This window comes from Corythoichthys intestinalis, chromosome 9 (assembly GCF_030265065.1).
Source record: "Corythoichthys intestinalis isolate RoL2023-P3 chromosome 9, ASM3026506v1, whole genome shotgun sequence".
NCBI lineage: Eukaryota > Metazoa > Chordata > Actinopteri > Syngnathiformes > Syngnathidae > Corythoichthys > Corythoichthys intestinalis.
In genome coordinates, this window is record NC_080403.1 from 21,297,268 (window position 1) to 21,572,899 (window position 275,632).

The window sequence follows — 275,632 nt, forward strand, 5'->3', positions numbered from 1 at the left end:
TTTGAAATTAGATCATTTAAAAAAAGGGCTTTTTACAAAAATATAGTTTTCCTACAACATTACTTAAGTTATTGTTAACATGCTTGAGATCTACGTGTATCAACCCCCATTGATAAAGATTTTACAACACTGATGATCAGATGCCAATGAATACATAGGTGAACGTAACAGGCTGTAGAGTGGTTATTATGCTTAATAAGAGGTTTAGGAAATGTATTCGGTGATTAGAAGATTTATTATGAAAGGTTGAATGGAAGCACCTACTGAACTCCTCAGTTGATCATTGTGGTCTTGTGTCTGTTTGTGTGTATACACGTGCGTGTGCGTGCGCGTGTGTGCGTCCGTGTGTGTTGCCTACAGTCAGGCCGCACCCGCTGTGGAAAGAGGACATAATTGCGCAACCTGAAAACTACCAGATATCCTCAATGCTTTCGTCATTTGTAGATATGACGTTCCTACTGAATTTGTCCTACATACATTTGGTCCATAATCGAGCAAATAACAGCTCTTTAAAATATTTATTTTCCTTCTATGCTGGTTTTGCCAAAAATGCATTTGTGTATGATGAGTAATGAGCTCTTTTTTTTCTTTTTGTCTGCAAGGTATGAAAAGAATGTATTCCCTCTCCCCTCACAGACGGCCTGCAGAAACCAATAGGAATACACATTAACAAATACAGTGGAAACCTGGGATACTTTTTAAAATCAATCCGTGACCCACACATGTAACACAAAATACTCAAATCATCACCCCATTGAAATAAATAGTGCTTCACAAAAAGTTTTTTGTGTGTGTGTAGAAAAACAACACTAAATGTACTTTATACAATATAAGAATGTACTTTATGCAACATAAGAATACCATAATGACATCACTAAAAAAAGGGTTTCTTTTTTGTTTGTGTTTGCCACACTCCATCACTTGAGTAGCTACTGGCTACTTTTTCTGGTGTTCCTTCCTTGGCCACATGGGACCAGTAACAGACAGACAGAGATAATATTCACTGAGGTGCCTCAGCTCCTCTTCCATCAGTACCACACAAATTGTAGCCATTCTACATAGAGGATAAAGAACATATGACTAATTACTGTAAGGATATGTTCAGACTGCAATTCTTGATGCACAATTCAGATTTTTATTCATATTTGTTTTTAAGGCGTGCCCGTTCAGACTGTCTTTTTCCACCTGAACCTGGGTTCCACTTGAACTCGTTCAAGTATTATTTGTTATTATTAGGGTTGTTCCGATCATGTTTTTTTGCTCCCGATCCGATCCCGATCGTTTTAGTTTGAGTATCTGCCGATCCCGATATTTCCCGATCCGATTGCTTTTTTTGGCTCCCGATTCAATTCCGATCATTCCCGTTAATTTTTCCCGATCATATACATTTTGGCAATGCATTAAGAAAAAAATGAATAAAACTCGGACGGATATATACATTCAACATACAGTACATAAGTACTGTATTTGTTTAGTATGACAATAAATCCTCAAGATGGCATTTACATTATTAACATTCTTTCTGTGAGAGGGATCCACGGATAGAAAGACTTGGGACTTTGTGTATTGTGACAAAATACTGCCATCTAGTGTATTTGTTGAGCTTTCAGTTCAGATACTGCAGCATGCCCCAAGGCATGATGGGAAAGTGGAACCATGATGGGAAGTAAAACCAAGACTGTGAGTCATGCTAACAATGGATATACCATCTGTGCTTTGTGAAATAGGGTATAGAATGAAGATAATGATTAATTCCTCCTTGCTTCCCTACATTGTTACCCATGACACTTATAGACGTAGAGAGAGAGATTGCATAGTTTTAATCAAATAAGAGACAGCGACAAAGGCTGCCAAGGATCACTCTGCTCAATTAATGCTGAATTTAATCTCTCTTTGAAGGGAAAATGGCGTCACAATAGTTCGAGTGCGACATCAATGGAAAGGGTCGTGCAGCGCAAAATATTAATAGCTTTAAATCATTTCACGTGATTCTTTTATCAATTAAGTAAATGCCGCCGTTTCGGGATATTTATGATAACCTTACGCTAAACTTACACCAAAGACTCAGGAGTGTAACATATTATGTCTGTGACGTTAAGTACAATTAGAAAACGATTTAATTAAAATATAGATATATTGAAAAATGGCATGGCCGATATTTTTTTTTGCCGATTCCGATACATTGAAAATGACGTGATCGGACCCGATCGATCGGGAGGCCGATCGATCGGGACATCTCTAGTTATTATATTATTACACGCGCTGAGCAAACTGACCGGCATGCACAGAAGCATCAAAAGAATGAAATGACTACACATGCTGGCCCTACGTTATTCTAGGATGACCATGTTTTGATTTCCAAAAAGAGGAAACAAGTAACAGACATAAATAATCCCTCTTTACTCTTATATTCAAAGTTTATATGTATTGATTGAACGCACTGTGCGTGCGTGACGTGCACACAAATGTTCAGTTAACCCTCTCAGCCATGTAAGCAATATTGAAATATTGCTCATTTGGCGCACAGAAAGAAAACCGAGCATTCTCAGGCTTATCCTTTTTTTTCCATTAATTTTTTTTATAACTGTGGTCAAGCCCGCCTCCACCCTAAAACCAGAGTTCAAGGTAGGCGCTAACGGTAATGCCATTGATGCCGTCTTCCCTGCCTCCCTCCCTTTGCTGACGTAATTGCGGCATGAAATCCGATTTCGGAGACTTGAGAGTTGAGACTGGCGCCGGCATACGAAAGTGACTTAGATCGGATTTGAAATGGTCCACTTCTATGCGACTTGTCCCGTTCATACCGTCAAGTTAATGCCTCACTCGAGTCGGAATAACACCAAAAAAAAAATCTGATTTATGCATGAAGACCTGCAATCTGAACCTAGCCTAAGATTGTATGCCTGCATGCAGTAGCACCTCCAGAAAATTTTCATAGGGGTGGGCAAATGGGGCCACTTAAAATCTTGGGGTGGCACATCAAAACTAAAAGCCATAATTTTAGGTTTTTAATATGTTATAGTAAACAGGCTAGAAAAAGACTGTCAGACTTCAGGACATGCCTACTGATATACTTTGGTTTCTTGTGTTATATTTCAAGTGACTAATGATTTAATGTGCAGAGTCCATAGCAGTCGAGTCAACATTTTGAGTTCCACAGCTACTACAATCTGACATTATACTGGCTAGTGGGGTGGCCAACAAATTTATAGGGGGGCCGTGGCCACCCCCAGGTAGCGCCATTGCGTTTATGGTACCATGACGAACATGAATACAAAGTTCATTCATGAGGGTTAATTAAACAAATCTTTAAAGGAATAGTGTTAAAAATGTTTTTTTTTTTTTTTTAATATTTCAGCTTACCTTGTGTGTTTGTAGAATTTGCAAAAGTGTTTAGTTAGTTCAAGCCTCCGGCCAGGCCCCCTGACACACTGGTAAAATGCAAAACTTTCAAACTGAACTCAATGTTCTCAAACCTAAGTCTCTGCAAACGTATAGCTAGTGGTTAGCACGCCTGCCCTATTGAGAAGTCCGGGGTCCAATTTTGGCTCAGGCCTTCATCTTGTGTGGCGTTTACATCAAGAGCGAAGGTTATCATACGGATAGTAGCAACATAACACTACCAATTTCAGGATGCCCAAATTATCCCCACCAACATTTAAGCAACCTTATTTGCATTATATAATGAGTTCAGTTGTATAGGTCATTTAGCTAGTCTTCCCATATGCTGTAAGGATAGAATAGAACCTACCATTATTAAGTGAATTGTTTTCATTATTATATATTATTTTTTCGGCCAGCAGCAACCACTGTAAGCTTTGTAAAAAGACGTCCATGTTGTGGAGGTGGGGGAAACACCACTAATTTTGCTACTGAAAGTCCGACCTGCATCAGAGTTAGCATAACAATAAACTGTGTGAATTTGCAAACCTGCAAAACTACAACGGTCAGGCCAGCCTCCACAAGGAACAACGAAGTGAAGCCAACCGCCCCTCATTTGGATCGTTGTTTGCATTATGTGCATTACAGTAATGCCACGCGGTGTCTTCAGAGTGCAAGTCCCTTTATTTAAAAATCAAAACATAAAAACAGGGAGCTAAAAAAAAACTGAAATGAAATCACACATCAGAATTTAATGAGAATTCTTTGGTTCGAGTCTTGGGGTAGTTCAGTATGCCTCAGATGTAGATCGGTCCTTGTATATCTCAGATAAAAAAAAAAAAATAAAAAAAAAAAGTGTTTGTTTGTTTGTTTGTTTGTTTGTTTGTTTGTTTTTACCCCAAATCACTTTTATCACGGCCCCCTCTTACCCCTGCATAGACTCGGCGTCGCCCTCCACCCTGCTGAAGACAAGTGCTATCGAAAATGGAAGTGTATGGCAGCATCTCCCAATGGTTTTCACAATGCATATTCGTTTAAAAAGACCAGCAGAGACTTGTGCCTTCCGTCACCCGAAATACAGAGAAAATTGCGGAAATTCTGCAAAAAAGAATTGATACACCAGAGGGCAGTATATCAGTACAAATCACACCTACTTCCACATGCTTTATGGTTAGTCATTTTGCAGTACGGTATATTCAGTGCATTTAATGTATTTGATTGCAGTAACCTAATGTCATCAGTATGATAATAGTTTCTACTAGTTTTTTTTTTTCAGTGAGAGAATTTAAGTGTTTTTATTATTATTTATTTTGCTTCCAACATGACAAATGGGATGATAACCAAAGAACAGGTAATTGAACTTTTGGTAACATAGGAAAAGCATGTGCAATGCATTTAAATTATTTTAGATACTTCCATTGCTTGTACTGCTTACTCTGAAATTTATTGTCAAATGGGTATGCTTGTAATGCTTGTATTGAAATATACCACAAGTTTTTTTTTTTTTTTTTTTAATGATAGTGATCCTAGTTTTTTTTTTTTTTTTTAATTTATATATATATATATATATATATATATATATATATATATATATATATATATATATATATATATATATATATATATATATATTAGATTTTTTTTATTCACATAAACATCTTAAAATGTATCAGTTGGATCAGTGTGTCAATACTGTACTGAATAAAAAGATATATTACAAAATGTATTATTAATATATTGTTAACTTACTATAAACACTGTAAAAGTAAAAAAAAAAACAAAAAAAAAAACGTAATGTAAAATATAATAAATATGAATAAAAAGATAATTTTAGAATTATATAATGTTATTGTTCAAACATTTTTAAATACAATATTAATGAAGCAAAGAAAATATTAAACCTTTTGAAATACTTTTTTAATTTGGCATTTATTTGACAACAATTTCAATTAATATTGGACAATATTACGACTTCTTTTCCTCATTTATTTTCTCTGTATTACCGAAGCCTCTTATGTCTCCAAGGGAGAACGTGGAGTAGACGAGGTCGCCGGAGAAAGCTTTTAACCGTGTGACTCGCTGCCTCGCTCTTGTGTTTCAGTCTTATCACGTTCACCGCAGCCTCGTCGAGTCCGTTAATCCTTTTAATAGTTGAGAAGCGGTGTGATGCCATGTGCGCTTTTACTGTGAAATAACGTGCCATCATCCTCCTATCACTTTTTCTTCTTCTCGTCCCTGTGGACATGTAGGAAGAAAGCTCCTAAGGAGGCAGGAAGGTGGGCTGAAGACATATCTTACAATAGCCCGCCAAATAAATTGTCCCACGATAGAAAATACTTAATTGAGTAAATTGTTAATACAGTGCTGCTCGAAAGTTTGTGAACCCCACAGCGATGGTCAGATTTTTTGTAAAAAAAACTAAAATAACCTTATTAAATGTTAAGTTATACCCAAATCCACAATACTGACATTCCAAATAATGGACTGAAACAAAAGAAATAGTTATATTGTCATTCTTTATTTAACAAAAGTGGTTGATTTAAGAAAAACTCAGATATCATGTGTGCAAAAGTATGTGAACCCCTTCAGTTAATAGGATATTGCGCCTCCTTTTGCAGAGATTACCTCAACCAAACGGTTTCTGTAGTGACTAATCAGCCTCTCACATCTACTTTGGGGGATTTTTGCCCATTCTTCCTTGCAGAACGCAGTCAGTTGAGAGAGGTTTGATGGGCGTCTGGCATGAACTGCTCGCTTCAGGTCCCGCCACAGCATTTCAATGGGATTTAGGTCAGGACTTTGACTGGGCCAGTCCAGAACACGAATCTTCTTCTTTTTCAGCCATTCCTTGGTTGTATTGCTGGAATGCTTTGGATCATTATCATGTTGCATGATCCACCTTCTGCCAAGCTTTAACTTCAAAACAGATGGCGTCAGGTTATGTTCTAGGATTTGACAATATTCCTCAGAATTCATGATTCCCTGGACTATGTGGAGTTGTCCAGGTCCTGAGGATGAAAAGCAAGCCCAGATCTTGACATTCCCACCTCCATGCTTCACTGTTGGGAGAAGGTTCTTTTGGTGGTATGCAGTGTTGACTTTTCGCCAGACATGGCGGTTTTGGTTGTGACCAAACAGTTCAATTTTGCACCTACATCAGTTGATGAAAACTCTTTTTAATTTAGTCTCGACAACACAACTGTTAAAAAAACAAAAAAAAAAAACTACTGAATTGATTGATTAGGAAATCAGGTTGAAATAATAGAAAATTCCAAAATGTTGAGGGGGTTCACAAACTTTTGAGCAGCACTGTATGTTATTAAAATAACTACTCTAAAAACATTGAATTCAGTTTTGTTAAATGTAATGATTTAAAATAAAAACAAACAAACCAAGCGTACCCAAAACAAAGGAGGGTAAAAAAAAAAAAAAAAAAAAAAGAAAGAAAAAAAAAAAAAGAACTCAAAGCTAATGCAAACAGAACTCAACCAGACATCACATAGACAGATACTCATTTGGCTCTCTAAGTGTACAGACAGTTGACTTTTAATAGTAGTATTGTGACATTCTGTAAAGACATGGAACTGGTCAATTGGTCATGGAGTGCCCTGGACAAGATCTTCTCTACAATGCGATCTGAACCTGGACAACGCGCCTGCCTGGGAAACAGTTCAAGTCTGGATATATGGAGGATAGCTGGGGAAAATGGAGGCTGCTGTGTCTGACCACACTCGAAGTTGAAGACATCGAGGATGTGTATCTTTTTGTTGTGCTGCTGGCTGCTATTCTTCTGCAGGGGCTTGGAGCCCACTTGATTTGTCGGATCATCATGAAAGTGCTGGAAAGCCAAAAGAGATCAGTGGAATTGGCCGCTACTGCAGCCAACGCTATCGCCGGAGTGCACGCTAGCCTCAACAAGGCCTGTGATGACTTATTACAGGTGAAGAATGATCTAGCTGCATCCAACACTACCACAACCAAAATGGTAATGACTACAGAGCTGCGAAACCTGGAGATGAATGTTCGTCGGAATGCAGCAAGAAATGAAAACCGCGATGAGGATTAAATCGACGAAATGGGGTGGAGGACACGGCCTGCCATCGGTTCTCAGCTATTCCTTATCTTCTGGATCGAATCAACTGAATGAACTAACCTCTGAATTATGAACTAATCTACTTGATTTAATCAACATAACAACCACATCACCGCGATCGACAAGGACTATTGGGAAAATGAACAATCAAAGGGAGGGAAAAAAAACCCACAAAAAAACCCTTGTAATCATTACACAATCTGAAATGTCAAAAATTGTTATTCGATCATTTCTGCGTCCTATGGTTTACTAGGGGCAGGATTAAATAAGCTTCGGCTACTCTCGTCTGCCCTTTTCTTTTTGGGTTGAATTAAATGTAAACACATATGAATGCTGTATGTTTGTTTGGATTTCTCATGCCTGAAAGGAAAATAAAGAAACAAACTGGTATGATTAGGCACGATTTAATACATAGATTAAAACAGTACATTGTTAGTTTTGATGTTGTATTTTTGTCATCATACAATGTGATTATTAGGTTGACTTCAGGTGATGTCATTCTCAATTTACGTTGAATTTTGTTCAAGAAATAGCAGTGGTGTGCAGTAATTAAGACAAAAACACAGTTTCCCCAATCCAATATAAAAAAATTACAGTCCTTCACACCCAACCACCACCTGCACACACATGCACCCACTTTTCCATTGGCAGATCAATTAAGAGATTGCATGAAGAAGATCGAGGGTGCGGTGCATTGCAGTGTAGGATATCAAATGCATGTCTAATGTGTTCTCTGCAGAATATGAGCTTCAATATCGAGGGATTTATCGACAAGTTTTGTGGGAAGGGCGAGGTGGCTGACAGTATCTTTGACCTCGTGCCTGCCATTTCCTGCCGCCAATGGATTTATTGTGATGCTGGTGTCCATGATAGTGTAGGGCGGATGTTTGGTTGCTTATCTCGGCCATCAGATTTACACCTCAATGTTTTATGTTTGATAATAAGTTAAAATATCATATTACACTATGTTGTGGACTTTACCACAGGAAATGTGTGAGACCACCCTTTTTTGGCCGTGAGCATATATCATCATTAGAACATACAGTACATGCTAGTGGCTGTAAAAGGTGCGAGGACAATTTCACCATCAATTCCATTCCCAAGGCCTTCCTCCCCCATCTTTAATCTAACCTTGTCCTTGCCCTACTCTGATGATGTCACCGTTCGTGCCATTGAGATTCATGCTATTGATTATTCCACATCTACACTCTACACCATTACTATCCTACAATATACTATAGAAAGATGGAAAAATATATGTACAGTATGTGTGTAAATAACAGGTATGAATAAATATGCTATGAATTGGTGACTACATAAAAAAAAATGAAAATGACTGCACTAATAATTTTACATGTAGAAAATGAGGTTGACACTCAAATCTGGCTTTTTTTTTTTACCATCTCACACACTGCTGGCCAAAAGTATTGGCACCCCTGCAATTCTGTCAGATAATGCTCAATTTCTCCCAGAAAATGAGTGCAATTACAAGTGCTTTGATAGTTATATCTTCATTTATTTTGCTTGCAATGAAAAAACACAAAAGAGAATGAAAAAAAAATTATCATTTTACACAAACTCCAAAAATGGGCCAGACAAAAGTATTGGCACCCTTAGTCTACTACTTGGTAGCTCAACCTTTAGACGAAATAACTGCGAACAACCAATTCCGGTATCCATCAATGAGATTCTTACAATGCTCTGCTGGAATTTTAGACCATTCTTCTTCGGCCAACTGCTCCAGGTCTCTGAGATTTGAAGGGTGCCTTCTCCAAATTGCCATTTTCAGATCTCTCCACAGGTGTTCTATGCCATGGGATTCAGATCTGGGCTCATTGCTGGCCACTTTAGAAGTCTCCAGTGCTTTCTCTCAAATCATTTTCTAGTGCTTTTTGAACTGTGTTTTGGGTCATTGTCCTGCTGGCAGACCCATGACCTATGAGAGAGACCCAGCTTTCTCACACTGGGCCCTACATTATGCTGCAAAATTTGTTGGTAGTCATCAGACTTCATAATGCCATGCACACGGTCAAGTAGTCCAGTGTCAGAGGCAGCAAAGCAACCCCAAAACATCAGGGAACTTCCGCCATGTTTGACTGTTGGGACCGTGTTCTTTTCTTTGAAGTCCTCTTTTTTTCCCTGTAAACTCTATTTTGATGCCTTCTCCCAAAAAGATCTACTTTTGTCTCATCTGACCAGAGAACTTTCTTCCAAAACGTTTTTGGCTTTCTCAGGTAAGTTTTGGAAAACTCCAGTCTGGCTTTTTTATGTCTGTAGGTCAGAACTGGGGTCTTCCTCAGTATCCTACCATAGAGTCCCTTTTCATTCAGACGCCGACGGATAATACGGATTGACATTGTTGTACCCTCGGACTGCAGGACAGCTTGAACTTGTTTGGGGTGTTAGACATCAAGTCCTTAGACAGTTCTTTGGTCTTCTTTCTTTTCTCCATGTTCAGTGTGGTACACACAAGGACACAGGACAGAGGTTGAGTCACCTTTAATCAATCCTAACTGGCTGCAAGTGTGACTTAGTTATTGCCACCACCTGTCATGTGCCACATATAAGTAACATTTGCTGTTAATTACACAAAATAGAGAAGCATCACGATTTTTCAAAGGGTGCCAATACTTTTGTGCGGCCCATTTTTGGAGTTTTATGTAAAATGATAATGATATATTTATTTCTTCCACTCTATATTGTGTTTTTTCCATTGCAAGCAAAATAAATGAAGATATCTGACAGATTTGCAGGGGTGCCAATACTTTTGGCCAGCAGTCTAGTTATTGCATCATGGAACGCCTATTTTTTTCAAGCAATTCCAGTTGTGATGTCAGAACCATGATTTATGATCATGCTTAGCTTTCTAGTGCTGCGCTAGCTTTTACGTGTTGACAGAACGGTCAGACGGTAACAAAATAGAAAGCAAATGGATAGCATGCTAACAGACTGAAAACATCTGTCGCTCATTCTGGGTTTGACATCATATTCTCTTTGGAGATTTTTTTTAGCGGGCAGGGCAAAAGCAGCCAAGAAAGGAAGAATGATTAGCATCTAATTTAATTTTTAAGCCTTAAAATATGGTCTGCTATCATTCTAATGTCACTTAAAATTAAAATATAAAATATAAACACACAATAAAATATTTTGTAAAAATCATAGCGTGAAATGTTGCTAAGAATTCATAATAAATAAAAATATAACTAAAATACTACATTGGATTAAAGCAGCACCAGGTAACTTTTCAGTTTTGGTCGATTTTAGCCACACCGGTGGACAAAAGCGGTAGTGTTTTGCCTTCAGGAAGACTGCGTTTCCCATGAGGACCAGCGCTCACCCTCAGAGTGTCGTAAAATCATCATATCCTGGTGTCCTGCAGATGGATTAAACGACATTTCTGTTTTCGGCGGCTGTGTGAAGGATGAATAGTAATAAGGTAATGAATCCAGTTGTGGTTTTACTCTCCATCCGTAACATGGTTAAACAATAGCATATGACGGTTAGCAACCGTGTGGCTAAATCCCCCACTTGTTAGAGTCGTCGCGAGTGAAAGCGAGTGAAAGCCAGTATCCTTATGTATCCTTGCAGCCTCCTTTTTTCCCCTCCTCTGACAAAACTTTTTGTCTCTTTTGTTGCTCTGCCATCTTTGCAGAATTTGCACAAAAGCATTCGTATCAACTTCCGTCTTTATAATGAATGGGGAAAAGGGAAAGTCAGTATGCCGTAAAGCAGTCGGCACATTTTAGTTTTTGTATGTGTAGCGGCGTTCCTGCCACCCTCCTCAAAGTTAATTAGTGCCGGTGAAAGCAATACAGACCCCCTCAATATATAAAAGAGGTGCCATTCAACTAGTTGTCAATCGACATGTCATCACAAATGTTATAAAAATATTTTATAAATGTTGAAAGTTACTTAGTGTTGCTTTAACTCATTCACTACTAAACAAATATAAACAGTGTTGTTTATGATGTTCAACTGCTCATTCAACTAAAAAACGACAGAGTAAAAAACTTTTTTATGATGAAAGATTGGAATCTAATCTTTTTATTTTAGTTCATTCTGTGTTCATTTAGCCAGAGAACACAATATTCTGTGGTGCTTAAAAGAAGGGGATGTCTTGTGAAAAATACCTGGGAGGGAATGAGTTAATAGAAATGAATTGAACTGTAAAAATACTTTTTTCTTTATAACTATGGTTATTGTGGGAACAGTCTACAATAAAGAATAATAAACATTACACAATAATAATAAAAATGTGCATACTACTAATAAATTTGTGTACATGTATGTCAATAAGATACCTTTTAAACTTGTAATTACATTTTTGTAAAAAAAAAAAAAAAAAAATGCAACACAAAACCCATGTGTTAATAATTACGTACTATGTTAAAAGAGACCTATTGATGCAAAAAAAAATTATCATTAAGAAATTATTTATTGAATTGTATTTTCATTTTAATAGCTAATAGCTATCATTTTAAACAGATTTCACATTATTGTTAAAATGTGATAAATATAAAATGGAAATATAATCTAAGCATAAAGTTAAACTGTGGACAAATTCATAGAAATATCAGGGATTCCCCTGCATACAAGAGATTGTGGCGCACCGCCACACCAAAATAAAAGCCGCCACGCCTTGCAAATGAAATATATATTTTTTATTTATTTATTTTTTTTAAAAATAGGGCCGTTTCAAACTATCGGCAGCCGAGTGTGAAGAGTTCAGCGGCAACCTATTCTTATATGCGCGGCCCCCTTAAGAGACAATCGGACTGGGGAGCTGTGACGCAGGGGGAAGCGAGTGGATAGAATGGGAGAACGGGCGAGATAGCGAGAGATGGCGGTCGCTTGTCGAGGCAGCCCGCTGTTATTTTGTTAGTTTTTCTTTATTATTGTTATCACAATAAAGTGGGTAAGCCAATACCGACTCCTCTCCTTTTTCCCTGTATCCGGGGCCTTACATTAGTTCAGATCAGACTTGTCGACTCTTATTGTTGTGGTAATGTAGTACGTAATAGGGCCAAAAATAAGGAAACTACGACGGAGGTCTGCAACCCGCGGCTTGTAGCTCTTTAACGCTGCCCTAGTAGCTCCCTGGAGCTTTTTCAAATGTTTTTGAAAATGGAAAAAGATGGGGGAGGGAAATATATTGTTTGTTTTAACACGGTTTTTGTAGGAGGACAAACATGACATGAACATTCTTTCAATTCATTAATATTATAATGAAGTTAAACTTGGCATCGTACAACAGAGTAGTCACGTGGTGCGTCATTCTCTGTAGGATCCACTGCAGGAAAAATAAACATTTAATCATGAAGGCTAATTATGTATTTGTAGTCAACTTAGTCATTTTGATAGTAGGCTAATATCGATACATACAGCCGGTGTTGCTTTCATTATAAGGCTTGAACAAGGCTTTTCATTTTTTACGGCTCCAGACATACTGTATCGTTATTTTTTTTTTTGTCAAATATGGCTCTTTCAACATTTTGTGTTGCCGACCCCTGGGTACTATTGCTACGAGAAAAAAGTCGTATTATTACGTAGGGTAATGTAGCTATAATCAGCTATGCATTTTACGTACATGTACCGTAACTGAGAGCTACGACATTAGCCTGGCTAATGAAATATTTCAAATATATCTTCGTTATGGTTCATCTTGGAGGGGGAAAAAAAAACATGAAAAAAAAAAATTTCGCCGTAGAAATGGTGAGGCTGTCCGACTCCGATGCAGGCCACCACCACAGTTTCGAAAAATCCTAGGGGAAACCCTGAATATTATTCTTTTTTATATCAATACGTAGACTAATGCAGCATAATGCACTTAAAAACGGGAGAACTATGAGGACAAAATGGATTGGACATCCATTGCCGTCAGCGGCAACAGAATAGTTAAGAGAAGATTGAGAGAATTCACACGATAATAGACAATAATAATAGATAAAACACACATTTTCAACATCTCCATTCTCCATGCATCACTTTGTAGTGGATCTACAGTGTAGAGAAAGCATTGATTTCAAACCTGACAAAGGCCCAAAGGGGGTTTCATATGATCACATGGCTTCCAGACACATGCACTAATGTGAAATCCCTATCTCACAGAGGAGCCAAAGCCTCTCCACTTCCTGTACCCACACACGCAAACACATCTGAGGAAAAATGGCAAAAACAATGTCGAAACCCATCTAGAGGATTGGTGTGTGCGGGTGTGTGGCTGTGTGCTGACTGTGAGATTTGAGGTGTAATGAATACATTGTCTGGTTGTGGGGGCTGCTCTGTATTCAACTCGAGCATGTCCCAGCTTCTTGATAAAAATGCATTACTTGCACCTCTACGTGGGGGGGCTTACCCAAGGTAGTGTGTGTCTTTATATTAATAATAATATTTTGCTGCATGGGTGGACAGCAGTAATAAATTGAGCCGTCAGGAAAATCATTTGGAGGAGTAATTGCTTCCATGTCCACTTGTCACTTGGGCTTTGGTGTTTAATTACATTGGGCCTCTGCTGTAGTGGAAAAAGAACAAACGATTACTATTACATTTTTTTTTTTTTTTACCTCAAGGAATCACCTTTTTAGAAAATGTAATCATTTGATCTATTATAATTAGAATTGATGTATTTATTATTTTTTACCATACAATTTTATAAATGACAACAAAAAACAACATTATAACTTGATTTATTAATTAAACACTGGAAGTCCCGGGATTTTTTTTTGGCTATAAAGTAAGACTAGAAAGCCGTCAAATGACCCCGATACCAAATTGACAGCTTTGTCAAACAATAGACCACTCAAACAAGGAATCAAGCATACCAACCCCCCTGTGGAGTCGCTGCCTAGGTGTGAAGGGGGGATTTCACTCTGGATAGCTGCAATTAGCATCTTGAATACTTGCAAATCCAGGGCTCCCTTTGCTTTGTCAAACACGGAGGAAAACGGAGATGGCCAGTCGCCGTGTTCTTCAATATGATTGACATGGCAGCACTGAATGCATATGTGTTGTATCAGGCATGCACCGGAAGGCAAGACAGACGGGTGGACTTCTTGGTGGGTCTTGCAAAGGAATTGCCTCACTCTCATGTGGGCGCAAAGAAGGCGCAGAAGGAAAAATTGCTTCGGCAACAGCCTCCAACACCTAGCCCCATGAAAAGAGCGAAGTGTCAAATGTCACCACATAAAAAATGTTTTTTTTAATTTTTTTTTTTATTACACTGTCCCTTGTACTGTAGGCAAACTGCAGCTTTTGGAAGATGTAGAAAGGTTGTCCGCCCGATTGCCTGCATGAGCGGTCCACTGTCCGACAAAGCCATTGACACCTTGTGGTGTATTTCAATCACTACCTTACGTAGTTAAAGACACTGTCTAAGAACAGCAGTTAGCCCATGTGAAGTCACCGCTCGGCGACGTCAACAATGGTGAGCTACTAGTTTATTTTTTTGATTGAAAATTTTACAAATTTTATTAAAATCAAAGCATTAAGAGGGGTTTTAATATAAAATTACTATAACTTGTACTAACATTTATTCTTTAAGAACTACAAGTCTTTCTATCCGTGGAACCTTTTAACAGAAAGAATGTTAATAATGTTAATGCCATCTTGTGGATTTATTGTTACAATAAACCAGTGCTTCTCAATTATTTTCTGTTACGCCCCCCCAAGGAAGACGTAAATGTTTCGCGCCCCCCCCAACTCTCTGCCGCCACTGTAAATAGTATCATTCGTCTATATTACTATTATAAGTACGCCTCAGCCTAACATTGTGTCCTTTTTTTTCTATTAAAGAAAAAAAGTAACATAGATCAACTTATAATAAAGTATAACTTTTTTAACATTGTGTTGCTTGTAACAGAAAAGACTTAACGCGCATCAATTTGCCTGAAGTTAAAAAAAAAAAAAAAAAGTCACATCCAAACTGTAAAAATACACTCAAGGTACATTTTTGACCATTTGATACTGAAAAATAAAATGTAATAAAATCAGTAAATAATAACAAATTCAAATTGATTAGAAACATTTACTCTTCAGGACAACATGCCAAAAAATTTGACCGAAAAAAAACAAAACTGAATAGAAGGGGGGAAAAAAAGTCTTTGGACAGAAGGAAAGTTTTTATTTTCGCTGATTCACCACAGTGCTCACTGGTTTATTGATATAACACTGACAAAGCGGGACGATTGTGACAATTGGCAATATTCGGCACATTTTCGCTGAAAAACAATCAAGCGGCTTATCAATGAGATTGAGGTCTAATGTCTTTAAGTGGCGTCTTAACTGATTTGGCTTCTCCGCTATAATCATTTTTAGACTCAGTAAACAGTGGTCTTTCCTCATTTCCCACTATATTAAAAGTCAAAGGCAAACGGCCCGAAAAAAGCGCATTCTCGGCGGCCGAGGGAGAATCGTAGGTGAGGGCGGTGGTCGTGACGATCCCAAGCCGAAAACGGCACTTCTCGGCCGGACACGTGAGAACCGAAGAAGACAGTGGGTCGCTGCGTGAGTCCAGCTCTGCATGAGTCTCTTCCGTGTGCTCTTGCTTACTTCAAAAATACTGCACGCACTTTGAAAATGAGAGCGCCACTGCTACCCACGGAGTGGGTGTGCAAGTACACTTTATTCTAGTACGGCAAAAAAAAAAAAAAAAAAAAAAGCATGTTCCCCGAGGTCACTCGCGCCCCCCCTGGCATCGCTCTGCGCCCCCCTGGGGGGGCGCGCCCCACCATTTGAGAAGTACTGCAATAAACAAATACAGTACCTATGTTTGTACAGTATGTTAAATGTACTGTATATATCCGTCTTGTGTCTTCCATGCCAACAATAATTTACAGAAAAATATGGCATATTGTAGAGATAGTTTGAATTGCAATTAATTACGATTAATTCATTTTTAAGCTGTGATTAACTCGATTAAAAATTTTAATCGTTTAACAGCCCTAGTAGTATTATATTATTATTTCGATTTTTTATTCATAATTTATTTGTTTTGATCTTTGTAATTGCTATTTGCAACAGTAACAGCAGTATTTATTAAGGATTTAGTGTAGGTTTTCAGGCTGTAGAACGAATTATTGAAATTGCAATGTATTTGTATGGGAAAATCCTGCTCGACATACAGTATTGGCAGCCCTGCAATTCTGTCAGATAATGCTCCATTTCTCGCAGAAAATTATTGCAATTTCAAATGCTTTGGTAGTAATATTTTCATTTACTTTGCTTGCAATGAAAAAACACAAAAGAGAATGGAGAAAATTAAGTCATTATCATTTTGGCCCCTAAATGGGTCAGACAAAAGTATTGGCACCCTTTGAAAAATCATGTGATGCTTCTCTAATTTGTATAATTAACAGCACATGTTACTTACCACTGGCACATAACAGGTGGTGGCAATAACTAAATCACACTGCAGCCAGTTAAAATGGATTAAAGGTGACTCAACCTCTGTCCTGTGACCTTGTTAGTACCAAATTGAGCATGGAGAAAAGAAAGAAGACCAAAGAACTGTCTGAGGACTTGAGAAGCAAAATTGGGAGGAAGAATGAGCAAGGCTACAAGTCCATCTACAAAGACCTGATTGTTCCTGTGTCTAACGTGCGCAGTGTCATCAATAAGTGTAAAGCCCATGGCACTGTGGCTAACTTCCCTAGATGTGGACAGAAAAGAAAAATTGACGAGAGATTTCAACAAAAGATTGTGCCGATGGTAGATAGAGAACCTCGACTAACATCCAAACAAGTTCAAGCTGTCCTGCATTTCGAGGGTACAACAGTGTCAACCCGTACTATCTGTCGGCGTCTGAATGAAAAGGGACTCTATGGTAACCCCCCAGAAAGACCCCACTTCTGACTCAGAGACATAAAGAAGCCAGGCTTGAGTTTGCCAAAACTTACCTGAGAAAGCCAAAAACATTTTGGAAGAATGTTCTCTGGTCAGATGAGACAAAAGTAGAGCTTTTTGGGAAAAGGCATCAACATAGAGTTTCCAGGAAAAAAAAGCCTTCAAAGGCCTTCAAAGAAAAGAACATGGTCCCCACAGTCAAACAAGGCGGAGGTTCCCTGTTGTTTTGGGGTTGCTTTGCTGACTCTGACACTGGACTACTTGACCGTGTGCATGGCATTATGAAAACTACCAACAAATTTTACAGCATAATGTACGGCCCAGTGTGAGAAAGCTGGGTCTCTCTCACAGGTCATGGGTCTTCCAGCAGGGCAATGACCCAAACCACACTTCAAAAAGCACTAGAAAATGGTTTGAGAGAAAGCACTGGACACTTCTAAAGTGGCCAGCAATGAGTCCAGACCTGAATCCCATAGAACATTAATTGCAAGCAAAATAAATGAAGATATTGAAACCAAAGCATTTGTAATGGCAATCATAAACTGGGAGAAACTGAGCATTATCTGACAGAATTGCAGGGGTGCCAATACTTTTGGCCAGCACTGTACGACCATTTCGACTTACAAACAAGGTCCTGGAACAAATTAACTTCCTATGTAGAGGTACCACTTTATATAAGCATTAAACTAGCGGGTGTGTTCGGAAAACGAAATACATTTTGTGTTGTAATCTTTCTTTATGTGCAATTTTCCTTTTCATGTGTTTAATGTTGCAGTTGCTTTTGAAAATAAAATTGCCTCCGATCAGTGACAATGGATTCTGCATTGCTTAGAACACAAACTGTGATTAAAATAAATGTTATTTTTATTTATTTTTACTAATATAATTAATTCATGAAAATGCATCAAATGCCCTTACTTTTAACTCATTGGCTGCCATTGACGCCGATAGACGTGTAATCCATTTAAACTGGGCGGGCTGACGGCGAGTGATAAACGACCGTAATTTAAATTAACAGCAGAGGGATGAAAAAGCCACAGGAAAGGATGTCTATGATAGTCAATGGTATTGGAAGAGTTATTAAATACACGTATTTCCAACAATGACTGTAAACAGAAAGTTGCTCTCAAATAAATAATAAATTCTACATACTCATGCATCACCACCTGAGTCCATTAAACACACATTACATTATACAAGAGGAGCAATGAAGTCTGAGCTGAGCATTGAGTTGCTTATTGGAGCGTGACGCTGCTCTAAGGATGCAAATAAACACTTAAAATTTAACATGGATGAGGAAGTGCTCAACATGTTGACATAAGTTTTGGTCCAAAGTAGCTCTCACAAATAATTAACAAACCCACCGTTAAATGAAAAATGTCCTGTTTTAAACATTTATTTGAGGGTAATACTCTTGCACTCCATTCCTGCAGCGTTTTCTAGTGTTTATAGTACCACTGCTTGCCAAGTACCATATAATAAATACATGAAAGAAAAAAAACATGGCAGTTAATCTCCATTTCTTTTTGCACTTATTTGACCTATACTATGCTTATATTCTACTTAAAATAGAATTTCATCTACATGTTGCCTTAAAGTGAATGTAACACTCATCTTCCACCGTTAAATAACATCAGCTACAGGCAGTACACCACATGCCATTGGCGTTTTTCAAGGAACAGTGTGCTGCAATGACTGTGAAATCAATTAATCATTAATTAAATATGATCAGACTTTTTAGGGAGTGTTCAGTGCTCTTTTATATTTTAAAATAGAATTTTATATGTGATCCCTTGCTATCTGCATGGCTAATTCATTGGCTGCTATTGACAAAGACAACAGACGGTGAATCCATTTTCACCCTGGAGGTGAGATGGTGGTTTGAACTAAGACAGACATGTCCAAAGTCCGGCCCGGGGGCCAAATGCGGCCCGCGGTCAAATTTAATCCGGCCCCCAGCCTCTGTCATAAAATCAATAACATCTGGCCCGCACACAGATTTATAATAAATTAGTCAGCAGTACTGCAACCAGCATATGAAGAAATGCTGCTCCTCATTTACCCACTAAAAGGCAGCAGCACTTTAACCCCTTATTGCCAAATGTATCACATTTGATACACCTAAAATTTCATGATTTTCAGACTAATTTAGAATTTTGACATTTCTTTTTTGAAAAAAAAAAAATGATGGATGCAAGTCAACACATGCATGTGCAGGTTCCATAAGAAAAAAAACATGATTTAGCATGGGTAATAGATATTAGAGCGCTTATTACACATGTTCATTTTGAATTTTCATTTCACAAATTTGAAAAAAAGGTTTCATTAGGACCTTATTTTTCAAATTTCGGGATTCTCTGATAATTGTTTCATGTTGCAGGTATTTAAGAGCAACATTACTCCGTGTGATCCTATACTTCCAATTTTCTAAAACGGCGACAATCAACCAAAAATAAGTTGACGGTTATGGCCGACGCCTCAAGGATAGGTAGAAATTGGACTATTTCTTCACTAAAATACGCAACAACTGTGTCTTGCCTCATTTGCGAAGAGACAGTCGCTGATTTTAAAGATTTCAATGCGAGGCGATATTACCAAACAAGACACGCTGACATGTACGGCAAGATTACAGGGAAGATACGCAGTGAGAAATTGAAGCAACTTGAAGCTAGTTTAATTTCACAGCAGTAGTATTTCGCAAGAGTCCGAGAGTCAAAAGAGAACGCCGCAAAGGCTAATTGCGAGATTGTTGAAATTATTCATTTAAAAAAAAATAATTAAGCAAATGTGACACACTGAATGGCTTGCTAAACTTTGCTTAAATATATTGTTCTACGTAAAGGACGCCAGCCAAGGTCGGCCCACCACATTTTTACCACGCCAAATCTGGCCCCCTTTGCAAAAAGTTTGGACACCCCTGAACTAAGAGATAGTCAAAGTGTGGTCAAAGGCCAGGTCATGACAAAAAAAAATTGTCCAAGGTAAACTTTTAAAAAACATTTTCCCATCATAAATGTGACCTGTGACCTGTGCAACTCCAATGAAAAAGAAAATCTAAACTTCCACCATTGCCAATGGAGAACCTTAACTTAACCCGAACCCTGCATGATATTGAGAAGATGGAGCTTGAGAAAGAGCGTTTTGCGCATTGTAAAACTCAAAACAAAAAATGTTGGCAGTACTTGAAATTTCAAGTCAACCAATTTCACTAAAATGTTCAAGCATTGATGATTTTTTTTTTTTTTAAATTAAAACAATACTGGTTAGGTTTAAAACATTTTATGTAAACTGGACTTCAGCTCAAGTAAATAAATAATAAGTTGATCCAATTCAATCAGGAACAACACAATAGCAACGGAGTGCGCAGACAACTGTGCGAAACTCCCTGGCTGACAGCCCGCTCTTTTAAAGGCATCGTGAGTGAGGCTAAGGCTAAATTCACTCAACTTTTCAGTTTAGGTTCAGTTTACTCACATTACTTAAGACAACTTAAGAATTTATGTTATGTTTACTTAAAATTCTAAGTTAGCATGAATAGTGATAATATTAATACATTTTAATACATTTTATTTCAAGCGCCTTTCAAAACACTCAAGGACACTGGACAAGAGATAGATTTAAAATTAACAAACACAGATTAAAAGCAGGATAAAAGTGTCGAGACAAAATAGAGAAGGATCAAGGTAGGTAACAAAGATTGAACAGATGCATTTTGAGGCGTGATTTAAATTGAGAGACTCGGCATGTTACGAAGGTCAGGCTTGTAGGAGCTCCATGGCAGAGGGGCAGAGTGACTAAACGCTCTGGAACTGAAGGTGGTGAGATGGGTACGATGAACAGAAAGGTGGAGGGTAAAGGAAGACCTAAGTGTATGGGAATACAGGTAGTCCCTAAGTTTCGAACGAGGTCAATTCCTACGAGTCGGAATTAACCCTTAAGTACCCCTAAATCTCTAATAACTATCCAAAAAGTCCATAAGTATTATATCTTGTTTATCAATGGTGGATATACTGCCCTCTGGTGGCAGTGTTGGGTCTGGCTGGATTGTCGCCTTGTATGACTGAGGAGCACACTTGTCTGATATGGATAAAGGACAGCTGCGCTCTGGTTTGGCCTACGTAGGGCTGTAAATTGTTTCAACTAATCTGTGTTTATCTATGCAAGTTTAGAGCTACATTTTATGGAATTATGTGTGAACAATTTGCTACGAGAATTGTAAATAGGTTGGCATTCGTAACATTTAAGATGGCGGACTTTTGTTGGGCAAATTAGGCTAATTTAATTTACTAAATTTACATATTGATTAGACTAAATGGACCTTGAACACCAATTGTTTTGTGTCAAGTGTTTTATTGTTAAAATGTGTGTTGTTTTAAATGGGTGTACATATACAGTATGTGTGACAGCTTTACAAATTGTCAAAAGTGAAGGACGTATAAAGCTTAAAAAAAAACAATTGCCTTATTTGCTGTCTGTCAATCTGAACGACTTCACGTTTAGTGAAGACAACACTTCATATTAATAAAGCAAAATTAAAAAGAAGAATTTGTCTGTGTGTGTGTCTGAAACTGAAATACTCCTCCTTTGCTTATTGTATATAGTGCTTTAGAAGGAACCAGGGATTCACAAAAATTTTCACAAATCGATGCGTTTTCCAGCGTCTAATTTTGGTTATGTTCTCGAGAAAATATGTGCAGCACCCTGAGGCCCTCATTTTCAGTCATCGCTAATTGCGCTAGTTGGTATTTTAACATGAAATGGCACCACCCCCTCATTGCAAACCTCGTGGGCTCTCGATACTCCGCTTGTGCAACGAGTCAGGAAATCTGTGTCATTGGTTCCAGGCCACATAAATGAATTATGTGGCACGCCGCCGCCACCGGCGACCAATCCACGCATCTGCAAATTGGGCTTGTTGGAGCCAAATGATGAACAGAAAACAGACAAATTCTATTTTTAGCTTCAATCTAGTCATCCAGCTAGTCAACTGCAACCAGCAACCAACTAAATGCACTTTAACAAAATAATAATAATAATAGCGTGCATAATTGGCAAATTTACAGGATCAAACAAAACAAACGCATATTTGTTGCTTGCCAAAAATCACTCTGGTTTCCTTAGGATGGCCCTTATGATAGCAAAACCATATAAATATTTAACTCATTGGTTGCCACCAGAGGTGGGTGGAGTAGCCAAAAACTTAACTCAATTAAGAGTAGCGTTACTTCAAAATATTATATATATAAATATATATATGTATATTACAAAGGTAAAAGTAGTCATCCAAAAAATGTTCAATTAAAAAAGTATTTGGTGAAAAGAATACTCAAGTAATGAATAACATTGTGAGTAAGTGCTTATGATTTTTATTTTTTTCTTTAAGCAATGGTATTTCTTTCTCAGCACAACATTATATATACGAATTGTTATTATACTGTACTATAACCTATTGCATAACCACACTATGCCAAATAAATATCCCCCCCAAAAAAATCATTGAATTCCGGCGAGAGAAAAAAATCTACAAAAAAGAATCATCCTACATCAAAAGAGCATGAGTTCCCTATAGTGGAGAAAACATTTATCATGAAATTAAAAGAATTATATCTGCGTTTTTTTTGTTTGTTTTTTTTTTTTTGTTTTTTTCGTTGTCAATCGGTGTCAAATAAAAACAGGGACTGAGGTTAAAATCTGCTCTTTCATGAGTCATGTTGAGGGTAGCACTCTATGTCAAATACTTATTTTTTAAATGTACTATAAAGACGCCACGTGATTAAAAAGACCGGCGTGATCACAGAAAGGCAAGCTTGATCCTGATTGGTAGACAGGAGTTATGTGATTATTGTCGCGACGACTTATTGGTGAAACTGGGACAGCCACTGTTGGCAACTCTGGCAAAAAAAAAGAAGTAAATTCTAAATTCAGTGGCATAAAGAGAAAAAATGTAACAACTATTGTTGCCCAAATTAGCGGAGTAAGATTACCGTTTCTTCTTCACAAATCTACTCAAGTAAAAGTTAAAAGTATGGCTTCGTAAAACTACTCTTAGAAGTACATTTTTCTCATAAAGTTACTCAAGTAAATGAAATGGAGTAAATGTAACGCGTTACTACTAGGGTTGTTCCGATCATGTTTTTTTTGCTCCCGATCCGATCCCGATCGTTTTAGTTTGAGTATCTGCCGATCCTGATATTCCAATCATTCCCGATAATTTTTCCCGATGATATACATTTTGGCAATGCATTAAGAAAAAAATGAATAAAACTTGGACGAATATATACATTCAACATACAGTACATAAGTACTGTATTTGTTTATTATGACAATTTAAATCCTCAAGATAGCATTTACATTATTAACATTGTTTCTGTTACAGGGATCCACGGATAGAAAGACTTGTAATTCTTAAAGGATAAACGTGACTTTGTATATTGTGACTAAATATTGCCATCTAGTGTATTTGTTGAGCTTTCAGTAAATTATACTTCAGCCATTTAACTTGTGCCCAAATGCATGATGGGAAGTGCAACCATGACTGTGCGTAGAGCTACCAATTGATATATCTTGTCTGCGTTGGGAAAGAACATAGGGTGTTAAGAAAATGATCAACTACTACCTTTCTTCCCCACATTCCCACGTTATATTTTATATATTTTTATATACTCATTCCCACATAAAAAATGGCTCCAAAGGCTGTCAAAATTCTCTCAACTCATTGTACGCTGCCTTTTAGCGCAATCTCTAGGTAAAACGGCGTCTTTATATATTGAACGCGACAATGCGTGAGTGGGTCGTGCAGCTCATGCGTTAATTACTTAACGTAATTAATAAAAAAATAATAATTACCGCCGTTAACGCAATAAATTTGATAGCCCTACTTTAAGCCAAAACTACTCTGGATGAGTATTTTACGTTACAGACATTTTGTCTGTAACGTTAAATACAATTAGAAAACGATTTAAATAAAAAAAATATATACAGTATATTAAAAAAAGGCATATCCGATATTTTTTTTGCCGATTCCGATACTCTGAAAATGACGTGATCGGCATCCCGATCGATCGGGACATCTTTAGTTACTACCCAACTCTGGTTGCCACTGACGGTACTACTACATGTTCAGTCTATTATTATTCTATTATGCACATGATTTACTTTCGCGGTCCACACAAAATGACGTGGTGGACCCAATCTGGCCCCCAGGCTACGAGTTTGATACGTGCGATTTTGAGTACTGCTAAATGCTGATTTTTATTATTGGTGCTAGAGGCACATAATGAGATGCTAAGATTAGAAGCATTTAGTGTGTGGGCCCAAGGCTGTGTGTGTTCCTGTGACAACGCATTCCTATATGTCTGTGTGTGGCGTATGGAATCACTGCCCCCCCTGGGGGTCTCGTCACAGACTGTCCAACTGGTTTTAGTGGGCAGTTGCTCCTAAGGGTCTCATAAAAACACAGTGGTGTTTGTTTGCAGCAAACTGAGCCTCACACTTTGGCCCTTGTTTACCCCACAGAACGTGACATTTATTAGTATTATCATGCTGTGATGTATTTCACTTGCTACTTGCTTTTTCCCACTGTGACCATTCATTTGTCAGCCACCAGATGAACTTATTAGTTATGCCTTCACAGTCCAATGGAAGGGTGTTGAACTAATTTTTGTCGCGGGCCACATCATAGTTATGGGTTTGTTTGTAGGGCCATTATGTCTGGCAACTAGAAGTGCCTTGATTGATGGACGAATAGACAACTAATCAATTATCAAATGAATCGACAACTGTTTTGATAGTCAATTAATCGTTTAGAGACATTGTTTAACTAAAAAAAAAAAAAACTTTTTTTGAGCCTCTGAATAGCAATATTGATATTTTCATGTTTCACTTTTGATTTTTAATTTAAATTTTTGAATTAGAAAAAGGGGGGGCAGGTAATATTTCCTTTTTCTTCATTTACAAGCACTCTAAATATTTTTTTAAACTATTTTTTTAACATTTTGAAACATAAAAGTGGAAAATATTAAATATCATCTTTTTATTTTGTTTTATTTTTATTAAATAAAAATCTACAAAAGGGGTAAAAAGTAAATATTTATTTTTCTTTTAAAATGTTTAAATATTTTTTATTTATTTGAAGTTTTTAAAATGGTTAAAAAAATAAATCTGTCATTTCTGTAGCGAAAAACAAGCAGGTAAAGCAGTAGATTTACTTTCAGAGGCCATACAAAATGATTTGTTGGGCCGGATCTGGCCACTAGGCCTCATCTTTGACACCTATGGCCTTGCGCGACACATAAACTGGCTTAAAAATAGATTATTCAAACGTTTTACTCACAAAAATGTGTTTTATATTAACACCTTTCATGAGTGGAACACAGTAAATGTATTCTTGCATTCAGGCTAACTCGAGTAAGCTGACAATTTACACACACTGTTCTCTCATATCAACTATTTAGAAAGCTCTAACTACACGCAGACATGCAGAATAAAAGCAACCCGCTTAAAGTTTAATGTGTCAATATGTTATGAAAGAGCATGGGCGCCACCTTCTCATGGGATTCTGCTGTACAAAATATGACCCAAAAATGCTTGACAGCATTCCCAAAATAAATCTGTTTGTTCAGGACAGTGTTGACAGCAGTCATCCCAAGTCAGTCATTTACAAGCACACAGAGGCGGGTCACTAGCATGGCTGTGCAGTAATATTTTTTTTTTTGGTGAAGAGAGGGCTTAAACCATGGCGTCCTTTAATTGCCAAGCCACAGGCGTTTGCACGTGCCCTCAACTTCAAAATGCAAGTTTCATTTTAGAACATGTTTTTAAGGGATGACATAATCACAGAGTAAAGAGAAATCCATCCACTTTCACTGTATCCTACGCCTACATAGGCTTCAGCCTAATTTGTATGCTTCATTGGCCCTGACCGCTAACCTTAGGTGGCCACTCACATCCAATGTTAATTTAATTGAGACAATAATAACATGTTTTAAATGCACTGTTTCCTCTTTTTTTGCATTACATTTGTTCTGTATGTTTAACTAGTGAGTGCCAATTTATAAGCTACATTTCTAAATTAATTTTCATAGCATTAAAGTGTTTTTGAAATCTTTGTTTTTTTCTATCTTCTCTAGAGTGGGGCATGTTGGGGCCTTTTGCTGGAAGGAAAAAAAATTACGTGATAAATGTACAAAATTTAAAACATGAAACACAAAGATATTAGAATAGAGCTTGTAACTGTGTGTATGCCATGTTTAAAATTTTGCAGTGTGTTTTTCAGTTTTTAAAAACAGTACATTTTGACCTATAAATCAGTTGAATTTAACCTTTTTTTATGAACAAAAATCAATAATTTTTTTTGACTACTTGTTTTTAACAACTCGACACCAGAATTTAAAAAAAAAAAAAAAAAGATTTAAAAATATTATTTTCGTGTTTTTGCTTTTAAGTAGATCCATCCATCAACTCCCGCTTAATCCAGGAATAACCTCGATCCACCACCTCGGATACCCCTCCTTGAGTCATCACCTTATCGTGGTGGACGGGTTCGCGTGTCCCAATGATCCTTGGAGCTATGTTGTCTGGGGCTTTAAGCCCCTGGCAGGGTCACCCGTGGCAAACAGGTCCTAGGTGAGGGGCCAGACAAAGCATGACTCAAAAGACCCCTTATGATGAATAATATTAATGGACTCTGGTTTCCCTTGCCCGGAAGCAGTTTACCGGCCCCCCTCTGGAGCCAGGCCTGGGGGTGGGGCTCGAAGGCGAGCGTCTGGTCCTATGGGGCCCGGCCAGGCACAGCCCGAAAAGACAACGTTGGTCCGCCTTCCCATGGGCCAACCTGTGGAAAGGGCCAAGGGGGTCAGGTGCGTAGTGATTTGGGGGGCAGCCAAAGGCCTTGGCGGTCCGATCCCCAGCTACAGAAGCTTTCAAGTAGATGCTAATTTAATTTTTAATTTAATGTTGGTAAAGTTAATTAGCATACATAATGAGTTAATAAATATTAATATTGATTCAATTCATGAAATGTTTATGTATGATGCAAATTTGCTACAACACACATCTATGGTTAAAAAAAAAACACAAAACCATTGAGGCTGCTTTCATCTGGGATGTGACTATCTCACAACAATAGACAGCAAAGGGTTAAAAGTATACAGTGGTACAAATACCTCGACATACGATCCTTTCGACATCCGACGTAATATTTGACTCGTTATTGGTCTTGACATATGACGATTTAAAACAGCGTCGCAATTTCATTGTTTTCCCGCAAGATGGCAGCGCAGCGGAAATCAACATGGGTCTCAAGAAGGTTAGTGCAGGTGGTGAAAAAAAGGAAAACAGTGACGAAAAGTATGAGCGTGGTGTATGTAAACTGGTTCGACAGTATTGCCAAAATATGTCTACGATCTCGACGGTCCTCCTCTGACCTCCGTTCGCTAGTCTTTATAAGTTAAGGTTGCAATTATTATTATTGTAACATTGGCAAGGAAGTCACCAGCTTTGTCAGGTTATTATTTCTGAACTTGTGCAACACAACACGGCTACTGTCCGACGTAGCCAACGCTAACAACAACAGAACATGAAAAGAGAAAGTAAAAAGTTGCCACTCTTCCGCACCTCTTTCACCCTATCATCAGTCACACGGTGCGTTCAGGAACTGCATGCAAAACACAACCACCTCATTAGAACCCGATTCGTTACATTATTATTATTATTATAATATTACAGTGGTACCTCAACATACGAAAGCTTCAACACACAATATTTTCGACAACAGACATAAAATTTGACTTGCCATTTATTTCTACATCCGTCGACATGCTCGAAATATGACGATTTAGCGCCGTTTCAGCGTTTCTTTGTTTTCCCGCAAAATGGACGCACGACGTATTTTCTTGTGAGAGAAATCAACATGGGTTCCAACAATGTTAGGGCAGGTGGTGAAAAAAGGAAAAAGGTGAGGCTTACCATTGAAATGAAGATGATAAGAAAAAAAAATATGAGCGTGGTGCGCGCGTCTGTGAACTGGTTCGACAATACAGCCGTAGAATGTCTAGGATTTCGGCGGTCCTTCTCCGTTCGCCAGTATAAGTTAAGGTGACAATCTTTTTTATTTTTTATTTTTTTATCATTTACTGTATTTCTACTGCAGCTGATGCCCAACAACAGACCAGGAAAAATGAAAGTAAAAACTCTAATGCACTCTCTCTTACTCTAGCCACGCGGTGCGTTCAGGTACACAAAATACATCTGCCACATTACAAGTGTTATTATTATTATTATATTATAATGCCGATTTTTATCTATAATTTATTTGTTTTGCTCTTTATAATTGCGATTCCCAATGGTAACAGCAGTATTTATTAAGGATTTAGTGTAGGTTTTCGGGCTGTGGAACAAATTAATGGAATTATAATGTATTCTTAATGGAAAATCCTGCTTGACATACCACCATTTTGACTTACAAACAAGGTCCTGGAATTAATTAACTTCATACAGTATGTAGAGGTACCACTGTATTATTATTTCCATTTGTATTTACAATTTATTTGTTTTGCTACGTGTAATTTGTATTTGTGATTGTACCTGCAGTATTTATGAAGGATTTGGCGTGGGTTTTTGGGCTATGGAATGAATTCATCGAATTATAATGTATTCTTATGGGAAAATGTCGACATTCGACCATTTCGACTTACAAACCAGGCCCTTGAACAAATTAAATTCGTACATAGAGGTACCACTGTAATGAAAGTACGATTTTATGTACAATATATTTCAATTGAATTATTATTTAGCGTTTTCTTTTTTTGAATTATCTATTCAAGCACATTGTTAATGCTCAAAATGCATAATGTTACTAAATAATACTTTTTGAAATGAAGGTTTTGGACATAGTTAGGTATTTATGACTCCATTTTTGGACTTCAAAATGACTGATTCATCTCATTTTGGAAATAACAGTATTGAATGTTTATCTATTATGTGCAGTCTATTTTCTTTTTCCAATTCTCTGCTGCTCCCCCGTAGATGTTGAATACTGGGTAAAACCAAACAGTAAATCAGCAGAATCAAAACATGCCAAACCCTTGTCCTTAGATGCACTCAGCCAATCGGAGTCAACGCTTTTAATTTCAACTTACTCCAAACCGTTTGCCAAAGTTCATTTAAAAAAAAAAAAGCCTCTGCAGCTTCTTCTGCTACACTGCCACGCTGTATCTCCAGGATTTCATTTGGCTGTAACGTTCGCACACACGCGCACTCACGCGCACTCACGCATGCACACTCATTCTTGTTCATCCTTAGGGGAAGTGCTGAGTGTCTCATCCCATTCCATCACACTCCTTCTCCTCCTCTTCCTCCACCTCCTTCACAGACTAAAATGAAGAACAGGGATGTTTTTACTCTCTCGTCCTACTGCTGCTTTCTAAAAAGTGGAGGTGTTCCAGCTGGAGAGAGATGCTTGAAGAAAATAAAGTGGGTCATTGAAAATTGACTACAATGCACTTTCCAACAAAATGGTACAAGCATTCCACATGCTGATGTGAGTAAATTCCTAAAAAAATACTCGTCCCCCTTTTTTCCCAGATAAACTGTAACCCACATGTGTCAAATTCGCGGCCAGGGCACCAGATCTGGCCCGCCATATCATTTTGTGTGGCCCAGGACAGTAAGCATTGACCTTTTTTTTCCCATTAAAATTTTAAATGTAAAGAAAGACTGACAACTACAGAAATCATCAAATTTACCCTGAAATAAATGTAGGTTTGAGGAGGACTACAGAAAACATAGAAATTACAGAAACAGATAAATAACATGTTTTAAAGATATTTAATTTGTTTTTTGTTTTTTTTAATTAACTCATTCACTGCCATTGACAGAGATACAGTAGGTATAGTTTTCCAGCACAATGAAGCGTGTGCTGTCAATCAAATACATAAGGCGGAGTCGACATTACGAAATGAAAAGGCCATTGTGAAAAAACGCTTTTTAAAATCTCAATGTGCTAAAAAACAACATTATGAAATAAAAAGGCTATTGTGGAAAATGGCGCTATGAAATTTAAAAAATACTTTTTGAAAAGTGCTTTTAATCTTGTAAAATCTTTTTCTTAATAATATTACCTTATTTTACAATTTAACCCCTTCAGACCTAAGCATGCTACTGAAGGACATGAGGCGTTCGCGTCTCTAAACTAATAAATGCACTGAATTTAGTTGCTATTACCACTTCTGGGAGATGATTGGATGAAACTTTACCCATCGAAATCAAATCATGAGGTTTGGCACACCCTCTTTGGTATTTTTGGCTCTTTGAAAATGGCTGAACAAACGCAACTTTAAAGGATAACGTAAAGTGCTCATTTCTCATTAAAACACATTAACATTCAAATTAAAAATAACCAATAAAAGCACGGAATATCCCCGACCAAAAATTGCACTTTGTTCTGGTGTTTGAGTAGAGTAAAAATCAGCACGTTTTTCTTTCACAGCAGAAAAAAGGCAAGTCTCAAGGGGTTAATGGGTATATCACAGAATTTGTCTGTTATTTTTAAAAATTGTATTTGTTTCAATATGTTGTTTTTTTATTTGATTTTGACCCTTTTGGGGTTCCATTGTCGACAAGTGATGAACTCATTTTAATTTGCAGCAGAAGGGTGAAAAGAGCCAAAAGATTAGACCTCCATCATCATCATCACCGTCTCTGCTAAAGCAGCCAATGAGTTCATTTAAAAATGTACATTTTCTACATCAAAGTGTTTTACCAAATACAGAGGGGCAAATAAGTATTTAGTCAACCACTAATTGTGCAAGTTCTCCCACTTGAAAATATTAGAGAGGCCTGTAATTGTCAACATGGTAAAACGTCAACCATGAGAGACAGAATATGGAGAAAAAAACCCAGAAAATCACATTGTTTGATTTTTAAAGAATTTATTTGCAAATCATGGTGGAAAATAAGTATTTGGTCAATACCAAAAGTTCATCTCAATACTTTGTTATGTACACTTTGTTGGCAATAACGGAGGCCAAACGTTATCTGTAACTCTTCACAAGCTTTTCACACACTGTTGCTGGTATTTTGGCCCATTCCTCCATGCAGATCTCCTCTAGAGCAGTGATGTTTTGGGGCTGTCATTGGGCAACACGGACTTTCAACTTTGAGACCTGCAGACTGGCTAGGCCACTCCAGGACCTTGAAATGCTTCTTACGAAGCCACTCCTTTGTTGCCCTGGCTGTGTGTTTGGGATCATTGTCATGCTGAAAGACCCAGCCACGTCTCATCTTCAATGCCCTTGCTGATGGAAGGAGATGTTCACTCAAAATCTCTCGACACATTATTCATTCATTCCTTTACACAGATCAGTCATCCTGGTCCCTTTGCAGAAAAACAGCCCCAAAGCATGATGTTTCCACCCCCATGCTTCACAGTGGATATGGTGCAATTCAGTATTCTTTTTCCTCCAAACAAGAGAACCTGTGTTTCTACCAAAAAGTTCTATTTTGGTTTCATCTGACCATAACACATTCTCCCAGTCCTCTTCTGGATCATCCAAATGCTCTCTAGTGAACCGCAGACGGGCCTGGACTTTTACTTTCTTCAGCAGGGGGACACGTCTGGCAGTGCAGGATTTGATTCCCTGGCGGCGCATTGTGTTACTGATAGTAGACTTTGGTGCCAGCTCTCTGTAGGTCATTCACTCGGTCCCCTCGTGTGGTTCTGGGGTTTTTGCTCCCATTTCTTGTTATCATTTTGACGCCCCGGGGTGAGGAGGGAGTTGAAAGTCTGTGTTGCCCAACGACAGCTCCAAAACATCACTGCTCTAGAGGAGTTCTGCATGGAGGAATGGGCCAAATGACCAGCAACAGTGTGTGAAAAGCTTGTGAAGAGTTACAGAAAATGTTTGGCCTCTGTTATTGCCAACAAAGGGTACATAACAAAGTATTGAGATGAACTTTTGGTATAGACCAAATACCTTTTTTTCCACCATGATTTGCAAATAAAGTCTTTAGAAAATCAAACAGTGTGATTTTCTGTTTTTTTTTTTTTCCACATTCTGTCTCTCATGGTTGAGGTTTACCCATGTTGACAATTACAGGCCTCTCTAATATTTTCAAGTGGGAGAACTTGCACAATTAGTGGTTGACTAAATACTTATTTGCCCCACTGTATAAACCCAAAATGAGTGTGTATTGAACTTACATAAGCGTCTATTCTTCATCCAGTATTAAAGTCTTGAATTTTACGCAAGCTTCCAGGAAACATAAAAGCTAAACTTTGCGGTTTCCCAGCTAAGCTGTCCTCATTTAGTCCTTTTTAATTAGCGTGAAAGTACTTGGATATACTTTTTAAATCTCTCGCCTCACATATTATTAGAAAATCTGGAGGATGATAATGTGCTGACCTGAGGAGGGAAGATGTGAAATATGTAGCAAACTTGAGCTGAGAATCACGTTCCTGTAATTTCATTCTTTATTGATTAATATTATGCCTACTTCAGAGTTAATTCTACTGACCAAAGCAAAAAATATGTTCCATGATGATTTTCTTTTAAATCCAATAATGAAGCCCTTTGAGACTTTGTGATAAACTCATGGGTTGCCATTGATGGTGTTAGATGTCCAATGCATTTGAAGTGGGCACCCTCTCAGTTCAAATGGATTGGACGTCTACTTGTGATAAATTCAGAGCACTGAAAGAGTTAAAGCCTACAAGTTAGCAACTTGACTTAAAAAACTCTGAAATGTGTGACATAAAAGATGACGCATGGAGTGTTGAGTAACAAGATGAGGCATTAAATAAGTGCGAGTGTGTGTGTGAGAGTCAGAAATGGAGATTTGTGCTAAATCTGGATTAATGATGGCAAGCAGCCCCCCTTTTGGATCACTCTTTATGATTTAATGAAAACCAGGGCGAGGCCATTGGCACAGTAGTGTCCAGTGTATATAGCTATGCAACTGTGTGTCTATGTGTGTGACTATTTCATAAGAGCAACACCCTACAGAGATAATACCACATAATTCACTGTTTGCTTTAAGAGGGGATTGAAGGGGCTTCATGACAACTGGTGTGGTTGATGAACTTGCCTAATGTTGTGACCAGTGACCGCATACAGTATTTTGTAGTATTGTGTCCCTGGTAATCATATCAAACAAAATGTAAATATTACACATTGCCGTAGTAAATTTGTCCAAATACTAACACTACAGTGTTTACATTTTTACCACCAGAGATGTAAGCTGTTACAGCATTCCTTGTATTGACATGAGGTGGAGGGGTTTGAGATTTGGATGGTGTGACATTCACCTGTCAAGCGCATCCAAATGCATCAATCAGGATTGTAGTGGAGAAGAAGGGACAGGTCCTAAAATCAAAAAATAAAATAAAATTCATCGGCTGAACATTTTTGGCACAAATGTGGCTAAAAACGGGATGCTTTCAGCCCCAAATACTTTTTGAACCGAAACAACATTAGCAAAACCAGTGTTGTTTTTGGCAGCCCTTTTAATTTTAGTCTTAGTCTTCTGGACTCATTAGTCTTAGTCATATTTTATTCATCTCAAAATGCATTTGTCTTCGTCTAGTTTTTGTTGATGAAAACTTAAGACTAATTTCGTTTAGTTTTAGTCAACGTTTAATAAAAAGGTTTTGGTCTGTAAAAAAAAAAAAAAAAAAAAAAATTACTCCAGAAATAAATACAGGTTTTCAACTATTTCAAATGAACATTGACAGATGAGCACATATTATAGCGTGTATCTACAAGAACAACCCCAACTTGGTTTTTATACACACTCACTAGGAAAATAGACATCATTTTCAATGAATTACACCTACCTGGATGCCACAAACTTTAACTAAAAAAAAATTGTCGAGAGTTTGAGAGGACGCTTGCTGTTAGCATTAGCCTAATGCTAACGCGAATGCAATGCTAATGCTACCAGTTACATTTAATGTGTCATGACCACTCAGCACAGACCTTAAAAGTTTAAAACGTCTAAAAAAAAGTCTAAAAAATGTTATTGCTGGTTAGCTTAAGTACTCAAGATATTTAATATTAAAGTTTGATTAAAAAGCTATATTGGGGTAATTATATCTATCATATATATCTATGTGGGCTATCAGTTTTACAAGTTAATACATATGCCATGAAATGGACATGCAGTACATCACAAAAGTAAGTACGCCCCTTGCATTTCTGCCGATTTTTAGGTATATCTTTTCATGGGACAACACTGACAAAATGACACTTTGACATAATTAAAAGTAGTCTGTGTGCAGCTTATATAATACAGTTAACTTATTTTCCTCTCTAAACACACACACACACACACACATATAAACAAATATAACAACACACAAACAAACACAAATATAGCCATTAATATCTAAACCCCCGCCAACAACCGTGAGTACACCCCTTAAAAACTACGTACATCCCTAAATGTCCAAATTGAGTACTGCTTGTCATTTTCCCTCCAAAATGTCTTGTGACTGGTTACAGGAGTGCTGTCAGCATTGCTGCAGAGATTGAAGAGGTGGGGGGTCAGCCTGTTAGTGCTCAGACCATACGCCGCACTCTACATCAAATTGGTGTGCATGGCGGTCACCGCAGTAGGAAGCCTCTTCTGAAGACGGTATACAACAAAGCCCGCCCGTCTCATCAGACCATAGGACATGGTTCCAGTAATCCATGTTTGTTGACATGTCTTCGGGAAAACTGTTTGCGGGCCATAGGTGCTATTTTTTCCCATTGTATTCACGTTTCAAAATGCATGGATGGTGCGAAAAATATAATAACTACCTTGAGTCCTCGACCACATCACTCTTGAGATCACTCGTGCCTGATTGTAGGCACAAGTTTTGTCCTGTTTCAACCTAAATCTGGCGTTAGAATGCAGAGAATTGCTCTCTCTGGTAGATGTGGGGTGGTCCGGCCCCCTACTCGAAGGCTTGGCGCAAGGTCTGGCGGAAGTGTCACGTCAATATGTTATGAAGGCTATGAATGTATGTAAAAAATATTTTTAAAAAGATTTTGAATAATAATCATTTGTTTTAGTTTTCGGCTATCAGTTTTCGGCCTTAGTTTTCTCATATTCAGTTTTCGGTTTCGGCCAATAATTTTCATTTCAGCTCATCCCTAGTCATTATTGTTTTACCAATGTTTTTAATGATAAAAAAAGAAAAGAAAAAAAAACAGGATTGAACTAAAACAAACACATCGTCAAAGATGAAACTCAAATGTGCCATCTGTTGTATTTGGAGTTCCGCCAAAATTTCCAATATTTTCCTGTTGATTATGAGTCCTTTTTCACAGGCATTATTTTTGGCATATTGTAACTGACAAATGTATTTCACACCTTGATTGTAATTTCAATTGTCTGCTGTTTGAAAAAGGAAGAAACTCAACTTCTGAGAGTTATTTCCATTTATGTGTAAGACGTGAAGTAAAATAGTCATGTGCTTGATGAGATTCTTTTTTTACTCCCTCAGTTTGGCACCTTCTTTAGATACGCTTTATGGAAGGTTTCCTGTCACCTGTTGCAAAATTCATCTTTTCAAGTTGCCAATAAAAACGTTAGTGCCAGGAGCACTGGTAAATCTTGACACAAGCCTAGCCAGACCTGGATGTGGATAACATTTTTTAAACATCGGGTAAGTTTTCTGCCATTTCATCACAGCTGTCACACAATGACATATTTTTCATATTAAAAAAAAAATGAAAAAACAATACCATGTTTAGGTTCAGGAATGCTGGAAAATCTTTCAGATTAATCTTTCCTAGCAGACCTTTGGAAAAACATGCTGGCGACATTCTGGATAGGTCTTCAGTCAAATGTACACATAATGTCAAAAAAGTGTTCACAGCAATGAACTATTTAGAGTCTCTCAATTAACCTAACACAAACAGTCTCTCACTTAACCTAACACAAATGTGTGTGGAATGGAGAAAGAAACCAGACAAAACTCATATAAATTAAGTGGGTATTTCCATCCATTATGACACTGGCAAATGCTTACAATTCTAAATAAACTGTCTTAAGTATTTCATGTAAGCTCTCTATATCATCTAGTACTTACTGTACAAAGTCACACAAACACACACGCACGCATTCATCATCAACATGGTGACCTATTTTGCACAGCATGGGGCCTATTCAGAGGCAACAGCTGCACACACTGCTGCTGCTTCCCAACACTTTTTGTCTGATTCAAACACTGCAGCACCATTATAAATGCATTTTTTGTGAATAACACACTGCAGTGGCATTAATAATGTTCTATGCGGCATATTTGAATGCGTGTGTGAAGTCCATCTCTGTATATGTCAGCAGAACAAAAGTGACGGGCTGGATGTTAAGCAGCTGGCCAGATGTTACATCCCCCAATAATTCGCCCCAGTTTTAACTCTTTATCCTGCATTCCAGTCTGTACTGTGTAGTATGTGAGATAGACGAATAGAAACTTTTTTTTTTTTTTTTTTTTTTTTTTTTTACGAATTTTTACGAATTCATGAAGAGATACTGCACTCACATTAAAAAACAAACAGGTCAAAAGAAAGAAAAAACACATTGATAAGAACCAAGTTAAAAATGTAACACAAAAGTCTTGGCAGATACTAATATATGTGCAGTGAAAACAGGTTGATATCGCAATAAACTACAGGTAGCACTACGTAGTGTTACCCAACTATTTCACGTTCTTCTTCTTCTTATTATTATTATTTTTTTAATCGGAACTTGTCTGACGCATAAATCTTTGCTATTTCGCTAAAATATAAAGTTCTTATCAATTTTTGTCAATATTTAGGCTTAATTTTTAGTTTTGCAGTACACAAAGGCCTTTAAGAGTTTTTCAAAATACAAGAAGTTATTGAATACATCTTTTGCATTGACTTTTAACTTTCTGACCACTGCCAGTTAAAGTTTGTTGTCAAAATGACGTAAAACTAATACAAGTACACCTTTTGAATTTAAAATTACAGTAATCCCTCGCTACTTCGCGCTTCAAACTTCGCACCCTCAGTCCGTTGCGGATTTTTTTTCAATTGAAAAAAAAAAAAAAAAATACAGATGAGCTGTCTCGAGTCGATTGTGTAGTCTCACTCTCCCGCTCCCCTCCCTCTCCCTGCTCTTTGTTGGTCAGGCAGTGCACTGGAATTGCTTCTTAGAGTTAATGTTTGAAACATGTTTAAAACTTCTAATCATTATATTTGAAGTGCTTAAAAACCATTTATTCAAATAATATATATATATATATATATATATATATGTTAAAGTGCCTGTGACACGAAAAAGCATGTTTATTTCATAATACACGCGGTATTTTATGCTCCTGAATGAAATGGACCGCTTAGATGTGTGTGGAAGCGATTGCTATATTTATTTAGTTTTTTGAATCCCGCACCATGAAAATGAGTGACTTCCGGCAACAGTCTCGAGTTGAGAAAGGGGGCGCTGTGACATATACGGCGGAAGGAGTCCTCTTCACTATACAGCCGTACTGTTGTATGAGAAGGACTAAGGATTCAGCTGATTTTGCCGATTAATACGTTTATTTTTCACATCACGCCAGCCAAACGGCTGCAGAAAATTTTTGCTGTATGAGGGAGAGGCGTTTTTGGGGTTTCAAAAGGTTCCCATTCACCGGTGGATATTGGCCAAAACAAGCCCTACTACTGTGGGACCATGGTACTTACGAGGAAGTGAGTAAACATCGTGTTTTGTATTATGTCAAATACTGGGATCATTTTAATATGTAGGTGGCTTGCATTTTGTGGCTGACACCGGTGGCTTGTCACACATCCCCCCACCGGGAGAGCACTATATTCGGCTTATTGTGCACATGTGCCCTGTCAAATTTTCCGACCAATCAGAAATTGTAGCTTTGAGTTAAAAATAGCCGCGAATACAGTGATTACAAAGTAAACACTACAAACTTTCTTTAAATAAAGGACTACTTACGTTTGATCATGGATGGGGATGTAAAAAGCTCTCCTCATACACATTAGCTGCACTTGGCACCTTGAACATCTTAGGCCGCAGTTCAATGATTGAATTTGTAGTTGTGTCATCAGACTTGCGGCCACATGTCTTGGACACTTGGTTGTAGAGAGGGGCGGAGCTGTCAATCGATCACCACCTGGTGGTGAGTTGGCTCCAGTAGTATATCGCATATTCGCATATTTTAAACTTTTAAACAAATTACGTGACAATAAAAAAAAAATTGTCTGTAAAAAAGTCATGTATACCTTGTAACTATCGATTAATTGTATTTTTTTGTTACTGGTGCATTTTCCCCAATATGTTAGATGACAAATAATCGATCCAAACAAAGGAAAAAAAAAAAAAAATGTTTAAAAGGGTAAATATATGAAAAAGAACATCTTGACCACTCCTTGATGTCTGCGATTTCTGCATCACGACCTTTATAATATTACCATGTTTCACCTATAAAATCCCCCAAAAATCCGGCTGTGGCCATTCACATCTGTGTCTTGACACTCGATAATACATGCTACATGGAGTTTTTGGATCGAAACACGGGAAGTACACGATAATATCTCGTTAAAATCATAACGTCTTTAATTCTGCTCTCGCGTGCTCTCACCTCCAGTTAGGGTTTTACTGTTTAATTTTTAATTTTTTTCTTTTTTATTCTAAATGCCCTCCTGTTCAAAATGTTTCTTCCCCCAGAAAATATAAGAAAGTTAAGTTAAAGTTAAGAAAATGTGTTTTATAAGTAGTGTGTAGGATGACAAATATGTATTTTTTAAAAATTGTTTTATATGTTTTATGGATTTTTACATATATCGAGTGTGTTTGGAAGAGGGCCAGGGTTAACAGTATAATCAGTGCATGCCAATCCTGATTATTGAGTCCACTCACAAATCCTATTGCAAAGGAGTGGTCCAAGGGGTAAGGGGGGTGTTTATGTGCAATGCTTCGGCATACTGCCATTGAAAAGCTCTCAAGTTTCCTGTGGGAGAAAATGCATTGCTGAGTGATAATGATTCTCCACTTCTTCTCCTTCTTCTTCTTGCTGAGCGATTATAAAAAAGTGAAACGTGAGCACATTCCAGCGACAGGGTCAAGGCGGAGCTGGTGCACAGCTGAAGGATCACTGAGAGATGAGCGCCGTGGCCGAGGAGAAACGAGAGTACACACACTGCACCACATAGCTCTATACGCACGCAGTGTTATACACGCAATTTTCCTCCAAAAGTAATGTTGTTGTTTTATATTTCTTTGTTTAATTTTGTACTGATACACATTATAGTTAGAGTTAGTTATTTATTAAAGGTTATTTTTCTCATTTAACCTCTGAGATGATGTACAGTTACTACATATTTCTTGCTTTTCAGTTTGTTGGGTGTATCTTCTCTGTAGCAGGTGCTCCTTTTTCTAGTGCCACACACAACGACACCACTACTACATTCATTATTTAAATGGATTTAAAGATGACATTAGAGGTAAAAATTTGATTAAAAAGGAAGACCACCTTAACTCATTCACTCCCAGCCATTTTTCACCGGTGCAACCCCCCTCGCTCCCAGCCGTTTTACTGGATTTTGACTGATTTTGCAAGGCCCACAGAAAATTCTCTTCTATTGCTACATAAACATGGAACCCACCTAAAGAAAGATTAGACTTTTTTCTTTCAGCAGGAAAAAAAAGTAAGTTCCTATATTTTTCCATTCTTTAGAAATCACCGTTTTCCAAAAAATTTTCCAATTTCTTTTACACATAACTGAGAGATGACGCTGTTGTGGCCGCGACAGCCGTGTAAACTTTTCCCTCAGTCTCTGCGGGGTCTTTTCGCTGAGCAGCACGGACTCAACAGTATCGTCCGCTGCACTGGTGGTCCCGTTCTGCTCGGTCGTTCAGCGCCTGGAATCCCGGGCGTACTCTAGGTTGTTCTGCTCGGTCGTCCGCCTCCTGGACGTCCATTCGGTCGTCTTCCGCTGGCGCCCCGGCCGTGCGGCCCGGCCGTGCGGCCCGGCCATTCGTTGCCATTGGATCGGGTTGCGGGTCTTACCAAATGCATTACTGCCCTCCAGTGGCCAGGTTTATTGCTTTAAAATGGATTTTCAGCTTTGTGCTTAGGAGCTAAATTGAATCAGAACCCAGAGATGTGTCTTGTAAAAAAAATAAAATAAAAAAAACGTAAAAGACGTATAAATACTTCTTTGGAACACTGAAACAATTAAAAATAGAACGTATTTATACGTTTTTGGGAGCAAATGAGTTAATCATGTGCATTTTAAGTTTTCCAATATGTCACACATGCATATAGGGCAATTTTGAAATTTGGCCAAATTGGTATTTTGTTGTGGAAATTTTATTTTTATTAATTTGTTTGTTTTTTTTATAAATCCCTTGCGACCTCACATAGCTTAACTCTTTGGCTACATTGATTTCAGTATATTTTCAGATTTTGAGTCCTGAGCTAATGGAGAGGCACTGTTTCAGTGACTATATCCATCTAGTTAAAGCTAATAAGTGCAACAGAGCATAGGCTGAATTTTAAAATCTTGTGCAGGCCATATTCAGTGATCATTTCATAATTTCTTGAGGGCCAATAAAAATTAGGCAGCGGACCGTAGTTGGCCCACGGGCTGTACTTTAGACGCCACAGCATTAGCCAGTGGGGTGGCCCGTAGATTTATAGGGGGGAGTATGGCCACTCCTTGTCACCCCCTGAAAGCACCATTGTCAGATAACAGGGCCAGTATGAACAGTATAACAAAATCAAGATAAACTACAACACAGCGTCTTACAAATAGTGCAACTGTAAAGAACAAGCTGGAACTGTATTTTACATTACATGAGTAAATTCCTGGACAAGTAGTCAGTAAATCTATTGAAATTATAATGGGGTGAGTAGTAGTCTATCTATACGTGCGATCACTGATTTTGAGTCTTGGTCTGTGTGAGAGCGACAGCTGACAAGTTGGGGCTAGAGAGGGAGGAGGGGTGCGGAAGAGGGGGCTAGATGTCCAGACAGCCCGGTGTTGCGATCCCAGGGGAAACTGAATTAGATGAGACGACGGCACCACTGTTGCAGCTGTTGGTCTCTCTCTCCCACACATGAACACATTCGGGGGCTCTACTACAAGGCTGATCAGGATTTAAAAAACAAACATTCATGATAAAGTCACCAGACAAATGAAATTGCCAGAAGAAAAAGTCAAAATAGTGCAAGCTAGTTACTGCTTGGAATGATATCAAGATGAATTGTCAAGATTTATTTGGACTGAAAATGGTGTGTGTCAAAACTATGTTGGTAACATTGTCTCTGCTTTTATGAAACTTTGTTTATATCTATTCATGGTGACAAGCATGCAGCATGATATCATCAGAGTGGAGCCAAGAGATATATACCAAACTGATTTTTATTTTTGTCACTTGCCTTGAAGGCACACAAAAGTTGATGCGGTCAAAAGAGTGTTGCACGTTCTCTGCATTTTACTTATTGAAGACGCTGTCTGACTGCTGTTCCATATTTAGAAATCAATTTAGAGCGCAGCCACTGAGCCAGCTCCATCAACTTTCTAGTCATGCAACAGCACTTTAATAGCAGGGTAAAAGAAAGAGCTGCTCGATGGGTTTCTTAAGAAAAACTGCATCCACTGTTTCTTGAGGGTGGACAAAACATACATATTGAAACATATGTTTAGATTAGTATAATTTTAATAATTAACAAAAAACAATGCTCTCAGTATGGTACAGTATAAAATAGTGCTGCAACGATTAATCGATTAACTCGAGGATTCGATTAGAAAAAAAAGATTCGAATTAAATGTGCTGCTTCGAGTATTCGTTTAATTAAAGTGCCGTTGTAATGGTTTATTTTGAAAGTGTTTGCATTCAGTTTTATTGATTTGAGTGGATACACTTCCCTCTAGTCTCCCTCAGTTCACATGGCTGAATCAAGCTGCTCCATGTTAAGACCAACATAAGCTAAGTTTTTGTTTGAGCTAATGTTTTTTTTAATGCATTCGTAATTTAGTTGATGGGTATATTTAGCCGTTTTTTGTAAGTATATGTGTCTGAACCATTTGCTAAGAGCATTGTAAAAAAGAAAAAAAAAGTTAGCGTTGTATAGCATTTAAGCTAGCAGACTTTTGCTATGTAAGTTAGCCAGTTGTTCTTTTGTTGTACATAGATCCTTATTTAATTTTTTTTTTTTTAATACCGTTTGAGGATCACCTTAGATATTTTTATTTTTCATGTTCCTTATCCGATTACTCGATTATTCGACAAACTAGTTCATGGATTAATCGACTACTAAAATAATCGATAGCTGCAGCCCTAGTATAAAAGCAGTATACAGTGTTAAGCCGACAAAGGAACACATCGACATACGACACTAAATTTGACTCATCATCTGTCTTGACATTTGACGAAATGCTCGCAATACGACGATTTACGACAGCGTCACAATTTCATTGTTTTCACGCATGACGACACCACATTGGATTTTCTAGTGAGAGAAAACATCATGGGTCCCAAGAAGGTTAGTGCAGGTGGTAGCAGTAGTGAAAAAAGGAAGACGCTTACCACTGAAATGAAGAAATCATAGAAAAATATGAGTGTTGAATACGTGTTAGTGAACTGGCTTGACAATATTGTCAGAATATGTCTACGATCTCGACAGTCCTCAAGCAGATCGAAGTCATCAAACTGGTCAAAACATCCAAGGAACATGGTAGACCTTTTTCTTCGGAGATGGAACGCCTTTTATTGATATGGATCAAGGATAAAGAGATTGCTGGCGATTCAGTCAGTGAATAAATAATGTCAGAAAGCCAGCCTCTATCAGTTAAGGTGACAATAAAAACATTTTTTATTTCCTATTTATAATTGATTTCTTTTGCCATGTGTAATTGCTATTTTTAATTGTACCTGCAGTATTTATTAAGGATTTATTGTTTTTTGGGCTGTGGTACGAATTAATCCAATTATAATGTATTCTTATGGGGGAATCCGTATCGACATTTGACCATTTCGAGGTCCTGGAACGTATTAAATTCGTATGCTGAGATACCACTGTACTGTTTATTTAATTCCCCCACCCCCATCTATGTTTATAATAATCTGCATGTATGATTGTATCCATACATCTAGATCTATTTTAACCTGACATGCCAGACTGATTGTTCCATACATCCGCTACAAATATATTCCACATATAAATCTGGGAACCAGATAGTTGCTTCCTGGTCACGTCTGCACCTACCACCGCTTTCTCCTGATTGGCTCGAACAGATGACCGGGGAAGTTGTTGTACAGTTGAGGTTTGCAAGACGGTACTGCATGGTGAATCAATGAATCAAGAAGTACAGTCTTACTTGCAATGCAAGTTTTATCTAATTTGATTGCTATTAATTAGCGAGTGAAACAATTTATTTGCCTTTTAAATTTCCTAATTTAATCCAGAACACTATAGAAATTAAATTGTGGTTTAGAATTCAGATTCATTTATTTAGCCTAAAAATGAATGTTTTTTAAATGTATATTTTATTTAATCCATAAAATTGTATAATTTGTATATATATATATATATATATATATATATTAGGGCTGTCTAAATTATGGCGTTAACGGACGGTAATTATTTTTTTAAATTAATCACGTTAAAATACTTGACGCAATTAACACACAAATGCCCTGCTCAAACAGATTAAAATGACAGCACAGTGAAATGTGTACTTGTTGTGATTTCGGAGTTTTGTCGCCCTCTGCTGGTGCTTGGATGCGACTGATTTTATAGGCTTCAGCACCCATGAGCATTGTGTAAGTAATTATTGACATCAACAATGGCGGGCTACTAGTTTATTTTGTGATTGCAAATTTTACAAATGTTATTAAAACAAAAATATTAATATAAAATTTCTCTAACTTGTATACTATCATTTATCTTTTAAGAACTACAAGTCTTTCTATCCATGGATCGCTTTAACAGAATGTTAATAATGGTAATGCCAGCTTGTTGATTTATTGTTATAATAAACAAATACAGTACTTCTGTACCGTATGCTGAATGTATACGTATATCCATCTTGTGTCTTATCTTTCCATTCCAACATTAATTTACAGAAAAATATGGCATATTTTATAGATGGTTTGAATTGCCATTAAATGCGATTAATTACGATTAATAATTTTTAAGCTGTAATTAACTCCATTAAAAATTTTAATCGTTTGACACCCCTAATATATATGTATGTATATATATATATATATATATATATATATATATATATATATATATATATATATATATATATATATATATATATATATATATATATATATATATATATATATATACAGTGGTACCTCTACATACGAAGTTAATCCGTTCCAGGACCTTGTTTGTAAGTCGAAATGGTCGTATGTCGAGCAGGATTTTCCCATAGGAATACATTATAATTCCATTAATTCGTTCCACAGCCCAAAAACCTTCACTAAATCCTTAAAAAATACTGCTGGTACTATTACAAATGGCAATTATACATAGCAAAACAAATAAATTATAAATCAAAATCGGAATAATAATAATAATAATAATAATAATAAATTCCTGTATTAATGTAACGAATCGGGTTCTAATGTGGCGGACGTTTTTTGCTGACCCTGAACGCACCGCGGGGCTGACGTGCCAGAGACAGACCGGTGAGCTTGAGTTTCACTTTCACTTTGAATGTTTTCTTGAGAACACCGTCAATTGCGGTAGACAGAAGGTGTTTTTGTTCTGAATAAGTTGTGAAATAAATGATAAAAACGTGGCGAAGTTGGCGATTTCTCTGGAGATGTTACCACAATAAGAATTGTCAGCTTAACTTATAAAGACTGGCGAACGATGGTCGGAGGAGGACCGTGGAGATGTATTGTTGAGCCATTTCACGGATGCCCACCCTACGCTCATATTTTTCTGTCATTTGCATCTTCATTTAGAAGGTAAGCGTCAACTTTTTCCTTGTTTCACCACCTGTACCAACCTTTTCTGAAACCAGTGTTGATTTGTCACACAAGAAAATCCGCTGTGCATTCGTCTGCGGTGCTGCCATTGTCGTCGTATTTCGAGCATGTCGTCGGATGTAGAAACAAATGGCGAGTCAAATTTTACGTCGGATGTCGAAAAGTTCGTGTGTCGAAGCGATCGTATGTAGAGGTACCACTGTATATATATATATACATATACAGGTATATGTATGGCGGAAAACACTCAGGTGACTTGAAGTTCCGTTCTGAGAACCCCAATTTGGCCAAATTTCAAAATTGTTCGATATGCATGTGTAATACATCATTGAAAAGCTTAAAATTTCAATTTTCTTGGGGAAGAAAAATTTTGAACAGAAGGACATTTTTTTTTTTTAAATGTTTTTTAAATAGAAAAACCCTATCTGGAGGTTAGAGCACACGAGAGCAGAATTACAGACGCCATGACTTTAACAAATTATTATTGCGTACTTACCTTGTTTCGATCCAAAACCTCCATGTTGCATGTATCACTGAGTGTCAGGACACAGCTGTGAATGGCCACAGCTGGATTTTTTTGGAATGTTATGGGTGAAACATTGTAATATAACAAGGGTCGCGATGCAGAAATCGCAGGTATCAAAGAGCGGTCGAGATGTTTTTTCATATATTTACCCTTTTAAACGTTTTTTTTTCTTTCTTTCTTTCTTTGGATCGATTAGTTATCATCTAACATATCGGGGAAAATGCGAAAGTAACAAAAAAAAAATACAATTAAGCGATAGTTATGAGGCAGATATCTGAGACTTTTTTACAGACACCAATTTTTTTCATTGTGACATAATTTGTTTAAAAGTTTAAAATATGCGAGTCAATAATTTTTTTAAGTCTTTTTTTTTTTTTTTTTTTTTTAAAGAAATATTGGACATCGAATAATTATTCAAAGCTAAAAATGACAGACATTTTGAATAAATATAATTACTTACCATCTTTTTATGGCTGGGTTAAAACAAAAGCGGTTGCACGACGTCTCTAAACGGGGGTCTCCAGGGTAAAAGGGACAAATTGAAAATAGTTCGGGGGCTTAATGGGCCATGAATCTGTTCTGGCAGCATATAGATATATTGTTCTTCAAACAAGTTCTTTTGGCTTAAAATACAGTTTATTTTATAGAGGGTTGTAAGAGCAGAAACTGCTTTTTCAGTCTTGTCTGTGTTTTCTGCCATATATCTCAGTTTGTCCTAACTTTTTTTTTTTTTTTTTTTTAATAAAATTTTTTAAAAAACTGCCAACGTGATGCACACAACTTTAGTTTCTTCAAGCAAATTTATTGTATACAAAAGTCATGGGACAAGTTTACAAAACACCACTTTCATCACTTTAAAAAAAAAAAAAAAACATCAAACACTTTGCAGAGACTTCCCAAATTTGGGAGCAAACAAAATGACATCAGCAGTGTGAGTGAAGCCATATTGCTAACTTTGTGTGTGACCTGGATCCTGAGACTACACCATACGGCTCAACTGGCCAAGAGGCAAAAAAAAAAAGCGGCCTAATCCCTGCTGGCTCCTCTTGATTGGTCGATTTGGGGGTGCTAAGAAAAAAACAGACATTTAGAAGATTGTCCTTGCATTCTACCAATGTTACAAGTGTAATATGTACAAGATCAGTACATAATTTAATAATTCCAGTCATATTCTTAATGCCCTGATAGCAGATGGCCGTCAGTGGTCAGCTGTGCCATACTCACCCCCTCCACAATGCCCGAAGCCCATGTGGACCGACGGTTGACTCAGTGTGCCACACAGTCGAGTCATTAAGAATATGTGACATGACAGCTGGCAAAAAGAAAGCACCACTAAAAATTGAACTGAAGTGAACTAGTCATGCACTCTATTGCTTTTCATTTCCTGCGGGGGCTGACATGATGCAATGATGGGACAGGCCAAAAAAGGATTGACCACTCTAGCATCCAGCCTTATGTCACAAAGCTGTTTCGTGTAAACATCGGCAGCCTTTTACGGTTTTAACGTCCCACTACATTCAAATGATACATTACCTCATTGGCTGCCATTGACAAGACTAGACGCCCAATCCGTTTTTACTGGGAAAGGCTGCCAGTGAACATGAGCATTCACAGCCAGTCCACCCAGTGTCTATCCTGGTCATAGTGGCATACTGTTCCAATTTTCACGGTAAAATGTTGTGAGCTCACTCAAATCGTATTAAAGCACATTATGATGCTTGATGTTTTTGTTCGTTCAATGATGCACACCCTCAACGTAGCCAAGTATATTTTAGACATTGAGGTAGTTATATCAGAATTGAATGATATGTCTACCGTAGTACACACCGAAAAACTTTTCAGCCTTATTTAAATGGAGTCACAGAGGTTTCCAGCATGTTAGCTTACTGAAGACAATGTTAAGGTTCCCACAAAGTTCCACGGAAAACCAAAAGATTGTGTATTTGGAAGCTGGTTAAAGGAAAACATTAATGGAAGACTCTTTTGTTACTGTGCCTGTAGATGTTTGTCTATACTGTAAGTGCTTTGTGATTGGCTAGCAAGGTAACAGTGGGAAATATTGACTTTGGGAAATACTGACTTTTTAATAACTTGTAGACACATAGCTGCGTCGCTTACCACCAATCAGAACAATATTAAACAGTTTCTCTACCCATGACATGGTCACTTTCACAGGTGAGATCATGCAGAAATACGCAACCGTGTAGTATTAGTGTTTAGTGATGTGACTGAGTCAATAAATGAAAATGCTTTCCTCCCATTAACTCTAGTAATATAAGCCAGAATTGGCATTGGACCAGTAGTTTGTGGGGCAGATATAGTTTCTCACTTGAACAAAACAGGGGTGGCCCCTAAAAGCAAGCTCAACCATACTTAAAAGATTAAGGAACTGTTTTAAATTGTATGAAAATCAATTTCCAAAGCATTTTGGAAACAAAGAATGTTTAAGTGTGTATATTGTGACGTCATACCGCAGGGTTCTCAAACAAATGGTTGGCCGCAGTGGGTGCAGGTTTTCATTCTAACTAAACAAGAGGACAATTTTCCACCAATCTGGTGTCTTACAGATGTAATCAGTTGATTGCTTGTTTTAGCAGAAGCCTCATTGGTTAAAATGTCTCTGTTGGATCTGTTGGAATAAAAATCTGCACCCACTCCGGCTTTTTGTGGAATTGGTTTGAGACCCCTGTCATACCACATATTAAACAAATCCATGCGACCAAAGAGTGTAGTGTCTTTTTAAAGTCTTAAAGTACAGTCTTTCCAAAATTGTCAAGAGCCAGTCAGACATCCTGAAAAAAATGCAAACATGTAGAATGCACAAAAGACACTGCAAAAAAGGTTGTAGCTTCTCTGATTGTCAGACTAAACCGCAGCATAGTATTGTGCATGTGAAGTTTTTGGATAACAGTCATTCTTTCACCATGCACCTGCTGCCAGTCCAATTGGGTGCGAGTCTGTTGGCCCACCATCAGACCCACACAGCTGTGTTGTAGTCAAACAAGGGTTGCATTTTCCGCTGTCTGCCCTCCGGCCGTCTCCGGTCTAAGTAAATCCCTGTAAACGGCTTCTCTTGGTACTGCTGAATATGGGTTTGGTTACTTGGATGTGTGTCTAGCTGCACTTTTCCCTGTGGTCCATTGGCCCAGAAAGGCAGGTAAAAGCTCCCTTTGGAGCTTTTTGAAACTGATTTTTTAGGCCTCTTGACTAGGTTGCCCTCACAGAGCTCTGGAGCCATCCAGCCAGGCCGCTCTTTGAGCAGCTTGTCCCTGTCAGGTCGTACGCCTCGAAGGAACTTCTTGAAAATATTGGTTGTGAGTGAGAACTTCCTGCAGATCTCCTGTGATCGGCTGAGGCGCAGCGGGTGTGCCGGGGTGTCGGGTCTGTCATTGCCCTCATCTGCTGCTCTCTTCACCCCCTCTTCCCCTGATTCTTCCGGTTCAATCGCTGGCAAGTCCAGCCAGTTGCCAACAAGGTCGGCGAAGATGTTATCGCCCAACACTAGGGGTTGGCGATTGCGGCTTCGGTTCATGAGAGAGGAAGTCCAGTCACCGGCATCATCCGTGCTGTCTTGGGAGTAGTCGTTATCCAGCGACGGACCTTCTCTGGAGAGGCTGTAGAGGATGCCTGGCAGATCCACCGGTTGGTTGCGCTTGGAAGGCTGCATGTATGGCTCGGGTGGAGGGTTGCCCACCGTGGGTCCGTAGAAATCCGCTTGCGGTGCCACGTAGCCCGACCATCTCTGTGGTACAGCTTCCATGTCTCCTTCCTCACTTCTCTCCATTTCCAGACTGGAGCTGGATGAGGACAGTGTCCCTTCACTGGTTCTGCTTTGTGAGAAATCTGTTGACGGCTCAGGACTTGTGCTGGGATTGTTGGACAAGCACAATCTGGGATCTGCTTCTGAAGCACTGGTGTCCGAAACTGTTGTATCGTGCAGATGTCGAGCTGACAGGTTGAGGTTGTTTAGAGCGGTTTGAACCTGAAGGAGCTTGAGTTCCTGGAGCGCTCCCATCATGGAATTCATCTGAGCATGGAGGCCATCTCCTGCTTCCTTCATGGACACCTGAAGAAGAGAGTGCTGAAAATTAGAACATGTACATTTCAGTTTCACGCGGGCCAAACCTGGATGCACCAACTGTGCCTCTTTATAATCTGATTCCAACAGCATGAATTGACAGAATGAAACATGACAGCAGGTCTACAGGCTGTTTTGGCTGTACTTCCACATTGCCCCTTTTGGCTCATGTGAGTGGACCCAACACATGACAGCTGTAAAACAGACCAGCTTTTCCCTTCGATCTCAGTCATCTTTCATTTACCGAAATGAATAAAATATGGTAAGCTCCTCCCTTAATGTATGCTGCACCCACAAATTTCTCACACCATGAATAAATATATTCACGTGCACTGCACATCACGTTCAACCACTTCAGAGCCACTACATCATAATAATAGATTTTAAAATCTATTATTATTATGTTTTGTTTGAGACCTTTCAGGGACATTGGTCACAATTATTATCTTTCACTTAACTCATTCAATGCCAGCCCAGGTTAGAGTATTGTGGTGGTTGTCAGTAAAAGAGGGAACTTGATACAGAAAACCCCTATCGAGAACAATAGACCTCCAACCAATTTCAACTGGGAGGGGGCTGTCATTGGGGGAGGCGTCACTGGATCGGTTAAAATGGATTGGAAATACACACAGGCCACACTTGTTTGAATTCGATTCGATTCATCACGATTTGTTTAAATTTGTTTTTTCAATTTTTTAAAATTGATTTGATTTAATCTAGAAATACTTGTAATTTTAGTACTTCTGGCTTTTTTTTTTTAAAAGTTTTTGTTTGTTTGTTTGTTTTCGTTTTTTGCATCATCCATTTTGGAGCAGGCGTGTCTAAACCGGTCCTCAAGGGCCGCTGTGGGTTCTAGTTTTTGTCCTACCAATCCAGCACAAACAGTTTAACCAAGTTTCTGCCAAAACAAGCAGCACCTGACTGCAATGAACTGATTATACTTGTAAGACACCAGTTAGGTGAAAAGGTGTCGTCTTGTTTTGTTGGAATGAAATCCAGCACCCACTGCGGCCCTATGTGGTATAGTTTGGACTAACCTGGGTTCGATCGAACCCCTGGGCTTCGGTGAGTAAGTATAAGGGTTTCGGCGAGGGTAAACACAGAGCCCTATTTTCGTACGTTGATTAAATCTAGGCCAAGTGGCTTTTAAGACCAGGTTTTGGACTGATTTCTTTTCATTTCTTTTAACTGCTAGTCCTCGATCTGATGGGGAAAAGGAACCTGTTTGCTCATTTGAAGGTTGACTCGCACTTGGTATGAGGGAATACAACAGACCAATTGGTAGCGTCGTTTGATAAAACATTGTTTAAAAAAACATGCTGTCAAAATATGAAGAATTTTGAACGGGAATTTGCTAAATTATTAGCTTGATAGGTTAGATATATTGGTTTTGAATTTGAAGAAATAGCTTTATTATCGAATTCTGAAGGGTTCGATGAATCCACATGTGAAACTTGTGGGGATCAGTACCTTGAGCAAAGTTAAGAACCACTGGTTTAGACTATAGTCAGGCCCATAGAATGAACAATTGATGCTCCATATCTCTACTGCTTTTACGTGCCTATAGTGGTATCAATTTGCATGAAAATAAATTATTCATGTATATATTAAAACTCAAAAGACACTAATTTGCCTTGATCTCCAAAGCATGACGGTTTATTGATTTTTTTAAAACAATTTAAAATCAATTATTTTCCCTCTATTGACCATAAATAGCAAATAAAAATAAATTTAAAAAAACTTTTTTTTAAAATTTGCTGGCGCAACAATCTTATCTTCCTCCTCTTTGCTTTCGCCTCTCATCTGTTATTGAGGCTGAGTCATGTGACCCAACATCATCTCTCGAAGGCATACGGGCGCCAGAAACCCCCTGTAGCCATGTTCTGAATCATTTGCCCTCCTTGGGCCATTTTGTGAATCAACAACACCAGGTTTTGTCTTTATCCATGAATATTTTCTTGCATTTCATGCCTAAACACAAGGACGCGGTAACTTAAGTTGAAACTCCCCAAATTCCTGTGCATTGCCTGCTGCCTTTTTTGGTGGTGAAACCTCAAAATTATCACAATTTAATGAAATATTTCACCTACATGGAGTAGGCAAAAGAGGGATAATGTTTTAGATCCCTAAAATAGATGTCGCCAAAATTTCAGGTAAGTTGAGATCCACAGAAATTTATCATTTAATCATTTCTATAAAACAATCTATTCAAAGATACTTATTCTTACCTTCTATGATGTCAGTTTTCCAAAATGCACTAACCTAACTGTCCCTCATGTGTTTGGATGTATATATGTAGCAGTCTTGCTTGGGAGTAACCAATCAGAGCTCCAGGTCTAGGCTAATCCCCAAACTGTGAAAGGAGGGGTTTGGGGACAACTCGGTTGGAAACAAAGTGACAATGAGATGTGAGACTGCCAGTGAGAGTCAGTCGGGTGGGATTGCGGGGGTCTTCGGCCATATGTTTAGATGTTGATGAGCGTCTAAGGTTTCAATTATAAATGATTACATATGGAGGATCGAAGGGTCTATGTGACAACACCAGACTGTGATATGTGACTGTGCCCTCCTCGTGTTATCCCTCCCTTACGCACCCCTTAGTGTGGAAGACAACCTGTAAGCCCCGTGAGAGGACAACATATTGCATAATGTTTGTAGTTTGGGGGGGGGGGGGGGGGGGGGTCTTCATGCTTTTAAATGACATTTTATTAAAGACAAAACACCCAGTAGCAAATAAAAAAATGATGGAAATGTGTAATATATACATATGACGGAAAACATTTAGACGACTTGTTCCCTGATGAGACCCCCAATTTGGCCAAATTTAAAAATTGTCCTATATGCATGTGTTATACATCATTGGAAAGCTTAAAATCTCAATTTTCTGTGGGAAGAAAAATTTTGGACAGGAGGGCATTTAAATTTTTTATTTATTTTTTTTTAAACAGCAAAACCGTAACTGGAGGTGACAGCACGCGAGAGCATAATTAAAGACGCCATGATTTTAACAAGATATTGTCGTGTACGGAGTGTCAAACCACGGCTGTGAATGGCCACAGCTGTATTTTGGGGGGATTTTATGGGTAAAACATGGTAATATAACAAGGGTCATTTTCATATATTTAGTCTTTCAAATGTTAAATGTTTTTCAATTTTTCTTTGTTTGGACCGATTATTTATTATTTAAAATATTGGGGAAAATGCGACAATAACGAAAAAAAAAATACAATTAGGCGATAGTTATGATATAGATCTCCATGACTTTTTTACAGACGCCAATTTTTTCACTGTGACGTAATTTGTTTAAAAGTTTAAAATATGTGAGTGAATAATTTTGTCTTTTTTTTTTTTAACTAAATATCAGACATCAATTAATGATTCTAAGCTAAAAATGAAAGACATTTCAACATTTTTTTTTAAAGAGGGGTGCAAGAGCAGAAACTGCTTTTTCAGCTTCGTCTGTGTTTTCCGCCATATATACATATACAAAAAGATATTTTAACAAAATTTTCTTCCGTTTTTAATGGAATAATATTTTTGTAGCATCAAGTAAAATGATATGATGTATAAAATAAAAAATATTTTAAAGTATATATTTTTCAAGCGTGAAACATTGAATTAAAATGTAACTCAATAGAGTGTAATTAAAACTGAAAATATATTTATGAATCAAACGTTTTTTGTTTTAATAATAAAAAAAAAAACAGAAAAACATGCAGTTAATTTGAATGAGAAGTAGAAATTAGGTAAGAATAACAAAAATAAATTAACAGATAGAAAACTACATAATACATAAAACATTAAAACAAAAACAAAAAAGTATAGTAACAGAATGAATACTAAACAAGTGTTTTCACCAATTACATTCACAATTACATTTCCAAATGCATTACATTGACACAATCACAGTCATAACTTTATGCTTTGAGAAACATGTCCAATGACGCACCTTTTCATCCGAATTTTCGAAACAAAAGTGTGATCTTTTTTAATATCGATATTTGTTTCACGTATCGTGCATCAGCTTGTTAGTTCCCCAAGGAATCCGTGTTTCTGCAAAGGTGGAATTTTCTGCTGATTTCAACGCCTTCTGTGGATATCAAAGCAGTCTACAGAATGCAGGGCGAGGACATTGCTTGTCGCTGTGGAATCAAGAATTGTTCTCTGCAGAATAAGAATTGTTCTCCACGGAATCAACACTTTGTTGCCGCAGATTCCTGGGGGGACTAACCTGTAGACTTTGGCTGAGTGTGATAAGTTAATCAAAACATTGAATCATGACAAATTTTAGGAGAAAGCCAAACACAGACATTTGGTGTTTTTTCAGACAACATTAATAATTCATGTTGCAGCACAAAGTAAACCCCATTCTTCCACATTATCTGACTCGCAGCTATAGCGCATGGCCCAAATATGTCTGGCATTTTTTTTGCTCTAAAAAGACTTGAAAGTGAAGCCGCGAATCTTTGGACATCTCTTTTAAAAGGCGCCAATAGCTCGAGACGCTCGTTAGGAAACATCCGTCCAGTCCCATTTAAGGGCGGCGATGAAAGTGAGGCCGCAGGGAAGCAATTTAATGCCCTTTTGCACTTCTTGCATCATCAGTCTGCTCCTCCTGTGATGTTCACACGAGATAAAACCTACTCGTGTGTACACTTGGCACAGTGTTGCAGTAAGTTTAGCCTGTTTGAATGCCTCAAATAGCTGCTATTTTCAGAGCCAGATGCATTAAGGGTAATATGTATTATAGTAGTAGAAGTAGTAGGAATTTAAAGCTTGAGTATATGTTGAGTGGCGATAAAATGTCTACTCATCCTAATCAAAATACTAGGACTTTGCAATATAAAAATGAGACCAAAATTTAAATTGCTTCTCTGACTGGTTTCTGAATTAACCAATCACAGTTATACGTGGTTTTAGGGTCAGCACAAACCTGCTAGCATTTACCTTTCCCCAAATTACCCCAAATAAAGTTCAGATGTTTTAGCAGTCTTTTCCTGACATTTTTTTTTCTTTCTAACACAACTTTAAAGTTTTTGCCCTCAAACTGATTGGAAATGAATGTAAATTATAATGATAATGTACAGTATGTGTACTGAAATTACAGTAATGTAATCAAAGTTCATTTGATCTCTTATTAGAAAGAATAATTTATAATATTTTTCAAACGATAAATCCATTAAAAATACGATTAAAATTGAGTGAAAATGAACATATTTAGAAAAAGAAAGAAAAAATAAGCCACGTTAGGCTTTGGCAAATCTCGCTGGACTTGTTTAGTAAGCCTGTTAATTAAGGTATCCAGTTCTGTATGTCTGTCACTTTTTTTATTTTGTGTTCAAGATAACTCAAGAATAAATAAAGGGATTATTATCAAACCTGCTGGATATGTTTGTAATATGTAACAGAAAAGGTGTCAAAGCTAAAAAGAGGTCAGAGAAGGAATTTCTGGCGGACGTCTACTCTCTCGGAGTACTCCGGTAGTTTTATATTTATGTGTGACAAAAGGTTTACCAATAACACTATTTTAATTTATAACATCACTAAATGAAATGTAAAGAATTAAAAAGTTGGCATGTCATCTCAAGCCACCACCATATTCTTTCCATTTCAGGGTTTTCCCTACATATAGAAGATTGTGGCACAGCGCCACACCAAAATAAAAGCCACCACCTCTGCAAATGATATATATATTTTTTAAGGCTGCTTCAAACTACAGGCAGCCCAATGTGAAGGGTTCAGCGGCAAAATTCATTGTGCATTGTAATGTTTGTAACTAAGCGCGGCCCCCTTAAGAGACAATCAGACTTGGGAGAAGAAGAATGGGAGAATAGGCGAGATAGCGAGAGATAGCGGTCGCATGTTGCAGCACCCCGCTGTTATTTTGTTATTGTTTTTCTCTATTATTGTTATTGTTAAGTGGGTAAGCCAATACAGACTCCTCTCTATCTTACCCATATCTGGGTCATTACAGTAGTTTGGATCTGACTTGTCGCAAAGCGAGCGGTGGACGGCCGTCTTGGATGGAAGGCCAAGTTTGAATGAATTTGCGCCGAGAGGCGGAGCCCAAAATACAGCCTTGCTCTAGACGAAATTGATAAATGTCCTTATTTTCAAGTTTCGCGAGCTCTGGGACACTCGAAAAATGACTCTCAAACCTCTCCTTGGTAAGTTAATGGCACCTCGATGTGCGTTTGTGTGGAAATGTAGTTCACATACAACAACAAAAAACACGGCTAGTATAATTTTCCCCTACTCCTTGAAATGGGTCCGTTAACAGAAGGGATATTATTGTTGTGGTAATGTAGTATGTATTAGGGCCAAATAAAAGGAAAAAGAAGGACTACGATGAGAGTGTGCAACCCGCCCTCCCTGGAGCTTTTTCAAAGATTTTTGAAAATGGAAAAAGATGGGAGAGGGAAATATAGTTTTTGTTTTAATGTGGTTTCTGCAGTAGGACAAACACAAACAGTATTTCAATTCATTAATATTGTAATGAAGTTAAACTTGAGGTGGCATCGTACAACAGAGTAGTCACGTGGTGTTTCATTCTTTATGGGATCCACTGCAGGGAAAATGAACACTTAATCATGAAGGCTAATTATGTATTTGTAGCTAACTTTTGATAGCTATTATACAGTGTATCACAAAAGTGAGTACACCCCTCTCATTTCTGCAGATATTTAAGAATATCTTTTCATGGGACAACACTAACAAAATGACATTTTTACCACTTTCCCACTGGCCAAAAAACCTGTGTCAACCCACTAACAATCGGCTTTTGGTGGCAGTGGGAAAGGTGCAGCGACCCGCCTCGACCCGTGTCAATCAACCCGCCCAGCGACCCGCGTTAAAATCACCTCGGCTCTGATCGTCATGCAGTGTGAAAGCAAAACCCCGGGTCAACAGTCAACACCCTAATCTACGTGGTGACGTAGGCTCGTACGTGAAGCGTCATAACAACGTGCCAGTCACCTCCCATTTAACACGCCCCACAACCGTAGTTACATCGATGCTCACAACAAAGCTAGTAGAAGAAGAATTCACGTCGCCTACGTTGCCTCAGCACAAGCAGAGTGTTGATCCTTTGCTGCATTTCGACCATTTTGAGGGCAGTACAAAGCATGCAAACAGAGAACACAAACGGAAAGGAGGCTTCCATTTTGCTCTGCATTGTTTACTTCCTTGAACTGAATGAATTTGGTCACATTTGTCTACGCACAGCTTAGTGGTGATGTCACGTAACCTTACGCACGGCTGAGGAGGGGTGGGGGGTTAGACGGGTGACAAAAAAAAAAGACACAGCTTTTTTTGTCAATGGGAAAGGTGCCAAATGCCAATTGCTAGTGGGTTGCATCGGCTTGGAAAAAACGCGCGTTGACACACTAGTTTCAGTGGGAAAGGGGTATATGACACAATGAAAAGTAGTCTGTGTGCGGCTTATATATTAGAGTTAATTTATTTTCCCCTCAAAATATAGCCATTAATATCTAAACCTCTGGCAACAAAAGTGACTACACCCCTTAGAAACTACGTATATTACTAAATGTCCAAACTGTATATCCCTAAATGTCCAAATTGAGTACTGCTTGTGATTTTCCCTCCAAAATGTCATGTGACTGGTTACAGGAGTGCTGTCAGCATTGCTGCAGTGATCGAAGAAGTGGGGTGTCAGCCTGTTAGTACTCAGACCATACACCGCACTCTACATCAAATTGGTGTGCATGGCTGTCACCCCAGGAGGAAGCCTCTTCTAAAGTCGGTACACAAGAAAGCCCGCCAGCCTCATCAGACCATAGGATATGGTTCCAGTAATCCATGTGCTTTGTTGACATGTCTTCAGCAAACTGTTTGCGGGCTTTCTTTTGTACCGTCTTCAGAAGAGGCTTCCTCCTAGGGTGACAGCTATGCACACCAATTTCATGTAGAATGCGGCGTATGGTCTGAGCACTAACAGGCTGACCCCCCACCTCTTCAATCTCTGCAGCAATGCTAACAGCACTCCTTTAACGAGTACCACAACATTTTGGAAGGAAAATGACAAGCAGTACTCAATTTGGACATTTAGGAATGTATGTAGTTTCTAAGGGGTGTACTCACTTTTTTGCCAGGGCTTTAGATATTAATGGGTAGATTTTGAGTTATTTTGAGGGGAAAATAAATGAACTCTATTATATAAGCTGCACTATTTTTCATTGTGTCAAAGTGACATTTTGTCAGTGTTGTCCCATGAAAAGATATACTTAAATATCTGCAGAAATGCGAGGGGTGTACTCACTTTTGTGATACACTGTAGCTAATCTCGATACATACAGCCAGTGTTGCTTTCATTATAGGTTTATACAAGGCTTAAATTTTTTGCGGCTCCAGACATACTGTATCAGTTTGTTTTTTCGGTCAAATATGGCTCTTTCAACATTTTGGGTTGCCGACCCCTGGTCACTACGAGATGTTAGTTGTACTATTGCTACGAGAAAAAAAAAGTCGTATTATTCTTACTCGTATTACGGTAACGTAGCTCTAATCAGCTATGCATTTTACATCCATGTACCGTAGCTGAGAGCTACAAGATTAGCCTGGCTAATGAAATACAGTATTTCAAATATATATGTATTTGTTATGGTTCTTCTTGGGGGAAAAAATCTCATTTGTCATGATATGAAGCAATTTCATCATGGCACGTCATGGTGAGGCTGTCCGACTCCGATGCAGCCCACCACCACAGCTTCCTAGGGGAAAAATTCTAAAAAAATCCTAGGGGAAACCCTGCTATGGGAATTTGTGCATGGGGCAGAGTCATCGATACATTGATCGTTATGTTTATGAATTGGTTGCTGTTTAATCGTGTTTTTGTGTCTCTTTTGATTCGCTGTATAAATAAATCAACAGTGCAAACACTGTCACTGCTTACATGTCCAAACAAGTTTTCTGTGCAACCAGAGTAAGTCAAATAAGTGGGTTCCTCTACTCCATAATTAGTGACAAATGTGCAAAAAAATAAATAAATACACTCACAAGTACCTCTTCTGTGGGTCTAACATGAGAGGCTTGTTGCTTGTTTGGTGAGCCGGGGGGGTTCATAACGTCGAGGTTATCAGTCCCCTTCCTTCCTCTCCAGCCGGCTCATTAAAAATGAATGGTCTGTGTGTGTGTATGTGTGTCAAGGGCAGAGGAATGGAGGTTTCTGTGAAGCGTACACACAGGGGTCTCTCTATATTGAGGGAGGTCAACATCAACAGGCTAATAAAAGTGTGAAGCAAATAACAGCAACAGCCTCGTCCTTAACAAGTGACGCTTGTTTAAGGCCTTCTTGTTGTGTCAATACAGATAAACATGAAAATAACATTATATATGTGTCTGAGTTTTAAGCTTCATTAACACCCTGCAGACAGTTAAACATAAAGGTCATTCCAGAATTTGGTGTTGAAAATTCTTGAAAAATAAATCTCCAGTTTTCTGATTTTCTGCTTCATATTCATCAAAAAAGAGGTAATTAATTATCAAAAGCATGATTAGCTCAGCAGGTAACAGGTTTGCCAATGAGTTATAATGTTATCTTTCTCTCAGGACTACAAGATAGCTGTTTAGATAGCTGTTACTGTTGGCCAAGATGACAAATTTAAGAAAAAAAATAAGCCTTATTCTGGTCGTATACGTAACAGGTCACATGAGGTAGAGTGAGGGGTTAAATTAAGGCTATAACTATGTTATCAAAATATGAAATATAGAAGAGAGGACATACCTACTCTATTGGCTTTCCTTTTCCTTGTTCTGCTAAATAAATAACACCAAAACAATAAAATTTAGATAGATTTTAACAGTACTGTTTGAGATTGAATTTGGTTGGGGGGGTGTCAAAAAATTGAATTGAATTGAATTGTAGGGGGGATTTCAGACCTGTTTGAACTATTTTCCCTCATTCTTTTCCATTGTTTTATTATTATTATTTATTTTATTTCATTTTATTTTATTTTAAGCTTTGGTCTCAGGAGAAATACATTTACTCAGAAACTGCATGCTTTGTCCTCCAATTCCAGAATTACCCATATATTCTTTAATAATTGCTCCTCCAAATCACACAAAACTAAAAAAAATTAATTTCAGAAAACACAGATAAGAAAGCCATTGCCTTTTTTTTTTTTTTTCAGATCATCTTCAAGCGGGTCTTTAAAAGACCAACTTGTCCTAAGGTGACACGATACAGTTTCTTTTTCCCTCACTTTTCACAAGCTCATGAATTCTAGCTTTGGTTTTGACGTTCCAAAGTCATGTCTAGTCTGTCTCCAGGCCTAAAGAAAAAAAAAAAACACCTTCACTGTGATCACGTCAAAGGATCTGATGATTTGTATGCGGCAACACAGGTGTGAAACACACTTTTGCGCCACATGACTCACAAAAGCGTCAGTCACTGTGCATCCATCTGTCTGCCTGATTGAGTCATGGCATATTCAACTAAAGCACACTGAGGTAATCACAGTGAAACTAATTCTTAGCAAAATTCCAATTAACTCTTTGGTTTCCGTTGACGGGAATGGATGCTCAACTGAATGTCCATCACCCTCGATGGCAGCCAGAGTTAACCTGACTAAAATAAAATAGCTGGAAACAAGGCCAACAGTTTACTCCCCATCAACATGCTTTTAACATCTACACGGCACCAATAACATGACCTTGCTGGAGAAAAACATCCACTCTGAGATGAAAATTCTAATCTACTCTGAACTGCACAAATTGCCACCTGAGGGGGTTGCCACCCCCCTCAGGAGCTTCTAAGTTCAACGGTCAAAACTGGGGGCGTGACCTCACGCCAACTCACAGAAACAGACACTGAAGTGCCTTGCTTACCTCATCCATTCACACATAATCATCACAATTTCATGACGACTGTTTTCACAGGTCAGTATAGGTGTCATATCAAAACTGCACATTAGGATTCAAACCCACAATCTCACGCCTATGAAAAAGATTTAACAAGCATGAACTCAATGTGCTAATTAATGTATCTCGGTGACAACATTGGGTTTTTGAGTAAAAAAAATAAAATAAATAAAAATAACGATAAAAATTATTTTAATGAGGAAAAATGACAAGAAATTACATTTAAATCGACTTGAACAAAGCTTTAAAATATTCATATAGTATCTTTATTTCTAAAAAAAAAAATAATCCACACGCTATCCTAATACTTTAATTATATATAAATTACATAATATATTACAATGTCCAGTTCTTTTTTTTTCAATTTCTGTTGCAAAGTTTTTTTTTTTTTTTTTAACTGATTCTATACAATTTAACTCATTTCAACCCGCTAGTCACAGTAGTCAACCAAAAACAATAACAGTGATCTGATTTTTTTTTTAATTACTTAAAGGGAGTACCAATGACACCTGGTTTGGATTTTTATATATCTGGAGGAAATCTGGGATTAAATGGGTTAAAGTAGCTGATTTTTAAATCTGCCATCACTTTTTTTCCCCCACTGTCTGCTTTAGTTTTCATGCAATCAGCATTTTTTTTATTCATATCCTAGTGGCATGCTGTACAGATTCTTTGTATATTTTCATCCAATACTAGTGTAACTTTCCATTTCTTTGAATATTCATATAGCCTATGTTTTTCTGTATTGTTGTCAACATTAACTTGTCATAGTTGACTTATTTTCACATACTGGAGCACTCTGGCAGAAGTTCAGTACAACACATGTCACATGGTCCCTACGATCAGTCTCCTGTGTTTGCAGTTATGGCATAACAGGTATTGTTTCTCTACATATTGTCACTTTTTGGGGCTAATTTTAAATTCGCAAAAATTTTGCCTTGAACAAGAAAAATAAACCTTGATTTAAAAAACAGTCATGTGTTAAAGTTGTGTTTATTTTCCACTATCCATTTAAAATAACAGGCTAATACAAGCTCTTAATTGGTTAATAGATCACCAACCATTTCAGTGGCTAAATAAAAAAAAATGAAAGCAAATAAGGTAAACATATTAGCTTTATATGTTTTTAAGTAACTCAAGTATATGAAGGTTCACTTTACATTGTAGCTTGAAACACACATATCAAGAGGGTTCATACAGTGCAAACACATCTAGGTCAAATAGTCCACATCTGTTAGCTCGCTTACACTGGAATCCAAACAGTCACAATATATGGTTTATTGTTATTAGTCTATCTCTTACACTGAGTACGCTGATGGATCAGAACACTTACCAGCTCCTGCTTCAATCTGCGCAGACAAACATCCATGCTCTTCTTCTTAGACATCTCGTGTTACAAAAACACCAAGTGTCACGCACTTCGTCGCATCATGACTGTGAAAGACTGCGAGCGCGAGGGTCGTTGCGCAGAAAAATTAGGTTGATGAGACGGTGGGAGACTCACGTCGTGTGACGTCGGGTAAGTCAAACGCCGATTGACAAATGGTGTGTGTGGGTGTGTGCGTGTGTGAGTGTGTGTAATAGTGCGTGCGCTCTTGCGTCAATCAGCTTCAAATGCGTGAGTGCGTCCATTCAAGAGTAGCTTTAACGTTGCTTACGTCACACCCAGGCGGGTCATAGGGGGATATGCCCGCCCACAACGATGCTCCCCTATGACGAGAAATGCAAAATATAAAGATCCATTGTGTGATGCAATTTGATTGATGGGCAACACATTTGCATATTTTATTGCGATATAAATCAATTCTTCTTCTTCTTCTTTTTTTAATAAATTGAAAAAAAAAAAAAAGAACAAAGTGAGAGAAGAACTATGCTCTGGTAATTTTTTATTTATTTATTTATTTATTTTTTTTTTTTTTTTTATTAGGGCTGTCAAACGATTAAATCTTTTTAATCGAGTTAATCACAGCTTAAAGATTAATTAATCATAATTAATTGCAATTCAAACCATCTGTAAAATATGCCATATTTTTCTGTAAATTATTGTTGGAATGGAAAGACAAGACACAAGAAGGATATATACATTCAACATACTGTACATAAGTACTGTATTATTTTATTATAACAATAAATCCACAAGATGGCATTAACATTAATGAAATTCTAGAAAGACTTGTAGTTCTTAAAAGATAAATGCTAGTACAAGTTATAATTTTATATTAAAACTAGGGCTGTCAAACGATTAAAATTTTTAATCGAGTTAATTACAGCTTAAAAATTAATTAATCGCAATTAATCGCAATTCAAACCATCTAAAAAATATGCCATATTTTTCTGTAAATTATATATATATTCTGTAAAATAAATTGTTGGAATGGAAAGATAAGACACAAGATGGATATATACATTCAACATACGGTACATAAGGACTGTAGTGGTCATTTAACTCTACTGTCATTTAAATCTGTCTATGCTGTCCTCACTCCGAAGCGTCTACTTTTTCCAAAGCTAGATAGCTAGTGAACGACGCCTTAATAATCAGACTTCTTCCTATTTCATCTGATTTATTAATAAAATGGCCTCAAAACATTGTCCTCCTCAGACCGTAGTAAAACTACAAAAAAAAGTACACAAGCATTGCATTAGCAACAACGTTAGCTTAGCACGCGATACAGGTTCACTAAACATAAACAAAAAGCGTCTCATACAAAAAATATAACATTTCGCTTATTAACATAACACAAATAAAACAACACAATTAGAAATTAACGAAAACTTTTCACCTTTTTCCTTTTAAACCTTATTTATATATCTATGAATTGCCTATCTGAATTGCCTTTACCTTAATTTATTACCTTATCATTGACAATCTGTATATACTGTATATATTTATGACCTTTTAACGTTATATAATTTTCTATACCATAAAATAAACAATAACATGAAATAAACCTTTCAGTTAGCAATACTAATAGCACTTATAGGCCCATTGTCAATGAAACATTATTATTTAGTAAAGCGACAGCACCCTCTGGTGTACAAAAAATGCAAAAAAATTTTTTTTACAAACGGTGACGGCGCTTGAGGTGTTTATTCACGGCCGACGTGCAGCCAAGCTTGGCAGTGAAGAGACAGGACACAAGAGTGTACCCTCCTTATTTCTTTGAAATAAGTCAATGTTTTGGACACTCTGGTGCGCTTTTTTGGCTTTGTGCCGCTTTCCCCACTTGCATACAGAGCATCCGACATTCTGAACTTTCCGCGCATATATTTTTTTAACCCTTCATTAACCGTCGACGGGATGTTGTGCTCGTCGACGGATTTACGTTATCGATGACGTCGACTATGTCGACTAGTCGGGACAGCTCTAGATTGAAATACACCACAAGGTGTCAATGGCGAGTTACTTAGAAATCAAGCCAATGAGTGTGTTTTGTCCCTAGACCAGGGGTCTCAAACCGATTCCACAAAGGGCCGCAGTGGGTCCTGGTCTTTGTTCCAACAGATCCAAAACAGACAGTTCAACCAATGAGGTTTCTGCTAAAGTAAGCAGCACCTGACTGCAATTAACTGATTACACTTGTTAGACACCAGATTGGTGAAAAGGGATTGTTCTCGTTTGGTTGGAATGAAATCCAGTACCCACTGCGGCCCTTTGAGGACCGGTTTGAGACCCCTGCCCTAGACTGACGCAGTAGTTCCCTGTTTACTGGTCCATCCACGTCATTTGAGTGCTGGCTTCACAACGCACGAGACCTCTGATAGTTTGTATATTGTGACTAAATATTGCGACTATTGTGACTAAATATTGCCATGTCATTTGTTGAGCTAAACGAAATGTTTGAATAGAGTTTGACCAAAGTCTGAGTAAGTTTTATGCATATTTTGCATAGCTATTTTGATTGGGAATGCCAGTTCTCTTTGCATTGAGCTCTTTTCTTTTTGTGAACATTTTTTTTTTTTTTTTGAGAGAGATAGGAATATTATTTTTGTTGTGCTTTCACTAAATGATACTTATGTTTGTTGTTAAGGAGTTGGTGAAGCTTATGCCAATAAACGGTGCGGTCCAATGAACGCGGGTGTCCACTCGCCTCTCTCTGCCTCTTAGCTTTCAATGTGCAAAAAACGGCGTCATTGTAATTTGTTTGAGGCAATGCATGAGCAGGTCCTTCCGTGCATGCGTTAAATGCGTCAAATATTTTAACGTGATTAATTTTAAAAATTAATTACTGCCCATTAACATGATAAATTTGACAACACTAATTTTTATTTTTGTGACCTCTCATAGCTTAACACTTTGACTGCAACTGACGCCAATATACATCCATTCCATTTTCTAATTTTTTCTTTTCTCCCTCCCCACCCAAATGGATTGGACGTCTATTGCCATCAGTAGGTGTTTTCAATATCACTTTTCCTCTTTTACTAACTAGCACAACACATACTTGTGACCTTGGCTGTTGGTAAATGAGTTAATGATAACTTTTGAGTAGCTGTTCACTATTGTGGCCAATGTCCCTGACAATGTCGTTGACGACGATAGACGTCGAACCAAAATAAACTGGAGGGCAGGCAGCGAATGATCAGTGCCAGACACTCCCAGCTCTAATGGTTTTGACGTCTATAGACAAGTTTCCTGAGCAAAATATGGGCGGCGCCATCTTGGAAAATTTCTGCTTCAAACTTCCGGATTAGAAAAAACCTCATGAGTTGCGGTTAAAGTTACAGTAGTATTGTGTTGACGAAGTTAAAAGTGCAAAATTAAGCCAGAGGAATCCGCGGAATCTCCAAAATTGGATTCAGCACGACATTGAAGAGACGTACATGAGATTGTACGTTTGTTCTTATCACTTTGTTGATCATTCATGTACAAAATTATAACAGCCTGTGAGATTGTACGTTTGTTCTTATCACTTTGTTGATCATTCATGTACAAAATTATAACAGCCTGTCAGCCTGTGTTGACGTGAGGTATAGATTGATAGATTGATACGCCGACCACTTGAGTGACCAAAATGAGGTAAAATTACAATTTATATTACATTTGCCGAATGCAGAAGGGCTGACACATATTTTGTTGTTACAAAGAAATACTACAAGGTATGTACATGTAGACAAAAATTCTATGTCATTCTTTTTTTTTTTTGCAGGTATTGATCGCACTAAAACATTTGGACAACAGAATTTCATTTTTTATTTAAAACAATTGGTGCATGTGCAAAACAGGTCAATAAATCACAATTTTAAAAATTATTAGGAAAAATAGTTACGAGAATGTGATATCAGAGCTCCGGAGCGGCTTGAGAGCCTCGCCGAACTTTGACCCGACATTACGCAGACCCTCGGCGGCCTTCAGACGGGCTTTCTGCTGCTGTTCTCGGTAAATCCAGCTCCAATAGCGTATCTTAAAGTTGGTGCAGTTAAAAAGCTCGTAGGAGGATCTCTGGATCAAGCTGACGGTCTGCCGAGAGGCGAACCATCGTCTCTCCCAGCCTCTCAGCCGCCCTGGGTAGAACGCACGTACTCTCAATATATGTCCATCGATGTACAGTAAGTGTCAATATGAGGCACATGAACTTGTTTTCCCTTGCTTAACAGCATTTTCCACCTCTAAACAAACGAACAAAAAACTTGTAACACTTGCATTTATGCGTGGCATGCTACACATAGTGATTAGCAACAGGCTAGCAGCAGATATAGTAATTGTAGAGAATATTGAAAATCATCATAATTACAATCATCATCGTAATAACAATATCAAAGGCAACAAGTTGTTTCATGCGCAAGATTTTAGCTTTAGTATTTTTTGAGCATCGGACACATGAAAATGCATGGATAGGAAAAACATACCTTCCATAACACAGCGGCGACATGGCTACAAAAACACCCGGTCTTTGTAGTGGCACAAGCTTGGTTCCACATCTACCTTCCAGTGGCGCCACCAGGAGGTGGCCACGCCCACCCCTATAAATTGGTTGGCCACCCCACTGGCCACCCTGCTTGCCGGTATATCGTTAGATTATTGTAGCATCAGTTATGGATTTCATACCAAATGAATGCATTTATTTTGTTTTGTTAAATGTAGGGCTGTCAAATTTATCGCGTTAACAGGCGGTATTTGTTTTTTTTTATTAATCACGTGAAAATATTTATCGCAATTAACGCATTCGCGGCACAACTCATTCATGCATTGCCGCAAACAGCCTACAATGGCGCCGTTTTACTTATATACAGAGATAAGAGGCAGTGTCAAGTGAGTGGAGTAGATACAAACATTCATTGGGGCCGTGCTTTTAATTGGCAAAAGCTTTGTCATCTCTCTCACAGCAACTATAAATATTGTGGGAAGCAACGTGGGGAAGAATGACAGGAGTTGATCTTTTTCTTAACACCCTGTAGTGTACCCAACGCAGAGAAGATATAGCATTTGCAGCCACCGCACACAGTCATGGTTGCACCACTTCCCATCATGCATTTGGACAGAACAGTTAAGTCGCTACAGTATCATTTACTGAAAGCTCAACAAATACACTAGATGGCAATATTTAGTCACAATATACGAACTCACATTTATCCTTTAAGAATTACAAGTCTTTCTATCCATGGATCGCTTTAACAGAATGTTAATAATGTTAATGCCATCTTGTTGATTTATTGTTATAATAAACAAATACAGTACTTATGTACAGTATATTGAATGTGTATATCCGTTTTGTCTTATCTTTCCATTCCAACAATAATTTACAGAAAAATATGGCATATTTTAGAGATGGTTTGAATTGCGATTAATTACGATTAATTAATTTCTAAGCTGTGATTAACTCGATTAAAAATTTTAATCGTTTGACAGCCCTAGTTAAATGTACACCTTATGCCTAATATATACATAACACAATAAAACAGAATTGTTGTGGAACTCAAAATGTTGACTGGAGAGTTATGGACTATGCTCATTAAATCATTCGTAACATCAAATATTACACAATACACCAAAGTATATCAGTAGCCCTGTCCTTAAGTTTTCCCCTGACCTTTTTACTGCAATAATATAATGAAAACCTGAAATTATGGCTTTTAGTTTTGGCCACCCCAAGATTTTAAGCGGCCCCATCTAGCCACCCCTATGAAAAATTTCTGTAGGCGCCAATGCTGCCTTCATGAACATGTTGTCCTTCCCTGTCGTGATGATGGAAGATGGATACGATATTTCCAAATTGTCTTTTTTAAGGGATTTAGATGAGTAATATTACTCCAGCTCCACTGTTGTTTTGGATGGAGAAATTCTAAAACAGAAGTTGCTTGCAGACATGCGCAAGTAAAGGTGAAGCGCCTCGGAAACTTGTCTATAGCCCTCATTGGAAGACAGTGATGTAAATTCTGTAAAATGGGTGGAAACAGAAACTGTCAAAATTTTTCATCACAGACACACAGAAGCACAACGAAAGCTGAGTTCCTCTAATGTCAGCTATTCCAAAAAATCTTGAGTGTCAATCAGTGTTGTTTTTGGCAGTCCTTTTAATTTTCGTCTTCGTCTTAGTCTTGTGAACGAAAATACTTAGTCAGATTTTTGTCATTCAAAATGGGTTCGACTTTGTCTAGTTTTAGTCAACAAAAACTCGAAATTTTAGTCTACAATTACTCAAAATGTTTTCCTCTGTAAACTTTAAAGGTTTTAGTCCATGAAAAATAGATACAATGTTTCCAACAATTTTCAATGAATATTGACAGACAAGCACATAATTGTAGTCTACAATGACGTCACCATCTCTGTAATGAAAATACACACTCAGCAGGAAAACAGTACATTACTTTCAATTAATTGAACTCACCTGGACTCCACGATAAGATGACACTCACGACGCTAATTGCTAATGCTAACATGAACGCTATGCTAACACCACAAGTTACATTTAGTGTGTGATGATCACTCAGCACAGATTTTTAAAGCTTAAAGTAACATGGCAAATCTAGCCAAGAAGAGAAAATAAAACTTACCAAGCAGCACCTGACATGTGTTTCACAAAAGGGAAGTCTGGAGACTGAGGACACCGGTTAGTAAGCGGGAGGCGGTTGGGCAGCACGTTACTTGAGTGACACGACCAAACATTGCTACGATGTGCGTTAACTACACAAAATGTCACACATTATGAACTTATCACGGAAACTATGGAGCATTTTCATCTCATTCCCGTCTCGTCAGACGAAAACTGCCATTTGTCTTGTTATATTTTAGTTTCCCAAAACACCTTTTTAGGCAAGGCAAGGCAAATTTATTTATATAGCACAATTCAACACAAGGCAATTCAAAGTGCTTTACATCACATGAAGATCATAAAAATCACATTTAAATCAATACAACGTAAAAACCAAGACAATCAAAATCGGAAATAAAATTATACATAAAAATCGCATTTAATAACAAATAGAATGAAGATAAATAAATAAAAATAAAACAAAAACTACTACTACTAATAATAATTGAAATCAGCAATGGAGATAAGCACAAGAGGAATAGAAAGCAAGTAGATTAAAATATATAGACAGTTATAGATATGCAGTGCTAAACAAAAGTGTTTTTAGCCCTGATTTAAAAGAGCTAACAGTTTGAGCATACTTCCGACGTTCAGGTAACTTGTTCCAGAGGTGAGGAGCATAATAATTAAATACTGCCTCACACTGCTTGGTTCTTGTTCTTGGAACATGCAGAAGACCAGTTCCAGACGACCTCAGGGGTCTAGATGTCTCATAGGAATCTAACAAATCAAGCATGTATTTTGGTCCAAGGCCATTAAGTGTTTTGTAGACGAGCAGTAGTATTTTATAGTCTATCCTTTGACTCACTGGAAGCCAGTGTAGCGATTTCAAAACGGGTGTAATGTGGTCCAGCTTCCTTGTATTTGTGAGGACTCTGGCTGCAGCATTCTGTACTAGCTGCAGCTTCCTGACTGATTTTTTTATTAAGACCCGTAAATATACCGTTGCAATAGTCCAATCTGCTGAAAATGAATGCATACATAAGTTTTTCCATGTCTTGTTGAGTCAGAGGCCCCTTAATTCTGGTTATATTTTTTAGGTGGTGAAAAGCGGATTTAGTGACGGACTTTAGATGGCTATCAAATTTTAGGTCTGAGTCAATAATTAAGCCAAGGTTTCTGACTTGATTTGTAGCTGTAAGTGACATTGAGCTGAGTTGCCTGCTTATCTTTGACCTTTCCTTTTTTGGCCCAAAAATGATCACCTCTGTCTTCTCCACATTTAACTGGAGAAAATTCTGGCACATCCATTCATTGATTTGATGAATGCATTTACTCAGGGAGACTAAGGGACTATAATCAAGTGGGGACACAGAAATGTACAGTTGTGTGTCATCTGCATAGGCGTGATAGGAGATGTCATACTGTTCCATTATCTGAGCTAAGGGAAGCATATGGATGTTAAATAAGAGTGGTCCCAGAATTGACCCTTGCGGGACTCCACACGTGAATTTGGTTCGTTCTGACTGATGGTTTCCAATTGACACAAATAAATCCCTGTCATGTAAATAGGATGTGAACCACTGAAGTATAGTGTCAGTAAGCCCTATCCACTGTTCCAATCTGGTATGAATCTGATCAAAAAATATTTTCGTTATCGTCATCATTGACGAAAACAACACTGGTGTCAAGAAATTTGTTTACAAGCAATTTAAACAAGGTAGTTGACAAGAGAGCATTTGGATTGTGTTTGCAAAGTTTTCCCATCATCAGCACTTATGAGAAGAAATACTGAGCATAACAACATAAAAGCCAGGAATTAAATAAACATGAATGCCAACGTTATTTTCATGAAACTGTAATACTAGTTATTACTATGACAGCATGGAATAAGTTCATCCGGCCTACAGCTGCTCTTGGTGCGTGCGTTCGCTTCCGCTCAGCTGTCACGACACAAAGGAGACAGGAAACACACAAACGATACACACAAACACAACTAGCACGTGACCAAACTGCAGTCAAGACGAATAAATACAAGAACCAAAATACTGTACAACAAACAATATCAGTTAATTGTCCATTGACTGAAGTCAGCAGGAATTCAAGATTCATTCTAGAATTCAGCTTTTTATAGAAAGGACAATTACTACAGAAAATTAAGTTTATTTCACATGTGGCCATATAAAACAAAGTAGAGGAGCACTCTGAGAGAGCAGGCTTCCACCTAAGCAGCCAAATTCAAAGCATCACCATATTTTGTAGAGTGGGCACGGCCTTTAAATATGAAGCAAAGCCATGCAGCATACAGAATATTAAAAAATATCCAAATATAAATTACATTGTCATGGTAACAAATAAAGTATGCATACAAGTCATTAAAAAGTGAAACACCTTTAGATTGCTAGGTACTGCTACAAATAGTCTTTCTTCAACAATATCAGGTCAACATAGCTTAAATCAGTGGCGTTACCAGGATGCCAGGTGTGGATGGGCATTAGTCTTACCTGGGGGGGCAAAAAAAAAAAAAAAAAAAAAAAAAAAAAGCTGCTATGCTCAAGTAGGTCGAAATCCAGCGTAGGGCTACTGCACCTTAAAAAATGTTTTGTTTTCTCCTTGAGATAACTGTTGTTGTGATTTGGTCTAAACAAATAAAAGTTGATTTGATTTCATTTGACTTAGAACACAGCCATAACTGAACAGTATCGACATGCAGGTGACAATGTTTTTTTTTAGGTAACCTATCGTGGTTCCTCGGTTTTATTATTATCAATATTATTATAGTTATTCTTTGTTCCGCAGCCCCTTTGAGCTCAATTTGACCCCCTTAGAATGCTTCAAAATGCACCAAAATCGGCAGGCAGGTCAAGGCAGGTGCAATCTTTGATACGTGTAAAGACAAATTCCAAATACACTTTGTAGCGCCAAGCGCCTCCTAGTAGTCATTCTTTGTCCCACCAATGCTTTGAGCCCTACTTTGATCCCCTCAGAATCCTTCAAAACTCACCAAACTCAACAGCTAGGAGAGCACTGGTGAAAACTCATCAAATGTTAAAAAATAAATAAATAAATAAATAAATAAATAAATAAAAAATGTGCATAAATGTGTGTAGTGCCCCCTAGGAACAAAACCAACATTTCATTTCTTTAAGGTGAAAGAGGAGGTAACAACGCAAAGATTAAAACTTTTTTTCTTTTCTTTCATTGGGTGGGCAGAGCGTGTCCGTGGGTGGGCACTGCCCCCCCCCCCCCCCCCTCCTAAACACCCCTGGCTTAAATAATGTATGAAAAAAACATTGTCACTGAGTGTATGCAATACCTGTAAATATGAATTATCTTAACAAAAAAAAAAAGCCAAATACAATTTCAACTAAATTTTGTCCAATCAGTTTTGATTATAATTCAAATTACAGGATCTTATGACCTTTATGCCTTTTGAGCTTATGCCACCCAACTGTCATATACATTTAGGACCTCTTTTACATTGGACTAATACCCCAAATTGTTCTCACTCTTTCTCTTTTCACTATATCACCTAACCTTCAAATTTGAGTTCAATAAACTAATACGTGATCGAGTTATTGCGAAAATCCTTTTCCGACCTCTGTGACCTTTGAACTCATTACCCCAAAATGTAATCCATTTCATATGACAAACATATCCTCCAAGTTTGATAATGATCCCTTTGTTCATTCGTGAGTTATCTTGAACATGCATATTAACAGACATACAGAAACTAATATACTACCTCCACTTTCTGTAAGTTTCACCTACCTGCGGAGTTAGTAAGTAGCGTGTGTAGAGTGTGGCTGACTCAAGTATGACATCATCTGCGCTCACACCCAAGCTGCAAGTGATGTCATAAATATGATGCACTATTGCAGTTAGGAATGGCAAATCATCAGGACAAGACTAGTCCTTTTTGAAAAACATTAATAATTAGCTCAGTTTTCTGGTTGAAATGTTTTTTTTCCATGTCACATTTACACTGTAAAATGTGGATCAGATCTGTATTCAACATTTTGAGATTTCAATTTCTATTGCACTTGACCTTCTGACAACTATCAGTATAGCCCTCCACCCCTCATTTTTAACTCATTGGCTGCCGTTAATGGCGATAGATGTCCAATCTATTCGATCATCCGCTGCCAACTCTCCAAGTTCTAATGGATTGGGTGTCATCTAATGGTAAAGTCATTTTAATTCACAGCAGAAGGATGATTGGGCGTCACAATGATTGGACGTCTATTATTGTCAGTGCCACTGAAATAGTAAAACGATACATAAGGAACATTTGTTTTTAGTGGCGTCCAACGTCACCCTTTTGAAAGGGCCAGTCTTTTTGTACCCAAACTTTAAAAATTGTTTGTAAATATGAATATATCCCGAAATGATTAGTTATTTTGTGTTGTCTGAAAAATGTTTTAGTGGATTTTTTTGGGGGGGGGAAAATAATTTAAAGACATCAACAATTGCTGCGACACTGCTATCTAGTGTTCACAATAAACTACTGCACGATAATTTATTTATCTCATAAAATGAACATTTTCAATTGTTGTGGCTGATATAAAGTATATTACTACTGACGAGTTAGATCTTAGCTATAATTATTTAATTATTTGGGATGTATTATTAGAATTGTTTTGATATTATTATTATATTATTATTATTTATTTTATTTTTCATTTTTTATAATTTTTTTAATTTACACACACGAACACAAAATACAATATTCCCCTCAAAGGAGCAATTACCACCACCCAACAAAGGAAGAAACCGCAACTGAACTACTCACCCAAGTAGAGAGAAAAAAAAAGCACAAAAACAAAAAGAAAAAAACTAAGTGTGCACCAAATGAGCCCATGTTTCCCCTTGATCATATTGAGTCAAAGTTCCATTTTGTTCAAATTTTCCCTGTATGTCAGCCACTTCCCCCAGTTTTTCCAAAACAAGTTTTCTTTTATCTTCAGCCTATATGTTAGCCGTTCCATCTCAAGTATTTCATCCACTATTGACAGCCATTGTTCATATGTTGGAGATTCAGTACTTAACCAGTTCTTAGTTATGGCCTCCTTCTTCACAGCCACAAGGAGAATTTTTACAATGTAATGGTCAGCCTTTTGTAAAAAAAAAAAAAAAAAATCCTCGAAAAGTCCCAGATATAATACCTGACAGGATTTTGGGATCGTGTATACCAATATATCGCAGAGAACTGAGTGAACTTTCTCCCAGAATGGTTGTATATTTCTGCATGTACAAAATATATGTGTATGATGTGGATTCATAGCTTTGCACAAGCTCCAGCAAAATTGTTGGTTGTTCATTTGTTTACTTTTCATTTTTAGTGTAATGAAATATCAAGTTAGATTTTTCCAATTGAATTCCTTCCAATTAGGAGATTGTGACGTTGATAAATGTGATTGCCACACTTTACGATATATTGTTGAGGGCAGTAGAGGTAGAGGAGAGGTTAACAGGTCCTCCTCACAGTTCTGAGATCAAGGGATTAATCTGGCCTTCCTTTGTGGAGTTTGCATGTTCTTCCAATGCCTGCTTGGATTTTCTCTGAGTAGTCTGGCTTCCTCACATGTTCCAGAAACATGCATTGTAGGCTTATTGAATCTAAATTCTGAAAATCTGTATCTAAATTCCCTAAAGTGCGATTGTGAGTGAGTCTATTTGTGCCCTGCGATTGGCTGGTAAACAGTTCAAGGTGTGCTCCAACGCTTTCCCATAGCAAGCTGGGACAGGCTCCAGCACCCCCACAAACCTTGTGAGGATAAGCGGTACAGAAGAAAATGGAATGCCATATTAATTTGTATTTCAATTGAGGCTCATTAACAATCTATCAAAACCTTTTATGAGTAATTTGATACAACTGTTATGATAATGCTTTTATTAATGTTTTATCTTAGTTGAATAATTTATATTAATTCAATACAGCACTGTTTTAAAAAAACAGACTTTATTTACTATAATGGTATCTAGATTTTAATATTTTTTAGGGTGTCAAAATTATTGCGTTAACGCGCGGTAATTAATTTTTTAAATTAATCACGTTAAAATATTTGACGCAATTAACGCACATGTCCCGCTCAGACAGTATTCTGCCTTTTGGTAAGTTTTACAGCAAGGTTTTTTGTGCTGTCTAACAGCGAACTCTTGTGGTCGCTTTGCGACATGGTTTATTGCTTTCTTACCAGTTCAATATGGCTGCATGACGTCTCGGGCTGACGTCTACGTTGTAATGTTGTGCTTATATGATCCTTGGACAAGATTTGTCCGTAAGTATGGTTGTTGTAAAGAATGTACATATTATGTTAGTAAGCGAAATGTTATATTTTTTGTATGAGACGCTTTTTGTTTATGTTTAGTGAACCTGTATAGCGTGCTAAGCTAATGTTGTTGCTAATGCAATGCTTGTGTACTTTTTTTTGTAGTTTTACGAAGGCCTAAAGAGGACAATGGTTTGAGGCCATTTTATTAATAAATCAGATGAAAAAGGAAGAAGTCTGATTATTAAGGCGTCGTTCACTCGCTGTCTAGCTTTGGAAAAAGTAGACGCTTCGGAGTGAGGACAGCATAGACAGATTTAAATGACAGTAGAGTGAAATGCCCACTACAGTCCTTTTGTACCGTATGTTGAATGTTTATATCCATCTTGTGTCTTATCTTTCCATTGCAACAATTTATTTTACAGAATATATATATAATTTACAGAAAAATATGGCATATTTTATAGATGGTTTGAATTGCGATTAAATGCGATTAATTACGATTAATTAATTTTTAAGCTGTAATTAACTCGATTAAAAATTTTAATCGTTTGACAGCCCTAATATTTTTATATCAATTCATAATTTCAATACCTATTCCAATTTTTAAATGTGCTACAGTATTTCTGACATGATGTTTAACACATAAATAATTAGTAATGATAATAATAAAAAAGTAACTTGTATTATTACTTTGTATTAGTAATTTATTGCTGTTGTATTTAAATGTTTGATATATTTTAATCAAATTATGAAGACAAATTTCATTATTTAAAAAATATAGGATATAAAATTATATCAAATTATCAAAATTATTTTATTATTTTAAATTAGAAGTTGTGGTCCCCAGCGAGACAGAAACCAAATATTGACAGTTGCAGCAGAGTTTAATGGTCATTTGACACTAGTGTCAGAACAAACATAGTGACAGTCACACTTATGCACACACACCCGCACGTGCTCACGCACACGCACACATTCATACTAGCAGATAAACAACAGCAACACAAACATCCAAGCCAAGACTTTTTAAAAAAATGACAAACGAGCAGATGTTCATTCAGTTTTCTGCATTACAAGTGACAAGTTAAGTCGTTCCCGTCTTACTTTTCATCAGTTTTGTCACAATGGCCCCCCCAACTTTTCAGTTTATACAATAACACAGGAATGCTTTTTTCTTGACATCAGTAATATGCAAATAATGGGATCTGATGGAATGACGTACATAAGTTAATAACAAAAATAATGTTCACCAGTTTTCATTACATTTGATGCTTGTTCCAACTCAAAAAAAAAAAAAAAAAAAAAAAAAAATGCCATCAGTTTTAATATTTAGCCATATACAGTATAACCCCAATTTGGGTGTTTTTATCCGAATGAAAAAAATCCGTTTTTTGTTTGACAATAACTATTTGAAAAACAAAGTGGAGACAAAAACACCATAAAAATGCACATTTTGGACCATTGCAAATAACATAGTCATTATGTCCCCTCCCCTACAGGGACAGTGTATAGCAGCCACTGTGATGCACACACACTCAACACAAACAATATACAATGAGACTAAAACCACTTAAAAAAAAAACAACTTCTCAGTGCAGTGATGCCCTAATATTTTTGTTCATACAGCATATTCATTCAGCAGTTTGTTGCTTATAAAAAGGCAATGGAAATTATGAAACAATCTCATTGACCTGGATGATTCAAACAGAACGACAGGTACATTTACCCGGAGAAGTGGCGTCCACCCCAGACTGGTCACAGTTTTATGACATAAAATTTAGTTTATTGGTTGATTAGAACAAGGGAGGAATATGGTTTTTATTTTTATTTACTTTTTTTTTTTTTTTTGACAAGACACACAGAATAAAAACATTCAAGTAAGCATAGTCAACACTTTTCAGACAACAAAACATTCGTTAAACTATTTAAGTAGACTTTGTAGAAGCTAAACAGCGCTACCGGCTGGACTGATATGCATTGCACCGCAGTGTCTCTTAAAGCCTCCACTGTGAGTGGTCAGCCTTGTCCATCTCATATTTACAAAGGCCTCGGTGGGTCACAGAGCAGACACTTTAATGACGTTGGCCGAGCTGGTGGTGGTCTGGATGCTGGGGCCGGGTGAGGGTGGCGGTGGCCTGTGGATGGGGGGGCCGTGGAGGTTATCGCCGTCTGGTGCGGTCAGGACAGGAGGTGACGGGAGGCTGACGATAGCTGTGGTGAGCCGACCGCCCTTGCAGTTGAGCCTGCCAATGTCGTCTGCTTTCAGATTGAGTTTTGAACGACTACAATTAAAACAAAACGAAATAAAACAGATCAGTATAATTATATACAGTATTTACATATACGTTTTTTCATGTAGATTTTTGTCTCAACATAAGATGGTAAAAAAATGTTAGAAAAAATATGGCCAAAGTAACGCCACGATAATTTAATGGAAGTTACCAAATGGGTCTTTTTATACATCTACATGTACATATACATACATGTATACAGTATATGAGTTGTATTTCATATGCTACCTAGATATAAGTAGCACTACAAGCTCATTCTGACTTTCTTTACCAAGGGGACACCATGTAGGGGTTAGACAACTGATAGGACAGGAAGAAGGAAGTCAAGCCTACACTTTGTAAGAGTACTGTATACAAGGTATACTTTTGAATTCATTATTGATTTGTGCATATGACAATGTGATTAATTGCAGTTAATCATAGTCCAGGCTATTCATTACGATTAAAAATTGTAATCATTGCCCAGTCTTAATTGTGTGTCACAAGGAATCGCGGGAAATCTGGAATACTTTTTTTCTTTTTTTTAATACTATTTTTTTTAAATACAATTTTTTGGGTCACTTCCTGTTGATTTGGGCCATTTACTGGCTAAAATTGATAAAATTTCTGGCTAGAAGTTGGGAAGCCACTTTCTGGAAATACTGGCTTTTATTTACCTTTTTCTTCACGATTACATTCCGGAAAATGCAATTCTGTGGGGTTTTTTTTCAATCCATTACCGGTAATCAAAATTACTTCAACAGGGATCCGCATGATGAAGGTGTTGTCCTTCCTTTTAAGGCAGACATGTCCAAATCCGGCCCGGGGGCCAAATGCGGCCCGTTGTCAAATTTCATCCGGCCCCCAGCCTCTGTCATAAAATCAATAACGTCTGGCCTGCACGCAGACTTAATAAATTGGTCAGCAATACCGCTACCAGCATATTAAGTAACTTACACACTAAATGCTGCTCCTCATTTACCCACTAAAAGGCAGCAGCACTCTAAGCAACATTTCCCCGTGTGACCCTTTAGTTCCAATTTTCTAAAATGGTGACAATCAACAACAACAAAAAAAAGAAAGTTGACTGCGACGGCTGACGCTTCAAGGATAGGTGGAAATTGGACTATTTCTTAACTAAAATACGCAACAACTGTGTCTGCCTTATTCGCAAAGAGACAGTCGCTGTTTTTAAAGAGTTCAATGTGAGGCGATATTACCAAACAAGACACGCTGACATGTATGATAAGATTACAGGGAAGATACGTAGCAAGAAATTGAAGCAACTTGAAGATAGTTTAATTTTACAGAAGCAGTATTTTGCAACAGCCCGAGTGTTGAAAGAGAATGCCCCAAAGGCTAGTTGCAAGACTGCTGAAAATTCATTCATTCATCATGAAGGGTCGCGGAGCTGCTGGAGCCTATCTCGGCTAATTACGGGCAGTAGGCAAGGTACACCCTGAACTGGTTGCCAGCCAATTGCAGACATAAGCGGATTTTAAGGGGGGCCAGGTGGGCCAGCCCCCCTCCCCCGGTGGCCGAAAAGTGTCATTGCATTTATTTGACTTTCCTATATATATATATATATATTTATATATGAGTTGTAAAGCAATAAAACTACAACAAAAATGAATGGAATGAACAAAAATATATATATTTTTGTAATGGGTCAAAATTATTTTTCGAGCACCTTAGACGGTCATTTGCTTTGCATATAATTTTTTTAAAATTGATTGAAATTTTTTTTGGAATTGAATGATTTAGATACAAATGTTCTAATCATGATATGGCCCTAACACAAAAAAGATTGCTTCAATCAAAGCAATCTTCAATCTTTTTCAATGATAAATTAAGTGTTCAAATGCAAAATTTTCAATTCCAAATATTTTTTCGCATTCAAAAACTTTTTCTATGATTGATATTTTTTGATTGAAGTGGTTTTCTTTTTGAAAAGCAACTTATTTTTAGATTGAATAATAAAGACAAAAATGTTCTAGCCAAAATGTGGCCCAAACACAAATCAACATTACTTCAATCAAAAAAGTTGCTTCAATCAAAAAAACAACAAAAACAAAAAAATCAAAAGAAAAATAGCTTTCACATGCATTTTTTTGTTTTTTAAATTTCAAATGTGTTTTTAATTAAAACACATTTTTTGGTTGAAGCAACATTTTTTTTGGTTGAAAATATATATTTTGATTGAAACAACTTTTTTTTGATTGAATAATTAAGACACAAATCTACCTCCATAATTGTCAACTTATTATTATAAATATTCTTGAAAGTTAATTTTATTGCAGACACTGCGTTTCGGGGTCATCAACATGTTGTGCCACCCCTGCCCTTAAGGTCAAACTCCGCCTGTGATTGCAGGGTACAAGGAGACATACAACCATTCACACACACATACCTTCGGACAATTTAGAGTGTTCAATCAGCCTACTATGCATTTTTTTGGGGTGTGGGAGGAAACCGGAGTTCCGCGAGAAAACCCATGCAGGCATGGGTAGAACATGCAAACTCCACACAGGAAGGCCGAAGCCCAGGATTGAACCCTTGATCTCAGAACTGTGAGGCAGACGTGCTAACCACTCAGACACCGTGCCGCTATTGTTGAAATTATTAATTTAAAAAATATAATAAATAAAAATAAATAAATATTGTTGAAATTATTGATTCAAAAAAAATAATAAAGCAAATGTGACACACAGAATGGCTTGCTAAAATTTGCTTAAATATATTGTTCTACGTAAAGGATGTCAGCCAAGGTCGGCCCCCCACATTTTTACCACACCAAATCTTGCCCCAAAGATTGCCCCGAAGATCCCAAAAGTTTGGACACCCCTTCTTTAAGGGATATGGGTCAAGTTAGGGTTGGGTACAAGGCCAGGGTTAGGATTGCGCACGATTGTTAATTTCACCTGGTGGAATGCGACGGCCTATCAGCACACTGAATGTGGATGGCGCTGAGCTCTTGTAAGGGACTCTGTTGGTTGGGTCCAGGCTGCCGGGCAGAGTTGGGCAAGGCGGCGTTCCTCTTGGCCCTGCCGCCACAGCAGGTGGGCGTTGCGCCGTCACGACTACTCACCGACACTCTGCGGGCGGGGAAGCTCTGCATCACAGCTTCTAAATAGTTCTGCTCGTAAAGCTGCTCGTCTATGAACTCATGAGCCTGGAGGGGAATACATGTCAGAAGGTTTAAAAAGAAGCGGGAAGGAGGGGAAATAATTTGGAGGGATTCACATACAGTAGTTTTTTCCAGACAGTGCAGCAGATGGTGGTGTTGGCTCTCTAAAAGACACGATGACTTTGGCAGCTTCTGCTCGCTTGCGTTAGCGCCCTGGTGTATAAGAACATGAGCAGGTGTTGAAAAACTCTGACCAAGTTATGTTGTTTTTTTTTTTTTAATTCCTTTTAAAGATTGTATTCCATTTACCATCCAGGTACATAAATGGTACAAACTTTACTTTATTGTAGCCATGCTATTGCCATGAGATCCAAGTTAAATTATTTCTGTTACACCAAGTGAAGTGGCATGAAAAAGTATCCGAACCTTTTGGAATTTCTCACATTTCTGCATAAAATCACTATCCAATGTGATCTGATCTTTGTTAAAATCACGGTGATGTAAAAACAGTGTCTGCTTTAACTAAAACCACCCAAACATTTACAGGTTTTCATATTTTGATGGGGATAGTATGCAAACATAAAATAAGTTAGTGAACCATCACATTTAATATTTTCTGCCCCCCCACCCCTTTGGCCACAAAAACTTTAACCAGATGCTTCCTATAGCTGCAGATCAGTCTGGCATATCAATCAGGACTAATCTTGGCCCATTCTTCTCTCCAAAACTGCTGTAGTTCAGTCAGATTTCTTGGATGTCTGGCATGAATTGCTGTCTTTAGGTCATGCCACAGCATCTCATTGGGGTTCAAGTCTGGACTTTGACTTGGCCACTCTGGAACGGGTTTTTTGTTCTTCTGAAACCATTCTGAAGTTGATTTACTTCTGTGTTTTGGATTGATTGTCTTGTTGCAGCATCCATCCTCTTTTTAGCTTCAACTGTCTGACAGAAGGCCTCGGGTCCTGCAAAATATCCTGATAAACTTTTAAATTCATTCGTACATTAATGATTACAAGTTGTCCAGGCCCTGAGGAAGCAAACATGATGCTCCCTCCACCATGCTTCATGGTGGGGATGAGGTGTTGATGTTGGTGAGCTGTTCCATTTTTCCTCCACACATGATGTTGTGTGTTACTCCCAAACAACTCAATTTGTAAGCAACTTCTATGACTGTCAATTGATGAACATCCAGACTTTTAGAGATGGTTTGATATCCTTTCCCAGCTTTATACAAATCAACAATCCTTGATCACAGGTCTTCAGACAGCGCTTTGACCAAGTCATGATGCACCTCAAATAATGCTTCTCATCAAGACAATTCTTACCAAGTGTGTGTTTTATAGTGGGCAGGGCAACTTTAAACCACTCATCAGTAATTGGGCACACACCTCTATGGCACTGAAAGATAAGAATTCACAGCCAGTCTTCCTGGTGTGAATGAATTGGACGTGCAATGAGTTAATACTATGAAAAAAAAAAATCTATTTTAGAGGTTACGTGTTTTAGTTTTAATGTGTGTATTTCTGGTTTTATCACTTTTATTTCATTAATTGGGTTTTTATAGACATTTAATAAATATATATAAAAGTATTTATGATCATGACGAAATAATGTTTTTTTAAATGACCAAAAATGGTCACTTGCTCTATGAAGGGTTCAAGATCTTAAGTGTCAACTTTTGAATAGCTGACCACTGTAGTGGCCACTGTACCTAAAAGGGTTAATCACATTGTACCAAAATAAAAGACACTGAATCCACTTGTTGGTTAAGGTAATCTCAAACTCATCTACTTCCAATAATGACCTGCGGTACTGTAAAAAGTTGGCACAAAATATTATTGGATACTGCAGGCAGCCTTGAAGTAAGCGGTGCGTGACGCTTATGACTTAGAAAAAAAGATCATGGATTACTTTCTCGAAACGGCTTTCAATGGGTTTGAAAGACAATGAAGTTTCGTCTCGAGTGTTGCCAAGTAAGATGACAAACAATTGAATTGTCCTCCAACACATGTGCTCAGTTTGGGTCGCGGGCGATCAAGCTTCAGAGATCCTCATTCACATTCAGCACACTCATGAACAAAAATCTAAGAACGTGGGCTGAGGAACATGACAGCTTCTTCCTGATTGTGTTCCTTTTTTCAATGCATCAAGCCTCAATGCTAGGCTGCCTTTTCATGTGAATGAAGGCAGTTTTTCAAAAGTCAAAAACTCACAAAATATGGTGTATTGTGGTAGCATTATGGACTCTCAAATTTGGCTTGGTATTCGTTTTTGGGGGGGCATTTTTGGAAAATTGCACCTCAAGGCGGGTTTGACTTGGCAACACAAAATATGGTAGGGTTATCATGAATAGACTTACAAAAGTGTGTAGAAAACATGCATGCCTCAAATGATGTAGGAAGTCTGCCATTTAGGTTTATAACAGACACTTTGGGTCATTTTGGAAGTTTGAAACACTTCTTAAAATGAAGTTGTCCATAGTTTGTTGTCCAATCAGTACTAATTTGGAAACACACAACTGGACGCAAAGAAAAAGGTCTGTAAAGACACTGAAAGAGTGCCATTTTGGTCTGTAGCAGTTTTGGTATATTTATAAATAGAAGGAAATACCATCACTTTAGGTCTCCTCCCCATTAGGGAATTGAACACTGGTCCTCTGCATGACAGGCAGAGATACTAAGCCGCTATACTAACAAAGACTGGGATCAATGCTCGGTATCAGTGCAATATATTAAGAGGGTTACAACATTCCCATAGCGATCCATTATACGATTTTACTTCCGGGTTTTTTGGGTGGTGGAGCCACGGGTAGTTCCAAACATGGCTTAGACGAGGGTGGACCGCATTCATACGAATGGCTGGCTGTAAAGTATATTTGGAGGTAAGTTGATGAAAAAAAAGATACCTTTTGAATTTCCAACAGTCTGTATTCCATCAGAGGTTCTTTTTGACGCATATGTTGAGCATTATTTGTATGTGCGTGGCGTAATTATACATATATTTTATCTTGGTTGATGAGCGATTTCTCCTACTTTTTAAGCTGAGTCTGCTAACTAGGAATGTATCACCAGGGATAAATTCATTAAGTCACTACCTCTTTTAAATTATCAACTCTTTCAGAGGCCGTTTGTGACGTGCACACTCATCTGTATTTGTGAGTATTGGTAGATGACCGGCTTTCACGTGCTTATTAGCCCGATTTTGAAGCTTTGAACTAAGGTATCCCCCTCATGAAAGAGTAGAAAGTCAATACATGACAGCCTGTATTCTTTACACCAAAATGTGTGACATGATTATATTTAAGAGATGTGTATAGATTGAAAAGTGATGTCAACAAATAATAGACACCATTTTTTAATAAAAAACGAATTTCTTGTATATTATTTTTTTTTAGGTTCCATTTTCATAATCCACATCAAGCTGTTGTTGGTGCCCGCTGATGGTGACTGCTGGCTTTGGGCAGGAAGCCTATTTTTAAATAGCAACAAACAAACAAACAAACAAACAAAAAAAGCCTTTTATTTCATGTTTTGATGACTGACCATTGCCATCCATTTTTTCTGTTGCTCTTGGTCCTTGGGGAAACCATGCTGCACAACCAACCATCACAGGCCACTGATCTACAAAATGTTAGGTGTAAACAATGAACCATGACGCCAATTTCACCAATTGTTCAATAAATAATGTGATTTATTTATTTATTTATTTATTTATTTTTTAATCAAAGGGTAATAAGTTATACATTACACCATGTTGAGGAAAATCATAAAATGTTGTTCCTGTCTTGTAATCATTTTGTGTTGCTTGGGTCCAAAATGAAAAATGCCTTTAAAGAGGTACAGATTTGGTTTTGCTAAAATTAGAGGCTACATTCAAAATTTAGTTAAGTTATGCAGGAAATATTTGTTAAATGTCATTTCTTTGTGTTTTAGGGTCAAACTAAATCTATAAAATAAAAAAGAAAATATACAAACACACACATATACAGTATATAAGCATTATATATATAAGCAGTAGAAAGTGGAAAAAAAAGAATTTTAAATGTCGTGAGTCGTGACCACAAACCCAAACGTTTTGGGAAACAGAAGTGTTTTTGCGACAAAACAAGCTTGGAACTGCCACTTAGAACTTGGGAACAAAATATGTTATACATGGCGTTATCTTTAATATATTACCACAGGTAGATGAATCAAGGAAATCTAGACATTCTCAAGAAAAACGGTATTCTAGTTGTGAAAAAAGAAAAACCTAAATCATCTTGCATTTCAATGTAAAAGTCAATTTCCCGTGCTCATGCTAACAGAAACATATGTTTACCCCACAACATGGGAAAGTTCCCTTCTGCGTTAGAGTTTACATAGTTTTCAGTTGTCGCCTGATCACTCCAAATGTAAAACTAGCATTTACGTATATGTCATAATGCAATGGCATAATCAAACACGTACTTAGATACTTGATTTAATAAATTTTTCAATAAATGTCGCAATTACCGCTGTCACTTCCATTGAAAACCACTACAGCTCTGCTTGTGCTTGGACCTACTCACCCCCCACATGAACCACGTGACAACCGGCGGCGAGAACAGTGTCGTGACTCTCTTTTTACGGCTCGGTTAGTACATTCCTGCCACCTGAAATGTTGTACAGCTAATTGTTCAAGGCAACTTACCAAGAGTGAAATAGGTTTGTTCCGATCATGTTTTTTTGCTCCCGATCCGATCCTGATCGTTTTAGTTTGAGTATTTGCCGATCCCGATATTTCCCGATCCGATTGCTTTTTTTTGCTCCCGATTGAATTACAATCATTCCCGATAATTTTCCCCAATCATATACATTTTGGGAATGCATTAAGAAAAAAATGAATAAAACTCAGATGAATATATACATTCAACATACAGTACAAAAGTTCTGTATTTGTTTATTATGACAATAAATCCTCAAGACACATACATTATTAACATTCTTTCTGTGAGAGGGATCCACGGATAGAAAGACTTGTGACTTTGTATATTGTGACTAAATATTGCCATCTAGTGTATTTGTTGAGCTTTCAGTCAATGATACTCCAGCCATGCCCGAATGCATGATGGGAAGTGGAACCATGACTGTGCGTAGTGCAACCAATTGATATATCTTCTCTGCGTTGGGAAATAACATAAAGTGTAAAGAAAAAGATCAATTGCTACCTTGCTTCCCCACATTGCTTCCTATGATATTTCTAATCATAGGGAGAGGGATTGTAAGGCTTTAGTCAATTCAAAAAAGGCTCCAAAGGCTGCCAAAATTCACTCTACTCATTTTACGCTGCCTTTTATATCTCCATATAGGTAAAACGGCGCCATTATGGATTGAGCGAGGTAATGCGTGAGTGGGTCGTGCAGCGCATGCTTTATTTGCGTTAAATATTCTAACGTGATACATTTTTAAAAAAAATTATTACTGCCGTTATTAGGATAAATTTGATAACCCTACCTTAAGCTTAAACTAAAAACTCTGGATGAGTGTAACATTATGTTTGTAACATTAAATACAATTAGATTACGATTTAATTTAAAAAAATTATATATTAAAAAAAAGGCATGGCCGATTCCGATACTTTGAAAATGACGTGAGGTGTCCCGATCGATCAGCATCCCGATCGATCGGGACACCTCTAGAGTGAAACACAATTTTAAATAAATATACTACTACTACTACTACTACTACTAGTATACAACTAGTTTCAGTCTTAAAATGGGACGAACAGAGCAAGCGCCTGGGTGACAACTAATGTAATAGGAATTGCAATGTTAAGCCTTCGTGTGAAATTAATGGAATATTTAAGAAGGCACCATACATGACAATGAGCTTGATGTGAGTCGCTAATAAACACCGTCAAAACAAATAAAAATCCCAATAGAAAGCTGAAGGCGGAAGTTAATTTAACTGACAGAAAAAAAGTCACATTTCGCTTGACGGCCGCCGCCATGCCGCCATAATTCGCTGACGGCCTCGAGGCAGATTTGCCTAGGGCCGCTCAAAGATGGCATTTATATGATAATACTATGGAGCGGCATCGACTCCCAACTCGATTAGATCCGAATGGATTTGAGGAAATGGAAGGACATAAGCTGGTGTTAAGAGATGCATCGTAACGGCGGTGGAGGAGATGAAATAGAGGGCAGATGAATGAAATCAAGCATGACAACAATCAGATGAGCAGATTGATACATGAATATGAAATGTTCAGACTTCTAAGGAAGAGCCAATGCCTCTCTATCCAATACACCAATGCAGCGATCCCCAACCACCGGTACTGGTCCGTAGCACATTTGCTACCAGGCCGCAAAGTAATAATAAATCATTTTTTAACGACCACAATCTGGCCTGTGCCTCTTGACACATCAATATGCCTGTTTACTCTTTCGATATAATTATAAAACTGGATAGGAAGTCCTCACTGAAATCCATTGGAGCTAGCATCTAGCATCTATTTTTCTATACCTATGTCATACCTGTCAAGTTGTATCGTTTCGGCATAATTTGTATAAGGGAGCACAGATTTTTAAATGTGTACGCCGTACCTTCAAAATCTGTACGTTTTTCGTGGATTAAGTTTTTTTTTCTCCGTTCAGATTTTGACACCGTTTCGGCAACGAGACAGTGTGCGTTACTATGCGTTACTATGTTGGTTGAATGACGCGAGAAAAGTCAAGGACACGGAGAGAGAAGAGTGTTTGTTGCGACGCTGAAGCAATAGCGTTGCTAGGCTAGATGGCTCCAATATTTCCTGACTGTAGCCAACAGCCTACAATCTACGCCTAGATATCACATGCATATAGAACTACAAGCGAAATGACAGACTCGGCGGTGTTAGTAAACAGCCGCCATTTTAAAGCAGTAGACTTCTCAGAAAGGTTCTGTTGTAGTGAACCTTCCTAGCAAACCTAAGTAACTTTTTATCTAAAACACTCCTAAATCGGCAAAATCTTGACATGAATCTATCTTTAGATGATGAAACAGTTTTAAAACTTTCACATGTCGAAAGTAGACAGAAGGGAACTAATGCAAAAACGGGAGCAATTTTAACAACTTTAACAGTTGATTCACAACATCAAATGACTTCCAAACATAGCAAATGTTACTGTTTTTTGATTTGAAAAAATGAAAGAAAAAACATGAAAGGTAACACTAGTTACTTTGCCAAGTAACTAATTACACTTACTTTCTACTTTTTTACTGAGTTACTAAATTACTTTTTAGGAGAAGTAATTTGTAATTGTAATTACTTTTTAAAAGTAAGATTAACAACACTGGTCATAAAGATCAAGTCTGCAGAATGAAAAGTGACGAAAGCGGAGATTTTATTCTGCCAATTTGTTGCCGAACACAATTTGCCTGCAACTATTGCTCAACACTTCTCAGAATTAACAAAAGAAATGTTCCCTGACTCAAATATTGCATCGGTAAGTTAATTTTATCAATTGACCTTATTAATTTGTAATTGGACACTTCAACGAACTACTTTCAAGTCAAACTGAATTGCGAGCTGAAGTGCCATGAAGTGCAGTCATCAAGACATGATAGAAATTGCCAAAAGTGCTACATAGAATTATAACAGAAGTCACTGTTAAATTTTAGTAATCATGATGTAGCTGAAGATATTGATTGTTCTTTGATTGCACCAGGTTATATGTTACAAAATTACCAATAAATTCATATTATTTTAAAAATTGGAGTTTTATTTTTGTTTCGTATTGCACGCTATATACAACGTTGTAAGATTAGTCACCAATTTGTAAGGGCATACGTCACTATTTGTAGGATTGCCAATGGCCTCGGGTTGACAGGTATGCCTATGTGCGCTTTTCCGTCATAAGTACGTAGGCGCATCAGATTTGTTCCCGGAAATAATAAGCCCAGACGATAGTGAAGATGACTGAAAAACAGATGTCTTTGGACAGCCTTTTTACGGGAAAAGGCCACTTGCTGAACCAGAAGAGAATCGACAACCAAGTCCATTCTGAATAACTTGTGGCTAAAAGATAGCATCATACCTTACCAAGAAACCTTTTATGATTGGAGAAGACCTCATTATGCCTGCGGCCAAAGATATTTGCCATCAGGTTTTAGGAGAAGCCGCTTTAAAAAAAAAAGGTAGATTCAGCCTATGGTGATCAAAAAAAGGTTGGGGACCACTGCCCGACATAATATTACAGTGGTTAGCGCTATGGCCGCTATGGATGCGAATGGTTTTCATCCTCTATTTTATTTTTAGCCATTTTGACAGCCAGAAATCATACCGAAAGTTTGCAAAGCCATTTGAAGAGGCAGCTCTGAGGATTAGCGCCACCCCCACGTTGACTGTCGTGAACCCTCAACTAGCTTTAACCCCCCAAAACACACATTTCAACTTTCAAGCTGAGCAGAAGATTGTTATTGATCTTGTCTTGTCTAAGCAAGAAAGTGAAAAAAAATATTTTTTATGTCATATCTGCACTGAACCACATGGGTCTCGTTTCTCTTTGAAGGACCTGAAGTCTTTTTTTCCTTTTTTTTCCTTTTTTTTTTTTGTTATTATAGTCACCCTCCTTTGTCCCTTTGTTATGGAGTATAAAGCTGAAAAGAGACAAGAAGCTGTTTTTTTTTTCCAAGAAAAATACAATAATTCTTTCAATGTGATTCTACTCAATGTCTTTATTTTAGTAATTAAAGAAGAAAAATAAGAAAATAGCTAGTTTTCTCTTTGTTTTGTTTTTAAAGAGAAACTGCTCACATTGACACTTGAAACAAGTCTCTTTTAAGAAACTTTTTTTTTTGTGTGTGCAAACTTTTAGGTAACACTTTATAATTACCCTTTTAGGTAACAATTTATAATAACTACCCGTAGTTAATAGATCATTAGTAAACTGTTGATAAATGATTTATTGTTGATTTGTGAAGTATTTGTTAACAGTTTGTTAAGCATTTAAAGGGTGTTCCAATATAGTTGACCCCATTCTAAATGCCCATGCTAGTTCATGGATCTTAAAAAAACTATATATACTTTATGTTGAAGGTCATAAGTTTTTTTGGTTAAATATACAAAGAAAAGTACAAATATTCGTTGGTTCTATGGCAGATTTTCATGAATGTGCAACATGAGCATTGCCTGCAAAATGCCTTATCAAAGTGCCTTTTCTTTTGAAGTAAACGGCATTTCTTAACCTGAAAAGATAGAAATGCCAAACGTTGCACACAAAAACTTGAAACTTTTCTACACAAACTGTGTTTCAGTACCCTGTAAATACTGAACAAATTGTTAACAAATACTTCACAAATCAACAATAAACCATTTATCAACAGTTTACTAATGATCTATTAACTAGTAAAACGGATAGTTATTATAAAGCGTTACCAACTTTTAAAAAGGGAATTGTTCATCTAGTTAGTTCTGCATACTTACCTAAATCACAGGTGTCAAATTCAAGGCCTGAGGACCTGATCGGGCCTACAATGCCATTTTGTGTGGCCCACAGATGTACATCATGTGCATTAAATTCATGTTTTTTCACATAAATAAAATTGGATGTAAAATTTATGTAGTCTGAAATATAAGTTGGAGGACTGCATAAATCAGAGCATATTTGTTTTTTCTTTGTTTTTTGTTTTTAACTAAAAATGTAAATACATCGAATAAATAATGAATAGTAAAAGAGAATATTTACTCTATTTTCCTTTGTTATTACAAACTAATTAAAAAGTCGGTTCTAACAATGTCCCTCAACAGTTAATTGGCTGTCAAAATAGATGTCAATTCATCTGATAATGGGTCTCCTTCCCCTCTCATATCAATAAAATCACCACATCAGCCTATTTCCATCTCTTGTCTCTCGTCACCCCAACACCGCCATCACTCTTGTTTGCAGTCTAGTCACTTCCCAGATTGACTATGGTAACTTACTATTGTTCAATCTCCCAAATAAATTCCTCCAGAAACTGCAGCTCCTCCAAAACTCAGCAGCACGCCTCATCACCCGAACCCCCACCACACACCACATCACCCCCATCCTCCGTCAACTCCACTAGCTCCCAATTAAACAAAGTATTATCTTGTACAGTGTCCTTGAGTGTTTTAAAAGGCGCTTGAAATTAACTGTATTATTATTATTAACGTGATGAGACCTGCTGTGCATCTGGAGTTCATCTGGGTCTTCTAATGACGGCCAAAGGTAGCCACGTGTGGTGGTACGTATTTGTTTTGAGGACAACAAACCTTTTAATATACAAAAAACATGAGACAGGAATGGATTCAACCACTGCAACAGTAACTAATGCTTGTCAAATTAATCATAGACCTCAATTCTCTTACGTATTACCACTCATCAGCATCCCCCCCGATAGATATAAGTTACTACAATGAACTTCAACCTATGTATAACGTTAATATCCTTGCCTTTACTATTACTACCAAAAGTTTACCGCAATTAAGTTATTTTTTCTTATGTTTTCCAAGAAAAAAAAGCAACAAGAAATTCAACAAGCAATTTAAAAAAAATTGTTATTCTAACAGTAAATTTAAAATGACTAAAAAATAAGCTAATCATTTTTAGCATGATTTTTGAATATATATATTTGCTATTATTTTTCAAATACTGTTTCTTGAAATCCTGAGCACTTTTACCTCCCCTCAAAAGATAATTATTTGCACAGTATTCTTTATCTTCCCTTTTCAGCGTGGCCTCCTTTGAATATTGTCCAGCGATAGAATTTTTAGAGTAAAACGCTTCCTGTACATTTTTTTCCCACGCAAACGATATTTAATTATCACTGGGGGCAACAAAATAAGCCAGGTAAAATGTTTTAATCTTAATTTGGTTTTGCATGCAAAGCTTAAATCGAACGTTGGAGTGCAGACAAGTAGAATAAATACCACGTGTGTGATTACTCTCTTATCACCTCTGCCCTGAGAATGTAATCATTTTGACTTTCTTCAGCTCTTTATAGCTTTCAGATGGACTTTTCAAGTGTGCCTTGGTTAATTAAGGCAGTAAGTGTCATTTTGAGGGCATGTAAATGTGAAAATGTCTTTCTGTGTGTGTGTTAGAGATGTGAAACGGACTGCAATAATGAATGCTGTTGGACAAAGACCAGCGTCATTAATCTCCCAACCAGACTTACAATTTGTTCCTTTTTAATAAAGACGTTTCAGAACAGACTCTATTCTTTCATTTTATTCAACTTGATTCTCATAATGTGAGAGTGCATGAAGTGAGGACTTTATTCTCAAGACATTAGCACTTCAATGTCTATAAGTTTCTAAACTCTTGTGACACTGCGAGAAAAGGGGTGACGTAAAAAAATTCTGATTAGCTTCATTTTCTTAAAATTACACTTCAATGCTTGTAAAATTAGGACTTGAGTCTATCAACGTCACGACTTGTCTAGCAGCAAAATGACTTTATTTTCATTATGTCGCCATTTCATTCTTAAATTACAATTTAATAATTCTTGTAAAATTATGTCATCATTCTCACATTAGGCCCTTTTTTCTTCATGACATCAAGGATTAATTTTCGAAACGTTAAAATTTCAAACTTGTAACGTTACTTCTCTATTCTTGTAAAATTAGAAATGAATTCCCGTAATGCTACAATAAGAATAACGGGTAGCATATTGTGTAACATTGTTTAAAAAGTGCTTTATAAATAAATTCTGATTTGATACAATCTAATTAATTTAACATTATCACTTAATTACTCTATACACTCACTGTATAGTGTAGTTTCAAATTCATCATTTAATGCTTGTTTTTTTTTTTTTTTTTTTTTTTTAATTTTATTTCTTAAATATCATGACTCATACACAATCCCACATTATTATTTGCTGCCAGACCCTCCCAATTGAAATGGATTGGACCTCTACCACTGTTAAGTGATGTTTTTAAGAAAGTTTAAAAAAACAATAATAACAAAATAAGTTATTCTTGCCACAGACTTCATAATGACATTGACGGGTCAGATTGGTCATGCACTGCGCCTCGCCTTCAGGTAGGGGCCGCGCACATCAAGAGGAGCTATTCACAAACACGCGCGCAGCGATTTAACGCTGGATTTCTGTTACAAAAGTACGAAAGTTGTAATGCATACAGACAGGAAGGATTGTCTCAGGAGTGATTTGTTCGAGTATTCAAGATAATTACAGTGGTACCTCGACATACGATCGCTTCGACACACGATCCTTTTGACATCCGACATAAAATTTAACTCGCCATTGTTTTCTACATCCGACGACATTCGTAAAATACGACGACGTGACAGACGAACGCACGGCTGATTTTCTTGTGAGAGAAATCAACACAGGTTTCAAAAAGGTTAGTACAGGTGGTGAAACAAGGAAAAAGGTGACGCTTACAATTGAAATGAAGATGCAAATTATAGAAAAATATGAGTTTAGGGAGCGTATCCGTGAACTGGCACAATTATACCTCTCCACTTTCCTCCTCCGACCACCGTTCGCCAGTCTTTATGTTTTTTTTTTTTTTTTTTTTTTTTTTTTTTTTTTTTTAAACAATATTTTTATTGATTATACACATTTTATAGCAACATACAACACAGAACAAAAAATAAACAAAAACAAAACCGTCCACAAGTCAAGTAGTTTCACAACTTATTATGCCACAGGTAGTTGTACACCCCATTTGTCAATAAAGTCCAATAAAGGTTTCCATATTTGCTCAAAATCATCTGCCTTTCCTCTCACTACATAGGTTAGTTTTTCCAGCATAACAGAATTTATCATTTCCTTAATCCAGTGATTTATTGAAGGTGTGTCCATTTTCTTCCAAAATAACGCAACGAGCCTCCTGGCCTGTAGCAGTCCAAAATCAATCAAAGTCTGTTTTTTTTTGCAGGTCACAGAGTCCCTTGGGTAAATGCCCAGTATAAACAATTTTGCATTATACGGTACGTCAATCCCAGCGATATATGACATAATACGTGCCACTTCTATCCAATATCTTTGCAATTTAGGGCAGTCCCAAACACAATGTAAAAGAGTTCCTCGTCCTTCTAAACATTTAATGCAGGTGTCTGGAATATCAGGGGACCAGCTGTTTAACTTTACAGGTGTAATGTATACTCTCATCAGCCATTTATATTGCAATAACCTCATTCTTGTGTTAATAGTTTGTTTTTGGGCTTTTAAACATGCCCTGTTCCATTCTTCCTCTGTTATTGCCTCCCCAAGTTCAGATTTCCATGCTTCCAGTCTATCAGTTGCGTTTTCACCATCACTCTTTACCAAAACCGAGTAGAATAGGGAAAGTAAGCCCTTCTCATGATGTGAGAGTGTCAGATTTCCTAAGATCGACAGTGGTGGTTCCGATTCAACCTGTTTGTATTTTGAAATAATAAAATGTTTTGCCTGCAAATATTTAAAAAAATGTTTTTTTGGGATATGAAACCTGTTAGAGAGCTCTTCAAATGTAAGTAAAACATTGTTCGAGTATAGATCTGAAACTTTTCCAACCCCCTTCTCTGCCCATATTTTGAAACCACCATCATCCCTTCCTGGTTCAAAATTGGAATTACCCCACAGAGGACTATAGCGCGAAATTTGAGGAACATCCTTAACGTGTTGATGTGTCTTATACCAAATGTCAATACAATTTTTGACAAATGGGTTTCTTGTTTTCTTTTTTAAAACTTTGAGGTCTGCAGAGTACAAATAAAGTCTTAGGGGTAGGCATTGTACCGATGCCTGCTCTATAGCCAACCAAGATGGACGTGTCTCATCTGCAAAATAGAATGCCATTGAACGTAACTGAGCAGCCCAATAATACCATTTTAAATTTGGAAAACTTTGTCCCCCTCGTTCATATGGAAGGTATAAAAGTCTTTATAAGTTAAGTTGACAATTATTATTGTGGTAACACCGCCAAAGAAATCGCCAGCTGCGTCAGGTTTTTATCATTTATTTCAGAACGTATCCAACACAAAACGCCTACTGTCCACCGCAGTTGATGGTATTCTCAAGTAAACATTGAAAGCGAAAGTAAAGTCTCTGTCACGTCAGTCACGCGGCGCGTTCAGATACAGAAAAAAATGTCCGCCACATTGGAACCCGATTCGTTACATTACTACAGGAATTTTTATTATTATTATTATTATTATTATTATTATATTATTACTCCGATTTGTATTTATAATGTATGTGTTTTGTTATGTGTAATTGCCATTTGTAATAGTACCAGCAGTATTTATTAAGGATTTAGTGTAGGTTTTTGGGCTACGGAATGAATTAATGGAATTTTAATGTAATCTTATGGGAAAATCCTGCTCGACATACGACCATTTCGACTTACAAACAAGGTCCTGGAACGAATTAACTTTGTATTTAGAGGTACCACTGTATTATATTTTTCATACCATGCAAGCATATTGAAACTCAAGAAAGAAGAAGAAATTAGAAATGAGTTGATACGGCATCGGTATCATAGTTCACAATATTTATGTAAAAAAATGCTAATTGCACAGTTCTTTTGCTTTTAACCACGAATCGAGACTGTTTTACGTCAATATCTACAAAGAATTCTGTGATTTAAGCATTTATTCACAAGAATTTTCACCGGAAAAGCTCTGTTTACATAAAGCAGCCGCTAGCTCCATTTAACAACAGACTAGCATTGTTCTTCAACATATTTACGTAAAATAAATGCTAACTGCACGTTTTTTTTTTGTTTTTTTTTTGCTTTTAACCAAGAATCGAGACTGTTTTACGTCCATATCTATAAAGAATTCAGGGATTTAAGCATTTATTCATAAGACTTTTCAACAAAAAAAGCTCTTTGTCTGTCATTCCACTCCGTCAGCTTTGACGGCCTCGCCTACAATGCAGGCCTATTTATCGGCCCCACACCCCTTGTACCGTCAATACATTATGAAGTCTATGTTCTTGCTTTGCTAACTACCACACCAGATACCCCGTGAATACTATATGTACACCTGGGCTGGCAGTGAATACAATCACCAAAACCTTTTTTGGGTGAAATTGCTACATATTTCTGCCATATCGTTCCTGTCAAAATGGATTGAACATCTATCGTTGTCAATGGCAGCCAAAGAATTAGTACGCACGAATCAATCTTTCTCAGTAGCATAGTGCTGTTTTTAACTCATTGCCTGCCATTGACAATGAAAAACATCAAATGAATCTAAACATGTTAGGACTGGCTTAAAAGGCTCATGTTTCAGTGGGAAGAGCCATTGAATGAATGCTCTTTCGCCTCCTCCCAAACAGAATTGGACGTCAAATGCCGTCATTGGCAGCCAATGAAAAAAAAAATCTTTAAATAAAATACACCGCATTTGAAGAAATGTTTTAACTAATCTACTCCAAAGTGTATTTTAGAGTCAGACGTCATCCCTCACCGTCAGCTCCAGCAGCTCGTTGAGGAGTCCATTGCGTTTGCTCAGCAGGAAGGCGTTGGCGCTGCCAGTCTTGGCTAAATGTATACGAGCCATTCTAGCTTTCTGGGTGCAGAAAAAGGAGAGTGAATCATGTCAGACAGGTGGGTGGCATTTTAAATGAGTAAAACGTTGTCTTATAGATCACTTACAATGCAAACTTCGTCATATTCTTACATTCTATACTTTGCGTGGTTAATTTAAAGTGGTGGCTATACACCCATAAATCTGTTCAGTTTATATTTACAAATTTTAATCCAAAATGGCACATCCAATTTTATGGTAGGTGCCAAAGCAAAAGCAAAGCAGGTGTATTGACTTCATGTTTCTTGACAAAATAACAAAAATGTAAGATGTAGCTAAGCATTTCCTGCTGCTGATTTTTACATTTACAATCTGATTTTTTCAAGATATATTTGGCCAGTACCCATATTTTTACATAATAAAAAAAATATGCAAACAGTAAATGCCATCAAATCCAGCCCCCATCAACAAAATGTGTAAAAGTGAGCCCTGCTGTTACCACCCTAATAATTGCTCGGTTTACAAATATTATAAAATGCTGTCACTATCTTTAGTTTCTAAAGAGTAGTCCAACACATCAGACATGTTTGCCTTGCATTTGGATTTACAGAAGAGAAAAAGAGCGATGGTGCTGAAAACATTGGATCCAATCTGATATTGTTTGATACTCCAAAAAAATAGCAATATCAGGTTACTAATACTGATTATTGAATCAGGCATCACTAAGTGTCCCCTTTTAAAAGCATAGCGTTGAGATATTTCAAGGATCTTTGTCACAACTATCCTCTTTTAAAATTAAATGAATCAATTTTCTTACTCACTTCAAAATCAGGTATCATTCCATTTGTCATTTGTACATTTTTATGGCTTTGGAATCATAATGTGTTTCTGAATGCGATCTGGCTTGCAATAAAAAATAGTTTTGCACCCCAGCTTTAGGGCAACTTTTTTTGGGGGGGGGCGGGGGGGCATGAACGTTCATTCGACTGGAATGTAAGGACACAGCGCTCGCACTTGAAATTGATTGGACATCTCCTGCTTTTAATAGCAGCCAATGAGTTAAAATCCTTTATTCTCCCCCCAAATTGACAGTGCACCTTATAATCCAATGCATTTTATGTATGCATTCTGGTTACATATCATGACTTTGAATCATCCTTTGTTGGAGTATAACCCTATTATATTGCCCCAGTAAAGTGCTGAAGACAAACATTTATCACTCCTCAAACCCATAAATAAAACATTAAAACAAACAACAAATAAATAATTACAATGTTAAAAAATATTGAAAAAAATTAGAAATGCAGTACCGTATATTAAGGTGAGCCATATGTATGAAAATAAACTTCACTGATGATACGCCTTAGACTTTGACAAACAAGGGAATTTGGGTATTTTATCAAAACCTGGGTGGATATTTTTGTAATGATTTATCACTAAATTCTAACCTCTGAAACTTTTATTTGAAAGTTCGTACTGTATGTTAAAGTTGCGTTTCCAAGTGCTTTTATTAACAGATCCCTTCCTTGAGAAAGCAACAAAAACATAAAAGGTGTCGGTTTCTGAGACGCTTTCACCACATGACAGATATTACCTGTTAAATGCAATACCTCAAGCTCGGATGGTGGCACCAATTTAATACAATTCATAAAAATGACGATCGAAATTACATATTTTTGAAAAAAGAATCTTTGCCGTGAACTTTTGAAAGGCAAACATATCTCATCTATTTTGGCCATTTTCTCAGATTTTACAATCTTAAATTTCCCCAAATGTCATTTACCTTCAAATTTTTGACCAACGTGTCTGATTTTCGAAAACAATGTGTGCTACAAAACACTACTAACGCAAATATATAAGTTTGCAATATATTAATCAGCCCTGATACAAAAAAATTAAAAAATCGGGCTCATAGAATCAATAGACACTGGCCCATGATACATAGCTAAGTTTCAAGATGATCGTATCTGTTATGAAATAGCGAGCTGTTAAATATGGATCCAAACAGAGACGGAGGTTTGTAGCATTTATCATTACAAAACGAGAACTAAGGGAGCACGCCAGAACCCGATAGAAAAATACAAACAAAAACAGCACGAACCGAGTCGGCGAGAGAACCAAGGGGAGGGCAGCCATGGCCAGAAAAGGCAAACACAAAAAACAGCAAAGCCCAACAAAAATACCAGCACAACAACAGTGTGATAACAGAGAATACAACGGTAGCTAGGCAAGTAATAGTCAGACACTTGCAGATGGTGAAAGGTGTCCTTAAATATTTAGCGTTCCTAATGCGGAACAGGTGTGTCGCATGCCCCGCCCATCTGGCTCAATCAGAGGCTGAATGAAAAAAAAAGAACTGAGAATGGGTACAAACATGACAGTATCACAAGTAATTGAGGAGCAGGACTCCAAATTTCGTGTCCACAAGAACAAGAACAACAACTACAGTGGTATGAAAACGTATCTGAAGCTTTTGAAATTTCTCACATTACTGCATAAAATCCCCATCAAATGTGATCTGATCTTTGTCAAAATCCCAAACATTTATAGGTTTATTTTTATTTTAATGAGGACAACATGCAAACAATGGCTGAAGTGGTAAAAATAAGTAAATGAACCTCTGCCTAAGGAGACTTAAAAAGCAATTGAAACCAATTTTTCCAAACAATTTAAGTCAGGTGTGTGCCCAATCACTGATGAGTGGTTTATAACTACCCTGCTCACTATAAAACACACAGCTGGTAAGAATTGTCTTGATGAGAAGCATTGTCTGATGTGCATCATGGCTCGGTCAAAAGAGCTGTCTGAAGACCAGCAATCAAGGATTGTTGATTTGTATAAAGACAGGAAAGGATACCAAACCATCTCTAAAAGTCTGGATGTTCATCAGTCGACAGTCAGAGAAGTTGTCTACAAATGGAGAGAGTTTGGCACTGTTGCTTCTTTCCGAAGAAGTGGCTGTCCCCCAACGATGACGCCAAGAGTGCAGCGCAGAATACCCAGAGAGGTAAAAAAAAAAAAAACCCTGGAGTGACTGCTAAAGACTTACAGAAATCAATGGCACAGTCCAATATCTCTGCGCACACGTCAACTATATGTAAAACTATGGCAAAAAATGGTGTTCATGGGAGGACTCCACAAAGGAAGCCACTGCTGTCTAAAAAAAACATTGTTGCTCGTTTAATGTTAGCAAAAAGGCACTTGGACACTCCACAGAGGTTTTGGCAAAATATTTTGTTGTTTGAGAGTAACACCCAACATCATGTAAGAAGAAAAATGAAACAGCTCACCAACATCAACACCTCATCCTCACCGTGAAGCATGGTGGAGGGAGCATCATGATTTGGGGCTGTTTTGCTGCCTCAGGGCCTGGACAACTTGCAATCATTAATGGAAGAAAGATTTCAAAAGTTTATCAGTATGTTTTACAGGAAAACCTGAGGCCGTCTGTCAGACAGTTGAAGCTAAAAAGAGGATGGATGCTGCAACAAGACGATGATCCAAAACACAGAAGTAAATCAACTTCAGAATGGTTTCAGAAGAACAAAAAACCCGTTCCAGAGTGGCCAAGTCAAAGTCCAGACTTGAACCCCATTGAGATGCTGTGGCATGACCGAAAGACAGCGAATAATGCCAGACATCCCAGAAATCTGACTGAACTCCAGCAGTTTTGTAGAGAACAGTGGGCCAAGATTAGTCCTCATCGATATGCTAGACTGATCTGCAGCTATAGGAAGCGTCTGGTTAAAGTTATTGCTGCCAAAGGGGTGGAGGGTTACAAAATATTAAATGTGATGGTTCACTTACTCATTTTCCCCCTTCTGTCAGATCACTTTTGATGGTGATTTTATGCAGAAATGTGAGAAATTCCAAAAGGTTCAGATACTTTTTCATACCACAGTACTTTCGTGGTGAATTGACATGCTTTCATCCTGTAATAATACGTAGATTAATAAGTGAGGTTACCTTTTTATTCTTTCACCATTGCACTAACTTGTCGATGCACATTGTTTGTAAAGTTGAAATCTCATACAGTATGCTGGCAACCGTCATAAATCGAGGACACTCTACGTGCGTTCACTCTAGGTGCGTCCTTATGAAAACACCTCACGGTTGAGCTATTACTAAGAATCTACCACATGACATCAATCCTGTAAAGTTGCTTAACCCCCACGCACTCCTGTGTCCTGCATTCTAGTCGTAGCTTCAAAGAGGATGAAAAACGCGACTGGAGTTAAACACTTTAAATTCTATCTCTCCCTCCCACTGTCTAGAGGGAGGCATCGTACTAAAATAAATGAGTCAGCCCCTCAGAAAGATAGATTTGATAACTCAGCAGAGGGAGGGCAATCGAGAATGACACAGGGAATGAAAGAGAGATGATAGGGGAATCAAATTTGCTAAAATGAAGAGGATATTAGGGCAGCTGTGAAGGATATGAAGCTGCCTCAAGTGCTTGTAAAAGTGAGCGATCTCCTCAACCGGGCTCAGCTTCTCACACTCTCCCACGTGACCCAATAAACAAGACCTGGCATAACCTATAAAGTCACAGAATTAGTTTAGGAATATTTGGAAAGTGTAGTTGCAGACGTCTGCACGGCGATATAATTATCACGTTTTCGCGTGTGCTTGCGTGCATTGCATATGGGATGGAAAGTGTCTGTCTGTGTTGCTTTCAGTTAATGAGAGAATGGGTTTGACAGCGAGAACGCTGCCTCGCGCTCGTCTCGGTTGATCAAAGGTTGCGCTTGACGCGAGGAGGAAGTGAGTGAGGGAATAACCCACACTGATCCCGGCAGGAAGTCAATTGTGATTGGTCGGGCTTGTGAGTATCTGCCACCTTTGTAATGGTTGATTTAGTCGTAATGGAGGTTGAGTTAAGTTTACTGAGGTATGACTTTGTCAGAGGTCAGTTTTGGTCAAAATCAACATCATTGGGGATGAGATTTAGGGAGAGAGCTTGATTTTGGCGAGTGGAATTTTACAGAGAGTTGGAAACAAACTTGGAGAGAGATAAAGTTGCAAGAGTTGTAATATAAAATAATATTACACTCACAAGTTAATGTTATGGGAATTAAATTGTCGTTACCAAAAGTGCCCATTTCTCAAAATTGATTAAGATGCAGCAATGAGGTTGTATAGTATATTCACAAATGATGTTGAAGTTATAATGTTATAGGAATTGGCCCAATAAGAAACGCTAATGAAGTTGTAATATTTTCAGAGGTGGGTTGAAAACTTTTACTCAAGTAAGAGTAGCACTACTTCAAAATAATATTACTCAAGTAAAAGTAAAAGTAGTCGTCCAAAAAATATAGTCAAGTAAAAGCAAAAAAGGATTTGATGAAAAGAATACTAAAGTAACGAGTAACATTGTGAGTAACTGCGCCTTGAAAGGTGGAAAAGCGCTATATAAGTATAACACCATTTACCATTTACCATTTATGTTTTTGTTGGATTTTTATTTTTTTATTTATTTTTTTAAAACAATGGTATTCTTTTTCTCAAAACAAAGTTATCTATATGGACTATTGTAATAATGATATTGTGCATAACTGCATTTAGCCCAAGAAATACAAAAAAAAAAAGTAAAAAATCATTGAATTCCGACAAGAGAAATAAAAATTACATAAATGAAGCATTATTTGTCCAAAAAACATGACTGCCCTCTAGCGGAGAAAATACTTCTGAGTTTGGAGAGTAAAGAGTTCCTTCATAATTACTAATATGAAATTAAAAGGCTCATATCTCCGGTTTTCCATGGTCAATCGATGCCAAATAAAAACAGGGAGAGAGGCTGAAATCTGTGCTTTCGAGTCATGTTGAGGGCAGCACTCTATATCAAATAATTATTTTTTTTTCATGGTGCTTTAAAGACACCACACGATTGAACAGGCTAGTGTGAAGATAGAATGGCAAGCTTACATCTGATCGGTCTAATAGAGTCATGTGATTATTGTTGAGACGTCTCATTGGTGAAATCGGTAGAGCTGCCCTGGTAATACACCAGGCACCTCTCTACTCTTGGCATCGCTGGCAAAACAAAAAATAATAAATCTAATATGTAGAATGAAGAAGAAAAATGTAATGACTCTTGTGTAGCCCAAGGTAGCAGAGTAAGAGTAGCCTTTTTTCTTCACAAATCTACTCAAGTAATAGTAAAAATTTTAGTTTGAGAGTTAGTTTAGTAGAAATACACTTAGAAGTACATTTAAGTTAGTTACTCAAGTAAATGTAACGGAGTACATGTAACGTGTTACTATCTACCTAGAATACTTCTAATTTGATTTATAAAGTTAAATGAATCAAAATGTAAAGTTACCAAAATGAGTGATATGGGGTTGAAGTTGCAAAATTATGAATGTAACAACTCACAAAATAATGATGTAATATTATGAGAAGGTGTAATGTTATGGGAATTAAATGTGACAAATAAGTCAACCTCACTGAAATAAAGTTATACATTTCTAGGAATAAAATTGTTTATATAGACATTATTAAAATACTGAAAGACAATGTTATGACAAAGTTGTATTAATATGGAATTAATTTGTGAAGTAAGGGGAATGAAGTCAAAGTTACAAAAATTAATAAATGGATCACAAGAAATAAGAGCCTGAAGTAATTAAATTACTGCAATAAATTGATATTGTAATGTTGCAAATATCAAGTTTCACAGTTATGGGAATAAAGTTGTAAATTCGCAACAAAGTTGAAACATTATTAGGAATTAAATAATAGTATAAATTTAAAAGCAACATTAAGTAACTTTTCAACCTTTTTCTGCAAAGATGGCAGAGCAACAAAAGAGGCAAAAAATGTTGTCCGAAGAGGAAAAAAAGGCTACCAGGATAAAGGGATACTCAAGAATAAACACTGGCTTGGCTTTCTCTCGCTGACATGACACCCGCACCCCTCCGCCCTCAACCGAACTCGTAAGGGCTGATGAGCCGGGTTGCTAACCGTCATATGGCGGAAAACACAGACAAGACTGAAAAAGCAGTTTCTGCTCTTGCAACCCTCTATAAAATAAACTGCTGTATTTTAAGCCAAACGAACTGTTGTGTTTGATAGAACAATATGTCTATATGCTGTCATAGCAGATTCATGGCGCATTAAGCCGCCGAACTATTTTTAATTTGTCCCTTTTACCCTGGAAACCCCCGTTTACAGACATCACGCAACCGCTTTTGTTTCAACCCAGCCATAAAAAGAACGTAAGTAATTTTATTTATTATTCAAAATATCTGTCATTTTTAGCTAAGAATCATTAATCGAAGTCCAATATTTCATTTAAAAAAAAAAAAAAAAACGACTTTAAAAATGATTCACTCGCATATTTTAAACTTTGAAACAAATGACGTCACAATGAAAAAAATGGTGTCTCTAAAAAAGTCACGGATATCTACCTCATAACTAACGCTAAATTGTATTTTTTTTGTTACTGTCGCATTTTCCCCAATATGTTAGATGATAAATAATCGATCCAAACAAAGAAAAATTGAAAAAAAAAAAACGTTTAAAAGGGTAAATATATGAAAGAGAACATCTCGACCACTCCTTGATGTCTGCGATTTCTGCTTCATGACCCTTGTTATATTACCATGTTTCATCCATAAAATCCCCCAAAAATCCGGCTGTGGCCATTCACAGCTGTGTCTTGACACTCAGTGATACATGTGACATGGAATTTTTGGATCCAAACAGGGTAAGTACGCGATAATATCTCGTTAAAGTCATGGCCTCTGTAATTCTGCTCTCGCGTGGTCTCACCTCCAGATAGGGTTTTGCTGTTTAAAAAAAACATTTTTTTTCTTTTAAAATGCCCTCCCGTCCAAAATTTTTCTTCCCCAAGAAAATTGAGATTTTAAGCTTTCCAATGATGTCTCACACGTGCATATCAGACAGTTTAGAAATTTGGACAAATTGGGGGTCTCAGAGCGGAACTTCAAGTCACCTGAGTGTTTTCCGCCATATACTATTGTTTAGCCACAACTGGATTCATTACCTTATTACTATTCATCCTTAACACAGCCACTGGAAACAGAAATGTCGTTTAATACAGCTGCAGGCGACCGGGAGATCATGATTTCACGACACTGTGTGGGTGCACGCTGGTCCTCATGGGAAACGCAGCAAAACAATACCGCTTTTGTCCACCAGTGTCGCTAAAATCAACCAAAACTGAAAAGTTACCTAGTGTTGCTTTAATTGATAATAAAGTAAACTGTATGAGAAAGAAGTCTTGACGTTAAATGAAGGGCATAAACAATTCAGTTGTAAAGCATCGAAAAGAAAGTCATTAACTTCAAAAGAATAAAGTTGCAATGTTAGAAGGAAGAAACTATTATTGCAATAATGAAAATTTAAATTTACAAGAATTAAGTCAAAAGATTACGAGACTAATATCCTGAGAACGATGGTGTAATGTTATGAGAAAATTTTAACATTACAAGAATAAAGTTAAAAAGTTAAACGACAAAAATATGAGCAAATGTTACAAAGAAGAATGATAGAAGAATTCAGTTATAAAGTGATAAAAACAAAATAAATGTTGCGGGACTGGAGTTGTAAAGTCATTAGATTTGCAGTAAGTCAGTTTCAAGAATTAAGTTTTAATGTTACACGAATATAGTCATAGAAAATAATGAGGAAAAAAATAAAGAATATAGTCCTAAAGATAATGAAGTGAATTCCAGCATTCTTCTGAATGCTATTATAATTGGATGCCACTCCTCCACATGCCTAATGGAGTGAAGCGTCTTCCTAGACAACCAGAAAAGTCCAATTCTGATTGATTCAATACCCTGAGAATTAATGAACATCGCCGCCATCAACTGCAGTTGCGTTAATGATGATTGTCTCATTAGTCCTCTGTCAGGGAATGTCAACTAAATAAGACTTGTTATGTCAGCAGCATGAAACATTTTAAGAGTCAGTAGAAGCTATTCTTCGTTGATAAATTCCCATAAATCAACAGATTTAAGAAAAAATGACAGCGTCAACTCTTGAAGTAGAGCTTTAAAGCATAATTATATTTAATGACTGGATATACTAGTACAATATTTGTGGATGTCTGGAAAAGTTTAGTTTTATTAAGAAATAAAATTTCCTACTGGAAGTATTCATTTTCTTAAATAGATTTATCACCAAAATCAAGCTATCACTATATATTGTTTTTTAATGTAATCACATAGTAGAATGTTTATTTGACAGTGTGCTAACCTGATGAAGCATCCACGTGTTTACATGAAAAAAACATGGGTCCAGCTTTGTCACGGCACTCAAATACATCACCCTCTTCAATTTTCTCACTGCAAAGCCACTCTTAGCGTGTTGCTTCACTTATGTAGCCCTACCGAAAAGGTCAAATCCACTAAATCAGAACAACGAGTGGATAGCTAACATTTAACACTCGGCTGTAGAGTGTTTGTGTGTACTTGCGTTTGCTTGTGTGATATGTATAAGAATGTCAAATAAAAGGGCAACACCATTCTGTTTTTGAGTGTTTGTAGCTCTGGACAAAAAGTTGATGGCGGTTAAATGTTTTTCTTTTTTTTTTTAGTTCCATTTAGTTTCATTCAAACTAACTATAAATGATTGCCATAGTTTTCTGTGATTGCTTTTTCCCATCTCCCTCCGATTTTGCCCTCTCTTGAACTAACTACCAGAAGGTACTGACTTTTCCCTGTAGTAATAACTATCTTTTTACCTTTTGGGCCCGGCGTTTGTCTGCTCTCTGGTTCTGGTGGTAGATGCGACTAAAGTTGGAAACAATGACGGGCACTGGCAGGGCGATCACCAGCACGCCGCTGAGCGAGCAGATTGACCCGAAGATCTTACCAGCGATGGTCTTCGGTACCATATCTCCATACCTGTAGGTGACATAAATTACAGGCTGTAATTAGACCTGTCGCGATAACAAATTTTAGTGTGCGATAATTATTCTCATAAATTATTGCGATATGCGATATTATTGCGCCCCCCCAATTTTTTAAAAACTAATTTACAATAACACAATGAGAATACATGATATATTAATAGATCAAGTACACCCATTTAAACGCGATAAATATTGACTAAATTCAAAAACACTTTTTAAGAAATCACTAAAAACAATAGACTATGCCTCTTAAGTAAAAAACAACAATATTGATTCCGCACAAAAACACAGAATAAATAAAATGTGTTTAAAAAAAAAAATGGCACTTAATAACTTCAGCATTTAGGCAAATGAAAACTTTTCCCGTCATAGCCTCTGCAGCGGTGTTCCATAGGGATGCAACGATACAGTTAAGTCACAGTTCGGTACGATTTTCAATACGAGGGACACGATTTTCGATCCGATTCAATACATTTAATGCACTGTAAAAAAAAAAAAAAAAAAATTATTATTATTATTATTTTTTTTTGCTAACGAGCAAAAATTAAATTGCCATCATATAAGCATGCATTTTAGTGCATAATATTTATGTGCTTACTTCTTACTGATCTGGAAAAAGTTTGTATAAAAGTGCTGAGAACAGTCTTTACTGTTTGTAAAGTGAGGCAGGGCACACTGTTGACTGCTACAGCTCTCTTAGCAGCTAGGTTTACTACATGAGCAAGACATCCTATTTGTGGTCCGAATCCATCTGTGTCACGTACTGAATTAACAATATTTGCAACATTATCTATAGTCACTGGTATGGATTTGGCCTTCTTAACTTCCATTCAGTCATGATAGTTTAGAATTCATATATGTAGTATATGGACTACGTGTCCCATAATCACTCTGGGCTCACGTAGCCAATGGCATGGAACGTAGCACATCTAGTTTGCCATTTCATGATATCTAGTGTGTGGGCGCATTAAAAAAGTTTGCAAGCACCACCGAAGTCACGTCTGCTCATTACTACACAACACCAGACTTTCATAAACAGGACGAGTTTGAAGCACAGCGCTCTTAATTTCATTCAGCTGTTCGGTGTCAAAGCGAGGTTGTTCGCAGCAGCCAAGTCGGTAACAATGTTTTGGCGGACTTCGTTGTAAATATCCGACGTTGTGCCGAAAAGTAGCCGGCCAGTGTGAAATGTCACTCCTGACGGGAGCGCCCACACGTCAACAACACCGGCGCGCCGTAGATGGTCCACAGTCACTCCGGAGCACTGACGCGGCCGGCATACGTTGAACAATAGGATATAATGGGAACGATTGGCTCCGGCGCTAGTTTTTGCCAGACCTGGAAGGAAGATGCATTTTGCGCAGTTGGTAACGAACATTTCTGCATAAAATCCCCATCAAATGTGATCAGATCTTTGAGATGGTTTTGTATCCTTTCCCAGCTTCATACAAATTAACAATCCTTGATTGAAGGTCTTCAGACATCTCTTTTGACCAAGCCATGATGCACATCAGACAATGCTTCTCATCAAGACATTTCTTACAATGTGTGTGTTTTATAGTGGGCAGGGCAGCTTTAAACCACTCATCAGTGATTGGGCACACACCTGACTTAAATTGTTTGGTAAAAATTGGTTTCAATTGCTCTTTAAGCCTCTTTAGGCAGACGGTTCACTTACTGATATTTTCCCCTTCTGTCATTGTTTGCATGCTATCCTCATTACGGTTCACTTACTTACATTTTTCCCTTCTGTCATAGTTTGCATGCTATCTTCATTAAAATATGAAAACCTATACATGTTTGCATGGTTTTAGTTAAAGCAGACACTGTTTTTACATCTGTTTGATTTTGACAAAGATCAGATCACATTTGATGGTGATTTTGTGCAGAATTGTGAGAAATTCCAAAAGGTTCAGATACTTTTTCATACCACTGTATAAATAAAGTGGGGCAAATAAGTATTTAGCCAACCACTAATTGTGCAAGTTCTCCCACTTGAAAATATTAGGGAGGCCTGTAATTGTCAACTTGGGTAAACCTCAACCATGAGAGACAGAGACAAAAATCCCATTGTTTGATTTTTAAGGATTTTATATGCAAATCATGGTGGAAAATAAGTATTTTGTCAATACCAAAAGTTCATCTCAATACTTTGTTATGTACCCTTTGTTGGCAATAACGGAGGCCAAACGTTTTCTGTAACTCTTCACAAGCTTGAAATACACTGTTGCTTGTATTTTGGCCCATTTCTCCATGCAGATATCCTCTAGAAAAGTGATGTTTTGGGGCTGTCGTTGGGCAACACGGACTTTCAACTCCCTCAATGCAATGCAACTCAGTATTCTTTCTCCCCCAAACACGAGAACCTGTGTATCTACCAAAAAGTTCTATTTTGGTTTCATCTGACCATAACACATTCTCCCAGTCCTCTTTTGGATCATCCAAATGCTCTCTAGCGAACCGCAGACAGGCCTGGATGTGTACTTTCTTCAGAAGGGGGACACGTCTGGCAGTGCAGGATTTGAGTCCCTGGCGGCGCATTGTGTTACTGATAGTAGCCTTTGTTACTGTGGTCCCAGCTCTCTGTAGGTCATTCACTAGGTCCCCCTGTGTGGTTCTGGGATTTTTGCTCACTGTTCTTGTTATCATTTTGACGCCACGGGGTGAGATCTTGCATGGAGCTCCAGATCGAGGGAGATTATCAGTGGTCTTGTATGTCTTCCATTTTCTAAGAATTGCTCCCACAGTTAATTTCTTTACACTAAGCATTTTACCTATTGCAGATTCAGTCTTCCCAGCCTGGTGCAGGTCTACAATTTTGTCAGCTCTTTGGTCTTGGCCATAGTGGAGTTTGGAGTGTGACGGACTGAGGTTGTTGACAGGTGTCTTTTATACCGATAATGACTTAAAACAGGTGCCATTAATACAGGTAATGAGTGGAGCCTTGTTAGACCTCGTTAGAAGAAGTTAAACCTCTTTGACAGCCAGAAATCTTGCTTGTTTGTAGGTGACCAAATACATATTTTCCACTCTAATTTGGAAATAAATTCTTTAAAAAACCAAACAATGTTATTTTCTGTTTTTTTTCCCACGTTCTGTCTCTCATGGTTGAGGTTTACCCTTGTTGACAATTACAGGCATCTCTAATCTTTTCAAGTAGGAGAACTTGCACAATTGGTGGTTGACTAAATACTTATTTGCCCCAGTGTACAGTAGTCCCTCTAAGCCAATTGGATGCCAGGAATGCTAGGCAATAGCCAATGGTAGAGCAGTTATAAGTATGTTACGTTCAGTAAAGCAAAGCAATATATCGCGTTGAGGCGCGTCATAACCTGAAAATTCTGTATGTAAAGATGTTCGTAAATTGAGGTACCACCGTATATGTCGGCACATGCATATATGTCGGAGCCCAAACTATAAAAAAAGAAAAAAAACTGATTCAAAGTCCGGAAATACAGCACTGTCATTACCTAATTGGGAACAAAATGACATCCAAAACTACTGTTAACAACCGAAATGTGTACAAAGAAACATTGCAATCAATGATTTGATATGTGATATTGATTTTGGAGGCATTTTGTTGCATTTATGCCCTTCCCGTCTTCATCCCGACACACCACAGAAATAGGCAGGTGTCGGGCTTCTTCTTGAGCTCCTGAGTCTGGCACTGAAGACTGGATTATTGGATCGACTTTCTCCTGCACACATTTCAAAGTCTGCTGCTTCCTCTAAAATTCTCCTTCAGAACAGCAAAATGGTGTAAAGTAGGATTATGCCGCTTTGTATTAACACAAATGTGTCAGATCTGTGATCTTGCTTCAACATACAGTACTTCATTGACATCATTTACTATTGTGCTATACATCATAAATAATGCATGAATGATGCAAGTAAATGCAAAAAAATAAAAAAATTACAAAATATTGCAACAATTTAATTCAAACATTAAAAATATATGTAAATGTTCTTCATCCTTTTTAATCTCTTTTTTTGTCTGTCAGAAGCATAGAAGGAACCGTGTTCTGAACAGATATGATGAAAATCAAATCAAATATGAGAAGAAGAGGCTCCGTGAAACCAAACAAAAAAATTAATCCGTCTGACCCGCATCTTCTCCCGGGAGACAAAGAAAGTCACACTTTGTTATAACAAAGATGAAAATCATCAACTATCACCGTCACAAGGGCAACCAAAGGACGATGAAATGTTTGTGTTATTGTTGCCTTGACAGGTGTAAAGAGCCAACACTGTAATTTGTCACTTTTATTTATTCCAGCAAGATTGATGACTTAAATGCCACGTGGTGAAAATCTGCTGTAAACACATAAAGGAGCAGAGTTACTGGAGCTGCAAGTCATCAATCACTCATAGACACACACACACACACACACCAATTTACTACTTAAACCTTTCAATTTAATTTTACTAAAGAACAGCAATAAAACCAGATGGGTTAGTATGTTTGAGTGCAAAAATTAGACACATTAGTGACTTGACAAAAGTGGGTCACGAACAGAGGTGGGAAGTGTTGCCAAAAATTTTATTGTAGCGTAGCGTTACTTCAAATTAATATTACAAAAGTAAAAGTAGACATCCAAAAAAATTTACTCAATTACAAGTAAAAAAAAAAAAATCCAGTGAGAAGAATACTCAAGTAATGAGTAACATTGTTAGTAACTGCTTATTTTTGTTAGATTTTTTTTTTAAACATTTTTTTTTTCCCTTGAGCACAAATTTATCAAAATAAGCTGTTGTCATAATGATACTGTACAATAACTCATTACTTAACCACATTAAGCCAAAGAAATACCCCCCCAGAAAAAAAGATTGAATTTCAGCAAGAGAGGGGGAAAAAGACAGAAATGCAGCATCATTCGCCCAAAGAGCAGGGTTCCCTCTAGTGGAGAAAATAGTTCCTAATTTGAATATTGAATACTGTAGTTCCTTTATAGTTACTAATATGAAATTAAAAGGATCATATCTCCGTTTTTCCGTGGTCAATCAGTGCCAAATAAAAACTGGAAGAGAGGTTTAAATCCACGGTTTCAAGTCATGTTGAGGGCAGAGCTCTATGTCAAATACTTAATTTATTACCGTGTTTTAAAGAAGCCACGTAATTGAGCAGGTTGGCGTGATCATAGAACAGCAAGCTTTCTTTCTTTTCTTTCTTTATTTTCCTTTCAGGCATGAGAAATCCAAACAAACATACAGCAATCATATGTGTTTACATTTGATTCAACCCGAAAAGAAAAGGGCAGACGGGAGAAGCCGAAGCTTATTGAATCCCGCCCCCAGTATACCAAAGGACGCAGAAATTATTGAATAACAATTTTTGACATTTCAGATTGTGTAGTAATTACAAGGGTTTTTTTGTTTTTTGTTTTTTTTTACCCTCCCCTGGATTGTTAATTTTCCCAATAGTCCTTGTTGATCGCTGCAATGTGCTCGTTATGTTGATTAAATCCAGTTGACCAATAGTTCATTCAGTTGATTTGATCCAGAAGATAGGGAATAGCTGAGGACCGATGCCAGGCCGTGTCTGCCACCCCATTTCGTCGATTTAACCCACGTCACGGTTTTCATTCTTTGCTGCATTCCGACGAACATTTATCTCCAGGTTTTGCAGCTCAGTAGTAATTTTCATTACCATGTTGGTTGTGGCTGCGTTGGATGCCGCTAGCTCATTCTTCACCTGTAATAAGTCATCACAGGCCTTGATAAGGCTGGCGTGCACTGCTGTGATAGCGCTGTTCGTAAGCTTGTGTCTGATTGGTGTAATGGAGTCATGATTATTGTTGTGACGTCTCATTGGTGAAATTAGTAGAGCTAGTCATGGCATCGCTGTTAAAAAAAAAAAAAAAAAAAAAATCTAATATATAGAATAAAGAGAAAAAAAATGTAACGACTCTTTCCCAAAGCCCAAAGTAGTGGAGTAAGAGTAGAGTTTTTTCTTCACAAATCTACTCAGGTAAAAGTAAAAAGTATGGCTTAGCAAAACTACTCTTAGAAGTACATTTTTCTCAAAAAGTTACTCAAGTAAATGTAACGGAGTACATGTAACGTGTTACTACCCACCTCTGGTCACGATTGACCCATGTTGGAATCATTGACATTTTCGCTAGGAATAATAATTTGTATTGATCATCTCTTGGGAAAAAAAAAAAAAATCTCATGATGACTTTTCGTCTCAGTCACAGTAAACAAACGCACGAGGTCAGCAAGACTACAAATAATTACAGGTGAACGATAATTATCATATCGATAATTGTGATGTCATCCTAATAAATCCGATAACATTATTAATAGGCCCGATAATATATATTATTTTTGGCACGGTGTCGGTGGATTGGGATGTGTGCGTTTCTTTCCACTCCTGTTTTGCCAGTATGCAAAGTTTTTTTTACTGTTCGAGAGGCCATATTTTTCCATCACTGAGTGATGAACTATTAGCAAATATTCACATTTTACAGTGTAATGCTATTGTAAAGTTATTGACAGGCCTTTTGGTTATTGATAGGCTTGCTGTCCTATAATTGCCAGGTTAAGAAAGATGTTTCATGGACGAAGACCACAAAAGTCTTCTCTCCTGCTGCAACAAATGTTTTAGCTGCTTACAAAGTACAATACCTGTTGGGTTTATGTTTGTTTTAGTTCAGTGCTCATTGTTCAGGGGAATACATCGTCAATGACATTGACTAATTTATTTTGATTGTCTCAAATTATTTTGATTTGAAAAAATAAATATAGGCACTTTATTTGACGTGAAAACTGTTATTGTCTTTGTTTTGTTCATAATAGTAATGTTCATGTCATCATGAAGAATCTGGTTAGGTCAAAGGCAAATTTATGCTGACTCCACCACTAGTATTTTTGACCTGCAGGTGCTCAAAAACTTGTGAATATACATTTAAAAATTATATATATATATATATTATCAGCTATTGTATCGGTATCGGCCTTGAGGAGCAGGAAATTACTGATATCGGTATTGGTTTCAAAAAATGGATATTGTGCACCCCTATGAATAATATTTCTTTATTTTTACTAGTGTTGATCAGATACCATTTGTTTACACTCGATACACAGCTGTGTGGGATCGACCGATACCAATACTTTACCAATACCATGTCATTTTAAAAAAAATGTACAGTGTTAATAAAAATATATGAGCAAATATATTTTTTAGGTCATCTACATGAAGACAAAAGGCTGCTGTCATCCTCCTCATTTGTAAGTAACTTGTGTTTACATTGCCTCACTTTATTTTCTCACTTCTAGTATTAGATATTGTAGGATTAGTGTTAAGATTTGAAGTTTGGTTCATCTACACCTAACTTGGCTGAAAAGAATAGAAGTCGATGTAGATTTTTGTGGTGGTAAGCTGCCCAGTTTGTCATCCTCAACTCTATTTATTCAGGAAAAACAAAAGGAGGTGAGGGGTAAGCAAGCGGCGACATGGCCCAGGACAAAGAAAGGTTGACTAAACAGAAGTTATCCTATCTGATGAGTCGCTATAACAAGGAAAGCATAAATGTTAACAGCGTGCAAAACAATTCTAACAATTAGAATCACTGGCATCACTAATGTTTACAATTAAACAAACGGGTGGCAAGAAGGCAAATAATCTTTGTTTTTACTGCCGGTTACATCAGAAACGGACCACAATGGGCATCGCATTTTGGCACCCCACCTTACATGCCAGCATAATTTTTCTTCTTTTCTCTCCCTTTTTACATCTTCGTCTTCTGTGGTTTTATGACCATTGGAAAATAAATCTCTATGAGTTCATATGGTATCGTGTTATTTTTTAGTTCTCGCCGACACCAATGCCAGCATTTTAGTGCCATATCGGGGAATCTTCTGGTACTAGTATTGGTATCGGCACAACACATACCGTATAGGCCCGAAATATAAGACGGCCCTGATTATAAGACGACCCCCTCTTTTTCAAGACTCAAGTTTGAAAAAAGACTTTGAACACCAAATTAATTTTCATACAGAAAATAATTACAGTACATCCGAAACAAATGATTATAAAAATATATTTGAGAGAAAAAGCAAGTTATTTTGCCCCATTCAAATCTTAATATCTGAACATTTAAATATGTAAACTAAAGTGCAATCCCATTCGTAAATGAATGGCTTCTGGTTTTTGAAATGTAAATAAACCAATCTATTGTGATAAAACAACAAAATTGCAATAACTGCATGAACCATCAAAGTGAAGTTTAACTGTAACTGTAGTCTTGAAACAAATCTGAATAAGGAAAAACACTGCAATAAAATAATGCAAACTGGTTAAACTTAAAAGAGTAGCTGAGATCTGTCATGACAGAACATCGCTTCAATGATATCTGGTGCCATCGATCGTTGTGAATGGGGAGAGTAGCTGAGATCTGTCATGACAGAACATCGCTTCAATTATATCTGGCGCCATCTAGCGTCGTGAATGGGTATAATGTCTAGACTGCAAATATAAGACATTTTTTTAGTGTTATTTCAATGCAAAAAACACTGTCTTATATTTGGGCCAATATGGGTAATTTACTATAACGGTTTTGAGTGACATAAAATTGTCAGCTTTTTGAAAAATATTTTAATAAAATTTTTGACATATTCAATTGTTGGCACTTGGCAGTATATTGTTTTACCAATATGCAAAATGTGACAGTTTTATTTATAGAACGACATGGCTGTGTGAACCTTAGCTTAGCTAAAATGCTTAAAAAAATATGACAACTTAATTTTGACAACATTTATTGCATTGATTTCAAAATTCAAACAACAAAATGCTGGTACTCTTATGTGCAAAAAAAACACCAAACAAAAAAAAAAACAAAAAAAACTACAAATATAAATATTCTATGTATTGTATGCTGTATCAATAAAATTATAATACAATCAAATGTGATCAAGCACAGTGTATGATATATACAGTAATAGATATTAAAAGAGTATTACCATATTTTTGCACTACAAGTCACACCAGCCAAAATATACACAATGAAGATTAAAAAAGAACAACATATAAGTCTCACTAGAGTATTTTATCAGAGAGCAAGAACTATAGCTTGAACAACACAACTTGTTTTCCAAACTCACGATCCGACTCCAAATCAGTTCAAAATCAATTAAAGTGTTTATCTTCAGTATCCATTCTGAACAACTTTGCTGAGTCTCCAAGTGAAGTTGAGGGAATGCCTAGAGCGCGCTTCTCACAACTGTCAGTGTGAACGAAAAAAGAAAAAAAGTCTGAATATAAGTCACTAGCCCAGCCAAACTATGAAAAAGGAAAAATGCCACTTATAGTCCGTAAATTACAGTAATTGGTATTTTTCCAGATTCTGAACCAGTGACAAAAACACTAGCAAACTTGCACTTCTGGTGTATTTTTTCAAAATGTAATAATCCATGTTAATATATTAATAGACAACAGATTTAAAATTCATTTAAACTGTGAAGACTGGCTGTGAATGTTCATGTTGGGAGGGGCGAATGAACATTTGTTCAGTTGTCCCTCTAAGTCAAAATGTATTGGACGCTTTTTTAGCGTTGTCAAAAGCAGGTAATGTTAATTGAGTACCCTGTAACGTTTTAAAAAATCATAATTCGTGCATGGAAGTGTTAAAATTGTTGGTTCCTATTGAGGGGTTTTAACCATATATGGGGGGATATATTACACAAACATATTAACTGAAGTGAAGCTGCAGTGTAATATGAATTTTCTGATCACTTATCACACTTATCTATCTTTTCGACAGTACTGGTACCTTTCCGTATTGATTAAAGAATAAGCCAAAGAAAAAGCTGACCACTTTATCGGAGGGTTTTTCAGTTGACCAAGTGAAATTGTGATAAGCCACGTGACAATAGAGGTGATAAATGGACTTGCTGTACTTGGCAGCTCATTGAATGGATGAATATTAAGCAGCACAATGTGTGCGCTTTGGGAAAAGTTTGTTCGCCAAATAAAAGCAGACTAAGACAAATGTCTTAATTTTCGGCCCGGAGTGTTGTTCAGTTGTTGCTCTCTCTATCAGTCACACGGCCTCATTGACTGTTTTAAATGAAGTCTGCACAGCTCGGGTCGAGAAGGTGACGGTAAAACCCTCAGCCTCGGATGTAAACGCGAGTTGTGATGGATGGCGTTCGCTCCCACAGAGGGTTTAATATCCCCGCTGTAAAAACAGACATTTTGTTTCTTTACCTCCCGTTTAATACCAGCCCGCTCACGCCTTTTATTGCTGTGTAGAATATCAATACAGCAAGTGGAGAACAGTGCCGCCCCCCGCCCACTTTTGATTGATGCTCAAGCATGCCATTACTCGTGTTTACTTTTGTTCAGGTGACAGCAATGACAGCAATAATCATGCAATGCTGTATACAATACAATTTTTTAGGAATTCTATGAAAAAAAAAATTATGTACCACGGTCCCTAAACATACTGCATTAAAAATGCATGAAAATGCTATTGTTTTCCATAATGCCACACTAATGAAACCCAGTTTAACCTTTTATAGGGCAAGAGACTATTTTTGGTCATTTAAATTAAAAAAAAAAAAAAAGTAACCCTATAAAGCCCTAGCATCCACATACGTAGACATCACATTTGGAGTCATTTAAGCCACAAGTGCGACCAACAAAATGTCATGTTCATTTGTGGACACCGGTTCACAATTATAAATAACATCCCCAGTGGCTGAAACCTACGGAAAACGGATGTTATATATTCGGTTCCGTATGTCTGTCTATCAGGGGGTGCGTACGTCGACTGCGATCCACCAGTCAGTCGTAACACTAGTGTGGGTAGCTCACGGCATTTAAAAAAAAAATATATATATGTATATATATCAGAGGTTGCGCTAGACTTTTTCGTTGTCTGTCATTTTGACTGACAGGGTCATAAAAATCCGGTCATAATCTATTTTTACCTGTCACTTAAATTTTTAAAATGACTATATCTTGATGCAGTCACTATATGTATATACACAATAATACAATAATACTTTATAATATAAAGTAACTAACATTAGCGCAGTCATGGATTACAGTAAGCAGGCCAGTGCTGTGTCTCCATATATATTTTTATTATATTATGTATATACAGGATATATATATTTTTTTTTCCCCCAAGTGGGAGATTCCATGATCCTAATACATTTAATAATAATCAAATATTATATAATTCCATTATATATATATATATTTTAATTTATTATTATTATTAAATAAAAATGCACGTTGATACGACGCACATAAAGGCAACTTCCAATTTTTTAAAAAATCGTTAGAAAGTTGTATGGACTTACAATCCGCTAGCTTGTTGTTTCCTGTTGTCTTCCGAAATACACCTGGGTGATGGCGCATCAAGTGTTCGTTCATAGCCGACGTGCTACTGTGGTATGCGAGCTCAGCTTAGCAAAAAAAGTACACACAGTGGTGGCACCCTCCATATTTTCCTTGAAATAATTTCAGGCTCTGGCTAGTCTGGTCCACTTTTTTGGCTTTATGCCGCTTTCACCGTGTTACCAATTCTGCCCTTCTTGGTAATTGGCGGCGTTTTCAACTGCTCGCCGCAGTGAGGAGTGAACCGACGATTCACTTGATTCGTTGACATCCTTCACTGCATCAGTCCCTCTTTTTTGCCATGCGCAGCCCATCCCTCCTCCCGCCGCCCAGCAAAGGAGCCATCGTCCCCCCCCCCTGGACCCAGGGTGGTCCCCCGGGCCACCCGCGCACCCATCAACCGGCCTTCAGGGATGGCAGGAGGGGACGCATCACCTCACCAACCCCACGCCTACACCAACCCCCGCCCGCCCACCCGGACAGATTGACTTCAGTTTTTTCCGTCACCCTTGTAAAAAACCAGTCAACGACAGAAAATATTCGGTTAACGCGACCCCTGATATATATATATATTTATACATATATACGGAAAACATAGACAAGACTGATACAGCAGTTTCTGCTCTTGCACTCCTGCTCTTGCACTCCTCTTTAAAAGAAACTGCTGTATTTGAAGCCAAAACAACTGTTGAGTTTGATAGAACAACATGTCTATATGCTGCCATAGCAGATTCATGGCGCATTAAGCCCCGAACTATTTTTAATATTTCCGTTTTACCCTGAAAACCCCCGTTTACAGACGTCGTGCAACCGCTTTAGTTTCAACCCAGCCGTAAAACGAAGGTAATTAATCATATTTATTATTCAAAATGGCTGTCATTTTTAGTTTAGAATCATGAATTGATGTCTCATATTTCGTTTAAAAAAAAAAAAAAAAAAAAAACGACTTTAAAAAATTATTCACTCACATATTTTAAGCTTTTAAACAAATTATCTCCCAATGAAAAAAATGGTGTCTATATATATATATATATATATATATATATATATATATATATACTGTATATATACTGTATATCAGGGGTGGGCAAACTATTCCACAAAGGGCCGCAGTGGGTGCGGGCTTTTGTTGCAACCCATTAAGACAACACATTTTCACCAATCTGCTGTTTTACAAGTGCATCAGTCGATTGCTGGGTCAGTGGAACAAAGACCAGGACCCACTGCGGCCCTCGAGGACCGGTCTGCCCACCCCTGCTGTATATATATATATATATATATATATATATATATATATATATATATATATATATATATATATATATATATATATATATATATATATATATATATATATATATATATATTTATTTATTTATTTATGTATGTATGTATGTATGTATGTATGTATGTATGTATGTATGTATCTATCTATCTATCTATCTATCTATCTATCTATCTATCTATCTATCTAGCTAGCTAGCTAGATAGCTAGATAGCTTGATAGCTAGCTAGCTATCTATCTATCTACAGTATGCGTATGTATATATATATATATATATATATATATACCTTTTATATATATATATATATATATATATCTTATATATATATATACCTTAGGGCTGTCAAACGATTAAAAATTTTAATCGAGTTAATTACAGCTTAAAAATTCATTAATCGTAATTAATCGCAATTCAAACCATCTATAAAATATGCCATATTTTTCTGTAAATTATTGTTGGAATGGAAAGATAAGACACAAGATGGATATATACATTCAAAATACAGTACATAAGGACTATTTGTTCATTATAACAATAAATCAACAAGATGGCATTAACATTATTAACATTCTGTTAAAGCAATCCATGGATAGAAAGATTTGTAGCTCTTAAAAGAAAAATGTTAGTACAAGTTATAGAAATTTTATATTAAAACCCCTCTTAATGTTTTCGTTTTAATAAAATTTGTAAAATTTTCAATCAAAAAATAAACTAGTAGCCCGCCATTGTTGATGTCAATAATTACCTACACAATGCTCATGGTTGCTGAAGCCTATAAAATCAGTCGCACCCAAGTGCCAGCAGAGGGCGGCAAAACTCCATAAAACACAATTAACAAGCAGTTCACTGTACTGTCATTTAAATCTGTCTGGGCGGGGGGGAGTGCGTTAATTGCGTCAAATATTTTAACGTGATTAGTTTAAAAAATTAATTAACGCCCATTAACGCAATAATTTTGACAGCCCTAATATATTTGTATATAATACATAACACCATTGTGTTATTCGCCCTTTTCCGAAATCGTGTCTTTTTGTTTGTATTCAATAAACCTTTGAATGCTTCCCTTCGTTGTTTTCTGCTTTTAAGTACAACCTTGTTTCCGTAGTAGCAGACCCTAACATCGGCAACAAAATGAACCACACATTTCCAAAGATGGACGATGGATTCTTTTCCTGGCTCTACTGTCAGGGACCCATTCTGTTATTCCCCCTTTTCCGTGATTATGTGTATTTTTGTTTGTATCTAATAAACCCTTAAACGTATCCCTCTGTTGTTTTCTGCCTTGAAGTACAACCTTGCTTCCGCAGTAGAGGACCCTAACATCGGCAACAAAATAAACCACACATTTCCAAAGATGGACGATGGACTATCTTCCTGGCTCTACGAGCCCGTAGCAATTTAATTTTGTTATGTTTTCAGTTTAATGTAGTTATTTCCGGTTTGCATGTTGATAATTGCTATATTTGTTTACCGCTTTTCGTCTTACTGCGAAGAAAGAGGAAGTGACGATCGGCCCGCCATGATATTTACGTCATAAGACATCTTGCTGTGACCCGGGAATTTAATGCCTGCTTTCACGTGAACTGCTTCCCGGGAAAGTCCCGGACATTATACTTAGACGTGACCCGTGAAATGTCCGTATAATCTCCATGTAAGTCAACCCGGGAAATTGTTTTCACACATAAGGGCTACCCATTTAAATCCCTCGATTTTCCCGGTATTTCATCTGTGAAAAGGGCTATAAACTCACTCAACATCATTAACGATGTATACTTTTAAGGTAAACCGTAAAGTAAAAAGTAGAAAAGTATGAATGAAAAGTATATCTTGAGCAATGAGCACCTCCGGTCTAAATGTTTGTGTTTGAGATAACTCAAGAAAGTCTAAAGGGATAATTGTCAAAATTGCACGATACGTTTGTAATTTGTAATGGAAAAGGTGATGAAATTCTGGGGCAATGAGGTCAAAGGTCACAGAGGTGTGAAAATGATTTTCACGATAACCAGCTAGATATCCAATCCATTTTGATTGGGATGGGTGAATGAACGTTTATTCGATTGGATGTCCAGTGGCGTCAGTGGCAGCCATTGAGTTAAATCATTACCCAATAAAGGGTTAATCTTGAAATGACAACACTACAGCCAAAAATGGAAACATGGTTCAATTCAATTTGCCATAGTTCTACGATATGATCATTGCCTGTTGACCTATTTTGTCCTTCAAAAATAAAGATGCTGTCAAATGTCACTGGGAAATATTAAAAAATTGCAAGACTGGATTAATAAAGGGTATGAAAGGGAAAAAGTTGTTAAATGCAAATGTGTTCCTAGCATTTCTAATGCTGGGACTCACGTAATGATCATAAATGGCTGCCCTTTTGCTTCCTTTGTTTGGCTAAAGTGGACTGACATTCTCCAAACTGCCCGACAGTCTGTTTTTTTTTCAGGACACTCCAAACGTCATTCAGACTTTCAGCAAGGGATTTTGATGTAGATTTTTTTTGTGTTTTTTGGAGTTGAATCACTCAAATGGAACTTTCTTTCATACGTTTATTTTGACGTGCAAAACAAGCTAATTAAAAGGATTTGTCCGCCTTGTCACACTGACATCGCATTTCTTCCAACAGCCCATGAAAGTTTTTTTGTCTGGAACTTCAATTTTGTAGCACCAGATGGGCATCAGAAGCAGCATTTGCAGTAACAGCTATGAAGTTTGTGTTGCGTTTTAATTAGTGCTAGTAGTGAGTTTTCATTTCCACTGTGGAATCCCGGTAATAATATTTAATTACTTTTTATCTGTTTTTTCTAATCATCATCATCTTTGCTTTTCAATATTTTGGTAAATAAACGTTGCCACTTTTTATGAAATAAGAGTACCATTCTTTGACTTGTAAGATTAATTTTCAGTCTCAATAGAATCATTGAGATATAATCATAACAGAAATTTCATTAGTTGAAACGATTAACTTGCCTGGTCCTTCAATGTGTCACTGTGGATTTCTTTCTTTTAACTTTTTGGCCATTTTGCCACTCTACACAAAATGCTTTGGGTGACTTTTGAAAACTTCAACGCTGTGTGGAGGTGAAGGACCATTAAATGAATGTTATCTTTCTTTGGTGAAAAAAGCAGAGAAGCACTGAGGGTACAAAACATTGAAGGAGTTGTTAAGAAAAATAACACAATGGCATAACAATAATCCTCATAATAATCCTTGGGTTTCAAAGTATGCCAATTCGAGGCAGACAATTTTATTATTTCTTCGGTTCCCTTCTCATGCAAAGAATTAGTGTTAACGGTTAAGTTTTCAATGTGTGTGGAACGTGTGGAGATGATGAAATCGTTGGTCGATTTGGAGCAATGTTTAGCAAGGTCGAAGAGAGCCTTTCAATCTAGTTTGGTTGATGACTAAGATTTATAGTTCGGGGCCAAACATAAAAAAATGGTTCCAACTGGTTATAGTGAAGCCAATAATGGTTCCAACTAAATGTTTTTTTCTATATTAGACTTGACTTTGGCATGAGGACAAAAATGTTTTTAATCTTGACAGTTAAGTTGGTGCTGTCATAAAGTGAGGCCTTGCTGTGTAACTCTTTCACACTCGTATCGCAATGGACTATGTTAAGATGTTGGTAAAAACATGCCATACGAAAGCAGTTTTCCAATGCATCAGAAAAAGATTTTGTTTTAAATGCAGATTTTTTTTTTTCCCAACTTCATTCTAAAAAAAAAAAAACAATCTTCAAGCATCTTCCTTTTAGTCATGCTAACTTAAGTACCATAAATTCTGGGCTATAAAACACTACCTTTTGCCCACTGCTTTGAACCCTGCAATTTATAGTCCAGTGCGGCTTATGGATTTTTACAGGTCAATGAGCTATAAAGGGTTTAGAGGGTTTCTTAAAAGTATCAGGAAGTATCAAAACTGAAATGTTGTATCCGGATACAATATTTGTTGTATAATGTTTTTGCTGGATTACAGGTCACCAGAAATTTGTTGTAATGGTGTAAATTTAACTTTGCTACCCTTATCGTAATAGAGGACATTTTTTGTATTTTCCTTGTTAACTCATTGTCTGCCACTGATGGAGGTGGACGTCCAATCCATTTGATGACGGTTGGCAGAGAACAATGTTCATTTGCATGAACATATTCTTTTACTGCCACCCTGCCACTTCAAATGGATTGGACGTTCACCGGTGATATACTCATTTAAATACGTCTAATTTAGTTTCTATGAGCCACATGATTTGACGTCTATACCAAATAACTAGGGATGGGAATTGATACGATTTTTACGATTCCGATTCCATTATCGATATTTCTTAACTATTCAGTTCCTTATCCATTCTCTTATCGATTCTAATTTGGGGAAAAAGAAGAACAAACGTTTTGATTAGCATTGAGTTTGTTTAATCAGAAGTCACAACCTTACAAACTCACAATGAGGTCAAAAGAGGCCTAAAGCCTCAATGTTAACTGTGGCAATAAGTGGCAAATACACAAGAATGTGTAACATTTTACTGAAACATTTTTCTAATCGAAATAAAAAAATATTGGCATATATTGGCATATACTGTAGGTCGTTATTCTCCCTTTGGCAATATGTGTTAAAGTGTATTATTTACCATTATACTGAAATGCATGACTTTTAGTTTTTATGGTGCTTTCATGCTCAAAAGGGGGCGCCCTTGCGCTTCCTCACGCGAAAAGAACGCGCTCACGTGAAGAAGAGCGCGCTTACACACGAAGAAGAGCGCGCTTACACACGAAGAAGAAGTGCCGCTACAAAGCATCTAAGCGAGTTAGTGAGAAAGGGAAACAATTGTTACGAGCCTACGTTCTTTGTTAATGTTTGTAAAATATCTACAGAGGCAACGCCTCAATGTATCATCTTTTGTGTTGTTGTTGTTGTTGTGTGTTTCCACTCGCGATCGGACACTTAAATCCAGTTGTGTAGTGGTTTTAACGATGTGCTAATGCTAGTGAACGCATGCTAACCGTTTGTGTTATTACTGTATTAGCAGCTAATCATCGCTGATTTATGTTGATGCAAACCTGTTTGTTATTGGGGACAAAATTGATTTTTTTTCATTTCTATTTTTAGTTTCAGTCTTCAAGTGATGGTTGAATAAAGTCAGCAAATTATACCAACATCTTCTGCATTGTCATTTGGGAGTTTAGCTAGCTGTATAGCCAGGACTGAGCCTTAGCGTCTCGGTGAGGACAGTACAGTCGTATTCCCTTCCGATGCAGTTATCTCCACCTTGCAATGACTGCAAGTCGCTTTGCTGTAATTTTTCCTCGTGAAGTGAAGACACACTTTTGAGCGTTTGAACCTACGTGCTGTCATTGTTATGTTTACGCCTGCAATGCTTGTGCTAAACCATCGTATCCTTTCATTTTTACCCTCTTTCCTGGTGAAGTGTAGCCAAACTTTGGAGCAAGTGGTTCTTGGCGCCACGCTAGTTTGCTGCGTCTGGACAACAAGACACGTCACGTGATGACGCAATACGCCTCTTTAGGAATCGTTAAAGGGATCGTTAAAGCTTTTTCATTGTGATGTCGAGGCCTCGAAACACTAGGAACCGTTTCGGAATTCAAATTGGATTTTGATTCCCATCCCTACAAATAACAATTAATTTTGGGTGGCAGCTATCGTTTGATTGCAGCCAGCCCCTTCCCAGTCCAAACTGATTTGATGACTATCGCCATCAATGGCAGCCAGTGTTGTTTTCGTCAATGATCACTATAACTAAAATATTTGGTCAACGCACACTTTTTTGCATGATGATGATGAGACGATAACGAGCTAACAACGTGTTTTGGGAGTCTATTATGTAACAAAACGAATGCCAGTTTTCGTCTGACGAGACAAGACCGAGACGAAAATGCACAATAGTTTCTGTAACAAGTTCATAAGGTGTGATATTTTATGTGTAGTTAGCCTGGTAGTTAATAGTGTCTGGTTGTGTCACTCGTGACGTGCTATATGCAACTCGTAGCGTTAACTTAGCATTCACGTTGGTATTTGGCTGATTCTAACAGTGAGTGTCCTCTTAAACTCTCGGACAACTTTTTGTACATACAGTTTGTGGCGTCGAGGTTACTGTTTTCCTGCTGAGTGTGTATTATGACCAAGTTGGTGTTGTCTTTGTAGACGCTGAAATATGTTCTCATCTCTCAATGTTCATTCAAAATAGTTGGAAACCTACAGTTGTGGTCAAAAGTTTACATACACTTGTGAAGAACATAATGTCGTGGCTCTCTTGAGTTTCCAGTTAATTCTACAACTCGGATTTTTCTCTGATAGAGTGATTGGAACAGATACTTCTTTGTCACAAAAAACATTCATGAAGTTTGGTTCTTTTATGACTTTATTATGGGTGAACAGAAAAAAGTGATCAAATCTGCTGGGTCAAAAATATACATACAGCAGCGCAAATATTTGGTAACATGTCCCTTGGCCATTTTCACTTCAATTAGGCACTTTTGGTAGCCATCCACAAGCTTCTGGCAAGCTTCTGGTTGAATCTTTGACCATTCCTCTTGACAGAATTGGTGTAGTTCAGTTAAATTTGATGGCTTTCTGACATGGACTTGTTTCTTCAGCATTGTCCAAAGGTTCTCAATGGGGTTTAAGTCAGGACTTTGGGAAGGCCATTCGAAAACCTTAATTCTAGCCTGATTTAGCCATTCCATTACCACTTTTGATGTGTGTTTGGGGTCATTGTCCTTTTGGAACACCCAACTGCGCCCAAGACCCAATCTTCGGGCTGATGACGTTAGGTTAACTTGAAGAATTTGAAGGTAATCCTCCTTCTTCATTATCCCATTTACTCTCTGTAAAGCACCAGTTCCATTTGGCAGCAAAACAGGCCCCACAGCATAATACTACCACCACCGTGCTTGACGGTAGGCATGGTGTACTTGGGGTTAAAGGCCTCACCTTTTCTCTTCCAAACATATTGCTGGGCATTGTGGCCAAACAGCTCGAGTTTTGTTTCGTCTGACCACAGAACTTTCCTCCAGAAGGTCTTATCTTTGTCCATGTGATCAGCAGCAAACTTCAGTCGAGCCTTAAGGTGCCGCTTTTGGAGTAAGGGCTTCCTTCTTGCACGGCAGCCTCTCAGTCCATGGAGATGCAAAACACGCTTGACTGTGGACACTGACACCTGTGTTCCAGCAGCTTCTAATTCTTGGCAGATCTGCTTTTTGGTGATTCTCGGTTGAATCTTCACCCTCCTGACCAATTTTCTCTCAGCAGCAGGTGATAGCTTGCTTTTTTTCCTGGTCGTGGCAGTGACAAAACAGTGCCATGCACTTTATACTTACAAACAATTGTTTGCACTGTTGCTCTTGGGACCTGCAGCTGCTTTGAAATGGCTCCAAGTGACTTTCCTGACTTGTTCAAGTCAATGATTTGCTTTTTCAGATCCATGTATGTATATTTTTGACCCAGCAGATTTGATCGCTTTTTCTGTTAACCCATAATAAAGTCATAAAACAACCAAACTTCATGAATGTTTTTTGTGACAAAGAAGTATCTGTTCCAATCACTCTATCGGAGAAAAATCAGAGTTGTAGAAATAACTGGAAACTCAAGAGAGCCATGACATTATGTTCTTCACAAGTGTATGTGAACTTTTGACCACAACTGTATATTTATTTATTTTTTGAGTAATTTTTTTTGATTGTACAGACGAACACATTTTTTGTACGCGTCGACTAAAACGAGACGAAATTAGTCTTGAGTTTTCATCAACAAAAAACTAGACAGAGACACATTTGGAGATGACTAAAATATGACTAAGACCAATAAGCATGACCATCCAAAACACAAAGACTAAAACAAGAATTTGCCAAAAACAACACTGATGGCAGCCAATGAGTTAAGACAGAAAACGACATTAAATCTGTTGAAACAGTAATAAGCTTCTTGATGTTTCCCTAGTTTGAGTATTGTAATTGTAATATGCCAACGTTACGATGTGGTCACTTTGAAAACAGTGATTTTTGAAGCTATTCTGGTTTATTCATCACTGTCAATGGCAGTCATTGAGTTAACCTTGTATGTTATAGCGTCACTGAATTGTACTTAGCGATTTTAAATCGTACGTTTTCTATCTGTCTTTCACTGCAAATCACATTGAGGATAAAACTTAAATTTTCGTTACTAAAAAACAGACATTAGGAAATGAAGTTGGCTAGCTTGATGGATGGGCCCACTATAAAAAGACAGGTGACCTTTATTCAGTGAACACTGTGGATGGCTCATTAACCACAAACTTTTGTGAAACTTTCCGAAATGCAAAACAACGATTTTCTGCTCTCAGAAGACAGGTGACTATCATATATTTGCTAGTAAGGTGTTTGTGCCATTCCCACGTGGCAACAGCCACATTAAATTATGATCTTATACACTATGATATCTCTCAGGAGGAGATGATTTTTGCAAGAAAAACTTCAAGAAAATAGAGAGTCAGGAGTTTTTTTATTCTCCTCAGATGCTTTGGAGCATGACAGTGTACGAATGTGCTGAGTGGTTTATTACTTTATAGTGACGCCTGTGGACAATTTAACTCTCCAAGCAGCTGTTTGAACACACGCCGTTTTCAGAATATGTGATTCTGACCATAACTTCTGAACGCTATGGGACTATCTCAACAAATCTTAGTGCTTGGAGCTAAAAGAAAATGGCTAATTCTGCCATTATTAGGATGAAAAGTAATTGGAAATTGACAGGAGATGAACAACCATTACTAAACTACTGCACCGCATAATGTAACATCCGTATACCCAGCTGTCCGTTATGTTCAAATAATATAAAACATGCAGAGGTTTAAACTTTAGTTGGATATCAATTTTACGCAATAATTTAGCCTTTCCAAATGTCATATTAACCTGCAATTTATGCTTTATTGCATTAAAATTTCCTTGTGATAGTATGCACATGACAACAAAATGCAATTAATATTATTTTTGCATGTTTTCGTGTTTTAAATGCCAATTTACATTTGTCCTGCACCGATACCAATACTAGTATCGGTACCAGTACTGATACAGCCCTAAAATGGTATCAGAGAGTAAGAAGAAATAAAGTGCTAATGCTGCAAAATATGTAGGGTTTAAAATCTTGTTTCCAACTGCTGATTGCCCTACCCAAGATGGCCAACAGCTACGCACTCGCCCCGAAAATAAGGAGCACTTGTCACCCTTTCCAAGATGATAGACATCCCATCGTGTGGTGTCCAATCATCCTTCTGCTGGAATTTACATGAGTTTATAACTTGTAGATGTCCGATGCATTAGTTTGCAGAGTAAAACATCCCCACACACTTTCTCCATTTATATATATTAGGGCTGTCAAACGATTAAAATTTTTCATCGAGTTAATTACAGCTTAAAAATTAATTAATCGTAATTAATCGCAATTCAAACCATCTATAAAATATGCCATATTTTTCTGTAAATTATTGTTGGAATAGAAAGATAAGACACAAGACGGATTCACATTCAACATACGGTACATAAGTACTTTATTTGTTTATTATAACAATAAATCAACAAGATGGCATTAACATTATTAACATTCTGTTAAAGCAATCCATGGATAGAAAGATTTGTAGCTCTTAAAAGATAAATGTTAGTACAAGTTATAGAAATTTTATATTAAAACCCCTCTTAATGTTTTCGTTTTAATAAAATTTGTAAAATTTTCAATCAAAAAATAAACTAGTAGCTCGCCATTGTTGATGTCAATAATTACACAATGCTTATGTGATGCTGAAACCCATAAAATCAGTCGCACCCAAGCGCCAGCAGAGGGCAATTAAACTCCAAAAAACACAAGTAACAAGTGCACATGACAGTGTGCTGTCATTTTAATCTGTTTGAGCGGGGCATGTGCCATAATTGCGTCAAATATTTTAAAGTGATTAATTTTTAAAAAATTAATTACCGCCCGTTAACGCAATGATTTTGTCAGCTCTAATATATATATATATTTATATTTTATATTTCCTATTTATATTATAATCCAATTGTGGTAGGCTCACTTTTCAGAATCAGAGTTCTGCAAAATATAGTATACATATATATCAGACAAAAAGGCTGGATGCTGTTATAGAAGATGAATGTCAGGCTGAATGTCTTGATGCCACACTTTGATAACACTGTCGCAGAAATAACCATCTTTATGCATGACAGTATGATGTGCTGCAATGCCTCGCTGAACTCGCACTGATGGAACAATAAAAGAAAGTCGGGTTTCAAAGTTTACGTGACAGTCGTACTTTGATTTCACTGTCACAAAAACAACTGTCTGTAGTCAGGATGAAGCTATTTGCTCTGCCCTCTTAAACTCAAGAAGAATACAAAGGCCTCACACCTATAGTTTGTCCATATCTCCAGACATACTGCTAAGCTGGTGTCATGTGATTGAACTATGTGAGTTATGGTATACAGTGAGGAAAATAAGTATTTCAACACCCTGTGATTTTGCAAGTTCTCCTACTTGGAAATGACGGGCAGGTTTGAAATTTTCATTGTAGTTGCCTGTCCTCTGTGAAAGACAATCTAAAAAAAATATCCAGAAATTAAAGTGTATGGTTTTTTAACAATCTATTTGTGTTATACTGCTGCAAATAAGTACTTGAACACCTGTGAATATCAATGTCAATATTTGGTACAGTAGCCTTTGTTTACAATTACAGAGGTAAACGTTTCCTGTAACTTTTCACCAGGTTTGCAGACACTGCAGCAGGGATTTTGCACCAATGCTCCACACAGATATTATTTAGATACATCTGGTTTCTGAGCTGTCACTGAGAAACACAGGGTTTGAGCTTCCTCCAAAGATTTTCTATCCGTTTTAGGTCTGGAGACTGGCTAAGCCCTTCCAGAACCTTGATATGCTTTTTACGAAGCCATTCCATGGTTACTCTGGCTGTCTGCTTCAGGCCATTGTCATGTTGGAAGACCCAGTCACGACCCATTTTCAATGCTCTAACTGAGGTAGGAGGTTATTCCTCAAACTCTCTCAATACATGGCACAGGTCATCCTCTCCTTAATACAGTCCAGTTGTCCCGACCCATGTGCAGAAAAGCACCCCCAAAGCATGATGCTACCATCCCCATGCTTCATAGTAGGGATGGTGTTCTTGGGATGGTACTCATCATTCTTCGTCCTCACTTTGAGTGGAATTAAGGTCAAAATGTTCCAGTTGGATCTCATATGACCGCATGACTTTCTTGTATGAATCCTCTGGATCATCCAAATGGTGATTGGCAATTTTAAAACGGGCCTGGACTTGTGCCGGTTTAACCAGGGGAATCTTCCATGCCATGCATAATTTTAAACCATGACGTCTTAGTGTATTACCAACAGTAACCTCGGAAATGGTGGTCCCAGCTTTCAGGTCAATGACCAACTCCTCCTGTGTAGTTCTTGGCTGATTCCTCACAATTCTTAGGATCATTGAGACCCCAGTCCGAGGGAGATTGGCAGACATGTTAAGCTTCTTCCATTTTCTAATAATTGCTCCAATGGTGGATCTTATATCACCAAGCTGCTTGGCAATGGCCCCGTAACTCTTTCCAGCCTTGTAGAGGTCTACAGTTCTGTCTCTGGTGTCTTTGGACAGCTCTTTTGCGTGTATGGTGTGGACAGGTTTTTACACGCAGCTAACCGCCTCAAACAGGTCAAAAAGCCAGACTCAAAAAGTCCATCTCCACTCCATTTATCTAGGAGAATAAGTGGAGTGAAGTTGGACTTTTTAAAGGCGACTAACAGGTCTTTGAGGCTCACAATTCTAGCTAATAGATGTGTTTAAATACTTATTTGCAGCAGTATAACACAAATAAATTGATGAAAAAAAATCATACACTGTGATTTCTGGATTTTTTTAGATTGTCTCTCAAAGTGGACAAACACCTAGCATGAAAATTTCAAACCCTCACACTATTTCTAAGTTGGAGAACTAACAAAATCGCAAGGTGCAGGAAAGCTTGTCACTGTCACAAGCAGTTGGGTTCTCCACTCCTGTTAAAGAGCATTTCCATAACTGTCATCTTTTCTACTGTACTAAAAAGGTATTTCTGTTCCACTAACTTGCCCACCGGGCAACCCCTCGCCGATGGTCTATCCCTGCTTACGTCCCAACCTCCAATCAGCCGATATGAGACCAGAAATGAACAAGGCTTTCTTTGGGATCATTTAAAAAGCTTCTTAAGTAGGTTAGAGGAGAAAGTAGGCTGCCGCGGGAGACTCAGGAGGCCCGAGGAGCTCCTGTTGCATCGCTCGAAGGGAGAGGCATCCCACTTCACGAGTCCGCATGAGGAGAGGTCAGGTGGATGCGAAATTGGACTCAAATGTTTTTGGGAAGACACGTTTGCCTGGATAACAGAGGCTGCGCTAAAATTCAGTTTTTCTTGAACAAATCTCTAAAGAGCACCATGTGTTGTTCTGAATCAGAAATGACTAATTACCACTTGCGATAGACAATCGGGACAACCAAAAATCTATTAGCGTTGCAGTTTGGCATGAAGCTAGCATGTCCAAAAATGCATAGATCAGGGGTCGGCAAGCTGTGTTTTGAGAGCCGCATGCAGCTCTATAACGCTGCCCTAATGGCTCCCTGGAGCATTTTCAAAAATGATTGAAAACAGGAAAACATGGGGGAGGGAAATATATGTTTTGTTTATATATGGTTTCTGGAGGAGGACAAAATGACACAAACATTCTTAACGTTTTCCAGTGCTGTATAAATGTGTAGAATAAATAATAAATTTTAACATTTCTGTCAACGCAGATTTGCATCATAACCTGCGACACACGTTTCTATCAGCAGGGCGGGATGCCAGCCAGGTGGCTATTGTAAACAAACCGGCGGCTGTGTGATGGGCCATGGATCCGAAAGGGAAAAAAAGAAAAATAACTGCGGAGAACAGACGATTCAACGTTTCTTGTACGGAATCCTTTGTATTCATTGCCAGTGTTGTTAATAACGGCGTTACAATATAATGGCGTTACTAACGGCGTTATTTTTTTCAGTAGTGGGTAATCTAATTAATTACTTTTCTCATCTTGGCAACGCCGTTACCGTTACTGAGGACGGAAAGGCATGTGTTACTATGCGTTATTATATTGGTCGAAAAGTCTGAGGGAGACGGACTCACCGAGACGACAGAGCAGAGCAGGAGTGGGGAGGAGGCAAGAAAGTTGTGACGCCGATCAAACGCGATGCTAGGTAGCTCCAATAATACCTGTTGTAGCTGATAGCCTACAAACTACGCCCGCATGTTATGGTAGATATGGTAGACATGGTAGATATCACATGTACTGTACATAGATATAACTAGATGCAAAATGACAGACACGGCACTAGATGTGTTAGTAAACAGCCGCCATCTTAAAGCAGTAGACCTTTTATTACGGCTCTGTTGTAGAGAACCTTCTAGCGAACCTAAGTAACTTTTTATCTAAAATACTTCTAAATCGGCAAAATCTTGACTTGAATCTATCTTTATATAATGACACAGTTTTAAAACGTTCATATGTCGAAAGTAGAGAGAAGGGAACTAATGCAATAATGGGCGCAATTTTAACAACTTTTAACAGTTGATTCAGGGTAAAGGGTAAATTAGGGTAAAGAATTGGGCTTGGGCCAATTGTACCAAAAACCTTCACAAAAACTTTATATAGTGTGGCCAATGTTATTATTATTATTATTATTTTTTTTTTTTGACGGAAAAAAAAAGTAATTATAACCAATTACTTTGCCAAGTAACTACCGTAATTTCCCGAATATAACGCGCACTTTTTTCCCCCAAAATCAACTTGTAAACTCATGGTGCGCATTATAAACGGGTACATGGATGGAGACAGAAATATATATGTATTACATATATATATATAAACCGATTTTTTTTCATTGACACGGCCACGTTGTGTTGAAGAAACGTATGCGGTGACCCGTTGCCGAACATTACGGTACGTGACGTCACCGTTTTGTTTCGGTAATACTTCACTCTAATTGGCCGAATTATTTCGTCTGTGATCAATTCTGCTTTTTTCACTCTTCATAAAGCACAGAATTTAGTTTCTTGAACTCATTTGAGTCGACGTTTATTGCAGCTCCGCAATTCGGACCATAACAAATGTAAGGACACACACTTCCTGTGTCCGTCAACTATATCGGTCCCTCGGGAAACTCAAACCCAAATAACAATAGTTCCTTTTGTTACTGACGTGTTGACAGCTATGAGCTCTCACGGATTTCCGATTTACGTTCTCACTTTCATTTTACCGTATCAATCCATGGAAGAAACATTTATTCATCATGAGGAAACGAGCAAGTTATACAGAAGCCTTTAAAAGAAAAGTCACATCTGTTTTGTTTTCTCTTAGATTCTGGTAAGTTGGAGAACTTGTCAAATCATATTATTACCGTAAATATTGTCAGTTTACGGTAATGTTTTGAACTACCAATGTGCTATGCTTGTGCTGTGTTTCACCAGTCAGTAAAATGACATCTCTGTATCTGTACACAAGCTCTGTTTTCTTCTAAAATTAGGGTGCGCGTTATAAACGGGTACAATAATTTCCCCTAGATTTTACAAGTAAATTTAGGGTGCGCATTATACACGGGTGCGCCTTATATTCGGGAAATTACGGTAATTACTCTTACATTCAGGTAATTGAGTTACTAACGCAATTACTTTTTGGGAGAAGTAATTTGTAACTATAATTAATTACTTTTTTTTCAGTAAGATTAACAACACTGTTAATTGCCAATGCGGAAGAATTGCCTGAATGTTTACTCAGTGGCGTGAAGTTGTCAAATAACAAAAAAAATGTCATGTGGAAAGACATATTCAGTAAAGACATGCTACATTTGAAGCCGAGTACCCAGTTGGGAACGAAAGAAAAAGTGCTGCATTTGTTCTGAAGAACTTGGAGGAGCGCAAAAATAGATTTAAGAAGTGGATTGCATTGCCAAACTCCACTACTTCTGCAAGTTTTGTTGCAACCCGGGAGATAATAAAGTGTGGGAAACAGTTCACAGATGGTAAGTACATGAACGAGACATTCATTGACATCTCAGAACACCTATTTGCAGACTTCAAAAACAAAACCGAGATAATAAAGAAAATCAAAGACATGCCCGGATTAGGGGCATGTTATGCACGTTCCATTTTGTTGTTTTTCGAAACCTCAAAATAAAAATGACAATAAAAATCGTATTTCTTTATTGCAATTTTTTAATTTCATAAAAGCAATTAAACAATTCATTAATATTGTAATTAAGTAAAACTTGAGGTGACATCATACAACAGTAGTCACTTTGTGTGTTGGCTGCACTGCAGGGAAAATAAACATTAAATCATGGAAGCTCATTACGTATTTTATGCCAACTTAGTCATTTTGATAGTAGGCTAATACAGCTAGTACAGATACATACAGCATGTGTTGCCTTCATTATTAGGCTTATTTAAGGCTTTTAATTTTTTTCGGCTCCAGACATATTTGTTTGTGTTTTTTATTTGGTCCAATATGGCTCTTTCAACATTTTGGGTTACCGACCCCTGGCTTAGATGATCGTATTTTACTCACTCAAGTCAAGTCAAATTCATTGATATAGCTCGAAATATTCAAAAGTACTTCACTAACTTAAAAAAAAAAAAAAACTTTACAAACAGTGACAGTACTTCAAATAAAATAAGCACATTTTAGTCATGTAATGTTAGTGCTAGGTAGATAACATTAAATAAAACAGTTATCTAATAATAAATTACTAAATTTAATAATTACACATCCAAGCAATGACAAATACTGTAGGTACTAAGGGTGTAACGGTACGTTTATTTGTATTGAACCGTTTCGGTTCTGGGTGCTCTGTTCGGAACGGAGGCGTACCGAATGAGTTTCTGGCGTAATGTAACCCTTACTTTTTGAGGCTGTGAGTCAATCGGGTTACAGTTTCTTTGTGTAGATTATATTTACTCAGTCTTCTCTATTGTCATGAAGACCAACACGGTAGGACAGTAAGAAACGTCAACGGCGCGACAACGTGGCCGCCGCGAGAACGCAGTGAAACCTGGGCGTTAAAGTCAATCAGCCAATGCACACCAGTCGCAGTGCGGCCACGTGTTAGACGCGTGCCAGAAGCAGCTCAACGCGACGCACGAGAAAAGAACGGCAGAGTTTATTATTTGACGCGAGACGCGGCCCTCCAGCGTCAATACTGCTAGCTAGGCTCGGGCAGACCGGAAGTCACTCGTGTAAAAGTACGATGGATCCGATCGATTTTCAAACTAATATGCAATCGTAACCCACTTTTGAGTCCATTAGATCTCTTGAGTGGTAGATCGGGGCACAGTTGACTTGTCTTTGTTAATTTACTGCTGTCTTCCCTGCTATAATAATAACCAACACGGCCCCGTGTTCAATACAAAACTCTCCTACTACAACAAAACAAGTAGGAACTAATATTCACATAGGAACTAAAGTTATACAACATAAGATATACAATATAAATTAATACTACATCATATTTGTAAGATATAAACACATAATAAAGTAAATAATAGCCCATTTAGATCAAATAAATTGAAATGAGCTAAAACACCTGTAATTAAATAATAAGAAGAATATACAGATCCTGCTTACACAATTAAATTAATTTCTGTGTGGCGCTTTAACTTGAGAAAATCCACCAACAAAGCTTTTGAAAACCGTTCTTAAGAAAAAAAAAAGATTCATTGAGGCATTTCATTTGTAAAATACATGTTGAAATCTTTGTCATTGGGATTGCTGTTCTCTTTAGCACAGGACTTTCTTTGAGAAAGAAAGCTGACCAATACGCGGGGTCTGAAAGGCAAATTGTTGTTGGATTATCTTTAAATACCCGCTACTTTTTGAGCAGAATTCTAGCTTTGTATAGGCTAATGTTCCTATTGTTGAAAGCACAAAGGTGTGTAATAAACAGCTAGCACATTTATATTTTGCATTTTGTTTTCTTACTGTACCGAAAATGAACCGAACCGTGACCTCAAAACCAAGGTACGTACCGAACCGAGATTTTTGTGTACCGTTACACCCCTAGTAGGTACATATTAGGAATAAAAATCTACAATTAATGAAAAATTACATGTGATCCAGCAATACAGATATCACATATCCATACTATTGGTCCATCTCAATGTTAACTTTATGCATTCTTAACCAATTTTTAAAAAATCTAGTATTAAAGGTATTAAAGGCTTTTAATCAATTAATGCATATCCATAAAATTCACATTTTTAGCATGTTAATTTAGTGATTAAATAATATACAATGAAACAGACTTTTACACCCATCCCTAAGCACTGTAGTAACTACAATCATATAATTCAATCCTTGTGTTTAATTCAAACAAGCTGTCTGGGAGTGCTCTTCAGCCAGAATACCAATAAAACGTAATGTTTTAATGTTGCTAACACAGAGCCATAAAAAGAGACTCCTAATTATTGTTTTTGCTTACGTGCACTTCAATGCGCCATAAAAGCAAGAATGAACATAGAATTGCCTGCGAGTCGCTACTTCTCTCTCAAACATTAAGCCTCCTTATGATTTAAAAGTGTTCTTTGATTTTGATGATAGCGTGAGTAAAACGGAGGTGCTGCCAACTGTGTCATTTAGAAATCTCAGCGCCAACAACAAAGACTTATCACAAGAACTGTTGCTATCTCTTTAAAAAGGTGGCCTAGCACCCTTGCAAAACAAAAAGATGGGCCCTTTAATGGAGAATCTTAATTAAAGTCTTGAGACAAACATGCAATCTAATTAAAAGATAACAGTCATTTTTGTTGTTATTTTTATGAGGCTACAGCGCTAATGAGAGAACAACCTATGCACAGAGGAAGCACAGTATCACACATGAACAGTACCAACAATGAGCTGTTTTTATTAAAAGATGCTAACGAGTTGCACTGGAAGGTTGTTAATTCCATTTCTGCCGTTAAAACACAACAGGAGTCTCACTTTAATCAAATGTAAAATATCACTAAAAGAGCTTTGCTTTACCGGAGGCCTAAAATGCAATAAAATAACTCAGCAAAATACAAAACAAGAGTACAGTTACGAAGTTTAAAGTACATTCAAATTTCAGAAAAATAAATATACCATCACGTAGCTTTTGAGTGAAAATATGTTAAATCCCCTTTGTAATACGCTTTGTGTTATTTGCATTCAAATGATTTCTGAATTCTGATTTTGCAGATGAATTCTTTTATTTTTCACATCATGCCAGCCAAATGGGCTGCAGGGTTTTGTTGCTGCACCAGGGAGAGGTGTGTGAGCCTTTTTGGGTTTCAAAAAGTTCACCCTGAGATTGGCCAAAACAAATGCGAGGAAGTGAATAAACATGGTGTTTTGTATTATGTCAAATACTGGGATCATGGCACACGATTTAATATGGGGGTGGCTTGCATTTTGTGGCTGACAATGCTCCTTGTCCACCGAGAATGTCACTCGGCTGACGCCCAGCGGCTTGTCACACATCCACCTCGGTCCTCTTCGGGTGCCCGCTGGGAGACCGTTATACTCGGCTAATTGCCCTCTTCCTGTGCCTGGTGTTTTGTCAAATTTTTCACCGCATCAGAAATTGCAACTTTGTGTTAAAAATACAGCGATTACAAAGTAAACACTACAAACTTTCTTCAATAAAGGAATATTTACTTATGTTTGCTCATGGACAGACATGTAGAAAAGTTCTCCTCAGACACATCCTGTCATGTCAGCTGCACACAACAACTGCACGCCGCTCTCTCACTGTTTACGTCTTCGCCGTGTAGTTAAGCATTAATTTATGCCATATTCGTGTTGAACATGTAAGCTTACGATGTTACTTTTTTATTTAGCACCTGTGGATAACACTGAGAGTCCACCTGAATGTAAAAGAGGGCTTATTCACAGCCACAACAGCTTTGGGAGAAAAATATTATAAGGGTGCAAATTGACCACCGGCAATAGACCACTATCCTTGAGTTGGGCTCAGGCAGCTACGCGCTCCTCCAACGTCGGCCGGTTTGTCCGGCGGTCATTCTCCTGCTGCTTCCCTGGCAAACGAGCTCTCTTGCCCGCAGCAGGGGAATGACGAGCTGTAATTTGCTTGCCGCTGGGGGGGTTGTCGATCAGCGAAGACAATCGACACCTCCCCTGCCGTGTGACATGATCCTGAGTACTTTTGTGTGATTTTTCGCTTTGAAAGGCGAGAATAATACTTTGAAACGCCGCTCGGTTAGGGTTAGCATCTCGGCAAGCTGTCATGCCTCCTGGTTTGTTTACGCTCTCCGAAGCCAGGGCAGGGAAATGACAAAAGCCCGACTTACTCCGGTGGCATAAAATATCGTTCTGGAGGTGCAAGAAGTCGACAGTTTTGACCATTATGGAGACATTTTGCCATATTGTACTGAATAGATGCATTTTTCATTTTATATTACATTTAGCACAAGACTGTTATTTGTTACGACAATACCATTTATTTAGCAGTTGCAGAAAAATACTGAGCTAAAAACAATATCCTGTAAAAATATTGGAGTAGAGAGACTGAAACAATGACATTTTGGTGCTCTCTTCGTCATATTTTCTTCGTTCTGAATAATTCCCCCTCAATGGGGTCAATTCTAAATCAGATGAAATCGTGAACCCGCTGACGTCATCCTCCGGCTGGGGATGCTAGAGCGCTATAATGACAGCCAGGGGCTAAACGGCAGATTAAAAGACTAATTTTCATCATCTAAGCTTTGCCAAATTGTTGGATATAGTCGAATCATCTTAAAATATGATTCTAATTTACATAACAATGCTATTTAAGACTTTTTTTTAATCCTGTCATTTTTATCCTGTCATGTTATCCTCGGCACTTTAAGAAAATTTGTCAGTGATTAAGATACCGTAATACTTCCGTCTACTGGTACTGCACGTAATATTAGAGTTACTGTATTTACATCTTAGCCACATTCCCGCTATGCGTCGTCGCCCAGGTCATGATTTACTAGGTTGGGCGTAGATCAAGAACCACTTTCAAGTAAGCAGACTCAATTTGTGAGTGTTTCAGAAATAAATACATGGATGCTTGTATCTTAAAATATGCGCAGTTGTAACATAACGAGTACGATAGTTACACATTTTAAAATAAAACCTTGCCTGTACATTTGACAATGCTTTTATAATAATACACTGTGACTACTTAGTATAATTGATTTAAAAAAGGAAACTGTATGTAATTAACCCAAATAGAGACACAATCTAGCTTGTTTTTGTTGCTGTTCCTCATTAGCTTAATAACTTTGCATGCTGTATACAAACTTGTATCAATGGAGCTCGTTCACAAGCTCAACACCCCACCCGCTCTGATCTTTCTAATTAAGGCATCCAAGCCTACAAGTGCTTTGTTTCTTGTTCCTGTCGTTTCAGTAAATTTAGCCCTCCGGCTTATTGGGCGATAAGAAAACAATACAGAGCCTCTCGTTTGTTTCGTGTTTTTTTGTTTGATGGGCAGTGTACTATAAACGTGGCAAACACTTGATATGACAACTCTATCTGCATCATCAGAAGTAACGAGCGTTATGAGATTCGCAAAAAGAATATCCGCCTTGCATTATTCATCTGAGTTTGCACTGTTCGTTTCATATTGACTGATGTTTTTTAATATTTCGCACCAGACTTTCTCCAAGTTTCTTTTTACTTACAAGTACTGATTGTTTACACATGCATATCCATATAGATGCAATTCTGGATCAAATAGCCTCTGAGGTTATGTTTTCTCCCAGCGCATCGGTTTGTTTGCTGGTGAAAGACGGAATGAAGTATGCAGAATAAGTGGGATTTAGATTACATTTTTGTGACTGGTTATCAGGACGTGGCTCTAAAAGCTAAACAATGGTGAGATATGTTTGGCCATGCGTCTGGCGTATGCATCAGGTGATAGAATGCCTGGGCTTGCTGATCTTGGGCTTGGAGAAAAAAAAAAGATACAAGCCAATTGAAAGTTTGTCTTTCTAGGGGGCTTGACTCCTCAAAACTATGAACATTTCTATCATGAAAATGTTTTAGGACCCTGGATTGAAACAGAACAGGAAGTCTTAGTAATTATGGTTTGAAGCGGTCTTTTGGAGTGGATTCCAATGGTAGACAATTTTCCCTCACGTGACATCTTCTTTTCGACATAATGGTTGATAAAAAGGCAAAAAACATCATTAAAATCATATACTTTTTTTTAATGGCCCTGATAGGTCAAATTAAAAAAAAAAAAGGTTTATTAGCCATCATAGAAATTTTGTATGCATGTATTTTGTAGTATGCGTTTGTTGTAAATATTCTGTCTGGTGAGTTTGATATGTCGTTGCCTTGTACTTGCGAAATGACAACTGTCTATTCTATTCTATTCTATTCTATTCTATTCTATTCTATTCTATTCTATTCTAGCCCCCAAACAGATTAACCCCCTAAAAGATAAAGCCCTCCATGGAGAATATAACGTTTATTTATGAACAGTACCTGCCTTGGAGTAAGAAAAAAAAAAAAAAAAACTGTTTCAATGAAATATTCATCCAAACTCTGTTTGCTTCACTTTAGTGGTGCATTGGCTACTACATCTCTCATATTCAATTTGATATGATCTCACGGAGCAAATAACATTACACTGCAGGCTTGAGTTTGACATGTATGCCTAAGAATCCACTAATGTACAAATCCATGTTCATCACCTCGACATAAAAATTCCAAATTCAGCTAAAAAAAAAACAAAACAAGACTTTGACCCATATTTTCTTGTTTGCACGACATGGATTTTGGATGTTGTTGCTATGTTTGTAGATTTTATAATGTACTTGAGACAGCTCTTGTTCTCCTCATTCCCATTAGCGAAGAAACACATTATCTGTGTAAACATGTTTATGTCCATGCATGGTTACAGTGCAGATCATTATTTCTGATGAATGGTTAAAAAAGAGACTCAGCCAAGCATGACAAACATTTCTGAAAAAAGTAATGTTTCAGTGGATGGAAGAAGGTTTCGAATACGTAAAACAAGGATGACAAAACTCTGACCTTCACCATAGATGAGGGCCGCCTGCAGACATTTTTAGAACCGCATGGCCAAAATTAACTAGTTGAATATGAAGAGTTTAAATTGAGGCGTACATTTGGGTTATCCATAGACAGTTTCCATCTGTTTCTGTCTCTCCATCCACTCGACCTTTACACTGACAACAATCTTCCCGCTGTTTCCCTCAGCAAACATCTGCTCAGCTGAGATAGGTTTTGAAATATTAGGCATAGAAACCTCCTGAGCTACCCGCCACTTGCAGAATAAATTACATTGGACTTTTTTCCCTCAGGAGCGATTGTGTGGGGAATCAGCACCTCAGGAAAACAGTTTATTTCTTTGTGTTATTTACACCACCGTTGATTACCTCACTTTTATTTGTTCTCTTGACATCAGGCCGACTGTGATCTCTCAAGGCAAGTCGGAATGAACGAGCGCATGTTTGGAGGTGCGCTAGGGAGCCTCCTGTGATTTGAACTCTATAGTTTTTCAAAAGAAATTCACGTCACACCTCAAGATTAAAAGCATGACTTCATTCTGACCTTTAACTGCAGAATCATTAATGTTTAAATACCTTATCCAGAAGCTACTAAAGAGATTGGATGTTTTCACTATTTCAACCACAATTGAAGAAACGCCTTTAGCTACCTTTTGTTCAAATTTCTGGACAACCAAGGACGTTACGCGTGGTCTGATCAAAGTCAGCATGGGAACAATTATTTGATGTTACACTCTCATTACTGACACCAACTCATACAGGTACTCCCCAGGTTACAACGTACCTAACTTACATGATTTCGACTTTACGACGTCAGAGTCTCGTCCGCCATTTTGGCTCCAGTCGTAGAGTGTGTGTTTGAGCTCTGTATTTTTTCAGTGTAACAGATGTTTCCCTGTAATTTTTTTTTTTTTTTTTTCGCCAATAAGAGAAGCTGTTGTCTCACTAAGGTTAATTGATTGCTAATGATGTGCAACTTATTATTATTTTTTTGTGTGTGTGTGTGCATTGTTTTTGTTTTCCTGTTGTCATTGTACAATTCTTGGGACTATATTGTTAATAATAATTTGTTTACAAGTTAAATGTGTTGTGCATTTATAAGTTTCATTATAGTGAGCACACACCAAATCAGGTTGCTTTCTATTTTCTACAAAGGAAGTAAAGTCTGATGCAGCAAGCAACAGTATAGCATAAACACCTCGACATCGTCTAAGTTGTTGAAATCAAGCTCTAAATAAGCTTCATAAGTCACATCAACCTACCTTTTTTTTCACTAGCAGGCCAAAGTGTTTCGCGGTGTGTCTGTGGTTTAAAAGTAAAACTACAGTAAACATCAGTGAAACAAGAACTCTAGTGTCCCCACTTGAGAACAAGCCGGCATACTTAGTGTACTTTATTTCACCATCCGCCAGCATTGATGATAAGTACAGTATCTTATTTTTACTTATAATGCAAGTTTTAGGACAGTTATTTTGCGATTTATTGGGTCTCTAGGGGTACTTAGAGGGTTAATTCCGATTTACGTGGAAATTCGGGTTACGTCGCCAGTGTAGCAACGGAAGTCGTTCGTAACCCGGGGACTACCTATATTGTCCTCCTAATGCAAGGAAGCTAATGTGAATTAATGGTGGCCATATTTTGTAATGTCCTGCAGTCATCTGGTGGTACGCGACTGAAGTGCACTGGTATTGCCAACCTTAAATTTAAATGATGAGAATTGAAGCTGTTTGCCAGAATACACATTCAAATGGAATAGTGCCTTGGTAGTTGCAAATTTTACGGTAGAATTGTTTTTAAAACTTGAATTTAATGGAATATTGCTGTCATTCATTCATTTATTTATTTATTTATTTATTTAATTTTCTGAGACCCAATTGTGAACAGTTTTGATAGCGGTGACATTCATGTGTCTTTTCTAGTAATTCTCTCCTCCAACCAGAATTCAAAGGCCCACACAATCGTCTTGTTAGTTGACTGCTGAGCTAATGAAGACTGGTTGGAATTGAGAACGGAAAAGAATGTGATGGCAGCCAAAGCTTGGCAATTAGCTCAGTAGTCAGCACGCTCGAATGCCACAGTCACAATGCAGGTTCACCCCCTGGTTGGAGAGCGAGGAGTACAAGAAAACGAGTGCAGTGACATCACCACCATCATTGGGCTGGTTACACATACAGTAGGTTTATATATGACAGTGGCTTGAAAAGGTTTCTTAATCTTTTGGAATTTCTCACATTTCTGCCTAAAATCACCATCAAATGTGAACTGATCTTTGTCAAAATCACACAGATTAAAAAAAAAACAAAACATTGCTTTAATTAAACCACCCAAACATATATAGGTATATTTATTTTAATGAGGATAACGTGCAAACAATGACAGAAGGTAGAAAAATAAGTAAGTGAACCCTCTGCCTAAGGAGACTTGAAGAGCAATTGAAACCAATTTTTACCAAAAAAAAAATAGGTCAGGTGTGTACCTAATAACTGATGAGTGGTTTAAAGCTGCCCTGACCACTATAAAACACACACCTGGTAAGAATTGTCTTGATGAGAAGCATTGTCTGATGATTGCTCAGTCAAAAATACAGTCTGAAGACCTGCGATCAAGGATTGTTGATTTTTATAAAGATGGGAAAGGATACAAAACCATCTCTAAAAGTCTGGATGTTCATCCATCGATAGTCAGAGAAGTTGTCTACAAATGGAGAGAGTTTGGCACTGTTGCTTCTCTCCCAAGGAGTGGCTGTCCACCAAAGATGGTGCCAAGAGTTCAGCGCAGAATATTCAGAGTGGTAAATAAGAACCCTAGAGAGTCTGCTAAAGACTTACCAATATCTCTGTGCACACATCAACTATATGTAAAACTATGGCCAAGAATGGTGTTCATGGGAGGACTCCACGGAGGAAGCCACTGCTGTCTAAAAAAAAAATACTGTTGCTCGTTTAGTGTTCGCAAAAAGGCACTTGGACACTCCACAGAGGTTTTGGCAAAACATTTTGTGGACTGATGAAATCAAAGTTGAATTTCTTGGGAGCAACACACAACTTCATGTGTGGAGGAAAAATGGAACAGCTCACCAACATCAACACCTCATCCCCACTGTGAAGCATGGTGGAGGGAGAATCATGATTTGGGGCCTGCCTCAGGGCCAGGACAACTTGCAATCATTAATGGAAGAATGAATTCAAATGTTTATCAGGATATTTTGCACGAAAACCAAGACAGTTGAAGCTAAAAAGAGGATGGATGCAGCAACAAGACAATGATCCAAAACACAGAAGTAAATCAACTTCAGAATGGTTTCAGAAGAACAAATGCACGTTCTGGAGTGGCCAAATCAAAGTCCGGACTTGAACCCCATTGAGATGCTGTGGCATGACCTAAAGACAGCAATTCATGCCAGACATCCAAGAAATCTGACTGAACTACAGCAGTTTTGGAGAGAAGAATGGGCCAAGATTAGTCCTGATTGATATGCCAGACTGATCTGCAGCTATAGGAAGCGTCTGGTTAAAGTTATTGCGGCCAAAGGGGTGGGGGGGGCAGAAAATATTAAATGTGATGGTTCACTAACTTATTTTATGTTTGCATACTATCCCCATCAAAATATGAAAACCTGTAAATGTTTGGGTGGTTTTAGTTAAAGCAGTTTTTTCATCTTTGTGATTTTGACAAAGATTATATCACATTTGATTGTGATTTTATGCAGAAATGTGAGAAATTCCAAAAGGTTCCGATCCTTTTTCATATCACTGTATTTACAGTCAATTGCTGCAAAATAGGAGTTAAAATGCGACCTTATTGTGCTGTGCTGCATTCCAAAAATATGTGAATAGATGATTTTGCAATTATTGTTCTAATCTATATTCATATGATTTTAAATGTGAAATATTGTATGTGATTAGTAGTGTATGTTGGCTTATCTTCCTAATCCTGCGCTCTAAAAACAAACCAAATGTAAAACCATTTCCTGAGAAGTTGCACTCTGCTAAGCGGAAACAGCAGGAGAATAATCGGCAACCTGACAATGGTTCAGATCAAATGCTTCACTACGTCTCTTCTCTTTGCATTTCACTCCAGATAACACCCAAAGTGCATCAAATTAGTATAAATACTTTTTCACAAACACAGCACCTGTCAGGTAATAACGACTCCTCGTTTTAGCGTCGACACAACTGACAAATGCACCTGTCATTGGTGGAAAACAAAAGTGGGGCAAAAAGCATTCAATAAAAGTCATTAGGCCTGGTTCTCCACTTGAATAACCCGTACAACCTTTCCCATTCGCCTATAGAACGGCCACCGCACAATTTACACGTCACCTTTTGTTTTTCTGTCTTTGGGCTTCGTCACCCACGGACTGAAAGAGACGTTTGTTTACCGCAATCACGATGGAGTTCGTAAATTACTTTCTGCCACTTTAGCGTGGCTCGTTCTCCACTGGTTTGTTGTTCTCAAGAAAAAATCGTCTCTAGTGGGTGCAGAGGACACAAGTTGAATAAGGTATTCTTTGCAGAACAGAAGCAGGAAAAATCAATGTTAGGACACAATGTACAGAGGAGGTAGAAGTCACTGTGGATTCTTTTTGCATTCACTTTTCCTTCGCTTGTTTCCCTCTGCTTCACCCTTTCTTGTAGTTCAAAGGAAGAACACAGTTTTTTTTTTTTCACTAGCTACACCTTGTGCTGGCCTGAGGTCGGTCTAACTTTTAGGGAAGTCAAATTTAAGACTTTCAAAGGTCCCTTTGTTGAAATTTGAAGGCTGGATATTATTTTGGGATTTTGTTAATAAATTCACTTGAAAATCATGTTTAACACAAATAGTGTTGGTCAAATTTAAGAATATCTAATTTGGGGGGGGGATAAATGACCATGCTACATTCTGAATTATATGCCATTGCGTGATTAAAATGCAATAGCAAGGCAAAGAATTCTTCTCTTGTGTTCTCTTGAATTTGTTATTTTTCATAACATTTCATTTCTCATAGTTGCCCTAATTGACAGAAGTACTGCTGTCACAAAGGTTAGCTGCGACTTCTTCCTGCCTACATTGTATATTCAATTGTTATGCTATCTTATAGGAACGGAATACTGATGATTCCATACACTTTAAAGTTTCTGTCATTTTAGCTTTTGAATCATGTCTTTTAAGTTAGTTCTCCCACATAATTGATGAGTAAAAAGATTAATTAAATGGTGTAATTTCTTAATGTGATAAAATTAATGGATAAAGTGATGCAATCTCACATATCCTTGGATATTTATTTTGTTTTTAACCAGCTAAACACTGGTGCCCCTTGCCAATAAAATCGAGTACTGCATATGCAAAAAGTCGCAAAATTTGGGAAATTCATGGGATATGATAGGTATAAAACAGCAATCTTGATAATATGAGAGAACTATTGGAAAAAATGTATTAAGGAAAAAATATTCCCCAATGAACTCTGACCACCTGGTTCCTAGAGGCAACAATAAGTCTCCAGTTAATTAATGTAACAAATCAGACCTGAGACAAAAAAAGTTGTAAATGGGGTTCTGATGATCATTGTGTATAAAGGCCGTTTCGAACTAGCGGCAGCCTATTGTGAAGGGTTCAGCTGCAACCCATTCATTGTGCATGTGAGAGCAGACTTCTCAGCGAAAGTGAGTGGTGGACGGCCTTCTTAGGTGGAACGGCAAGTTTGAATGAATTTGCGCCGAGAGGCGGGGCCAAAAATAGAGCACGGCCGATGCCCGTCAAAAGCCCGCCCGTCTTATCAGACCATAGGACATGGTTCCAGTAATCCATGTGCTTTGTTGACATGTCTTCGCAAACTGTGTTTGCGGGCTTTCTTGTGTACCGTCTTCAGAAGAGGCTTCCCCCTGGGGTGACAGCCATGCACACCAATTTGATGTAGAGTGCGGCGTATGGTCCGAGCACTAACAGGCTGACTCCCCGCCCCTTCATTCTTTGCAGCAATGCTGACAGCACTCCTGTAATGAGTCACATTATATGTTGGAGGGAAAATGACAAGCAGTACTCAATTTGGACATTTAGTGATGTGCATTTTTTCATAGGGGTGTACACACTTTTATTGCCAGGGGTTCAGATATTATTGGCTATATTTTGAGTTATTTTGAGGGGAAAATAAATTAACCCTAATATATAAGGTGCACACAGACTACAAAAGTAGTAGTGTGTAAAAAATAAATAAATAAATAAACATTTAAAAGGGTAAATATTAAAATAGAAAATCTCGACCACTTCTTGATGTCTGCGATTTCTTCATTGCGACCCTTGTTATATTACCGTGTTTCACCCAGCAAATCCCCCAAAAGTCCGTCAGTGGCCACTCACAGCTGTCTTTTGACACTCGCTGAGACATGCTACATTGAGTTTTTGGATCGAAAAAAGGTAAGTATGCGATAATATCTCAAAAAGGGGGTCTCAGAGGGGAACTTCGAGTCAACTGAGTGTTTTCCGCCATACAGGATATGTAAATTTCATTCTGATCCGTTCCCGGATAACAGAGGAGTAGCAAATTTTGTTCGTGTCTTCCCCAAGAAGAAGAACAAGAAGAATCAAAGTGAGATATTTAAACTTCCTTCTGAGGAGTCTAAATATTGGAAAAGCTTCCAATTTTGACTAGTTCCAAATTTAACTAATTCCTCCATCTTAACTTTCATTGGAGATTTACTAGAAACATTTACTTATTTCCAACCTTTTACAATGCTGTATGTGCATCTTTTTGCATATAAAATTGTCTAGCTGCGTTTTCATTTTAGTCCCAAAAAATAAAAGCAACATATTTTGCATTGCTTTCCATACACAATTTTACTAGATTCTCAAGTGAGCAAGCTCAAAAATGGAAACTCACACCATATTATAATTTTGGCTGCTGACAATTACATCTATTCATTCTTTTTCTCCCTTTATTTCTTTTTTTTATTTATTTTTATTTATTTTTTTAAAGAAGTACAGTACATTGTTTGTCTCTACAGGCTTCAGGACTGGACATATTTTCCAAGAAATGTTATAATTGTCTATTAGGCCTTAGGTCAAGGTTCTAAGCTACACTTCCACTCTCATACAGATCTTTGTTGAAATTGTGTGCTGTACGCATGGGATGAGGTCGAACAATCGGTCTCAGTTGTCAAGGACGATTGCACATTGAAACTTGGCCGCAATGAACTCTAGATGTTCATGGAAGTCTCTGGGGGAGCGCTGAACACAGAATCCTCATAATTCGTGTGATTCAGCCTCAATGTGGAACCAAGATAGGGTATGAACAACTAAAGCAATGTGAACAGATGGCCCTTTTTTCAGCAGAAGCTCTTTGGGCAATGCCACCGAAGCTCCTGGTTTTATGTTTCATGAAAACTGTTTTGGATGTGTTTGTGTTGTCTGTAGTGCCAGCTGTTAAAATGTTGGACACCTGTGGTGTCACTGACAACATAATTATTTTGAGTTGAAGGTTAGGCAGCAGAGAGTTGGGGTGTTTTCACAGATTTTCCAGAGGAATCAACTGGAATTAACTGACACAGGGAACTCATTAAAACCGTTGGAAAAGTACAATTTTAATCCCTCAAAATAATTGCCTCATAAACCTTGTTTTTGCTTTAGTTACTTTTCCAAATTATGAACAAGGTTCACAACGGTTCTGACATCCCAATAGGCCTGAACAATATTGGAAAAAACTATTGCTGCGATTTTTGGGGGGTTTGCGATGTATTGCAATATTATATTGCGATATTAAAAAAATATTAGGGCTGTCAAACGATTAAAACTTTTAATCGAGTTAATTACAGCTTAAAAATTAATTAATCGTAATTAATCGCAATTAATCACAATTCAAACCATCTATAAAATATGCCATATTTTTCTGTAAATTATATATATTTTCTGTAAAATAATTTGTTGGAATGGAAAGATAAGACACAAGATGGATATATACATACATTCAACATACGGTACATAAGGACTGTAGTGGGCATTTCATTCTACTGTCATTTAAATCTGTCTATGCTGTCCTCACTCCGAAGTGTCTACTTTTTCCAAAGCTAGACAGCTAGTGAACGACGCCTTAATAATCAGACTTCTTCCTTTTTCATCTGATTTATTAATGAAATGGCCTCAAACCACTGTCCTCTTTAGACTGTAGTGAAACTACAAAAAAAAGTACACAAGCATTGCATTAGCAACAACGTTAGCTTAGCACGCTATACAGGTTCACTAAACATAAACAAAAAGCGTCTCATACAAAAAATATAACATTTCGCTTACTAACATAATATGCACATTCTTTACAACAGCCATACTTACGGACAAATCTTGTCTAAGGATCATATAAGCACAACATTACAACGTAGGCGTCAGCCCGAGACGTCCTGCAGCCATATTGAACTGGCAAGAAAGCAATAAACCATGTCGCAAAGCGACCACAAGAGTTCGCTGTTAGACAGCACAAAAAAACCTTGCTGTAAAACTTACCAAAAGGCAGAATACTGTCTGAGCGGGACATGTGCGTTAATTGCGTGAAATATTTTAACGTGATTAATTTAAAAAATTAATTACCGCGCGTTAACGCGATAATTTTGACAGCCCTAAAAAATTGTTTTTTTTTTAAAAAGACATTTTTACTAGATGACTTGAATAGCTGTTTGGAAAGACTTTGGATGACTCATCATAACCACAGTGTACAGTATTCCATCGTTTTTCGCGGTTAATAGGGACCAGAACCCGCCGCGATAAGTGAAAAACCGCGATGTAGCGCCCCCCCCCCCCCCCCCCATTTTTGTGTGTGCTCAATGTATTTATTCAGATCTAGCACTGGAAAGAGATACATATAAGACATGTTTTTTTCTCACTTTTTTCCCCCCAAAGTATGATTTTTAAAAAATTATATGTATATATATATATATATATTTCTTTTTTTATTTTATTTATTTTTTTTTCAATAAATGCTTTTCAACCACTTCAAATGTAATAATTATGATCAGTTTTAAACATAACTGTCCCACTGAATCATTTTTAAACAAGAATAAAGTACTGCAGTAGAAAAATGCTCGGCTTTATTAAATGCTTCTTTTTACCTAACATAGCTGTGACTCATGAAGTGACATGTAGAAATTACAAACTCCTCATAATCACTTCTGGCGTTTATTTTATATGTCTCGAACGTCTCCACATTCTTCCCCTACAGACACACACATTAATTCCAGTCCGTGCTTCTTTGCAGAAACTGTTTAACAAGTTAAACGATGATTGACAGATTGCTGCCCGGCTTCTTTGACCAGATCAAAGCCATCGTTAACTAAGCGCTAAGTGCCACAGTGACTGAGAGCTGGGAAAGGGGGTGAGAGAGGCTGTGTGAGCGAATGAAACAGATCAAAGGTTTGTGGATTGGGGAAAAAAAAAAAATTATCGCACGTCCTTGCGATGGGACTATCGCGCATGCGCACATCGCGATGGCGATGTTTAAACGGTGTATCGTTCAGGCTTACATCCCAAGATTATTAATGTAACGTATTCTTCAGGTGAGTCGCACCAGCACCCCTGAAAGAATGCATAATTAAGAGAGGAAAAAAAACATAAATGACTGATATAAGTGATAAGGAGTGATAATTAGCATTTTGGAGAGGAATTTGATTTTAGCAAAGAGTTTACCAAGAATAAATATTACATTATGGCTTTGGTACCATACTCATCTTTGGTGTAGGCCAAATTCCACTGTAGTTTCGGTTTGCTTTGAGAGACCATTATGTCTGCGAACTAGGGCTGCTGAAATAAATAAAAAATGTCAAATTACTATTTTTGTTTAGTCTCTTGATAGGAAATGCAATGGTACGTCGACGTACAATTGCCTCGACACACGATCTTTTCGACATCCGACGTAAAATTTGACTCGCAATTTGTTTCTACATCCGACGACATGCTCGGAATACGACGATTTATGACAGCTGCAGTTTTTTTTGTTTTGTTTTCCCGCGAGACGGACGCACGGCAGATTTTCTTGTGGGAGAACTCAACGTGGGTTCGAAGAATGTTCGTGTAGTTGGTGAAAAAAAGGAAAAAGTTGGGGCTTACAATTCAAATGAAGATGGGAATGAAAGGAAAATTTGATCGTGGTGTCCGTGGTGGGCCGACAATACAGCTGTAGAATGTCTTCGCCGCTCTTTATAAGTTAAGGTGACTATTATTCTTATTGTAACATCGCCAAAGAAATCGCCAGCTTCGTCAGTTTTTTAATCATTTGTTTTAGAAATTGTGCAACGCAGCATGCCTACTGTCCCTCGCGGCTGACACCCAACTACAGAAAATTAAAAGTGAAAGTAAAAACTCTATTGCACTCTCCCTCACTCCATTGTCAGCCACTCGGTGTGTTCAGGTACACCAAGCAAAATACATCCGCCACATTAGAACCCATTTATTATATTATTACAGGTATTATTATAAGTAGTACTATTATTATATTATTATTCTGACTTTTATTCAGAATTTATTTGTTTTGCTCTTAGTAATTGGGATTTGCAACAGTAACAGCAGTATTTATTAAGGATTTAGTGTAGATTTTCAGGTGGAACGAATTAATGGAATTACTATGTATTCTTATATGAAACTCCTGCTCGACATACGACCATTTCGGCTTACAAACAATGTCCTTTAACAAATTAACTTCATATGTAGAGGTACCACTGTACTGTCAATCTATTTTTTTATTCTTTGTATTAATTTTCCATAATAAAAAAAGAAAAAGATTAACCATTTTTTAGAATATATATTTTTTTGTTTTTTGGGGGGAAAATAATCCTCTTTAATTTTAAAAATATTAATTTTAACTCTTGAAAAAGAAAAAAAATGTAAGATTGAGGACTAAACATATTATATTTAAATTTATTTTATTTTAGTCAGTTCAGAAACATTAAGTCGATACACGTGATTTACTTTTACTGGCCACGCAAAATGATGTGGTGGCCACACCAAGAGTGTCCTTCTTGCGGCTATCAATGTGAAAAAGAAAACATATATCAGTCAGACCTGAGTATGTCGCATGCCTACCCAAACCATGGCCAAAGGGTGACTACTTTGGTGTATTCTGTCGCAGGTACAAATTGAGGTTCCGTTGCTTAATGTGGCTTTGTCGTTTGTTTTCCTCGTTGTCAGTCGAATTAGGTTTAATTCTTTTTCCCAATTGCTGTCATCTTTCCTAGTTATGGTTCATTTCTATGCTAGGTGATAATCAACATTGCTCCAGACACGCTTAACCTGAAGCATGCATCTTCATAATGGCAAAGAACTACAAGTGCATCTTTATTTTCTTCCTGAGTGCTGAATTGAGATGAAGCAAGCAGAGCCCCATTGATTTTCCACAAAGACATAAATATTCCCTGAGGTCTTTTTCCAGCTCGTACAATTAGTTTGCTATCTTCTCTCCACAAACACTGCATATCGTTCACCTTTAAATACTCTCCTGAGATGATGAGCCATTTCATCGTAAATATTGTGTGCTTTACAGTATTTGAATCTCTTATGATTATAATGCAAATTGATTACGGGTGGAAAGGTTGTTTATGTGTCCTTTGCTATTGGAGATGGCCAAAACTGCTAAGATTAAACAACGTCTACTCAATTTCAGCCAAATTTTGACTACTACTGGACAATGTCAAAGATACTAATTGATTTCTTGGGATAGCTCACCTAAGATAGCTGAGTTCAAAGGTACAATCAATGCTTGTTCCTTTTTCAGCAAAATAATTCAGGGATTAACAGCCAATGTCAATGCAAGAACATGACTGATTTTAATGAATTTCTGACCTAAAATGCCCAAGGTGAAATTCCAGACCATTCTGTGCATATCAGCAAGATGCAGGCCCAATTTTTAATTAATCATCTAGTTTATAGGAATTTGTTTGCACCATGTATTACAACCTGAGTGATTTTGAGGCATTAAGAGATGATTCATGATCAATTTGTTTTGCTACAATATTTTCTATATACAGTATATCTACAGTATACTGTATGTGTATGACGGAAAACATTGACAAGGCTGAAAAAGCAGTTTCTGCTCTTGCACCCTTCTTTAAAATAAACTGCAGTATTTTAAGCCAACAGAGTTGTTGTGTTTGATAGAACAATATGCTGTCATAGCAGTTTCATGGAGCATTAAGCCCCTGAACTATTTTTAATTTATCCATTTTCTCCTGTAGACCCCTGTTTACAGACATTGCACAACCGCTTTTCTTTCAACCCAGCCGTAAAAGGAAGGTAATTATTCGAAATGTCTATCATTTTTAGCTTAGAATCATTAATGTATGTCTAATATTTAGTTAAAAAAAAACGTCTTTATAAAATTATTCACTCGCATATTTTAGACTTTTAAACAAATTACGTCACAATGAAAAAAATAGAGTCTGTAAATAGGTCACAGATGTCTATCTCATAACTATCGCCTACTAGTATTTTTTTTTGTTTTGTTAGTTGCATTTTCCCCGATATTTTAAAAGATAAATAATCAATCATAGAAAAATTGGGGGGAAAAAAAACGTTTATAAGGGTAAATATTTGAAAAAGTGAATCTCGACCACTCCTTGATGTCTGCGATTTCTGCATTGCGACCCTTGTTATATTACCATGTTTCACCCATAAAATCCCCCAAAAGTCCGACTGTGGCCATTCACAGCTGTTTCTTGACACACGGTGGGACATGCTACAGTAAATGGAGTTTTGGGATCAAAACAAGGTAAGTACGTGATCATAACCCGTTAAAATCACAGTGTCATATGATCATATCCCGTTAAAATCACAGTGTCTTTAATTATGCTTTCTCATGTTCTCACCTTGAGTTAGGGCAGTACTTCTCAAATAGTGGGGCGCGCCCCCCTGGGGGGGCGCAGAGCAATGCCAGGGGGGGGGGCGCATGTGACCTCGGGGAACATGTTTTTTTTTTTTTTTTTGCCGTACTGGAATAAAGTGTACTTGCACATCCACTCAGTAGGTGGCAGTGGCGCTCTCATTTTCAGAGTGCGCGCAGTATTTTTGAACTAAGGAAGAGCACTCAGCACACACAGACAACAGATATGAAGAGCAGTGTGCCACCGCCGTTTTCGAAAGCCGTTTCCCGACCGGAGTCACTCACGCAGCGACCCACTGTCTTGTCCGGTTCTCACGTCGCCGCCCGAGAAGTTCCATTTTCGGATTGGGATCGTCACGACGACTGCCCTCACCTACGGTTCTACCTCGGCCGCCGTGAATGCGCTTTTTTCGTGCCGTTTGCCTTTTAGCTTTGACTTTTAATACAGTGGGTGATGATGAAAGACCACTGTTTACTGTGTCTAAAAATAATTATAGCAGACAGCAAGAAGCCAAATCAATTAAGACGCCACTTAAAGACATTAGACCCCAATCTCATTGTTAAGCCGCTTGATTTTTTCAGTGAAAACGTGCCGAATATTGCCAACAATCGTCCTGCTTTGTCAGTGTTATATCAGTAAGCCAGTGAGCATTGTTAGCATGCTAATTGCAAAATAACTCCACACCATTGCAACTGAGGTAAATACTGTGAGCAGCAAAAATAAAAACTGTCCTGTCCAAGGACACTTTCCCCCCCCCCTTTTATTCAGATTTGTTTTTTCGGTCAAATTTTTTGGCACATTGTCCTCATGAGTGAATGTTTCAAATCAATTTTAATTTGGTATTATTTACTGATTTTATTACATTTTATTTTTCTGTATCAAATGGTTAAAAATGTACCTTGAGTGTATTTTTTAGTTTGGATGTGAATTTTTTTTTTTTTTAATTCAGGCAAATTGATGCACGTCAAGTCTTCTCTGTTACAAACAAAACAATGATAATAATACTAATAATAATGTTAATAATACTTTATTATAATTTGATCTATGTTACTTTTCTTTATTAGAAAAAAAGGACACAATGTTAGGCAGATGCATATTTATAATAGTAAATTTATAGACAAATGATACTATTTACAGCGGCGGCAGAGAGTTTGGGGGGGGCGCGAAACATTTACGTCTTCCTCGGGGGGGCGTGACAGAAAATAATTGAGAAGCACTGAGTTAGGGTTTACGGGTGTAAAAACTTTTTTTTTTTCTTAAACGCCCTCCTGCTCAAATTTTTTATTCCCCCAGAAATTTGAGATTTTAAGCTTTCCAATTATGTATCACACATGCATATTGAACAATTTTGAAATTTGGCCAAATTGGGGGTCTCAGAGCAGAACTTCATCTCAATCTCGGGTCCTCTGCCAGAGGCCTGGGAGCTTGAAGGGGCCTGCGCAGTATCTTTGCTGTTCCTAGGACTGCGCTCTTTGGGACGGAGATGTCTGATGTTTCTCCAAGTCTCTGATGGAGCCAATTCTCCACTGTGGGGGACACGGCCCCCAGTGCTCCTATGACCGCGGACACCACTGTTGCTTTCACCTTTCAGGCTCTCTCCAGTTTTTCCTTGGGCCCTTGGTATTTCTCTACTGTAGTTTCTCGTGTTCCTTTTTCCTTATACTGCCATCATTGGCGATGGTTACATCGATCACAACGGATGTCCTATATATTCTGTATATATACAGTGGGGAGAACAAGTATTTGATACGCTGTCAATGGGTTTTCCCATTAGCAGTGTATCAAATACTTGTTAAAGCCACTGACAGCGTATCAAATACTTGTTCTCCCCACTATATATATATATATACTACCTAAAAAAATACTTGGTTCTCACAATAATGATATTAAAGTGCGTACGACACAAGAAAAAAAGTCTTAAATATGATTATTATGTGAATTAGAATCATATTTTGAGATGATTTGACTATATACAACAATTTAGCAAACCGCAGATGACGAGAAATTTGTCTTTTAATATGCCGGTTAGCCATGCCTACCAATATAAGGCTCTAGCGTCCCCAGCAGGTGGATGACGTCAGCGGAGTCACGATTTTATCTGATTTAGTATGGAGCCCATTGAGAGGGAATTATTTAGAACGAGGAAAACACGACGAACAGAGCCGCAAAATGTCATTGTTTCAGTCTCTCTACTCCAATATTTTTACAGGATATTCTTTTTATCCAAGTAAGTTCCCCAATAGCTAAATAAATGGCTTGAGAAGGACCAGTCAGCCCGTTGAGGGGGAATTATTCTGGAGCAAAACATGACGAAGACAGCCGCAAAATGTCATTGTTTCAGTCTCTCTACTCCAATATTTTTACAGGATATTCTTTTTATCCTAGTATCTTGCCCCAATAGCTAAATAAATGGCTTGAGAAGGACCAGTCAGCCCGTTGAGAGGGAATTATTCAGAATGAGGAAAACGTGACGAAGAGAGCCGCAAAATGTCTTTGTTTCAGTCTCTCTACTCCAACATATTTACAGGATATTATTTTTAAGGTATTTTTCCCCAATAGCTAAATAAATGGCATGGTCATGACAAATAACAGTCTTGTGCTAAATGGAATATGAAATAATAAAAATGCATTTATTCAAGATGACATGGCAAAATTACTCCATAATGGTCAAAACTGTTGACTTCACCATTACTGTTGCACCTCCCGAACGATATTTTATGACACCTAAATCGGGCTTATGTCATTTCCCTTCTCCGGCTTCGGAGAATGTAAACAAACCAAGAGGCGTGACAGCTAGCCGACATGCTAACCCGAACCGAGCGATGTTTCAAAGTCTTCGAAGCGGAAAATCACACATAACTAGTCCGGATCATTTCACATGACTACTGGGTTGTCGATTGTCTTTGCCGATCGGCAAACCGCCTGGCGGAGAGCAATTTACAGCTCGTTCCCCTGCTACTATGGACAGGAGAGCTCGCCGGGAAGCAGCTGGACAATAACCCTGAACATTTACATGCCAATCCATGATCAAACGTAAGTAGTCCTTTATTTAAAGAAAGTTAGTAGTGTCTACTTTGCAGTCGCTGTATTCGCGGCTATTTTTAACTCAAAGTTGCAATTTTTGATCGGTCGGAAAATTTGACAGAACACCAGGCACTTGAAGAGGGGAATAAGCCGAGTATACTAGTAGTGCTCTCCCGGCGGGGAGATGTGCAACAAGCCGCCGGTCGTCGGCCGAGGGGAGAAGGAGCATGTCAGCCATAAAATGCAAGCCACCTACATATTAAAATGATCCCAGCATTTGACATAATACAAAACACAATGTTTACTCAGTTCCTCGTAAGTCCCATGGTCCCACAGTAGTAGGGCTTGTTTTGACCAATATCCACCAGTGAATGGGAACCTTTTGAAACCCCAAAAAGGCGCACACGCCTCTCCCTCCTACAGCAAGATTTTTCTGCAGCCACTTGGCTGGCGTGATGCGAAAAATAAACGTATTAATCCGCAAAATCAGCTGAATCCTTAGTCCTTCTCATACAACAGTACGGCTGTATAGTGAAAAGGACTCCTTTCTCCGTACACGTCACAGCGCCCTCTTTCTCAACTCGAGACTATTGCCGGAAGTCACTCATTTTCATGGCGTGGGATTCCAAAAACTAAATAAATATAGCTATCGCTTCCACACACATCCAAGCGGTCCATTTCATTCAGGAGCATAAAATACCGTGTGTATTATGAAATAAACATGCTTTTTCGAGTAACAGGCACTTTAAAGTGAACTTACTCCCTTTCAACTGTTCTCCTTAAGAGGTATTAATGCATAATGGGCTGTTGAGCTGAATCTAAGAATTTTTCGGTATCTGACATATTTGTCTTAACTGTGACGAGAACACTTTCATTTCCTAGTTCCATTTTATGGTCTTGAATTTGATTTGAATATTTCGCAACTATTCCAAAAGGGATCCCTGGATGAAATGCCACTCTGTGGCTAATAAGGGCCTGAGTGTCAAATTTGTGTCTCTCAACCAAGGCTGCTTTGTCCACCTGTTTGCAGAAGAGACTCGTGTGGTGATGGGGCTTAGAGAAACTGATTGCAATAGCGGGACGATAACAAAGCAGAAAAGATGTGGAGAGCTGATGGGTCTGTTGATTTTGTCTGAAAGCCGTGAAATCTGTGGCCAGAGAGTGGTCCTCCAAACAAGGCCGAGCCATTAACGGTGACCACTCCATCTTTAACAAAACAACTGCTTTCTGCATTCGCATGGTTCAGCGGTGACACACTGTGCACATGTGAATGAAGGCAACATAAAAGATAGGTTGGAAACAATACTCAAAGGCCTTGTTTTGTACACGAGTACTATAAACAATTGTCTAGTTGTGAGTATTGCAGAGTAGCAAGAGCCATTGTCTTTCACTCGACGAATGCGTTATTCAACTGTAAAATATATTTCAAAAAGTGTAACCTGAAAACTTTATCCTGGAGAGACTGGCAGCGAATGATCGCAGCCAACCCTCCCAGTAAAAATGCTTTGGATGTCTAGCGCCATCAGTGGTACTGAAAGATGAGGATTGACACCCAGTCCTCACAGTTTAAATGAATTGGACGTCTATTGTTGTCAGTGGCAGACAATGTGTTAAAATATATCCAAATTTTTAGTAACATTTTATCAATTTATAATTTTGCTTTATTTTGGGTTTTTTTTTAATGATTTTTTTTAAATAGTCAATTGACCCATAAAGAGTTAAGCATGATTCATTCCAGGACGTTTAAAATGAAAGATTTGTTCTGAGGTTGACTTTGATTGAGGGTAAAAAAACTTTTTTAAAGTATCATTGTAATTTTCCCTAATTTTTGCATGTGTAAAAATAAAATATTAGCTAAAGATAAAAAGAGAGAAATTTAGAAATGAAAGAAAGGTTTAAAGAAAGAGATCAAAAGACCACAAAGTTGGAAAGATATAAACTGACAGAAAAATCGAAAGATCCCCAAAAATTGATTGGGCTATTTAAAAGATACAAAGAGTGAGAGAATGGAATAAAAACCAAACGACAGAAAGATGAATCGATCAAGAGAAATAAGTTATAAATAAATGCATTAATGCATGGATGGGGCATCCACCCTTGGTGAACAAGTGGTTTGCATCTATGCCAGAAATTTAAGATGTTGCAGGTTCATTTATACGTAAACTAAGTTTAGGCCTTCATGTGTGGAGTTTTTTGTGGGAATTCTAATTTCCAGACACTTTCCAAGGCTATACATGTTACGTTCCAAGAAGACCAATGAGAACAAGCACTACTGAAAATGAATGGATCTATTAATTTGAAGTACACTGACAATACTTGAATAATACAGACCTTACCAAATAGCTACTTTAACATTGCCTCAAGATTTTTTTCCCAAGACAAATGACAAAGAAAAGTGTGTGATGGTTTCTGGCGTCTGTGTTGAGCATGGCGAAAGAACACGTTGCACACACTTCAAAACCAAGGTGTATGTCACCACTTTTTCTTTTAAACAGCAATAGACAATAGCAGACCAAAAAAAAATCTCTAGAAGACATAGTTCATCTCCATGGTGATTTCTGAAGAGCCACTGTAGGTCCTCCAGTGATGTTTTCAACAAAACCCTTAGCACCCGGCTTGATTCGTATGGTGGTTAATGAGTTATTGGGCCATTAAACTGTTAATGTGGAAGAATTACCTTCATTGTCTCATCTAAGGTCAAGCACTTATTTTGATGAAGTAGATGTGTCTCATGTGTTTGTCTCACATCTCTATTATTCATCCCACATGGATAGGAGAGAACACTCCAATATTGTTTGGAATTAGAAAAAAAATTCTAAATTGTTGATAAAGCGATGCCTACAGAGTGAGTGACAAGTTGTCATGTGGCCAATTTTTGCAATGTACAAGTACTTATTGGTGGCTGTGAACTTAATTAAGTCACTTCACAACAAAATTCAACAGATAGTTAACATTTTTATATGAAGGGTCTTCAATATGTTATTATCACTCCCAAAAAAGAGAAAATTGCAATTTTTGTATTTAACAGCCAGAGTCAATTTAGCTTCATGCTAACAAAGATGCTAAATGCTATTGAGAGGCTAATGATTAAGATCTCTATATCTGTGTCATAATTTTTTAAGTTTGAAGGTCAAATTAAATTCACCTATAATCGTTTTGAGAATTGTGCATCTCCATGACTGTTACTTGCTTTTTTAATTTTAATACGTTGTTACCTCCCTTGTCTGTAACTCTTGGAGTGACAGGTCGAAATCACAACTGCTCAAGATCATGTTTAAACTGATGTTTATTTCCGCGCACATAACACCTCGAACGTCGCCACACACACTCATTACAGTGCGCGATTCATTCTCTCCCCGCACGTGCATGCGCATACAGAGCATGTCGGTTCCAAGGCAGCACTCGCAACAACGTATATAATCATATAATACAGGCCAAATGTTTGGACACACCCTCTCATTCGTGCGTTTTCTTTATTTTTCATGACTATTTACATTGTAAATTCTCACTGAAGATAATAAATCAATGAAATTTTGGGACTCAGCAAAAAAGGTCTACTAAAAACGTATGTATTATATTCGGGTATCTTTAAAGTAGCCACCCTTTAATCTGATTAATTTTTTGCACTCTTGCCATTCTCTTGATGAGCTGCAAGAGGGAGTAACTTAAAATGTTTTTTCACTTCACAGGCATAGGCAGAGTTTTACTTTTGGGGCAGGGGGAGCACAACATGTTGATGACCCTGAAACGCAGTGTCAACAATAAAATTAAGGTACAAGAATATTTATAATAATACGTTGAAAATGAGCGGTTTTTTTGTTTCCCATCATTCTTGAGGGGAATTCTAAATCAGGCTGCTCACGACAGCTATACTTTTAGCCAAGATCATCATCTATTAAATATGCTACACCCGCCGGTGTCGTGCCAATGTAGTTACACCCATCAAAAATTGTATCCCCTGGGCGGAGCCACTGCGCTGCACTGATTTGCTCGATTTCTGTGTTTTGGTGATGTAGTTATCCACGAGGTTTTAAAACATGGCCCATCCATCCCAATAAAAAAATCCTTTTTTTCTTTCGTATAACATAACATACGTACTGAACGTGAAAAAAAGCAACGCTTCACTGTAGAGCTGAAACGAATACTCGAGCAACTCGAGTAACTCGAGTTTAAAAACTGATCCGAGTAATTTTATTCACCTCGAGGAATCGTTTAATTTTGCCAGCTCTAAGCATCACATTTTGCCCAGACTACTTTTAATGCGGGACAACGCGCTGACGCGTGCATAGAGGAAGAAGCAAAAAAAAAAAAAAAAAAAAAAACTGCAGCCGACAGCCGCTACAAACTACACCGACGTTGCTAAAAACTACGCCCGCATGATGCTAATGTGGTAGTAGGTCGTGTCAGATGTGTCTCATAGATATCGCATGCATTTAGGACTAGATGCGAAATGACAGACTCGGCCGCGTCTGGGCAGCGTTAGTAAACAGCCGCCATCTTTAACCCTTTAACACCGAACGTGTCGGCAGCGACACATTTACGCATGTCGTCTTTAAAGCTTCGTCACGCTGTAATTACGTCACCCACGTGCCGCTGGTTGGTGTCATTTGAAAGTGCGGATGTTGATGTCCACACCAGTTTTTATTTGAAGTCAATCGACCAAGAAAAACGGGAGATAATGTCATTTGAGTTTTATAGTTTTATTGCACTCATAAATATGCATTAAAACGCTGCATGGACCATGTATCTATCTCCATATTTCCATCATTTCTTGTCCTTTTTCAAAACCGAAAGCAACACAAATACTACAAATCCCAAGAGCCGTTGTGATGTCAAGAAGGACGAACTGAATGTGTACATTTTTAATAAATTTCAGAGCGAGCCGCCAACTAAGGAAAAGAAGGCATTCGAAGCAAGCAACGGCCGGTTGAATTGAGCAAGCGACTTTGAAACGTGCAGTTTATCGAGTCGTATGCCAGAAAATTTTGAATTGAACAGAACTACTTGTCAATATTTTTGGAAATACTTTTTTTCAATGTTATTAGATATTTTTCTTCACTATAATCTTTTCAATTTTTATAAAGATGAGTGTTCGAGAAGCTTGATTGCATGTACGTATATACTTTAGATAAGGTGATGGGTGTAATACCTAACTTCACAAAGAGATATCCTCCAAACCCTTTTTGTGTTTGATGATATGTATTATTTTTTTTCTCACTATTTTACACCGTATATAACCCGTTTTGACCATAGTATGTGTAAAGGCCAAAAACGCCTATGACCATACTTGCTGTTTGTGTTGAATTGTCAAACATAAAACTATTCAATCTTATTTTTTTCTACTGAATGTTTATCCTAAAAAGTTGAATAAATATTATCAAGCCTCAAAACGGTTGGTCCAGCATGTTTGGTTGTCAATGGGACATCAACATTACAAATTTTGAAAAAATATTTTGGGATTTTTTTGTCTTTTTGGGTCCAAAATGTGGATTATAATTGCTCAGTGAAGAAAACAACAGTTTGGACATGAAGTTCGAGCTGTCCTTAAAAAAGGGACCCAACTTGGCCATTGTGAACAATTTTTTCTTTGAAATATAAAGGCAACAGCAAATGCATGCAAATTTGGCCAAAATAGGCTTAGGTGTTAAAGGGTTAAGCAGTACACTTCTCATCGCTAATAAATATAACGTTACTGTCACTCGCTCACGTAATGTTTTGTTTCTATTGATTATGACCACTGTCTATGCGTGGCAAACGTGTCTTACATACAGGCTTTATTTAATCTGTAAAAACACAGCGCTGTAGAGTGATGAGGGTGTAAATTTAAAACATAGTAAAGCTAACTGTCAGTTTTAGCTCAGTAGTCATTGCTGAATAAAACACCAAGTAGCACTGGTCCCTAATGTGCTCCAATACAGCAGGTATCATACATTTATTTTGAACACTGCAAAAACTCAAAATCATATCATTACTTACAGTTTAGACTAACTTAAAACTTAACTAGAACTTAAAAATAGCTTGACACAAATGGAAATTAAATTGAAACACGTGGGAAAAATGTAGCTTTTAAGTGATGTGCGTTATCTAGCATAATTACATTTTTAGGTAAGAAATATGTTTTTTTTTAATAAGATCTAGAAGTTTTTTGAGTGAAAGCAGTGAATTTTTTTTCTAGTCACATCTGGGATGCAATTGTTGGCTGTTTTCAACAATGTACATCGAAAATAAAGACAATGACTGAAAATGGTTCAATATTGGATTAAATGTTTTTTTTTTCTCATGTATATTTATAATTGCTCTTTACCTAAAAAAAAAAATCATCCGATTACTCGATTCATCGATAGAATTTTGAGTCGATTACTCGATTACTAAAATATTCGATAGCTGCAGCCCTACTTCACTGTTTTAATCGTAGGATGACTTTTAACTGGTATTACTGTAATTCAAGTCCTGTATGGAGTTTCTCCAGTTTAATAAATCTCGATGTTAAATGTATAACTGTGGTTCTTTTCTGGCTTCAATTTATTGTTTAAGTCGACATAACTCATAACTAATGTGTGTGTTCGCTCCCACAGCCAGGGGACACAATTTTTGACGGTGGTAACTACATTGTCAAGACACCGGTGGTAGCTCTGTTGTACAATTAGCATCTTTAGTGGGGCAAATTGAAACTCCGCTCACCATTTTGACGGTGGTCTCTAGCATTTCATGGTCCACATTTTCAATCCTTGGTTCTTGCTCAGTAGTTGTTGTCGCTTTTGAAAGATTAGGTTTGAAAAAATTACGTATATCCATCTTGCCTCTTCGGTCCTCGGGTGGTTTTGGCTAAGCGAAGCAACTGACCGTCTAAGGTGCTAATCACATGATCTGTTCGAAAAATAATTTTGACCCATTGTAAAAATGTCTTTTCATGTTCATTTCATTCATTTGTGTTGTTATATTGCTTTACAACTTTTATAGACAATTTACCGGAAAATTCTTAACTTTAAAAACATTTATAGGAAAGTCAATTACTTGCAATTACACTTTTCGGCCACCAGCCCCCACCCCCTTAAACTCCGCTTATGTTCACAGTTATGCCTTTTCAGGTTTGATTAGTGGAATTTATTGCTTTAGCTTTAGGGTTGGGACCTTCATTTGTGTTGCATTGAATGAGGTGTGTCCAAACCTTTGGCCTGTACTGTATATACTAGTATGTCTGAATCATTTTTGATCATGGTATTTTTAAAATATTTGTATATATTTCATGACTAAATGAATTAATTGTTAATAAAACCCAAATAAATAAATAATAATAATAATATTAAAATTAATAAAACATAAATAACTTTTGGTGATGGCCCCCAACAACGCTCTGTAGTGGATTTTTCTTTTTTTTTTTTTTTAACTCGTAATGAGTTAAATAATTTCATATTATTTAACTCATTACGAATAACAACAATAAACGACCAATTAATCTAAACTGGGAGGGCTGACTGTGAATGCTCAGTGAAAGCTGGATACGATCATTCGCTACCAACCTCTCACAGTCAAAATGGATTGGACGTCTAGCTCCATCAATGGCCGCCAGTGAAGTAAATGAGACCTTTAAAGGGTTAAACAAATCACATATTCAAACAGTTTCCACCGTAGTAAGTCAGTGCTATGTCTTGTTAACTAGGACACAGACTCAGCAAGTACAAGGCATTTCCATTGAAAAATGGCCACAGGAGAGTTTTAACAGAGAGGACAGATGGACGTATTAAGGATCATAAATTTCTGACTAAGGACTACAAAACCAATCAAACCTTTCTAATTAGAGTCCCAGTAATGGATCTCATGATCACAAAGAACCATTTCCCTAACAAACTTGAACATTTATAACTGTTGAGTAAAAGATGAAAGAGTTGTTACATTTCTAGTTAGTACGTGAAGCTCTTCAGCATCACAATGAATATTTATCTATTTCTTTTGCATTTGTGGAGTGCATCCCAAAAGATTTGAACTGGTCACCCAACTAATTGCAATACAATTAACATGTTGAAACGAAGTGTGCATAAAGGGTATTTCCTGTGACCTTGACACTAAGGACTCTTTCTTCTAGAAGGAAAAGTTATAATAGATAATCAAATTTCAAATGAACGTAGCCAGCTAGAGGTAAATCATTTCAATCTCTCATAACTAATAGACCAAGAGTAATTTGGATTGCTGTTTTAATGGAAGTAAAGTGTGCATAGATGAGAAAAAACGATAAGCCTGAGTGCATTCACTGACCATTCGGTGTTATGAAGCGTATTTAATGTATTCAAAAAGGAGGCACGGGGACCTTGGTGCCTAATTAAGAGCCTGTTGGGAGTATTCAGAAAGCACATTGGTCTCCATACAAGTACAAGAAAAAAAATACCATTTAATGGTACTGAAAGCAAAAGTCTAAGGGTAGTATGGTATTTTCTAATTATATAAAAACATGTTGACAGAGCACTAAAAATAAGCAGTGACTCCTAGTCATCCTACAGCTTGTGCTCCTTCAAAAAGGCCTGATTATCATGAATGATAATTATGAGTTTGTTTGTTTTTTTCTTATTGACCTGGTCAGAATTTGAAAATTTTAGACCAGTTTAATATTTACAATGCCTGAAACCTATGCATGTAGTTAAAACTGTCAGGCTGTTACTTGCTGGACATAAAACATGCCCCATATAATCAAATTTAGATTAATAACTGGATAAAATGAGTTAGGAAGACTCAAAACAATAGGAATCAACATTATGTCTCCTTAAAACCTTAAGTTACTATGAATAATAGGAAGTAACTCAATACACAATCAATTAATGAAATTAATCAGCCCTGACACCCCAAAAAAAAAAAAAAATGAAAATGGGGCCCTACATAAAGTTATCCCTCGTTTTTCGCGGTCAAAGGGGACCAGAACCCACCGCGGTAAGTTGAAAAACCACGAAGTAGCGCACCCCTTCCCATTTTTTTTTTTTTTTTTGGGGGGGTTCAATCTATTTATTCATTTTTAGCACTGGACATGTTTTTTCACTTATTTTTCAAAAGTATAATTAAAAAAAAAAAAGTTTATGTATATACATATATTTTTAATCCATGCTTTTTAAGCACTTCAAATGTAATAATTATAAGTTTTAAACATGTTACTGTCCCACCGAATTATTTTTAAAGAATAAAATAGAAAAATGCTTCTCTTTATTAAAAATGCTTCTCTTTATTAAATACTTCATTGAGTGAGTGCTCTCAAATCCGCTCAAGCTGCCCACTTTCACACAATGAGTTGCCACAGCAACTGCTTAACAAGTTAAACGATGATTGACGCATGCGGCGCTTAGTTTCGGCCTCCAACCACCCATCGCAAGGTCAAACTTTAATGTCTGCCAATCATCGTTAAATTTAATAAGCAACTCCAGTGCACTGCCTGACCAAGAAAAGACGCAGGAGCAAAAGTGCGAGACTACGAAATTGGATCAGGACAGCTCTGTAAAATACTGCAATTATTTATTTATTTATTTATTTTGTTAATTGAAAAACAAATCTGCGAAGGACTGAGGGCCCAGAGTTTGAAGCGCGCAGTAGTGAAGGATCACTGTACATCTGTTAATTATACCTACCAAGTTAAATTCTGATCCGTCCACGAATAATGGAGGGGTTAGCAGTTTTAAGTCTGCAATTAATTTATCTAATTAATCATACATGAGACAAAAAAATTAAAAACAGGGCTCAAGACTGTTCAGACCATCCGGGCACTTAGACTTCGAATCTCCGTGTCAACAGCTGGTTAAAAGAAAAAAATAAAAAATAAAATAAAAATAAAAAAATAAAGTAAAAATAGGGCTCAAGAATCGATGCATATTATACATACCTGGAATATACCAACCAATTTTCATTCTTATATGTCCACAAATATCGGAGCAGTAGCAATTTTAGTGCCCTGCCCAAGAACAACAACAAGAAGAACAAAGTGAGAACTTTTTAATGTAAGTTTTTAGATAGTCGTGATATTTTGGATTAAGCATGCCTTTCTAGTGCATGAAAACCATTGACCGTATTTCCTAATAGGGCTATTTTATTGTGCCTTTATGGAGCAATAAATGGACCATGCAGTTCCAGCACATTGTGTTTAAAAGTCCATCACATTCCAGTTTTTCCTTAGCCAAACAGACCCACGTGACACTGTGACAAGCTGATGTATTATTTCATTGTTGGCACCCGATATTACCGCCATGACACATGATCACTCTGTTGCTCATTAGAGAAGCAATCTGCCGGTCTGGGCGTGAGAATGTAAGAATGAACAGCTGTCGCGGGCTGTTGCTTTTTTCATGAATCTCGCTAATACAACAACTCTAACCTACACAACTTTTATGTTCTCTTTTACGCTAAATAAGTTCGCTTGTGATTGTGTTTTGCTCCACTTAGGTTTTGGCATTCCTAAACAGTGGACATGGGGCAGAAGAAAACAAACGACCGAGAGTGAGGCATAAATCACACTTTTTGTGTGCGCCGTTGTAAACATCCTGGTGCAGCAATGAAGAAGTAATTGGAATTCATTTGTGGTTCAAGTCTTACCTAAGGGATATTTTGTGTCTCCCAAGCGAGAATGTGTTTCCTGTTTTTACACTCCAGACATGTCAAAGTTCAAAAATTGATAAAAGAATTCCAGAGATGTAGTTTATAACATAGAAAAGAATTGGCACTTTGAAGACTTTTTTTTAAAATGAGGCTGTTTGGTAAAATGTACTGGTGCACAATAATTATTGGTCCGATAATTGTTGGTCCGATAATAGGAATTATGACGTCATCCCAATAAATCCAATAACATTATTAATAGGACCGATGATAGTACTGTGCTGGCTTTAGACAGCAGTATGGGAAATCAGTTGACCATTTGCAGGACATTGTTGCCACCTGCCAGTCAGAATAATTCGCTGCATCTATTTTTAATAATATATATATATGACATATCATATATGACACTAAACGAGTCAGTGCCTCACCAACCATGAACCTCACCGCACGTGACTGGCAAAAATATATTTGTGTGTGAATCGCAGGGTTCAGGGAAATTTAAATTAATTTATTGATTAGAGAGCAGTGTGGCCTGGCGACATTACTTTTTTTGTTTTGTTTTGTTTTTTTAATGTATGCTGGTTGGATTTATCGAGCAGTATAGCCTTGTGTTGCTAGGGTGAAAAAGTGAAAATTGGTATTTTCCAAGCTCATTTTTTAAGTTTCGAATGAATTTTCTGGTCTAAATGGAGGCCTACAGCGATCAAACTCATTTAAGAAAACTCCTAAACAAATAAAGTACAACTGTGTAAAATTTAGTCAAAATCCGCCCAGCCGTTTCAGCGTCCATAAACACAAACACATACACAGCTACACAGACGAGCTCGCCTTTATAGAGATTAAGATATCCAGCCGAAATGAATCCCTGATTAATACAGTGGTAACTCGACATACGATCACTTGGACACACGATCTTTTCGACATCCGACGTAAAATTTGACTCGCCATTTGTTTCTACATTCGACGACATGCTCGAAATACGACCATTTATGGCAGCCGCATTTTCCTTGTTTTCCCGCAAGACGGACGCACGGCGGATTTTCTTGTGAGAGAAATCAACATGGGTTCCAAGAATGTTAGTCTAGGTGGTGAAAAAAAGGAAAAAGGTAACGCTTACCATTGAAATGAAGATGGAAATGATAGAAAAATATGAGCGTGGTGTACGCGTCCGTGAACTTGCTCGGCAATACGGCCGTAGAATGTCGACGGTCCTCTTCCGACCTCCGTTCGCCAGTCTTTATAAGTTAAGGTGACATTAATTATTATTGTCACATCGCCAGAGAAATCGCCAGCGTCATCAGGTTTTGAATCATTTATTTCAGAACTTGTGCAACACAAAACACCTTCTGTCCGCTGCAGCTAACGCTAACAACAGAACATGAAAAGTGAATGCGGTGCTTTCAGGTACACCACGCAAAACACCATCGCCGCATTAGAACCTGATTCGTTACATTGTTACAGGTATTATTATTATTTATTATTGTTACTATTATATTATTATTCCGATTTTTATTTATAATGTATTTATTCTTTTGCTCTGTGTAATTGATATTTGCAATTAGGGGTGTGAAAAAATATTGAAATGGTGATGTATCGTGATACTTGTGTCCCAAAAGGTTATCGATATGCTTGTACAAGAATCCAGATATCATTTGAAAAGGTGTCAATGTCTAAATTAATTTAAAAAAAAAAAAAAAGGGACTAACAAATTGCTACCAAAACCTTCCACCATAATAGTGTCTCAGTTAACTCTAAGGCTGCCTTGACGGTGCTCGACACCCAATCCATTTAGAAACCAGAGCATTCACACTCATTCTATCAGATTTTCATGGCATTTATAGGTCACTTGCTGTTCATTTTAGGGCATTTCTAGGTCATTTCCTGTTGGGTTTGAGTCACTGCCTATTCATTTGGGTGATTCCCATGTCACTTCCTGTTCTGTAACACAAACTGAACTGGAAATGACCCATAAAATACCTTGCCTGGCACGGCCAGACTGTTCTCCCTGTATTTTTCAAACACTGTGAGAATAGAGTCGGACCCAGCCCATTAACGGCCTCTCGAGCACGGATAAAATCAACCGTCCAATGAGATTCGTTTATTTGCGTGACGTATTCTTAACGAGCAACGTCATTCTTCCGCGTCGGAAGTTGTCTCCACAACAACACAGATGGCGAACAGGAGAGCCAAGAATATGTTGTAATCCATGGTAAAATCAGTTATAAATGACAAAAAACACATCGACACGAGTCATTGACAACAGTCCGTCGCGCTAGCCATGTTGAATAAACTCCGCTCTCCTCGTATGTTTACTTCAGCGCTCAAGTCCCTCGTCCTGCCCTCGTCGCTTTACTAACGTCACATCCGCCCGTCGCTGATTGGTCCACTCCGCTGTCTGTTTGCTGTGGCTTGCTCCGCCCTGAAAATTGTATCCGCTGAGTGGTGGCCAGACTCAATAGCTGGAACAGCGGGGAGTCTGGTGTACCAGGCTATAAAATACCCCAAAATCAACAGGAAGTAACTGAAAATTAACAGGTACAATAAATGACCTAAAATGGCCCAAAATTACCTCATTGCCTGGCATTGGCTGCTAATGACGGCCATAAACGTTCAATCCGTTTGTAGTGGGAGGGATGGCAGCGAATGAACGAATGTTCATTCGCTGCCACCCTCCCGGTTCAAATGGATTGGGTGTCTACTAGTGATAAACTCATTCCAATTCTCAGCAGAAGCTTGTTTTTCCTGTTTATTGGTTGTTTTTAGAATATCCTAGAATGATTTCCTGACCAATGTATCGATAATCGTTGTATTGCCGTATCGTCAGATCATTATCGTGAGCTTTGTATCGCAAACCATATCACATCGTGAGGTGCCAAGAGGTTCCCACTCTTATTTGCAACAGTACCAGCAGTATTTATTAAGGTTTTAGTGTAGGTTTTTGGGCTGTGGAACGAATTAATGGAATTATAATGTATTCTTATAGGGAAATCCTGCTCAACACCAGACCATTTCGACTTACAAACAAGGTCTTGGAACGAATTAACTTCGTATGTAGATGTACTACTATATTCCAGCATCTTGTTGTGGAGTACTCAAAGCCACAACGTACAGTATCATCACAGCACATTTAAATTTATACATGAAACCGTAAATTTACAAATCCAAGAGTGACATTGCAATCGCAAGAGACATGTCTTTTGCCCAAAAGATGGCACTGTCACCTTCACAATCAGGTCGTAGCTTATACGCTCATTTTTGGAGTTTCGAATGGATTTTCCGCACTAAATGGAGGCCTACAGAAATCAAACCCGTCTAAGAACATTCCCAGACACATAACGTCCAACTGTGTAAAGTTTTGTCAAAATCCTCCCAGCAGTTTCGGAGTCCATAGGGAATGAACACACACATAGACAAAGTTCCATTTATATATATATATATATTAGGGCTGTCAAAATTATCGCGTTAACGGGCGTTAATTAATTTTTTAAATTAATCACGTTAAAATATTTGACGCAATTAACGCACTAGGCCCGACAGATTTAAATGTCAGTACAGTGAAAGGCCAACTTGTTAATTGTTTTTTATGGAGTTTTTCCGCCCTCTGCTGGCGCTTGGGTGTGACTTGCATATGTTATGTGGCGTAATGTCGCCCTCTGCTGGCGATTCAGTGCAGCTGATTATTTGGGTTTCGGCGCGCTTTTCTGACGTGATTATATGTCGACGCGAACTCACACTAATAGACAGTGCTATTCAGACCAGCTAACGTCCACATCCAGTATTCAGTGGCAGTTCTCATAGCCCCATCACACTGTTTGTGTCTAATACATGCATCGCTTGTGAGTTATATTCCTCCTTTGTTTATATTCATGAGCATTAGATAGTTATTGATGATGTGTATTTGAATTTGTTCACATATATGGTGAAATGCAGTTACATTGTTAGATGCTTGTGAGCTAATTGGCTAGTGCTACTGCTCAAATGGACACGTGTGTGTACATTTTATGTTATTTTGTGATTTATGCAAGTTATTGACACATTGCCTTGTTATTTTCAGTTTTACAAAAATACAACAAACGTGCTCCTGTCAAAAAGAGATGACTTCAGTAAAGCCCATGCAACTTTGCCACACCGTCTGATTTTGTTCAGTTTATTCCGTTTTACGGCCCCCTGAATAGGGCTCGTCACTCAGCACGAATGGATCACTCGCCATGCACTTTTCGTTTTTTATTGAGTACAGCAGCACACAGTAGATCACAGCAGTGCACAGCAGGTAATAACCTAAAGTAAACCATGAATATCATAAACAAACTGTATCGGTACATAATGTACAAATTGAACAAACAATATATTCTTAACATGATTTTACTGCAACACATTGGCTTTAGAATTACGTATTCCTATCATCATCAGTGTTTATCATTTTTCATGTTAAATATATGCAAATATGAAATTATAATTTATTATGATAATTATGGTAAATATATCAGATAACATCCTCAACCATTTTTACATATATATTTTACGTACATGTATTTTGCTTCATCAATTCATCTACTAATTATAATGTAACCCGTTTTTAAGTAAAGGAGCTAGCACTGTCCAATAGCACAGACTGGTGGCTGTCAGTGGAACTACACATACTAAGATGAAATTGCGTGAGTGGAAGAGAATGCCCACAACCAAACCAGGAAGTTGAGCGTCGGTGTTGGCAGAGTATTAACGTAAATCAACAATCATCAGCACGCACACAATGTGGCAATGGAGTTAGGAGAGTACCAGGATTGAGGCATTGACATCGCCCCATCTGTAAGTGAACTATCTTACATTGCCTATGCTATTGTTCAACGCTAGTATACCGTAGGTGATTTCTCAATGGCTCACAGTGAACTACCGTTGTGGCGTCGCGCACACTAATCAAAGTAGATGTTTAAAGAGAGTGATTGATCAAACAGGCATCTAACATAAATGACATCAATTTAATGCATAAACAAAGTGGCTTACCAGTGGGGTCATGCTGGTGACAAGTGCTGTTGATTTGTGCTGCAATCAGACGCAGGTGTGCACTAATATGCGTCACCATAGCGGTCACCTGCCAGTGGCGACCCCGCCCCCCTTCTGACACCCGAGTTAAATCCAACACCTCCCACTTAAGTTCCAGATGTTCCATCTAAGGAACTTACACCAATGATCAAACACCCCCAGTGACATCAGTTCAATGAACATTACTTAGTGGCCTTTTTTTTTTTTTTTTTTTTTTTTAAACCAACCTGTCCAAAAGTGTCCATCCTACCAATGCAGTGCTTCGTACAACTTCCTGATGAAGAGCATAGTCCCAGAGTCACCATGACCCTCCGGCAGGGTCAAAGGGTTTATGGGGTGTGGGTGCTCATCTTCGTGTATGTACTGTGTGCATTGTGTAGGCATGGTGGCAGCGATCCGCCTACACCAACCAGCCGTAAAAAACAAACGGGGTAGTTTGGTGTTTATTTGGCCGAGCAGTGGGACATTGACTGGATTTCTGTATTGGAGCTGGAACCAGGATCATGGAGTTGCTGCTGGAGTCGAATCCTCTGCTGGGATCAGTACGATCAGTCTCCTTACGTCCCTTCGCAAGATGATGGTTGGCGGGAGTTGTTGACTTGCCCTGGCTCTTTTCTTGGTGTTTGTCGCTGGAAGGCCGACACAAACTTTGACGTCGACGTCTCTGACAACTCCATACCTGTCAGGTCTTGTAGCTGTGACTCGGCCCAAGCGGAATTGCCCTCTCATGGCATTGGGGTCCACAATCCAGACAATGTCCCCTTCTTTGACATTTCTCTCTTTAGTATGCCACTTTTCACGGACAAAGAGATTTGGACCAGCAAGTTCATTCCATTTCGTCCAGAATCTGTCGACAAGATTGTGGATGTTCCTTAGCCTCCGCCAGGGGTGGGTGACTAGATCAAGTCCATCTGTGTCTCCTCCCACTGAGGACCGTCCGAGGATGAGAGAATTTGGAGTGATGTAGTCAATTGACTCCTCTTGCTCCTGGGCATGAGCGTCGATAGGGCGCTCGTTTGTCAGGTTGGCTGCTTGGAACAGAAGAGTCTGGAACTCGCCCCAGGTAAGAGAGTCTGTCGCTCCTTTCAGACTTGTGAGGGCTCTTTTAATCAGTTTTACGGCAGCTTCTGCTGCTCCATTTCGATGGGGTGCATCAGCAGGGTGGAAGCACCATTCCCAGTCCATCCCGTTCTTAGCTGCAAGGTACTCCACTGACGACGTTTGTAGACAATGCAGGTGGATTTGGAGCTCATTCAGAGCGGGTTTAGACCCAATGAAGTTCGTCCCATTGTCAGACCATAGCTTGCGTGGGTGCCCTCTGAGAGCAGCGAAGCGGGAGTAGGCCAGCAGAAAACTTTCTGAGGACTGATCATCGCAGACATCAGCATGAACTGCCCTCGAAGCCATGCAGCAGAAGACAATTCCCCAGACTTTCTTTCTAACTCTCCCCTTGACTGCGTCCTTGACTTCATAGGGGCCAAACAAATCCAGTGTTGTATACTCAAATGGGCCAGCCCTTTGTGTGCGCTCTAACGGGAGGTCACTCATAACTTGCTGGCAGACTTTAGCTCTTTGCTTTCGGCAGTGGATGCAGTCATTAATCACTCTTTTAACTATTCGACGGCCCTGTGTTATCCAGGCTCTTTTCCGAGTACTTAGGAGAGTTGCTGCAACACCCTCGTGGTTTTTGTCATGAGCTTCTTGGGCGAGTAATGCGGCCAGTCTTGATTGCATCGGTATCAGAGGAGTAGCTACTTTGCTTTCATCCCAAGACTGGATACGTCCTCCGCAGAGCAGGAGTCCGGTGCCCTCATCTGTTCGGACCACTAGTCGATTCAGAGTAGTGTCCTGGAAATCAATTCCGTCCTGGGCTTCAAGGGCAAGGTATTGGAAGGCCTCCACTCTCTCAACAGCCGAAAGGCTGGGTCTTCCCTTTCTGTCGACAGTAGCTCGACAATTGCTACCCAACCAGGCTTCCACTGCACGACGAGCCCAGGCGACAGCCCCACACAGCCTTGTGAGGGAGCTGAACCTCCCCGGCTCAATGAGACGCACAAGGGCTATGGCTTGCACTCGTGGGATCGATAGAGGTGGAGTGATCACCGGACCAGCAGAGTCAGGAGGCTTCATCATGCCTTCACTCTCCCTTTTCTGTCGCCTTGTAACCACAGCAGAGAATGCACGTCTCTGAAGTCTTTTGATACTGCCATCAGTAACAATGGCAGCAATATCACTTGCAGTCTTTACCGGCCACTCACTTTCAGGACGCTTGAAGAACTCGGGCCCAGTCTGCCACTGAGAGTCTTCTTTCAGTTCCTCAGGGGTTGCTCCCCTCGTGAGGATGTCAGCGATGTTAAGTCCTCCCTCGACCCACTTCCAAGTGTCCACTGGGCCAGCTTTCTGGATTTCTCCGATTCGATTCGCGAAGAAGGTTTGGTATCCGTAGCTGTCCCTTTGGATCGCACCAAGGATCGTCTGGCTGTCTACTAGGTGTACCCAATGGTCGACTTGGAAGCGGCAGTGCCTCTCGAAGTATTTCTTCAAGCGAGTAGCAATAACTGCGCCGCATAGTTCAGCCTTAATTCCATCTCCCTTTTGATCGAGAGGAGTGAGCTTGGCCTTCGACTCCACCAGCCTCACGATGACTTTACCAGGCTTGGTTTCCCAACGGAGATATAGCACAGCTCCATAAGAGGCCTCACTCCCATCAGAGAATGTAATCCCAACAGGGGGCCCAACAGCTGCGGGTGGTGTAAGACTTCGGTCGAACCTTATTTGGCTGAGCTTGACATACTCCTCAAACAGTTTGACTGCAGCCTCTCGGAGTCTTGGTGATAGTGGGTCGTCCCAAGTGTCTTTCATCGGGCGATCTTTTCTTGCTTCTTGAAAGGACTCCCTCACGAGTATTACTCCTTTCTGTTTTGCAGGAGAGACCAGACCAATGGGGTCATAGAGACTGGCAATCTGGCTGAGAAGCATACGCCGGGTTAGCGGTTCAGGAGTACTACTTCTGACCTCTTCCTCCTTCAAGTCAAGCCCAGTCCTCATCTTCCCCCTCTTCTTTGAGAAGTTAATTGTGGCAAGGATGCGGAGTTTGTCTGGCTCGGGCTCATACCCAACCCCAAGAGCTTTACTGTCCTCTTCTTGCATCTGGTTTGGAAGGATGAGGGTGGTCAAAGTACTTGGACAGCCAGGCTGTAGACCGCCGTGGGCTTCCCCCCTCCCACTTTGGCCAGAGAAGACCCAGGGTTTCAGGGAGAATCCTCCAGCCTTCAAGATTTTCTCTACACCAACAGTTGTTTTCCGTAGAGCATCAAGTTCGTTCTCTGACGTCAGGATATCATCGACATAGCAGTCCTCTTCTATGACTCGACATTCTTTGGGCATTGACACGAACTGTGGTAGTCTGGCCGTCTATCGCATTGCGACTTGGGCGATACACCCTGCTGGTTTGTCGCCGATGTTCACTCGGACTACAGCATACGTCTCGATTTCTTTCTGTGGGTCATCTCTCCACAGAAATCTGTGCAGGTGGACTTCTTTGTCCTTGAGCCAAACAGAGTTGTACATCTTCCGTACATCCCCCAGTGCAGCATGCCGCCCGCTCCGGAACCTCAAGAGGACTCCCCTAATTGGGTTGAGTACGTCTGGACCCTTATGGAGGAGGTCATTTAGGCTCCAACCCTGGAACTCCTGGCTACTATTCCACACTATCCTCACTGGCGTTGATGAAGAATGGGGGTTCGGTGCAACCAAGTGGCTGATGTACCACTTAGGTCCATTCCATGATTTAATCTCTTCTTCAGACAGCTTGATAGCCACACCTCTTTTGACCATGTCATGAATTTGTTCTCCATACACTACTTTCCAAGCGGGCTCTCGTTCCAGCCTGGACTCCGTTCTCCTGAAAGTAGCCTCCACGGCTTTGCGATTGTCAGGGAGAGATGCTGGGTCTCCTCGCCAGGGGTAAGCAGCATCCCAATGAGGTGACTGGCTGTGTTTGTCTGCTAGGACATAGGAGAGGCAATTCTTAATTTCCTCCAGCTCTTTTTCTTCTCCGAGGGTCATCTCCTTTCCTCCAGGAGGACACATGCCACATTTGCAGCCCCCACATTTTGGGTCGCACGCTGCCCCGATGCTGTCCCACCTGAACCACTCCAACACTTCCTTGTTAGTTGTAGTGGTGCTGCCAAGGACTGTCTTTTCCTTTGACGACTGGGTGTTTGGATCGCTTGAGTCCATAAGGATCTCTTCATAGACTTTTGAGGCGGTTCTCATGGACCTTGCAAAGTGAGTGTCGGAATGGTGGAAGGTTAGATCTACCTTCTCGAAGAGCTCAGGGTGAGTCCCACCGACCGTCTTTCCAAGAGGGCCGTCCCAGAGGATCAAGTCCCCTTCCCTCCTGACTGGCTGTGGGACCAAACGACCTTCCCTGTGGCTGATGAGGAGATCGATTTTCGTGGGTCGGACCAAGTCCTCAGCAGCAACACCTGGGAAGAATTTCTTTAGTTGGTGTGGGGTGGCCCTCAGAGTGACCTCTGCGATGCTCTCTAGGCCGTAGCAGACAATCTTGTGCGCTTCCACTGTTCCCTCGGGGGTTCCAACCCTTAATCGAAGGGAATATCTCTGCATCATGATTGTCCTGTGCATCCCGCCGACTCCCTGCACAATCAGCTTGATCTTTTCTCCACACAGTCCTAGACGCTTGGCTTCAGCATTCGTGATGTAATTGGTGTCCGAAGCAAGGTCAATCAATGTACCGATGAGTTGGCCAGAGTTAGTAGTGACTTTAAGTAGCATCATTAGTACTGGGTATTCTTTCAGCACATTTCCAGCTCCGGTGCAAACTGCTGTGGAGATCTTGTTGGAGAAGACTTTCCTGCACTCGACCCTCTGTTCCGGGGTTAGCGTGGCAAGGAATTCTTCTTGCCGGCTAGTTAGACCGAGCGGCCTTTTTATCACCTTTCCCGGTTCTGTAGTGCACCCGTCCTTTTGGGTGGTGACCCTGGGGCAAAGCAGGTAGTGATGAGCCTCGTCTTGCCGGCAGTCTGCTTTACTGCAAAGGAACCCAGAGTTGCACCGGCCATCTTTAGTGTGAATGTTCAAGCACCGGTTGCAAACCCCATGGGTCCTTAAATGAGACTTCCTTCTTGCTAGGTCCAAGTCCCTGAACATTTTGCACGCAAAAAGCCTTCCAGAATGCGTTTCATCGCCACAGGCAGAGCATGCCGCTAGCAACTTCCCAGGAGACCCTTGCTGACCTGCAGTGACTCTGGAGAAGGCTTTCTTTGTCCTCTTCTCCGAGGCTTCTGTCGGGCGTTTCTCTGACGGAAGTTTTTCCGCAAGACCCGTTTCTAATTGGTCCAGCTCCTCAAGGATGACTTCCTGCCTCTTCAGGAAGTAGAGGAGACACTCAAAGTGGTTCTGCTGGGAAAAGCCATTGGTGGGCTCATTTTTGTAAGCCACCCACTTTTCCTTTAGGAAGTGTGGTAACTTGCTCTCTAAAGACTGCGCCACAAGGCGGTTCTTCACAATGTCCTCTTCACCCAGGATAAGCAGATTGCTCAGGGCCCTTTCCACTGTCTGGATTAGCTCGATTGCTTTCCTGGGGTGATTTCCTTTTACAGGGGCCAGGCCTTGCACTTCACTTGCGATCATTTGGACAATCCTCGCCTTGTTCCCGTATCTGTTGTCCATGCGTTGGAACATTTCCTCAGCGGACGCACAACTGGATAGGACTAGGTCCCTTTTCACTTTGTCACTGAGGCTTGCCAGGAGATGGAATCTTGTTACACCTGCTGTCCTCAGTGGGTTCCCCAACTTCTCCAGTTCTCCCCACTCATTCTTCCAACGGTAGTAATCTGTTATGTCACCAGAAAACGTGGGGAGACGTGCTCTCTCGAGAGGGAAGTGGTTTCTGTACCCTCCAGGATGAATATCGGGGACACGTTGGGGAGAATTCGGGTTCATCAGAGGTGTGCTAGCGGCGCTTGTTGTGGTTCCAGTGCTGCCACCAACTGGTCTACTGAGAGCCTGAATTCTGGGACCCGAATTGGAGAAGGATGTTGGAGGGGGATTAGGTGGAGCAGGTTGAGATATGTCGTGTGAAGGAAGTTCATGTTTGAGGCTGGGACTGCAGAATGGAGGTGCTACGCGGCTGACCGGACTAAACACGTTTTTTGCCTTGGCATCCAAATCTTCCTCCGACGATTCTTCTTCGTATCTTGGATCTTTCCAGCTATCCTCAAAGTGTCTCACTCGACGCCACAAAGCTCGGATCCTCTCCTTGAGTATTTTTGTGTTGGTATATGGGATTAGCATATCCCAGTTACCGCATTTTTGCTCAAGATCATCCATCCTTTCCCTCAGGCTACCTCTGGTGAGCTCGAAATCGGTTCGTTGCAACTTCTTTATGTTGCAGCTCTCAGCCTGGTCCACCTTAACCTCTGTGCTTGAAATACATTCTCCAATATCATCTGCTGCAAACTTAACCCAGATTGTTTCTTGGACAAGCTCAACGGTCTCTGTGTATTTGCGGAGGCACTCAGCCGTCTTCTCCGCTATGCATGCTGCTTCTTCCGCCATTTCCTCTTCATCCTCGGTTCCTTTAACCGCAGTGAGGGCTTCAGCATAGTCGTCTCCTGCATCACTGAGCCTCGCATAGTCGCCCTCAAGGGCTCTTAGCTCATCGATCAGAGCTCTCTCTCCCAGCAGGTTGACTCTGGAGGACAGTTTGTTAGCCCTCTTGGTAAAAGAGGATTGCGCAGCAGAGCGCCTCCCTTTGAGGGCTTCAAGTTCAGGTGTGTCCATTTTCCTTGTCCTTTATTTAACTGACCAGGGTTTATTTTGCCAACAGGGTTCTTTCCCTTCAAATGGTGGCGCTCCTTTTGGTCAAAAATTAGGTAGACACGGTGATTTGCTTGTAGAGTGAATTTTTTCCTCTTCAAGGCTTGTAACTCATTGGGGGGAATCTGTTGGCCAATTTCAACCTCATCCAACCCGTTGGTTATTACTGTTCAGTTTATTCCGTTTTACGGCCCCCTGAATAGGGCTCGTCACTCAGCACGAATGGATCACTCGCCATGCACTTTTCGTTTTTTATTGAGTACAGCAGCACACAGTAGATCACAGCAGTGCACAGCAGGTAATAACCTAAAGTAAACCATGAATATCATAAACAAACTGTATCGGTACATAATGTACAAATTAAACAAACAATATATTCTTAACATGATTTTACTGCAACACATTGGCTTTAGAATTACGTATTCCTATCATCATCAGTGTTTATCATTTTTCATGTTAAATATATGCAAATATGAAATTATAATTTATTATGATAATTATGGTAAATATATCAGATTACATCCTCAACCATTTTTACATATATATTTTACGTACATGTATTTTGCTTCATCAATTCATCTACTAATTATAATGTAACCCGTTTTTAAGTAAAGGAGCTAGCACTGTCCAATAGCACAGACTGGTGGCTGTCAGTGGAACTACACATACTAAGATGAAATTGCGTGAGTGGAAGAGAATGCCCACAACCAAACCAGGAAGTTGAGCGTCGGTGTTGGCAGAGTATTAACGTAAATCAACAATCATCAGCACGCACACAATGTGGCAATGGAGTTAGGAGAGTACCAGGATTGAGGCATTGACATCGCCCCATTTGTAAGTGAACTATCTTACATTGCCTATGCTATTGTTCAACGCTAGTATACCGTAGGTGATTTCTCAATGGCTCACAGTGAACTACCGTTGTGGCGTCGCGCACACTAATCAAAGTAGATGTTTAAAGAGAGTGATTGATCAAAAAGGCATCTAACATAAATGACATCAATTTAATGCATAAACAAAGTGGCTTACCAGTGGGGTCATGCTGGTGACAAGTGCTGTTGATTTGTGCTGCAATCAGACGCAGGTGTGCACTAATATGCGTCACCATAGCGGTCACCTGCCAGTGGCGACCCCGCCCCCCTTCTGACACCCGAGTTAAATCCAACAGATTTCTTTTTGGAACTTATGTTCGCTATCTGTCAATTTGTGTACTCACACACATTGAGGACAGAATAGGGCTACTAGTTTATTTTTTGATTGAAAATTTTACAAATTTTATTAAAACGAAAACATTAAGAGGCGTTTTAATATAACATTTCTATAACTTGTACTAATATTCATCTTTTAAGAAGTACAAGTCTTTCTATCCATGGATCACTTTAACAGAATGTTAATAATGTTAATGCCATCTTGTTGATTTATTGTTATAATAAACAAATTTAGTCCTTATGTACCGTATGTTGAATGTATACATCCATCTTCTTATCTTTCCATTCCAACAATAATTTACAGAAAAATATGGCATATTTTATAGATGGTTTGAATTGCGATTAATTGCGATTAATTACGATTAATTAATTTTTAAGCTGTAGTTAACTCGATTAAAAAATTTAATCGTTTGACAGCCCTAACATATATATATATATATATATATATATACAGTTATATATATGTGTGTATGTGTGTGTGTATATATATATATATATATATATATATATATATATATATATATATACAGTTATATATATGTGTGTATGTGTGTGTGTGTATATATATATATATATATATATATATATATATATATATATATATATATATATATATACTAGGGCTGTCAAAATTATCGCGTTAACGCGCGGTAATTAATTTTTTTAATTAATCACGTTAAAATATTTGACGCAATTAACACACATGTCCCGCTCAGACAGTATTCTGCCTTTTGGTAAGTTATACAGCAAGGTTTTTTGTGCTGTCTAACTGCGAACTCTTGTGGTCGCTTTGTGACATGGTTTATTGCTTTCTTGCCAGTTCAATATGGCTGCACGACGTCTAGGGCTGACGCCTACGTTGTAATGTTGTGCTTATATGATCCTTGGCCAAGATTTGTCCTTAAGTATGGTTGTTGTAAAGAATGTACATATTATGTTAGTAAGCGAAATGTTATATTTTTTGTATGAGACGCTTTTTGTTTATGTTTAGTGAACCTCTATAGCGTGCTAAGCTAACGTTGTTGTTAATGCAATGCTTGTGTACTTTTTTTTGTAGTTTCACTACGGTCTAAAGAGGACAGTGGTTTGAGGCCATTTTATTAATAAATCAGATGAAAAAGAAAGAAGTCTGATTATTAAGGCGTCGTTCACTAGCTGTCTAGCTTTGGAAAAAGTAGACGCTTCGGAGTGAGGATAGCACAGACAGATTTAAATGACAGTAGAGTGAAATGCCCACTACAGTCCTTATGTACCGTATGTTGAATGTATATATCCATCTTGTGTCTTGTCTTTCCATTCCAACAAATTATTTTACAGAATATATATATAATTTACAGAAAAATATGGCATATTTTATAGATGGTTTGAATTGCGATTAATTGTGATTAATTACGATTAATCAATTTTTAAGCTGTAATTAACTCGATTTAAAAAAATGTAATCGTTTGACAGCCCTAATATATACATATATACATATATATTCATACATATATCCAGTTCGTTTTTCATTTCTCCCTCCTCCAACACACCTGACTCAAATAATCATGGTTGTTATCTGGCTCCTGCAGAGCTTGCTGATGAGCTGATTATGATGATTCAAGTGTGTTAAAGGAGGGAGACATGGAAAACAAGCTGGATAGGGGCTCTCGAGGACCGGAGTTGGATACCCCTGGTATAGATATAGATACAGTTCTAAAAAAAAAAATGACTGAGATAATGTTATCCAAATATTATCTGTAATTGGTTAAATTAGTAATTGGCAATATAGAAATATAGATGTATGAACAATTTTCACTCAATGATCTGATTACAAGTACTATTTTTTGTTGTCATATTGATAATTCTGATTCTGGCACCCAGCTGTGTGGTATCAGTCAATGCAGATACTCTACAACAGGGGTTCCCAAACTTTTTCCTGTGGGGGCCACATAACTTTTCCCTTCTCTGATGAGGGGCCAGGGTTAGTTTGTAACAGAAAAAGTGTGACGATTGCAGGAGTGCCTAGATGTAAAAAATTATTGTCTTTCAGAAAGACACAATCAAATAACCCTTTCTGGATTCTTCACGGGAAAAAAGTGGATAAAATAAAAATAATAAATAATATAATACAATATAATATAATATAATATGAATAATAATAAATAACACTATTAATCAAATAGATAATAACCAAATAACCCTCTCTGGGTTCTTCACAGAAAAAAGCCAGGAAATAAATGACACTACTGGGAAAAAAAAAAAAAATGCTCTCTGGTATTGTTCAGGGGGCCAGACCAAATGTGGAGGCGGGCCGGATCCGTAGTTTGGGGACCCCTGCTCTACAATCTACTTTTTTTCTTTTAATACGAGATTACTGCATGCTCACTTGAATGTAAAGTACATTATTTGTACAATGTTCGTTCACTGCAAACTGTAGTGCAAGCACTTTAAACGAAATGGAGGTCTACTAGTGATTAATTCATTAGTTAAACTCATTTAAATTCACAGCAGAAGGATGTTTGGATGCCACACTATTGGATGTCTATCATCATCTTGGAAAGGGTGACAAATGCTTATTTTTGAAAGCCCTTTTCAGACGTATGCCCCGCTAAATTGTCCCGTGCAAGATGACGCGGGATTTATCTGTGTCATGGCTTTCAGACATGTGGAGATGTACTGGGAATTACCTGGGTCGGACATTTTCATACTTGTCTTGTTTTTGACTTGTTAGCGACTCAGCGCTCTCTGCCCGGGGAGGGAGGGGGGTGCGATTTTATAACCCGGACATTATGTAATTTTTGGTCAGCATCAACAACAAAATAAACCACACATTTCCAAAGATTGACGATGGACTTTCGCTTCCTTGGCTCTAAGATCTAGTATTAATTTAATTTCGATATGTTTCCAGCTTGATTTTTCTATTTTTCCACCACGTTGCCATATTGATAATTCTGATTTTTGTTTACCACTTTTCGTCTTACTGCGAAGAAAGAGGGAAAAATGATCAGCCCACCATGCTATTTACATGCTGTGACCCGGAAATTAAAAGGCTGCTTTCACACATGTCGCATCCTGGGTAAATCCTGGACAATATACTAGGACGTGATCTGGTTAATGTCCATGTCAGTCGACCAGGGAAATTGCTTTCAGACATAAGGGCTACTAGTTAAATCCCGGAATTTAACCAGAGTTCAGCGTATGTCTGAAAGTGGCTGAAATGTACAAATTGAGTGGCATCAGCATGTTATTGTTTAGTACCCCGGTGGCCTTCATTTCAGTGCTGTATTGTTGCTAATACAGATATCCGTATCGGTGCCACGCTAGTTGGAACTGAAATGAAATGCAAAACTTGAAGGTTGTTTTACATCATAGCATTCAATATACATTACTTGCTTTTATCAAATCAGTGAATTATGGGTTAAAAAGGCCAGTTAAATGTTAATAGAGAATGTGTCCTTACATGACCTGAGTTTTATAGATTTTATTTTCACTTCCCACTCCTGACTCTACAACCAAAACAAAAACCTTGGGCAAACAGATGAAAAAGCAGCACGGATCCATTTAGGTTTATCTCCCAACCAGTGTTTCTATAAAATCCTGTTAAAAAGCCTGAGTCTCAGTGAATATGTGTTTTTAAACATTACTAGATGGACAACCTATAAATGTGCTCCCTGCATTATAACAAACACTTTTCTCCTGATATGAAAATTGGGAGTCTGCGGGTGCAGACTGCCAAGTCTTATTGCTCAAAAAACAAAGCAATTGAAAATCAACACAAACAGTCATGCAAGCTGCTCTCTCCCGCTGTACTGCTTCCAATATCTTAAGTCATGCCATTCAAAAGTAGGGCACTATTGATAAGCTTATCTTCATATATATTTATTATTCATGTCGTTTTAGAAAATGCATTCTGTTTCATCAACTTTTTAAAAAATTATATCAATTAATTTTAAGTCTCATGTTTATTTTTCTAGTCTTGTGCCTCAGCTCACTGTAACTATATGACGGCCTGTCAGTATCTTCTATCACAGCACATTAAGAATTATCAGTGGGTTTTCTACAGTATACCTGGTATCCAAACCCTTTGCTGCCTGTGTTGTGAGATAAGGGCCAAGCCTCTAAAAATAAGCCAGAAAAAAGAGCGCACGGTGTCATTCAAGGCTCTTGTTTGTGTCCTGATGCCAACACCTTCAGAGAGTCAAGTTAGCCAGGATGCATTAAGGGCTCTTCTTCGAGGGTCTCATATCCTTTTCAGTATTCATCTTATTATGCATCTTGCACGTGTCTTTACGAAACGTTCTCACGTTTATATGCTAACTTTGTCTTCCTCTGCTAATGATAACATGGGCTCAGTTTTCTTGCTTATAAAGATAAAACCTTTACCAAGGAGAGGCTTAGAACCTCAATCTCCTGTTCCCACTCTTCCTTTTACCAGGCTGATTGAGAAAACCAAAAGCACAAAGGGTCTGAGGTATTTTCAAACCCATGAATTGCCGACAAACCAACCAACACACCATGCAACAGAGCTGCTATTGGATTAAACTTTCAAAGGGTGTGTTGGTAACTGAAATGAGTCTGTTGTGAATGGTCTTCAGTACTCTACGATGTCTTCTCTTTTTCACTCTGGTGATTTAAATGGCATAATTTCCTTTATTTTCATTTCTGACTGGAGCCACTACTTACGTGACCCCTTGAGAGGATGTCCCAAACTTATTTTCAAAATTTAGTGTTAATTAAAAAAAAAAAACTCAGATTTTCAGATGGCGTCTTGGAGAAGGCAAATGAAAAGATGTCTGTTGTGAATGGTCTTCAGTACTGCACAATGTATTTTCTTTTTCACTCTAGTGATGTAAATGCAGGGGTTCCCAAACTATTCCACATCGGGCCGCTGTGGGTGCTGGATTTCTTTCCAACAAAACAGGATGACACATTGGTACCAATCTGGTGTTTTACAAGTGTAATCAGTTGATTATAGTCAGGTGCTGATTGTTTTAGCAGAAACCTCATTGGTTAAACGGTCTGTGCTCGATCGGTAGGAACAAAAACCAGGACCAACAGCCGAGGACAGGTTTGGGAACCACTGTGTAAATCAGGGGTGGGCCAACTATTCCACAAAGGGCCGCAGTGGGTGCGGGTTTTTGTTGTAACCCATTATGAGGACACCTTTTCACCAATCTGCTGTTTTACACGTGCAATCAGTCGATTGCAGTCAGGTGCTCTCATTTCTGCTGAAACCTCATTGGTTAAACTATCTGTGCTGGGTCAGTTGGAACAAAGACCAGGACCCACTGCGGCCCTCGAGGACCGGTTTGCCCACCCCTGGTGTAAAAGGTATAATTCTCTTTACTTTCTTTTCTGAACAGAGACACCACTGACATCAGCCCGATATAGGATGTCCCAAACATTTTATTATAGAGCAAACAGCTTAAAAGCTCAACTACGAAGGGACTTGAACCCTCAATCTTCTGATCCGAAGTCAGACGCCTTATCCATTAGGCCACGTAGTTCTTGTTTTTAAAGTTTTGTGTTAAAAAAAAAAAAAAAAAAAAGTCAAATCTTCAAATGGCATATTGGAGAAGGTGAATAAGAAATGGCTGTTGTGAATGGTCTTTAGTACTCCACAATGTAATTTCCTTTTCACTCTGGTGATGTATATGGCAGAATTTCCTTTACTTTTTCTTCTGAATGGAGCCACTACTTACATGACCCCTTGAGTGGAAGTCTCAAACTTTTTATTCACGAGCCGTCAGCTAAAACCTCAACTACGAAGGAACTTGAAGCCTCAATCTTCTGATCCGAAGTCAGACGCCTTAAAAAAATAAATAAATAAAAAATCTACAAATCTTCAAATGGTGTCTGTCATGAATAGTGTTCAGTACTGCACAATGTCTTTTCTTTTTCACTCTAGTGATGTAAGTGGCAGAATTTGCTTTACTTTTTCTTTTGAATGGAGCCACTACTTACATGACCCCTTGAGAGGAAGTCCCAAACATTTTATTAACGAGCCATCAGCTAAAACCTCAACTAAGAAGGGACCTGAACCCTCAATCTTCTGATCTCAACCTTCACTCTCGTGATGTAAATGGCATAATTTCCTTTACTTTCACTCTGAATATAGACACCACTGACATCAGCCCTATATAGGTTGTCCCAAACATTTTATTATAGAGCAAACAGCTTAAAAGCTCAATTACGAAGGGACTTGAACTCTCAATCTTCTGATCCGAAGTCAGACGCCTTTTCATTAGGCCACGCAGTTCTTGATTTTAAAATTTTGTGTTAAAAAAAAAAAACCGTCAAATCTTCAATTGGCATCTTGGAGAATGTAAGTGAGAAGATGTCTGTGGTGAATGGTCTGCAGTACTCCACAATGTAATTTCCTTTTCACTCTGGTGATGTAAATGGCAGAATTTCCTTTACTTTTTCTTCTGAATGGAGCCACTACTTACATGAGCCCTTGAGTGGAAGTCTCAAACTTTTTATTCACGAGCCGTTAGCTGAAAACTCTACTACGAATGGACTTGAACCCTCAATCTTCTGATCCAAAACCAGACACCTAATCCATTAGGCCACGTAGTCCTTACTTTCAACAGTTAGTGTTCAACAACAACAACAACGACAAAAAAAAACCTACAAATCTTCAAATGGTGTCTTGGAGAAGATAACTGAACTGGTGTCCGTCATGAATGGTGTTCAGGACTGCACAAGGTCTTTTTCACTCTAGTGATGTACATGGCATAATTTCCTTTACTTTCACTCTGAATAGAGACACCACTGACATCAGCCCTATATAGGATGTCCCAAACATTTTATTATAGAGCAAACAGCTTAAAAGCTCAACTACGAAGGGACTTGAATCCTCACTCTTCTGATCCGAAGTCAGACGCCCTATCCATTAGGCCACAAAGTTCGTGATTTTAAAATTTTGTGTTAAAAAAAAAAAAAAAAAAAAAAAAACGTCAAATGGCATCTTGGAGAATGTAATTGACATGTCTGTGGTGAATGGTCTTTAGTACTCCACAATGTAATTTCCTTTTCACTCTGGTGATGTAAATGGCAGAATTTCCTTTACTTTTTCTTCTGAATGGAGCCACTACTTACATGAGCCCTGAGTGGAAGTCTCAAACTTTTTATTCACGCGCTGTTAGCTAAAACCTCTACTATGAAGGGACTTGAACCCTCAATCTTCTGATCCAAAACCAGACGCCTAATCCATTAGGCCACATAGTCCTTACTTTCAACAGTTAGTGTTTAAAAAATAAATAAATGAAATAGTTTTTTTTTAAAAACTACAAATCTTCAAATGGTGTCTTGGAGAAGATCACTGAAATGGTGTCTGTCATGAATGGTGTTCAGGACTGCACAAGGTCTTTTTCACTCTAGTGATGTAAGTGGCATAATTTCCTTTACTTTCACTCTGAATAGAGACACCACTGACATCGGCCCTATAGACCCCACTCACCAACGTCACACAATGACGTGTTGCTGTATTCGGCCACCATATTGTCCGTCATTGTTTATCCGTATTCTCAATGGTTTCAATTTGTCGTGCAATTTATAGTGCAATTCATGGAAGCCTCGTTGCTTTCAGACGCTGTAAACTCATTGGATGCGTTGCATAAAAGGCGTTATGTGAAAAAGCTTCAGTCTATCCATTCGCCAGATCCATATTTGATGCCTAAATCGATATTTTTCGACCCGTTGTCTTCGCCGTCTCTGCCTGACATCTGCTACCCTGATATCTACAACTATCTTGTCCACAGAAACTCAGCCTATTCTCACGAAACTTTGAAAAACTTTAAGAGCAGCACTCTAAGCAACATTACCCCGTGTGACCCTTTACTTTCAATTTTCTAAAATGGCGACAATCAATTAAAAAAGGATGTCTGCGATGGCCGACGCTTCAAAGATAGGTGGATATTGGACTATTTCTTCAATACAATACGCAACAACTGTGTCTGCCTCATTTGCAAAGAGACAATCGCTGTTTTCAGAGAGTTCGATGTGACGCAATTTTACCTAACAAGACACGCTGACATGTACGAAAACATTACAAGGAAGATACGCAGCGAGAAATTATAGCAACTTGAAGCTAGTTTAATTTCACAGCAGCAGTATTTCGCAAGAGCCCGAGTGTCGAAAGAGAACACCACAAAGGCGAGATTGTTGAAATTATGAATTTATGAATAATAATAATAAAGCAAATGTGACACACAGAAGGGCTTGCTAAAAATTGTTTAACTATATTGTTCTATGTAAATCGGCCAAGATAGCCCCCCACATTTTTACCACACCAAATCTGGCCCCCTTTGCATAAAGTTTGGACACCCCTGTTCAACTGATGATCCGTAGATGAAGCCAGCTTCTTTCACTTGGTACCAGCTAAATATTATTCAAAAAATAATGATGGCGGAAGAAATAAACATCTTGAATTTGAAACTGTATGTTGTCGGCGATTAGCCTCGCAATGATCTTAATTGTGATTGTCAGCCCAAAACCCTCTAAATATATATTAAAGGCATCTTACCAGGTATAAAATGACTACTACATAGTCTGTGGTGATCGTTCGGTGCCCAGTTTTCTCGTCGAATTGCAGCAGTCCATCTTGCTCTCCTCTCCGGGTCTCTCGGAATACGGTAGAACTTCAAGTCTCTCCGTCTATCTTCTCTGTTACTGCAACCAACCGCCACACATGCCTTCACCATTTTGATTATTAATGTTAACGAGCAGAAAAACACGCCATAATAGGAGGAATTTACGTAGCGGTAATGCGTAAACACGACGAGCTGACGGACAATATGGCGCAGAGACGTGGTTGTGACGTCATGTGAGTGGGGTCTATATAGGATGTCCCAAACATTTTATTATAGAGCAAACAGCTTAAAAGCTTAACTACGAAGGTACTTGAACCCTCATTCTTCTGATCCGAAGTCAGACGCCTTATCCATTAGGACAGGGGTCCCCATCTGCCTGACCGCGGACCGGTACCGGTCCGTGGCGCATTTGCGACCGGGCCGCAAAGAAAAAAATAATTTAATAACGACCGCATTCTGGTCGAATTAACCCTGTGCCCCTGCTTAACGCACCAATATCTCTGTCTACTCTAGATATAATACTACGGGATAGATTACAATGTTGTCATAGAAGTCCATTGATTGGACTGCTAGCAGAACATCTTGTTTGTGTATATAATATATCTATGTGCGCTTGTCCTCGATAATAGCGTATTACTAGGCCGCGGCGTAGCACATTTGTCCCGGAAATAATTAGCCCCACACGAGCGAAGATAACAGGAAAACAGACGTCTTTGGAAATATTTTTAAGGCGAAAAGGATATTTTTACGGCGAAAAGGGCACCTGACGAGCCTACAACTTCGAAGACCCACAAACTGCGAAGGAGTGGATTCGTGACCCGTTTGTGAATAAACAGAGAGATCGCAAATGACGGCGACCGTATTAAACGTACATTTGAGACAACAACTCTACCGAGGTTCTGGATGAAAGTCTTTCTGGAATATCCTGACATGGCGACAAAAGCGTTGAAAACCTTGCTACAATTTCTAACATCGTATCTTCGTGAAGCGGGCTTCTTAATTAATGTTTAACGACAAGGCGAAGTCGTTAATAGTGAGCGCAGTGTGCAGCTGTTGTGTGAAGCTTACATGGCAGGATGAGTCTGAGGAGAACTTTTCTACAAGTCCTTCCATGATCAAACGTAAGTTAATATTCCTTTCTTTCAAGAAAGTTTGTAGTGTTTACTTTGGAATCGCTGCATTTGCGCATTTTGCGGCTATGTTTAACGTTACGCGCATGCGCAGAACCGCATCATTGCAATTTTTGATGGGTTGCAAAATTTGTCAGAACACCGGTCCGTGAAAAAAAAGACCCAAATAACACCGGTCCTTGGTGCAAAAAAGGTTGGGGACCCCTGCATTAGGCCACGTAGTCCTTACTTTCAGTAGTTAGTGTTCAACAACAACAACAACAAAAAATACAAATATTCAAATGGTGTCTTCGAGAAGATAATTAAAATGGTGTCTGTCATGAAAGGTGTTCAGTACTGCACGATGTCTTTTCTTCACTCTCGTGATGTAAATGGCATAATTTCCTTGACTTTCATTTCGGAATAGAGACACCACTTACAGCGGGCCCTTTATAGGAGGTCCCAAACATTTTATTATAGAGCCAACAGCTTAAAAGCTCAACTACGAAGGGACTTGAACCCTCAATCTTCTGATCCGAAGTCAGACGCCTTATCCATTAGGCCACGTAGTTCTTAATAACAAAGTTCTGTGTTAAAAAAAAAAAAAAAAAAAAACTCAAATCTTCAAATGGCGTCTTGGAGAAGATGTCTGTGGTGAATGGTCTTCAGTACTCCACAATGTAATTTCCTTTTCACTCTCGTGATGTAAATGGCAGAATTTCCTTTACTTTTTCCTTCTGAATGGAGCCACTACTTTCATGACCCCTTGACAGGAAGTCCCAAACTTTTTATTAACGAGCCATCAGCTAAAACCTCAACTAAGAAGGGACGTGAACCCTCAATGTTCTGATCCGAAGTGAGATGACTTGTCCATTAGGCCACGTAGCCCTGGATTTCAATGGTTAGTGTTCATCAAAAAAAAAAAAAAACTGCAAGTCTTCAAATGGTGTCTTGGAGAAGATAACTGAAATGGTGTCTGTCATGGATGGTGTTTAGTACTTCACAATGCCTTTCCCTTTTCACTCAGGTAGTGTAAATGGCATAATTTCCTTTACTTTCATTTCTGAATGGAGACACCACTTACACCAGCCCTTTATAGGACGTCCCAAACCTTTTATTATCAAGTCAACACCTTAAAACATCAACCACGAAGGGATTTGAAACCTCAATCTTCTGATCCGAAGTCCATATCCAGTCGGCCACGCAGTCACATTAACCCTGTGTCTTGGGTTCTTGTTTCCAAACCAACTTCCAAGGCACCAGCCGTGGATAGGTCTGGGTATCCCAAAACATTAATTTTGCTTTTCTCTCCAGTGCCTGATGAGTTGGGATTACCTCATTTTCTAAAAGATGCTAAGACAAACCTGCATCTCGGTTGCAACCAGTGACCAAACTATGCATTCGTAGCCTCTGTGCAATAAAGCTTTGGTCATTTAGGTCACTTAGTGTTCCAGTGCCTGCAGACCTTTACAATAATTAAATAATTTCAAATGACTTTTTGGCAGAATGAAATAACACAGGCACAGCATTACATTACACGGCTATTATTAGAAAGCATCGTACTGACAAATTGGCTGCAAGAGCATCTTGGCCCAATAAAGGCAGGAATAATTCCAATTTCCTACTTGCGGCACTCATTTTGACCTGAGGAGTTCAGCAAGGCAGCGACATCACCCAATTATTTATGCCACTGTATTGCAACACAACCTCTAAGAAAGAATGTAAGCTGAGCATGGCAGAAAAGTGTTGATTTATTGAAGACTCCACTTAGCGGCATAAAAAAATAGCTTTCTTGTTGCAAAAATGTTACAAAGTAGTCAATAAATGCCTTTTTACAAAAATATGGGGCACTAACCAAGTTAAGGATTTTTCTTATTGTGGTTTCAGAGCACAGTAATGATTCCAATATTTTAAAGGAAGCAAATGCAATAAAAAGCTTATTAGGTGTTGAAAGATTCAATTTCCCTTTTCCCAGTACAAAGTCCCTGTTGAGTTTCTGCTTGTTTACTTCCATGTTTGTTTGGCAATATCCGAAATGGCTAAGGCTGTTTTCCCCTTGGGAGCCAAAGGGAAGCTACATTTAAGGACAATGTGTGTCGCTCTGCCTTTCTCATCTTCTTTCTCCCATATTCATTTTGACTAAGGAGGTCCAATAAACGTCTGACCTCTCTCTTTTTCTGACGCTGGCCCCTGGGCCCGGTCCACTTAGTCTAATAGAGATGTAGAGGCGAGCACACAGAGGGAGGCCATCTTAAAAGTGTCTCGGAAGAAAGCGAATTATATATAGCCACTGATTAAGGCAGAGATGGGAACATGACCTACATGCATGGCAACATTTTTTTTCTCACTTTGTGGCTACAGAACAATCCTTACGTCCAGGACCAGGACTCTACATCTGGGAGACTCACACTAATTACACAGAGTCACATTTCAATGCAAACCTCATTAATATTTTTCTCATTATTGGGTTAATCATGTTTTCTGAGCTGTGGAAGACTCGGTCGAACATACGCGCTTGCTGTACTACCTGTCATGTAGGTATTGTCTGGATCATATATCAATTTAGCAAATTACAGTCTAAATGGATCACTGCCTTCCAAACTGAGCGAGCGCTCTAAAATTAGCTCTCGGAGAATCATGAGGAGAAAGATCAGTCTTTTACAACCCTCGCCATTGATGCCACTAAGCAGGCTATTCGGACGGCAGGCAGCCGTGGGGGAGTGGACCTAGCTTTTGTTCAATGCAAAGCCTTTTATCAGCCACCTGAGCTTGATTTAACACCCCTGGACAGACCTGCACCACACTTCCACTCCCACTCCGCCTGCTCATATCTCCCTCAGCACCGGCCTATTACCTTGCGCTGCTACAGTGTCCAGATGCAGACACGGTGAGGATGCCCAGAAAGGCAAACAAGATCGACTTCACGATTCCTGAGTGAGTCAGTGAAAAGTGTGTGAGACATCAACACATCTTGTGTGTCTTGTCAGCAGTGATAGTAAAGAGGAAAATGTCTGACATGAGGGCAGAGGGCAAAATTAGCTGCCAATAGAAAAAAAAAAAATTGACTTGAAAAATACGCTGGAAAGAAGAAATTTTTTAGAAGCTCAATTTGCCTTGAATTTAGATATTGTATTTATTAATTTGGTTCCGGTACTGTTAAGGGGGAAATATCACACAAAACGAACGCCCAGATATTAAAAGAATACACTGGTACCGCAACATACGATCGCTTCAAAACACGACTTTTTAGACATCCGATGTTAAATTTGACTCACTCTATGTTTCTACATCCGATGAAGTGCTCGAAATACGCCGATTTATGACAGCGCTGGAGTTTCTTTGTTTTCCTGCAAGACAGACACACGGCGGATTTTCTTGTGAGAGAAATCAACATGGGTTCCAAGAAGGTTAGTGCAGGTGGTGAAAAATGGAAAAAGGTGATGCTTACCGTTGAAATGAAGATGGAAACAATATGGACTTGGAATGTAACATCGCCAAAGAAATCGCCAAATTCGTCAGGTTTTTAATAATTTATTTCAGAACTTGTGCAACACAACACGCCTACTGTCCGCCGCAGTTGACGTCAACAACAACAGAACATTAAAAGAGAAAGTAAAATCTGTACCGCACCGATCTCAATCAATCACGTCAGCCACGCGGTGCAGTCAGGCACACGCAAAACACATTAGAACCCGATTTGTTACATCATTACAGGAATAATAATAATAATCAGTATTATTATTATTATACTGTATTATCATTCTGATTTTAATTCATAATTTATTTGTTTTGCTATGTGTTATTGCCATTTGTAATAGTACCAGTAGTATTTATTAAGGATTTAGTGTATGTTTTCGGGCTGTGGAACGAATTAATGGAATTATAATGCATTCTTGTGGGAAAATTCTGCTGGACATACAACCATTTCGGCTTACAAACAAGGTCCTGGAATGAATTAACTTCGTATGTAGAGATACTACTGTACAATGAAATATTACAGAATCCAAAGCTGTTTTAAAATAATGCAGTGGCATAGTGTTTTTATAGGCATTTAACTATCAGTCTCACGTGTCGTCAGTTACTGAAATGCAAATTTAAACGTCGCGATCGGGTATTCTCGGCAGTTTTCGGAGATTACGTTACAAGCGGGAACGGAAGTAGAAAGACTGTCGACTTGTCGTGTCTTACAGGTTGAGCTTTCCGCCACAAAATGCCAAACTATTGCATTGTCAGTGGATGCAAGAGTGTTGCAAATTGAGATTTACAGATCCCCACATATAAATTTCCAAAAGAGGATGCACTTCGACGAGTCTGGGTGAGATTTGTGCAGCAAACCCGGAGCAATTTTTGAGAACCTGGACCAGGGGCTGTAATGTGTTCGTGACATTTGAGGAGTGTTTCAAATGGAGCAATGTGCTCCGAAATTCCTTGCAGTGTCATGCTAGAAAATAGACAGGAATCAGGATACGTTGGTTTCTCGACTTACAATGTTGATGTTTCAATGTTAGGTTATAATATACAGTATAATATATATAATACATTACTTAACATTAATTCACATATACATTAGTGCATTCATAAATAATTATTAATGTATACTGGTACTAGTAAGTGATTATGTTATTTTAACATTGCTCTGTGAGTCTTTGGGTGCTGCTAACCTAACCTTAAGTATGGTATTATTTCAAGTGAACGTAGCTCATAAGTATTACTTAACCTTAATTAACCATTACTGAATGTTTTTTGGACCCTTATTGTAAAGTGTAGCACATGTGTCCCTTAACTAAGAATTTATAAATGCTTAAGTGCCCTCCCTTAACGTTTATTAACCAGTACTGAATGCTTTTTGGACCCTTATTGTAAAGTGTAGCACATGTGTCCCTTAACTAAGAAATTAAAATGCTACGTTAACAAACCCTAACTCTAAATCCTACTAACCCTATATAGGCCTATTTTTTTTATTTTATTTTACCAAACCATTAGTTACTGTCTGTTTATGAATTAACTAATGCATTGACTAATGCATTAACTAATGCATTACCTCATGTTATTAATATTAGGGCTGTCAAACGATTAAAAATTTTAATCGACTTAATTACAGCTTAAAAATTAATTAATTATAATTAATCGCAATTAATCGCAATTCAAACCATCTATAAAATATGCCATATTTTTCTGTAAATTATTGTTGGAATGGAAAGATAAGACACAAGATGGATATATACATTCAACATACGGTACATAAGGACTGTATTTATTATAACAATAAATCAACAAGATGGCATTAACATCATTAACATTCTGTTAAAGCAATCCATGGAAAGAAAGACTTGTAGTTCTTAAAAGAAAAATTTTAGTACAAGTTATAGAAATTTTATATTAAAACCCCTCTTAATGTTTTCGTTTTAATAAAATTTGTAAAATTTTCAATCAAAAAAAAAACAAAAACTAGTAGCCCGCCATTGTGGATGTCAATAATTACTTACACAATGCTCATGGGTGCTGAAGCCTATAAAATGAGTCGCACCCAAGCGCCAGCAGAGGTCGGAAAAACTCCATAAAACACAACAGGCGAGCGTTTCGCTGTACTGTCATTTAAATCTGTCTGAGTGGGGCATCTGCGTTAATTGCGTCAAATATTTTAATGTGATTGATTTAAAAAATTAATTAACGCCCGTTAACATGATAATTTTGACAGCCCCAATTAATATATTAATAAATGTTGGATAAGCAATTATATCAATTATTGTCATGTTACTTAAACATGAGTTATTGTCTAAAATGCATTAACTAATGGTAATTAAGGGACCCTTATTGAAATGTGTTACCATTATTTTTTTTCTGTGTGTGTGTGTTAAATTTGCTAAGATTTTACATAGCCTAACTCAAGTCAGAGAGCAAAATAAAATAGAAACTGGATCCCACTGGCTTTATGTGGATTGTGAATTATTAATGAGAGTGTGCATAATAAACTGAGATTTTGACTTTGTTACTGCATGACCATGTTGAAGGCAGAGAGAACTGGCAAAAAATGATATTAGAATGTGTCATGTAAAGAAAATATGCACTCTTTATGAATCGAAATAACCCTTCAGCAAAGAAAGGGTTTAGTTGGGATTTATCAGCTTCTTCTCCATCTGCCTCTCACTATCTCTCTAACTTTATCCAAGTGCAACAATACCTCGGGAAGTATCTCTTTAAACTGCCTCTAGCTATGGTCACGTGACAAAGACCAGGGCGTCAAACATACAGCTCTTGAGCCAAAAACCAGCTCGTTAGTAGGTTCAGTATGACCTGACAGCAATTGTGGTGCTTCTAATTTCATTTGCAAGAGACCAGAGGAGAAACATTCATCAAAGGGTTCACGTTGTGACTTCACGTTGATCTACCTTAGGCTTCAGGAGCTTTGCTATAACTGTGGTTGAATATAAACTTCCAGGAAAGAATTCAGCAAGCATTTGATTGTTCACCCATTAATTGGGAACTTGAACTGGGCTGACACTATTGTGAGATGTGTTTATTTTTGCCCTACTGATGATGTATTGTCACATTGACCAGGACACTCCTATAAAAGATTTTAATCCCATTTTAGGGGTCTAAATAAAATGTTAATACAATATGAGGACAGTTGTTTGCAAGCAGCAAGTCATAGGATAAGCGAACAGAAGCAGAGCAAAGGGAGGTTTGGCACCTGAGATGATTCAGAAGTGAGAAAGAATTAGCAACATTTGAGATTGAAAGTTTACTTGATGTTTTTGACTTTTAATTGACCTGTATGTAATCAGGTACAGTGGTATGAAAAAGTATCTGAACCTTTTGGAATTTCTCACATTTCTGCATAAAATCACCATCAAATGTGATCTGATCGCTGTCAAAAATCACACAGATGGAAAAACAGTGTCTGCCTGAACTAAAACCACCAAACATTTATAGTTTTTTTTTTTTTTTAATATATATTTTAATGAGGATAGTATGCAAACAATGACAAAAGGGGGAAAAATGAGTAAGTGAACCATCACATTTAATATTTTTGGCAGCAATAACTTCAACCAGATGCTTCCTGTAGCTGCAGATCAGTCTGGCACATCAATCAGGACTAATCTTGGCCCATTCTTCTCTACAAAACAGCTGTAGTTCAGTCAGATTCCTAGGATGTCTGGCATGAATCGCTGTCTTTAGGTCATGCCACAGCATCTCAATGGGGTTCAAGTCTGGACTTTGACTTGGCCACTCCACGTGTATTTTGTTCTTCTGAAACCATTCTGAAGTTGATTTACTTCTGTGTTTTGGATCATTGTCTTGCTGCAGCATCCATCCTCTTTTTAGCTTCAACTGTCTGACAGACGGCCTCAGGCTTTCCAGCAAAACATCAGGGGATGGCGTGGCTCAGTGGTGGAGTAGTTGTCCCCCAACCCATAGGTTGTGGGTTCGATTCTCCACCCTGATGAACTCGCCTAAGTATCCTTGAGCAAGATACTGAACCCCGCATTGCTCCTGGTGCTGTGTCACCAGTAGGTAGATGGCAATGTGGTGTAAAGCTTTGAGTACCTTGAGAGGTAGAAAAGCGCTACACAAGTATAACACCATTTACCATCCTGATAAACTTGTTGTCCAGGCTCTGAGGCAGCAAAACAGCCCCAAATCACGATGCTCCCTCCACCATGCTTCACGGTGGGGATGGGGTGTTGATGTTGGTGAGCTGGTCCATTTTTCCTCCACACATGACGCTGTGTGTTACTCCCAAACAATTCAACTTTGGTTTCATTAGTCCATAAAATATTTTGCCAAAACCTCTGTGGAGTGTCCAAGTGCCTTTTTGCAAACAATAAATGAGCAACAATGTTTTTTTAGACCACAGTGGCTTTCTCTGTGGAGTCCTCCGATGAACACCATTGTTGGCCATAGTTTTACATATAGTTGATGTGTGCACCGAGATATTTGACTTTGCCAGTGATTTCTGTACGTCTTTAGCAGACATTCTACGGTTCTTTTTTTTACCTCTCTGAGTATTCTGCACTGAACTATTTGCGTCATCTTTGGTGGATGGCCACTCCTTGGGAGAGATGCAACAGTGCCAAACTCTCTCCATTTGTAGACAACTTTTCTGACTGTTGATTGATGATCATCCAGACTTTTAGAGATGGTTTAGTATCCTTTCCCAGCTTCATACAAATCAACAATCCTTGATCGCAGGTCTTCAGACAGCTCTTTTGACTGAGCCATGATGCACATCAGACAATGCTTTTCATCAAGACAATTCTTACCAGGTGTGTGTCTTTTATAGTGGGCAGGGCAGCTTTAAACCACTCTTCAGTGATTGGGCTCAGACCTGAATTAAATTTTTGGGTAAAAATTGGTTTCAATTGCTGTTTAAGTCTCCTTAGGCAGAGGGTTCACTTAGTTATTTTTCCCCCTTCTGTCATTGTTTGCATGCTATCCTCATTAAAGTATGAAAACCTATAAATGTTTGGGTGGGTTCAGTTAAAGCAGACACTGTTTTTACATCTGTGTGATTTTGACAAAGATCAGATCACATTTGATGGCAATTTTATGCAGAAACGTTCCATAAGGTTCAGATACTTTTCATACCACTGTAACTTAAGGCTGTTTCACACTAACGGCAGACTAGTGTGAAAGGTGCACGGCAAGGGCAAAACGGGAGGAGCCACGCAGGCTGACGTAGACACTGCCAGAAAGTGAAAAGCGGGTGGACTCTAGCAAACATATTTACTATAGTCGCAACCACCAATATTTCATTGTTGGACAAAAAAAAAAAAACTTTTCGTATTTCAGTAGGGGACATTATGATTGCCATGTAAAGAGTTTTACTAATGTCGGTAAGATGGTAACGTTTTTTTTGTTGTTGTTGTTATTCGCGAACTACATTTCCACACTGACGCACATTGAAGTATCCTTTAGTTTAGCAACGAGAGGTGTGACAGTCATTTTTCGAGTGTCCCAGAGCTCACAAAACTTTGAAAAAGCGTATTTATGAAGGTTTTGGCAGTCGTGAATTGCGTATATCCTTCTACCGAAACAGCTTGATCGCACAGATATACTGTAAGTACACCTGCCCTTCTGCTATTGCATTGTTGACGTCAGCTCGTTAGCTCTGTGAAAATAAAGTAAGTCTCTGTTTTGGCCTCAGTTCAAAATTATCTCAAGACTCTCCGCTCTGTTCAAAAAGGCCGCCGCGATTCATTTTCGCCAACAAGTCCCTTCCCACATACACTAAGCATGGGTAGCCGTTGAAACCTTCACACTAGGCTGCTGCTAGTTTTGAAAATTCCTTTAAAGTAAAACCCCCCTTACAATTAGTTTCGCTACCAATGAGGCTTAATTGTTTACATTTCCAATGCCAACTTAGTAGCTAGTGGTGCTTTTTTCTTTATGAGTTTGCTGTTATGATCACGCCCCCAGATAATTATAATTTTTTGCCATTAGAAAAGGTTACACTTTGAGAAACACTTAAAGACGTTGGTGGCCTTTCAACCTAATAGAATTCTAAACCCAGACTCAGTCTTACTCTGTCTCCTCTCATAGGTATGCTGCCATAGGCCTTGACAGCTGAGCAATGTCCTTTCAATCACCAAACTCTGCTTCTTCTCTTCTTACTATCCTTCTCGCGTCCTTTTCTCACCTTGTTTACAATGACATCACACCTAATACTATGGTATTTACTAGCTTTTTTCTATTTGTCTTTCCCTCTCCTGTGGCTGGTGCGCTCAGCTTCTGGAGGTGCGCCTTTACATTTATCTGCTTATTATCAGCTGTGATGAGGTTGGGAGTGGGCCAGCAACATCGTTGTTGCTGTCATCATTGGACTATTACTGTTGTTGACACAGCTGTTGTTTTTCCTATTGTCTACCCATCATTCCTGTTTTCTCTGTGTTTGTTTATTCTCTCTACCTCAAGCCAACCTGCCAAGTTTTTCCTAGTGTTAAAGCAAGAACCTCCGGACAAAGAGGCAGACAAACTCACCGCAATGCATAACAAATACTACAAGGTAATCAGAAATTCACTTTATACACTATATACAGTATATTGTATTAACAGATGGGCTAATTGCTGAACTCTACTGTGAACATACGCATATGAAGACACGTTGTTAATTCCAAGCATCATCCGTGAATAATTTTTGTTTACACCGAACTGCTGTTTTTCTTTTAACAGCTTAGCTCTGGACGATTGGTATGAAAAAATCAAAAGGCAGCATTGCAAAGTTAGTGGAATAAAGAAGACAAATGCATTTTAGTTATTACGATCAAAGGCAGTTGGAATGTGGTGGGCTGTCAGCAACGGAATACTGAGAGGATATTGTTATTATCATTTTACATGGGGGCTGCACTGGGACTATATTAAACTATATTTGTCTAAATGGAATTTCACATTCAAACCTTTAATATACTTTAAAGAAAAAAATGTGGGGGACAGATTGTGAAAGTTCCTCAATACAATTTTGGTGTTACCTTTTTGCCTAAGCCTTGAACGTACATCCAGTATTATATTTTTTTCAGAGGATGTCCTTGGCTGGCAATGCGGTTGATTTTCTTTCTTTTTTTCTGAGCATTTGGATAGTCTATTGTTGTTCAGATATAATGCTGTCTCACTCAAAGACATCGTATCTGACTGTTGCCGTGCAATTTTGCATAAGGTTTCACCTTGGTATGTCTATCAGGTTGTTTTTTTCTTTTTTTTTTTAAATGAGCGAGAGTATAATTCAGAAGACTGTAAAGGACCTTAGCAATGCAGACACACGTGTTCAAATAGCATAGAACAATGACTATTAAGCAATCACTAAAAGGAGTCAAGAATTTAGCTTCAGGATAACATTTCTGATTTCAATCCATTTTTTCCCCCTTTTATTAAAAAAGGACAATAGCATTATTCAGAGAAAGTTTAGCTCCATGTTTTTTTTACTTTTTTTATTGTTGTTTTTTTTTGTTTGTTTGATTTTTTTTTTTTTTTTACCCAGCAATAACTTACATAAACATCCATACATACAATTACTTTAATCTTAGTCAAATGTAGTTAAATATAATAAATCTTAAAATTTAAATGAAAGAAATAGTTATCAAACTGCTCGGTTAATTGAACCATTAGCTCCTTCGGTTCTCTCTTTGCCTTTTCAAATGTAAACTTCAGAAGGTGAGGTAAGACGACAATAAATATATGTGCTTGGAAACATACCCCCCACCCCAAAAAAAAAAAAAAAAAAACAATACTACGTTGTGTACGCAACAATGTTGCTAAAGGCAACTAGAAGACGTCTACAATGTGAGAAATAAAATTAAATCAATCAATAAATTCAATTAATCGTCCATCCCTAGTCACACCAATTCTGGTTTTTGTTTAGTCAAAAAACGACAAGCAAGCAAAAACGTAGCGACTTCCAGCTCTGTAAAAAGTTACAAGGTCATATCATCCTTTTAATTACGAACCAAATGAGGCGTGACATGACAAATCGTTTCATCTGGACTGGTGGGCTCGATTACAGCCCAATAACGACACAGACCTCCACCTAGTTTTTCTCTGTGGCTTTAGAACAATAAAGTGGGAGATGCAAAATAATGCCGAAAAAGTGAACAACAGCCATTTTTCAGTCATCATAGTGTAACAGCACCTCTAGGACATATCTCTTTGATCATACGCGGAAATTAACTCATTTGCTCCCAAAAACGTATAAATACGTTAAATTTTTTGTTTCACTATCCCAAAAACGTATTTATACGTTTTTTACGTTTTTTTTTCACAAGAGACATCTCTAGGTTCTGATGCAACTTCACTCCAAAGCACAATGGTCAAAATTCATTTTAAAGCAATAAAACTGGCCACTGGAGAGCAGTAGGGCATTTGGTAAGAAGTCATATGTCAGTATACGGAAGTCGGAAGAGGCAAGAAGTGTGAGAAAAATGTGGAGAACGACCCAGCTGGAAACGCGCGCGGCCAAACCAGTTCCCCCTCCAGGAACACAACATGCCCCACACAAGCCATGAGACAGCGGTCACCACACAGGTCCCCCCCAGAATCCACCCACACAGGACACCAGGCGCAACACGATTTAACTGAATGAACGGTCGAGCCGCACGGCCAGGGCGCCGGTCGAAGACGACCGAACGGACGACCAGGAGGACGTCCAGGGCGCCAGGTGTGGGAAGTCCGAGCAGGACGACCGGGAGGAGGTCCGGGACGCCAGGCGATAAAGGACCAAGCGCGACGACCAGGAGGACGTCGAGGACGCCAGGCAGCGGACGACCGAGCAGAACAATCCGGAGGACGTCCAGGATGCCAGGCGTTGGACATCCGAGCAGAACGATCGGGATCACCAGTGTAGCGGATGATGTTGTTGAGTCTGTGTTGCTCATTGAGTAGAGTTCGCTTTGCCGTGTTCGGCCGCTCATGTCTCTCTAGTGTCTCGTGACTCAGCCAGTAACGCGCACAACAGCGTCATCTCTCAGTTCAATAGTTTAGTTATGTGTAAATAAATTGTTACTTTGTTATCAAAAGCTCTATTTGTCTCGTTGTTTATGTTATTTTGTGGAAGGAAAACATTATTCAGATGATGAACAAAAGCAAAAAATAGCTGCGTTTAGGTCAAAGTTATGTTTCAAATGTATGCTTTACAAAAAGCTCAATTTCTCTGGTTTTTCATCAGAAATTGAAAAATTAAAAAAACTAAGCTTTTTTCTAATGCTGATGGATGAAGAATGGAAAAAGATATGAACTAACTTTTTTTTCCTGCTGAAAGAAGAGAGTCTAATCTTTCTTTTGGTGGGTTCCATGTTTATATAGCAATAGAACTGAATTTTCTGTGGGCCTTGTAAAATCAGTCAAAATCCAGAAAAACGGCCGGGAGTGAAGGGGGTTGCTCCGGTGAAAATGGCTGGGAGTGAATGAGTTAACAGGGGCCGGGTGAATGGGGGGAGCATAGCCCCCTCAGTGGCCGAAAATGTCATTGCTTGTAATTGACTTTATATATGATTTTAAAATAATACTTTGCTGGCAAAATGTTGTCTATAAAGGTTGTAAAACATGTAAAGCATATTTTTCGAACAGATCATGTGACTAGCACCTTAGAGACGGTCATTTGCTTTGCTTAGCCAAAACCACATGAGGACAGAAGATGCAAGATGGATATTCATAATTATTTCAAACCACAGCTTTCAAAAGCTATAACAACTACTATGCGAGAACCAAGGATTGAAGATTTGGACCATGAAATGCCAGAGAGCACCGCCAAAATGGTGAGGGAAGTTTCAGTTTGCCAACCTAAAGACGTTAATTGTACAACAGAGCCACCACCGGGCGTACCATATTCAATGAACAGCTGTACTAAGCAGCCTGACTTAGAATTCCCCTCAAAAATGATGGGAAAAAAAAAAAAAAAAACCACTCGTTGTCAGCGTATTATTATAAATATTCCTGGCTGGAATATTTTATCAAAAGGATGCGGCGTCTACTTCTCCACTCAGTAAGACAGAAAAACATGCGTGCGCACACACACAGTTGGGACTCAATCTGAGCCCGGGCTAAGCTACTATCCAAGCATATATCTTGTAATTCATTTTATTGCTGACACTGTGTTTCAGGGTCATCAACATGTTTTTGCCACCTCCCCCGCCACAAAAGTCAAACTCCGCCTAAGTCTCTATGTCTTGGATATACTGTACAATATATGATATAATATATTGATATGTACTGGGAGGGTGGCAGCCAATGCTCCCACTTCAATGGTATGGACATCTATCGCCGTCAGTAGCAGTGTTGTGTGTTGAGTAAGAATCACGCTGAAAAGCATGAGATCAATATCCAAAATCTAGAATCTAAGTTCACTTTATTAGCTATACCACAGGCTAATTAGGTCCATTTCAAAGTTTTATGGCAAAATATGCCTTTGAATTAATAATAGTTTATTGGCTCTCATTAAAAGAAAGTGTCGAGACTATCATTCATTCACTTTGCAACCAACTTCAGCAGTACCTTCTCATTCGCCCCGCGGGTCACGGCCACGGAGCTCGGCCAGCTTGTGAAATATTAAGTGTGTTGAATCATAATAAATGTGACAGAAGAAGCCTCATGGGACTCTTTGCCTTCGGGCTCAACACACATTGCTGCGGACTTTATGGCGCCTTTAAATCAATTTCTCACAAAGCAGTTGTTGTTTTCTTACACTGAACACCAAAGTCATAAATATGTTGCTTGAGGGAGGTTAGCAGTTGGAATAAACCACAATATAAAAAACAACCACTCTTATTTCATTAAGTTGTTAAGCGTGTGTCGTAAAATGTATGGTTCTCGTGATGGTGTCGGAAAAGTTTATGATTTATAAATTTAGATGTACCTGAACAATGGCATTGAAAACACAATGAAATGCTTTATTGCAGTTACGGGCAAACTTTTGGAATTTATAAGCTGAAATCATGCTCCAAGATGTAAGAAAACATTAAGGATATGTGACTTCTGGGTGAAATTTCCAGATGGCTAAAAATGCACTACAACCTAAATTGATTTTCGCAAATCATTTGACTGCGATGACCAGGTGTTCAATATTTCCGAACATTTTTAACGGCTTGTTCTCTAACTAGAAGCTGAAATCCAAAATTAACCAATTATTTTCTTGGTTCAATTACAATTGGTATTTAAACGTTCATCATCTTCACGATGTTCACATTTTGACATTATAAGACAAAGATGACACTTGACAATATCAAAACCGCCTTAACATTGTCAGGCTTAAAACAGGATCACCTAAGAGTTAAACATTGCACAGTTGGACATATGCATTCAAAAGTTTGAAGAAGGTCAAGTTAAGTCCACCTGCTTGTGACACACTGAACTGACAGTCGGCCAACGTAGCCAACTGTCGGCCAACTGCCGTGTTTGCAACAAAGTGTAAGCAAAAGCATATCGACTTCATTTTCACTGTTGCTTACATAAACTCCGGGTGCCTGCCAACAAGCCGCAACTGGCAAGTCTTTTGCTTGTGTAAGACGAAGAAACAACGCTTGACGCACAAGTTATGGAGAAACCGCATCAAATGGTGGATGAGTGAAATTGATGATTTTAAAATTCACATGACTCCTTGTGCAGTTTTCATGGTGAAAATACATTTAACTCCCACCCATTCAGAGTCTAAACAAGAACTACAGTACAGCTATTTTTTAGACTTGGGCGGACATATGGTGTTCTGGCTGTACTTTTAGTGGCCATGTCCTACCTTTCAGCATATTTGTTTTGCCCAAATCCCTGGCAAAGAGGAATGTTTTCACTTTCACTGCCTTTCTGTTGAATGGCTCACAAATGACAAATTTGAAGACCACTTCCTCAGACGCATTGCCACGTCCTGAAAAACCATTTTAGGTAAAAAAATTGTGTCAATTCTGCACATTTTCTTGCGTGGAAATCATGAAAAAGGGATCATTTTTATCAGTGGTTCCTACTCGACTAAAGCCCTTGAAGACATTTTTTTTTTATTTAGGGCTAAATATATTAAAAAAACACTTGACTTGATTTGACAGGTCTCTGTCATTTCTGACTTTAGCCCACTTGAGAATATGGCCTTGATTGCCTTTTGATGGCATCCTGAAATTCCAAGTGAAAGCCAATTATTTAGTACAAAGTGAATGTAAGGACTGTAATAATGTGATGATCCCCTGCATTTGATGTAAATCTGGCATTCTTAGAGAGAGAGCGTATATGATGTTAATAACTTACCCCAGTGTGGTCATGGTGACGATGGTGTACCAGAAAGAGGCTGGGATGCTGGTAAACTTGCTGGAGCTGGAGCCTTTCTCAGCATAGAACATGACCGTCGCAAAGATAATGATTGCCATGGTAAGAGAAAAGAGCAGAAAACCCAGCTCTGAAGCACAACTCTTGAGCGTATAGCCCAGGATACGCAGGCCCTGCGAGTGGCGTGAGAACTTGAAGATGCGAAAGACTCGGAAAACCCGCAGTGTGACGAAAGCGCCGCTCACGTCCTCATTGTTTGTCATTACCAGGCCGATGTAGTACGGCAGGATGGCCACCACATCGATAATGCTCATCACAGAACGCATGAAGCGGTAGCGGCTCGGGGCGGCGAACAAGCGCAGAAGGTACTCCACCGTGAAAATCATGACGCAGGCTGTGTCCATGCAGAAGAACGCCACCGTGTAGCGCTCGCCGCATGGCATGTCCTTTTGGGTGGCGGTAGAACCACACGGCACCGTCTCCACCACATTGGTGATAACAGAGATAGCAATAAAGAAGCCGGTGACGTAGTAGAACACCAGTGCCATGGTGGAGGTGTGAGGGTTCTCAAAAGCACGCCACATGGTCTCTCTGAAGTTCATGTGAGGCAGCTTGACGTCCTTATTCTCTTCCAGGTCGTCTTGAAGTCGCTCTAGGTTTTCCCGCTTCCGATCTTTGTATTCTTCATAGCAGCAGTCGCCGATGATCTCCGGGATGATGCCGAAGAAAGTCAGTTCCTCGTCATAGGCTGATATGCACTCGTGCCGTGGGTAGTGCAGCTTCCCAGTCCGGTAGAAGTTGAGGATGCTCCGAAAGGCATCGGGGTCTCGGTCGAAGAAGTACTCCTTGGTTTCCTCGTTGTAGAAAAAGTCTTTCTCAGAGCTGCCGAGTAGGGTGTCTGGGTACCGATCCAGAGTTGTCCTCCACGTTTGGAATCTACGGCCGCTCACGTTCAGGACAATAAGCTCGTCCTGTCGGCGACGGTGGTCTCTCGGCGCCACAGGCATGGGGCAGCTAGCGACGGGCATCCAGCCAATGGCTGCTGCCCGTGCGAAAGGAAGCCAGGCAGCGACTCCCGTAGCCATGGCAAGTCTTGGAAAAAGATCTCTTCACCTTCAGGCTTCCTCAAAATCAGCTGACATCTGCCAGAAGAGCAACATTAGCAACATTAGCACTAAATGAATAGCCAGTATGTTATGTATTTATTGTTCAGGTTATAATAACAGTACTTTCCTTTCATACTATGCCTTGTTTTCCTCAGTCCTTCATTAATGTGTTGTCAATTGATGTTTTCACTTCCACCTGTTCTTGTATGCTATTTACCTTGTGTTAACCAATCTGATCACCAGCCACTAGTGTCTAGTCCAGGTGTGTCTCGTCTCATCAGTTTGTGCCTTTGTTTCTTTAAGTCAGTTCATTTTTGCTGGTTTGTTTTCTGATTTTCATTAGTCATGTGCAGAAAACCTAACCATTTTGTTTTCTGTCAGAATAGGTTTATTTCCTGTTTCTTTATTACTTTCAGTTTTGATTTATTTTTTTATCTCATTCATTTTAATTTTTTGTAATTCTAAGTTCCCTGTTTGCCTTTTTAAATTTCTGTGAATATGTATTTTTGAAGTCAATTGTACACTCCTGCCTTGCATACCTTCATTTGGGTCCATCTTTTTTCACCTTCACTGCCATCAACACCGTCGCAAATAGTGAGAAATTGCAAGCAATACCTCTATGGGTACTTTTGCCCAAGACAGGGCTTTTGGCAGCATCTTGTGTCCTCAAGGAGCCTTTTCATGATCCAAAAAAATCAGCAAATAGGTGAATTTGCAAGAATACAGGGATGCAGGTCTTGTAAAAATTCATATTAATAATTTATAAGTTCATTTGCATCTGTGGTTATCCGTGTGTTTTCTTTAAGTAAATTCAGTAATGTCACAGACAAGTTGGAGTATATTGCACCTGACTTTTGGAAAAATAAGAATAGGTCTACTATGGACTGCTTACAAGTCAATTTTAGGGCACATTTTGAAAACAACTACAGTATTTGTATTCACCTTCAAACCAAAGGATTGACCATTTAGAAATTCTCGTGATCTTATTACATATATTTGTGATTTGCGGTGGGTATAGCTGTAGTAACTGAGGAAAACCCAAGCAGGGGGAAGAAAATTCAAACCTGTTGAATGCTGATGTACAGTATATGTTCAGTTTTGAAGGATTACACATTAAATGTAGTCACCTTTGCTGTAAAATGAGGGGAAAGTCAATGAGAAGATATTTTTTCAATCCCCTTAATTGCCAAATTTTAAAGTTTCCATCACCTAAACACAGTGCGATGTGATAGATATATTTCCAGGCATAAATAAAGCAATTAACTCACCATTTAAACTGGAGTTAAATCCAGGGTGGTAATCTTGAGCAGAGACGGCGGTCCATCCAGCGGGAAGAAGCGGCGGACAGCACCTCTCCTCTGCTGGCGGATCCACAGCCTCCTGCGCCGACAAGCACAGCGTATACAGGCTGCTGGATGGATGGAGAGAGAGAGACAGAGAGAGAGAAAGAGACTACTAGAGTCTGTCCGGTGGGGAGGGCAGGATTGGTGTGCCGTCTACATCCTGACTTCTTGATTTTTTTTTTCTCTTCAAAGCGTCGATGAGTGCAAAGCGAGACGCACGCTGCGCCTTTCTAAAGCCTCGCTCCCAACCAAAAGTAGAAGTGTGCGCATCTCTCTCCTTGCCTGATGGTTTCATCAACCCTCCTCCTCCTCACGACACAGTCCTGTGTGACACAAATTACTCTGTCACTTTTGATAAATTCAACAAGTTAGTATAACCAGAGGCTTTGATTCCTCTTCCAGTTCACTTTGAGATTTTTTTTTTTTTTTTAAAGCAAATCAAGTTGTCTTCAAGTTGTCTTTTAAGTTGCCCTTTAATATATGGTTCAGGTAAGGTTGATTTTCTGGCGCAATGAAGGAAATGAATCTGGAATTTGAATATGAAATTCTAGCTGAATTTTGTCAGTATTAAAATTTCAGTTGCAAAAGTTTTAGTTGCGAAATTCAGTCACAAGAAAAAGGTGGCAAATAATTCAGTTGTAAAAAATTCAGTCATAAAAATTCTGTTGTACAAATCTCAGTCAAAAAGTTCACACGCAAAAATCCCGTCACACATATTTATTCACCAAAATTCAGCTTCAAATAATGGAGTTGCAAAAAATTCACTTGCAATATCAGAGTACCTAAGGATAGGAATCACTGCTTGTGTCATTTTATCGGACATTCAGGCATACAGTCACAGGTACGTTCCATCGGTAGTAAGAGGGAGATTGATTGCTTCTGCTTGGATGTTGCAACTGAATATTTTCGCAACTGATTTATTGATTTGAATCTGAATTTCAATGATGACAAACTTAAGTGTAAGGAATTTCATATTCAAACTCCGATGACAAAGATTTACTTCCATACACAAAACAAATAGCATCATGAAAGGGTAAAAGCTATGAATTCTTGACAGGAGAAGTATCTAGCCATTAACTGCGAGCGTAAATTAATTTGAGGTTTTTTTCCATATATTTCTTGAAAGAAGATTGTCTTCGAGGTCTAGTTATAGCTATATGTGTTATATGAATCAAAAAGGTACACGCTAAAAGTTGTTTCGGTGAATTAAGGAAATTAACTAAAAGAAGGAAGTTGAAAATGAAGCAATCTGGGATAAATAAAAGTAGCCCTGTGAAGCAGGAATAGGCAAAAGCTTTCACAAGGTGTAAATAATCAGCGTTGGGAATAATGCCGTTATAAATAACGCCGTTACATAACAGCGTTATTTTTTCAGTAAAGGGGTAATCTAACTAATTATTTTTTCCGCCGTTACCGTTACTGACGGTCAAAAGAAGAACTACCAGCCGTAGCGAGTCTACTCTGCTTTGTTAATTTGTCATCCAAGACTTGGGGTGCAATCAGTGGCAATGAAAATAGTAAACACACATAGCCTACCTTTGCAAGAACCGTGGAATTGCCGTTTGATACGGTTATAATGTGCAGGTCCTGCACCCATCCGCAGCAAAACTGTTCGTAGCTTTGTAGCGATTTGTAATTTCGGAATCGCTGATGAGTTTAGTAACATACACCAAACAATAAATACAGCAGAATGTCCATTTCGCGTAATTGTGACATCATTACTCCATTTGTCTTCGGCTTGCTCGTAAGGGTCAACATTGTTTATAAGTTTGATTGCATATCTGTTCTTCACCTTAGTAACGAGTTTGTCTCCTTATTGAACTGGCAAGTTAAAGTTTAAAGACCAAATGTGAAGTAATTTCATAACATGCCAAATAGGGTTACAATTAAAGTAATTAAACATTTTCCAACAAATAAAGCATGAAAAAAATAATTCATATGTTGTATATTTGACAAAATAATCGCGTTTCCGAAGTTCGAGCCTGAAAGGGGACGAACCCGGAAGTGAAACGTCACACCGAGAACAGCGATGGCAGCGCTCCATACGGCCGCCATACAAAGCCCTTCAAACAATGATTCCAACAGCGATATAAGCGATAGATCGAGCGCAAGGGAGGAGAATGGAGATCCAAGTTTTTGAAGAGTTAGAGGAAGAAGAGGAGCTTGGAATTTTATGTTGGACCTAACATGTATTAGCCAGATGCTAATCAGGATGCAAACAATGTGCCTGGACTACCTGACATGGAATGGAGACAAGACCCATCAAGATTACAAGATTGGTAAGATATAGGCTGTTATTATTTCCATGATTTGAAAATGCAGGCATTTGCACATAATTTTATGTTTTTGTCTATCTGATGACATTGTTTAAAAAAAAAGAAAAAAAAATTCTGACTTCATGTTCATTTTGGCAGATCCGGCAGCTCTCATGCATATAAAATAATAATATAAAAACATTGGGGGAAAGAAGGAGATGAGTCGTTGATGGCTCTCTCCACTTTATTGTAGCAACAATAAGAAAACAAAATACTGTAATAGCGGACTGCCGCCACATTCGACTGCAAAGTTTTGCTTCTCCTCATCTCCCCCTCGCCTCCTACTACTCACAGCTCTCCAGTCCCAGCGTCTCTTAAACGGATCGTGCATAGTGTCTTGTTATGAGCTTTTTGTTGACAAAGGTATCAAACACATGACGTGCTGACAACTTTGTTTCTCTATTAACACATGAAGCTAACAGTACGAACACAGCTTGGGGCTCCCGGCAGGCTGTGCGGAGCGATAGATAATGCCTGTGCCTCTCTATCACACTCCCGTGTCACGTGACCAAAACAAGAGTAACGTTGCGTGCACATCAGGGTACCTCGAAAAACATATCAGAATATTACACGCAGTTACGACATTACAGTATAAAATAAAATAATAATGGTGCACTGAGAAGCTGGACCAACAAATCACACTGCTGACATTTAAAAAAAAAAATTGAAATGTGCGGCATCTTGGGAGCAAGCAGCCAGGATCAAACGGTATTTCAAGACTATTGCATTTACTGTCTTTTTCAAAAAGAAGGAAGATGGTTCAAAACGAGTCAGAAAAGCACATAGAAAAGAAAGAAAAAAAGGAAAGTCCCACAGCATGGCAAGTGGGCATTTGCGTTTTGTTTTCAGCACCATTTTCTGCATAATGTAATGTCCGTAACTGTGAGCAGGCCCGTGAAGGGGCCATCGGACAGCAGAGTGGTGACGTAGCGGGAAGTGAGGAAAAGAGTGCGGCGTGAGAGCGAAGTTGGCGGTTGCATGTTGCAGCAGTCCACTGTTATTTTTGTTATTTGTTACTTAACTGTGGCCACAATAAAGTGAAGGAAGCCATCATTCGCTCCTCTCCTTTCTATTTCCCTGTTCGGGCTATTACAATATGTTCCGGGACCTGTCCACATGCCGTCATCCCTGCGCTGTCATATGTACTTTGCCTTCCGGCACCTTATGATTTACAAATTAAGCACTGTTCCACAACAGTTGGCAGCTCTGCTTTGACAAAGTCATCAGTCATCTATCCAAAAATCACACTTACTTTTTTGCAAATCCTTGATCATAAGCAGACCGGTTGAGGAAGCAGGCATCTTCGAAGTCCTTATAGCAGAGAACACGACTCGATGATGGCGTGAAATTCATTCGCTTAGTGCGAACAAAAGATGTCCATTTACGTGCCCTGCTATCCTTCAGCCACTCATACAACTTTTCTTTAGATTGAGAAAAATACATCGCCACACACTGCCGTGGCATCTTAACGAGATGCAATGCAACAATACTGTGTGTATGGCGGACTTCCCTCGCAGTTCTCGGTGTGACGTCAATTCCGAAGATTTCCGAAGATTGTCGAAGAAAAGCATTTTCATTGTCAAGGGCGCTATGGGTTAAACAAAGAATCTGGAAGGGTTGCGTTAAAAAAAATAACGAAAATATGCTTATAATTGTTTAGCCATTGATATTATTCCAAAACATGGTTGGCCAACCTTACTTCACATTTGGCCCTTAATGTCCCGCGAGCCAGACCTGCTTCCAATATGGCTGCGTTGTTGTCAAGTCTCACGTGATCCCCATTCTGTGACGTAAACGCTCGAGCTTAATAGCGCACGTGTATTTGTTGTTAATAAAGTTTTGTTTTTTTTTTTCTTTTTAAACAAACTTCAGAGCCGGTGTTTTGTAAACACACACGCGCAAAACAGATGCAGACATACTGTACAACAACTTCTTTTTAAAGTAACGGAAATAGTTACTTTCCCTGGTAACTAGTTACTTTTACTATAGAGTAATTCAGTTACTAACTCAGGTACTTTTTGGAAGAAGTAGTGAGTAACTATAACTAATTACTTTTTTAAAGTAACGTGCCCAACATTGTAAATAATACATGTGTTTAACTATTGTTGCAATCTCCTTTTGCATGTATTACTGCTTCTCCTTAACCCTTGAGAGTCGAAGGACGCGCCGGCGCGTCCTCAGCGCACGTCGTCTTTGAAGCGCCCTCACGTTTTAATTACGTCACCCACATGCCGTTGGTTGGTCTCGTTTTAAAGTGCGGAAGTTGCGGTTTACTCTCGTTATTATTTGAAGTCAATCGACCAACTAGAACGTGAGATATTGTCATTTAAGTTTTATAGTTTTATTGTCCTCTCAAAAAAACAGTAAAACGCTGCACGGATCATTTGTTTATGTCTATATTTCCATCATTTCTTGTCATTTTTCAAAACGGAAGCTCCATGAAAAAAACACAAATCAAACGAACCCTTTCGAAGTCACAGTGGAAGCACAAAATGGTTTTTTTTTATAAATATAACTGCCGTGCGAGGTTCTACCGGACGACAGGGAGGAGTGTTCTGAAGCAGCGAGGTGGCGAGCGACGGCCGTTTAGATCGAGCAGCGACTCTGTGTGACTTTGACAATGAATGGAAAACTAAATTTAGCGCAAGCAATTGTGCTTTTTGATCAACTTGAGGAAGAGGATCATCGTCCTCTTCGGAAGAGTCCTCGAGTGAAGATAGTGACGGATTTGAACACGTGGGTGGCACCATTGACGAGCAGAGGTAAGCCAACTCACTTTTTTTTTTTTAATGCTGAAAAAGTTTCTTTTGAAATTTTCTTTTGATATTGCAAGACAAAGTTAATTTTGATGCAATATAAGTGTGTTTGTGTATATAATAATAAAATGTGCATACCAGATCAAAGTCGTACGTGCACTGTGGGTATCCCAGGCAGGAATTTATAATTTGTGGTGTTCTTTCTATATGAAGATTAGGGATGTAGCACATATTCAGCTATGGTATTCTTTCTATTGTCATACATATAGATTTCAATTATTATTTATTGCTGTATATATTTTTATTTTATACTTTATTATTTTCATAAATACTGACTTTTTTTCATGTACATTTATAGTGACAATGAAAGTAAAGTGAAATGAAAATGGAAGGGTGGAAAGAGGACCGACACCCCATGGAAGTGTGAGCTGTGTGATGTAGCCCTGTGTCTAATTCCAGGACGAAAATGCTTTTCGGAGTGGCATGCCTGAAAAAAATTTAACTTGTTTATTGTAAATATTTTTGAAAATACTTTTTTTCCCCAATGTTATATATATTTTTTTTCCCCACAATCAGTCTTCTCAATTTGTGTATATAAATGTGTGTTCAAGAAGCTTGATTGTGTGTACATAGTTTTCATCAGGTGATGGGCCGCAATACCTAAACTCATGAAGAGATGGCCTCTAAACACTTTTTGTGTTAGATGGTGTATATTTTTTTACTGTTCTTCACTGTTTGGTCTGCTGTATATAACCTGTTTTGACTAGAGCATGTATAAAGGCAAAAACGCCTATGGCTATACCTGTTGTTTATGTTGAATTGTCAAATATAAGACTATTTATTCTAATTTTTTTTGGTTGAATGTTCATCCTAACATGTTGAATAAATATTACAAAGTTTCAAAACGGTTCGTTACGCATGTTTGGTTGTCAATTGGACATCAATATTAAAAATTTTGACAAAACGATTTTGGAATTTTTGGTCTTTTTGGGCCCAAAATGATGATTTATAATTGGTCAGTGAAGGAAACAACAGTTTGGACATGAAGTTCAAGGTGTCACAAAAAAAGGGACCAAACCAGGCCATCGTAAACAATTCTTTCTTTGAAATATAAAGGCAACTTCAAAGGCATGCAAAATCAGACAAAATAGGCCCAGACCTTAAAGGGTTAAACATTTTTTAAACCATCATTACTATTTAAAGGTTTCTAATTTCTGTATTTCAACTAGGCATGTGGCAGTATAACATTCTGATGGTATGATAACCTTAGGCCAGAATATCACAGTATCACGGTACTGCAATTACAGCTTTGAAATGTTTTATTTTGAGATGTTCAGGTTAAAAAATAAATAAATTTTTTCCATTGAACAGGATTTTTATTTTAAAAACATATTAGCAAATTGCAACATAAGTGTAATGTTAAGTTAAAAATAACAAAAAAGTACTGAAATATTCTAAATAAAATTAAAATAAATGCAGTCCTTTAGGTGAGCCTAAACGCACAGCCACAGCTCAACATTATTACTATCAGAACAAAAATAACTGAATTATTTACCATAAAAAGCAGATGTTTATGACTCGTATCCTGTTTACATTATAAACACACTCGCTTTCTCAACACACATAGTTGCCAAAGAGAGAAGAACACATGTTTTATCACAGCTAGACACACTAAACATGCTGTAGTTAAATCTCGTAGCTGGTCGGAAACGTTCATGACAGTGTTTACAAGAGGTGTGCGAAATTTCCGATTCTTATATATTTCGCAATTTGGCCGTGGAATATTCGAGAACGATTCACAAACATCTAAATTCCGATTATTGAAATATGTCAAGTAAAGCAGAACTAAAACACAGTCAGCACGCTCTTCGGGACGGAATGAATGAGGAATGGACCATCATGATTGTTATTAATGACAATACTCAACTCACGGCTCTGGCTCAACTCATGCCGCTAGATAAATAACAATACTACCTGACTGCTTCCGACAGCCGCTACAAACTACGCCCACATAATGCTACGGTAGATATCACATGTATAAAGAACTAGATGCGAAATGACTCTGTGGCGTTAGCAGCACATGTATAGAAAACTAAATGCGAAATGACAGACTTGCTGGCGTTGGTAAACAGCCGCCATCTTAAAGCAGTAGACTTCCCTTGAAGGCTGTTGTAGCGAACCTTCAAAGCAAACTTAATTGGCAAAATCTTGACTTGAATCTATCTTTAAAACAGTTTTAAAACTTTCAAATGTCGAAAGTAGATGAAGGGAAATTATGGAAGAACGGGAGCAATTTTAACAACTTTAAAGGTTGATTCAGAGAGGCTTTTTGTACAATTTTGTAATTAATGTACGAAACATTAAAAGCAGCTAATGGCTGTGTGTCTTTGGGGGGGTCATTAATAATCGATTTATAATCGAATTGTTGCCTCTGAATTGTAATTGAATCATTAGGTGCCCAAAGATTCTCACCTCTAGTGTTTACGAACATTGGCTTTTGTATAAATGCAAAATCAAAATTGAAGGTATTGCCTCCTTGTCAGCCACCCTCCGCAAACATGTTTTACATGTCGGTTGGCCCTCCCGTCAACTTTTCTGTAGCCGAAGTATTCCCATACGAGCGATTTCGTTTTCTTCGATTGGAGAAAAAGTTCAGGAGTTTTACCTCCTCCAGCCATCATGTAGAACAGCTGACTGAGCAACAACTGGTGAGGGAGTGTTGAGCCTTGCAGCTGCAAGCGAGGAATTTCTCCATGCACTTTTGAGTCATAAAAAATAGCTAATACCGTAGGGATGGTGTGACAGAAAATTTTTACGGTTTTGAAACCTTGACATTTTCCTACCACGGTATGCCTTGAAACCGGTAATCGTCACATGTGTAATTGCAACATCAATGCTAGTTCAGTTAACTCTTTTATGGACTTTTGCTTTGTGTATTGGCATTAACCTAGTGGATATAGTGGTATGGTTAAATTTCCAAAGTTTAAAATTCTCTTTTTTTTTTTTTTCTTTTTTTTTTTTGTTTTTGTTTTGCGACCCCAAATGTCCAATATCTTTAACTCATAAATGGGATCACTCACAAGCCAAGGCACTGCTGAATCTTCTAAACGGATAGAATAGTTTGTGTTAATGCCATTCCATTTCTGTGGACTTGTGTGGTCAGCTGAATTATTTTAGATACAACCCTACTGTGGCTAGGGTGCTAATGACAGTGCTAAAGCAAAGATCCTTTTACAAAATTAAAAATGACATCTAAATGTATTAGAATCCAAGCTTGGCAGTCCATCTATACGCCTGATTCGACAACAAGTTTTGTACACTTGAGGAAGCATTATTATTTTCCGTGAGGATTGTTTCAGACGCAAGAATGAACTGCTACCCCCCTTCACACGACCACCAGCCCTCTACTGAGAGTTCTGAGAAGCTTTCATCATCAAGTTAAAAGTGGGCAACACCTGAAGACTCTCACTTCAATCCCAGGCAAGGCAGTGGCGGTACCCTGGGAACTCAGGGGAATGCTTTTGAGGGATAAGGCCTGACTTTGAATGGATGGCCTTGTGCGTGTGTGTTCCAGGAGAGAAGCAAATAAAGGCGAGAGAGGCAGCGTCATAACACAGAAGGGCCATTGATACTTGGTGAATTAAGATGATCAAATCAGCTTCTGGCACATCATGGAAGATGTCAGGAAAATTGGAAATGATGAACAAGCAATATGTTCATTCCTTAGAATTAACAGTTAACTAATTGTTTTTTTTTTTTTACCTTTAAATTTCCCTTTTCACTCACAAGACTATGTGAATCCCCGTCTGAAACACTCACAGGACATTGTACATTCACTTATTGAAAAAATAAACAAATAAACACATGCAAAGTACTCTTCCTCTGGCCAACACGTATCTAAACTCCATCTCATATTGTTACGGCTCCTGCTGATGCGCTGAATTTGCAGTAAAACATTGTCATCGGAGTTACTGAATGTTGTGCTTAGCGATATCTTTCAGCATCAGCTATTGACCCTATTTTGCATTTAGCCTTTTTTTTTTCCTTTCACCCATGGCCTATAAAAGTAAAATCATATGCATTTTGTTGTCGTTAATGGGAAATAGAGAATCAGATTCAGATAAAATCAGAAAAAGCAGGGCTTTTTTTTTAAAATATAAAATTAATAAATGAATAAATAATCATTTTCAAATAAAAAGAGGATCTGCTGTTTTTTTTTTTCATTTTTGTGTTTTTAATTAAAAATATATAATGCATTTTCATGTTTGTGTTTTTAATTAAAAATATATAATGCATTGAAAAGAAAATATATTTTTTAACTTTTCATTTAAAAATGAAAAAATAATAATGAAAAATAAATAATAGAATGTTTCATTAAATGACTACAAATAACAATGAAAACTATCAAAAAATTATTAAATGAACAAATAATACTTTTCAAATAAAAAGAGTATTCACTGTTTATTGTGTGTGTTTTAAATTTTAAAATATATTATACAAAAGAAAGTGATAGAATGTTTGTAATTATATTTAAAAAAATAAATGACTACAAAAAACAACGAAAACTATATAGTTAGTTAGTCAATTCGTTATGGCAGCCCATGCTGGCTAACATGATGGCCTTCTGAAGGAAACCAAAACTGCAACTTGGCCCTCATCAAAAGATGAGTTTGATGCCACTGAATTCATTTAAATTCAATTTGTAGAAATGTGAAAAGAGTCACATGTGGCCACAGCTTGCAAGCATCCATCTGTGGCAGTATTGTCAGTAACGCGTTACTAACGCAATAGCGTAATCTGATTACTTTTTTCAGTATCGAGGAATCTACGCGTTCATTTTTCCAAACAAGTAATCTGATTAAAGTTAGTTTCCTTAGTGTCTTTGCGTTACTATTTTGTTATTGCCTCATAATGTATGTAGAATTAAGAAAATTGTAGTCATGTATGAAGAGCATTTTGAATAGAAAATGCAGAAAAACAATACTGGTATGTGTTTCCATGGTAACAGCACACAGCTACTTCCTGTTCTGGTCTCGAGTCACACGCGCTAAGTGTTTTGGCACTGAGAAAGGCGTGGGCCAGGTTGCCAGTGTGGGTGCACAATTGAGCCGAGTGTTGAGATGTGCGGGGGAAGGTTCATTTGTGTACATCCATCAGTGAATGTAAGTATTTTTCCTTCATTCTGGAGGGTATCAGCGATAGTTTGGACCCCCTACATGAGCGACCGTTTCGTAGCTTTCGTTGCATTATTTTTTTTCATTAGTGAGTAATCTAATTAGTTAGTTTTCTCATCTTTGCAATGCTGTTATTGTTACGGAAGATGTAAAGGCGTGCGTTACTTTGCGTTGCTACGTTGGTTGAACGACGCGCTAGACACTGCTAGACACGGAGAGAGACGAGCGGGAGTGAGAAAGAGGTAGTTGTGACACCGTTGCAAATGCGATGCTAGGCTAGGTGGCTCCAATAATGACTGACAGTAGCCGACAGCCTACAAACTACGCCCCCATTATTCTATGCTAGATATCACAAGTATATGAACAAGGGCTGTCTGTGACTGCCTCTGGCCGTTTAATAGTTAATTTTCTTAGAATCTTCCAGTCAGCTGATAGTCGCCTCCACCAGCTGGCTGCTTCCACTCCCACTGTGACGACAGCTGATCAACGCCGGACGGACCGACGACATCGCCGCCGCTGATTGGCCATGAAAAAAGGCGCCAAGCTTCAAAAACCTGCCGCTGTCAATGCTCTGGGAGGTCGCATTTGACAGCATTCTGCTGCGGTCCTCCTCGCCAGCTCTTTGCTCGCCATTCACTCTCGCGTGCTTTGATCGCTAGTTTGATACACTCCCGCTTTTTCGATGAGGTCTTTTGTCTTTGCCATTATTGGATCGTTTTTGTTCACCACTGTAAATAAGAGCACTGAAGCAGTAGGGGTAAGTCTTCATTTCTATTCAACCCGTTTTCTCCTGTTTTGTTTAGTGTAAGAAGCTAGGTTAGTGGCTGTCTTTTCTTTGTTCTTTTTCATGATCAGGGTTTAGTTAGCAGGTGGGGTTTAAGTGTAGATTCCTTTTGTTTGTTGTTTTGGCCTGGGCTTACCCTGACGCCGCGCTTCATCCACATTTTGTACATATTCATTGCGAGTTTGATTGTTGTGTAAATAAATTTGTGTCCACTTGTACCTTGTGTGGCTCGTTTTATGTTGCGCCCTTAGCGAGCCGTCCATGGGACGCAACACTGTCAAACGATTAAAAATTTTAATCGAGTTAATCACGGCTTAAAAATTAATCGTAATTAATCGCAATTCAAACCATATCTAAAATATGCCATATTTTTCTGTAAATTATTGTAGGAATGGAAAGATAAGACACAAGACAGATATATACATTCAACATACTGTACATAAGTACTATATTTGTTAATTATAACAATAAATCCACAAGATGGCATTAACATTGTTAACATTCTTTCTGTTAAAGGGATACACGGAAAGAAAGACTTGTAGTTCTTAAAAGATACATTTTATGTTACATGATGTTTGTATAGGTTATAGTAATTTTATATTAAAACCCCCCTTAATGTTTTCGTTTTAATAAAATTTGTAAAATTTTCAATAAAAAATAAACTAGTGGCTCGCCATTGTTGACGTCGCCGAGTGGGACGTCACATGGGCTCCCTGCCGTTCTTCCACAGTGTCTTTAACTACTTAAGGTAGTGATTGAAATACACCACAAGGTGTCAATGGCGAGTTTTAAATTAACATAGAAATCAAGCCAAACAGTGTGTTTTGTCCCTCGACTGACGCCGTAGTTCCCTGTTTACTGGTCTATCCATTGTAATTCACGTCATTTGAGTGCTGGCTTCACAACGTATGAGACCTCTGATAGTTTGTATATTGTGACTAAATATTGCCATCCAGTGTATTTGTTGAACTAAACGAAGTGTTTGAATAGAGTTTGACCAAAGTCTGAGTAAGTTTTACGTGTATTTTGCATAGCAATTTTGATTGGGAATGCCAGTTCTCTTTGCACCATTGTTTAACTGTGTGAGACTAGGGCCTCATTAATACAGTTTGAAGGGCTTTTCTTTTTGTGAACATTTTTTTTTGAGAGATATTATTTTTGTTGTGCTTTCACTAAATGATACTTATGTTTGTTGTGAAGGAGTTGCCGAAGCTTATGCCAATAAACGGCACTGTCCAATGAACGCCTGTGTCCACTCACCTTTTGTAATATTCTGATATAGAATTATCCGAGGCACCCTGAAGTGCACGCGGCGCCAATGTTGTTTACTCACATGATGCAAGAGTGAGTTAGAGTTACGGCCTGCCGAGAGCCGTGAGCTGTGTTACTGTTGAAGCTGAATGTGCTAATAAAGAAACAAAGTGCCAGCACGTCACGTGTGGTATACCTTTGTTAAGAAAAAGCACATAACAAGACACCTACCTTTCTCTGCCTCTTAGCTCATAAGTACGTCATTGTGATCTGTTTGAGGCAACGCATGAGCGGGTCTTTCCGCGCATACGTTAAATGCGTCAAATATTTTAACGTGATTAATTTTAAAAATTAATTACCGCCCGTTAACGCGATAAATTTGACAGCACTAATATGAACTAGATGTGAAATGACAGACTTGCCGGCGTTGGTAAACAGCCGCCATCTTAAAGCAGTAGACTTCTCAGAAAGGCTTGTTGTAGAGAACCTTCCTAGCGAACGTAAGTGACTTTTTATCTAAAATACTCAAAATATTGACTTGAATCTATCTTTAAATGATGAAACAGTTTTAAAACTTTCATATGTCGAAAGTGGACAGAAGGGAACTAATGCAATAAACGCAGCAATTTTAACAACTTTTATGGTTAATTCACAACATTAAATGACTTCCAAACATAGCAAAGGTTACTATCTAGTTATCACAATATCCACAATACTCCTGTGTGTAGTTAAGTTTAGGGTAAATAATTGGGCTAGAGCGACTTTCCCAAAAACCCTTTGAACGTCACATAGTGTAACCTATGTTTTTTTGTTTTTTTTTTTAATGGAAAAAAAACAACAACATGAAAAGTAAAACCAGTTACTTTGCCAACTAATTACTCTTACATTCAGGTAACTGAGTTACTAACTCAATTACTTTTTGGGAGAAGTAATTTGTAACTGGGATTAATTACTTTTTTAAAGTAAGATTAACAACACTGTTGATTTCAACAAATTCCATGGAGTTTGTCAGTTATTTGTTAGTTTCAGGGCTCCGGAGTGGCTTAGCTAGCGCGAGTCAATGGTGGTTGAAATCAACTCCATCGACTAATTAAGCCTCCGCTAACCCGGAGATTAAGCCTTATATGAAAAATTCTTATCTTCCCCTTTAAATTCAATTATCGGTAAGTCAATTACATGCAATGACATTTTTTCTGTTGTCATTCTTATGTTGTGTCGGCAAAGGGGGGGGAAATGGTAAAAAAGTAACTGATAAATTACTTTTGAAGTAACTTAGTTACTTTGAGAATGAAGTAACAAGTAAATTAACTAGATTACATTTTTGAGGCATAATAAGGAATCAGTAATTAAATTACTTTTTCAAGTAATCTGTGACAACACTGATCATTGGCGATGGCACTGAAAGAGTTCACTGCAATTGATAGCCACAGACATCAAATCCATTTCAACTGGGATGGCTGGCATTACGTAATCATGTCTTACTGCCATTGATGGCGATGGACATTCAATCCAATTTGGCTGTAAGGCTGGTAGCGATCGAGTGATCGCTGCCATCCACCCAAGTCAAAACGGATTGGTCGTCTTTCGCAGTCAGTGGCAGCCAATGAGTTAATAAATTAAGCGTGATGTATGCGAGTGTTATCCTTGGATGGAGTTTTTGTCCTGCAATGTCTTGCACCTGAGGCCAAATGTTAATAACAAAAGAGCACACAGCCGCCCTATGAGTGCTCACTATCTGACACAGTCCTCGTCTGTGCCAATTTCTCTTGTTTTCAATTAGGGTGATTTTCGTTGGAAAGTTTTAAAAGGAGACCTTTAGATGATTTCTCCTTTGAAATAGTGGGGAATTTCTCAGTTTGTGATTTTCAAGGGCTTGTGTATAGCTTCAGAGGAGCCACTCGGTGAGGAAAAAACAGTGTCTTCAAAGCCTTCCCGTGGTGCTTCTTCTGCAATTTGCAATCATTGCTTTTCTTCAGCGCGTGAATAGCCTCTGTCTCCACTCTCGAAGATGATGAATGCCATGCCAGATGAAGCCCAAACAAGACTGACTGGTTAATCAGATATGCTATTGGCATGAGGGGGAGTGGTAAAGTCAAAACAAATTGAATACAATGAATTCTGGCCCCTGACACGGTTGAGGGAACAGGTGAACCACATCAGCTTTTCACCCCTCCGACCTGAAGCGGCTTTGTTGCTATATTTATAATGTGTCCAAACAAGATCAATCTGATAACAATGCATCAGCAAACGCCGTGCAGCGCAGCCAGATCTGGTTTGGCGCCAGTGAAAAGATCAGCAAGAAAAGCCCACATCATCAGCAGGAAATGTTTTTAAATTGGCGCCATCTGTCACCGGACTTGCCACTTGCCTTCACCTGTGTGTCAATATCCTGGGAATAAGGGGGGGGAAAATTCTTCAAACTAAGGATTTTTTTCTTGCATTGTTCAAATTGTTAGTTTCCTAAAAGGTAGACAAACTATTGGTGTTTTAGTTCTCTAAAAATGAACGGTTTTGGTTTACACCAGTTAAACGGACCCACTATGAAAAAAAATATACATACACAGTGGTCCCTCTACATACTAAGTTAATTCGTTCCAGGACCTTGTTTGTAAGTCGAAATGGTCATATGTCGAGCAGGATTTTCCCATAATATTTATAAGTCCATTAATTCGTTCCACAGCCCGAAAACCTTCACTCAATCCTTAATAAGTACTGCTGGTGCTATTGCGAATAGCAATTACACAGAGCAAAACAAATAAATTATGAATAAAAATTGGAATAATAATATAATAATAATACCTGTGATAGTGTAACGAATCAGGTTCTTAATGTGGTGGATGTGTTTTGTGTGGTGTACCTGCACACACCACGTGGCTGACATGCCAGAGTGAGAGAGGATTTTTTACTTTCACTTTTCATGTTCAGCTGCAGCAGACAGTAGGCAAGTTGTGTTGCACAAATTCTGAAATAAATGATTAAAAACCTGATGAAGCTGGTGATTTTTTGGGCGATGTTACAATCATAATAATTGTCACCTTAACTTATAAGTACTGGCGAATGGAGGCCAGAGGAGGACCGTTGAGATCACGGAAGCACAGACTACACTCTTTTGTTTCTGTCATTTCCATCTTCATTTCAATGGTAAGCCTCACCTTTTATCTTTTTTCACCACCTGATTTAACATTCTTGGAACCCATGTTGATTTCTCTCACAAGACTATCCGCTGTGTGTCTGTCTTGCGGGAAAACAATGAAATTGTGACGTTGTCATAAATCGTCGTATTTCGAGCATTTCGTCGGATGTAGAACAAAATGGTGAGTGAAATTTTACATCGGATGTCGAAAAGATCATGTGCTGAAGCAATCGTATGTCGAGGTACCGCTGTATATTAAATGTTTGATTAAATAGTGGCAGTTGCGATTGCCAGAAATTTACTGTTAGAAAAGAAAAGCAAGACAACTGTAAAATTTATGTAAAAACAGAATCGTGTGTTTTTTTCCTACTGAAAATCATGGGAGAAAAAATGTGATTTTGTAATTTTTTCATACAGCAGTAGATACTATATGTAACAGGTCTTTATGGCGACATAATTAAACACATTTTTCTCATTCAGCCCTATAGTGATATTTGTTCCCATTTGTTTCTTCATATCACTTGGTACATTTAACAGATAACACTGCTGCAGCGTAAAATTCAACTTCTTGAAAGCCATTCCATGGGTTAACATTGGGGCCTGCCTGTTCGCATTGGAAATAACAAAAAGTGCATGCATTGAGAGTTCGGGGCAGATCTTCTCGAAGGCACCTGTGTGGGGCTCTCGGGGACATTTGTCCTGGTCGGTCAGCTTTTAATTATTCTTAACTTAATAAATCTAGTATTCATCTTAGGTGAATATTGCTTTCTTTTTGTTCCTGAATGGTGTGTGGTCATCTCCTGTTCATTAAGAGAATAAAAGTACCTGTAAAAAAAAAAAAAGAAAATCAACTTTTTCGGGATTTGAGTCCACACTGTAACCTTAACAGTCAGGCATGACTATTGAGTTACTGAAAACCATTTGAAGCTGGTTCTTTGCTTGTAGTTGGTTAGGAAAACTTACTCCCTGAGATATTGAAAGAGCTAGAACAGGCCATTGGCTTGCTAGTCAGGATGCTTGACTGCCACGGTGTAGGTTCAAATCCTGGTTGGAGAAGAGAACAAGAAATTGAACGCAAACACACATGTCACATGCACACACAAAACATACCCGGATTCATAACTCTATAACACTGGGCTTATATGATTTGAATCCTTGAATACAAAGCTAAAACCCATTTTTATTGTGTAGATTTATTACGGTTTTTCCAGTAAAGCAGGAGAAGACATCAAACTGTGAACCTACTTTTAAAAGCCTAACAGTTTTCTTTAACTGTTTTATCTTATCGATTGATATTTCAGTTGTGTCAAGCCCATACAAATTAGTGACAGATTACTTTCTGTAAAAATTGTTTTCTGCAATTTTGTGAGAAATTAGTTAACCTGAGAGGTTGACACTTTCAAACTGCAAGAGTTTAATTTCCTTGGCACGGTAAAAATGTTCATGGGTCAATGCGAGCTGCTGCATGATTACATAAAAATACATGTATAATCAAGGCATCAAAAAGATTAAATTAACACTAGCATAGGATTTCATTTAAAAATATTTTCTTGAATACAAACCCACAAAATATCAGGGGGTTTGACACTTCTGTTTAATGCTACTTTAAAAGTATTATTATTTAAAGTCTAAACACGCAACACATGAAAACCACAGACTGCTCACTATTCATCAAGCACCATTCTACCATGAATACATTTTTTTGTAGAAAAAAAATACACCCCTTGCTGTGTGATCCACGATGATTGCACATGATCTAGTATTTTGTGGTCTGGCCGCCAGGCTACATGATTGTGAATATTTATCATGAGCAGGAGCTATGCTGTAAATATTGAGCGCCACTTTATCGGCCAAGACAACCGAGCCAAAAGCTTTGATCATACAATCTGCGAAATTCATCAGTTTGCCATTCAGACACACTTTCCTGATTATATTGAACATTAACAGGTCTCATCGTTTTCCGAGCAGATTGGAGAAGAATAATCGGATTAAATCCATTGAACTGGGGTATGTAAGTAAGTAGTACTAGGCGGTATAGCAAAAATCTTCTATCATGATATTAGCCATTGTATACTATGATAACAATATGCAATTATTTAGTATACTTATATAATTTTTGTCTGATTTTTAAAAAATCCTCGTCCCCCCCCCCCCCCCCTCCTCAGGACAACGTTATCTAGATGAACTGTTATTATTATACTGCACTATAACCTATTACATGACTATATTAGACAACAGTTGAAACATCACCCGTCCAAGGCAAATACTCGTGCTGTAGAATTCCCTGGGACCTCTAGTGTTAATCGTAAAACATTTGTAACCATTTTATCTTGTGTCTTATTGAGATAACAATGTCAACCATTAGTTTTTTTGGGACCAGATTATCATGCCGATACAGTATTTTGAACCACTTTTGGAATTGTTTTGGTTCCTTTTTTCCCCTTTTTGCACAGTCGAGTGATCAAATTTTGACTGAAATACAATTTTCTTATGGAAAAATCGGATAACAGCTGCAATCAATTCAGTGGACCCCAACATCCTGAGATGCATTTGGGAAGAATTCTAATATCATCTTGATATTGACCATGCTGCCGGTGGTGGCCACTTTGAGCACTATAAAACGTAAAATAAAAACTTGAAGGTATGTACAGCATGTGTCCAGGCTGTATTTTTCTATTGTTTTTGAAATACTGTGTAAAATAAATACTTTACACAAAAATATACTGTATATTACAATTTCGCCCATCTTATAAATACATATTTACATCATCAAGGAAGGTAGCTTTCACTGGACATTAACTACCCCAAAAGCAGGCGACTGCGTGCCGGATCCGGCCTCAGCTCGCCAGATCCGCATAGCAATCACACCGCTTAACATCAGTGTGCCAGATGTGGCCCGGATCAGCACTATGACAGTTTTGCTTTAATTATCGCCTTGATTGCATGGATGGGTGAGCCTGGGACCAGGTGCCGCTGATCATCAGCAGCAGCGTACTTAAACCGGTCCTTGGCCTCACATCTTTGCCAGATCAACAACTCACCTACACGTATGTGATTTTCAGCTAACAAAGAATCTTATAATCCTGATACCGAGCTTGTTTTTGTGTCGTCCCTCCCCCCCGTTCACCTGTTCTATCACCACCAAACTGCCCACCGGACTCTTCGGACACTTTCTAACACTGCCTCTCCTCATCAATGAATTAGGTCCCCCATTACCCCAGCATCTTATCAAATACAATATGTTGTTTACAGTCTAAAAATGGGTCATCTTTAATGTTGAGTTGCTTGTTCCAATGAAAATTTTTTGTGAAAAAAACAATGTTATAATGTTATGTTTTTGTATGCTGCATTAATATGTTAGCATTAATAAATGGCATGAAAAAGAAGTGTTGTTATTAGGGTTGTTCCGATCATGTTTTTTTGCTCCCGATCTGATCCCGATCGTTTTAGTTTGAGTATCTGCCGATCCCGATATTTCCCGATCCGATTGCTTTTTTTTTGCTCCCGATTCAATTCCAATCATGCACGATAATTTTTCCCGATCATATACATTTTGGCAATGCATTAAGAAAAAAATGAATAAAACTCGGACGAATATATACATTCAACATACAGTACGTAAGTACTGTATTTGTTTATTATGACAATAAATCCTCATGATGGCGTTTATATTACTAACATTCTTTCTGTGAGAGGTATCCGCGGATAGAAAGACTTGTAATTCTTAAAGGACAGATGTGACTTTGTATATTGTGACTAAATATTGCCATCTAGTGGATTTTTATCCCAACATTTCCCGATCCGATTGCTTTTTTTTGCTCCCGATTCAATTCCAATCATTCCCGATAATTTTTCCCGATCATATACATTTTGGCAATGCATTAAGAAAAAAATGAATAAAACTCGGACGAATATATACATTCAACATACAGTACATAAGTACTGTATTTGTTTATTATGACAATAAATCCTCAAGATGGCGTTTACATTACTAACATCCTTTCTGTGAGAGGGATCCGCGGATAGAAAGATTTGTAATTCTTAAAGGACAGATGTGACTTTGTATATTGTGACTAAATATTGCCATCTAGTGGATTTTTATGAGCTTTCAGTAAATGATAATTCAGGCATTTAACTTCTGCCCAAATGCATGATGGGAAGTGCACCCATGACTGTGTGTAGTGCTACCAATTGATATATCTTCTCTGCGTTGAGGACTAACGTAAGATATTAAGACAAAGATCAATTGCTATCTTGCTTCCCCACATTGCTTCCCATGATATTTCTAGTCGTAGGGAGAGGGATTGTAAGGCTTTAGCCAATTAAAAAAAAGGCTCCAAAGGCTGCCAAAATTCACGCTACTCGTTATACGCTGCCTCTTATCACTCTATATGGGTAAAATGGCGCTTTACAGATTGAGCGCGACAATGCGAGAGTGGGTCGTGCATTAATTGCGTTAAATATTTTGACGGGATACATTTTTTAAAAAATTTATTACCGCCGCTATCGGGATAAATTTGATAACCCTACCTTAAGCCTAAACTAAAGACTCTTGATGAGTGTAACATATTATGTTTGTAACGTTAAATACAATTAGAAAACGATTTAATTAAAATATGAATAATATATATATATTAATAATATTAATTATATATATTAATAATATAATATAAAATTAATAAATGTATATATATTAAAAAAAGGCATGTCCGATATTTTTTTGCCGATTCCGATACTTTGAAAATGACGTGATCGGACCCGATCGGTAATTGACAAATTTAATTTGCAATACAAACACATTACAGAATGATACATTGAACAAGATGGACTCCAAATTTAATAATGACAACTGTTTTGATACAAATCTGGCCCAGATTGGGTAGCATGTGTGCCATATCCGGGCCACACATTAATGTCGTGTCTGCTACTTTGGACCAGTTCTTGCCCAAAATTGGTTGCTGATCCAGCAAGTGACTCCTTACCAAGTTTGGGCCATTGTTCAAAAAGACACTGGGGCTGTTCCGTTTTACGAGTGGGCCAAAATTTGCAGTACATCTGGCCCATGTCCGCTCCAGTTATATTTTGCTATCTGGGTAAGAAAGTTGTATTAACAAAGTCTCCCCTTTTAAACAATATTCAAATGATGCTGCATTGGCTATTTGTTGTTCTAGTGTGTTGCAAAACCACATTAAAAACATGTTAAATACCAGGCATGTTCTCAAGAGACGGTCTTCACCTTGCAACGTCGGCAGCTGGAGAGATGGAGATTAAAACTACAATTTTAAAAAAGGCAAGCAGAAGATGAACACAATGGCCCAGATCTACCGGCTGAGACCTCCGAGACCCCTGCAGTCAGTCTCCAAATTGCTTCTCCTGCTGCGTCATCAGAGTGTAAATACGCTCTGATGAGACGTCTCGCTTCCGTTGATGTCATCGGGCAAAGGACGCGACGTCCGCACAATTTTCCTCATCAGGCACAGGTCGGTGGTCCTTCAAGACATGCCGGATGAGGTCACTATGATATTTTATTGGTCAATTTAGGTTGAACATCATTTAATGAGTGTAGTAAGACAATGTTCTCTTGAACGTGGAGGACAAATGCGCCATTCCTGGAATTAAGCTCATACTTTTCCAAGTATACTTTTCTTAACCTCAGTTCTGGTGGCAAGGGCCTTATTACCTGCTTGTGAATAAGTCTGTCAGGTTCAAAATGAGTATATTATTCTCTAGTTCATTGACATGAACGCACTAATAGTGTTGTGGTAGACAAGGCTGACATTTACTTGTTTGTCTTTATTCGCCCTGTGATTGACCAGTAACCAAACAAGAGTATAGTTTGAGTTCACCCGCCTTTCCTGCACACCTGAACAGGATAATGGCTGTATTAATGGCACTGTCCAGGAGACTAATGCATGAAATGTACTGTGTCTCTGTAATGGTCAACCAATATGTACATGATATTTTCTAGTAATTGGCCAGCCAAAGGGACTTCATTATGTCATTACATTCAATTTTCCTTCATTTTGGCTGTTACTGTACCTCATTCATTCAAGTAGCTATCGTTACACCGAGGCTTTAATACCCATCCCAATTACGTTCAAGCGAAGCATGTCGAAGTACATTCAAAGTACCGAATTTTTTTGGCTTAATACATTTCTCTGTTTGGTAGCTTTTTTTGTGTTTCATGTGTTTTCCTGAATTCCTTATAATGCAGTTACACTCAAAGGTATTGTTTTCTCCCCATGGTTTTGGTCCTTCAGTGGTTGCTCCAGATGCTGCAGTCTACAATTTGCCTGTCATCTTAAAGCTTCTACTGATGTAAAGAAAGAATGCAGGGCTTATTCTAGGGATTTTTGTTTTTGGTCCAAGACAGAAAGCCTGAACCTCGAGAGACATCTGCATTTCAGCGTGTCTGAGTGGCCCTTTAAATCTTGATGTAGGAAAATGAGAAAGCTGGAAGTAAATGAACATCAAGTCACAATAATGAACCATGATTGCACCTCAGATTTGAACGAGTTAACTGACTTGATCATGGATAGATTGACGAAAGCCTTTGTCCTCATTAGCGGTCGTTAAAATGCACGCAACACGGTTGTTACATAGGAGCGTGGTTTAAAGAATTATATTCCTGAAGAGTGTGGAAGCCATTATGTGATCAAAATACCTCATCATTTTACTATCAGCTGCGTTAAAGCCTGAATGCCTGCTCGCACAAACACATCAATTTGTCCACCTTTTTTTATGGCAGGATATTATTTGCCAAAATAGTAGCACTTTTACACAATAATTACAGTTTGAGCTTATAGCTTTATCGGCCTATTTTTAGCCTGTTACCTTTTGTGCGTCTACAGCAGCCTTGTCCAAAGTCCGGCCCGGGGGCCAAATGCGGCCTGTGGTCAAATTTCATCCGGCCCCCAGCCTCTGTCATAAAATCAATAACATCTGGCCGCACACAGATATATAATAATAATAATAATTTGGTCAGCAGTACTGCCACCATCATATGAAGTGGCTTACACACTAAAGGCTGCTCCTCATTTACCCACTAAAAGGCAGCAGCACTCTAAGCAACATTACCCCGTCTGACCCTTTACTCCAAATTTTCTAAAATGGCGACAATCAACAAAAAAAGTTGACTGCGAAAGGCCGACGCTTCAAGGACAGTGGGAAATTGGACTATTTGTTCACTAGAATACGCAACAATTTTGTCTGCCTCATTTGCAAAGAGACAGTCGCTGTTTTTAAAGTGTTCAATGTGAGGCGATATTACCAAACACGACACACTGACATGTACGACAAGATTACAGGGAAGATACGCAGCGAGAAGTTGAAGTAACTTGAAGCTAGTTTAATTTCACAGCAGCAGTATTTCGCAAGAGCCCGAGTGTCGAAAGAGAACGCCACAAGGCTAGTTGCGAGATTGTTGAGATTATTAATTAAAAAAAAAAAAAAAAAATGAAGGAAATGTGACACACAGAATGGCTTGCTAAAATTTGCTTAAATATGTTGTTCAACACACCAAATCTGGCCCCCGTTGCATAAAGTTTGGACACCCCTGGTCTACAGTTTATCTTAGATCAACACAAGCTAAATCCGTAGGAAGTTTGTTGTGCTCAGTGCCAAGCAAACTTGGGTCACAGTCATTTTATATTGTGTCCAGCAAGGATGGTTGAAGGACAAATAGTACCAGAGATTTTTTTTTCACACTATGAATGGATTTTCAAACTTTTTGGGTTTAGGAACCCCTCAATGGAGAGAAATTTCAAGCATCTGCTACTTAATCCTTAAGTAAACGTGACTACTATCCTAAAAAGACATTGGGAAAAAAATACGTATACATAAACATATTTTTGGAGAAATAAAATTGCAATAGTGATACAATTCTTAATTTTGTTTTGGGGAAGAAGGCAATTGCTGTCATAATGTGGACAAGTTTCCAAAGTAATTCCACTTTACTTCCGCATTTCTGCTCGCGGCTTCCATTTTACACTTTACACGCTGTTAGGCAAGGGAAGACAATTTGATGTGCCTCACAACAACACTTACTGTACATTGATAGACATATATCGAGACTACGTGCATTCTACTTTGATGATGGAAGGCTCGACCTATGCTCCACCTTTGTCAATATTTTTTTTCTAATAATTTATAAATTGTGATTTATTGACCTGATTTGCACATGCACCAATTGTCTCAAATGAAAGAAATGGATTCATGTTGTCCAAAAGTTTCTGCAATAAAAAAGAATGACATACTATTTGTGTTCATATGTACATGTGTGATGAGTCCGTTCATAATACCATAAATATAATCTAACCAGATATACAATTATTTGTGATATTTCCTTGTCACAAAAAAAGTAGTGTCAGCCCTTCTGCATTCCGCAACTGTAATATTAATTGTAATTCTGAGTAATTTTGGACACTCAAGTGCCCGTCGTATCAATTTACATCTCATGTTAACACAGGCTGCACAGATTGTTAGAATTTTGTCCACGAACGATCAACGAAGTGATAAGAACAAATGCACAACACAAAAAGTCCCAGAGCTTCATCTCCGTCATGCCGAATCCATTTTTGGATAATCCCTTGGTACTTCTAGTTTGATTTTGCAGTTTTAACTTGGTCTACACACTGCTTACTTCAACCGCACTTCATGTTAGTTGATTTTTTCTTTTAGCCCAGGCAACTGTTTTATAAAAACAAAAATTCAACTAATCTATGAGTGTAGACAAAATGAACTCAGTACAACGTACCTCATGTTGTTCTGTCTAAAACCGAACTCCATATCAGAAAATATCAAAGATGTTTCACTCTGGAAACTTGTCTGTAACTTTTGTTTTAGAGAAATACAAAAAAAAAAACATATACACATTCTTTTTTCATGCACAGATGTCAGATTTATGCAGCAACACATCAGTCATGTATGATCCTTTAATTGGCTATGACAGGAGGAGCAATTGTTCTAGCGTGTTTGTTTTTGGCGGGTTATCCCACGCAAATCACCATTTCTAGGAATGCATTTCATTCGTAAAGGATATAAAAGAAATTATTTCATTTTTAATGGAATGCTCAAGTTACAGTCACATTTGAACTAAATTTAAACCAAAATTTGCCACTCAAAAAACATCACCAATCACTATATAATAAACACAAAATCACTCATATTGAGAAAAGACTAGCAACAAACAAATGGGACAAAGGATTAACAAAACCTTGATTTATGATGGGCACAGGGGTCGCGTTAACCGAATATTTTCCGTCGTTTTACCGGTTTTTTAAAACGGTGACGGAAAAAACTGAAGTCCATCCGTCATTTTGACAGGTTGCAATTCACACCCCAGACCACAGGGTGGCGAGTGAGCATATTAATTAGCTATTGTCTCTCTTGATGCATGACGCGTTGCCCTTACGCGGAAAAATGTCAAGGCAACTGAGTGTTTGCCTGGCACGGCCAGACTGTTCTCTCTGTATTTTTCAAACACCGAGAGAAAAGTCTGGGACACAGCCTCTCGAGTAGGTACAAAATCAATCGACAAATCAGATTTTTTTATTTGCGTGACGTGTTCTTCACGAGCAACGTCACTCTTGCGCGCCGAAAGTCGTCTCTACAACAACACGGATGGCGAACGGGAGTGCCGAGAATATGTTCCAATCCGCGGTAAATTCAGTTTTAAATGAGCTAAAACACATCGACACGAGACAATGACAACAGTCTGTCTCGCGCTAGCCATGTAGAATAAACTCCGTTCTCCTCGTATGTCTACTTCCGCGCGCAAGTCCCTCGTCCTGCCCTCGTCGCTTTGCTAAAGGCACGTCTGCCCGTCGCTGATTGGTGCACTCCGCTGTCTGTTTGCCTCTTGTTAAGCTTGTTCGGACAGAATATTAATTAAAAATGAATGAAAACTAAATACTATTGAATATGTCATTAATATCATTTTAAAAATGTAAGTGACGGGTAAAAAAAGATTATGACCGGATTTTTATGACACTGTCAGTCAAAATGACAGACAACGAAAAAGTCTAGCGCAACCTCTGGATGGGCAACAGATACTGTATAAAATTCGACTGAAAGGGAAACACGACACCCTTATGTCAATCTCAGCGGATAGAATTTTGTTTAGTGAATTGAAAAAACACAGGATTTCCAATTTTTATGTGTAATAATGAACAAAAACATAAATAAAAGCCAGTATTTCCAAGGAGTGGTCGCTCAACATTTTATCAACACAATTAATATTTCAGCCAATGAAATGTGAGCAATGTGAGCACCTGTGCTCAAGTCTATTAGTGTGTATGTGCATTTACATTTCAAAATGACTGCGCCTGTAAGCGGTGTCATTTTTGTGTTAAAACAGTATTTTCATCATTATCAAAGGTCTAACAATTTTGCTATTTGCATACCTAAATACTTTGAGCAACCATCTTTTACAAGAAGGTCATTTACTGTCAACAGTCAAACAGTCAGCATGTAGCCTGGTACACCAGACTCACTGCTGTTCCAGCTATAGAGTCTGGCGACGAATGAGGGGATCAAATTTCAAGGGAGGAGCAGGCCACAGCAAAAAGACAGCGGAGTGGATCAATCAGCGATAGGCAGACGTGACGTTGGTAAAGCGACAGCTCTCGTGCGACGCGAGCTGAGAACAGAGAAGTTTATTTAACATGGCTAGCGCGAGACAGACTGTTATCAATGACTTGTGTCAATGTGTTTTTGGTTATTTAAAACTGATTTTACCGTGGATTGGAACATATTCTCAGCTCTCCTGTTCGCCATCGTTGTTGTTGCGGAGATGACATCCAACGTGGAAGAGTGACGTTGCTCGTTAATAATACGTCACGCTAATAAACAAATCTGATTGGACAGATCATTTCGTACTGGCTCGAGAGGCCGTTAAGGAGGTGGGTCCCAGACTATTCCCACAGTGTTTGAAAAATACTGGGAGAACAGTCAGGCCGTGCCAGGCAAGTCAGGATGAGGAAGAAAATCAAACTGACAACCTTTAAAAGGAAAGGAGTACAGTTTACCAAAAAAAAAAAAGGTTTCTTATTAGATTAACATAAAAGATATCTTGTTTTGTTTTTTACATTCAGCTGTTTTGATTTTATTTGAGAAATACTCTAATTATTTCTAAAAGACTACTTCAAGTCCAATATGGTCATTAGCAAAACAAACTGAATGCACACTCCTCCCCCTCAGCAGGTAGTCAGGTGAGTACACTGCAAATACATTAGCAACAGATTGACCAGCCCCAGGGATTCGGGATATCAAAAGGCCTCTCCTGAATGCGTCATCTGTACAGGGAATTAAATGGATAAAGGAAAGAAGGCATGAGGAGAGACAGATACAGAGCAATAGACTGAAAGCAAGTGGGTGCATGTCACTCTAGAGAGGCTGATAACAGTCTCCGATGAACTCCCGGATTGTAGTCAGCCGCAGACACTATATTTACCACTCTTGTCTGATTCTATGTGTGCCACGATTGCGTCAATGGTGTCGACGTCACATTGTGTCTGGCGTGCGAGATTGGTGCACCAGGTGTGAAATTGAAATGAAGTATTTATTTGGAATACTTTCCCTTAAGTGAGGGAAACTGAACGCAAAAGTAATAAGGGATTTATGCATCGGATTACTCCATCATGCAGCAGATGTTTGGTTTAAATGTAGATTTATACGGTTTTAGGGGAACTTCTCGGCAGAAGATGGAATCACTTGTACTCTCGAGGCAATTTCTTTTTTTTTTCAATTTTGCTCATTAAAGTCTTGACTCAGCTTCAAAATGTTCTTTGTATAAATTAATATTAAGAGTGAAAAAGACAGTAAAAGTGAGTCATTGCTTTGATTTAAAAAGTTCTTTTACATATAAATATCGTAATTCCTCCAGGCGTCGTTTTTGGTGATAGAATAGAATTAGAAGACATAAGGATCATATTTTACAGTAGACCAGAGTTGGGAACACTTCGACCCGAAGGCCGCATATGGCACATTGGGCTTTTTAATCATGTCTGCTGAATTTCATCAAATTATTATTTTTATCATAGTGATAAAAAGGGGATCTATAGTTAAAAGTCAAAATTTCCCCCACTATTACATGTATAAAACAGGTTACATTAGCACTACCTGCAAACGGGTGGATATGAAATGTGAGTTAAGTGCTGTCACATTGTCACCTTACTATCAAGGTACATGCCCCTTTCCTGCTCTACACACATTGAATTGAGAAGCAGTGACAAGGCAGCTCCGTAAACTTTGCCTTCATGGCTTGCAAAGCTGCCAAAGTCAGACAAACTTACACAAGTTTATGAACGGTTTCAACTTATTTTATTTTACGAATGGGGTCAAAGACTTAACTTTGTAAGCAGACACACAAAAAATACAGAAAAATACTGTACAACCTGCACTGAGAATTCAGCTGTTGGTTCTGTTTTTGAAGATAGTGGATTAAAAAGTCACATCAGATGGCGTCCTGTCACTTGTCACAAGACGCTGAACTGCAACACAAGAAGTGAAATTGGAACTTATCGAGCTTCAGTGTGACTCTGTATTAAAGAAGTTCGACTCTCTGAAACTGAATACCTTTTATGTTTCACATAATGAAGCACCTTTTTTTCGATCATTTGGAAAAAGGCACAGAAGAATTTATTTGGTTTGACCCATACACTGCTGGCCAAAAGTATCGGCACCCCTGCAATTCTGTCAGATCATGCTCAATTTCTCCCAGAAAATGATTGCAATTGCGAATGCTTTGGCCGTAATAACTTCATTTATTTTGCTTGCAATGAAAAAACACAAAAGAGAATGGAACAAAAAATAAAAAAAATAAAAATCATTATCATTTTACACAAAACTCCAAAAATGGACCGGACAAAAGTATTGGCACCCTTTGAAAAATCATGTTATGCTTCTCTAATTTGTGTAATTAACAGCACCTGTTGTTTACCTGTGGCACATAACAGGTGGTGCTAATCCCTAAATCACACTTGCAGCCAGTTAAAATGGATTAAGGTTGGCTCAACCTCTGTCCTGTGTCCGTGTGTACCACATTGAGCATGGAGAAAAGAAAGAAGACCAAAGAACTGTCTGAGGACTTGAGAAGCAAAACTGTGAGGAAGCATGGGCAATCTCAAGGCTACAAGTCAATCTCCAAAGACCTGAATGTTCCTGTGGCTACCGTGCGCAGTGTCATCAATAAGCCCATGGCACTGTGGGTAACCTCCCTAGATGTGGACGGAAATGAAAAATTGAAGTTTTCAACGAAAGATTTTGCAGATGGTGGAAAAAGAACCTCGACTAACATCCAAACAAGTTCAAGCTTTCCTGCAATCTGAGGGTACAACAGTGTCAACCCGTACTATCCGTCGACGTCTGAATGAAGAGGGACTCTATGGTAAGATACCCAGGAAGACCCCACTTCTGACTTAGAGACATAGAAAAGTGTGAGGCCTAGGGCTGGGCAGGAGTGTGGCTGTGTGTGTCATCCAATTACAGGCCCAGCACCTGACGGGTGGAGCGACGGCAGCTGTCAGCAATCACCATTACCAGCCTACATAAGCCAACCAGAGCTCCACCACGTCGCTGGATCGTCTCTTTCAGTATACTGTTAGTGCCTTCTCGCGTTTTGAATGTTTTGGAGTGACCTTATCTGATCATCGACCTTTTGCCTTGTCCTAGGATCCTGCCAACGCCTCACGTCTTTTGCTACCTCTGCCCAGGCTCTCTTCACCGAAGAACACCACAGCTCTGGAACAAATAAACCTTTTTGACTCCCTACCACACCATCTCATATGCCTGCTTTAGGGTTCTCTGCTCACGAACGTAACAAAAAGTCAGGTTGGAGTTTGCAAAAACTCACCTGAGAAAGCCAAAAACGTTTTAGAAGAATGTTCTCTGGTCAAACGAGACAGAGGTAGAGCTTTTGGGGAAAAGGCATGAACATAGAGTTTACAGTGGGAAAAAATGAGGCCTTCAAAAAAAAAAAAAAAAAAAAAAAAAAAAAAACCTCAGTCCCCACAGTCAAACATGGCAGAGGTTCCCTGATGTTTTGGGGTTGCGTTGCTTACTCTGGCACTGGACTGCTTGACCGTATGCATGTCATTATGAAGTCTGAAGACTGCCAACAAATTTTGCAGCATAATGTAGGGCCCAGTGTGAGAAAGCTGGGTCTCCCCCAGAGGTCATGGGTCTTCCAGCAGGACAGTGACCCAAAACACACTTCAAAAAGCACTAGAGAATTGTTTGAGAGAAAGCACTGGAAACTTCTAAAGTGGTCAGCAATAAGTCTAGACATGAATCCCATAGAACACCTGTGGCGAGATCTGAAAATGGCAGTTTGGAGAAGGCAACCTTCAAATCTCAGAGACCTGGAGCAGTTGGCCAAAGAAAAATGGTCTAAAATTCTAGCAGAGCATTGTAAGACACTCATTGATGGATACCGGATGCGGTTGTTTGCAGTTATTTTGTTTGAACATGGTGCTACCAAGTATTAGGCTGAGAGTGCCAATAGTTTTGTCTAGCCCATTTTTTGAGTTTTGTGTAAAATGATAATGATTTAATTTTGTTTTTCATTCTCTTTTTGTAATTGCAATCATTTTCTGGGAGAAATTGAGCATTATCTGACAGAATTGAAGGGGTGCCAATACTTTTGGCCAGTATGTGTATGTGTCATGATCAACAAAGCTTGTCACAGGTTCAAATTAACTGAAAAAATTCTCTGATCTAACCTGAGATTTGCCAGAACTGAACTTACATTTGACTTTCATGCAAAGGAACACTATTCCCTGCAACTGAATATGAGTTTCTATAGTGATTATTTATTTTAGTTCACACAATTACGCCATCCATCTGTTCCTTGCCTGGCCACTCTGTCAAATGTAAAAAGAAGAAGCCGTTGAGCCCACAAGTAAAAAAAAAAAAAAAATCCGTTATCAGTGGTGCATTGTCTGTTTCCCCCCATTATATCTTAGCATCAGGCTGGTGAGCTGTTCTTAAAGCAACATTGGTTGGTCTTATGACCGATTACGTTATTATGAAAGTCCAATTCCATCTGCATGTTAAAGAGGGGAAATTGCCCTGTGTTCTCTCCAAGTCAGGGCTGAAAACATGTGAGTGTTGCCATCTACTGGCAAATCTTGAGTCACTTTCCTCTCTTCTGCTTTCTTTCACAATTGACTTGCTTAAACCACATAAACATAAAATGATGAATGGATAGCCTAGTGTAGCACTGCATCAATGGATCACCTGCATATACTGTCGCATACCAACAAAACATGTTTAATCCAAGCAGTCAAACCTCCATGATTTCCCAGATGAGACACAATCACATGCGCTATGCGATGATTTCAGGCTCTATGCTGTGTCAGAGGCTGGCAGCCAACAATGCTTTTTTATTCTCCTTCTTTTTTATTTATTTTTTAATAGATCATTGTGTAATAATTAGACATGCAGGTGTGCACACATTGGGGTATGAAACTTAAATCATTGCATCATACATCCATTCATTTTTAAGGCTTGTCCTCATTAGGATTGTGGATGTGCTAGAGCAAAACCAAGATGACATTTCGCAAGAGAAACCGGCTACACGCTGGACTGGTCGCCAGTTAATCACAACGTACATGTTGACGATTAACAAATTACACTTACGTTCACATTTATTGACAATTTGGAGACTTCTAACAACTTAAAAGTGCTACTTTTTTCAATGTGGGACTGGGATGAGGCTTTGGCAAATTATAATTGAGGAGAAATTTTTTCCAGAACCCCTCAAATGCGAGGCAAACATGCTAAACACTAATCCTTTCAGGGATAGTGGTCACTACATTGGACATCTATTGAAATGTTGACAACGAAGAACGTTAAGCCTTTATAGGGCAACTGACTATTATGTAAGGGTGTAACGGTACATGTAATAGTATTGAACCGTTTCAATACGTGGCGCTCGGTTTGGAATGGACGCGTACCGAACGAGTTTCTGACGTAATATAACCCTTTCTTTTCGAGGCTGTGAGTCGATCAGGTAACAGTTTCTTTGTGTAGATTATAATTACTCCGTCTTCTCTACTATAATGAGGACCAACACGGTAGGACAGTATAACCCAGAAACGTCAACAGCGCAACAATGTGGCCTCCGCGAGAACGCAGTGAAACGGGGGCGTTAGAGTCAATCAGCCAATGCACACCACTCACAGTGCGGCCGCGTGTTAAATGCTTCCCAGAAGCGGCTCAACGGGACGCACGCAAAAAGAACGGCAGAGTTTATTATTTGACACGAGACGCGGCCCTCCTGCGTCAATACTACAACCGGTAGCTTGGAATGGATTGGGCCGGGAGTCACTCATGTAAAAATACGGTGGATCCGGTCGATTTTCAAACTAATATGCAAAGTTACCTACTTTTTGAGTCCATCAGATCTTTTGAGTGGTAGATCGGGGCACAGTTGACTTGTCTTTGTTGATGTGCTGCTGTCTTCTCTACTATTATAATAACCAACACGGCCCCGTGTTCAATACAAAACCCTCCTACCACAACAAAGGGTTAGGGTTAGGAACTAAAGTTATACAACATAAAATGTACAATATAAATGAATACTACTTCACATTTATAAAATATAAACACATAATAGAATAAATAATAGCCCATTTAAATAAAATAAATTGAAATTAAATATTAAATTAAATAATAAGAATAATATACACATCCTGCTTACACAATTTCAGTGTGGCGTTTTAACTTGAGAAAATCCACCAATAAAGCTTTTGAAAACCGTTCATAAGAAAAAAAATGTTTCATTGAGGCATTTCATATGTAAAATACGTGACAAAATCTTTTGTCATTGGGATTGCTTTTCTCTTTAGCACAGGACTTCTTTTTTCTTTCAGAAGGAAAGCTGACGAATACGCGGGGTCTGAATGGCAAATTGTTGTTGGATTATCTTTAAATACCCGCTACTTTTTAAGCAGAATTCTAGCTTTGTATAGGCTAACGTTCCTATTGTTGAAAGCACAAAAGTGTGTAATAAACAACTAGCGGATTTATATTTTGCATTTTGTTTTCTTACTGTACCGAAAATGAACCGAACAGTGACCTCAAAACCGAGGTACGTACAGAACCGAGATTTTTGTGTACCGTTATACCCCTACTATTTTGGGATCATAAAAAAAAAAAAATATATATATATATATATATATATATATATATATATATATATATATATATATATATATATATATATATTTATTTATTTATTTATATATAATAATCGAATCTCGGATTCAGGAGGAGCAGTGTGGTTTTCGTCCCGGCCGCGGAACAGTGGACCAGCTCTACACCCTCAGCAGGGTCCTCGAGGGTGCATGGGAGTTCGCCCAACCAGTCTACATGTGTTTTGTGGATTTGGAGAAGGCGTTCGACCGTGTGCCTAGGGGAATCCTGTGGAGGGTGCTCCGGGAGTACGGGGTACCGAGCCCCTTGGTAAGGGCTGTTCGGTCCCTGTACGACCGGTGTCAGAGTTTGGTCCGCATTGCCGGCAGTAAGTCGAATTCGTTCCCAGTGAGGATTGGACTCCGCCAAGGCTGCCCTTTGTCACCGATTCTGTTCATAATTTTTATGGACAGAATTTCTAGGCGCAGCCGAAGCGTTGAGGGTTTCCGGTTTGGTGACCTCAGCATTGCATCTCTGCTTTTTGCAGATGATGTGGTGCTGTTGGCTTCATCAAGCCATGACCTCCAACTCTCACTGGGAAGGTTCGCAGCCGAGTGTGAAGCGGTTGGGATGAAGATCAGCACCTCCAAATCCGAGACCATGGTCCTCAGCCGGAAAAGGGTGGCATGCCCTCTCCGGGTCGGGGATGAGATCCTGCCCCAAGTGGAGGAGTTTAAGTATCTTGGGGTCTTGTTCACGAGTGAGGGTGGGAGGGAGCGGGAGATTGACAGGCAAATCGGTGCAGCGTCTGCAGTGATGCGGACTCTGCACCGGTCCGTTGTGGTGAAGAAGGAGCTGAGCCAAAAGGCGAAGCTCTCGATTTACCAGTCGATCTACGTTCCTACCCTCACCTATGGTCACGAGCTGTGGGTCGTGACCGAAAGAACAAGATCCCGGATACAAGCGGCCGAAATGAGTTTCCTCCGCAGGGTGTCCGGGCTCTCCCTTAGAGATAGGGTGAGAAGCTCGGTCATCCGGGAGGGGCTTGGTGTCGAGCCGCTACTCCTCCGCGTTGAGAGGAGCCAGTTGAGGTGGCTCGGGCATCTGGTTCGGATGCCTCTTGGACGCCTCCCTGGAGAGGTGTTCCGGGCATGTCCCACCGGCAGGAGGCCCCGGGGTCGACCCAGGACACGCTGGAGACACTATGTCACTCGGCTGGCCTGGGAACGCCTTGGAATCCCGCCGGAGGAGCTGGCTGAAGTGGCTGGGGAGAGGGAAGTCTGGGCTTCCCTGCTAAGGCTGCTGCCCCCGCGACCCGACCCCGGACTAAGCGGAAGATAATGGATGGATGGATGGATATATATATATACTGGACTGTCTCAGAAAATTAGAATACACAATATTCTAATTTTTTGAGACAGTCCTGTATATATATATATATATATATATGTATATATATATATATATATATATATATATATATATATATATTTATATATATATATATATATATATATATATTTATATATACATATATACCGTATTTGCCCGAATATAAGACTGTGGTTTTTTTGCATTGAAATAGGACTGAAAAAGTGGGGGTCGTCTTATTTTCGAGGTCTAGACATTATACCCATTCACGATGCTAGATGGCGCCAGATATCATTGAAGCGATGTTCTGTCATGACAGAGTTTAACCAGTTTGCATTATTTTATTGCAATGTTTTTCCTTATTCAGATTTGTTTCAAGACTACAGTTACAGTTAGACTTCACTTTGATGGTTAATGCAGTTATTGCAATTTTGTTGTTTTATCACAATAGATTGGTTTATTTACATTCCAAAAACCAGCAGCCATACATTTATGAATGTGATTGCACTTTAGTTTACATATTTAAATGTTCAGATATTAAGATTTGAATGTGGCAAAATAACATGCTTTTTCTCTCAAATATATTATTATAATCATTTGTTTCAGATGTACTGTAATTATTTTCTGTACAAAAATTAATTTGGTGTTCAAAAAGTCTTTTCAAACTTGAGTCTTGAAAAACAGGGGGTCGTCTTATAATCAGGGCCGTCTTATATTCGGGCCAATACGGTATATATATATTTAAAGTAGTGATTACTATTTTAAAAATGATAATATAACAATTGCTAATATATATGTATATATACTGGACTGTCTCAGGAAATTAGAATACACAATATTCTAATTTTTTGAGACAGTCCTGTATATATATATACTTCCATAAGTTCCACTATGAGACCCCCAGTTAGGTCAAATTTCCAAATTGTCCGAAATGCATGGATGATAAATCATTTCATTGGAAAGCTTATAATATCAATTTTCTGGGGGAAGAAACATTTTGAACGGGAAGCCATTTAAAAAAAATAATAATTAAAAAAAAAAATTGAAACCCCTAAACCCTAACTCGAGGTGAGAAAATGAGAGCGCATAATTTAAGACACCATGATTTAATGTTATCGCGTACCTACCTTATTTCGATACAAAAACTCTGTGTAGCACGTATCACCGAGTGTCAAGACACAGTTGTGAATGGCCACAGCCTGACTTTTGGGGGATTTTATGGGTGAAACACGGTAATATGACAAGGGTCACGATGCAGAAATCGCAGACATCAAGGAGTGGTCGAGATTTTCTTTTTCAAATATTTACCACTTTAAACATTTTTTAAATCAATTTTTCTTTGTTTGAATCGATTATTTATCATCTAAAATATCGGATGAAATGCGACAGTAACAACAACAAAAAATAATACAATTAAGCGATAGTTATGAGGTAGATTTCTGTGACCTATTTACATTTTTTCATTGTGACGTAATTTATTTAAAAGTTTAAAATATGTGAGTAAAGGGGAAAAAAAATGACTTAAAAAAAAAATATTCAAACGGACATTTTAAAAATAGTTTGGGGTCTTAATGCACCATGAAACTGCTATGGCAGGGTATAGAGATATTGTTCTATCAAACACAACAGTTCTTGTGGTTTAAAATACAGCACTTTATTTTAAAGAGGGGTGCAAGAGCAGAAACTGCTTTTTAAGCCTTGTCTGTGTTTTCCGCCATATATATATATAGTATATATAAATTTTAAGGCTGTCAAACGATTAAAATTTTTAATCGAGTTAATTACAGCTTAAAAATTAATTAATCGTAATTAATCGTAATTAATCGCAATTCAAACCATCTATAAAATATTCCATATTTTTCTGTAAATTATTGTTGGAATGGAAAGATAAAACACAAGATGGATATATACATTCAACATACGGTACATAAGTACTGTATTTGTTTATTATAACAATAAATCAACAAGATGGCATTAACATTAGTAACATTCTGTTAAAGCGATCCATGGATAGAAAGACTTGTAGTTCTTAAAAGATAAATGTTCGTGCAAGTTATAGAAATTTTACATTAAAACCCATCTTAATGTTTTCGTTTTAATAAAATTTGTTAAATTTTCAATCAAAAAATAAACTAGTAGCCCCCCATTGTTGATGTCAATAATTACACTATGCTCATGGGTGCTTAAGCCCATAAAATCAGTCGCAACCAAGCGCCAGCAGAGGGCGACAAAACTCCAAAAAACACAAGTAACAAGTAACATTGCACTGTGTTGTCATTTTAATCTGTTTGAGCGGGGCATGTGCGTTAATTGCGTCAAATATTTTAACGTGATTAATTTAAAAAATTAATTACCGCGCGTTAACGCGATAATTTGACAGCCCTAATAAGTTTACAATGCACACATATTACAAGCAACATGCTAAAGTTTTTTTTTTTTTTTTTTAAGAAAGAATAGATTGAAATTCTAGCGCCATCAATGGCAGCCGGTGAGTTAAAAAAGCGCCCTGTAAAGGGTTAAAAAAAAATACTAATATTGATACAAGGTTTAATACACAAACCTCTCTATTGCTTTATCTATTTACTTTCACAAGCATTAACATGCCAACATATTTTAAACAATGATAAAATATCATTGGTTGCCTTTTGTATTGTATTGAATCTAATGAGATAATGCAGGTATGAGGTATGCCTAATATTGTGACTGGTGGGTTTTGGATACAGACTACAGTGCAAAACAAATGCTAGTTACCTCCACCGCTTTTGGTCCACAAACTCATTGTAAGTGCTCAAATGGTTCGATACATTATTCACGTTCACAAATAGTGTTAAGTTTTTAAAGTTTCTCTGTCTTGAAAAGAATCTCCAAGGAGCTCAAGAATGCCAAACAAAGAACGCCAACAAAATCCAAGGGGAGGTATGTCAATGTCCCCGCCCATTTCCCTTCAACTTATCTCTCATTGGTCCTTTTTCTATGTTCATTTTCGACTATTGGTTAGCGTGACTGCCATTTAAACCATACGTCCATCCGACTCCAGTGTTCCGCTTGCTTCAGAATCAAGAAGACTCAAATCGGAGAGAAAAGGAAGAAAAAACTTCATGTCGGACTTTTTAAAGGAGCTCTAAGGACCACATGAAGGTAAGTTGACGTTTAAATATTGCAGCAGAGTATTAAGGCAAGTTTTCAATCGTGCTTTCGCCTTGTTTTTTTGTTGGGGTAGAGAAAAAAAAACTTTAAAATGAGGAGAATTTGTCAAGTTGAAAAGCGAGTTAGGCCGAAACCGTTTGTCTACCTTTACTGTACACTTCCTCTAATATAGCCTTTTTAATTTGACTCATGCATGTTTTGATAACGAGTACGGCTGACGTACTGTGGACGTCCCATTTGTGTGTTGTTTCTCCATATGCACGTTAACAAGCAGCCGTGAGAGAGTATAAGTCAATTATATTGGCCAAATCCAATTGAGCATACAGACCTGATGCATCTGTTGAAGCCTGCAGCAAATAAACAACAAAATCATCTAAAAGTAACAGTAATGAATAGTTTATAAGAAAGCACATGTACGAAACTGAACGCAGCCAGGGTTCATTTATGCTTATACACCACATCTCACATATGACACTCATGTTCTCCCTCTGAAATCAAAAGTGTGACAAAATGTGTCATTTTTGGGGTCCGAAGTGACAACATAAATGACTTCCATACATCTACCAAGGTTTAACATTCCTTACTATTTGCATCAGCACCAAATACCCACCACCAAAACTGTTTCGAACTGGTTAAAATAACAAGAAACTGCATTTCTTTAACACAACAGGGAAAATAAGAGCATCACAGCCTTAGTTGAGGTAATCACAACTGCTTGCTTTGGTACATCGGTCTAAAACTAATCGGGAGGTGATTATGCCCAGATTATGTAACTTTTCCTGATCCGAATGTGCCAAATGCAGACGGTAGGATGGTGGTATATTGGTTAAAGCATCTGCTTTATAGTTGAGGGGTTATGGGGTTTAATTGTGAGTTTGTTTGTTCTCCCAATGCTTGTTTGGAGATTTTTCCAGAGCTACTACTTCTTCCTATATCCGTAAATATCAATTGTTAAGTGTACTTACACTAAAATGTCACGTGTAGCATATGCCCCCTTCTTAACGTTTATTTCCCCAGTTTCTCTCCTAAAATGTTTAAGATCAAGTTAAACTTATTTGATGGTGTGTTTTGTTACAACTGGTTTGATTATAACATAGTATTTCGTAAAAAGAACCTTAAAACGTAGAATATGTAGTGACAGCATAATGTCCTGGTGTTGCTTTGGTACTTCAGAGTCTGGATGACATGTTGTAATTCATAAAACCATGAAATCTGCTATTTACCAGAAAATCCTGAAGAAGAATGTCCAGGCATAGACTTCCTAATTATATTGACGAGACAGATTCGCCAGACACTCCGCCACGCCTTCAAGTAGGGGGCCGTCCTACACTTCGCTTCAGTCAGTCGAAGTCGGGCGCAGTTATTCTCAAACACATGCAGCGATCCAACGCCAGATTTAGGTTGAAAAAGTACGAAAGCTGTAGCGCATACAAACAGGATGGATTGTCTCAGAAGTGATTTGTTCAAGGATTCATGGTAATTATTATATTTTGCGTACCATGCATGCATTTTGAAACTTTGTAAAAAAAATCAGTGGGAGAAATTAGCCGCTACGGCATTGGAATCATAGTTCGCAATATTTACGTAAAATAAATGCTAACTGCATGTTTTTTTGAGGGGGCTTTAAAACAACAATTGGGAATGTTTTACATCCATATCTGTAAAGAATTCAGGGATTTAAGCATTTATTCACAACAATTTTCTGTTTTCATAAGGTGGCCTCTACATTTGCTTACTGACTAGCATCATAGTTTGCAATATTTACGTAAAATAAATTCTAACTGCACGGTTGTTTTGCTTTTAACCAAGAATCGAGACAGTTTTACGTCCATATCTGTAAAGAACTTAGGGATTTAAGCATTTATTCACAAGAATTTTCGACGGGAAAAGCTCTTTGTCTGTGATTCCACTCGGTCAGCTCTGACGGCCACGCCAACAATGCAGGCCCCCAATTAATCTGCCCCGCATCCCAAATTCCCGTCAATATATTATTAAGTCTATGGTTCAGGCATCACTTCATGCGTACTGCAGCAGAACAAATGATCCAAATGGCCTTAATGGTCCAAAAATTGGATTTGCAGTGGTTTAGTCAATGTCTGATCTTGAATAACTCTTAAACTTGAAATACTCTGGCAGAACTTTAAAAGGCCAATCATGCTTGAAACCCATCCAATGTTGCTAAACTAAAACAATTCTGCATGGAAGAATTGGTCACAATACCCTCTCAGAGTGGAGAAAGACTTATTGCCAGTTATAGAAAATGCTTGTTTTCAGTTGGTGCTGCTGAGGGTGAACCAACTAATTAGGCTTGTGGGCAACCATTTTTTACGCACGGAGTAGGGAGGATTTGAGTAACCCTTCCCCCCACTTAAGTATCAAAACAATAACAATTTAAAAACTGCATTAATTGTGTTATATCTGTGTGATATTTATATTTGTCCTATAATCTTAACTGATTTACTGCTACTGACTGCTAAAGAAGTCTAATATTCATATAAACTGGTAGATTTGGCTGTGAATCAACCCAAAGCTACTACAAATAGCATTTAGGGGGCAAATGCATTTTTACGAAATTCTAGCTGTAGAGCTAAATAGTTATTTATGCTCATCTACAACTGGTTACCAGTGCTAGCGTGAATGCTGCTTCTCTTACCCAAAGTCAGCTGAGACTGAGACCAGTTTACCCTCAACCCCTAATGAGAACGAGCGCAGTAAAAATTTGATGGATGGAATGTCCTTGTGACTAGCTGTGTAGAAGGGAAATCGGAGAATTTATGGGAATATTAGTGTTGTTTGTGCTAGTCTGTTAAAAAGAAAATGGCGATATTCCCTGTTATAATCAGGGAGGCCAATAACATTGAGAAAGCAGGGTCTGTAAAAGGCAAAGCCGAGGCCCAATATGTATGCTGTCATTTAATTAGCATTTAGCTCTGCGGTTGAGCCTGAGTGATGGCAAGAACACTGCAAGCCTTCTTTTGGTGAGTGGGGTCAGCCTTTACAGCGCAAAAGAAGGCCTGGAGACCGAGTGTCACTCATCGTTTTAAAGCAATTCTATGCAGTCATCCGAGCTTAAACTAACAACCGGTTAATCATCACCATACTACGCCGGCTTGTAATTAGGAGCAGTTCTGTCATTGCCATGATGGTCATGCATTGCTCAGAAAATTAACGGACCAGCCAGGACACTTCATTCTAAGTGATCCGCTTAAATGAGTCAGAAAATTTTGGGATGGAAATTCAAACCAAATAGAAAATGCCTCAGAAAATTGATGGATCAAAAATGAATAAACTTTATTCAATGGTATTATACAGAATTTTTAGTTAATTTGAAATACTTTTCTACTCCATGCATGCTCCACCAATGCCGTGATGAGTACTCCGAGTCCTGACATTTTAACAGAGACTCATCAAAAGACCTTTTTCTTACTTTCAATTGACTTTGGGTCGAACACTCTGGGCGAACACGCACCTTGCACATCAACTTACGTCCCCGCAGCAGCGGCGTTGTCTTTGCTGGACAAAAACACTTTTCTAACCCACTTCCGTAACCCTCTTCAGACTTACTACTACTAGCACTAAACGATCACGGTTGCTGTTTTATGTTTCTGGTGCTGCTCTGATGGGCCAAATGCTCATTGCTTTACGTTCGTGCTAGTACAAGCATGCGCGCCATGCTTGAGTTTATCACAGGCTGCAGTTAGGCTGGAAATAGCAGTCGCTAGTAAAAAAAAAAAAAAAAAAAAAAAAAAGTGAAAAACTTTGTATAGTCCCTTTAAGTAATTACAAGTTCACAACATTTTTGGTAGGAAAGTAACATTTTTAGAAAATGTGGAATAAATCCATAATAGGGACCTCAGTTATTTATTTCTTAACTCATTTTGTAAAAATGACCGTTGCCAACCCTCAACCCTCCCTGTCAAAATTGACTGGATATATAGTGCCGTCAATGACATTGAAAGATGAGCATTCATAGCCAGTCCTCCCAGTTTAAATAAACTGGACATTTATTGTTGTTAATTGCAGGCTATGAGTTAAATACTATTACATTTAAATTATAAATTCGAACTTTAGATTATTTATTGGGGGGACATAACCATAGTGAATTTGTTTTTATTTATTTTAATTTGAATAATTAAAACAAAAGTCTACCAGGCTTATAAGGCATGGGGGGGAAAGGCTGAAACATGTTTGTGTGTGTTTAATTTTTTCAATACAATAAATTTTGATGTATGAAGACTTTAGTATATTTAAATCAATTTTGGTTTGTGAAGATTTGATTGATTGGAAAAATATATATATATTCTCACATTTAAAAGGATTTGGATTTATGATTTTTCTTTTAGTAAATTTTAAATGGATTGTTTAAATTAGTTATATATTTTAAATAAACTTTTTTTTTTTTTTTTTTTGGAAAATACATCAGTCATTCATAAAAAATTTAAAGATATAAAACTTTAGGCAAAATTGGGGATTAAGAATATTTGGCCCAAAAATTAAATGGTTATTGCCACTTAAAGTTCTTCGTGTGTTGTTACAAAATATGCCTGGGAAATCTTTCAGCTTTCATATGAAGCAAAGACGGTTGCCACTGCTGTCTCTCATTATGCAACCTCCCCCTCCCACCTTCTCGTGATGACTTCATGATGTGGAAAGTTGTGGAAAAATGCGTTTGCTCCATTCCTTGTCTGTCATGTATGCGAATTGTCTCCAGTACAATTAGTTAATGCTTTGAACGTGAGCTACCTGTGTTGAGGTTTCGAGCAAGAGCATTGATATTTGTCATCGGAGAAGTCTGTTTCTTTCCGTAGGGAAGGAAAAAAAAGTCAGCCTGCGCGTGTTTGACGGGTTTGCAAGTGCGGCGGGGCGTTTGGTTTGCTGAAGCAACACAGCTGTGAGATCACAGCACGGCCACAGTACAAAGAGACCACACGGCATTTTCACACAGGCACGCAAAATTGTTACTGTAACCATTCATGGATGAGGCAGAGAAACCGAAACTATGTGATTTACAGTGTTTTCTCATAAAGTGGTTGAGCAGTGTTGTTATACACTATTCCATAAAGTGCCAGGTGTCTGTGCAGCACAGCTGGGAGGCCTGTTCTAAATTATTTAAATATCATATTGAATCATATATTTTGGGTTCGTCTGGCTGAAACTGATGTCTTTTCCCCTCCTAACAGTCCAAGCTGAACATGGAGAGCTTGACCAAGCAGGAGCTGCTGATGTTGTTCAGCATCCTGGAGGGAGAGCTGGAAGCACGAGACATGGTCATTGATGCTCTCAAGGTAATTGCACTCTCTTTAATGACAACGAAATTAATACCTCTGCCAAAGAAGACATGACCTAGCTTTAGATGAGTGGTATGCAACTTCCACTTGGTCATCAAACACCTTTTTCTGGGATGACAGTAGGTAGTGTGTTCGTCAAAGAATGTTATGACAAAGTTTTGGTGAGACACCAAAGTGATGATATAGTAAAATGAAAAGTTAAATTTTACCATTTATAGGGATGAAACAGTTTTATGATTACTGATTTACATTTTTACACCAGATGTGTTAAGTATATTGTAAGGGATCTGGCATACATAAGAATTTATTCTGGGTTGCTGCGTTTTTGTCTATTTTCTTTGAAGTAATTTTAATAAAGTTATGCCTTGATTTTTTTAGTTTGCTCTCAGACGATGCCCTAAAAGCACCTTTCCCGATGTCAGTGGCATTAATTTGTACCAACTGCACACTTTTTTGTTGTAGTTGTTTTTTTTTTTAATCCAAAATACGCAAAAAACCCCATCTCTGTTGGGTTTTGGCAAAAATACTATACAAAAAAATGATAAAGATGAATTACACATTATACATGCATTTAGTGCTGCAACGATTAATCGATTAACTCGAGTATTCGATGAGAAAAAAATATTCGAATTATATTTTGTTGCCTCGAGTATTCGTTTAATTAAAGTGGCGTTGTAATGGTTTATTTTGAAAGTGTTTGCATTTAGTTTTATTGATTAGGGTAGATACACTGCCCTCTGGTCTGCCTCTTTTCACTTGGCTGAATCCAACTGCTCCCTGTTAAGACCAACGTGAGTTAAGTTTTTGTTTGAGCTAATGTTTTTTAATGCATTCATAATTTAGTTTATAGGTATATTTTGGCGTTTTTTGTGGGAATATGTGTCTGAACCATTTGTTTAGAACATTGTAAAAAAGAACTTTAGCATTTTGTAGCATTTAAGCTAGCTGTCGTTTTCAATGTAAGTTAGCCAATTGTTCTTTTGTTTTTCGATTTCATATTTCAAAATAAATTTATACTGTTTGAGGCTTAGCTCAGGTATTTTAATTTTTCATGTTCCTTATCCGATTACTCGATTATTCGAACTAACTAGTCCACCGATTAATCGACTACTAAAATATTCGATAGCTGCAGCCCTACATGCATTGAACAGTGACTTGACTACCCCAGTGGATAGACTTGATAATATATTGACGGGACACGGGGCGCAAGGGCCCCCTATTAATCGGCCTATCTCCTTTAAAGCTGACTGAGTGGAAACACAAACAAAGAGCTTTTTACGTTGAAAATTCTTTAATTCTTAAAACAGTCTCGATTCTTGGCTAAAAGCAATAAACCGGGCAGTTATCATTTATTTTACGTAAATATGTAGAATGTGCTGCTAGTCTTTAAGCAACTGTTGTGCCGCCTTATCACCACAAAGAGCTTTTTACGTTGAAAATTCTTGTGAATAAATGCTTAAATCCCTGAATTCTTTATAAATAGGGACGTTTAACAGTCTCGATTCTTGGTTAAAAGCAATAAACCGGGCAGTTAGCATATATTTTAGGTAAATATTGCGAATTTTGACACCAATGCCGTAGCGGTTACTTTCGCCCATTGATTTTTTTTTTTTTCCCACATTTCAAAATGCATGCATGGTAGGAAAAACATAATAATTACCTTGAATCCTCCAACAAATCACTCCTGAGACAATCCTTCCTGTGTGTATGCAGTACAGCTTTCTTACTTTTTCAACCTAAAGCCGGCGCTGGATCGCTGCGTGTGTTTGAGAATAATTGCGACCGATTTCGACCGACTGAAGCGGAGTGTGGGGCGGCCCGCTACTTTAAGGCGCAGTGTCTGGGGAATCTGTCCCGTCAATATCATTATGAAGTCTATGCCCAGTGCTCCATACTTAATTTCAGTTTATGTTGAATCTGTGTGCTTTTAACAGGATCATTTTAACACTTTATAAGCTAAGTGAACATTTTTGGTCCTTTTAAAAAAAAAACTTAACCTCAAAGACCTGGCATCCACATTTATGGACATTTTGGGTTATGTAGGCTACAATATTAACATTTGGTATAAGTGCGATCATTCGCTGTCAGTCTCTCCCAGTCAAAATGGATTGAACATCTAGCGCCATCAATGCCAGCCAATGACTTAATTAAATGGTAAATGGTGTTATACTTATATAGCGCTTTTCCACCTTTCAAGGCGCTCAATTAAGTGCTTATTAACAGTTAAAGAACTGCAATGGCTATTTAAATACATTTGAACTCACGCGTCCGGTTTATTCTCAGCTTCAGCCAAGACAATTAGGCTAAGTAGCCATATAAAACTGCCCCCACTTCCTGTTTTTCCCTTTGAGTCACAACGAGATGCTCGTCCAATCAAACCTGCCTGCCTTTCTGTGTGTGCATCCTTTGGGATGTTGTCTCATAACTGCATAAATCCGCCTGCTTACAAGCTTCACTGGTGAAACTCTGCTCGGCCAAGTGCAACAAAGGCTCTCATGTTTGACGCATAGCCCGCCCCGACCTCGCCGTGTCTTACTTCAGTAGGATTAATGCTGTGTTTCAATTAAAGGATTCTGGGGTTATTTCCCACAGTCCTTTGCTGTGCTTTAGCTCACACGCTTTTGTATTTACTGATCTGTCTACCTAATAAAAAGGAGAACAAGAGAAGAGAGAGTAATGGAAATTCCGCAAAATAGTGCCCACACCTCTGCGGAAACGTTTATTCTAATCCCCCGTGCTCTGCGAAAGTGTTTTAAGCGCTCCAAAGGCCTCTTGAGAAAAAGTGTCCCGTATTATGTCTAGACCGCCAGACTGCATTCCTGCCTCTCTCACGGGACATGGCCATCTAAGGCAAGAAGAGCTCCAGCGCGGCGGGTGTCCGATGACTCCGAGCGAGCAAATAAACAGCAGCCAAACTGTTAACACATTCAGCACTGGGCTGGCATCAATGTGCCACTGTTAACTCTATGGAGTGTCTAATCTCTTCCGATAAATGCTTTCATAAGGAAAAGTAGTCACCACTTGGCCTGGGGCTTGTCATGAGCACCAGTTTATAACCAATGCTAATGCCAGAAGGTTTTTTTTCCTTTTTTAACATCGCTGGCATCAGGCTGAGACTGCCTTCGTCTTTCACTTTCAAATTTTATTTTTTAAATTTTTTTAAAACTTTTTGTTTTTTTAAGTCTTAATGTTGGGGCATCAAACTAAATATTTGTCAAGGGCTACATCGTATGGTTTCTTTTAAAAAGCAATTATGTCGGCCAACTGATATAAATATTCAACTCATTTGATTACCATTCACAGCACTAAACGATGTTCAATGGCGAACCGCACGCAACACGTCACTTTTACTCATTTATATTCATGACGTTAGCAACTGTTGCTAGGCGGGTCAAGCTCACGTTTGTCCCTAATGCTAAATGCATGTAAATAGTAGAGGTGGGAATCTTTTGGCACCTAACGATTCGATTATGATTCAGCAGTGTTGGGAGTAACGCTGTTATATATAACGCCGTTACGTAACGGCGTTATTTTTTCAGTAACGGGGTAATCTAACTAATTACTTTTTCCGCCGTTACAATGCCGTTACCGTTACTGACGGTCAAAAGCGGTGCGTTACTTACTCTGAATAAATTGAAGAAACTACCAGCCGTGTCAAGTCGACTCTCTGTCCTGTTGATTTGTCATCCAAGACCTGGGGTGCGTTCAGGTTCGAGAACAGCGCACGTACTTCTGACTCCAAGCTGTTTGTCCCTGCTCATTCAATTAGACAATGCTTTCCAAAGTTTGGTAACGTTTCTGTGTTTGCTACACCTGATGCTAGCCACGTTCCCATCTCCCACTGTCAGCCAGCAATAATTCTGCTTCCATCTTGAGGATGGCAGATGCTTTGAAGGTGACGTGAATTGTCGGGAAACGAGCCTACCTGAATGCCCCTCGAGAGATGCGATGGAAGTGATTGTGATTGGCTGAGGGTTAGAGTCATGTGTCGTGATAAGCCAATCAGAGCCGGTGATTTCACAAGCAAATCGGAACAGCGGGTGCGGCAAACACACACACGCAAAACAGATGCACAGGGTCGGGATGGCAGAGCATTCAGTAGAAAAATTGTCCTTTAAGAGGTGGAGATATAGACACTATTTCAAGTTTGTCTAAATTAAAGGAAAGAACCTGCATGTAATGTGTAATTTATGTCCCGGGGCAAAGCTTTTGTCGACATCTGTGGTAAGCAATTTAAATCTGCTGAAGCACCTAACAAGTTAACTACCTGTCTGTTCTTCTCTATTCCACTGACTCGAATACTGCTCAGAAAATTTCAAATTCTTTGACATACAACAAGTTCTTTTTAAAGTAACGGAAATAGTTACTTTCCCTGGTAACTAGTTACTTTTACTATAGAGTAATTCAGTTACTAACTCAGTTACTTTTTGGAAGAAGTAGTGAGTAATGTAACTAATTACTTTTTTAAAGTAACGTGCCCAACACTGTGATTCAGAGGCTCCGATTCGATTATAAATCGATTATTGATGTTACTTTGAAGTTTTTCATTAATACAAATATTAATTCTATAATTCATTTACACTTCTCCCTGACTAAAGTTGTTTTTTACAACAAAAAAGGTAACGACAGTAGCAGTCAGATACCATTTAATTTCTTTCAGGTCATTCATTGTCAGACTTAAGTAGCACGGCAAAACGCAACGCTAAAAAAATAAGTAAAAATATCAAAATGGCTTACTTCTTTGTCCTCTGTAGGACCATGACCCCCAACAAAATGTTTACTACATATAGAGGTGAATGGCTTCACCTTGCTGGCGTTAAACTGGTCTTTTGGACGTCCGCACAAGTTGATCCATTTCTCACATTTTTTTCCTCTTTTTGTTGGCTTCCGGAAACGTATGAAGAAAGCATCCTTCATAAGTGGTAATGTTTAGAGTTGTTTCTACAAGTTCCATAGCAGCAGTGGTTACTCGGCATGTTCTCTTTTTGTAAGATTACCGTCAGAAAACAAGCAGTACTAACACGGGTTGTATGCAAGGGCGTTTTTATGTTGACCCACTTCCGGTTTACGATGGTGAAGTCACGGTCTAAAAATAGCATTAGTGTGGTACCCTATTGATGAATTGTTTAGGGAAATAGTTGACCTCAAAATTCTCCAAATCTTCATTTTCAAGCTTCTTAAAAGCAATTTATTTCCCGTTTTATTTATTTTTTTGCTCCTAATACATGGGAAGGGGGCACCAAATATATATATACGTGTATGTATATATATATATATATATATATTTCATAACAATTATTCTCCTTTTTTTTTTCTGTATTTCAATTTACAGTTTTTATTTATTTGTATTTTTTGTAAAGAGAAGAACTGGTAAAGTGATTTTTGGGGGGGGGGTTCAATACAAAAAAAAATTAAGTCATTATTAAATGTTATTTGTTAAAATTATAGATACGTAATTTTGTATGTGTGACAAACAAAATCAATGCACATTATTTACATTTGGGGCCACAAACTAGTTAGCCAGATCAAGCCCCCGAGCTGTCTGTTTCACACCTGTCTCCTTTTCTGTTACATAAAAAGATTTATGTTATGTGACATGCAAGCTGAAAAATCAACTTACAAAGTAAGGATGTCGTTTTTAAAAAAAAATGTTTTTAATTATTTTCAATTACTTTACAGGTCACTAGATTCCAAATGTAGTGTTAATCAAGGTTAACATTGGTTGGCACGCAATAATCATTTTCATCAAACATTTCATTATTTTTTTTGTTTTCTCTAAGAAGCATTATTGATTTTAGGACTGTATTTGGAATGTGCTCTTAGTTATTTATACCCCACCTGCCAAATTCATATTTGTACAAAGATTGGGAAAAAAAAACAGAAACAAGAAAAGCAGAACACACATGTCCCGTGTTTTTTCCTGCCTAAATGCCATTAAGGAATCTCTGTTGCTCTTTGTGCTCACGTGGATGATTATCAGAAGAACATCAGCCCAAATTACTTCAGGCAAACACACACAGTCAAAATGTACTGCTGCTCAAAGCCAAAGTGGTCATGTGAGAAATCAAGAAAGAAATATTTTTTTAAGATGTTTACGTGAAAAAGATCCAGGATGAACTAAAAGTATGGAAGTTAATGTAATAAAAATCTCCCACTTTAATATTTAATTTTGCTCAGCAATCCATAAAATTACAAAAATAACACTGCATTTTCTTTCCCCTTTTCATGAGTCACTCCTGCAGCTGTTCGCGTTTCAAAGCTTTTTGTTTCTTTTTTGTCCTGGCAGCACTTGTGCTTTAGCCCACAGATCTACAGTGGCCACTTGGATGGAATATCGCAATCATCCATGTTGAATCCCAAACGGGCATGTGAAATTTCAGATGGCAATTATTGTTACGGGTGATCCAGTGATTGATTATGACAAAGCTGTCCATTAAACTTGAGCCAAAACAGCATAGATGTACAATCAAAGCTGAAGTGACTATATCAAAATAAGTTGTGGTTATTTTTAACTCTTTAACCACTAGCAGTTTTCAAATCAGAGTTCCACATATTATAAAAAAAGATGAAACGAAAAAAGAATAATTTCAAATAGAGACTGAGGCAAATTTTGTTTGAGACATTTCAAACTATAAAACAATAAAATAAATAACATACAATGGTACCTCGACTTACGACTGCATCGACATACGATCCTTTCGACAGTCAACTTAAAATTTGACTCATCATTTGTCTCGACATATTGTATGATGACATGCTAGTAATACAGCTATATACGACAGCGTCACAATTTCATTGTTTTCCCGCACAAGGGACGCACGGTGGATTTTCTTGTGAGCGAAATCAACATGGGTCCCAAGAAGGTTAGTGCACATGGTGAAAAAAGGAAAAGGGTGACGCTTACCATTGAAATTAAGAAGGAAATGGTTGAAAAATATGAGCGTAGTGTGCACGTCAGCGAACTGGCTCGACAATACGGCCAGAATATGTCTACAATCTCGACAGTCATCCTCTACCTCCACCCGACGTCTCCACAGATCTCCATTCACCAGTCTCTATAAGTTAAGGTGATAATAAAAACACTTTAATTGCTATTTATTATTAATATTCCGATTTGTATTTATAATTTGTTTGTTCCGCTATGTGTAATTACTATTTTTAATTCTACATGCAGTATTAAGGATTTAGCTTAGGTTTTTGGGCTGTGGAACAAATTAATTGGATTATAATGTATTCTTATAGGAAAGTCCCGCTCGACATTCGACCATTTTGACTTACAAACCAGGTCCTGGCACGAATTAAAGTCGTATGAAGAGGTACGACTGTATCCACAGTAGGACTGAAGCTATCGATTATTATAGTAGTCGATTAATCGATGAACTAGCTAGTTCGAATAATCAATTAATCGGATAAGGAACATAACAAATACCTGACCTGAGCCTCAAACGGTATAAAAAAAATAAATAAATGAGGATATACTGTATGTACAACAAAAGAACAATTGGCTAACTTGTATAGCAAAAGTCCGCTAGCTTAAATGCTATAAAATGCCAAGGGGTTTTTTTTTTTTTTTTTTTTTTTTTTTTTTAACAATGCTCTTCATGAATAGTTCAAACACACACTGTATTCCCTAAAAAAAAAACGGCTAAATATACCTTTAAATTACAAATGCATTAAAAAAACATTAGCTCAAACAAAAACCTAGCTTATGTTGGTCTTAACAGGGAGCAGCTTGATTCAGCCATGTGAAATGAGGCAGACTACAGGGTAGTGTATCCACCCAAATCAATAAAACAAAATGCAAACACTTTCAAAACAAACCATTACAACACCACTTTAATTAAACGAATACTCGAAGCAGCAAAATTTAATTAGAATATTTTTTTCTAATCGAATACTCGAGTTAATCGAATAATCATTTCAGCACTAATCCACAGTTATGGAACTACTACTGAACTTGCCACGTGGATCGAGTCCAATGTCGGTGGCTTTCAGTTTTTCGGCATTTAGTCCATAAACTGCATACATTTTAGTTAATACTATGGCTGTGCCATTTTAAGATCAGGATTGAACATCGAAAAATAAATTTAGAACTATGTCATTGATCAGTCTTGTCAGATTTAATCGACTGTATGCATATGCAAACTGACTTGTTTGAGTAATTTTAGTAAAATGTGTCTAATGTTCATGCTTCAAGTCAGGGGTGTCCAAACTTTTTGCAAAGGGGGCCAGATTTGGTGTGGTAAAAATGTGGGGGGCCAACCTTGACTGACATCCTTTACGTAGAACAATATATTGAAGCAAATTTTAGCAATCCATTATGTGTGTCACATTTGCTTTATTATTTTTTTTAATTAATAATTTCAACAATCTCGCAACCATCCTTTGTGGCGTTCTCTTTTGACTCTTTCGCTCTTCCAAAATACTGCTGCTGAAAAATTAAACTAGCTTCAAGTTGCTTCAATTTCTCGCTACGCATCTTCCTTGTAATCTTGTCGTACATGTCAGCGTGTCTTGTTTGGTAATATCGCCTCACATTGAACTCTTTAAAAAATCAGCGACTGTCTCTTTGCAAATGAGGCAGACACAGACGTTGCGTATTTTAGTGAAGAAATAGTTCAATTTCCACCTATCCTTGAAGCGTCGGCCGTCGCAGTCAACTTTCTTTTTTTTGTTGATTGACACCATTTTAGAAAATTGGAAGTAAAAGGTCACACAGGGGAATGTTGCTTAGAGTGCTGCTGCCTTTTAGTGGGTAAACGAGGAGCAGCATTTAGTGTGTACACTATTTCATATGCTGGTAGCAGTACTGCTGACCAATTTATTAAGTCTGTGTGCGGGCCAGACGTTATTGATTTTATGACAGAGGCTGGGGGCCGGGTGAAATTTGACCATGGGCCGCATTTGGCCCCCGGGCCGGACTTTGGACATGTCTGCTTTAAGTAGTTTATTACACTCTAGGCGAGGTCGACTGTAAAGTTAAAAACTAGGGTTGGGCATCCAGCATCGATGAGCATCGATGGGACCCGGTTCTACCACTCCGGTTCTACCAGGACTGTTCAAATTTTGAAATTTGAATTCCATGTTTTGATGCCCTGACTGCCGAGCGGGAAAAAATGCTACCAAAAAGCACAAAGAAGAAGCCACAAGAACCACGTGTTTGTGCATTGCAATTTGATTACAACCATGGACACGGTGCGGCAGCGCTCAAAAGTTTGGCTTATCTTTACAAAAAAAAAAAAAAAAAAAATGACCAGTCCGCTCAGTGCAACATTTGCAACACAACAATATCATGCAAAGGTGGCTGCACAACCGGCTTCATGGAATATAGCCTAAGTGCCAAGTGCAAAGCTAGCTGAGTGCTACATAGTTGACATGCTGCACCATCAGACCCAGGTAAGTAAAACAATACGTCTGTCTTCTGCTGTCCCAGTGACTCAACCCCGGATTAAGCAGTAGATGATGGATGGATGGAAGAGTATGAGAATAAATCGTATTATTATGTCGGGCCATGGTCGATATCACATGTAAATAGAACTAGATGCAAAATGAGACTCAGCGGCGTTAGAACTTATAAAGAGAACTAGATGCGAAATGACAGACTCGCTGGCGTTAGTAAACAGCCGCCATCTTAAAGCAGTAGACGCCTCCGTTAAGATCAGCAGTATTAAAAGGATTGTTGTTTTGGAATCTGTTGTGTTGCTTATTTAGAAAGAAGCAGCCGTATGAAGCATTTGATTACTTTTTTAATGAACTCGTAGGAGTTAAAACAGCATCACATCACAAAGCATCCTAGCCAGACGCTTTTATCTCTTCTTCTCCGCATTATACGTACACACTCCTACAGCGCCACTCAGTGGCCTAACTGGTATTGTTACAAAATAAACATTGCATGTGTCTGTAAACACAACAGAATCGATTTTACAAATGAGGAAACCTTATTATTTTGCCTCATCTACATCAAATTATAATCAATAGAAGAATTTATACTAATGCTTCGTTGTAGCTCCCAGTATACATGTACAGTGCCTTGCAAAAGTATTCGGCCCCCTTAAATCTTGCAACCTTTCGCCACATTTTAGGCTTCAAACATAAAGATATGAAATTTAATTTTTTTTGTCAAGAATCAACAACAAGTGGGACACAATCGTGAAGTGGAACAACATTTATTGGATAATTTAAACTTTTTTAACAAATAAAAAACTGAAAAGTGGGGCGTGCAATATTATTCGGCCCCTTTACTCTCAGTGCAGCAAACTCACTCCAGAAGTTCAGTGAGGATCTCTGAATGATCCAATGTTGTCCTAAATGACCGATGATGATAAATAGAATCCAAATGTGTGTAATCAAGTCTCCGTATAAATGCACCTGCTCTGTGATAGTCTCAGGGTTCTGTTTAAAGTGCAGAGAGCATTATGAAAACCAAGGAACACACCAGGCAGGTCCGAGATACTGTTGTGGAGAAGTTTAAAGCCGGATTTGGATACAAAAAGATTTCCCAAGCTTTAAACGTCTCAAGGAGCACTGTGCAAGCCATTATATTGAAATGGAAGGAGCATCAGACCACTGCAAATCTACCAAGACCCGGCCGTCCTTCCAAACTTTCTTCTCAAACAAAGAGAAAACTGATCAGAGATGCAGCCAAGAGGCCCATGATCACTCTGGATGAACTGCAGAGATCTACAGCTGAGGTGGGAGAGTCTGTCCATAGGACAACAATCAGTCGTACACTGCACAAATCTGGCCTTTATGGAAGAGTGGCAAGAAGAAAGCCATTTCTCAAAGATATCCATAAAAAGTCTCGTTTAAAGTTTGCCACAAGCCACCTGGGAGACACACCAAACATGTGGAAGAAGGTGCTCTGGTCAGATGAAACCAAAATTGAACTTTTTGGCCACAATGCAAAACGATATGTTTGGCGTAAAAGCAACACAGCTCATCACCCTGAACACACCATCCCCACTGTCAAACATGGTGGTGGCAGCATCATGGTTTGGGCCTGCTTTTCTTCAGCAGGGACAGGGAAGATGGTTAAAATTGACGGGAAGATGGATGCAGCCAAATACAGGAACATTCTGTAAGAAAACCTGTTGGTATCTGCACAAGACCTGAGACTGGGACGGAGATTTATCTTCCAACAGGACAATGATCCAAAACATAAAGCCAAATCTACAATGGAATGGTTCAAAAATAAACGTATCCAGGTGTTAGAATGGCCAAGTCAAAGTCCAGACCTGAATCCAATCGAGAATCTGTGGAAAGAGCTGAAGACTGCTGTTCACAAACACTCTCCATCCAACCTCACTGAGCTCGAGCTGTTTTGCAAGGAAGAATGGGCAAGAATGTCAGTCTCTCGATGTGCAAAACTGATAGAAACATACCCCAAGCGACTTGCAGCTGTAATTGGAGCAAAAGGTGGCACTACAAAGTATTAACGCAAGGGGGCCGAATAATATTGCACGCCCCACTTTTCAGTTTTTTATTTGTTAAAAAAGTTTAAATTATCAAATAAATTTTGTTCCACTTCACGATTGTGTCCCACTTGTTGTTGATTCTTGACAAAAAATTAAAATTTTATATCTTCATGTTTGAAACCTGAAATGTGGCGAAAGGTTGCAAGGTTCAAGGGGGCCGAATACTTTTGCAAGGCACTGTACATGTATGGCAAAAGAATATAAGTACATGTTTTCTCCGTGAGCTTTTGAAAACCAAACATCTTTGTGAAAGTGCACTCCTGGGGAAAGAAACTTCATCACATTCGAGTTCAAAGACTGATATTTATGTACAAGTTAAAAATAATCCTGTGAGAAGTTCATACTATTCATAAATGTCACATTAATTGTATTAATAATAAATAATAATAATACATCTTATATTCATATAAATAATTATATACATTTTAAATTCATATAATTTATTTTAAAATCGAGAAGTTAAGACGTTAATGCAAACAAATACATTTTTAAACTCTAGATTTTTTGACCCTGCCTTTTAAAAGAATCGGAATCGAGAATCGTTCGGAACCGGACTCAAAACACGGATCCGGAATCATTCAATTTCAAACGATGTCCAGCCCTATTAAAAACACATTGTAATGAAAATGACATATATTGATCACTTAAATAAAACATTCATTTTATTTTTTGAGCCCCTGCTAGCTTTTTGCTAATATTAGAATGGTAGACACCATGGTATTAAAATAACCAGATAAAAAAAAAAAAAAAAACAACAACAGAGATCAAAGTTAAAAAATCCTGAAAATAATCGAGAGCAAACTGTTGGGGGTGTGTGGGGGGTTTTGTTTTCACGTTAGCCAAACTTGTGCAACTCTTTTGTTGGCATTTCATTTAATTAGATTCATTAGGTTTTCATCTATTACTCAAAAGCTACACTGATCTCAAATCCAAAGTGATACATCTTTGCCAACTAATTCTAATTTAACAGACTTGATGGGTTAGGTTGACTTAACGTCATGATTTTTAAAATTTTAGGATTATATTTTGAATCAATGATTTTATTTTGTTTTCTAATGGTCCCTCAACTACAGAGTAAGCAGTATTTTTTTTTCTTCCTCTTAAACCCACAGCAATGATGAACACCGGGACTGACTAAGCGTGTCCTTGTGCAATTCAAGTACCCAGAATGGAAAGTCTGCTGTAAGCTTTTCGTTAAAGTGACACATAAGCCCACTAACGGGAACGAAAATGGGCTCTGCACTGCGTTTGCAGAAAATCATGTCTAATTTAGTCACCCACCTTTTTTAAAGTGAGCTCACTGACTAATTAAAGTAAACAAAATGTACTAACCCTGAATGTTGACGAAGTGGTGAAAAACAAAGCCATGACTGCTGCGTGGGTGAGAGAGGTAAAACTTCTTCACATCAGGATAACACAAGGTTCCTGTCCAGTCCTGTCATTATTTTTTTTTCCCCCACTGGCACTTTTTCTTTTGCGACATAACACACAACAAAAATTGCATTGCAATATGACTTATTTGTGTGCCTTTTTGAAAAAGGGAATCAAGTATTGAACGTTTTACCTTGGTTGGAACAGGTTGACATTCAAAATGAAACATCGAAAAACTGCTAAAAGTTAAAAAAAAAAAAAAAAAAATCCACTAAACAATTTTATGCATACAGTATTTCTCTATTTTCTTGTCCTGTTTAGGATTGCAATTTGATCCCCAGACATTAAATTCTACTCTTTGAAGAGTCTGAGAGATTGTTTGAATGGTCTCGGATGAACATTCCAGTTTGACATGTTGTAGAAAGTGTAATGTTTGTCATGATGGCCACAGGCTGAGTTAGTTAATAAAATAAAGTGAATTGCTGGTATTTGAGGGATGGATAGGACGAATCATGTAAATCTGCAAGTAATTGCTGACAAATTTCGCAAGAGGTTAGTAAATAACTACTTTTTCCTCAACTGAAACGCTTGACTAACTTCAGTTATTTTCCTAGCACCAAAGAAATATTGTTATTGTTTTGGCTTGGGCACAAAAATGGAGCATAGGCAAGATTTCAGTGAAAAATGAAACATAGTAGGTTCCAAAAATATGAAAAAATGAGAACTGTAGATGTGTGGAATTACATTTCCTGTCCCTTAGCCAATACGTGTTGGCACTATGTTCCCCCCAAAAGTTGAAAACCTTCCCATCAATAATTGGGAGCACTTGTCATCCCAAGACTATAGACTTCTCTCTAATCTCTTGATCTTCTTTTTGTTGAACCCCACGGTGATGGCTCACGCTTCCTTTTCACGTCGAGAACCAGCTTTGTGCTGCGTCACCTGCTTTAATGTGGTGTGGCTCATTGGTAGAGTAGTCGTTCCCCAAACCAGAGGTTGGTGACCTCGCTCAAGTGTCCTTGAGCAACATACTGAACCTCAGATTGCTCCTGATGTTGCGTCATTAGTGTGTAAATGAGCATATAATCTCAACATGCTTTGAGTGCCTTGATGGTGGAAAGGCAGTATACAAGTGTAAATCCATTTGCCATTTAAGACCTTGGCTCTGGCTCTAGTCCCAGTAACATCCGCCCTCCCCATCTGTTGCGTCTCCCACATGTTGGCACTGCTCTTTTGTGACGGAGGAAAACAAACCACAGCTAGGGCAACTACAACATCATATTCCCCTCTGTCATCATCAGGCTCAGCGCAAAGAGTTCTTCGTGCAGGAGCGCTACGGCCGCTACGACCTCAGCGATCCGTTCCTGGCTCTGCAGAGAGACGGTGAGGCCGTGGGGACCCAGCGAGGAAAAGACCACCCGGCCACTTCCAACCCACTGGTGGTGCTCAAGCTGGTGGTCAGCCATTGCAGGAGGATGCAAGAGAAGATGCTGGCCCAGCTGGCGGCAGCGGAAAGTCGGCACAGAATGGTGGGTCTGGATGAACAGCAAGATTACCATCATTTTTAATCGGGCAGCAATGAGACTTCTTCAAACCTTGATGAATATGTATCCTCTGTTCAGTGCCAAAGCATGTCAGTGCAGTAGTAAATCTGAACGTGTGAAGCGAGAACATTTTAACGTTTTTTTTGTTTTGTTTTGTTTTTTAAAAACAGAAACATGAGAATAGCACTTTTTTTTGTTAATCGGAATCATGAGAATAACACTTCTTTTTGTTGTTGCGTTTTTTTTATTTAAAAAAAAAAAAAAAAAAAAAAAACGTTTTTCATTGGACACTGTTTCTGTACTGTAGTTTTGATTACCTAATTTTGCATAGATGGATAACAACTGTCAGTGGCAATAATGTGCAACAAATTGGTTGACAACTGCCAAATTTGCTGAACATGTTATCCTGAAATGGCTAGCAATGAAAAACTATGTAATGGAAAAAGTCAGTTTAAAGGTTATCCAAAAATTCACTATACACTTAATTTCATTTCAGTTATCATGTAAAAGCTCAGGCTTTGCAGTTTTTGTCAGCAAATCATTCCCTTGCTTATGGCTCTCCATTTGGCAATCTAGTACTGGTGCAAAATTGCAGCCTCCAAAATAGTCGCCAATTTGTTTTTTAGCATCAAAACCTCCTACTACTCCAATGCGTACAGTTAATTAGTGTGGCACTGATACTAGTATCTGTATCGGTACAGCTCTAAATGACTAAGGGCCAAGCACGTGCAGAGGTTGGGTGAAGGGTGCTTGAGCACCTGCCCCTTTGCCCCTACATTCCATAGTGTAAATTCTTACACCTGGTTTATTTTGGGGATTTTTCAAAAATATTTAATAAAATCTAAGTTTTTTTTATTTTTTATATAGTTTTCTACTTTAATAATTACCCCCCGCCCCATGGCTATATTTGTCCGTTCTCTTCACAACGTTATCTAGAAAGGTACACATCCTTAAGTTCTCGTTTTAATTTAAATTTAATATTTGCATTCCGTCCTATATTTAATTTTCTGTTATTACGGTGTTTGTATGAATCTTAACGTGATAATTTGGTCATTCAATTTCAATGTATTTTGTGGTCAAATTTATATTTTTGTATTGTTCCAGCTAGTCACCATTGTTTAGTGTTCTGGCTTCTCTCTCTTTAAGATTTATATTTCATTTTGTAGACATGCCTTATAAGGAAAGGAGGTTGAGGGATAAAAAAAAAAAATCCCTCATCAGTGACACTGGGGCAGATAAGTATTTAGTCAACCACCAATTGTGCAAGTTCTCCTACTTGAAAAGATTAGAGAGGCCTTTAATTGTCAACATGGGTAAACCTCAACCATGAGAGACGGAATGTGGAAAAAAAAACCAGAAAATCACATTGTTTGATTTTTAAATAATGTATTTCAAAATTAGAGTGGAAAATAAGTATTTGGTCACATACAAACAAGCAAGATTTCTGGCTGTCAAAGAGGTCTAACTTTTTCTAACTAGGTCTAACGAGGCTCCACTCGTTACCTGTTTTAATGGCACCTGCTTTAACTCATTATCGGTATAAAAGACACCTGTCCACAACCTCAGTAAGTCGCACTCAAAACTCCACTACGGCCAAGACCAAAGAGCTGTCGAAGGACACCAGAGACAAAATTGTAGACCTCCACCAGGCTGGGAAGACTGAATCTGCAATCGGTGAAACCCTAACACAGTTTGCAAGGATATTAAGGTACAAAATACAATTATAAACACAATTACAATGTTATTGTTCCATAACATTTTATGTAATTGCTTTATTAATTATTAGGTGCTAGTTGTCAAATATGGATAATAATTAAATTATAGTTTTGAAAAAACTGTGCTGATGGTGGCTTAGTGAACATCTGATGTGGTTTGTTCTCAGATGAACAAGTTGAGGAGGGAAGTTTTGATTTAGAGGTTGAAGGAAAAAGAGGCAAAGACTTAGTCACAACCAGAAAGTGTTGATGACAGTGTTGATTTCTATTCACTATTGCCCCCTTCCCAGCCTGTCAGTCTGTCACAGCCAATTATACAGTACTGTAAATCTGGTTAAACCGGAAGTTATGTTGTTGTAAGGTGTATTCGATTCTTGTTCATGTGCCCTTTTTGATCTATGAGCACCTGCCCCTCCATCGGTCTCTGCACAGCCCTGCTATGGACTACTTAAGAAATAATGTGCCGATGCTGCGTAATATGTACTCTTCGAGATATAATTTCCAATCGAGGTCGCCCTACCTAAGATTGCCGCTAGCAACGCATGCTGCCATATAAAAGGAGTGCTGTCGCCCAACCCAAGATGATGATAGACGTGTGCCCCAATTATGTGGCATTCAATCATCCTTCTGCTTATCACTTGTAGATGTCCAATCCGTTTGAAGTGGGAGGGTGGCAGCAAATGAATATTTTTAATCGAGTTTATCACAGCTTAAAAATTCATTCATCGTAATGAATCGCAATTCAAACCATCTCTAAAATATGCCATAGTTTTCTGTAAATTATTGTTGGAATGGAAAATAAGACACAAGACTGACATAAACATTCAACATACTGTACGTAAGTACTGTATTTGTTTATTATAACAATAACTCCACAAGATGGCATTAACATTATTAAGATTTTTTCTGTTAAAGGGATCCACGGATAAAAAGACTTGTAGTTCTTAAAAGATAAATTTGAGTACAAGTTATAGAGTTTTTATATTAAACCCCTCTTAATGTTTTCGTTGTAATAAAATTTGTAAAATTTTCAATCAAAAAATAAACTAATAGCTATTGTTGACATCGCCGAGCGGTGACATCACATCGGGCTCCCTGCCGTTCTTCCACAGTGTCTTTAACTTCGTAAGGTAGTGATTGAAATACACCAGAAGGTGTCAGTGGCGAGTTTTAAATTAATTAGAGATCTAGCCAAGGCAAAGTCTGTGTAAGTTTCATGTGTATTTTGCATAGCTATTTTGATTGGGAATGCCAGTTCTCTTTGCATGGAGCGCTTTTCTTTTTGTGAACATTAATTTTTTGAGAGATAGGAATATTATTTTTTGCTGTGCTTTCACTAAATGATACTGTAGCGACTTAACTGTTCCACCCAAATGCATGATGGGAAGTTGGGCAACCATGACTGTCAGTGGTGGCTGCAAATGGTATACAGTATGGACTGCGTTGTGTTCAATTAGGCGTGTTAAGAAAAAGAACGTCTCCTGCTCTGCCCAAATGCATGATGGGAAGTTGGGCAACCATGACTGTCAATAGTGGCTGCAAATGGTATACAGTATGTTCTGCATATGAACTGCGTTTATTCGCTGCCACCCTCCCACTTCAAATGGATTGGATGTCTAGCGCCATCAACGTCAGCTTTTGGAGAGGCTTAAGAGTTTAACTGTCCTGAACTCAACCTGAATTCAGGAATAGGCAATGTTTAACAACCATAACGTCTAAAAGTGAGATGGTGTTTTTAGGTTATCATGGATCTGGAGGAGGAGAAGAGGAAGCACGCCGAAGACACGGCCGAGGGCGATGACGTCACTTACATTCTAGAGAAGGAACGGGAGCGTTTACAACAGCAGGTGAGTGTTCCCCAACCTAACTTTTAGCACCTAAGTAATTAAAAACTTACTATTGGATCTTCTGCCGTTTTCTCTCCCCTTAGCTGGATTTTGAGCGTGGCCAGGTGCGGCGCTTGGAAAAAGAACAGCGGCGCGTAACAGATCAGCTGGAGGAAGAACGAGCACAGCACAAGCAGCTCTCCTGCGCGTTAGCCAAAGAGTGTAAGTGGGCCAGCGCCAGAGCGCTTGAAGAGGGCCACCGCCTTGCCGAGGCTGGACGCAAGCTGGAAAAGGTGGGCATCCTTTCCACATATTCAGTGGTCTTCAAATACAAAAACACTCATGTCACAAATCCCCTTTCCCATTGGAAAGAATGGAACAAATAAATTGTTCATTGTATGGTTTAATTAATGTTTTACCATTTACTGAAATGTTTCAAAACCACAACTATTAATGCTAACTGTTAGTATTTCACCATTTTATGTTTGTATGACCGTACACATCGACTAAGAATGGCATTAAACAGTGTCGAGCTTCAATTTTGACGAATTATTCAACCTTTGGCAAACTTACTGTATCTCGATTTCACGCCTGTCTTTTTGGGCCTTGACAGGAGAGGGAAGCCTGCCAGGCATTGAAGGAAGAGCTAGAGGAGGAGCGGAGGCGAGCGTTGAGGATGGAGGCAAGGGTAGAGGAGCAGTTGGCCGAATTCGACACGGAGCGAGAGCAACTCCGCTCACGACTCAAGAAGGAGGAGGCACACTGTATGAGACTGCAGCAGCAGGTAGATTGCATTCATGTTATACTACAGTTACTGCTGGAATGGATTTTTTTTTTTAAAAACTGGTATGTATGCTTGAAGGTGGAGGAGCTTCTAAGGAAGCTGAGTGATGACATTGTGGTGGAAGATGTTCACGAGGAAGGTGAGCAGTGGGCCACAAAGGTTCCTTTAGAAGTGAAGCCAGAACACGAGGACAAAGCTGTCAACGGGCACCATTTTGCGACAGAGGCCGACGAGCGTCCCAAGAGCGGACCTCTGAATGAGAAATCTCCAGAGCACCAGTCTTCGAATTCCCCCATTTTAACTAAACATCCGAGCAGTCCCTCAGGTTGCAAGTCTTCCTACCAGGCTGGAATCAACCAGCGCTTCCATGCTGCCCGCCACAAGTTCCAAGCGGCGCCTCCAGAGCCCGAGCCCACCCAGCCGGCTCCCTGCACTTCTCCTCCTCCTACTGCCGAGTCCAGTAAGCTAATGGCCCGCAGCACTGTCACTCAAGTCTTGTCCCGCTTCACCAGCACACAGCAGACGGCCAAACTTTCCACACCAAACCACTCGCCCTTTGGGACAGACTACCGGTGCTTAGCAACACCATTGTCTCCTGTCGCAGGGCGGGCGGCAGCCCCGCCTCAAGGGGTTCGCTCACCCAACGTCCCAAGGGCTGACCGGGGGAACCCTCCGCCCATCCCACCCAAGAAACCCGGCCTGGCTCAAGCTCCACCCTCGCCGGCCGCCGTTCCAAGGTCAGGCGGCCATTTAATCGATAGCTCTCTTTCTGGAAGTTGTGGCCTCACATCAGCACAAGACGGTGTCAAAGAACTGGATGTAGTGCTCTCGTCTAATTAACATTAAACACTGTTATATCTATTTTGTATTTATTATGGATGTATAAAAATATGGACCAACTCATGTGGTTTGTCAGAGAGCAATGTTGTAATCCTCCACTAGTTATGGGGTCCTAGTTGTGAGTAATTATCCTTCCAAAAAATTTATGACTGTTAGCCAAGCACTGGAGGAAGTTTCTCACCTCACTTCTTAATCCTTGAACCAATTTAGTAATCTACTTTGCTGAGTATATATGAATCTGGTGGCATCTAAATGCATTTGAGAGTGCAGGTGTGAATAGTTGGCGGTAGGTTAAACCAAGGGCGTAGGTTTGCATAAGGACGGTAGGGACATAACACCACCAACTTTTCAGGATGCTCAAATTGTCCGCGTCAACCTTTAAGCAACCTTATATGCATTATACAGGGTGATTTAAAAAAATGTGCCAAAATCATCACGCATGTAGTCATTTTAAAATCATTCAAATAGACTGAATTATGAATTAATTAATATTAATAATTTAATAAGAATTAAGTCTTTTTAACAAGTAAGTAATTTTAACAAATTAAAAGTCATATCAGCTTGATGTTGTCCGTGCCGCTGGTGGTGGACATTGAGTACTTAAAATATAAACTTACATGTTACATACAATACTTGTGTCCAGCTAGTTATTATCTGTTTTTGTTTTAATATTTATTTTTTAAATATACAGCAATGATTTCGGCACATTCTTTTTGAATCACCCTGTGTAATAAGTTCAGTTATACAGATGATTTAGATCAGGGGTCCCCAAACTTTTTCCTGTTAGGGCCACATAACTTTTCCCTTCTCTGATGAGGTGCCGGAGTTAGTTTGTAACAGAAAAAGTGTGACGATTGCAGGAGTGCCTAAATGTAAAAAAATGTTGTTTTTCAGAAAGCCACAATCAAATAACCCTTTCTGGATTTTTCACAGAACAAAAGTAAATAAAATAAAAATAATAATATACCGTATTGGCCCTAATATAAGACGGCCCTGATTATAAGACCACCCCCTCTTTTTCAAGACTCTAGTTTGAAAAAAGACTTTTTGAACACCAAATTAATTTTTATAAAGAAAATAAACACAGTACATCTGAAACAAATGATTATAACAATATATTTGAGAGAAAAAGCATGTTATTTAGCCACATTCAAATCTTAATATCTGAACATTTAAATATGTAAACTAAAGTGCAATCACATTCGTAAATGAATGGCTTCTGGTTTTTGAAATGTAAATAAACCAGTCTATTGTGAAAACAAAATTGCAATAACTGCATTAACCATCAAAATGAAGTCTAACTAGTCTGGAAACAAATCTGAATAAGGGAAAACATTGCAATAAAATCATGCAAACTGGTTAAACTGAAAAGAGTAGCTGAGATCTGTCATGACAGAACCTCGCTTCAATGATATCTGGCGCCATCTAATGTCGTAAATGGGGAAAGTAGCTGAGATCTGTCATGACAGAACATCGCTTCTATGATTTCTGGCGCCATCTAGCGTGGTGAATGGGTATAATGTCTAGACCGCAAATATAAGACGACCCCCTCTTTTTCAGTCTTATTTCAATGCAAAAAACAGTCTTATATTCGGGCCAATACGGTAATATAATATAATAACACTATTAATTAAAAAGATAATAACCAAATAACCCTCTCTGGGTTCTTCACAGAAAAAAGCCAGGAAATAACACTATTGGAAAAAAAAAAAAAAAATCAAAATGCTCTCTGGTATTGTTCAGGGGGCCGGACCAAATGTGGAGGCGGGCCGTAGTTTAGATTTGATTTAGATTTTCTTCCCATATGTTGTAAGGATAGAATTGACCCTACCATTATTTAGTGAATTATTTTCATTACGTTCAAACTTACAGTACATTTACCCCTTTTCACTTGCTGAATGCGTGGGTCCATTTCCCCCCCTCAAACGCACGTTTGATTAGCTGATCACTTGACCAACCCCCGACACACACACACACGCGGGCACACCCTGACAGAAATACATGTCGACAACATGCTACCTCCTCCGCCCCCTCTTGAAGAGGAGGGATTTTTTTTTTTTCGACCAGCAGCAGCCACTGTAAGAAATGTAAAAAGATGTCAATTTAGTGAAGGTTGGGAACACGCTACAAATTTTGCTATTGGAAGTCCGACCTGCATCAGAGTTAGCATAACATTAAACTGTGTGAATTCGCTAACCTGCAAAACTCGAGTAGGAATCTGCTTGGAAAGAAATGTCCCTCTGTGTTTTCTACTGTTAACTAGGGCTGTCAAAATTATCGCGTTAACGAGCGGTAATTAATTTTTTTAATTAATCCCGTTAAAATATTCGACGCAATTAAGGCACAAATGCCCTGCTCAAACAGATTAAAATGAAAGCACAGTGAAAGCTGTACTTGTTGTGTTTTTCGGAGTTTTGCCGCCCTCTGCTGGCGCTTGGGTGCGACTGATTTTATAGGCTTCAGCACCCATGAGCATTGTGTAAGTAATTATTTACATCAACAATGGCAGGCTACTAGATTATTTTTTGATTGAAAATTTTACAAATTGTATTAAAACGAAAACATGAAGAGGGATTTTAATATAAAATTTCTATAACTTGTACTAAAATTTATCTTTTAAGAACAACAAGTCTTTCTATCCATGGATCGCTTTGACAGAATGTTAATAATGGTAATGCCATCTTGTTGATTTATTGTTATAATAAACAAACACAGTACTTATGTACCGTATGTTGAATATATATATCCATCTTGTCTTATCTTTCCATTCCAACAATAATTTACAGAAAAATATGGCATATTTTATTGATGGTTTGAATTGCGATTAATTGCGATTAATTACGATTAATTAATTTTTAAGCTGTAATTAACTTGATTAAAAATTTTAATCGTTTGACACCCCTACTGTTAACATTTACTCAAGTGTGAGAAATGTAGTGAACTCTGCTGGAAACTATAGAACCAGAAAAACATAAGCAAGAAACTGCTTAGACAGAGGCGGGTGCTGCATAACCTCATATGTTGTTCACGCAACACAACATGCACGAAACATAATCATAATTACCGTAACCACGTACATGGGAAAAAAAAAAAATGGGATGCCGCGAGCTACCCACACTAGCGTTGTGATCGACTGGTCGATCGTAATCAACGAAATGAACACCCCTGATTTAGCATATCAATTAATTAGGTTCATATTCGTGAGAAATGTAGCCCCGATGCCCGTTCACCCAATCTGTTTGGTCTTATTAATGTCCCATCCCGAGTAAAGAGTTTACATACAGGTTATGCTGTTATATCGTCCCTACCAAAGTTGAGACCAAACCTATGCCCTTGGGTTAAACAGGAGGAGAAAAAAAAAACAGCTGGATTTATATAGTGAACCATGAATATGTGGGGGATTACTGTAATGTCAATGTTATTGTTTGTCTTCATATATGCAGTCTCTAATTGTTGCTTTTATTAATATAAATGTGTACAGCTGATTTATTTTCCATAAAGATTCCTTACATACTTTATGATGAAAATATAGTTTTATATTACTTCAATGTTGCATCGATTTATGATCTACTTATGATCATTTTATAGTCACAAGCACAGTACAATTACATGTATTCTTGATAGATTTTAGCAAAATTGCTATTGTGCACTAACTGTGACACATTCCTCCTCTGTATATGCTGGAAGGTTTAATAAATAAAACAACAATGATGGGGTGTTTTTGGAATTCATTTTTATCAATTGAAATAATAATTGGAGAGATACTTGGATTATTTTTTGTAATCTATTGTAGCATTCTATTGTTGGCATCAATTCTCTTGCATTATAGTTGCACGTCTACATAATGTCCTCTAGGTGTCGGTATTGAATTTAATTGCTTTTTTCAATTTCAGCACCCCTCAACAATAAGATGCAGACAGAGGCACCTACTGCCCAATACATACTCCTGTATTTTATAGTGATGCCGTTGCGTAATTAATCATGGAATCTTTGGTTATTGATTATTCGTTATTCAGGACAAAAAGGTACATAAGGATTATTTCAGCAAAGGGGACTTGCTCACTAAGAGATTTTACTAGGTTTTGAAACATTTTAAAGAACTCGTCCTTTTCTGTAGTCTGTACACAGATTAGGTCATAGGTGTGTGATTTCAACTTGTGAAAAGTTTATAATTCTGCTCCCATTTCATTGGTACCATGAGTCCACAAGATATTGCCAAATCAACACACCTATTGATTTTAGCACAAGAAATGTGAAGACAAATAACGGAGAATAGCTCCTAAAACAAACCAATGAATCAGGGAATTCAGGAAAGCTCAACAGCGAATGTGTCTGGGTTCGCCGTTGACAATTAAAAAAAAAATCACTTTTCGTGTGTATGTCTGTGTACAATTGCCGACAATACTGTACCATACCTTTTGTACACAATTCCAAAGATGGACTCATTTTGTCCATGCTTAATGGATGGATGTAAAAGGTCTAATGACTCCTGTCCAGTGACGTGCGGTCAGGGGAGGCAGGTGAGGCAGAGCCTCACCTGTCATCATGACAAAAAAATAATTATAGCATCAAATTTATATTAATATTTGTCCATTGCTCTTAATGTATAACTCATTTCAAACATTTTTTATAGTCAAAATCGCTGAATTTTCCCATTTCATGTTCAAATAACGAAATGAAACGAGAGGTGCGGCAGCAACGAGTAAAGCCTCACCTCTGATTGCGCAATCCATAACAAACTGGGTTGATACATGGAATTGGAGCGTGCTGGTTGCCGTACATCTGCATGTCGCCATTATAATGTTTCCAGATACGTTTATTTGACCTGATTTTCCACAGTCCGGCTAATGTCTTTAACCCTTAAAGTTTAATGTTTGTTAGCGACATATTTAATTTTGCTGATGGGAAATAAAACCGCAGTGAAAAGGCACAGGTTGCGGCAGATAGTACTCTGCCGCACTGAAAGGGGGCGTACGTTAAAGTGAAACTGGACTTTCCGTCAAAAGTGGACGCGATTAACAACACCGGAGCTAAAAGGTTTGCTTCAAACTACGGGACAGAAGATAACTCGCGCTTTTCAAACGGACTGGTACACCCGAAAAGACTGGCTATGTGGCTGTCCTTCGAAAAATTGCCCTTGCTGCTTTCCCTGCCTTTTCTTCTCAACTTGTGCCAATGTCTGGACTAACGCAAGATATTGCGACATTAAAAAACTACCACGAAGGCTTAGCAAACACGAGAGCTCGACCACTCACATTTAAAGCCTGATTGCTTTAAAAACTTTTGGAAGCTCAAGGATCGATTTGGCTTTGACGAACAGCGGAAGCTCAACGGTAGCATCCACAACGTCCAAGGTAAAGGAAAACCGAAAGAGTTTGAAAGACCTCATTAATGCAACCTGCATCCTAGCTAAACAGGAGTTAACATTTCGTGGTAACGATGAGCGTGTAAGCTCTTCTAAACGTGGCATATATGTAGAACGATTACATGGTTTTGCTGAGAAAGATGAGAGGTTAGCTAGACATTTGGACACATCCACTGTGTCTTCTGGCTTGTCAAATAGAACACAGAACGATCTAATTGAAGCAATCCTCTCCATCCATACAGGCGGAGAGATTTTTTAAAGTAAAGGAAAATAAGGAGGACTTTTACAAAAAGGGCGTAGGTTTGCATAGGGACGGTAGGGACATAACACTACCAACTTTTCAGGATGCTAAAATTGTCCCTACCAACTTTTAAGCAACCTTACCTTTTTTGCTTGATATAATGTTCAGTTATATAGAGAATTTAGATCTTTCAATAGTTCCATATGTTGTAAGGATAGAATTGACCCTACCATTATTAAGTGAATTATTTTCATTATGTTTATGTTTG

At 38.3% G+C, this 275,632-nt stretch overlaps 3 protein-coding genes and 2 non-coding genes across 6 annotated transcripts; 1 reads left to right on the top strand and 4 right to left on the bottom strand.

Annotated features, from left to right (window-relative positions):
- Positions 1 to 46,588: 46,588 nt before the first annotated feature.
- inka2 (inka box actin regulator 2) lies at positions 46,589 to 62,412 on the bottom strand. Its single transcript, XM_057844807.1, has 2 exons — positions 62,111 to 62,412; positions 46,589 to 49,887 (listed from the first exon to the last, which is right to left on the bottom strand). The coding sequence occupies exons 1-2, from the start codon at positions 62,162 to 62,164 to the stop codon at positions 48,793 to 48,795; spliced, it is 1,149 nt and encodes a 382-aa protein (XP_057700790.1). The 5' UTR covers positions 62,165 to 62,412; the 3' UTR covers positions 46,589 to 48,792.
- A 13,469-nt stretch (positions 62,413 to 75,881) lies between these two features.
- LOC130921820 (potassium voltage-gated channel subfamily D member 3-like) lies at positions 75,882 to 208,085 on the bottom strand. 2 transcript variants are annotated; one of them, XM_057846119.1, is made up of 7 exons: positions 207,775 to 208,085; positions 205,383 to 206,542; positions 105,583 to 105,745; positions 95,811 to 95,912; positions 80,543 to 80,635; positions 80,217 to 80,467; positions 75,882 to 77,307 (listed from the first exon to the last, which is right to left on the bottom strand). In XM_057846119.1, exons 2-7 carry the CDS (start codon positions 206,483 to 206,485, stop codon positions 77,082 to 77,084), a joined length of 1,938 nt encoding a protein of 645 aa, XP_057702102.1. In that variant the 5' UTR covers positions 206,486 to 206,542; positions 207,775 to 208,085; the 3' UTR covers positions 75,882 to 77,081. The 2 variants fall into 2 exon arrangements, with proteins under 2 accessions (XP_057702102.1, XP_057702101.1); XM_057846118.1 differs by having other exon boundaries at positions 80,217 to 80,635.
- trnar-ucg (transfer RNA arginine (anticodon UCG)) lies at positions 185,400 to 185,472 on the bottom strand. Its single transcript has one exon. It is a non-coding gene; the product is annotated as a tRNA-Arg (tRNA).
- trnar-ucg (transfer RNA arginine (anticodon UCG)) lies at positions 190,168 to 190,240 on the bottom strand. The gene has a single exon. It is a non-coding gene; the product is annotated as a tRNA-Arg (tRNA).
- A 36,680-nt stretch (positions 208,086 to 244,765) lies between the features above and the next one.
- Positions 244,766 to 273,530, top strand: cttnbp2nla (CTTNBP2 N-terminal like a). The gene is made up of 7 exons (XM_057847032.1): positions 244,766 to 244,907; positions 250,097 to 250,201; positions 264,351 to 264,578; positions 268,048 to 268,155; positions 268,239 to 268,427; positions 268,748 to 268,918; positions 268,997 to 273,530. Exons 1-7 carry the CDS (start codon positions 244,902 to 244,904, stop codon positions 269,756 to 269,758), a joined length of 1,569 nt encoding a protein of 522 aa, XP_057703015.1. The 5' UTR covers positions 244,766 to 244,901; the 3' UTR covers positions 269,759 to 273,530.
- The last annotated feature ends 2,102 nt before the right edge of the window (positions 273,531 to 275,632 follow it).

Coding starts and splice junctions, on each gene's coding strand:
- LOC130921820 (XM_057846118.1), bottom strand. CDS start 206,485: ATGGCTACGGGAGTCGCTGCCTGGCTTCCTTTCGCACGGGCAGCAGCC. Junction 95,913..105,582: donor ACAAACGCCGGGCCCAAAAG/GTAAAAAGATAG, acceptor TTCTGCACCCAG/AAAGCTAGAATGGCTCGTAT. Junction 77,308..80,216: donor AGGCCGTCGCATTCCACCAG/GTGAAATTAACA, acceptor TTTTAATTGTAG/TCGTTCAAAACTCAATCTGA.
- inka2 (XM_057844807.1), bottom strand. CDS start 62,164: ATGTCTAAGAAGAAGAGCATGGATGTTTGTCTGCGCAGATTGAAGCAG. Junction 49,888..62,110: donor GCAGATTGAAGCAGGAGCTG/GTAAGTGTTCTG, acceptor TCTCTTCTTCAG/GTGTCCATGAAGGAAGCAGG.
- cttnbp2nla (XM_057847032.1), top strand. Junction 268,156..268,238: donor GGGAGCGTTTACAACAGCAG/GTGAGTGTTCCC, acceptor CTCTCCCCTTAG/CTGGATTTTGAGCGTGGCCA. Junction 268,919..268,996: donor GTATGAGACTGCAGCAGCAG/GTAGATTGCATT, acceptor GTATGCTTGAAG/GTGGAGGAGCTTCTAAGGAA.